The 288,358-nt window shown below is 38.5% G+C and overlaps 8 protein-coding genes and 1 long non-coding RNA gene across 23 annotated transcripts; all 9 read left to right on the top strand.

Moving 5' to 3' along the window:
* The first annotated feature begins 243 nt into the window (after positions 1–243).
* MS4A5 (membrane spanning 4-domains A5) lies at positions 244–20,152 on the top strand. Of its 3 annotated transcripts, none has more exons than XM_027579292.1 (5): positions 244–487; positions 4,204–4,332; positions 6,651–6,707; positions 7,679–7,831; positions 19,316–20,131. In XM_027579292.1, exons 1-5 carry the CDS (start codon positions 335–337, stop codon positions 19,397–19,399), a joined length of 576 nt encoding a protein of 191 aa, XP_027435093.1. In that variant the 5' UTR covers positions 244–334; the 3' UTR covers positions 19,400–20,131. The 3 variants fall into 3 exon arrangements, with proteins under 3 accessions (XP_027435093.1, XP_027435096.1, XP_027435095.1); XM_027579295.1 differs by having other exon boundaries at positions 7,764–7,831; positions 19,316–19,377; XM_027579294.1 differs by lacking the exon at positions 4,204–4,332 and having other exon boundaries at positions 19,316–20,152.
* A 3,554-nt stretch (positions 20,153–23,706) lies between these two features.
* On the top strand, positions 23,707–37,159 carry LOC113914233 (B-lymphocyte antigen CD20). Of its 3 annotated transcripts, none has more exons than XM_027579287.1 (7): positions 23,707–23,861; positions 29,807–29,981; positions 30,417–30,536; positions 31,640–31,696; positions 33,188–33,424; positions 34,399–34,500; positions 35,376–37,159. In XM_027579287.1, exons 2-7 carry the CDS (start codon positions 29,823–29,825, stop codon positions 35,592–35,594), a joined length of 894 nt encoding a protein of 297 aa, XP_027435088.1. In that variant the 5' UTR covers positions 23,707–23,861; positions 29,807–29,822; the 3' UTR covers positions 35,595–37,159. The 3 variants fall into 3 exon arrangements, with proteins under 3 accessions (XP_027435088.1, XP_027435090.1, XP_027435089.1); XM_027579289.1 differs by having other exon boundaries at positions 34,438–34,500; XM_027579288.1 differs by lacking the exon at positions 23,707–23,861 and adding an exon at positions 27,481–27,588 and having other exon boundaries at positions 35,376–35,594.
* Positions 29,126–29,434, top strand: LOC113914238 (protein transport protein Sec61 subunit gamma-like). Its single transcript, XM_035722810.1, has one exon. It carries the CDS (start codon positions 29,174–29,176, stop codon positions 29,378–29,380), a length of 207 nt encoding a protein of 68 aa, XP_035578703.1. The 5' UTR covers positions 29,126–29,173; the 3' UTR covers positions 29,381–29,434.
* Positions 37,160–66,444: 29,285 nt separating the features above from the next.
* MS4A12 (membrane spanning 4-domains A12) lies at positions 66,445–77,063 on the top strand. Its single transcript, XM_027577842.2, has 6 exons — positions 66,445–66,711; positions 70,416–70,557; positions 71,156–71,211; positions 72,756–72,871; positions 76,655–76,766; positions 76,962–77,063. Exons 1-6 carry the CDS (start codon positions 66,445–66,447, stop codon positions 77,061–77,063), a joined length of 795 nt encoding a protein of 264 aa, XP_027433643.1.
* Positions 77,064–85,754: 8,691 nt separating this feature from the next.
* On the top strand, positions 85,755–104,801 carry MS4A13 (membrane spanning 4-domains A13). Of its 3 annotated transcripts, XM_027580042.2 has the most exons (7): positions 85,756–86,069; positions 88,218–88,336; positions 90,714–90,854; positions 94,073–94,129; positions 95,069–95,188; positions 99,536–99,631; positions 104,201–104,801. In XM_027580042.2, exons 2-7 carry the CDS (start codon positions 88,283–88,285, stop codon positions 104,261–104,263), a joined length of 531 nt encoding a protein of 176 aa, XP_027435843.1. In that variant the 5' UTR covers positions 85,756–86,069; positions 88,218–88,282; the 3' UTR covers positions 104,264–104,801. The 3 variants fall into 3 exon arrangements, with proteins under 3 accessions (XP_027435844.1, XP_027435843.1, XP_027435845.1); XM_027580043.2 differs by lacking the exon at positions 88,218–88,336 and having other exon boundaries at positions 85,755–86,069; XM_027580044.2 differs by lacking the exons at positions 88,218–88,336; positions 90,714–90,854 and having other exon boundaries at positions 94,086–94,129.
* Positions 104,802–120,892: 16,091 nt separating this feature from the next.
* On the top strand, positions 120,893–126,011 carry LOC113915015. The gene is made up of 3 exons (XR_003517573.1): positions 120,893–121,030; positions 125,018–125,137; positions 125,893–126,011. It is a non-coding gene; the product is annotated as an uncharacterized LOC113915015 (long non-coding RNA).
* Positions 126,012–126,124: 113 nt separating this feature from the next.
* Positions 126,125–193,815, top strand: LOC113915014 (membrane-spanning 4-domains subfamily A member 15-like). Of its 5 annotated transcripts, none has more exons than XR_003517572.2 (11): positions 126,144–126,209; positions 127,899–127,952; positions 128,888–128,977; positions 132,139–132,282; positions 141,848–141,904; positions 152,866–152,985; positions 155,329–155,446; positions 179,327–179,383; positions 188,476–188,595; positions 190,786–190,906; positions 193,654–193,815. XR_003517572.2 is itself a non-coding variant. In XM_027580690.2 (7 exons), the coding sequence occupies exons 2-6, from the start codon at positions 127,905–127,907 to the stop codon at positions 155,434–155,436; spliced, it is 477 nt and encodes a 158-aa protein (XP_027436491.1). In that variant the 5' UTR covers positions 126,125–126,209; positions 127,899–127,904; the 3' UTR covers positions 155,437–155,446; positions 165,112–165,131. The 5 variants fall into 5 exon arrangements, 2 of the variants coding, with proteins under 2 accessions (XP_027436491.1, XP_027436490.1); XR_003517571.1 differs by lacking the exon at positions 126,144–126,209 and adding an exon at positions 127,479–127,601; XR_003517570.2 differs by lacking the exon at positions 128,888–128,977 and having other exon boundaries at positions 126,125–126,209.
* Positions 193,816–207,472: 13,657 nt separating this feature from the next.
* Positions 207,473–244,226, top strand: LOC113914950 (membrane-spanning 4-domains subfamily A member 3-like). Of its 2 annotated transcripts, XM_027580578.2 has the most exons (8): positions 207,473–207,831; positions 208,395–208,585; positions 214,746–214,839; positions 217,289–217,432; positions 219,437–219,493; positions 227,588–227,707; positions 231,101–231,221; positions 243,737–244,226. In XM_027580578.2, exons 2-8 carry the CDS (start codon positions 208,548–208,550, stop codon positions 243,781–243,783), a joined length of 621 nt encoding a protein of 206 aa, XP_027436379.2. In that variant the 5' UTR covers positions 207,473–207,831; positions 208,395–208,547; the 3' UTR covers positions 243,784–244,226. The 2 variants fall into 2 exon arrangements, with proteins under 2 accessions (XP_027436379.2, XP_027436380.2); XM_027580579.2 differs by lacking the exon at positions 208,395–208,585.
* Positions 244,227–256,605: 12,379 nt separating this feature from the next.
* Positions 256,606–280,629, top strand: LOC113914929 (membrane-spanning 4-domains subfamily A member 8-like). Of its 4 annotated transcripts, none has more exons than XM_027580549.2 (7): positions 256,606–256,667; positions 257,419–257,641; positions 273,744–273,866; positions 276,471–276,530; positions 277,800–277,937; positions 279,088–279,201; positions 279,387–280,629. In XM_027580549.2, the coding sequence occupies exons 2-7, from the start codon at positions 257,423–257,425 to the stop codon at positions 279,489–279,491; spliced, it is 759 nt and encodes a 252-aa protein (XP_027436350.2). In that variant the 5' UTR covers positions 256,606–256,667; positions 257,419–257,422; the 3' UTR covers positions 279,492–280,629. The 4 variants fall into 4 exon arrangements, with proteins under 4 accessions (XP_027436350.2, XP_027436353.2, XP_027436351.2 ...); XM_027580550.2 differs by having other exon boundaries at positions 256,608–256,667; positions 257,422–257,641; XM_027580551.2 differs by having other exon boundaries at positions 256,637–256,671; positions 257,422–257,641.
* The last annotated feature ends 7,729 nt before the right edge of the window (positions 280,630–288,358 follow it).

Below are 288,358 nucleotides of genomic sequence, written 5' to 3' on the forward strand. Positions count from 1 at the left end.
TTCACAGATCATCTAGCCCAGTCTGATCAATGTACATATATGGAATCTGAAACCAAGAGAGGGGATGTGACTTGCCCAAGGTCACAGTGAGTTCCTGACTGAACTAGGACTACTGGGCAGGTCCTCTGAGCTCCAGTCCTGGGTATTTTACTCACTAACCTTGAGATCTCGACCAATCCTGAGATTCCATGACTCTGTGACTCTATGGTTCTATAATTCCAAGACAAAGAACAACAATTCCAGTGTTCCAGACAGCCTTGGTACAGAAGAACATGGTCTAGACTTAAGTACCATCAAGAACATTTTTTCATTTCAAAATATCAACTGCACCATCATGGATTCAAACACTGCACACAATCCTGTGTTTCTGGTATTTCCCCCAGATATCAATGTTCCTGGCTTGCAGTCAGCAGACCCTACAGCCACAACCTATGATACAAGCAGCCCTCTTCCAAAATTACTTGCTACAAAAATGAAAATCTTAGGGGTAAGTCAGATTTGCCCCAATGTATACTCTACTGAGGGTGTGTTATGGACTGTTTGTGCTCCCCATAATTCATAGTTGAAACCATAATTCCAGTGTAATGGTGTTTGGAGGTGGAGCTTTTTGGGGGTAATTACTTCATGATGGTAAAGCCCTCATGAATGGGATAAGAAGAGGTCAGAGAGGTAGCTAGCTCTCTTTCCACCATGTGAAGTTACAAAAGAGAAGTTGGTGGTCTGCAACCCAGAAGGGGTCTACACCAGAACCCAACCATGCTGGCACCCTGATCTCAAACTTTCAGCCTACAGATCATGAGAAATAAATTTCTGTTTTTTATAAGCCACCCAGTCTATGAACCATGGGCTTAAACAACCACCCCCAGCAGGGTGTCACAGATTCTACCACTTTGCAATAGAAGCTGAACTAAGATGGGGGTGGGGGTGGGGAGAAGAGGGAAAGAAATGTCTGGAGGCAAATGTTTCAAGGTAGGAGCTAAATCCAACTTTTATTTCCATCCAGTTCAGGAAGTATATGTCACATTTCTAAACCAATTATGTACAAGGTTCTATGGAGAGGAAGATATAAAATGAATAAGCCAAAATCCCTAGGCTCTTGAAGATTGCAGTTAAAGTAAAAATCTCCAAACTCACTACCTAGGAGTTTTTTTCATAGTCAAGTTCAGAGAAAAGAAAGAAAATCAAGTAGAAGTCAATAGATCAGATTTTATATCCTGGGTTACTGAGTTCTACAGTTTTACATTTTCCCAGTCAAGACTCAGAATTCAGTTTCACAGTATTATACGGTATTTTTACATGTGGGGTTTTTGAAGAAAATCCCCTGAATACTGTAAATGTTCATCTCTCCACCCACTTATCCATTTCATGACTATTAATTATTTTTTATTTACCAATCTCCTTTCAGAAAATGTGATTCAGTATGTTTAAGGCTGTGATAGTATCTATATCTTATAAAATATTTGTCATCTCAACCCCAAGCCTTCAAGAGTGGAAAATAGAAAGAAACTGACTTTTCCCAGAAAAAAAAAAAAAAAAAGTAGAGAAAGATGGCCCACTGACATGCAGAAAAGGGCCATTAGTCTTAAACTGCTTTAGCATCTATTCAAATATAATGGTACTGAAACTTCTGCTAAAGAGTTCAAATTACTTTAACAAATATGGATTGAACTATGGGCAAAAAACTATGTTAGACACTATGGGGGTTACAGAAATAAATAACTATTTATTTATTAAATAATAAATAAGCTAGCTAAACCTAGCTTCTCTCATTGAGGAGAGAATACATAATTTCGAAAGAAAAAAATAACAATATTAAATACCACGTCTCACAGTAGCATCTAAAAAGAGCCATAAATGGCTGGGGGTGAGAGGCAGGGGAACCCAGAGAGGGAACAGTTACTTCTATCTAAAAGCAATGGGACAACGTTATGGCAATTTTGGCATTGAGTCTGAACACTAAAGAAGTGATGGAATTTTAATAACTAGATATGAAAGGGGAGGAGGAAAGCAGAATATTCTAGATTGAGAAAGCACCATGAACAAAAAACTCCTGGTAGCATAGTTTGGGAATGACAAAAGAGCCGGGAGGAAGCGCATTAGACTCGAAAGATTAAAGGGGATTAAAAGACAAACAAAAAAAAAAAAAAGAAAGAAGAAAAATCAGGATGGATAAATACACTGCAGTACATTCATACAAGGGAATGTTATTCAGTGCTCAAAATAAATAAGCCATCAAGCCATGAAGATACATGGAGGAAACTAAAATATGCATTTCTAAGTGAAAGAAGCCAGCCCGTAAAGACAACAAACTATATGATTCCAACTATGTGACATTCTGGAAAAGCCAAAAAATGGAGACAAAAAGATCAGTGGTTGCCAGGGGATGGAGCAGAGAGGGAGGGATGAATAGGTGGAGGACAGAGGATTTTTAGAGCAGGAAAACTATTCTGCACAATACTATAATCATGGATACATGTCATTACACATTTGTCCAAACCCACAGAATGTACAACAGCAACAGTGAAGCCTGATGTAAACTATGGATTCTGGCCGACAATGATGTGTCAGTGTCGGTTCAATTGTAACAAATATACCACATTGATATGGGATATTGATAGTGGGGGAAGCATTGGGAGAGGGAAACAGGAAATAGATGGGAACTTTGTACTTTTCACTCAGTTTTGCTGTGAACCTAAAACTGCTTTTAAAAAATAAAGCCTAGTGATGCCTGAGTGGCTCAGGTGGTTAAGCCTCCGCCTTCAGCTCAGGTCATGATCCCAAGGGTCCTGGGATCCAGCCCCGCATCGGGCTCCCTGCTTAGTGGGGAGCCTGCTTCTCCCCCTCCCTCTGCAGCTCCCCCTGCTCGTGCTCTCTCGCTGTCAAATAACTAAATAAAATCTTTAAAAAAATAAAAAATAAAAATAAAGCCTATTAACTTAAATAAAATGGTAAGTATGTACCGTAAATTTTGTTATAGATATTTTACCAACATTTTTTTAAAATGTGAAAAATAATATTTTGGGGAGAAAAGGAAACAACCAGGAAGGTAATTTGGAGACCTAATTGCCAAGAATCTTAGAGCCATCCCTACTTAGACTTTACAATATTGACAAGTAGCTTCCAATCTGTAAAATCAACAAATCACCTAAGGAGCTTTATAAAATGTGTATACCAAGTCCCCAGGCCTTGTTCCAGAACTACTGAATATCAATTTTGAGGGAGTTGGGGGGGGTTGAAATCTGTATTTTGTAAACACTTCTCTGAATTTGATGACCACCAGATTTAGGAGCTTCATTTCAAAGAAATTGAGAAGAGTAACCAGACTGGTTCTGTTTTGCAATCTTACTTCAGCACTGACGTAACACTGGAATAGAGAAAAAGGAAGCTGGTGCAGAAAAGCCAGTTAGAAAACAATTTTAATAGTTTAGATGAATGGATAGTGGCTATTGAGTTGAACTTACTCAAATGGACTTGGACTTGAGGAAAAGAATATCCTTCACAATTCACCTACTTAAAGGTCATAGTTGCTATGGGAGTGAAAGAAAGGACTCAGAGAAGGTAGGTGGAGAGTAAGAGGGCAGAGAACAAACACACAGGGTACACCTTCCATTCTTTACGTCATTCTCACCAATCTTCCCTAGCAATCGTCAAACCACTGCTTTACTTTTTTTCATTATTTGTTTTATTTTTAATTTTTTGAGGAATCTCCATACTGTTTTCCATAATGATACATCCCTACCAACAGTGCACCACATTCTTACCAGCATTTGCTTCTTGTCTTTTTGATGTTAGCCATTTTAACAGATGTGAGGTCCTATCGCTTTGTGGTTTTGATTTGCATTTCCCCGCTGCTTGGAGAGTCTGACATGGTCTAATCTGGAGATTCCATTCAGTAAGTATAGGATATAGGTTATAGGGCCTGAGAGTCCACATCTCTAATTCTCAGGTGATCCTAATGTTGCCAATCCATGGGCTACATTTTCCAGAGCACTGATTTAGATCATTTTACCTGTTACCAGATATCAGATAGAGGAATCAAGAAAACACCTGGGAGCATCATAAGGGGTTTCTACTAACCTTCCCCTCTTTATAAAAGAAGGTAATCACCAAATCCTTTTAACCAAAAGAAGATCGTGTATATTTTTGGAAAGGAAACCTACCATTTTGCTTTTTCCTTACCATAAATTTTTCCTCTATTTATAGGCTATGCAGATCCTGTTTGGAGTGATGAACTTTTCTTTTGGAGTTGTTTTCATTTTCACACTTGAAAATCCATACCCACGGTTCCCCTTTATATTTGTTTCAGGATATCCATTCTGGAGCTCCGTTTTGGTGAGTATAGTCAGTTGAGTTCAATTTGAAGCCATGACAACAGGGATACTAGGGAATTCTTAATTACAAAATGAGCTGCATTCAGTTGTAGGATATGCTTTGTAAAGGTAAAATAAAAATCAACTTTATTGAAATTATTTCCCCATTAATTCATCAGACTGCTGATGTTCCCATCATTGGGGCCTAAAGTTCCTTTGGGAATATGTCCTTGGGTCTTGATATCATTTGTCCATTCATTCATTCAAAATGAGTTGCTATCTGTGATAAGCCAGATACATAGTGGAAGGCAATGAGGCTCGAAAGGTTAATAATACATGGACCCTCACTATGAAAGACAGTATGAAGTTTCCTCAAAAAATTAAAAATAAAATGATCATATGATCTAGCAATTCCACTTCTGGGAATATATCCAAAGGAAATGAAAACCCTATGTCAAAGATATATCTGCAACTCCATGTCCATAGCAGCATTAGTCACAAAAGTCAAGACATGTAAACAACCTAAGTGTCCATCAACAGATGAACGGATGATAAAGAAGTGTGTATATATATATACACATACATACAGCCATAAAAAAAACAAGGAAATCCTGCCACTTGCAACAACATGGTTAGACCTTAAGGGCATTATGTTAAGTGAAATAAGTCAGACAGGGAAAGACAAATACTGCATGATCTCACTGATATTTAGAACTTTAAAAAATTCATAGATAAAGAGCTCAGATTTAAGGTTACCAGGGGCAGAGAGTGAGGAGAGAGGGGATGGAGGGTGGTGGTCAAAAGGTACAAGCTTCCAGTAATAAGATAAATAAGCACTAGGGATACAACGTATAACAGGATGATTTCAGTTAACACTGTTGTATGATATACATGAAATTTTTTAAGAGAGTCTCATCACAAAGAAAAATATTCTTTTTCTCCTCTTTTTCTTTTTCCTTTTCTTTTGGGGGGGGGTTGTATCTATATGAAATAATTGATGTGAAGTAAAATTATTATAATCATTTCACAATATATATAAGTCAAATCATTATGCATATGCCCTAAACTTATACAGTACTGTATGTTAATTACATCTCAATAAAACTGGGGAAAAAATAAACAAAAATAATAATACATGAGCCCTTCCTTCAAAGGGCGCTCAGTTTAGCAAGAAAGAAAACATGTAAAGAGATCATTTCAAGGTAATGTGATAAATGATATCACAGTGCTTGTGTAAGGAGAGATGAAAGATCAGTTTACTCTTTAGAGAAGTAAAGAAACAGGGAAAGCTTCTTAGATGTACCTTTGAGCTACACAGAGGCATTTACTTAATTACATCCAATAAGCATTATTTTAGCACCTAGTTTAGTGCCAGAGAATGGATGGTGTGTGGGAATTCAGGAAAAAGGCAGTTCTTGGTCTCAAGGTCTCTCAAGTAGAGAGTCAGATCATCACCATATGGTGTGAGGAGTGGTGACAGACATAGGAACTGCCTCTATAGGAAAGGTACCTATAAAAAGGAGGGGAAGACACCCAGAGACACTCCAGCTTGGCTGTGTTTTAAAGGGTGGGTGGTTAATCAGGATGAGAGCACACAGAGAGGAAGGATGGAAGGAATGGTAGAGAGTGGGGAATGGTTGGGCATAAGGGCTAGAGATATCCTGCTGCATGCCAAGGGAGAACCATGAACAAAAGGCTCAAGGTATGGGACAACACTTTCTATCCTGTAAGAGTGATGGTGAAGAAATGAGGCTGAAGAAATACAAGGCAGTGGGACTGGAAACTTAAAAATGCATATGCTGTAGTCCGATTTGGAGTTTCTACCAGATGACGCTATACCACATATGACTCACCTCCGTGGAAATTCTTGGGATTTTTTTTCAGAATGCCCAGCATATTAGCTGGCAGAACATGCTGGACTGCAAACGGGTATGACGGATGTTTCTTATAAGAATGACAGAATCTGATTTTATTGGTTGTGAACTGATTTGACACCAGTGTGGCATGATATCAAAGCTCAGTCCACAATAGCTATAAAAGGAAGGTAGATGAGAAAACTAAAGCCCAGTGAAGCTAAAAAAAAAAAAAAAAAAAAAAAAAAAAAAAAAAATCTCATGTTCAAATAGATAGTTAAGGCTAAAGCTAATTTCTAGTTCAGTATTTTGTCCACTCCTCATTTGTGGATAATCTTATCAGGCATCTCACCCTGCTCACTGCTCTGAGGATCGTGTGAATTAGGAAGGAAGACATGTGAACAAAGCACATAGAAGTCCATTCTCTGAGAACTTTTTAACATCAGTTAAGCAAGCCCATCACTAAAATATTTATTCTTTTTAATAGTTCATTAATTCTGGAGCCTTCCTAGTTGCATTGGAAAGAAAAACCACAGAAACTCTGGTGAGTTACATTTTCCCCTTCGCTAAAAATGTGTAACTTTGAAATAATGATTTTAACCTTGGAAGTGAATTTGGAAAATCATTAACCCACTATAATTCCACAAACTGTCAAGTACTGATACCAACCAACGTCACTGGGCTTTTGTCCATAGAATCATAAAACACTAACGCCAGAAGAGTTTTTTAGGTCATCCAGTTTCTTATTTTATATATGAAAACACTGAGGCATAGAATAAAAGCCAAGTTCCTAAACAAAATGGCAAAATGGGTCTCAGCATTCCAGTAACTCATCCATTCATTCTCTCTGTCATGCCAGACACTTTGAAAGGCACTAGTTTGACTCACATGATAGGCACACTGTGAAGACAACCTAATTAAAAAATAAATAAATAAAATAAAATAAACCTTATAAGCAGAAGTTCAAAATAAATAATAGTGTTAATGAATGCAAAAGTTTAACTTACAGATAAATTATAGTATTTTTACTTTTCTCAAAGAATCAAAAATGTGAGATATAATTAACAAGCCAATAAATTATTTCCAACACAGGACTTCTCCTGTAGGTTTGAAGTTTTAGAAAGGAATAAAAATTGCAAAGAAATACAATGTTTAGTTAAAAAGAGCCATAAAACAAAAATGCAAGTAGGTCATGACTTTTACCAGAGCATCAAAGTGCAGGGCAATGTGGCTACGCCTAAGTACCTCTTTTGTCCAGTGTGCACCCCTCCCCCCAACTAAATGGGAGTTAACTTATTAGGTACAGACTGTGGGGGATGGAAGGGTTATTAAAAGTTCACTGGATTCCCTCATACTCTGGCTGAGTGCCTGAAGCCCAAAGGGATGAAGTGTCTCATATATGATCACACAGCTGCTTTGTGGCATTGCAAAGCTGTGACTAAAACTCTCCCTCCAGTCTCCCCCACCATTGCTTTTTGTCTATAGACTCAGTGTTATGGTCTTCATCTCTTTCAGGTGAAGTTGAGCCAAATAATGAATTCTCTTAGTGCCCTGGCAGCAATAGCTGGAATCATTCTCCTCACATTTGGTCTCATTCTAGATCAACAATTCTTTTGTGGCTATGCTGAAACAATTAGTCAGTGTCAGGCTGTTGCTACCCTATTCACTGTAAGTATACTGCATTTTTATGGGGAGTAATGGGTGTAATCATAAAGATTTATTAGCATCTAATCAGCAAAATCCAAATAATGTTGTGGACACATGTATTTTCTTTTATTTACAAACATTTATAGAAATCATAATATCTGATAGGTTACACCAGGCATTGTGGAATAGAAAATAAACACATTATAACCCACAACTTGAGGAATTCACAGATGAGTAAAGAAGATAAAGCATATATACCAATGAGTCTAATATAAAAGGTACAGTGATATAGGAAGAAAAATGCAGGTATAGCAGTATGGTAGTGATTCACAGTCCCAGATATGTATTAGAATCTTAAGTGGAATACTTTTATGGTTTTGGTTTTGGCTTTAATATTCAGACTGGACTTCTGATAAAACATGGTATATATTGAAAACAGGCATTTATTTCTGCTCTTTCCAAAACACCACTATTATTAAGGGAATGGAAAAGATGTAAATCTACATGGAGAGAAAAATTAGTCAACAAGACCCATCAAAATTTGTCAAGAAAGCTGGAAAGTCATCAGTCACCTAAGGAAAAGGGAGTCTTCATAGAAGTAAAATATCACAGTTGCAAGAGTAGATATCTATCCTCATCTTTTTCCTGTACTTAGAAGGAAAACATCTTGTCTCTCACCATTAAGTATGATGTTGGCTGAGGGTTTTTAGATGGATTTGATCAAGCTGAAGAAGTTTCTTCTCTTCCTAGTTTGCTGAACATATTTACCATGTGTGTTGAATTTAGTGAAATGCTTTTTCTGTATCAACTGAGATGATCATGTGGTTTTTGTCCTTTATTCTATTGTTATGGTGCTTTGCACTGATTGACTTTTTTATCTTTTTTTGTATTATGTTCTGTTAATCACCATACAGTACGTCATTAGTTTTTGATGTAGTGTTCCATGATTCATTGTTTGTGTATAACACCCAGTGCTCCATGCAATACATGCCCTCCTTAATACCCATCACTTTTTTATCTTAAATAAAATAAATTTATCCTGGGATAAATCCCACTCAGTCATGCTGTATAATTCTTTTTAAATGTTGTTGGATTCAATTTTCTGGTACTTTGTTAAAGATTTTTGCGTCTTTATTTATAAGGGATCTTGGCCTATACTCATCTTTTCTTGTGATGTCTTTGGTTTTTGTGTCTGGTTAATACTGGCATTGTAGAATGAGTTGGAAAATATTGCTTCCGTTTATACTTTCTGGTAAATTTTGAGAAAAATTATGTTGAGTTTTCCATAAACATCTGGAAGACTTCACTGGTAAAGTCTCCTAGGTCTGGGTTTTTTTTTATTGTGGGAAGTTTTCTTAAATTACTTGTTATCAGTTTATTTAGATTTCCTATTCCTTCTTGGATCAGTTTCAGGAGTTTGTCCCTTATTGTCAGCCTGAGTGAATGAAGGAACATGACAATACTGATTTTCAAAAAGGCTGTCTTGGTAGTGCTGTGTTAGTAGAGTTGTCTACCAATAATCTAGAACCTTGAATTAGCATAGAGGAGATAAAATAGCCAAGAGTATAAGCCCACCACCATCAATGGCATCAGTCATTTTGAGGGAGGGTAGTTTTGTTCCAGTCACCTTGAGTGGAAGCAGTCCAGTTCCTAACTCTGAGGAGCTTGGGCCACCTGTGTATTAGCTGTCCTATCTTTTAGACCATTTGATTTTGTAAAGTTTCTAGAGGACTATACCTTAATGTCTATAATAAGTGTGGTAGTGGTGGTGGTGGTGGTGGTGATTTTAGTAAGATCTTTTCAAGTGTACTCTTTCCCTGATGATAGTTCCAAAATAACCAGTCACCTGCCTAAGGTCACAAAGAATGATTAATTAGATGGCTGGCAAGGAAAAGCAGTCCACATCTGTTAGTGGGAAAAACTGACAAATTTATTATATAATCAGAGTTATCAGAATGAAAGTCAAACCATTCACTGAGATGTAATACAGAATTAATTTCTGAGAATTTAGTCAATGATTACCAGGAAGTAAGAAGAAAATAGGGATAGTGAAGGCCTTGAAAAATCCACCCCTGCCTGCTGACTCAAGAAATCAGCAGCCTCCGACAGGTGGAATATATGAAGAAGAGTCTCTCCTACGGCCATACAGCCAATTTCCTACATATAGACAAGACTACAGAAGGTTCTTAAAAGATTTTAATGAGTAGTCTAAGATAATTGGTCCTAGAAAGGATATTGGTCAAAGAGACATATTACTTATTAGTCCTGGTGGCTGGCTAACAAGACATAACTCTTTTCCTAGGATTTATTCTTATAGATACACAAAAATATAGATAAAAGGCAGATAGACAGACAGGATGGTTAGTGGCAAAGCTTTGGCAGACCATCTATTTCTTCACCCCCACCCCACAAAGGGAAAAGAAAACAAGAACAAGCATGAAGGGATAATGAAAGAGTCCTGGGAAACCTGACTCCTAGGACAAATAAAATAAACCTTACCCAATAAAAAGTGCTAGATCGCCTCATCAACATAGATGTGCAAACCCTGGACAGGGTTGCTCACAGGCAGCCAGTGGATAGCCATTAAGTGAGTCAAAAGACCAGAACTGTAATAGTGAGGGATCTGACAAGACCTCTCTGGGGCCTCTGTGACTGTCTAGCACCTTCAAAGACCACCAGGAAAATCAATGACAGTTAAAAGCTGAATTTATTAAATTTGCTAATCAAGGGAGAGCATGGGTCTCAGACACAATAGGGGGAAACAGAAAAGGGCATTTATAGGATTTCATCAGCTGGAGGAGTCATAAGGTAATTTTAGGGGAGAGTAACAGTAGTCTGGAAAGGAACTGGTTAGATTTGCAAACTAGACAAGTTTTAGAGACAGCCAATGGTCTAATTTTTGGAAAACATGAATTCACATGGAATTACCATTAAAACATCTCTCTGTGGCCATATTTTGAACATAAAGCTCTGAGACATCTTATGTTAAAATCTTGAACTTAGATATTTGGTCTTGCGTATCATGCTTTGATACATCAATTTGCTGAGTCAAAGTACAGTTATTTTTTAAATCATGGTTTCTTTTCATTATCAATTCTCAGTAATCTTAACTAAAACAAAAACTAAAAACTATGAAAATTACCAAAAAGAAAAAGTAGAAGCAACTGGACTGATACCTAACTTCTCAAAAGCAACAATAAAGGCCAAAAGACTGAACAATATAATATCTTCAGCATTCTGAAAAAAATAACTGCCAACCAATAGCCTATCACTCACCACCCATTACTGTGATATAGATACATACATACATACATACATATACACATACACAACGGAATATTACTCAAACATAAAAAAGAATGAAGTCTTGTCATTTGCAATGACATGGCTGAAGCTAGAGTGTACTATGCTAGGTGAAATAAGTCAAAGAAAGACAAATACCATATGATTTCACTCATATGTGGAATTTAAGAAACAAAACTGATGAACAAAGCAGGGGAAATAAAGAGAGAGTCAATCTAGGAAAGAGACTCCTAACTATAGAGAAAAAACTGAGGGTTGCTGGAAGGAGGTGGGCAGAGGATGAGCTAGGTGTGTGGTGGGCATTAAGGAGGGCACTTGTGATGAGCACTGGGTGTTGTATGGAAGTGATGAATCACTGAATTCTACCACTGAAACCAATATTACACTATATGTTAACTAACTAGAATTTAAATAAAAACTTGAAACAGAAAAAGGAGAAGAAAAATATCTTACAAGAATGAAGTGAAATGAAGAATTTTTAGAGATACAAAAATTGAGCTTGCCTCCTGCAGACCAGAATTAAAGGAATAAAGAATGAACTCCAAATAGAAAGAAAACGATAGCACAATGAGATGCAAAAAGGAATGAAGAACAAAGAATGTGATAAACATGTGGACAAATACAAGTGAATACTGCTTGTGTAATGCAGTAATAATATATATTGAGATTAAAAATACAGTATTTAAAATACCAGTCAGCATTAACATATAAGTAGAGAAGGGAGAAAATGGTGTTTTTGTTAGTTGTGTTTGTTAAGGACCTGAGTTTTCTCTGAGAAGAGCATGAAGGTTTGAAGAACTTTTAGACTTTGATGTGTTTTAACACTTAATGGTACCATCAAAAGTAAAAAACTAGAACTAATAGATATATTTAGTCTATTATATCCAACAACAAAGAATACACAATTTTGTAACACATACCAACAAAAGATGACTATATATTGGTAAATATGACAATTCCAGATTAATACCAAAGATTGAAGTCCTAGTGTATGACCTATGCAATAAAACAATAAGCAATGATAAAAATAATTTTAACCTGTGGTTGGATATTAAGCAGTAGGTTTCAAAGGAATTATTGGATCAGGAAAGAAATCATAATATGAATCCAAAGATGTTCTGAAATGAAAGCTCAAAAACTTGAGGGCGAAGGTAAAGCAATACTTTTAAGGCAATTCATAGCTTGGAAATGTAGATACTATAAAATATGAAACTTTGAAAAATAATGGCCCAAATATTAATCTCAGGGATTAAAGGAGAGAAAATTAGTCCAAAGAAAGAAGAACAAAGGAATTAATATACAATGACAAGAGAAGAAATTAGTAAAAACAAAACAAAACAAAAATCACGCACACATTAGACAGGATCAAAATAGCCAATGATTGGCTTACTGAAAATACTAGTAAAGTATACAAATCCTTTTTTTCTGGTTATGACAGAGTAATTTATATCAGAGCATCTCTCTAGTGAAAACCACTTTTATTAAAAGCTTATTAAAATAACAAAAAACTTCCAAATGTTTGAATATACACAAAAGAAACCATGGCAGCCAGGATTTAAAGTGCAAGGATCCTCTGAGAGTTGTACACATTGAATGAACTAAACCCAAAATTCTCCATCACTTTTCTCCACAAGTTATTTGCTGACACCTAAGATGTGTAGGATGCAAAGCTCAGAAGCCAAGTTGATAAGAAGCTAAGAGGCTAAAAGGCCAAGAAGAGATTTCGGCAGTCATGCAGTACGGCAGACACAAACACATTGTTCAGAGTCTACCATGGAGTAGTGGGGTCTGGTAAACACCCCAAAATTTCACTTCTGAAGAAAGACTACACCCTAGAATTAAGGACAAAGGAAACAGACCAGCCTCACAAAACTGAAATTCGTCCTTGAATTATTTGGTCATGGTAACCTTCTCCTAATCTGTCTGATGGAAGAAAATTAATTCATCCCTAGAGGAAGATAACATAATTTAGAATTTCTACCATTTCTTGCATACTACATTTGTTATTAAGTGTAAAACAAAACAAAACAAATTAGTCATACCAGAAGATAGGACTGAACATCTAAAAAATAAAAACAAAATAATCAAGGCATCTGGGTGGCTCAGTTGTTTAAATGTCTGCCTCTTGATTTTGGCTCAGGTCATGATCTCAGGATCCTGGGATCGAGGCCCAGGTCAGGCTCTGTGCTCAGTGGGGAGTCTGCTTTAGGATTCTCTCTCTCCCTCTCTCTCAGCCCCTTCCCCCACTCTCTCTCTCTCACTAAGATAAATAAATCTTTAAAAAAAATAATCAATGATTGAAACCACCTCAGTGGTAACCCAGATGGTAAGGTCATCAGATATAAACTTGACAATAAACATGGCTGTTCTATCCAAGAGAGAAGAGAATGAGTTGGAGAATATTATGGGACACTGAAACCCATTAGAAAGAAGTCATTGGAATTTATAGAACTGCAACTAAGCACTCAGTAGATGGGGCGAACAGCATATTAGACACTTCAGAAGTGCACAGGAAGAGAATCAGTGTAAAATATGAAGACTAATGCCCAAAGAGAAGAAAATGATATAAAATATTAGAAAGAACAAACATAAGGGACATATGGAGCAGAACAGAAAAAAAAGGTGCCCCATATACAACTGAAGAACCACAAGAGAGAAAATGAAAATGCAGCACAGAACAATGCTCACAGAGAGAATGGCTGATGATTTTGTAAAGGAATCAAAGATAAGACATGAACCACAAACAGGAAAATACAAGGAAAACTACATAAAGCACATGATACTTAAATTTCTGAGGGAAAAAAATGTATAAAGAGCAAAACCTAAAAAGAAGCTGGGGGTGGGGGCAGAGGTGAATACATTACATTCAAAGGAACAAAGGTAAACTTCCAACTGACTTTTCATTTGGAGGCCTGACAGAGGCCAAAAAACATTGGAATGACATTTTAAACTGCCGAAATAAAATACTGCTAATCCAGAATTCAGTGTTCAGTGAAAATGTTCTTTAAAAGTAAAGTTGAAGTAAAGATATCAGACTAACAAACCTGAAAACAATTGGTATTGGCAAATTAGTCCTGAACACAGTAATTACTAGTAAGAATACTGAATCAGTAATCAAAAACCTCCCCAAAGAGGAAAGTCCAGACCAGATGGCTTCACTGGTGAATTCTGCTAGAAATTTAAAGAAGAATTAACACCAATCCTTAAGCTCTTCAAAAAAATAGAAAAGAAGGATCCAAATTCATTTTATAAGCCCAGGATTACCCACACCAAAACCAGACAACTATGCTACAAGAAAAGAAAATTTCAAGCCAATATCCCTGATGAACATATATGCAAAAATCCTCAATACATTGTTAGCAAACTGAATTCAATAGTATATTAAAAGTCTCCTACACTATTATCAAGTGGTATTTATTCCAGGGATGCAAGGATGGTTCAACATACACAAATCATTAATGTGATATACCACATTAACACAATGAAGGATGAAAATCATATGACCATCTCAATTGATGCAGAAAAAGAATCTAACAAAAGTCAACATGAAAAAATTTAAATTCTCAACACACTGAGATAAAGGAGCATACCTCAACATAATAAAGGCCTTATATGACAAGCCCATAGCTAACATGATACTAAACAGTGAAAAGCCAAAACTTTTCCTCTAAAATCAGGAACAAGACAAAGATGCCTAGTCTCGTAATTTCTATTCAACATAGTACAAGAAGTCCTGGCCAGAGCAACTGGGGGAAGAAAGAAAGAAAAAAAGAATGAAAGGGAAGAGGAAGGGAAGGGAAGAGAAGAGAACAAAGGAAAAGCATCCAAATCAGAAAGGCAGAAGTAAAAATATCTGTTTGCAGAGGACATATACCTAGAAAACCCTAAAGACTCCACCAAAAAACTATTAGAATAAAATAAATTCAATAAGATTGCAGGATACAAAAATCAATATACAAAAATCAGTTTCAGTTGCATTTCTACACACTAATAAAGAGCTATGAGAAAGAAATTAAGAAAACAATCACATTTGCAATTGCATCAAAAAAGATAACGTACTTAGGAATAAATTTAATCAAGGAGGTGAAAGATCTGTACACTGAAAACTTTAAGACAACGATGAAAGAAATTGAAGACACAAATAAATGGGAAGATATCCCCTGTTCATGGATTGGAAGGATTAATATTGTTAAAATGTCCATACTACCCAAAGCAATATACAGATTTAATGCAATCCCCATCAAAACGCCAATGGCATTTTTCTTAGAAATAGAAAATAGTCCTAAAATTTTATGGAACCACAAAAGACCCCAAATAGCAACAGCAATCTTGAGAAAGAAAGAAAAACAAAGCTGAAGCCATCACATTTCCTGATTTCAAACTATACTACAAAGATATAGTTATCAAAACAGCAGGGTATAAGTATACAATAGACTCAGATCAGTGGAATGAATAGAGAGCCCAGAAATAAGCCCATGCATATATGGTCAATTAATTTACAACAAAGGAGCCAAGAATATATGACAGGGAAAGGACAGTCTCTTCAATAAATGGTATTAGGAAAATTAAACAGCCACACACAAAGAAATGAAAGTAGACTACTGTCTTACACCATACACAAAAATCAATTCAAAATAGATTAAGGACTTGAATGTAAGACCTAAAACCATAAAACTCCTAGAAGAAAACACAGGTAGTACACTACTTGATATCCATCCTGGCAATGATTTTTCGGATTTGACACCCAAAGCAAAAGCAACAAAAGCAAAATAAACAAGTGGGGCTACATCAAACTAAAAAGCTTCTGCGCAACAAAAGAAACCACCAATAAAATGAAAATGCAGCCTATGGAATAGGAAAAAAATTTACAAATCACATATCTAATAAGCAAAATATATAAAGAATTTGTACAACTCAATAGCAAAAAAAAAATTAAAAAATGGACAGAGGATCTGAAGAGACATTTTTCGAAAGAAGACATTACAAATGGCTAACAGGTACATGAAAAGATGCTCAGTATCATGAGCCATCAGGAAAATGCAAATCACAACCACAGTGAAATATCACCTCACATCTGTTAGAAGGTTATTATCAAAAAGACAAGAAATAACAAGTGTTGGTGAGGTTGTGGAGGAAATGGAACCCTTGTGCACTAGTGGTGGGAATGCAAGTGCACTTGTGCAACCACTATGGAAAACAACATGGAGCCTCCTCAAAAATTAAAACTACTATATAATCCAGCAATTCCACTTCTGAGTATTTATGAGAAAGAAAACACTAACTCAAAAAGATATGAACATCTTCATATTCATTGCAGCATCATTTACAATAGCCAAAACATGGAAACAAGCTAAGCATCCACCAATGGATGTATATGTGGTACATTTACAATGGAATATTATTCATTGCCAAGAAAGAAGGAAATCCTACCATTTGCAAAAACGTGAAAGGACTTTGAAGATTCTATGCTAAATGAGATCTCCATCTGACTAGATGGAGAAAAACAAATACTGTATAATATCACTTACATGTGGAATCTTAAAAAAGCCACATTCATAAAAACAGAGTGGAACAGTGGTTACCAGGGGCTGTGGGGTGGAGAATTTGGACTGATGTTTGCCAAAGAGTACAAACTTCCAATTAGAAGATGAAAAAGTTCTGGAGATCTAATGTACAGCATTGTGCGTATTGTTAGCAATACTGTATTATATACTTCAATGTTGCAAAGAGATTAGATCTTAAATTGTTCCCATTACAAAAAGTGAAATGATAATTATGTGACATGAGAGAGGTGTTATCTAATGCCACAGTGGTAATCATATTGCAACATATAAATGCTTCAAATCAACACACTGCACGCTTTGTGCACACAATGCACACACACAATGTTATATGTCAATTATATCTCAAGTTAAAAAAAAAAAGCAAGGCACAGAATGGGAGATAATCTCCTCAATGCATATATCTGACTAAAGACCCATGTCCAGAATATATTAAGCACATGTGAATATTAATAATAAAAAGACCAAAAAAAATGAGTAGGACTTGAACAAGCACTTCACAGTAAAAGATTTGCCAACAGCCAGTAAGCATGTAAAAACGTGCTCAACATTATTAGTTACCAGAGGAATGCAAATTCAAAATCACAATGTTTGTATGCACAGCAGAATGACTTTAATGAAAAGGACTGGCAAAAGAAAATCTTGGCAGGAATGTAAAGCACATGGAATTCTTATACATTTTTGGTGGGAATGTAAAATGGCTCAGCCACATTGGAAAACTCTTTGGTAGTTTTTATCAAAATCAACAAGGCCTATTTTATGTCTTAGCAATATATACAAGAATGTTCACAGAAAATCTATTCATAACAGTTAAAAACTAGAAACAATTCAAATGTCTATCAAGAACAGAGTGGCTAGAGAAACTGGTTATTCAAAGAACAGAATACTACTTAGCAACAAGAAAGAAAACACACTACTGATACATGCAACAGCATGGATGAATCTGTCCATTATACTGAACAAACAAATTCAGATACAAAAATGAACAAGCAAAGTTATTAAATGGTGTTAGTAATCAGAACAGTGGTTGCCTCTGGCTGGGGTAGGGGGAGTGACTGGGAAGGGACATAAGCGAACTTACTGCGGTGATACATGTTGATATGGAAATCAAAACAGGGTAAAATACATATATATTTACATATAAAATCTGATATGGTAAAAGAAGTGGAAAATATTTTTAAAGCAGATAACAGCAGTTTCAATGCTTTTACAAACAAAGAATGAATATAACTAACAAAAAGTCAAAAACATAATTTAAAAACTGGACCAGATTATGAGGAAGGAATTTACAAAAATGCAAATGTGGTGGCCAAATATACTCGGAGTGATGTTTGAATTCACCAGAAGTCAGGGAAATGCCAATTAAATTAATACTGGACTAGGATACATTTATTAGATTGGCAAAAATTAAAATTATAAAAATTATCACAGGTAGGGAAATGGTGAAAAGGATGTTCCTGTGTATTGGTGGCAGAAATCTGAAATGTTACTACCATTTCGGAAAGGAAGGAGGCATTTATTTATATGAAAGATATCCAGGTAGCTATCTCCATAGCAATTAAACACCTACATATAAGGCCATGTGTACAAGAATGCTTATTGCAGCATTATTCAGAGCGTTAAGAATGAACAAACGTGGGACACCTGGGTGGCTCAGTCCTTAAGCATCTGCCTTCAGCTCAGGTCATGGTCCCAGGGTCCTGGGATCAAGCCCCGCATCGGGCTTCCTGCTCCGCGGGAAGCCTGCTTCTCCCTCACCCACTCCCCCTGCTTGTGTTCCTGCTCTCACTATCTCTCTCTCTGTCAAATAAATAAATAAAATCTTTAAAAAAAAAAAAAAATGAATGACCAAAGACAACAGAAGAAGAGGAAAAGTAAATCAATTATTTCCTGTCACTAAAGAATAAATGAATTATGGCAACTATACCAGGAGATATTATTATGTGGCCATTAAAAACCATGTGACTCTAAAATAAACAATATTTTAACCTATACTCAAAACATGTAGAAAGATACAGTTGCAGAACAGAATGTTAACCATATATATGACCTTCACAAACTTTCACTGGCAGAACACTTGTATGTCCAGCCTCTGGGTTCCTAACAAGGTGTGTATCCTGTTCATGCTCTCTGTTGCCAAAGCAAAGAATTTTGAAATTGGTCTCTAGCAGTGATAAAAAGAACAGAAGATGGTCCTATTCGCCTATGCTTCTTTCTGTGTGTGTTTTTCTACACGTTCCTCTTTTGTCCGTGCCTTTAGGGTTTTTACCCTCTTTTTCTTTCCTTTTCTATTTCTGCTTCTATTTTTTTTCCTATTTCTTAACCTTTCTTTCTCCTTCAACAGACCACTTTTTCACATTATTTCTTTGTATTGTATAGATTTATGAAATGGAACATTTCTGCATATGATATAGAAAGCAGATTGTTTTGTATGACTTTCTCTAAGAAAATAATGTGCTGTCCTGTGCTGAAACAGCTGTATGCTCTCGTGATCCTCCACTATTTACTTCCTAAGCATCCGATACAGTTGAGACATGTGGGAGAGATTTTCTTAAATGGGCATTGCTACCTCACTGTCATTAGAAAAACCATTATTGTGCTAATACCGTGATTCTTTTTTCTTCTTCTTCTTCTGTTACAGGGAATTTTGATTATGTTGATGGCCTTCAGCATTATTGAATTATTCATCTCTCTGTCCTTCTCAGTTATGAGGAGACCCTTTTAATGTTGTGACTAATGGTGCTGAATATCACCATGGGAATAAAGAGGTGTTATAATATCACCAAGAAGTGAATTATGTTTGTGAGAAAAAGCCAGAAGGAACATAGAATCTTAAGACTGGCAACTGTTGGAAGCAAAGGGGAGTAACTTAAGAGAGTGGGGTCTGGGAACACTTTTGGCTGATAAAACACATCCTGCCTCTTTGCAATGCCATCTCTTCCTCTCCCCAAATCACATCGTCATCTTGGTGCCACCTCCTCTGTTAGTCATGCATGCACTGAACCGAAGGACAGCAATGTAGCATTGCCACTGTACAGAGAAATGAACCAAAGCCCACGATGTGAAGTGACCAGGTCTATGACATCTCCTGCTGATTTCTCTAAGAGACTCAACCTCGTGGCTCCATGGTTGTGTGGAAAAATGAGTTGGTTGGAAGAATGGCTTGGCCCACAGATTTTGCATTGATACAGCAAGATCATCAATGTGAGCCACTCATGACAACTAGAATAGTAACAAGGAGGACATATGTTGGTTGAAAGCCACTATAACGTTCCAGGAACCATGCTAAGTGTTTTTTGTGTATTACTCATTTAACCTCACAAAAAGTCTAAGAGGTACTAAGCATACCCATCAGCTCCAAAATTTTCTTGTGCCCTTGTTTTGTTTCTTTGTTTTTTGATGAGAACACATAACATGAGATCTATCTTCTTAACATATTTTAGTGTACAATCTGTATTAGTAACTAAGTACTCTGCTGTACAGTAGATCTCTAGAACTTACTCATTTTGCATAACAAAAACTTTATACCCATTGAAAAACAAAGGCCAATTTAACTTTACTGCACATTCAAATCACCAGAGGAACTTCAATAACCCACGCTGCCCCCCCGCCCCCAAATGCACCAGATACCACCCAACAGCAATTAAATCAGAATGTGGTGAGAGCCTGGCATCAATAGTTTTTAAAGATCTCTAGGTGATTCCAATGCAGAGCTTCTCTCGAGCTTAATGGAAGGCAATTGGATTCTGGTAACTGCTTTTGCATTCAGTCTGATGTGATATCTCATGTTCTGTAGCCTGTGGAGATGATAGACGTAAACTTGTGGAAAGGGAAACTAAAGTCTTGGTATTATTATGAGAGCTGTCTTGAGATCACAGACCTCCTGAGAGAGCCTCAAGAACTCCGGGAGATTCCCAGGCCTCACAGGGAGACGGCTGCCTTACGTTGTATTTCCTTCCACTGACTGAACACCTGCTAAGTATTAGGGATCTTCCTTCTGTCATCCCAGCTGTCATGACAGCCCTCTGAGGTAGGTACATCTAGTCTGTGTCCACAGACATGAAAACTGAAGCTCAAAGTGGTTGATTTTTCTGAGACCACAAAAGGGAGTAAGATTTAGAACCAGGATTTGAGTCAAGATGCCCAACTCCAAATCTCGGCATCCTTTGCTTCTTTTGGCATAGAAAACATTTAGCATATGCAAAGAGATAAACTATCAGATTTTCATTTCTGCCATAAGCTGGAAGGAGAAAGGCCTATGGGTACATATGTGAGGGCAGGAGGCAGGGGAGTGAGATTCTAATGAAAAATATTTATTTAAAAAATTTATTTCCAGTGGAATCATGTTCTGATGAAAAATATCTGGTGCCTGAGTGAGGCTGAGATGTGTGGGTATGTGAGATAATTAAGGGTGAGAATCCCCATCACCTAACAGTAAGGGCTTTTAAGTCAGACCTAGGTCTAAATGTCAGTTTTACAATTTAAAGCTTAGTGACTTGAACAAGTTATTTAACCTTTGTGAGCTTTAAACTCCTAGACTAAAATGCAATAATATTACCTACCTAATGGGTTTACCATGAGCCTTAAATGAAATGTGAACTAATTTAATCAGTGCCTTGAACTTAAAAATCACATGGTAAATGGTAGGTTTTCTTTTAAATTTATAATTGAGGTTTTTTTTTTTTTTTGCTTTCCAAGCATCACTTTTTATCACATATGTGGCTTTGGGCCAGTTTCCCTCATTTCCTGATTGTTAGTCCCCACAATTATAAAATGGAATCAATACTATAGGTGTTATATGGACAGTGCTTGGCATATAAGTAGGTGCTCAAATCATTTTATTTGCCTGTTAAAAATATAAAATAGTCCCTCAGGACAGAAGGAAGGCCTCGTAAACTACAAAGCTCTCCTGATGCTGGGTAGCACTGTGATAATCATCTGGATGGGAGAACTAAAGCAGAATCACAATCCCTCACAGCAATCAGAAAATCCAGCCCCACTTTAAAGGGACATATAGACAAATGGCTGAGTGAGGCAAGGACACAAGTAATTATGATGTAGAATGTAGTTTCCACAGGAGATGCAAAATGTTCCAAGGACCAAAAAAAAAAAAAAAAAAAAAAAAGGAGTTTGGAGGTAGAGTTCGGAATAAAAGGAAGGCAAATATGAACTAAATTAAAGTTTAGTTAATAAAATTTTGTGTAGACTTTAAGAAAGAGATCATCGTCTGGAAGCAAGAGGGCCACTAGGTAATGACAAGAGGGGGAGAGATTTTAAATGTGTAAATGTTTGACCTAATATCCTCAAACATTACAGAGAAAAAAATATTATGAAACACAGGAAGTGCTACTGACAAATCCAGACTGTAGTTGGGATTTCAACACACTCAGCACTGCAGTCAATCAATCCAAACCAGCAAAGACAAAATGAAAGTTTGTTTGTTTATATAAATTCAAATTCAAGTTTATTCAGGAGGACTCACCCAAGAGCTGCCTAACTGATCTCACTGGCCACACACACACAAAAACAGAGTAACAAACATTTTAAGACAGACTTGGAAAAACAGGGCCTACATAGAGAAAAGGATATGAAAATTCAGGTTGTGTGAGAAAAGGATATGAAAACTCTGTCCAAGCCTCACTGATGCCAGGCATTTATTAAATTCCCACGCCAACCAACATGATGGCACATTCCAGTGACCACCCATCATCCTGGACTCCAACCTCTGGCCTCACAATCACCCACAGCTCAGATCTCCTGTAATTATCATCCCTGTCACCAACATTCAAGCACTCCAGCAGATCATCAGACCTACAACCAGATGCTTAAATAGCCAGCAGATCTTATGTTTCTGCTCCTGTTCCCTCTATAAGATTTATGAGAGGTGACCGTATGCCTTTTACTTGTGTATACTTGATGACAGCAAGTTCTCTATTCAAATGGTAGCCTGTTCCACTAATGAACTCTTTCAATGTTGGGAAGGTGGCATTTGTTTTGATGTTACCCCAAAATCAGGCACTCCAGAACTACTCCTACCCATCGGCTCTAACCCTCTGATCCAAACTGTCATCATAGAGAGAGGCAGAGGGAGAAACAGAGAACAGAGGAAGGAGGTGGGGAGAGAGAGAGAGGGATAGAGGCAGAGATGGAGGGAAGACAGGAATTAACCTCAAATTTGTCAGGAGAGCTGCCATATTTTTAGATTAGGCAAACAACTACCTAATTACAGCCCTGGGTGTCTCATAAAATAAAGCAAGGGACAAGTAAATTAAAAGCAATGAGAAATCCAACATATGAACAAAAAAGTTGGGGGCAGGGGAAACAATATCTTTGGGCAAAACTTCCTCTGATTTTTTTCCCAAATATTTACACTTTCCTGGCTACCGGCTTCCTCCATTCTCTCACTTGATCTAGCAGTGGCACAGCTCCAGGCCAGACTGAAAAGAGAGGGGACACAAGGGAATGAGACAGATGGAAGAAAAAGAGGGGGTTTGTAGGTAAAAGGGCTACTTCCGTTTGTATCCCAAAACATGGAACTCTTGCCTCAAGCTTCTGAGGATGTATTCTACAGCACCAACGTATACTTTTGGGCCATTTCTAGTAAATCCCACACAAGACATACATGGTCCCACTAGAACCCTAAGTGTGGGTAAATGTGGACAATATTTGGAGAGGGATACCTACAACCCTCCCAAACGACCGGGCTTAATGATTCCTGAATCTCTCCACTTGGATACCTTCTTCCTACCTACTCACTCCTAAAAGTGAAGCAAAAAGGTAAAAGTCCTAACAGCCCATCTTTAGAGAATTTCTAGAGCCCTTCTTGCCCTTGGGGATCCACCATCCACACCTGCTTACAGGGTGGGGGCTGCAAATTTCTTCTAATTAGGGTAGCGTAAAGTACGCCAGGCAGTCCCCTGGGGTCCTTTTCAAGAAGTGAAACCTCCTGGTAAGGCAGAAACTTTTTTGTATATCCTTTGGCTCTGGTAAGTGTGCATTAAACCAAAGTGATTGGGGCAAAGGCCAAGGTAGCAGAAGCCACTGATTTCCTGTCACCTGGTATCTATGAGAGGCCCCAGACCTGCCTTATGTCACTCACCCCTGTGTATGTGAGACACCAGCAGTGGAAGTGAACTCAGCAGGAAGCATCCGAATCAGCCACGCGCCCGAAGGCCTCGGACACTCAGGTAAGGAGCCAGTTCGCTTTGTTTAAGTGACTAAAACAGAGTGACGGGTAAAGCGTTGGATGGTTTTGGAGACTAGATTCTTGGCTTTCCCTCAAGGGTTTCCCTGGTCAGGTCTTCCGGTATTGTCACAATGTGAGGAGGGGTACCCGGGCTTGCTGCCCACCCACTCCCTTAACCACTCCCTCTCTCAAGAGAGAGCCTGGCCAATGAACTAGGAGCCATTCTGCAAAAGCAGCAGTTTGCAGCATGTAGACAAGAGAATTGTTACCAAGCTCCTGGGCTCAAACCGGAGCTCCACCACCTACAGATCTACAGGCAAGTTACCAAACCTCTACATTCCTCGGTTTGCTCACCTCTAAGATGGGTACCAATGTATTACCCCCTGCCTTATATAAGATTAAACGAGCTAAAATCCTAAAGGTCTTAGAACCACCTGGTTCTACAGAAGAAAATAATCAGCCATGGCTATCATGAAAATATTTCGACTTCTCTTGTTCTGAATGTTTTTTTCTCCAAAGATATCCTGCTAGAGGTGAATACCCCGAGGTGTTGTTAAACATCACAGGCTAACATTTTCTGGAGGGGGACTCGGGGGACATCAAACTGAGCACAAAATTCCTGCCTCAAATCTATCACAGAAGTCTACAGTGAGAGTGCGTACTGTAGACGAGGAAGATTTAAGGAAGGGCCACAAAGATGAGTTTTAGCCACATCATAATTGTTTCCTAAAACCAATATATAATGTGATTACCTTTCCCATTTCCCACAAAATGGCTGGATCTCATTGATCATCAAGCGAGGTGAAACGATCACCTTTTGGTCCAACATCCTGAGCATTTATGTGTAAATCTTCCCTGAGGAAGAAGTTCAGTTTAACATTTATTGAGCTCATAGTACCGGAGAAAACAGGTTCTCTATGTAACCCTAGCAGGACATCCCTTAAGAAATGTACACCCCATTAGAAAAGTTACAGTATTAGCTCATGAGAAAGAAAACAGTTGGTGACAAGGAAGGAATGCAGAGAGCTGGGGGCTTTGAAGAAGCCATGCGAGAGTCTCAGGTGATGTGAGTGTCTAATGGGGATTCTGGCCCTGAAGGAGGCAGGAGGGGAGCATTTCAGTGTGGACAGGGTTCCAAGAAGAAAGCAGGAGATGCGTCCAGATCAGTGGCTCCAGTGGGGAGCAGTAGGGTGCAGCTTCAGAAGGGCTGTAGACCTGCACCTTGAAGGCCATGGGGGGTCCAGGTACAGGTTTCTCCCAGAGGCAATAACAGCCCAGACAGAGTTCAAGCTCAGGATGCGCAGGCCTTCAAGTGGTGATTTGGCGCCTGATCTAGTGGCTCTACAGAGGATGGATTAGACAAGAGAAAGACTGAAGGCAGAAGAGTAGGACTTTTGTGCTAACCCAGGAGGGGAAATGAGAATCAAATTCATGGGGTGACACTGGGAGTAGAAAATGGTCCACACACCAAGACCCCTTACAGAGGAAGAGGCGGCATGACTGACCGAACATGGAGATGAAGGAGCTGGAGAGAAACATGGCTCCCGCTCTTTAAGCCTGGGGGACAGAGGAACAGAAATAAAGCAATCTGAGTGGTCCTGCCTGAGGAAAGACCACAGACTCTGCAGCACAGTCCTCGGACACAGCAGCCTCAGCTGAGTGGCTCTGGCAGCATCCGGCAGGCAGCGAAGCTCAGGGAGCGAGTGGGTGGTGAGGAGGTGGAGGCGACAAGCTTGGAAGAAGCTGGCACTAAGAGAGGGGGGACACTAGACAGCGGCTGGGGACATTGCCAGATTGAAGGAAGGGGGCTGGGAATGGGGACACTGCAGCACATTTTAATCACCAAAAGGCCCAGTAGTAACCGTTCTTATTTGAGTGTTTAGTACATTATAAATTGCAAATCACCTCACGTTCCCAAACAGCACTCTGAAGAGTGAGGCAAGAGAAGTGGCAAGCAGCAGAGCCGGGACTAGCACTTTCCGTGGCACAGCACCGCAAATAAAGACTGAAGGTGCAAGAACCACTTTCTCTGAAGGACTGACGTCCTGGCAGATGGGGATGGCTGAGGAGCACAGGCAGAGGGAAAGGAAGTCAGAACATCCTTCCTCAGAGATAATACGCACCTGAGGCCAGAAAGGATAAAAATGCAGAACTATTTTGAGTGGCAAAGGAGGAAGTTGAGGTAACAAAACCTAGGCAGCTTTGACCTTCTCATTATATGATGTAATTACTGGACCTAAAAGTCATTATTTGAACCAAAACCCATAAAGGCTGTGAGATTTTCCGCAGCGGATGCACACAGAAACAGTGGTGCCTTTTAAAAACCAAAAAAAGATTTGCAGAAGTCACTGTAATGAAATATGGGGCAGTGTCTGATCGACTGAGCCCTGATGGTAATATAGTTTAGTGAAAACAAAATCCTACTGTGATCACATTCTGACCAATGTGCCCAGTAACCCTTGCTAATGGACCAACTAGGCTTTGAGCACAACTGTGTGTTGGGCACTTTAAGTCATTGTGAAAAATTAAAAAACAATGATAGGGCAAAGCTGCAGGAATCTATGATATCCTTAGGAGTATGTGCTCTAATTTTATATATTCCCATACAACAAAAATTTGAGTACTAGTCTATAATGCTCTGGCATAAAAATATGTATATATTTTAGAGAGATTATTTCCATAAAAAATGAAGTAGCATATCGAAACGGGTATGTTTATGTTTATAAACTACTATTTTACATAATACGTGTTGAAGGCTTCATAGAAATAGAGTTGCCATAGTGAGACATCAATTTTAATAGTGAAATAAAATATTTCTCCCCAACGGTCATTACTGCCACTAGCCATTGCAGACATGGCCCCAGTAGAACTTGGCTTATACGGAGGTTTATCTCACCAATAATACAGACACAGCCTCAGGCAGTTGAAAAATAAGGAGAAATTAAAACAACAGTAGTCCAGTTGTCTTCGTCTGTCCAGAGAACTGATGACCCTTTGCTCTTTAAGTTGTCCTCACTAAAAAGAGCCCTCTGGAGAGGAATGTGGGGGCTCCAGCTCATTCCCTTCTTACCAAGGGGAAAACTAACCTCTCTGGGCTTGCACTTCCACATCTGCAAAAAAGACAAAATGACTACTTAGTAAGGCAGGCGGCTTGGCACTATATGCATGACATCCCAGGCATGCAGAGGGTGCTCAGTAAACAACTGAACTACGTGGTCTGGCCGCGAGGCAGCAGAAAGAGCGCCAGCCTCAGAGCCACAGTGACTGTCTTCTGGTTTGTCACCGATTGCAAGATCTGTAACGAGCCACAGCCCATCCCTGGGCTGCAGCTTCCTCATTTGTCAAATGAACAGAATGGTTTCTCAGGTTTTAACCAGTTCCAAAAATTCTGCCTGGTGATAAGAATCAGTCTGTAAACTCCTTCATGGGCTATATTAATACATTCCTTTTCGTCAGTGATCTTGTTGGTTGGTTTGTGGTGCAAAGCACCAAAACCTCCAAGACCACATGACACCTGGTAATTGAGAGGTGAAGCAAAATCAAGTGCAAAATACCCAGTTGAAGTCTCCTCTCTTCCCTTCAGCCCGTGGTCCTGAAAAATATTCTGATTTCAATTGCTTTCTAGTCACCCAAATAGCACATCCATCTGAAGAGGGGAGAGGTTCATAAGTGAAAGGCTGAACCCCTGTTCTGCACAGGGGCCAAAGTAGCCACAGATACCTTGTTAGGTAAGTCCAAGCCCTCATTTTCAATCTCTAGTAGCCATGTAACTGGAACAAGTGACCTAACAATTTCATGCCCCTATCACCTTTTCCACACAATAGAACCAACAATTCATCCCTTGTCCACTCTGTGAGGCTTAAATGAACTTCAGATGTGAAATCTCTTTGTCACTATAAGGTGGGTGCAAACACGAGACCTGGGAGACTCCCAAGCACCTGTCCCACAGCACACCTACAGGCACCCAGCTCAGTGTGACTTCAACAGGATAAGCAAGCTGGGCAGACAGTCTTGGTCTCCAAGGCCCCTTACATGACTTACAGTTGACAAAGATGAGACCAAACATGTGTCCCTAAAGAGAGATTTCCAGGGCCCAGGAAAGATCCAATGGAATTCATGTAAGTAATTGACATAAACAAATAAATGCCAAAAGGAAGCACAGATGAAGACAGTTGAACAGTCTTACAACATGAGAACTGGGAAGGGTCTTGGTAATAATCACTAACTTCAGAAATGAATAAATCATGAAATCTAAGAACAGACAGCACTTCCTACTTTCTCCCCATGTATGAGGCACTTTCATATGCAAACTTACTTATTTCTCACAATGTATCTGTGACAGGGGTACTGGTCTCATTTTTCCAATGGGAAGAACAGGAACTAATGCTCCTAAAGGTAATAATACTAAGAACTAGAACAGCAACAAAAACAAGTAATAATTATCCAGACACGAGTGCTTTACATACATTTATTTCCTCAGCAATGTTAAGAAACTACTCAATCCACATAATTTAGATACTGAACAAGAGGGTCAAAGTCTCTGCTTTGATAGAATTTATATTCTAGTGGGGAGAGACTGCTAATAAACAAGCAAGCAAATAATCAAGGTAATTCCCCATAGTGGTAAGTGCCATGATGCAAAGAACTGGGGTGCTGTGAATGAGGATCACTGTGGACTAAGGATTCGGGCAAGGCTTTTTCTGAGGAGCTGACATTTGAGCTACACCCGAATGAAAAGACACCAGCCATGCACAGACCATGAGTCCATTGAAGTCTTACAAAAACCCTATACTGTAAGACAAGAACGATAATTCCCATTTTGCAGTTGAAAAACTTGAGGCCCAGAGAATTTAAAGAACTTGCCTGTAGTTTCACAGCAACAGAATAATCACAATTTGAACCCAGGCAACCTGTCTCAGGAGGCCACGGTCTTACAAACAACCGTAGAGAGCCTCCTCAAAGTGATTTATTCTAGGTTACAGAGTTGGTGGTAGAGGAGACTAGAATCAGCTCCTACTGACTCTAACAGGCCTCACCATACTCCTTCATGATGCCTCTGGCCCATCACAATGGACAAAAGCAGATAAGCAAAAGGCTGAGGATAAGGCAATGACAAAATACATTTTCCAATATGAGAGTATAAGAAAAGCATCCAGGAATGAGAGACACACGGGACATGCAGACAGACAAACATGGATTTCTCTACAATGATAAAGCGTGCCCCAAACATTGTCGTCAAGAATCCCGGCAGGGAAATCAGTTCACTTTTGTGCTACGTGTTGCCGGTGTCTGAGCAGTTGGCTGGCAGGCATCATGGATCAGGTAATGCAGTTTGTTGAGCCAAGTCGGCAGTTTGTGAAGGACTCAATCCGGGTGGTTAAAAGATGCACTAAACCTGACAGAAAAGAATTCCAGAAGATTGCCATGGCAACAGCAATAGGATTTGCTATAACGGGATTCATTGGCTTTTTTGTGAAATTAATCCTTATCCCTATTAATATCATCATTGTTGGCGGTTGAATACCTTTTTAGAAGAATTTTTCATCTTGGGAATTAGTGAATAAGTGAGGGTTTGAGAAGCTCATGGAGTAAAAATTTGCCTATATGTTTTGTGTTTTTCTTTCATTTTTTTGTCTTCCACGGTGTTTTGTATTTGTAAATTAAAACAATTTCAAAATTAAAAAAAAGAATCCTGGCAGGGATCCCTGGGCGCGTGGGTCCTTGCCTGAGATGCCCCCTTCAGATCCTGTCTTCAAACACAGCAGTAGGCTTTGCCCCAGACCCAAAGCCACTGGGAAGAGGCCATGTCTATGTACCCTCAACAACACTCATGGAAGGAATACGGAGAAAAGTATTCAGATGCACGAGACAAGATAAAAGACTGCTGAAAATCCCATTCTCTCTCTCTCTCTCTCTCTCTCTGCCCATTTTATTATTTATTTTTAGGAGTTCTAAGCGTGAAATGACGACACCCAGAAATTCAAGGAGTGGAACTTTCCAAGCAGATCCTATGAAAGGTCCTACTGCCATGCATCCTGTTCAAAAAATAATTCCCAAAAGGATGCCTTCATTGGTGGGCCCTACACAAAACTTCTTCATGAGAGAATCTAAGACATTAGGGGTAAGTCAGCTGCACTCCATTCTGTATCCTAGAGACTTTCTGGCCTACAGAAGCAGATGCTGTAGGCTAGGTACAGACTGCAATCCAACTAGAAGGTATTTGACCCAACCCGAGATGTTCTTTACATCTGACACAATGTGCCAAATCAGGGATGTGCAGAGAAATTACCACAGTGATCTTTCTCCTTTTGATTTTGTGGTTTGCGTATTTAGGGGTCTCCCATCCAAGTTTTTCACCAGCATCCCAGACATATCTGCCTTGGAAATGCCCCAGGTGGTGGGGAAAACGGATCTGAACAAGACAAAGGTCTTGGCACCTCCGCCACTTCCTTTAGGCGTTTTACGCAACCCCAAGTCAGGAGCTTCTAGCCTTACCTTTGTTTTCTGACTTGATGATGACTTCAGTTCATCATCAGTGCCCCCATTCTCTCTCCAGGCCGTCCAGATTATGAATGGGCTCTTCCACACTGCCCTAGGCGGCCTCCTGATGATTCACACGGATATCTATGCACCTATATGTATAACTGTGTGGTACCCTCTCTGGGGAGGCATTATGGTGAGTAAAAGCTAACAACCATTTGGGAAGTGATGCAGACAAAAAGGCTGAGGAAAGTACATGGCTGGGAAATAGGTTATGAGGTTAAAATAATTTACTGGAAAGAGAAGTTGACTAAATTGAGCATGAATCCCATTGAAAGTCAGTGGTTATGCTTCACGTGAATTCAGAGGGAAGATTGTCCAATGTGGGACCTCTCCAAAGTCAATGTGGAGAGGGGGGAGAAGGGCACTAAACATTTGGACCGTACAGCATGGTGTTTCAGAAAGCAGGAAGTCAGAGGAGCATCCCATTTCCTCCCACCTGGTCCTTTCTCCTAGAGTTCTGTGTAGCTGTGTCGCAGGTGGTAAAAATCAGTCCCATCCCAAATGACTCTCCTCTGGCTTATCAGCAGAGCAGCAATCCTTATGGCTCTTTCATGTACATGTTTTCCAAGCTTGTAACCTTGTCTGGGTGTGGTATGGGGTAGCCATGTTTATACCATCATGATACTTCCATAGTTGCCACTATAAAGATGTGTCCAGGATTGAAATTTTCAGAACAAAGAGAGATGGATTAGAACAAGAGTTTCCTCTTTTATGGCCTGAACAGTAGACAAGGAAGATAAGAAATAATCGCCATCACTTCCTGCAGTGGCCAATGTTTTAGTGGAGTGCCTATGGTCTTCAGGCCACGTATTTCCTTCCACACTGATTCACTCTTCATTGGCATCAGTCCTTTAAACCACCATGAACTCCAAAGAGAAATTCCACGAATTTAAAAAAGAAAAACTAAAAATAAAACTTTCAAATTCACAGTTGTTAGTATTCATTGACCTGAAAACATGAGTTCTGCCTCTGGTCTTACTATATTCCTAGTCACAGCTCCCCAGTTAGTTGAATAAAAGGCATAGACTGAATATAGCTGAGCATGAATAAAGGAGAAATGTGACTGCTGAAGAATGAATACTGTAAAAATGGCTGGACAGTTTTGTGAAAGTGGCTGGAAATGTGGATAGCTTTTTTACAACCAGTTCTCAATGTGAAAAGTGACCTCTGTCCCTCTCTGCCTCTCTTATCCCATGTCCCCCACACCTTCCCCACCCACCACCTCTTTTTTCACAGTATATCATTTCTGGATCACTCCTGGCAACAGCAGACAAAAACCCCAGGAAGAGTTTGGCAAGTAATCGTATGTCCTTCTTTCCCCACAATAGAGAAATATCTACTTTCTCAGTTGAAAACAAAAAGACCTATGGGATCACAGTAGCACTGAGTTATCTCTCAATCCCCAAAAGCAAAAGATTCTCTAGAGAGCTGCTGTGATGTTATTCATAATAAACTTGGAAATGAGACCTACCTGAATTATGTCCATGGAAACAGAATTATAGGCTGACCCATGAACAGCAACATGCTATGGTCTAATGAATGTTAAATGTGTGAGAGTAACAGATCTCTTTGAGAACTGTGTCATTTCTCTTAAACCACCATTTAGGAAAACTCTAATCAATACTGTGATTCACTTAATCCTCGTTAACTTTGAGCAAGTCAGTTTACCTCTATGTACCTCTATAAAATGGTGCTACCATATTGTCATGAGGATGAATGGCCTAATATACATGAAAGTGCTTCAGAGGCTTCAAGAAGCTACAAAGGGACTTACTCTATAACACATTTACACCCTACAACACATTTACACCCAGGGTCATGAGCTTACCAGCAAGTTCCTCCCCCAAGTTTTTTATACTTACTAACAAGTTATTACTAATTTGTGTCACTTCCAAAGTCAGTGAGGGATTGAATGAATGGAAATGGCTCTTCTCTAGAGTGGTCTGACAAACTCAGTTTTTTTGGGGGGAACAAGTTGTTTTATTCTCCAGATATAGCCAGTCCTACTGACTTGCCATCTGTAGGTCTTATTGCCAGGGATGAGCTATGTATGTCTTAAAATAATCATCAATAATCCTATACTATTAGGTACTTGCCATATATATTTTCCTGTTTTGACCTTTTATCATTCCTGCAAGTAGAACACTCCCTCTGACACCCTTTACCTACGCTACCTAGAGACATCAGCCCTAATGACATTTTGAAAGATGGCAGGCTGAGGCTGATTGCAACCTGTGTCAACAGGGAGTAGGTGGTGGTGTTCTTGCCACTGTTTGTTTCCACTTGTTGGTATAGACCCAGAGGGTTCTATCTGCTCCTTCCCTCCCTAAACCCACAGAACCATCTCACCTCATTGTGATAGAAGAAACTCCTTCCCCCCTGTTCCCTCTACCTTCCTATGCAGACATAATCTGAATACTATTTATAGTCACTTACTCAACCAATATTTACTGAATGCCTACCAGGGTGAGGGCAGTGGCAGTGAAAGCAAGTACAGGGGTACAAAATAGAAGAATTTAGGATGACTCTTAGAATTTTCTCTTGATAAACTGGATATGAAGGGTTAAAATGAGATGGGGAAGACCAAGGAAGGAATGCAAGTTAGAGATGAAGGTTGTCATTACAGTGACAAGGACACTAAAACCACTGAGAGAAGTATGGTTTAATATGATGTAGGTGTAGTGCCCTTGTGAGTCAGAGGAATGGGATCTGGAATTCCTTCCTAGCTTAGATTCACCAAATGAAATCAAACCCCATTAACAAATCTTCGTGTCTCCATTTCAGGTCAAAGGGAAAATGATAATGAACTCATTGAGCCTTTTTGCTGCTATTTCTGGAATAATTTTTTTGATCATGGACATATTTAATATTACCATTTCCAATTTTTTTAAAATGGATAATTTGAATCTTATTAAAGTTTCCACACCATATATTAACATACACAACTGTGAACCAGCTAACCCTGCTGAGAAAAACTCTCTGTCTATACAATATTGTGACAGCATACGATCTGTTTTCTTGGTAAGTGTGAAATCAGGTTTCTTTTCAGGGAAGAAGTTTACTGTTTTTATTATGAGTGTCAACTCTGGATTAAGATATCTGCCACTTACTGCCTATACAGCTTTTGGGCAAGAATTTTAACCACATTCTGCCTCAGTTTCTTCAGCTGTAAAATTGAAATTAACAGTACTTATCTCGTAGGGCTGTTTTGAGTGATTAACATATGCAAAATGCTTAGAACTGGTACACAGAAAATGTTATGTGTTTGCTTTAAAATTAATTATTATTATTATTAATCCTGGTTAATAATTATTAGTATGATTAAGATGGACACTGAAGAAGTACCTACGTTATTATGAACATCTTTTGCCTCAATGAGTTTTTTGGGTAGAGTTTGAAGGCGGAAAATGTATCTTCCAAGTATAGATAGGTTTCCTTCACTGTGATACCATACCACCTAAAGCTGGATACAACTTAATTTGGGATTCAGTGGTTAATTTTTCCTACATAGGATTGATTCTGCAACTAATTACCGTTGCCTTATTTTCTATCAGCAACATGCATTAACTATCTGTGGTGTGCCAGTTGTGCTAAGCATTAGGGTTTTAAAGATAATAGTAGTTCTTACAGTTGATCATTACCTAAAGAACTGAACTTCTAATCTTAATTTTAGCCAACAGTCACTGACCGAGCAGCAACCATATTTTTTTTTAAATATTTTTTAAAGATTTTATTTATTTATCTAATTGACAGAGAGAGAGAGAGAGAGAGACAGTGAGAGCAGGAACACAAGCAGGGGGAGTGGGAGAGGGAGAAGCAGGCCCCCCGGGGAGCAGGGAGCCCAATGCGGGACTCGATCCCAGGACCCTGGGATCATGACCTGAGCCGAAGGCAGACGCTTAACCGACTAAGCCACTCAGGTGCCCCCTGAGCAGCAACCATATTCTTTGAGCTACTATTATATTTTTGCCCTTGTTTTTTCTGTCATTCTTCAGGGCATTTTTGCTGTGATGATGATCTTTACCTTCTTCCAGAAACTTGTGATGGCTGGCATTGTTGAGCATGAATGGAAACAACTGTGCTCCAAACCTAAATCTGTAAGTAGTAGCCACCCTGTCCACTAACCCCCTCTGGGAAATCATAGCTACATAAAAAATCATTTACGGCAAATGTAATCTAATATATCTTTGAGACTACGAGCTTCATGAAAAATGGTCTTGGCAGATTTCTGGAAAGCAGAAAATACCTAATGAAGCAAAAGTGTCTTGAAATTTGAAATAAGCCTAAAGTTTAGACAGAGGATACAGCCCTCTGATATGTGCACTTACTGACCCTGAGTTCCTCTTCACTCCACATGCCCATCTCGATTTCATGATTCCACACTGAGCGTGTAAAAGTGGGGTGGCTGCAGGTTGAAGGCTGATAAAAGCACTGGTTCATCCACTTAATTTCTCACTATTCCCTCCCCTGCCCACCTGCACCTTTTCATCAAATCTCTCTTCCAAAACAATAGGTTCAGAGAGGCTCCACATTTGGGAGATAGGAATATCCCAGTGACAGACTGATTATCAACTGCTCCGAACTACAGAATGTTAGCTTAAAATTTAGAAATCATCACAGTTCCTTCATTTTACAGATGAGAAAAACAGGATTCGAGGGAAAACAACCTTCCCAAGGTTATATCCAATAAAGGCAAATCAAAACTAGAATCTAAATTCCTCAATCACTGCAGTGTTCTTTTCCCAAATACTGTGTGATCATTCCAGGCAATGTGGCAAGTATCTGCTGACCTTGAAGATGAGCTTTGATAAGTGACTTGATCCCTTGGGAAATCAGTCCTGGTATTTGGAGATATATAGGAAATAACATAAACAGCATAAAAACCAGGAGGTATTTGATAGATATTCATAGTTTGTTGACGAATGTGCCAATATAAAAGGTCAAGAAACGTTTGTTTAATTTTGTGTCCTAGGATGTAGTTGTCCTGTTAGCTGCTGAAGGAAAAAAAGAACAGCCAGTTGAAACAACAGATGAAATGGTTGAGCTGACTGAAACATCTTCCCAACCAAAGAATGAAGAAGAGATTGAAATTATTCCAGTCCAAGAAGAAGAAGAAGAAATGGAAGTAAATTTTCCAGAACCTCCCCAGGATCAGGAACCTTCACCAATAGAAAATGACAGCATTCCTTAAATGATTTTTTTTTCTTTCTGTTTCTTTTTCTTAGGCATTAGAAACTAGTGTTCATAGCTTCCAAGAGACATATCCACCCCCATTTCCTGAGGCCTTCTGCAAGTATCCTCCATCTGTCTCTCTGGCCTTTGCACAGAGTGACCACAGCTCACTCACGCTCACTCTCTCTCTCTCATGCAGATAACACAGCCACTGCAGGCAAAGCATGTCAGCATGTTTCCTGTCTGGGGCAGCTTATTTACATTACAAGGCAGACTAGGTGCTGCGCTGCATGATTTCTCACTAGCCTTTTCCTTAGATAAGACTTTGTAGTAGTGGTCAAAGTGGCAATTCCATCTCTGCCCCTAATGAGAAAGATAAACGTGGGCTCCAGGCCATCCTGAAACTATCTTTAATTCCTTCCACATCTACATATTTTGTGGAGTCTCTTTTGCACCACTGTCTTAAGGAAAGTAAAAAATCGTAATACTGAGGTGCAATAAGGAACTATTCCATCTTTCTATGGGGCTGACACTGTGGTACATTCTTAGAGCATCCACACCCCATCACGGAAGCTCTAAGTGGCCAATACCAACCCTTTCTTTGTACAAACAGCACAGCTTATAAATGGACATGTCTGTATCTGTCTTAACTTTTCTTAGCTCCTGCTCTAGGCTCTTGGTTGCACTGTCTACCTACTTTTAGCCTTTAGGCAAGAGAAGAATCAAAGAAAATGCCATAATGAGTACCCAAATCTTAAATGATAATCAACAGTTGTATTTGTAATTTCCAGTTCACAAAGTAGTTTATCAAATAATTACATTTGATCTTCTATAATCAAGAAAAAAAACCCATCCATATTTTACAAATGATTCAAAGAGGCTAAGTAATTTATAAATAAGTAAAGGTAATTTGTCAGTGGTCACAGCTAGTAATTTTGAGAGCCTTTTTTCAGACCCAGATCTTCTTACTCAAATCCTATAATGTCTGAAATAACCAAACTGCCTGCATAAACTACTTGAGCAAAGTCAACAGGTTTTAATAAGCACCTGCTCTCTGACCAGCATGAGATAGGTGTTGAGAGAAACACAAAAGAGTCAGGAATCAAGTTTCACTCCTTGGGGATGAAAAAATTTAAACATTCACAACATTTGGAAAACTACTTACATCATTAATATATACTTAGCTGTAGATTACATAATGCAGACACTAAGTGCTATGGACATTTTCAAAAAAGAAGATCATGTTTGAAAATAATATAATTAGTTATGATGCCAAATCTCAGGCAATAGCTACCTTACTTCTCAATTCCTGTTTATGTTAAGACATACTAGTACCCTACATAGAAAGAATGTTAATATAATCTATCAATTACATTTGAGCATTTTCGATATTTAAGTGCTGCCAGATTCTGGCAGGTATACAAAGAGATTTCTACTCCTTGTGATATTTCTACTTTTTTAGGGACCACCAATAGAAGATATTTTCTGTGATTAGAAAAAAAAAAGAGATGAGACATTTCTCTATGTAAAGTCCTCAAAATTAGCTTTAAATGAATAAAACTGTATTTGTGTTCTTGTCTGAAACCGATGATTCCAATATGGTGTTTGCCCAGTCTTCTGTGTTCTTGTGATGTCAACCCATGAGGGAAGCTCCCATAGCCTTAACTTCATATTCACATAAGCTCAATCTGAGTTTGAACTGTGTGATGTCAGGACTTCAGCTATTTATGCCAGCGTATTCTTACACACAGATTCCCAAGGAAAATTTTCATGGAAAATTTAATAATTGAATAACAGATTTCTCCCACTTAGCACTCCAGAATGTGGCTAAAATATAAAACAGGCAATCTTGCCTTGAACTAGAAGAAAGGGACAAGAGCAGTGGCAGACCAGAGGAAAACAACTGATGAGAGGACCTTCAAAGAAGACAAGATCTCACCTCTATCTTATTTTTTCCACTTCTGAAATATATATTGAGGATCCCTCTCCGAATCCATTGTCTTTAATATATAGTTTTAAGTATATTTTTTATTCAAGTATAATTAGCATACTGTATTATATTAGTTATTTTATTCATTTTTATGATCTCAAATAATTAGTTTTTACTGACCTCATGTAACTCCTTATGAGACAGCACTAATGTGTATTGTTGAAGAAGAATGAAAGTAATTGCTATGATTTCTCCCCAATTATCCCTTTGGCAATTTGTTCCTAATGGGGTGACTAACCACCCCAGTCAATCTGGGACTGAAGGACTTCCTGAAATGCAGAACTTTCAGTGCTAAAACCCAAATAAGTGAGAGGCAAACCAGGATGGTTGGTCACCCCAGTTCACAGTGATACATAATTGTACCTAGTTGCAATCACTACATAATCTGCTTTTCATACTTAACATTATATCATACATATTTTTACTTATTGATATATAATTTTCATAAGTTATTTTTCATGGTAACTTAGTACTTCATTGCGTCAATATAGAATAATTCAATATTCCTCTATAGTTGGGTACTAAGGGCCTTTTTTTCCTTTGGAAATGTTTGGAGCTACATAAAACATGAGCAAGATACACATTTCCTCTTCTCATTATTCAAAATGTGGCTTTACACTTCAAGCATTGTCACAGTCTGTCAATAGGAAGTAATGAAATCAAGCCAGGAAATTAATTTTACACTTTGACAAGAGAATAGTCAAAGATTCAATACATCGAAATGGTAGCTTCAGACTGATTTAGCATGAGTTCACTCATAGATCTGATATGTTTTAAATTCTTGGTGCAAAACCTAAAACATTGATGGGGAGGGCTGAAATTGGAAATTTTCCTAAGTCTAAAATTTTTTTTAAATTTTTATTTATTTAAGTAATCTCTACACCCAACGTGGGGCTCAAACTCACAACCCTGAGATCAAGAGTTGTGTGCTCTTCTGACCAGCACAGCCAGGCAGCCCAAGTCTACAGTTCTTTAATTCAAAACTTGGTTGTGTGTTCTGAACTAAAGAGGACCACGCAATATAAAATGAATATGGTAGGATCATATGGTGGCAAAATCAAAGCTAACTTAAGGTTTTCCTCTGGAGTCATGTTTGCCCTTTACTCACCTCTTCCCTTGGTGACTTACTGTAACTCTTACCTAGTATGTATTCTGCTGCAAGAAAGAACAAAAATCTTAAAGTAAGACACAAACCAATCATTGGGAAATCATTCATTCATTCATCCAAAAATATCTGTTGATCTCAGCCTACTGGTGAGCAAAAATGAGCAGAGATCTCTCCTCTTAGAGCTTATTATCTGGTTAGAGAAAGAGACATTAGCAAAATATCCGCAGGGCACCTACTATGGGTAAGGCATACTGTTAAGTACAGAGGGGTATACCTAAAGATAAGAGAAGCCCCCAGCCCTCAAAAATTTTAGAGGTGATTTAAAAATGTACATATTAAAAGATAAGCAAACTCTCAACAAAGTTAGTACAGAAGATATATAACTCAACATAATAAAGGCCATATATGGCAAACCCACAACCACAATCATACTCAAAAATGAAAGCTTTTCCTCTAGGATCAAGAATAAGGATGCCCAGCCTAACCACTTTTATTCAACATAGTATTGGAAGTCCTGGCCATAGAAATTAGGCAAGAAAAAGAAATAAAGTCACCCAAGCTGGAAAGAAAGAAGTAAAACTGTCACTATTTAAAGATGACATGATACTAGATATAGAAAACCCTAAAAACTCCACCAAAAACTCTAGAGCTAAGAAATGAAATAAGTAAAGTCACAGGATACAAACTTAACATACAGAAATCAGTTGCATTTCTATACACTAATAATGAGCTATCAGAAAGAGAAATTAAGAAAACAATCCCATTTACAATTGCATAAAAAAGAATAAAATACCTGGGAATAAATTTAACCAAGGAAATAAAAGACTTGTACTCTGAAAACTGTAAGACACTGATGAAAGAAATTGAAGTGACACAAATAAATGAAAAGATATGCTGTGCTCGTGAACTGGAAGAATATTGTTAAATGTCCATACCACCCAAAGTAATCTACAGATTCAATGCAATCCCCATCAAAATACCAAAAGCATTTTTCACAGAACTAGAACAGAGAATCCTAAAATTTGTATGGAACCACAGAAAAACCCGAAATAGCCAAAGCAATGTTCAGAAAGAAAAACAAAACTGGAGGTTATCACACTCCTTGATTTCAAACATTACTACAAAGCTATAGTAATCAAAACAGTATAATACTGGCACAAAAACAGACACATAACATCAATGGAATGAAATTGAAAGCCCAGAAATAAACCCACACTTTTAAATAGTCAATTAATCTATGATAAAAGGTGCAAGAATATACAATGGGGAAATGACAGTTTCTTCAATAAATGGAATTGGGTAAACTGGACAGCTAACATGCAAAAGAATGAAACTGGACCACTATCTTACACCGTATACAAAAATAAATTCAAAATGGATTACAGACTTAAATGTAAGACCTGAAATCATAAAACTACTAGAAGAAAACATAGGCAGGAAGCTCTTTAACATCAATTTTAGCAATATTTTTTTGTACCAGTCTCCTCAGGCAAACAAAATAAAGGCTAAAATACACAGATGGGATTATATCAAACTAAAAAGCTTTTGCACAGCAAAGGAAACCAACAACAAAACAGAAAGGCAAACTACTGAATGGGAGAAGATATTTGCAAATCATATATCCAAAAAGAGGTTGATATCCAAAATATATAAAGAACTTACACAATTTCATGTTTTAAAAAACCCAATTAAAAGATGGGCAGAGGACCTGAATAGACATTTTTCGGAAGAAGACACACAGGTGAGCAACTGGCACACGAAAAAATGCTCAACATCACTAATTATCAGGGAAATGCAAATGGAAACTACAGGAGATATTGCTTCACACGGGTCAGATTGGCTATTATCAACAAGACAAAAAAATAACAAGTGTTGGTGAGGATGGAGAAAAGGGAATCCTCATACACTGTTGGTGGGAATGTAAATTGGTACAGTAACTGTGAAAAACAGTATCGGGGTTCCTCAAAAACTAAAAATAGAACTACAGGGGCACCTAGGTGGCTCAGTCAGTTAAGCATCCACCTCTTGATCTCAGCTTAAGTTTTGATTCAGCGCTGTGAGTTCAAGCCCCACACTGGGCTCCAGGCTGGGCATGGGGCCTAGTTAAAATAAAATAAAATAAAAAATAGAACTACAATACAATCCAGCAATTCCACTTCTGAGTATCCAAAGAAAATAAAAACACCAATTCAAAGAGATATATGCAACTCTTATGTTCACTGAAGCATTATTTATAATAGCCAACATATGGAAGCAACCTAAGTATCCACTGATAGATGGAGAAAGATGTGAAGTGTGTGTGTGTGTGTGTGTGTATGTGCGTGTGTGTGTGTAGTGGAACATTACTGAGCCATAAAAAATAATGAAATCTTGCCGTTTAAGATGACATGGATGGACATGGAGGGTATTATGCTACATGAAATAAGTCAGACAAAGAAAGACAAATACCAAATGGTTTCACTTACATGTGAAATCTAAAAGACAAAATGAATGAATAAACAAAACAGAAAGACTCACAGATATAGGAAATAAGCTGTTGGTTACCAGAGAGGGGAGGCGTTGGGGGAGGGAGGAGCAAAATCAGTGAAGAGGGTTAAGAGGTACAAGCTTTCAGGTATAAAATAAGTAAGTCATGGGGATGTAATGCATAGCACAGGAAATGGAATACAGTCAATAGTATTGTAATAACTTTATATGGTGACTAATGGTCACTAATTTGAGGTCATTTCAATATGCATAAAAATACTGAACCACTGGGGCGCCTGGGTGGCTCAGTCGTTAAGCGTCTGTCTTTGGCTCAGGTCATGATCCCAGGGTCCTGGGATCGAGTCCCGTATCAGGCTCCCTGCCCAGCAGGAAGCCTGTTTCTCCCTCTCCCACTCCCCCTGCTTGTGTTCTTGCTCTTGCTATCTCTGTCTCTGTCAAATAAATAAACTCTTAAAAAAAAAAAAACTGAACCATTAAACATACACCTGAAACTAATAGGATATTGTATGTCAATTTTACTTAAGAACATACAATAAAAATTTATTTTATGGGAAAAAATAAAAGGAAACCAGTAGAGGTTCAGGAAAATTCAATGGGAAAAGAATAATCTTTTCAATAAATTGTGGTGGAAAAACTGATAGACACATGAAAATGAAATTGGACACTTACCTCACACTACACACAAAATTAGCTCAAAATGGAGCAGAGGCCTAAACTTAAGAGTTTAAACTAGAAAACTCTTAGAAGAAAACATAAGTGGAAACTTCACGACATTGGATTAGGCAATGGTTTCTTAGGAATGACATCAGAAGCACAAGCAAACAAAGAAAAAATAAATTGGACATCACAGAAATTAAAAACTTCTGTGCTTCAAACAGCACAATAAAGAAAGTGAAAATACAATCCACCAAAGGGGAGAAAATATTTGTAAATCATATATCTGAGAAGAGTCTAGTATCTAAAATGTATAAAGAAAGCTTATAGCTCAACAATTAAAAAGACAAATACCCAATTTAAAAAGTTGACAAAGGATTTGAATACGTATTTCTCCAAGGAAAACGTACAAATTACCAGTAAGCACATGTAAAGATGCCAGCATCATTAGTCACTAGGGCAATGCAAATCGAAACCACAATGAGAAACTACATCACCCCCACAGGGATGGCTATAATCAAAAAGAAAGTAACAAGAGTTGGTGAATACTTGGAGAAATTGGAACCCTCATATAATACTGCTAGTGGTAATATAAAATGCTGTAACTCCTTGAAAAATATATGTGGCAGTTCTTCACAAAGCTAAATGTAGAGTTACTAAAATACCCAGTAGTCCACTGATAGCTATATTCTCAAGAGAACCGGAAACATATGATCACACAGAAATCTGCACTCAAATGTTCTTGTATACCAAAAGCAGAAACAGCCCAAATGTCTATTAACTGATGAATAAAGAAAATGTGGTGTATCCATATAATAAAACATTATTTAGCCATCAAAAGGAACGATATTCTGGTACATGTCACAATATGGATGAACCTTGGAAACACCTCATTAAGTACAGGAAACCAGAAACAAGAAGCCACAAATTTATGATTCTATTTATACAAAATGCCTGTCATAGGCAAATCGATAGAAACAGAGCCAAGGTCAGTGGTTGCCGAGGCTGGGAGCTGGGGAAAAGGGACAGTGACTGTTAATTAATTCAGGTTTCCTTTGGAGGTGATGAAAATATTCTCGAATTTATAGTGGTGATGGCTATAAAACTTTGAATATATTTAAAAACGCTTAAAATGGGTGGGTTTTATGGTGTGTGAATGTATTCCAATAAAAATAATTTTAAAAGAGATAGAAGATGGCCGGGAAGGACTAAATAACAGTAAAGTGCCTAGTGCATAGCACAAAATAGTTGCTCAAAAGTGTTAAGGAGGGGCGCCTGGGTGGCTCAGTAGGTTAAGCGTCTGCCTTCGGCTCAGGTCATGATCCCAGGGTCCTGGGATCGAGCCCCGCATCGGGCTCCCTGCTCCACGGGAAGCCTGCTTCTCCCTCTCCCACTCCCCTACTTGTGTTCCCTCTCTCGCTGTGTCTCTGTCAAATAAATAAATAAAATCTTTAAAAAAAAAAAGTGTTAAGGAAATGAGTGAGCTCTATGAGGGCTTAGAGCATCACAAGGAAACCTCATGGAAGAGGAGGGATTTGAGATGAATTTAGAATAGGTAGAATCTATAGTAAGAGAATAAGGAAAAAATATTCCAGGTAGGTAGGGCAATACCTATACAGGATGAAAATGGAAACATTCTAGTTGTATTCAGGGGCAATAACAGAATCACCTAGATGGGTTCTGGTTAAATTAGTAGATAATTAGACCCAAGGCAATAAAGGCTGGGACCACAGTATGCAGAATCTCCAATGCCCACCGCATCTGGACTTGGATTCTTAAGCATTAGGGAATCACTGGAGGTGTTTGAGTCGGGAAGCAAGAAATTACAGAAGTGAGACAACAGGAATAAATAAGAAAGTAGACCTGAATTAGAAACTAGAAAAAAAAGGGGGGGTAGTGTACATAAAGATATTCTGGAGTAGACAGAACTTAATGGATATGAAGGACTTTATTAGCTATAAAAGGGAAGAAATCAAAGATCTCTCTCAGCTTTGAGTCTGGATGACAGGATGAGATGGGGATGCTGCTAATGCAGAGAGATGGGAAACTGAGACACTGCAGGCACAAGAATTGGATCATGAGCTCAGACCAGACTGGTTCTAGAATTTCACACTATAGACTAAAGATTCATTCTGATATGCAAACACCTGCAAGTCCAAGTTGGAAAATCAGATGGGAGAACAGCACTGAAAATGGAATTGCACGAAGGATTCACCTAAAACTGATAGATTTAATGAACGAGAGTTCCTGGGGGAGGGTGACACTTTGGAAGGAATGCCCACACTTCGCCGCTGCCGGAGAAAGTGAAATCAGTAAAGATGAAATTGAGGATGTCGAGGAAAGCAGGAGAGGGACTTAAGAGAGTGTCCTGTTTTGGAAGCTGAGGAAGGACATGTGTCTCAAAGGGCAAGGAGGCAGCAGAGCGGTGTCGCTGAGAAGTCCTAAACACGAGGACTGAGCAGAAGTTCAGGAATCAGGAGGTCACTGGCCGCATTAAGACAAACAATCGCAGAGGGGTATTCAGGAAAGAAGACTCACTGCGATTCACTGAAAAGTGAATGTGGCAGGAAAACATTTAAACCGTAAGAGCATCTGCTTTGGGTTGTTTAGTCGTTAAGGCAAGGAGAGAGATAATTCAGGGGTTTGGGAGAGAAGCAAGGAGGGAATTACCCAGAATGCTGGGCAGCCTAAAACCTGCAAGTACAGACAAGTATGAGGCTACACTCATTTAACAAATTCAAGTATGTGTTGAGCACCTACTATGTGCTTGGTACTGTTCTAAGTGATGAGGATGTAAGCAGTGAACAACACGGAAAAAAATTCCTGCGCTCGTGCAGTTCATGTTATGCAGATGTATTAACCTGCGTTTACCAGGGAGTGGTGAAGAGGATGTAGCCCCGGTGTGGACACTTGCACTCGCTTAGCAGCTGGGGTTCAGTTGTATCACTTCTAACTTACGTTCTGACAACTTACAATTATGGGTGGCTTTCACAGTGTCCCTGATCTTCAAACCAGTGTGTTCTTAGCTTTGATAGGAATAATCAACATGCAGCACAGTCAAAACAAATCCATGGGCTGCAGCATCAGTGACAAGAGTAATAGTCTTTGGGGTTAACCAGGTGAGATGAAGGAAGAGAGAAGTCGCTGGCCCTAAAACGCCTAGACGCTCTCATCATGTAAGTAACTCTGGCACCATTTTTCAACAGCTCCTGCAGTAAAAGAGCTGCTGAGAGATCCATGCCCCCTCTCTGTGCTTTCATCTTCGTAGGAAATGAAACTTGTTAAAGTTCTGCTTTTACGTTTGCAGGAAACAGCTGCAGTAAATCTAGGTTTATGGCAGGAACAATCCAAGTCACAAGACGGTAGAAAACTTTATTAAAACGTATTATATGAAGCAGACACATGCATTTTTTTCTTTTAATTAAAGTTGAAATTTTAAAAACTCTCATGTGATTCTAAGGTGCTTTGGTTTGAGGACCACTGGTCTAAATTCCTTCTGTGGAATCCAAATAATTATTTGGATCCAATATAATTATTATCTTAATTAAGATAAAATTTAGGTAACTTCTTATCACTTTAAGCAGTTCCTAAAATACACTTTGGCATCATAAAGACATTATTCCAAAAATTTTGAAGAAATGATGGGAAAAAAGACAACATAAAATTTAATGGTCTTTTCTGACCAATTTTCACCTTGTTCTCTAGATACTTCCACTTCATTGTAATTCTCTGCCTGGCTCCCGTTTGCCACAATCTGATGTTCCTTTGTTTATTTGTTCATTTCTCCTTCCAAGAACACAAGTGCCTGAGAGCTGGGACTTGACTGTAGTGTTCATCACTGAAACTCCAGCACGTAAGAGTGCGTGCTACAGAGAAGGTCCTCAAACAATATCTATTAAATAATGATGGCTGAAAAGCAGTTCTGTATATGGTTACTTGGATTCACATTAATCAAGAGACATACTCTTTTCTCTATATAACATTCATAATGGATTTCTTTTTAAAAAAAAAAAGATTTTAGTTATTTGGGAGAGAGAGAGCATGAGCAGGGGGAAGGGCAGAGGCAGAGGGAGAAGCAGGCTCCCCACTGAGAAAGGAGCCTGATGCGAGACTAAATCCCAGGACCCAGGGATCACGACCCGAGCCAAAGGCAGACGCTTAACCGACTGAGCCACCCAGGCGCCCCTATAATGGGTTTCATGTGTGTATGTTTATCTTTCCATATCCTTATTTTAACAGCTACGTAATAGCTGTAATCAGTACCCAGCTGTCTATATATCTAGGTATCTGTTTTCTCATTTAACTACTAAAATATGTTCAGTTTTATTCTTCTTTATCCATTTATTAAAGAAATTTGCATTAGAAGTCAGTGAAATATTGAATCAAAGGAATTTCAATATTTTTTCATGTGTGACAATTTGTTCTATATAGTTTATAGATAAGATGTACTGTCCCCCTAAGATAGATGTGTAAAAATTTTAATAAATTACCACTCTCTCTTTCACACCCTCTTCCTCATTAATTCATCAAGCAGAGAACTGCATGTCATCGTGATAATTTCTTATTGCTAGTGAAATGAAACAGCATTCTAATATATTAATTGAATTTCCCTTTTTTGTTTTATTTGCCTGCTAAAATGTTTTCCCTTTGTTTATGCTTTTAGTAAATTATAATATCAAATATTTAAAACATAGTGGAAATGCAAGACATAACGAACCACAAGACCCAAATAGTGTGGAATAAAACTATGTTCCTTTTTTTCTCTCTCTCTACCTCTCTTTTTCTTTCCTTCTTATTTCTTTTGTTTTTCTTGGCTTTTTTTTTTTTTTTTTGGAGGGGGCACCTTTAAAGAAGGTGGATGCTTTAATTTGTGAATAAATGAAATAAAAGAGATAATGAAGAGATAATTTAATAGATACAATGAGTTAAAGAAGATAGGAGTAGAACGTTATCAGAGAAAAAACGGGAAGGCAATATTTAACAGCATTCTATAGCATTATCTAAGAAAGAGGAAGATACTCAATAGGGGGGATAACCTTGCTGAGCCAAGCTACTGTCCATCATAGAAGAAATGAGAATTGCTCTTTTTGGATATTCAGCAGAGAACGAGGTGCTGCAAGAGATTTTACAGACAATCAAAGATGACGATAGAAGCAAAAAGTGTCTTAAACAAGAGGAGGTGTAAAACCAAGGACTAGATGAGACATCCATAAGCAAGTGAGCTCATCTTGCTTATGTCTAGATGCGAAGCAGTTCAGGTAATGATTCTGTCAGGTAATGAATCACTGAATTCCATAAGGAATCAGTCAGGTGATGAATCACTGAGGTCTACATTTCAACCTGCAGGGCAGGAATGAGAACAAAGAGCAAAGGGACAGCAATGGCAAGAGAGAGCGATGCTCTGCTGGAACAAAGACTGCTCTCTATAAGGCATCTCAGTTTAGAACTTTGCCTGCAAATGAGAGGACTGAAATGGGGAAATGGATTTAAATCAATACAAGAAATATATTGGTTTAAATAAGGGGAAGAGAAACTGCTTTTTGTTAAATATACACCATGTCACAGGCATTAGGGTAGAAGCATTATAACCAGTAAATTATGTATTCCTACCCCCAACCAGTTGCAATGGGTGTGATTCCATTTTACACATGAAGAAATGGGAGTTTAAAGAAATGTCACTTCTCAAAGTCACAGGGCTAGTAAGCGGGGCACTGGGATTCACAGATCAGTTTAACAACAAACTCCTCAACCATTCTCCTACTGTCTCTCTTAAGGCTAAAAAGGAAAATCTCTGTCTTCCTCTAAAGATGCACCATCTTCTATCAATTCTATAATTCACTTTTTTTCACATTATAATATCTTTGAAATCTCACAGTGTTACAGGTTAAGGACACCACTTTACTTTCTTAGTGTTTTATAGAATAACAGTGCATCCTACCAACAATGATGTGACAGAGTCAATGAAATTAGATATATAACTGGCTCTTGATAGAAGTTCTGGCAGATACATTTTTACAAATAAAAAAGCAGTTTAGATTTGGATATTCACTCTTAGATGGATGGCAGGTGTCTGGAACAGAAAATTTCTTTTTTTTTTAATTTTTTATTGTTATGTTAATCACCATATATTACATCATTAGTTTTTGGTGCAGTGTTCCGTGATTCATTGTTTGTTCATAACACCCAGTGCTCCATGCAGAATGTGCCCTCCTCAATACCCATCACCAGGCTAACCCATCCCCCTCCCCCCTCCCCTCCAGAACCCTCAGTTTGTTTTTCAGAGTCCATCGTCTCTCATGGTTCGTCTCCCCCTCTGACATACTCCCCTTTTCTTCCTCTCCTGTTATCTTCTTCTTTTTCTTTTTTCTTAAAATATGTTGCGTTCTTTGTTTCAGAAGTACAGATCTGTGATTCAACAGTCTTGCACAATTCACAGCGCTCACCGTAGCACATACCCTCCCCAATGTCTATCACCCAGCCACCCCATCCCTCCCACCCCCAACCACTCCAGTAACACTCAGTTTGGAACAGAAAATTTCTAAGAGGTATCTTCTTTGTTTGGCTATGTTCTTTACACTTAAATGATGGCTCTTATCTCTCAAATATTCTACCTTCCAATAATTGGCAGAAATCATTTTCTACAGAAGCTCTTTTGCTTTGCTTGTTTGAAAAACATGAACATTCTGTGATAGACTACACTCACGAAAAGAGTCTTTTATTAATAATGCAAAAGCTAAGGTGTGCTTGGGGGGGTATCCTGTAAAATCACAGAAGGATCATGGAGGAGAAAGCTCAGGGCCCTCCCCCCATAATCAAGAGATTGGGCCCACACTGCACCGCCTTCATCTCCTACGCCAGAAAGCAATAACTCATGGGGGGGTTGCAGAGAGTGAACAGGATGTTCATCTGGGGATGGAGCCAGGAGCTGGCCAGTCTTGTGTTCCCCCACATCCATAACCCTGTTTCCTAACCTGGGGAGAGGGTGGGCTGCATTTCTCCCACTCAAAAACTCAGGGGAGGATATGAAAGGTGACCACCAAACATGGCCACTCATCCGTTTTAATTGATTCTTTTGGGGGAGAGTCAGTGAGAGAGAATTTAGAGGCCACTAACAGATGCCAGTATTGGCCAAAGTGACATTCTCAGGCCGATGCTTTTAAACCAAAGACTGCTTCTCAGCCCCAGAGATCCCACAGAGCGCTTACCTCAGAGGAAATCCTGCTCGAAGGCAGGGTCAAGGATGAGTTGGTGAAATCCTTCCTCACCAAGCACTGTAAATTCTTCTCTTATGAACTGACTGGATTGCAGAGTAACCTCATATTTCACTGATTTTCATTCACTGACTCTCTCATTAGGATATCAGCTTTTCCATTCCCCTCAGCATCCCCAGTTCCTGCTCAATCCTTTTTGAATAATTACGTTAGACTTATTCTTTAAGAACCTAGTGAAATCACCTCTGACATAACTTCCATCAGCAGCATTAACTTCTCAAGGCACTCAGATTAGAACAAAAATAAATATGTCTTTATCTTCTATGCAACTTTCCTTTCCTCCAAATACCCCCCAAACATCAGTTCCAAGTACTTCAGCTTTTATCTCTTGGCTCAAACTTTCTGAGAGGGGAGAGGCAGTTCAAGTCACGACTGTAGTTAATTCTATTGTCTCTAACTTCTGGGCCAACGGTGAGTCCCACCTACGGATTCCTATGGATTCCACGTGCAGGCCAGGCTGTCCTCCTCCCCCGTCCCTGGGTTTCTGGGGTCCTGCACTTGCCCTTGCTCCCACAGCCACTTTAACCCCCATCCTGATGTTTCTTTCCCCACTTCTCTAAGCAAATGAGGAAGGTCTCTGAGTCTTTCCTATGTATCAAACACTATACAGAGCGTTTTGCATACATATTCATTTCCCCATCGCAACAAGCCTTTGGCACAGATACTGACTGCCATTTCCCCTTTTCAGTGATGAGCTCACTGAGGCAGAGAGGCTAACCTGCCCAAGGTCACAACTAGCAAGAGGGAAAACAGGAATCTGAACCCAGGGCATCTGCATTAGATCCCACCTTAGGCTAGGCCTTCCTTTTTTTTTTCAGGTTTTATTTATTTATTTATTTATTTATTTATTTATTTGAGAGGGTGAGCATGAGCAGAGGGAGGAGCAGAGGGAGAAGGAGCACCCTTTTCTCTTTTCAAACACCATCTTTCACCTTTACATTTATAACCTCACATCCACGTAGGTTTATTTTGTTGTTTGTTTCTACTTTTTATCTTGAAATCATTTTAGATTCACAAACAGGTTGCTAAAATAGTACGAAACCTCCTGGGTACCCATCTCCCAGCCTCCCCCCACGCTCACCCCTTCCATAATCATAGTATAATTACTAAAACCAGGGAACTGACATTTGTATACTATTAACTAATAAACCTTAGAACTTATTTCACCAGTTTTTACATACAATATTTTTATGTGTATATAGTTTATTTATCATGTGTATAGATTCATGTAATGACCACCACAGTCGAAATTCAGAACGGTTCTACCACCCCAAAAACACTCCTTTGAGAATACAGAACTCTTCATAATCACACTCTAACTCCCCCGTTATCCCTTCATAGGCATACCCTCATCGCTAACCCCGGCAACCATCTGTTCACCATCACATATATTTTGTTATTTTAAGAATATACTATAGATAGAATCATATAGTATGTAACCTTCTGAGATTGGCTTTTTTCATTCAACATAATACCCCTGAGATCCATCAGTTGTTGTATGTATCAAAAGTTTATTACCCTTTATTACTAAATAGTATTCATTGAATGAAAACTATTTACTTTGCTTACCTGCCTCTATAGCTTTTTCTAGCTTCCTATGCTTCCTCTACTATAATAATCCAGTGATTCTCAAAATATGGTGGTTACCCTCAACTGGGAATGATGATTAAAAATTCTGAACCCCATGTCAGATCCATTCAATCTGAGTATCTGTGGGTAAGGACTAGGGCTACAATATCCATAATTCAAACACAACAGTGCAGTGTAATAATGGTTACTTTTTAGCCACGTTAAGCTAGAAACCAATGTGGCCACTATTTAAATTAAAAATGGTGATGGTTAAATAGCATTCTAATTATGAAACCCATTCTCCAGAGGCAATTAGTTGTAGTGATTGACGTTAGACACTTTGCTAATTAGAGCAATAAATGTCATATTTTTTTTTGAAAATGGGTGGCTTCTGACATAGTACTGGTGCTGAGGGAGCAGAAGGCAAGCTGGGGACAAAGCACAAGCGGACATCCTGCAACCCCCTACTCCAACTCCTGGGTGGGATATGTGTGACATTCCTCCAGGAAAGTTCCAACTATCTTAATATTAATGCTTTGCTAGAGGGAAAAACCACCTTAGCTTGATAATAGTCAGGCCTCCAGTAACCTGAAGGGTCTTCTTTAGCATAGGAAAGTCCTTTTGGACACCTCCCTTTTTCCTTACCTCTCCCAACTCCCAAGTATATAATCAGCCATTCCTCATAATGCCAGGGCAGCAGCTTTTTGTCCCCATGCTTTAATAAAATCACCTTTTTGCACAAAGAGGTCTCAGGAATCCTTTCTCACCAACATCCCAAAACTATGTCAGTGGCATGGTAGAAATGGGTTTCCACTGGTGAAATGGAAGGTACTAATATTTCAGAAACATCCTCCACCCTTACATGAACAGGATATAAGTATCTGACTATGTCTGTAGCCTTTACCCTTACCTATGCATTGAACCAGAGGGCTCTGATGAGAGAATCCTACCTTAGGGTACTTGCGTCTGCCAGCTCAGTTGAAGCTTTCATGCAGAACAGCAGAAAGAGGAGCCCCTAAAAGACACAGCCCCTAAAGTGTGAAAGTACTTTCTATCCTCTTCACTCATCAGAACATAAGGCAGTATCTGGTACTGAACTGGCCCTCAGTAAACATCTAGTGAATTTTAAAAACATATTCTGTTCTTCTGCACTTTCCTAGTGTTGACTAGCGTCACTAAACCAATTAATCCATACCTAGTAGAATTCAAGGCCTTTAGCAGACAAATACTTTCCTCAGGATCAAGATATTTGACCCAGGGGGGCAGAGCAAGATGGCGGAGGAATAGGAGACCTGGATTTCGTCTGGTCTCAGGAATTCAGGTGAATAGGGATCAAACCATTCTCAACACCTACGAACTCAACAGGAGACCAAAGAAGAGAGTAGCAACAACTCTCTGAACAGAGAAGCGACCACTTACTGGAAGGTAGGATGTGCGGAGAAGTGAATCCGAGGAGATATTCGGGAGGATAGACGGCGGGGGAGGGGGCCTCCGTCGGCCGCTTCTGGCAAGTGCTAGAGCCGCGGAGCACAAAATCGGAACTTTTAGAAGCCGGCTCCGCTGAGGGACGTCGCTCCAGTGGCTAAGCAGGGGGTGGAACCCTTGCGGGACAGTGTGGTCTCAGGACCCTCAGGGTCACAGAAAGACTGGGGGTGACTGAGTGCGCCAGAGCTCCCAGGTATTGGAGCAGGGAAGCCGGCTGCAGAGACGGAGCCGAGTCGCGGGCTCTCAGCTCGGGGTTGCCATAAACTGTGATCCGCGGCACAGTCGGGCCACTACTCTTCCAGCAGGGACCCAACAAGTGGCAAATCCGGGGAGACTCCCCTCCCTCCCCCGGGAGGAGCGGCGCAGGAGTGCACCGCAGGAATCTGCTGGGTTTGGAGACTCCACACGGGGTCGGGTGCCAGAGATAGAAACGCTCGGTCACAGGCCGGGTGAGCACGCAGTGCGGCCGGAGACCAGGGAGACGGGAGTGACTGCTTTTCTCTGTGGGCGCACTGAGGAGCAGGGCCCCAAGTTCTCAGCTCCTCCGGGTGGAGATTGGGAGGCCACCATTTTCACTCTGGTCCTCCAAAGCTGTAACAGAGCTTGCAGGGAACAAAAGCTCCCGAGAGCAAACCCGAGCAGCGTGCTTATCCCGAACTGACAAGGGTAGGGCAATTCAGCCTCCAGCAAAGACATTTGGGAACCACAGCAACAGGCCCCTCCCCCAGAAGATCAGCACGAACAGCCAGCAAGCCAAGACCAAGTTTACCGATCAAGGAGAACGGGAGAACTCCAGCGCTAGGAAAATACTGCACATAGAATTCATGGCTTTTTTTACCATGATTCATTAGTTATTCAAAGTTAATTTTCTTAACTGTTTTTTTTAATTTATCTTTTTTCGTTTTTCAACCAACATCTTTATCAATCCCTTTTTTAAAAAAATTTTTATTTTTAATTTTTAGAGTCATATTTTATTCCTTCATAGTAGTTACCCTTATTTTTGGCATATATGTATAAGTTGTTCTCTCTTTAAAATTTTGAGATACAGTTTCTTCTAACAGATCAAAATATACCCAAATAACTGGTGTATGGCTTTGTTCTAGTCCCCTGCCTGATCACATTCTCTCCCTTTTTTTTCTTTTTTTTTTAAATCTTCTTCTTTCTTTCTTCAGACAACTTATCATGTCAATTCCTTTTATAAAATCTTTTATAAGTTTCATCTTTACAGTCATCTTCCATCCCTTCATTATATCAACCCTTATTTTGTACATATATAAGTCTTTCTTCCTTTAAAATTTTAGGAGGCACTTTTTTCGAACAGACCAAAATACGCCCAAAATCTAGTGTGTGGCATTGATCTATGCACTGGCCTGATCATATTTGATCATTTTCAGCTGTTTTTTTTTTTTGTATTGATCTGTTTTTGTTTTTATCTTTTTCTTTTTTTTTCTTTTCTTTCTTCTTGCTTTTCTCTTTCTTTCCCAATCTTTTCCCTTGGTTTCAGGTCTTTTCTGATTTGTATAGAGTATATTTGCTGAGGACGTTGTTAACTTGTTAGCATATTGTTCTCTCATTCATCTATTCTCCTCTGGACAAAATAACAAGACGGAAAAAATCACTATGCAAAAAGACAAGAGGTAGTACCGTCAGCCAGGGACCTACTCAAAAGAGACATTAGTATGATGTCAGACCTAGAGTTCAGAATCATGACTTTAAAGATACTAGCTGGGCTTGAAAAGAGCATGGAAGTTATTAGAGAAACCCTTTCTGGAGAAATAAAAGAACTAAAATCTAACCAAGTCAAAATCAAAAAGGCTATTGATGAGGTGCAATCAAAAATGGGGGCACTAAATGCTAGGATAAATGAGGCAGAAGAGAGAATCAGCGATATACAAGACCAAATGATGGAAAATAAAGAAGCTGAGAAAAAGAGAGAGAAACAACTACAGGATCACGAGGGCAGAATACGAGAGATAAGCAATACGATAAGATGAAACAACATTAGAATAATTGGATTCCCAGAAGAAGAAGAAAGAGAGAGAGGGGCAGAAGGTATATTGGAGCAAATAATAGCAGAGAACTTCCCTAATGTGAGGAAGGAAACAGGCATCAAAATCCAGGAGGCACAGAGAACTCCTCTCAAAATCAATAAAAATAGGTCAACACCCCGACATCTAATAGTAAAACTTACGAGTCTCAGAGACAAAGGGAAAATCCTGAAAGCAGCTCGGGAGAAGAGATATGTAATCTACAATGGTAGAAATATTAGATTGGCAACAGACCTATCCACAGAGACCTGGCAGGCCAGAAAGGACTGGCATGGTATCTTCAGAGCACTAAACGAAAAAATATGCAGCCAAGAATACTATATCCAGCTAGGCTCTCATTGAAAATAGAAAGAAAGATAAAAAGCTTCCAGGACAAACAAAAAACTAAAGGACTTTGCAAACACGAAACCAGCCATACAAGACATTTTGAAAGGGGTCCTCTAAGCAAAGAGAGAGCCTAAAAGCAGCATAGATCAGAAAGGAACACAGACAATATACAGTCACAGTCACCTTACAGGCAATACAATGGCACTAAATTCATACCTTTCAATAGTTACACTGAATGTAAATGGGCTAAATGCCCCAATCAAAAGACACAGGCTATCAGATTGGATTAAAAAACAAGACCTATCAATATGCTGTCTGCAAGAGACTCATTTTAGACCCAAAGACACCCCCAGATTGAAAGTGAGGGGGTGGAAAACCATTTACCATGCTAATGGACACCAAAAGAAAGCTGGGGTGGCAATCCTTATACCAGACAAATTAGATTTTAAAACACAGACTGTAATAAGATGTGAAGAAGGACACGATATCCTACTTAAAGGGTCTATCCACCAAGAAGATCTAACAATTGTAAATATCTATGCCCCTAACATGGGAGCAGCCAATTATATAAGGCAATTAATAACAAAAGCGAAGAAACACATTGACAACAATACAATAATAGTGGGGGACTTTAACACCCCCCTCACTGAAATGGACAGATCATCTAAGCAAAAGATCAACAAGGAAATAAAGACTTTAAATGACATATTGGACCAAATGGACTTCACAGACATATTCAGAACATTCCATCCCAAAGCAACGGAATACACATTCTTCTCTAGTGCCCATGGAACATTCTCCAGAATAGATCAATCCTAGGTCACAAATCAGGTCTCAACCAATACCAAAAGATTGGGATCATTCAATGCATATTTTCAGACCACAATGCTTTGAAACTAGAACTCAATCACAAGGGGAAAGTCGGAAAGAACTCAAATACATGGAGGCTAAAGAGCATCCTACTAAAGAATGAATGGGTCAACCAGGAAATTAAAGAAGAATTTAAAAAATTCATGGAAACCCATGAAAATGAAAACACAACTGTTCAAAATCTTTGGGATACAGCAAAGGCAGTCGTGAGAGGAAAGTATAGAGCAATACAAGCCTTTCTCAAGAAACAAGAAAGGTCTCAAATACACAAGCTAACCCTACAGCTAAAGGAGCTAGAGAAATCACAGCAAATAAAGCCTAAACCCAGCAGAAGAAGAGAAATAATAAAGATCAGAGCAGAAATCAATGAAATAGAAAGCAAAAGAACAGTAGAACAGATCAACGAAACTAGGAACTGGTTCTTTGAAAGAATTAACAAGATTGATAAACCCCTGGCCAGACTGATCAAAAAGAAAAGAGAAATGACCCAAATCAACAAAATCATGAATGAAAGAGGAGAGATCACAAGCAACACCAAAGAAATACAAACAATTATAAGAACATATTATGAGCAACTCTATGCCAGCAAATTAGATCACCTGGAAGAAATGGGTGCATTCCTAGAGATGTATCAACTACCAAAATTGAACCAGGAAGAAATAGAAAACCTGAACAGACCTATAACCACTAAGGAAATTGAAGCAGTCATCAAAAGTCTCCCAACAAACAAAAGCCCAGGGCCAGATGGCTTCCCAGGGGAATTCTATCAGACATTTCAAGAAGAATTAATACCTATTCTCCTGAAACTGTTCCAAAAAATAGAAATGGAAGGAAAACTTCCAAACTCATTTTATGAAGCCACCATTACCTTGATCCCAAAACCAGACAAAGACCCCATCAGAAAGGAGAATTACAGACCAATATCCTTGATGAACATGCATGCAAAAATTCTCACCAAAATACTAGCCAATAGGATCCAACAGTACATTAAAAGGATTATTCACCATGACCAAGTGGGATTTATCCCTGGGCTGCAAGGCTGGTTCAACGTCTGCAAATCAATCAACGTGACACACTACATTAACAAAAGAACAAGAATAATATGATCCTCTCAATAGATGCAGAAAAATCATTTGACAAACTACAGCATCCTTTCTTGATCAAAACTCTTCAGAGTATAGGGATAGAGGGTACATACCTCAATATCATAAAAGCCATCTATGAAAAACCTACAGTGAATATCATTCTCTGTAGTCAGGAAAGCGGCAGGGATGTCCACTATCACCACTGCTATTCAACATCGTATTAGAAGTCCTAGCCACAGCAATCAGACAACAAAAAGAAATCAAAGGCATCCAAATCGGCAAAGAGGAAGTCAAACTCTCACTCTTTGCAGATGATATGATACTGTATGTGGAAAACACAACAGACTCCACCCCAAAACTGCTAGAACTCATACAGGAATTCAGTCAAGTAGCAGGATATAAAATCAATGCACAGAAATCAGTGGCATTCCTATAAACCAACAATGAGACAGAAGAGAGACATATCAAGGAGTCGATCTCATTTACAATTGCACCCAAAACCATAAGATACCTAGGAATAAATCTAACCAAAGAGGCAAAGGATCTGTACTCAGAAAACTATAAAATACTCATGAAAGAAACTGAAGAAGACACAAAGAAATGGAAAAATGTTCCATGCTCATGGATTGGAAGAACAAACATTGTGAAGATGTCAATGCTACCTAGAGCAATCTACACATTCAATGCAATCCCCATCAAGATACCATCCACTTTTTTCAAAGAAATGGAACAAATAATCCTACAATTTGTATGGAACCAAAAGAGACCCCGAATAGCCAGAGGAATATTGAAAAAGAAAAGCAAAGCTGGTGGCATCACAATTCTGGACTTCCAGCTCTATTACAAAGCTGTCATCATCAAGACAGTATGGTACTGGCACAAAAACAGACACATAGATCAATGGAACAGAATCGAGAGCCCAGAAATGGACCCTCAACTCTATGGTCAACTCATCTCTGACAAAGCAGGAAAGAATGTCCAATGGCAAAAAGACAGTCTCTTCAACAAATGGTGTTGGAAAAATTGGACAGCCACATGCAGAAGAATGAAACTGGACCATTTCCTTACACCACACACAAAAATAGACTCCAAATGGTTGAAAGACCTAAACGTGAGACAGGAGTCCATCCAAATCCTAAAGGAGAACACAGGCAGCAACCTCTTTGACCTCAGCCACAGCAACTTCTTCCTAGAAACATCGCCAAAGGCAAGGGAAGCCAGGGCAAAAATGAACTATTGGGATTTCATCAAGATAAAAAGCTTTTGCACAGCCAAAGAAACAGTCCACAAAACCAAAAGACAACCGACAGAATGGGAGAAAATATTTGCAAATGACATATCAGATAAAGGGCTAGTATCCAAAATCTATAAAGAACTTATCAAACTCAACACCCAAAGAACAAATGATCCAATCAAGAAACGGGCAGAAGACATGAACAGACATTTTTCCAAAGAAGACATCCAAATGGCCAACAGACACATGAAAAAGTGCTCAACATCGCTCAGCATCAAGGAAATCCAAATCAAAACCTCAATGAGATACCACCTCACACCTGTCAGAATGGCTAAAATTAACAAGTCGGGAAATGACAGATGTTGGCGGGGATGTGGAGAAAGGGGAACCCTCCTACACTGTTGGTGGGAATGCAAGCTGGTGCAACCACTCTGGAAAATAGTATGGAGGTTCCTCAAACAGTTGAAAATAGAGCTACCGTACGATCCAGCAATTGCACTACTGGGTATTTACCCCAAAGATACAAATGTAGGGATCCGAAGGGGTACGTGTACCCCAATGTTTATAGCAGCAATGTCCACAATAGCCAAACTGTGGAAAGAGTCAAGATGTCTATCGACAGACGAATGGATAAAGAAGAAGTGGTATATATACACAATGGAATATTATGCAGCCATCAAAAGGAATGAGATCTTGCCATTTGCAACAACGTGGATGGAACTGGAGGGTGTTATGCTGAGTGAAATAAGTCAATCAGAGAAAGACATGTATCATATGACCTCACTGATATGAGGAATTCTTAATCTCGGGAAACAAACTGAGGGTTGCTGGAGTGGTGGGGGGTGGGAGGGATGGGGTGGCTGGGTGATAGACATTGGGGAGGGTATGTGCTATGGTGAGCACTCTGAATTGTGCAAGACTGTTGAATCACAGATCTGTACTTCTGAAACAAATAATGCAACATATGTTCAGAAAAAAGAAAAAGAAAAAGAAGAAGATAGCAGGAGGGGAAGAATGAAGGGGAGTAAGTCAGAGGGGGAGACGAACCATGAGAGACGATGGACTCTGAAAAACAAACTGAGGGTTCTAGAGGGGAGGGGGTGGGGAGATGGGTTAGCCTGGTGATGGGTATTAAAGAGGGCACGTTCTGCGTGGAGCACTGGGTGTTATGCACAAACAATTAATCATGGAATACATCAAAAACTAATGATGTAATGTATGGTGATTAACATAACAATAAAAAATTATTTTAAAAAATAATAAAAAATAAATAAATAAAAAATGCAGGGGTACCTGGGTGGCTCAGTCGGTTCAGCGTCTGCCTTCAGCACAGGTCATGATCCCAGAGTCCTGGGATCGAGCCCCACATCAGGTTCCCTGCTCAGTAGGGAGCCTGCTTCTCCCTCTCCCTCTGCTGCTCCCCCTTTTTGTGCTCTCTCGCTGTCAAATAAATAAAACCTTAAAACAAAATCAAAAGTTCATGCTAAGAGAGGTGACACGTAGGAGGTTCAAATGTATGCCATTCCATGAATATTAATCAACAAGGGGAAGCAATGACCCAATGCAAGCAATGTGGTGATAATGTGGCTACCACAGGACTACAAAGCACAGCAAAAACACTGTAGTACTGCTTTTGTAATATATTTTAATTAAGGTGCTTTGTTATGGGGGAAAAAACAAAAATAAGTGGGGAATATCAATGATTCTCACTAAGTTGGTATTTTTATTCATGTATGTACTTCGGTGACACAGTAGAAATGATTTGGTATTATGCTCCCCTGTATGCTACCTCTTCTCAAAGACAGCAGCCATCTTCACCCTATCATGTTAAAAGTGAAATTCATATGGAAGGAAGAAAAAAACGAGAATAAATTATTACAATTTTTATTTATGATAGCCCTGTCCTTCTGATCTTATCAGACCTACCTTTTGATGTGTTTCTTGGGTTTACAAATAATTACAGTGGCTCTCATTTTTAGATGAAAAGACAAATGATAGTAAGGATTTTACCAATGGTCAAGAAAAAAATTCCACAATAGGTGCAATCAATGAAAACAGTCTATTTATTGGTTTCCCTTTTCTTTTTTAAGATTTTATTTATTTATTTGACAGATAGCAAGAGCAGGAGCACAAGCAGGGGGAGCGGGAGAGGGAGAACCAGGCTCTCCTGCTTCAGAAGTTCTGAATCATCGTGTTTTCATTTTCATTTACTTCCATGTATGTTTTTAATTCTTCTTTAATTTCCTGGTTGACCAATTCATTCTTTAGTAAGATGTTCTTTAACTTCCATGCATTTGTGGTCCTTCCAAATATTTTCTTGTGATTGACTTCAAGTTTTATAGCATTGTGGTCTGAAACTATGCACGGTATGATCTCAATCTTTTTGTACCAGTTGAGTCCTGTTTGTCACCCAGTATGTGATCTACTCAGGAGAATGTTCCATGTGCACCCGAGAAGAATGTGTATTCTTGTATTCTGCCGTTTTAGGATGAAATACTCTGAATATATCTGTTAAGTTCATCTGATCCAGTGTGTCATTCAAAGTCCTTGTTTCCTTGTTGATGTGCTTAGATGATCTGTCCATTGCTGTGAGAGGGGTGTTAAAGTTCCCTGCTGTTATTGTATTATTATCAACTGCGTTTCTTTAATTTTGTTATTAGTTGTTTTATATATTTGGCTGCTCCCAAGTTAGAGGTATAAATATTTACAATTGTTAGATCTTCTTGTTGGACCCTTTTATTATGATATAGTGTCCTTCTTCATCTCTTATTATAGTCTGGTTTAAAATCTAGTTTGCTCGGGACAAGGATGGCTACTCCAGCTTTGTTTTGCTGTCCATTAGCATGATACGTGGTTCTCCACACCCTCACTTTCAATCTGGAGGTGTCTTTGAATCTAAAATGAATCTCTGGTAAGCAGCATATCGATGCATCTTGTTTTTTTATCCATTCTGATACCCTATGTCTTTTGATTGGAGTCCATTTACATTCAGGGTAATTATTGAAAGATATGAATTTAGTGCCATTGTATCACCTGTAAAGTCACTCTTCCTGTAGATTGTCTCTGTTCCTTTCTGGTCTTTATTATTTTGCACTCTCTCTCTCTGTTCAAGAATCCCCTTTAATATTTCTTGCAGAGCTGTTTAGTTTTTGTTTGTCCTGAAAACTCTATCTCTCCTTCTATTCTGAATGATGGCCTTGCTGGATTAAGTATTCTTGGCTGCATATTTTTCCCATTTAGCACATTGAATATATCATGCCCGGCCTTTCTGGACTGCCAGGTCTCTGTTGACAGGTCTGCTGCCAGTCTTATATGTCTACCCTTGTAGGTTAAGGACCTCTTGTCCAAGGTGCTTTCAGGATTTTCTCTTTATCTTTGAAATTTGCAAGCTTCACTATAATAATTCGAGATTTTTTTTGTTGATTTTGAGGGTTGGAGGAGGTTCTCTGTGCCTCCTGGACTTAAATGCCTGCTTCCTTCCGCAGCTTAGGGAAGTTCTCAGCTATAATTTGTTCAAACAAACTTCTGCCCCTCTCTCCTGCTCCTTATCTTCTGGGACCCCTATTATATGGATATTATTTTGCTTAATGGAATGGCTGAATTCTCTAAGTCTCCTTTTGTGATCTAACAGTTTTCTTCCCCTCTTCTTTTCACCTTCCCTATTTTCCATCATTTTATCTTCTATGTCACTGATTCTCCCTTCTGTTTCATTCATCCTCGTTTTTATGGCTTCCACTTAGGACTGCATCTTGGTAATAGCATTTTTAATTTTGGCCTGACTAGATTTTAGTTCTTTTATCTCTACAGTAAGGGATTCTCTATTGTCTTCTATGCCTTTTTCAAGCCCAGCTAGTATCTTAATAATCATTTTAAATTCTAGTTCAGACATCTTACTTCTATCTGTATTGATTAAATCCCTGGAAGTGAGTACTACCTTCTGTTCTTTCTCTTGGGGTGAATTTCTCTGTCTTGTCATTCCGTCTAGAAAAGGAAGGAAAGAAGAAAAAGAAAAAAGAAACAATAGGGCGCCTGGGTGGCTCAGTAGTTAAGTGTCTGCCTTCAGCTCAGGTCAGGATCCCAGGGTCCTGGGATCGAGTCCCATATCGGGCTCCCTGCTCGGCAGGAAGCCTGCTTCTCCCTCTCCCACTCCCCCTGCTTGTGTTCCTGCTCTCGCTATCTCTCTCTCTCTCTCTCTCTCTGTCAAATAAAATCTTTAAAAAAAAAAAAACAATAAAAACAACAACAACAAAAACTTCAGGAAGTGTTTCCGGTGTATGCCGTGTACACTCTGCTATTGCGTTTTGGCTGGTTTTTCCACTGGTCTGTCCCCTACAGAGTTTCTCCTTGCTTGCAGTGGGGAGTGTCTGGACCTTGAACTGGTGTGGTAAGCCTGGAAAAGAAAAAAGAAAAGGGAAGAGGAAAAAAAAAAAAAGCCGGATCCAAGAGAAAAGAAAAAGTAAGAAAAATGCAAACAAACAAACAAAAAAATATAAGCCTATTTCCAAAGAATAAGAAAGAAAGAAGAAAAAGGAAAGAAGAGAAAAAAAATAAGAAGCCTGATCCAAGAAATAAGGAAACAAACAAATGAACAAAAAATTATAAGCCTGAAACCAAATAAAAGAGGAGAAAAGAAAAAAGAAAACAATGTATGTATAAAAGATAAAAAATAAAAAATGAGAAATAAAAAAATAAAAAATGTAAAAATGTAAAAAAATTAAGAAAAAAAAAAAAAGAAGGAAGCCTGGTCCTATTTCCAGCAGATTCTGACGTTTTGGAGCATTGTTTAATCAGTAGATTTGGTACATGCGGCGGCCTGCGCTGGTCTTCTGAGGGAGAGGCCTGCTGGGCTGGCTCCCAAGCTGACTTGCCCTTGTAAAGATGCCCCTGCCAGGTGAAGGGGAGCAGGGTTTAATGAAGGGGACTCCAGCCTCCACTGGAGATGCTGTGTTTCTCTGAAGTCCAACTGTGCTGTGGGGGCAGGGGGGTAGGGGAAGAGGAAGAATATGGTGTCACCCAGCCCTCTCTTCCCAGGGAGCAGAACTACCAGCCACCGCTGTTCAGGAGGCCCTCTCAGAAAAGTGACCAATCTCCTGTGGCCCCGGCTTTCATCAGTTCCTTGCCCTTCACCTGTCTGTTCATGGGCCATCAGCACACCTGGCACCACTAATCTCCTGTATTTTATCTCTGGCTGGTGGCTGGGATTCAAAACTCCAAGTTTTAAAAGGCCTGGCAAGGTGCAGGCCCACTCCCCAGCCCCGGAGGAGGGCCTTGCGGCGTGCCCAGCACTGTCCTGTCCCAGAAAAGCAGTGGCACAGAGGCAGACACTGAGAAGCAGCAGCCCAGTTGTCTGTAATCTGCCCAAGTCTCTGCTCTCTGCTCAGTTCTGCCACCGAAAAGCAGCCGCTCTGCCTGCACACAGAGGTTTAAGCCTATTGTGGCTTACAGTGAAAATTTAAGAGATTTTTCTGCCCCCTGCACACACCTCTGACCCTGTTGTTGAGCACTGCTCAATGGCTCCCACTGGCCTTTTGTCCTTGGAGAGGCAAAATACGCTCTTCCAAATGTAATCCGGGAGGGGGGGTGATCTTTCCCAGGGTGACTCGGGGGAACTCCTCACTGCGGCTTATTGTGCAGTTCCTACCCACTGTGCTCTCTCCCACTTTCTCCCTCTCCCTGACTCTGCTCCACAAAAAGGGTTCCCTCCCCTTCACGGCCATGAGGCTTTCCTCTCCAAGTCACAGCTCCAAACCTCACATCTACCACATTCTCTCCCTCCAACTGTATAGATTGTTTCCTTAGTCCTCAGATCATCCTCCTAGTTGTTCAAAATAGTTGGATATTGATCTAGCTGTGATTGAAGGATGAGGAAAGTTCAGGGTAACCCTACTACTCCATCTTAACTCTGCCTCCACACCAGCTACTTTGAATGGCGTCCTTAGTCTCATTTTATAGCTGAGACAGAGGGACTAACATGGATTTAGTTAAGAAAGTTGATCAAGGCCCCAGGGTTATTAAAGTAGCTGACTAGGGATTAAGGAGACCAGATTGGTAGGGTGTGAGCACTAAATGGCCACTGAAACCACATGCACAGGTTATAAAACCTCATATTCTCAAATGTTAGAGAGCTACAGGGAGTCACTCCAAGAATCACAGCTATGGAACTGTTTATTTTGTTTGTTTAAAATAAACTTTTGTGAATTAAAATTTGTTTCTGCTCTGAAAAAAGTAATCTCTTAATCAGAGGTTTCCAAAATGTGTCTGCCACCTTTCCACTGAGTTTTCAACCTTTCTCAGTTGTATCTAACATCCAAGCAGCTTAGAGTTAAGGGCTGTGAGTACAGGTTCTGATGCAATTCTCTCATTGTAAATGGGGGAGGATATTAGTACCTGCCTCGCTGGAGGTTTTAAAGACTAAGAGAAATAATATATTTCACCCACTAAGCAATAATGTACCCAACCCATGCAGTTATAATAGGTACAATTCTAAGAACTTTACATGGAATAACTCCTTCATACTCAAAGTAACCCAATAAGGAAGGTACTCTTAGGATCCTCATTTTACAGACAAGAAGGTAAGGCCAAGAGGGTTTAACAAACTTGCCAAAGACACAGAGCTGGTATCAGAGCCAGGATTCTAACCCTGAGTTCATGCTCCAAACCATGACACTGTACAGCCCCTACTATGCCCACAATGAGGGTTTAATAAAATGTTAGCTCTCTAGACAGCTCACTTGAGGCTCACTGAGGAGAGGCCTTACTCACTTAATCACCAAAGCATTAAGAAGTGAGTCTGGTTTGCAGAGTCTTCACAGCATCAGAAGACAGTAGTTTTGTTGCTGGGCAGTTGTAGGTGCAGAGCCAATCCACCAAGGCTGGCCTGAAACCAGCTCTGTAAGCGTCCCGAGGGAGCAGTGTGGTTGTAGTGGGAACTCCATGGCCAAGAGCTGAGTTTTCTAGTCCTGGCTCTGCCACACGTTTTCTGTGTGACCCTGATCGCAGCATTGAACTCGTATCACTTCAGTTCTGTGTGACCCTGATCGCAGCATTGAGCTCGTATCACTTCAGTTCTGTGTGACCCTGATCGCAGCATTGAGCTCGTATCACTTCAGTTCTGTGTGACCCTGATCGCAGCATTGAGCTCGTATCACTTCAGTTCTGTGTGACCCTGATTGCAGCATTGAGCTCGTATCACTTCAGTTCTGTGTGACCCTGATCGCAGCATTGAACTCGTATCACTTCAGTTCTGTGTGACCCTGATCGCAGCATTGAACTCGTATCACTTCAGTTCTGTGTGACCCTGATCGCAGCATTGAACTCGTATCACTTCAATTCTGTGTGACCCTGATCGCAGCATTGAACTCGTATCACTTCAGTTTCTCTTCTGTAAACCAAGGGTAAAGGACAGAATGATTGGAAAGGCTCTGAAATTCCAGGATTCTAGGACACAGTCTGAATAAGTGCCCCTGTTAAAATTCCAGGGCTGCAATGAGCCAGCGGACTACTCATACTTCCTGTGGTGATGAAGGCATTCAGAACTCCTTCTTTCTTAGTATTTATGGTGTACAAGAAAATGGTTTGGGGATGATGTCTCAAAAAAGGAATCTAAGGACACTGAAGACAAACATTTTTAAGTGTCATAATTTTTTTTCCAGGATAAATAGTGACTGCTGTCCATATCTAGTGCTAGTTGATTTCCAACAAAATTCCCCTTGGCCACAAAGGACCTGAGATATTCTGTGCTTCCAAAGGACAAAAATGAATAGGGAATCTCAAGAGTATTCTTCCTAAAGAACACGACAATTTAATTGGCCATGTATGAATTATCTATTTGGGAAAGTAGTGACAAATAATTTTAAATCATGGACTGCCGTTCTTGCCATCCAATTGTATTCTTGGTGCCATTAATTAGTTTTCTATTTACTGCTGTAACAAATTACCACAAATTTAGCAGCTTAAAACAATACAAATTCATTATCCGATAGTCCTGTAGGCCACCAGTTTCACTGAGCTAAGATCACAGTGTTGGCAGAGATGCATTCTTTTCCAGAGGCTCTAGGAAGAAGTTTATTTTCTTGGCTTTTCTCTGGCTTCTAGAGGCCACCCTAGTCCTCGGCTCCCAGGCCCTCCCTCCATCTTCAAAGCTAGCAGCACAGCATCTCTCTGACCCTGCTTCCACCACCACATCTTTCTCTCTCTTCTACCTCCTTCTTCTACTTTTAAGGACCCTTGTGATTACACTAGGCCCACCCAAATAACCCAGGAAATCTCCCTGTTTTAAGGTCAGCTGACTGTCAACCTTAATTCCATTTGCAACTTTAAATCCCCTTTGTCATGTAACCCAACACACTCATGGCTTCCTCGATTAGAATGTGGACATTTCTGGGGAAGGGAAGGTGCATTATTCTGCCTACCACCATCTCTTCCCTCCCTCTGTTGTCCTTCAGATGCCATGAACTCAAGGAAGGTTAATATATACAAATACTTTACAACATCAAATAGGAATTGGAAAATAAAATTACTCCTATCTTCTGCTCCCTCACTTCCTTTGAACTACAGGGTGTATAGATTCCAAAGTCAAATAAGGATCATGTTTACATTGGTTGTCATTGCCCATTATTTGCTCACTTGCTCTATAGTATTTACATAGAAATTTGACATTTGACAAGATTTTCTTTAACTTTTTTTTTGTGTGTGGGGGGTAAAGTGATCAGTTTGTTATGTTTTGTAGTACTTAGGACATAATGATGTCATCCCAGCCAACAACCCAGCCCCGAATGTATGAAACCATCCTCAGTCCTTATCCACCAAACAACGTCATGGCTCCCAGGTCTCAACAAACCACGGGTTTCACACACCTGGGAAACCAAGCTCAGGGTGGTCAGCCTTCCCTCTTCGGGTCTCCAAGAATCATCACCAACAGTCAGCAAGACCAGGGAAACACACAGGTGGTAATCCCAGCTACAGAAACAGCAACCATAAACTTCGCAGAAGAAGCAAAGATATTAGGGGTAAGTCTACTTACTATGAGAATTTTAATTTTGCATTCGCAAGGTTATACTGTACTTGTAAGTTATAGATGGAGAAAAGTTTATGATCTCATGACCTATATTCAATCATTAAAAAGTTCTGAATGTTACTCTGGAAACTGTGTCCCTTTAAAGCAGAAATAATTCATCTGCATACAGACTTTACCCTGAGTTCACTTTATTTTAGATTCAAGAAAGACCGTAACAGGTGACAAAGGACTCTTCCTAGCAGGATGATTCAGTGACGCTGACATTATGGAAACACCACCACTTCTAGCTTGATCTCACTTCTGCAAAGGACACTTTGGGCACCCTCAATCCTGTCTCAGTAGTGCAAGCCTGGTATTTGTATATAGGTGAATTCTCATTAAAATGAACATTGACAGCTGCCTTAAAAACAGAAACAACTATAGATGGGCAGTCTGGGGAAACTGGGTGCGGAAGAATTCATGGCCAGTCCATCTGCTGTGCCTCTCACCCAGGGCCTGTGCAGACGTTATGACTTAACTGCCATATTACTTCTACAAAGGGTGCTTTAAACACTCATAATCTTGTTTATGTAAGCATTGTCAGACATGCCCTACTTGTAGATGAAGATCCACCTGCAGAGACAGAATTGTTAGTTTTTGCTGTGCTTTCCAGGTACCTCACTCATGCCACTAACAATTCCATGACACAGTACTGTCTCTCCCTGTGTGCAGTTCTAACTTCTCTGCTAGAGCATTCAGTAAGTTATACTGAGTGCTCACTATGTACCAGAAACTCGTCCAGCCATCTTACTACCTATTTCAAGTTCTACCACTTTAGAAAAGTAAAAATAAGCATTGCCCCCTCTAGCAGGCAGATCTAGGTTGTGGGGGTGGTCCCTCAGATCCTCCTACTGGCAGAGAAAGGAAATTCCCTACTCCCACTGAGCAAAGGGACAAACTGGCATCCCACAAAGCCGACCCCACAAAGGTGTTGGGAAGACTACAGAGAACAAAACAGGCACAATCTCTGCCCTCACATAGGTTAGAATCACAGAGCTCAGACTACACACATAAAAAAGACCTAAAGTACATGATGTGTTAGAAAGTGACACATGAAAAACAAACTGAGGGTTCTAGAGGGGAGGGGGTGGGAGGATGGGTTAGCCTGGTGATGGGTATTAAAGAGGGCATGCTCTGCATGGAGCACTGGGTGTTATACACAAACAATGAATCATGGAACATTACATCAAAAACTAATGATGTAATGTATGGTGATTAACATAACAATAAAAAATTTTTTAAAAAAGGTGATACTTGATTTGGACAGAAAAAAGAAGTGTAAAACGACTAATAATTAGTACCAGGCAGTGAAGGGTATGGGTAAGCCATTTCAAGTTGATCAGAGTAGGCTTTCCTTAGAAGATGACATTTGAGCAAAGACATGAGGGGAGGAGCAAGCCAGAGTCATCTGGGCAAGAGCTTCCAGGTAAAGTTGGAAAAGTCTTTAGAGGAAAACGTGTGCTGTGTTTGAAGAACAGGGAGGAGACCAGTAAAGTAGAACAGTATGATGGAGGGAGGTTGTTGCCTCAAGGACGGCAGAGGAGGGGTGGGGGCTAGACCCTGTGAGGCCTGGAGGACAGAGGCTCTGGTTTGTACTGAGTGGAGTGGGGAAACCCTGGAGCATTCTGCCTGGGAACAAAGAGGTACTCAAGAAAAGCACTTTAAAGTGAAGGATGCTGTTCTTGCAGAAGCTACTTCTTCTCCCTGAAGATTGTACACTTATGCTATCAGTAGCTCCCAGTCATAACAATGCAGGGGCCTCAGGTGGTAGGACAGGGAGCATCTGCCCCAGTTGACTCAGAACTCAAAGTGGTTCTGTGGCCAAAACTCCAGAGTGAGTTAAATGACCAAATTACTGTCTGGCCCGTAGGCAAGTTTGGTCAGTAAATGGTAGAGTCAGCGTCACACTGGGAGAAAAGTAAGCCAGTATTAATCCAATATCTAACTGCCATCAAGATGACAGCAAGGATGAGAATAAGAAGTTTGTGGCCAGATGACTGAATTGCCGCTCTAAGGAAGAGCTTGTAAAAACCAATTATAATGCCTAATGCAGGAGTCCTTCAACTGAAATCCATGACTGGCTTTAGCCCATGACACCTCTGAAGTCATATGCAAAAGTGTGGCGTGTGTATGTATGGATGTGTAAGAATAGATTTTCAAGGAGAAGATTCATAGTTTTTATTACTCTCAAAGAAATTCATTACTAAAAGAAAATTATTAATCTCTTAGCATTATTTAGGAAGCTGTGATTTTTTCCAATTCTGATTCGACTTAATAACTTAACTGTATTTAATAGGAAGTTATTGAAGAAATAAACACAGCAATATTTGTATTTGTAGTCTTCTTGGACAGATAAGATGTAAGCTTAGGAAGAAACAAATGGTAAATCTACGGTTAGCTTCTGGCCCAAACTACAAGCACTTACTTCTCACAAATCTGTTTATTCAGGATGAAAGAAGGTATTCTAAGAGGTACAAAGATGTATCCTCTGTCTTTGAGAATATGTCTTGGCCAATAAGAAAATGTTTGCATACCTGCAATTAAAAAAAATAACAATATAAATGAGTACAAAACCAAGTAATAAGATGTATAATTTACAGATAAAACAGAAATTTAGGAAGAAAAAAGATAGCTTAAATTGACTAATATAATCAAGATAACTTCATAGAAGAGCTGGAGCTGAGCCTGAGGGGAGGCCATATTCAATAGTTAAAAGACATGGGTGCTGGAATCAATTTGCTGTATTAACTTTCCAGATCTGCTGCTCAGTAATTGTTTGGACATTGCTATGGTCTGAATGACCTCCCAAAACTCCTATGTTGAAATCCTAACCCTAACAATGATAGTATTAGGGCGTGGGCCTTTAGGAGGTACTTACTAGTTCATGAAGGTGGAGCCCCCATGAATGGGCTTATGAAAGAGGTTCCTCAGAGATCTTGAGCCTTTTCCACTACGTGAGGACACAATGAGGAGGCACCGTTAGGAACCAGGGAGAGGGCTCACTAGAAGCAACCTTCATGAACTTGCAACATCCCAGCCTCCAGAACTGTGAGCAATACATTTCATTTCTGTTGTTTATAAGCTACCCAGAGGGTAGCACAGTATTTTCTTACAGCAGCCTGAGAAGACTAAAACAGACACCTCTGCATCTCCATCCAGTCGCTGGGAAGATTACATGAAACCATAAATGTGAAGTGTTTAGAATATTATGAAATATGCAGTTAATGCCCCATAAATTCATTGATACTTCCTTCATGGATATTTTCCCCATAACTGGGATCTGCCATGCAGAGAATAGGTCCATCTGAAACAGTCATCAAAGTCACAGTTAAAGCATTTTTTTCAGAGAGTCTTTTAGAGGCTCTCAGGGGACACCAATGCATGCTTAACAAGTAGCAGCTTCTAAAGAACTCTCCTTGGGCCACTCTTACAAGCCACCCCAAATACCTCAAACAAGGCCTATGCTGAGGGCCTGGCTCCATTGTATGCCAAAATCTTCATGGCCCACCTCCTGCTGTATAGGTAGGCATGCCTAAAGGACACTCGTGCATCTTGACAGAGGATACAATAAATAAGCAGTAGCAGCAATGTCAGTAATGTCTCATTAGTGCCTGTAAATGAAGAAGCAACTTTAACATGCCTGTTTTCTTTTTTCAGGCAATCCAGATCATGATTGGATTGATGCACATTGGTTTTGGAATTATTTTAGGTTTCATGAACGTCGTTTATAGACAAGTTTTGGGATTTGCTTCCTTTGCTTTTATTAGTGGATATCCATTCTGGGGTGGCATCTCTGTGAGTAGACTGCTAGAACACCTCTCCTTCTCAGTTTATCAAGGACGGCTACCCCCAGCCTATGCACAACTCATTTTCTGATAAGCCCCGCATCAGATCAGCTGGAAAATTGATAAATAACAGCTCTGGTTGGTTATAAACAAGGGAGAGCTTCTGTCCTCCATTTTAACCTGCAGTTTAAATTCATACCCTCAAGTTTACTCTGATCAAGTAACCAACAAGCCAAAATTTTAGTTCCTGATTACATTTGAGATGGAAATGTATGCACTGGGGTGGAGAGGCAAAAGGAGGTGATGGGGAGCATGATTAAAAATATGCAAGTGATAATGACAAGAGACTGAGCTGTGAGCTCGGAGGTCATCAGAACAGGTAAGCTCACAAAAAAATGAGCTCCTTATATGCGAGAAACTAAGGAGAGAAACAAATGGAGAAGTCAAACAAAAACAATCTCTGAAAGTTACTCCAGAAAAATGCAGAAGCATGAGAGGAATTTTTGAGAGGGAAACTAGATGAACATAAATAAACCAATCTTTCCTGCAAAGAGAGAAGCTCCCAGAATTGAAGAACCCATCTTTCATAAATAAATGTGTCTGTTTCTACAGTTCATTACTACTGTTCTCTCTCTATACTGACGTCCAAGAAACTTTCTCCTAGTCTGGTAAGTCAGAATGTTTCTACTTTTTAAACTCTTTTGAAGATTCATTAGTTGATTTGGAGAGGAAAATTGAGAAAGTGGATTCAGCAAATGCAAAGGGGAACACTTTTTCCCAAAAATATTTCTATTGACTGCCTTCATGACATGTGTGCCCCAGCATGGTCCACACAATTTGCCACTCATCAATGGAAGAGCCCCACCTTCTGACTCTTTAATCACAAAAGTGAGAAGTGGTATAGATAAGGTTGTTTAGCTTTATCCCAAAAGCTACCTGGCTCAGTTGGGTCACACTGCATTAGGGGAAGTCCAAAGCAGAATATAGGAGCCAGGAAATACCCACCTGCCATTTCACTATCAAAGACTCTATTATTCATTTGCCATTTCTCAGTTCTGCCTTGCCTTTTTTATTTTTTATTTGCACATATCTATTTTTACTCAGATTTGACTTTTGTTTTACAGTGTGTTAAATCATCACTAAAAGCACCAACTGGGTACACAAAAAGTTTATAAAAATAATCACTGAGACAGGTCTTTCAATTCTCTTGGTCACAGCTCTCCACCTTTTACAATTTCCTGGTCTACTTTTGTAACAGGAGAAAATGATTTGCCAAGAAATAATGACAACCAAAGCAGAAGTGGTTTCAAGATTATATTTAATCCAGCACAAGAGGAAAGAATGGAAAAATGGGAACACAGAATCTTGCTGCTCACGTTCTCCTAGACACCAGAGACTAGAGACTAGAACAGACACTAAACTAGACACTAAACACTAGACTAGAAACTAAAGACTAGGCTAAACTAAACTGGACTAAACTAATCAGCCTAATCCCAATTAACCACTTCTGTTGTAATCAAAAAACAAACTAGAACACCCTTTTTCTTCACCATTTATGGATCCTTCCCTCTAACTGAGGTTGTCCCACCACAGAATCTGTCAAAATCTTCTTGTAGAAACAGGAAAGTTTTGTACTCTACCCATACACCTCTACCCACAAAAGCCTAATGAGTTCCTCATTCTAAATCTGGGGTTTTTTATCTAGTCCCTAGAAAGACTTCAGGGTTTTTGTCAATTTCTAAATTTATTAGCAAAGATGCTTTTGCATACATGCTTTTCCATCTATAAAATTGGATGCTACGTAGTATTACCTCATACGGTAGTTGTAAGAGCTTTATGAGATACTGTATTTAAATAATTTAATACAGTGCCTGTCACAGAAAAATGCTCATTAATGGTTTATCTGTTGTTTTATTACTTTAAAAAGGTAATATAATTGTTATCGTGTGTGAGGCTTTTAGGCAAAACTAATAGATGAGCTTCTGCTTTGCATTATTTCCTTTTTTCTACAGATTTCAGAAGTACACTACATTTAGGCTGCATACAGAATAGTTTTCATGAAAACTCAGAAAAGCAGAGGAAAAAAAGTCATTTCATCTTCAAAATTTTTTTCAAGATTTCAGAGATTAAGAACCATTACATTTAACTGATTCTTACTTCATTAATTTTTTTTCTCCTATATATGATTTATTTTTCCTGTCATCTCCATTAGATCAAAAGCAGCTTAGGAATGAACATTGTCAGTGCTTTCTTTGCCTTCATTGGAGTGATTCTGCTGTTGATAGACGTGAGCATCAATGGCCTACCCAACCAAGACTACTGGGCAGTCGTAAGTACCCCAGACCTACCACATGCCCGTCTCCACACCCACAGGGCCAGTCTATTTTTTAACCTCTTATGACTGTACGGTAGCCCTAGTGGAAAATCCCTTTTTCTATCCCAGCCCTACTCCTGGTCATATGATCTCTAGGACTGCAGAAGAAGTAGGAGAGCTACCTCTACAGATGGACTGGGGCAGAAAGGGCATCTTTTATTGGTCTCACTGTTAATCAGGTGAACAATGGGGAAAACACTTAAAGATACCAAGATAGAATTTTCCAAAGATTTTAAATTCTACGTAAATAAGGTAGTCAAGTTATTGAGTAGTTTCATTTTAGAGTAAGAATGGGATGAGGGGAAACTGGCTGCAACAAGGACCTTTCACTTTTATTAGAGAAATTCAAAGAACCAAACAAATTCAAAATGAAACGCCTCTGAATGTTCTCAAAATAGAATCACCCATTCATTATCATATTGGGCAAAGCATGGACTCTGACAATTACCCCAAGAGCAGAGAAAGTGTACGGAAGTACTTATAAGAAGGCAAGAATATGAGGGAACTTTTTGGTAAGAGAGGTGGAGAGAATCAAGAACACAAAATTTATCCTTTATTAATACCAAACCAAAAAACAAAAATTACTCAAAAACTACCTTTTAAATTGGCATCCAAGTAAAAAAACCAAATGATTCTGCTGTGTCTCGAGGTGGTAGAGGAAGTACAGTTCCTGATCCTGTTTTTTATTCCCCAGAAACAAAACTAAGAAAAGCAGGACACCCTAAAATACAGACAAGTCTCACTAATGCTCTCCAATCTGGAGCTAAGAAGACTTAGGTGGAGAGCAGTCAATTTTAAGAAAGCATAAAGCAGGGGTACCTGGGTGGCTCAGTCAGTTAAACATCTGACTTCAGCTCAGGCCATGATCTCAGGATCCTAGGATCGAGCTCCACATCCAGCTCACCACTCAGCAGGAAGTCTGCTTATCCCTCTCCCCTTACCCTCCCCCTACTTGTGCACTCACTCTCTCTCTAATAAATAAAATCTTTAAAAATAAAAAGAATGTATAAAGCAAATCCTGAATGGTAAAAGCCCTTGTGTAGCACCTCAGGACCTCAAGAAAAGTAGGAAATGTCACCAGAATTAACATATTCCAGTGCACCTTGATAACGTGGAGGAATGAACAGAAATCCACAGGAAAAGAATATACCTCTGACCCTGGAGCAGGTCTGAGTATAGATATTTCTCAAAAGAAAGAGAAAGCAAAGTCTACATTCACTAGCAAGAATTGTGCTCAGTGCCAACTAAGCCATTTCTTTCACTGCTACAGCTGCATGGTTAGCATTCCATAAAATGAACATAAAACAATGTCTGGCCCTGAAACTGAAGCTGGAAACAAGGAAGACAAAGTGGATGTAGTTAAGTAGAAAAAGAACCAAGGAAAACTCACCTATACCGTATCGAACAAATATAAAGCCTATATACAGTTGTTCACTTTAAGAACAAGAAAATTGAAAAAAAAAAATGGTAGGGAAACTATCCAAATACATTAGAGTGATTAAATGAAGAAATGAAAGGAAAAAAGACTAAGGATTCCCGTGGGTTAGCGGGTCAGCAGGAACACTCAGATGTCTATTATTTATTTTGAGCAAACAATACAATTCAACTGATTGGAATAAAAGACATGTCAGATGATAAAATGGAGCAAACACATGTGCCTTCCCTCTTCCTCACAAGATGTGCCCTGGTTTGATGGGGATATGAGTCACATAAATCAGGAAAACACTGAGTTTCCTCATTCTCATGGTTAGATTCCTTACTAATCTGGAAAGCCACATCCTCAAATTTTAGCTCAAATTCCTGTTCTATGAAACAGTGACTCTAGTCTGTGATTACCATGTGACCCAGACATACCACTTGGGTTTCAGGAATTCGTATTCAATTCAATCCTAGGTATACATTTTTCAATTTAACACAGAGACAACAAAAGGAATTTCCAAGTAGCAGGTCAAGCCATGTTATACCATAGCATGTCAATGGTACAGATTAAAAAAAAAAAAATGGAAGAAACATTACCCAGTTATCTATAGAAGATTCCCCATGAGCATTTTATACTATTGAAAATCATTAATAAGAAAATAAAATGACAGAAGGAAAAAAAGAACACTGCAGCACTATAGAAACCAACTGAGTACCCCAAACCACTATGACAGATCTAGTAAAGAAATCATATCTTTACTAGATAGATCTAGCAAGAAATAGAATGGACTCAGATAAAAACGGTAGAGAGAAAAACTGTAATCACAGTCTTCACAGAAGAAAATGACAAATATATTAAATAATTAGAGAGATGATAAACATGGAAGACAGGCAAGTTTCATCCAACATAATAAGTGGTGTTCCTGCGTTAGAGAATCCAACAAATGGTACAGAAAAAAAAGTATCCAGTAATACTGAAAAAAAGATCCTGAAATAAGAGAATAACTGACTTTGCACATTGAAAGGGAATAACCTATACTGGGAGAAAGAGATGTAAAATAATTGAGATAGATGACATAGATACATATATAGACCCTTGTTAAGATAGAAGGTACAACAAAGGGTTCTTTAAGGTTTCAGGCAGAAAAACCCAATTACCTATGAGCTGGAAAAAAAATCAGTGTGCCTCGGTCTCCACCACAGCAATGTTCAATGAGGGAAGACAGTGAAGCAACGTCATAAAATTTTGATGAACAGAAATTGTGACTCAAGAATAACACATCCAATCAAATTCTTATACAAGTATAAAAGCAAAAAGAAGATACTCTCAGTAAACAACAAAACACTGGTGCTTAAAAAAAAAAAAAAGAATATTCTACCATAAAGGAGATAAATTAAATTAAGATCAGAAAGGCAGGGAGAAGCTGTGTAAAGAGATGAGTGAAGAGGACTAAACCCTTTAAATATTCATCTAAGACTGTAAGACTGAACAACTGGAGAAATGACAGTTACAGAAGTGAATATAAAGCTTTTAATGTTCACCCCCCCAAAAAAAGTGAAAAAATGACATAATCACCAAAAACTGGGAAGTGAAGAGAGGGAACAGGAGAGAAATATCAAATGAGAGTGCCACTTGGCTCATTTTTCATAGCAGCCATCTCAGACTGTCCAAAATAGAAACTTGTCAGTTTAAAATTACTTCAGCTTCTTCATGGATTCCCTAAACTTTCAATTTTTGCAGACTTAATTTACTCATTTCTATTCTTTTAAAAATCACGTAATACTTTTACTTCAAAACATAAGTACAAAACCATTCCATTCTTCAAAAACAATGTTTCTTTCTCTTTCTCTCTCATCCCCTCTCTTGTTCCGCTTCCTCTCTTGCTGTCTCTCCATGCATCCACTTCTTGATCTGCCTTTTGGCCTCTACAGAGAGATCTAGAATAATAGGCATCAAATTTCAATGTAGCTTATTTCTAGGCAGTGACATTAGGAATGATCGACTGTGTTCTATATAGCTTGACTTCTTTTAATAAGTAGGTTACATTTTTATAAAAACAAGAAAGCCATTGAAAGAAAAAAATATATACTTCCTTTCTGATGTTTCTAAATGGTCTGCTGGAGAAAAGGAAAATCTTCTGGCATTTTAAATTGAAAATTAATTCACATTCCCCGGAAATAAGCATTTGATGATAACAGAGAAACAATCATGGAGTAAGCAGAGTAAGAGCAATGGCACATTTGATGAGTCAATAACTTTTGAAGCTTGTGTGACTTTTTGATTAGTCAAAATTTTGGTATGTTTTTTCCTGATTTCACCTTTCTGGGAATGGAATTGCAGCCATGCTGATTATCTTCTCTCTCTTGGAGTTCTACACAAATTGTACTACAGCCTATTTTGCCAAACGAGCAATCACCAAAACCAACAGGGTGAGCTGGGCTTCTTCTCTGTAAAATATTCTGCCGTATGTGCTGGAGAAATACAGACAAGTGTCAGCTAAATCCCCCTGTGGGTTAACTAGAGTGTACTTTGTCCTTGAGTCATGGAGCGGGGGGGGGGGGGGGGGGGGTGCACAGGGCCGAAGAGGACTGTAGTAACAATACTGCTTGTTTCATTCATTCCAGCCTGTCCTGGTTATTTCCAGTGTGTATACAGCCAACTCCATGGTACCAGGGTTTTCCTCAGCTCCTCCCAGAAGGGATGGCGACCTCACTAATGCCACTTAAAACAAACAGAAGAGGCACCTGGGTGGCATAATCGGTTGAGCATCGGACTTGTGGTTTCCGCTCAGGTTGTGGTCGTGAAATGGAGCCTTGTGTCAGGCTTCGCACTCAGTGCGGAGTCAGCTTCAGATTCTCTCTCCCTCTCCTTCTGCCCCTCCTACTCATGTGCACACACGCTCCCCCCTCACCCTAAAATAAATAAAGTCTTTAAAAAGAATTTGGCTAAAAACAAAAAGGAGCACTATGCAATCTCATGAGGTTAAACTGCTCTGCGGGAACTTCTTAAGAAGCTGGCCTCTACTGTCCATGATGATTGCTCATCTTTCAAGACTGTGTTTATGAGATTTTTCATAGTTTATCACTAATGATAACTTCATGTATTTCCTTGCCACTGTTTCTTCCTACATACCATTACCACGCTGGCGAGGCAGACGGCCAGAAGACTGAAAATGGCTCACAGTATTTTGTACATTAATTTCATCAAACCCTGCCTCCTGGATAGCTACAAAGCTTTGCTATTTACAGAGTATTTTCATGTACACTAAACTCATTTGCAATGGGGCAAGAACAGGCCAAGGATGGTACACTGAGGGAGTTCTACTTGGGTTATGGCTGTTTTGTTTCTGAAACAGGGAAAACACAGGCATGTTTAAAAGCCAATGGGAACAATCCAGATAAGATAGAAAGCTATTGAATATACCAGAGAAAAGGGATGATTGCAGTATATCAAGAAATCAAAAGTGTATATGGAAGGCATGGCCTAAGTCATGAGGAAGGGTGGTTTATCCATATAAGAAAGAAAGGAAGATGTCCTTATTGCAGATATCAGGAGGTTTGCAGGGATGGGACAGAGTATGTAGGAGGCTCCATTACGATGGCTCGTGTCATCCCCATCAAAGCAGAAGTGAGGTCATGCCCAACGTGGGGACCATGTGTAGAATCAGAATATTAAACAGAAAGGGTAGTGTTGGAAAAGTCATGGAAATAGAGAATAAACTAATCAGAGAAACAGAAGAGGACTGCCAGGCTGTACCGAGGGCACATCTGAAGGAGTGGTCACAAATTTACAGCACAAACAAACTGACTGCTTCAGCAAGACTTGGTTGCTCAGTGTGACTCCAGATAAAGTGCCTATTTGGTTTCATCCAGGATTAGGGTTTTTCAAGAGGGAATGATAAAATACCAAAGGGGCAAAAAAGCGTGGGATATCGCCAAAAGTATTGCTCCAACGATGGACTATGAACCCAAACTGGATTAAGGGGAGAAGAAAAGAAAAAAGGACAGATCAATTGATCAAAAATTGCTATCTGCCTTTCTCCAGCAGAGCTGTTAAAGATCAAATAAGATGGGCGCCTGGATGGCTCAGTTGGTTAAGCGACTGCCTTCAGCTCAGGTCATGATCCTGGAGGCCCAGGATCAAGTCCAGCATCAGGCTCCCTGCTCAGCAGGGCGTCTGATTCTCCCTCTGACCCTCCCCCCCCCCACTCTATCTCGTTCTCTCTCTCAAAGAAATAAAATCTTTAAAAAAAAAAAAGATCAAATAAGACATTATATGAAAACAGTTTGGAAACAGCAAAGTAATGCCTATTGTTGAAGCTTGAGAATTATTTTTAAAAGCCAAATGGGACAAAACATATAAGGAAAGAGTAGGTAGAGAAATCAAAATCAAGGAGGAGGCAGATGAGAAGAATGCAATTTCTGTATCTGGGAAAGCAGATGTATTATGGCAGGTGAATGTTTCATAGTTCCAAATTTCCTGGTCTGCGTGGGTCCCAACTATTCAGCAATCTGGGTGATCAGGAATGCTGTGTCCTTTACCATGAAGCTTGGCAGCTAAGTGAAAGTAAAGACATATACTCCATGGTCTGAAGGTCTAGGAACCAAATAGTGTCCCCAAAATGGTTGTAGGATTGGCATACCGTAAATCTATATAAACGACTTAAAAAGTAAGACTTGCTTTATGGAAGAGAAGCATTTCTAGAAAGTTGATTTTTGAAATAAATTTCCATCAAACATATTCCATCTTCATTTTACTTTAGTAGTAGTAATAATGATAATAGCAAATATTTAGCCCACTCTATGTGCTAGGCACATCCCCAAACACTTATATAAGTTAATACACTTAATGCTCACAACACCTGTGTGAAACAAATACTATAATCAGCATCACTTCCAGATGAGAAAACTATAGCAGAAAGATTAAAAACTTGCCATTAAGAGACGCGGTTAGCAAAGACTGAAGCATGAATGTGAACCCAGGCAGTCTGGCTCCTAAGTTCAGGCAGTGCTCCTAACCATTATTCCCACTCTTATTCTGGGATAGAATCAGAGATTAGTAGCTCCAAAACAAGCAAACAAACATGTCTCTCTGTAGTAAACGTGTAGTACATGTGGAAGGAACCACCTAACTCTCTGATGGGAGAAGGGTTTTAGAGATACAGTACTACTACCTTCAGGACTTGCCTCCTGAAAGTTACCCTGTTACTTTTTTTTTTTTTTTTTTGATGTTTGGTATGTTAGGTGTATTTTTTTATGTTATGTTAATCACCATACATTACATCATTAGTTTTTGATGTAGTGTTCCATGATTCATTGTCTGCATATAACACCCAGTGCTCCACGCAGAACGTGCCCTCCTTAATACCCATCACCAGGCCAACCCATCCCCCCACCCCCCTCCCCTCTAGAACCCTCAGTTTGTTTTTCAGAGTCCATCGTCTCTCATGGTTCGTCTCCCCCTCCGATTCGCCCCTTCATTCTTCCCCTCCTGCTATCTTTTTTTTTTTAACATATAATGTATTATTTGCTTCAGAGGTACCGATCTATGATTCAACAGTCTTGCACACTTCACAGCGCTCACCGTAGCACATACCCTCCCCAATGTCTATCACCCAGCCACCCCCTCCCTCCCACCCCCCACCACTCCAGCAACCCTCAGTTTGTTTCCTGAGATTAAGAATTCCTCATATCAGTGAGGTCATATGATAGATGTCTTTCTCTGATTGACTTATTTCGCTCAGCATAATACCTGCGAAGGGGCAATGTGCACCCCAATGTTTATAGCAGCAACGTCCACAATAGCCAAACTGTGGAAAGAGCCAAGATGTCCATCAACAGATGAATGGATAAAGAAGATGTGGGGTATATATATACAATGGAATATTATGCAGCCATCAAAAAGTATTATACCCTGTTACTTTTAATCCCACCTGAGAGTCCCTTAACTCAATATCTAGAGTGTCAATGGATTTGCCCCCCTAACTCCTCTTTTTGTTGGAGAGTCAAAAGATGCTAATAGATTTGGGTTTCAACCATCCAAAATTTGTATTTTGAGGCTGTAAAGTGTAAAAAACAAGACTGCCTACTTCTACAATTTTAACTATGCTGTAAGCATAAAATTCTTATATAGTGGATTCATTTTAAACAATGCAATCGTGTTTTTATGCAACTGGGGAAAGTATTCATTTACTAATCAAAATTAATTGAGTGCCTACTCTGTACAGGGCACGGTTCTGTGTGCTTGAGAAAAACAAGGATGCTGTTCCTTGGATACTTATGTCATCTAAGTGTTAGATTTCCTGTGAAAAATAAAATCAAAGTTTAAGTTTAAAATCTTCTAAGGTTTCTAAAAATACACCTGTGACCCAAGACCTGAGAAAGTGACGAGTAGAAATATTATATCCCAGCACAGAAGTCATATGCCTATTACTAATACTAAATTACTAAAATACTAAATTACTTATAATACTAATACTAAATTATTAAAGGACTTATGGATTTTCATTCTGGATTATCTAAAAACTTACTCATTTATTTATTCATTTGCTCAAAAAAAAAAATTACATTACTACTTTGTGACCAAACACTGTGCTAAGCTATTACATAAAATTAAGGTTTTATATACTTTTTATTTCGGGTAATATAAAACAGGATAGAGCAGGCTTTATCTTAATACCAGTATATATGTGCTTTTTTCATATAAAAGTAATAAATGCTGGGTTTGAGTACCAAGACTTCGCTCAAGAAATATAACTGAAGCTATACAAGGAAAACCTAAGTGCATCCTATATTTAGTGTCTTCCCTCCTCAGAAAAACACAGGTTATTATTAGATTTCTAGAGCTCCAGGGCGTCAACCAATTCTAAATGCTAAGACTTAGGTCAAGATTTCATGAAATGCATGGATTCAGAGTTATCTTTCCAGAATCTACAAATACATCAAAGATACATACATATCACTGATTCATGCCAGGCCTATACAACATTTCTGAAAGGTTTTTCCAGAGTATATTTTGCATTTGTTAAATCCCTTTAAAAATCAATCAGTCACAACTGTCCCCTTGTCCCATGGAGCAGCTGCTGGCCAAACCCATCTTAAATTTGGGTGACTGGGAGGAAGGTGCCAAGGGTCCCCAGGCATCTATTTGTAGGAGTGATTTGAATCAGGGGAAAAGATCCTGCAGGAAGCTTTGAGTTCAAATATCTAAAGATCAAGCTGTAAGTGCAGGACATGAAGTCCAGTTCCCAGCCTGGGTCAAACCAGGCTTGATCCCCATGGAGAAAGGAGGAGTTCTCATTTGCACATGGACTATAACGAGGCTCCTGCTCTGTGAGGAAGACTGAAAAAAAATGCCAAGACTTCGCTCTAAAAATGGATATGCCTTACCCGGCAATGACCATTGACAGCGGGCTCCCTGCTCAGCGGGGTGTCTGCTTCTCCCTCTCCCTCTGCCCCCTCCCCACAAGCAGGTACTTATTATTTACAAGTAATAAACACTGGAGTTGGGTACAAAGACTTCACTCAAGAAACATAAATATTTCTCTCTCAAATAAATAAAATCTTTTAAAAAAATAAAAATGAATATCCCTTTACTCGCTTCTACTGGCTGGCTCACTGGTACTCAGTGGGCTGCACCAATCTCTTTCTCCACTTGTGGTGCCTATCCAGTTTAAACCTCACTCGCAATCTGACTTTATTTTCACAATTCCTGCCACTCACCTAAGAACTTAGCAACACTTATAATCTGGTACAGACTTTCTGGCCAAATATCACTTCATATAGTCATATAATGCTGGCTGCAATGTCCAGTTCTATTGGTCTCAGCCTATTGATAGTGATGTTATTGACCTGAATGCCTAAGGCCCTCGCCTGAGCCCTACTACTCATGGCAGCCCCCCTAGATGTTCCCCCTACTGAAACAAGTGGGGGAATGACCCTTGTGGTTCTTACTGTGATTGTAGGTTGCACCTCAGCAACAACCATCAGGAAACTTTGAAGGACAGGACTTACTACTCACAAGTCTTGGAAGGTCCACAGCATGCCCCCAGGGCCATGTGGCAAGGGAGAGAGACAGAGAGAAAGCACAAACCTGGGGTTCTGCCTTTATTAGAGTTGAAGGTAGAGTACCTACAGTTTCTTGGGTTCACTCTTTATGAGTGAATTTAAGACATAAGAGCTGGAATTAGGGCACAGGAAGGGAAAAGCGAGGTCATTCCAGCAGTTAGTTATCTACGTTAACCAGACAGAGCTTTCTAAAAGGGAATCTTCTGAGGTGGAGTGGCCTATTTTTTCTCTAGTTGTTTTGCTAGTAGCTGTGTTATACAGCTGGCAATTCATTTATTTGAGAGGGATGTCTTTGAAATGGATGCACTGGCAATCAAAAGCTTAATGTCAGGGACTTACACTGTAAGACAGAGGGGAAAACAAAGTCAAAGAGTAGTACAATGGAGTACACACAACCAGAAGTGGGGCTGAGAACCATCCCTAGACCTTGTGATTTCACCAACAGTATCCTTTACACAATTCTGCGACGGTCATACAGCACAGCTCTTCCTGAAGGAGGCCTGAGAAAGCAAAGGGGTACAGATTCTGGAGCCAGGTTGCTGGAGTTAGAACCCCAACTTGCACATTTATAAGTTGTACAACTATGAACAAGATCCCTAACCTCCCCAAGCTTCAGTATTTTCACCAGTTAAAATAATAACAATGGTTCAGTTTAAGTAGGATAAGCCAATGTGTTAAAGCAGCTAAACAAGAAGGCCGTTAGACCAGAGTGGGTCTAACGCCTTGATAGCCTACATAAGCAAACCGAAACTAAAGCCAGAATCAATGCACTCCAACCCGAGAAAATTAAACTTAAGAACAACTAACCACAGCTAACTAAGCTCTCTCAAATAAGGCAGCTGTCTAAACTACAGCCGATCAAATAATTTTCTTGCTTTGCTTCCACATCTTCTAGATAAAAACCTTTCCCCTAGCTCCTGCTGATGAGGTGTTCCCAACCATTTTCAATTTGGTGTTGCCCAATTCGAGTCAATGTTTGCTCAAACTCTTCAAATTTTTGATGTATCTGATTTTATCTTTAAACACATGTAAAGCACATAACATATTGCCTGGACACAGTAAATGCAAAAAAAAAAAGGGAGCAAAATAATTTTTAAACTATTAATTAGCATTTCCTTAAAGTAAGGTAATAACGCTAACTATATGAAAATGAGTATCTACTACATACATGTGTGTGTTCAAGTATGTGTATCCATATACATATATACTATATTTTATATAAATATATACATATTGCACACCTACAATAAACTCAATTGTTAAGTTTCCCCAGTGTTATACAGATTTACTTCCATTTTTCTTACTAGAATAACCTGTTTACACAGAGGAAGTATCTGTTTTGTCCTGTGCATAAGTAAAATACAATTCCTCACAGCAATTTGGACGAAATATTTTATGCGGGCTTATAGCTGATGGAATCCTTATCATGATCCCCCAACAATGGTCTTAACAACATTGATTATATCAAACATAGTGGTCTCAGCACATTTCCTAGTAATGTCTTTGTTATCCTCATAATGCCTTTGTTGTTCTTAGAACTGATTCAAGGGAAATTAACAACATAACCTGCATGGAAAAATATTTTAAATGACAAAAGTAAAAGTAAAAAAAAAAAGTAAGTCATATTGGATGTCATACCATGACTGACTGCCTCTCCATTGTTGAAGGAAGCAGTTTTGAGAACCAAGTGACAAAAATTAGAATGAAATTAATTCTAAATTTCTAAACCCAGTTTATAGGGTTAGAGAAAAGCAAAACTGGTTGATTGATTTGTAATATTATCAAAGGAATTAAGAAGTGCCAAGGAACTTTGCGTATCCCACAGTTTGACTTATCATCTATTCTTGTCTATGTTCATACTGAATATATATGAATATGTATTTGTATTCATTGAACAAATACAAATACATATTTGGTCCCCATCCAAGAAAATCATCAAATCCAAGCTAATTTCCAAAGACTGTTGGGTAAACCTTAGATGAAAGGAAAAGATAGCTCTCTTCTCTCAAAATCAATCAATCAGGGTAGCAAGTTACAATAGGGAGTCATCTCATCAGAACTGACTCTCATTTCTACTAATTCCATAATCTTGACATTGAAAACCCATTCAAGTGAGTTCTTCTACAGCACATAGAATGCTTAGTATTGTCAGATTACTCTCTGCTCACAAACAGGTAAAGCAGAAAAGAACAATCCTAATGTCAGAAACTAAATAGCTTTATTACTTACAACTAAAACTCATATCCTCAGTGATATAATGACCAATACAAAATGTAAAGGCATTAGAACATCCTGGACATATTTTTTTTCTTTTAATTGAGAGGGCTGCACAGTCACAATGTATAAGGAAGCTAGCTATGAGACTAATAATAAAGTTATTGAGTTTATAACTGATTTTTGAACAATAAATGATCATAAAAAAATCTCGGTGGCTTTAAGATATAACTGTAATTTGGCTCTGGCAAAAAAAATAAAAAATAAAAAAAGGTGTTGGTGTCATTTAGGCAATTTCTTTATAAAAGAAAAATCAGTCTCTATTCCCGAATGTTTTACTATTATTTATGTTTTACTAAATATTTACATCACAAGCTTGAATTTTAATTTTCCCAAAATACCAATCAAAATTTTCCTGGAACAAACGAGACTTCATAACTTTCAGTAGCTGCAGGAATGTCTGCTCTCCAGGTACTTTACTGCCTCAGTAAGTCATGAGTGTTGCGTAACAGGAGTACCCGTACTTCTCAGTTAAATTAAGATCACAGTTTTTGCTTGAGGTTCCCCCCCCGCGACTTCCTCATCTACCACATCAGACCCTTCAGAATCTTACAGTTGCTACCTCTACTTCTTTACACATCTTTTCACACACACTGTTTTAACAACTCTCCCCATCGAATAGAAAACTGATACCAGGTATAAACTGAAACGTAAACTCACCTCAGCAGGTGGATGAGAAAGTCATTCTGGTGTCTTGCCAAATAGCTTCTTCATTTATTTCTTTCTTCGGCTTCTAACTTTTTTTAAAAAAAACAAAACAAAAAAGGTGGAGGGTAGTCACTGACTCAACTGCCTTTTTCAATATTTACACCTCCTAAAATGCATTTGCGCTACAATTTTCCTCTGAGGACAGAGAAGGTGAGGGACTGACTTTTCATCAGTGATCCTGAGTCGCTCTGCAGCGAATGCACCAGAAGGGCCAATATCAGAAATAGATGTTTAGAGAAGCCATTTCTCCAGACACCGAGCCGTAGTTCCCGCGAGCCTGACCACGTGGTCCTCAAAGCCCTAGTGAGTCTGCGCACACGGCCTTCCCCGCCCCCGCCACGTACCAGGAGTGGGTGCGCAGGCGCACGAGGGCAGCGCCTTCGCCGCCGCCGTTGGAGGCCCGCGTGGCCTGAGGAGCCTGAGGGCCTGCTGGGTCCTGGGCTCCTTGCTGCTTCAGTGATGCTTGCCCGGCAGCGTCTGGGAACCTGGCCCTGAGGGCGCTGCCCACTGACATCTGCCTCCTGATCTGGGCCTGGGCACTGGCGGGAGGACCCGGACCGGGTGCTGGAGGAGCGCTCCTGGGCAAGGGGACCGGCCCGCGCCGGGACTCCGCCCCCTCAGCCTGGGCCTGGACCCAAGAGGGCGAAACTCGATCCTTAGGACCTTGAACAAGTAAAATGAAGGGTAATGATGTCGCTTTGCTTACAGTATTTCTTAAGTGTTAAAAGCTGAAAAAGGGGCGCGGAGATAGAATTCGGTGCCCCCCACCTTCCCTCTCCTGCCCGGTCCATCCTTGTGCAGTCGCTGGAACTCACCCACCGCCTGTGCGCCCAGCCCCGTCCGCTTCATGGAGGGTGAGCCCCTCGGTCGCAGCCCAGGACTGGCCCTGGACGTGGAGAAGTGAATTCCTCGGCTTCCGGGAGCTCACATTGCCTTGGGAGCCAGTCCTGATCATCCAGAGTTAGACAACACTGTGATGTAGGAGGGCAAGGAGAGGAGTAGTAACGACTGGGGCAGAGAAGGCTTCCCAAAGAAGGTTGCTGTGGGAGCCATTAGGGCAGAAACCCAGGGAGGGGCTGGACGAGGCCGAGAAAGTGGGCAGGGCTCATGAAGGGCTTTATCGGCCCTGCCAAAGAGTTTGAACTCTATTCTGGAGACAGGAGTCGCATCCCTGCTAAAGATGGAGAAGTGGCTTCCAGACATAAGCTCTCTGTGACTGTTCCAGAATTCCTGTGTCTTTAAGGCAGGGGTAGGGAATGAGGATCGGGTTGGGAATAAGGGCTAGGGGCTTGTTCTGCAGCTGCTTTTTGGATTAGTGATGAGATCACCAGAAAATAAAAACAAATTATTAATTTTTATTTTTTATCTTTTTTTTTACGAAAATGAGATATTAACTGGGTTATAGAGTATTGTAGAATGTTTTTCTAAAAAATTCTAACCATCATTTATTCCAGAAACAATATTGTAGAATTTCTTATTTTCGTCCATCAATTAAGCTGAAGAATTTTAAACGCCACATGCAACCTATTTTTTCTTGGTACTTCACCTGGGGTGGTTTTGGTGGGGGCCAGATGGAGACTATAGGGATGCTAAATATTCTCCCCAAGTCACTCATGGTGTTTCCACTAGCAACTGTGAGAATTTTTATACATATAAAAAGGGCTAATTGTTTTTTATTATTTTCCTTTTTTCTCAAAAGTGACAATAGCAATCTAGATATAACTTCCTCATTACTTTATATATGAATTCTGTAATTCTATGTCTTTTATTTAAGCATAACAGAATGATTAATCTTAATCTTGGGTGCCTTTAGGCCTGCCTTTCTTTGGTATTTCTCAAAGGTGCTGTTTAATATATGAAACTTATTCTTTATACTTAAGTTGTTAACATACTGTTTTCTCTACTGTCAATAGCTCTTGTATTCTTACCTAGCTTTTTTCTGTCTCTGTACTTTATAGAATTAAGAGATATCAATTTTAGAAACCAAAAATCAATTTTAGAAACCAAAGATGCATTAAAATAATCAAATCATGAGATTTTAAGGGTATAGGGAATGAGCGGTCATTTATTCAAACCCTCCTTTTGAAAGGACCAAGATTCAGGGTTTAATATCATCCATTAGATGATCACCTGGCTAAGTGGCATGATTCATGTTACTGACCTAAGTAAGACCTGTTAGAAGATGTAGAACAATGTAATGTCACATCCACAAAGGATATAGTTATTAGCCAGGTTTTCTGAACACCAGAAATGCAGGAATAACGGGGGTGGGGGCGATAACAACAAAAGAACCCCTAGGAGAAGACTTTAGGATTGTGGAAGCAACTTTGGTAAGTTGTCTGATGGCAGAAAAAGTTCTTTCACATAAAGAAGAACTAGATAGCAAGTATGTGACAGAAAAAAAAAAAAAAATCATGAGCCCATGATGAATTTAAGTACAAGAACTTGGTTTTGAAATGCAAATATGGCATTATGAATTGCATTGAACTGATTATGGATTGCAAATAAGTGGTGTAAAAGCTTTACTGAAAATTCTCTAACACTGTTCCCTAAGTGTTCGTACTTTATCATCCAGAGTCACTGTTTTACAACTCAGAGAGAATAACTGTAATATGCCTATACTTTTTAGCCTTAGAGAGAGGGTTTTCACTTATGGAGGCCATTATTCAGAATAGGTAGATGCAAGCTGATGCCTTTACAAAATTAAGCACAGAAAGAAGAAAGCAATTGCTTCAGAGTTTGGGGAGGTGGTTGTAAAACAGTAGGGAAACAATCAAACTTAAGTATTTTCTTTGAGCAAAGTGTGTATACGTGTTTTGTATTGTTTTGTAGAAGTTTGCTAATAAAAATATCAGCAAAGATTAGAAGCATAATCATCTAGAGGAAATGCTGGTAGTATGGCTCCATGTATGTGTTCAAAAATCTCTACAGCAGATAGTCTTGTTTTAGGGGTAAGTAAGACTTCACTTTGACTAAATTCAGGAATATTTCAATTTACTAAGGATTATTCTTGAGTCTGGAGAGGGGCATATTTGGTTAAGTCAAAAATGGGTTTAAAAAAAATTTTTTGAGTATAGTTGACACACAATGTTACATCAGTTTCAGGTGTACAACATAGTGATTTATACATTATGCTGTGCTCACCACAAACATAGCTACCCTCTGTCACCATACAGTGCTATAACAAGATCACTGACTATATTCCTTTTGCTGTACCTTTTATTTCTATGACTTACTCATTCCATAACTGGAATCTGCCTGTATCTCCCACTCCCCTTCACCCAAAAAAATGTTTTTTTTAAATACTGATTGTCTTCTACAAATTTTAACTGATCTCATGTCTCTTCATACACAAATATGTGCTCAGATAATAAGCATACTGACTAAACCAACATACATAGGGTAGTAGATAAATCCCAAAAAGGAATAAAAGAAAAAGAAGTATTTTTTTTTTAACTGGGAGAGGGATCTCTTGCTGATCTCTTTCAATTACTGTATTGATGTCTGTGCAATTTAATGATTATTAATTTGTCTCTTCAATTATAAACAGAGAGCTTAGCTATCTCTTAATAAACACCAAAGAATTATGAAGATCATGCTCTTTCACATTTGAAAGAGAAAGAACTTTTTCCACCGGATGTGAACTTTTCCTTTGAACTTGGCCGCTGTTGTAGATTGTCTCCCATCTGACTGTTCAGCAGAGGTTCTTAATCTCTTTGGAGTCACAGACCCCTTCAGACATAGGAAGAAAGCTCTGGATCTTCTCCCCAGCTTCATGTATATATTGTAATCCTTTGCACTCATATTTCTGTGTGTGGAGAAGAGGCCTATGACCTCCTGAAATGCCATTCATTGGGTGTAGGTTAAGAACAATTTTTAAATGAGAAAACCCATCTTGTTCTTCTCCACACACTAGCAGCCTTGCTTTCTTATAGAGTTCTTTTCAAGCTTTCTTTACTTGGATATTTCATAGTATTATATAGGACAACCGCCAGTTATAAAGGGAGACACTATTTTTCAAGCTCACTTAAGAGTTGGGAAAGTCATGTGGGATTAGTGTCCATTCTGATGTGCTTATTCAAGAGATGTTTACTGGATTCCCACTTTTAGAGGCTGGTGACAACAGTGAGATAACTGTAAAGTCCAGGCTCTCAAGGATTTTGCTATCTAGTAGAAGATTTTCTCCCAATCAAATCCAAAGAATCTCTGAAGATAATGCCTTTCTTCCCAATTTGATGCAGAGGAAATCTAAAATTCTAAATCTATAAAAATGCATAAGATTGTTACTGAAAAAGTCGTCTTTCTATAATGGAGTATTCTCTAAAACGTATCTTTAATATTAGCTGATTGCATTTATGTGTTTTTAGACTACTTTACAAAGAGCTGGAACTATTAAAGTTAAAGCATTAAATAGCTTCCTATTAAAGTTTATGTTAAGTAAAAATAGTGTATCCTCTGAAATTTTTACTTTTTTTTTTTTATTATTAAGTAGGCTCCACACCCAACATGGGGCTTGAACTCATGACCCTGAGATCAAGCATCACATGCTTTACCGACTGAGCCAGCCAGGTGCCCCAATCCTCTAAAATTTTTAAACAGTAATTAAAAATGTGATTCAGTATATGAAATATTAGTCCACATATAAATTGAGAAATAAATTTACTGGCACATATTTACTTGGATTGTAATTATCTTCTTACAAATTAAAGTTGGGTAATAATTCACCCCTCCACCAGCTCATCCCCTATCCAATAGGAAGACCTTGTACAAGCAAGCCTACACTGGATATTCTTTGTATCTCTGTGTTGGACTGTACCTCACAACAGCATGCTTGTAATAAAGATACATACCAAATATACCTTGAAGGCAAAGGTAAACCTTCAAAAAGATGCAAAAAGTGGTTCAACCTTAATAATTACTAATATACAAGAATATATTGGATATAAGGTTTCCTGCATCCAAATAGACTAGTAACCATATTTTCCCCCAAATACCTTCAGTATTCTCCTCTCATGCCATTACTTGATAGGTAGGGAGGATAGCCAGTAGTAAGGGTCAGATTGTCAACTATTTTATGGGAGAATTGACTAGAATTATCATTGAACAGTCTGATGCTCCAAGAATGGTTGACTCCTATTTGGTAAACCTCAGTACTTCCTGGTTAGGGCTTTCCTTTGGGGCTAACCAGTCCAGAAAGTACATGGTCAGTGCATTGCTATTTAACTTTTATCTTTCATAAAAGTATTAAATATTTCTTAGAGTTAACACTTACTGGAATAATGTTATAAATTACATGGTTTTGGTACTAATATCATTTTCTTCTCACAGGCTCTCCAGATTATGATTGGCATATTTCATGTTTTCATGTGGTATTTCCTATTGATTTTGTATATGGGACAAATTAGAGGAGTCTTTGGGACGTATGAACCTATAACTTACAAAACAGGATGTGCTTTATGGGGAATTATTGTGAGTAGAATATATTTATATGATTTAATCATTCAATAAATACTATTCATGCCACTAGTGGAAGATAGAGAACAGTTTTTAAACAGAGATTTCAGGAGAATTATGTAAGTAAATCCCATGTTGGTAATTTATTCAAAATCAAATTCTTTCTTTCAACACATGTTTTTTTAGTACCTTTAACTTACCAGTGCTGTTACAAGAGATGTGGATACAGGAGGGAATACACAATGACAACCATAGGTTGGATTGTCTTTAGATATGTGAAAGACAAAGAATCTTAACCATAATATCCATTAGCATGGTTATTTTCGTATTTAGGGTCCTTACCTTCTTCACACAATGAGTCTACTCACACATTTTCTAAATTTGTCATTACCTGCATTCTTCTGTGGTTTCTAGATAGCCATAAGTTAGTAGGAAAATTTGAAAAGTATGGCATCCTCAAAGCTGAGTGAACAAATAGGGAAAGATAAACTATATTAAATTCTGTTATTTTGCCAAATAAGGCTGAGAATTGACCACTGGAGTTAGCAATAAACTTGACAAGTAGTTTCAGTGGTATGGTGAAGCAAAACCTGACTGGAGTTGGTTTAAGAAATAATGGGAGGAGAAGACTATAGAGACAGCAAATAAAACTCCTTTAAGGACTCTGGTGTAATGTGGCATTGAGAAATGAAGTAGTAGTGGGAGGAAGTTTGGATCAAGACAAGGTTTGCTTATTTGTTTCAGTAAGTTGGAAGTATCATGTCTTTACTGAGGGGACTGAACCAGAAGAGGGAAAATCAATATGAAATAAATGGAGGGAAGGAGGGATTATTAGAATCCTGTACTGGGGTAGGCAAGAGGTGATGAATTTTAATACACAAATACTTAGGTTCATGGACAGTTCATCTCTAGCAGTGGATCTCAATTAGAGGTGGTTTTGCCCCTCAGAGGACATTTGGTGATGTCCGGAGACATTTTTGGTTTTCACAGCTGGGGTAGGCATCTAGTAGGCCGAAGCCAAGGATATGGCTAAATACCCTACAAAGTATAGGATAGCCCTCATAAGAAAGAATTATCCATCTTTAATGTAAATAGTGCCAAGGTGGGTAACAGGATGGAAAGGCGGAGAAACAAAGAGAAAGGACAAATTTTGATAGGTAGGTAGATGGGATATTGGGAGCTTGTGGAACTTTTCTTCTGATGGCTTCAAATATCTCAGTGAATTAAGAAGCCAGATCATGAGCTGAGAAGGAGAATGGGATAATGAATTGGTTGTTTGAAGAGAGGATATGAAATAGTCACCTAGAAAAAGAGAGTGTATGCATTGTGGAAAAGTAGTTAGACTTTCACTAAGATTAAGAGCTCACTTAAGCTTTAGGAACAGAATGTGTGTAGTGAGATATGGGTCAAGATGGTTGTGTGTCTTTCTCAAGTCCTGTTTGGCTGCATGGGTTCAGGCATTCAGTGAGAAGGAGAACTGCATTTAATCAGGATTTGGGTTTAACCATGCATCTGTGATCAAATAAGAACAGTGCAAACGAGTTGAAAGTGTATATAAGTGAGTGTAATAGTTAACCATGAAATTTAAGCTGGTGAAGTAGAGAATATAACAGAGAGGTGAGGGGCTTGATTATAGATGCAGATGGGTTCAAAGAATTGTTAAAGTTGTGATACTACAGGACATGATGTAGAAAGATAGAAGCTGGTGGTCATAGTGGGATACTTGGAAATGAGATTTGAAAGATGTCATCCTTATTGGCAGAAACAAGCACAAGAGAATGAATATGGGAGTGAGTGACTGAGCTAGGATGGGTCAGAGGATTAGAGAAGAGAAGTTCAAAGAAACATAAGACCCAGGTATTAGAAGGATTTTATATATATATATATATATATATATATATATATATATATCACACCAAGGTTTAAGAGGTGTTAGAGAGAGAATGAGACAGAAATTAAAATCACCAAGACTAGAGTGACCAAGTCATCAGTTGATGACTTCAGCCAGGCTGGATAGTGGTGATAGAATCTGATGACATTTGATTCAAAGCTGGAGGAGAGGGAAGTTATAAGGGCTGGAAGAGAAAATGGCCACCACTTGAGAGGGCTACAGAGAAAGCAGTGGCCCCTAGGAGATCCTCTGCCTTTATACATTGGCTCACAATTGTCAGAGCATTGCTTTAGAAAACAATAGTGGATTTGCAGACAAAATCCAGATAATGATTCGTGACCTTCAGTGTTTAATTGTGCATGTTATAAAAATAGCATGTGTAGCTCCTAGAATAAATTATCTAAAATTTCAGTTAAATTTAATCCAGTGCAAAACTGTCATAACCTTGAAAGGCATTTTGTGAAGCGCGTGGTTTGGTAATCTAGCTACAGCGCACTCCAGTTTATAATTCAACTTTATGTTCTTCTGTTCACTGTGTACCTCCTCAGAAATCTCAGCTTTTATTACGGAATGAAGTGCCGTGTGTGTAAATTTAAGTTATCCTGGAGGAGTTAGTAAGCTTTAAGGTTTGGCCTTCCTATAAATGGTATAGCATGAGTGCTGTTTTTCCACAGATTATCATTTGACTTAGATCTTTGTAAAATCCACTAAAACAGATAAGACAAAAGGAATGTTCCAAGGGAAATATGCAGCTCACCTTCAAACAGTATGACATAACTTTACACTTCTGGGAAATAGACAAAGTAATCTGGTGTGAAATAATGGAAACTCTTTTTAAAAAAGGCAAAAACATGAATTACAGTTGTTACTTTAATAATGGCCACAGTCTCAAGAGATATATTTTGTACAAACACAATTTGGAATAGACTCATGAACCACTTTTTTCACATTTGGCTATGTATACAATAATTGCAATCAATGGCTTTATTTTATTAGGAAGGATAGCATTTGAAATGATAATCAAATGAGTTCAAAAGGCATGCACAGATATAAGCAAACTTGGCCCCTGATTCAGGACTCTTTAAGTCATCTTTGGTATATACCACAACCTGAATTCTGCCCACTGTCCCCTATGTTTCTGTGATTAGTGACCCAGCTATTAGCTTTTAGTTCATGACTATATGATGGAAACTTATCCTGACCCCTTCTACTGAAACTTCTTTATATTTTGTTATTCTTGGTATTCTAAAAATAACTGACCTGGAAGAGGGAGTTGTTAAAAATACATCTTAAGTTTATGAGCATTATCAATGAGTATTTATAAATATGTTTTTATATCCAGTTTATCATTGCAGGAGGCTCCATAATAAGAGCAGTAAGGCATCCAACTCAAGGCATGGTAAGTGGAGAGCATTGCTTTAGAAAACAATAGTGAATTTGTCACACTTGTCACAAAGCTAAGTAGGTTTTAGTGAGTACCTAAGCAATGAAGGAATCTACCCTACTTGTAAAATAATTAAATGACAATCTAGGAGCACATAACTTACTGTAGACAAACTTTCTATATTAATTAGAATCATTATGTAAAAGTTCTAAATTTAAATATAGGGTTTTTTTTGGTTTGGTATTCTACCTTATTTTAACATTGTATGAACTTTACTAGTGAAAAAATTTAATAGGACCTAATAATGCCTTTATATATAGATAAAATATTACTGTAAAACTTCATTGTCCTAACTACCTAGTTTGGGAACAGGATTATATCTTGTAATAAGATAGAGGATCTGTCCAGAAGATCCATCTATGGTATAGATAAGATGTTGGAAAGAAAAAAATCTTAGACTCCTAGAGCTAAGAAATCAATGTGTCTGATCTCACAATTGTACAGATAAAAACATATCCAAAGATATTGATAGATTTCCCTAGAGAATGAAAATCCTGGATTAAAAATCACTGAATCTTGTTTGGCTTATTTCTACAAGCAGTCATTTTCCATCTTTTTTTGTTTCATTTTCCATTTTATAGTGGATCTCCTTTTGTTCAAATCCTATCTTAACAATCTTTCTTCCAAATGACTCAGAATATTGTAAAATACATTTTTTAGCTCAAATGGAAGACTGATGCTTACTGATGTGATATTTCACTGTTCCCTCCAGATTAACTGGGTTTCATGTAAACCAGGAAGATATTTTATTGTAATGGCAAGCATTCCAGCACCTCTAAAGCTTCAGAAACTAGATCAGAGTTTTGACAAAATGATTTTTTTTCAGCAATACAAACTGTTTAACCTAAGTGTTTATTCAGAATATAACAGGCTTACCATGTATCTTCTTTTCAGATTACATTTGCTTTGATGATGAACATCTTCTGCATGATTGTTGCAGTTATTGCATCAATTCTAACAACAATTGAGTTGTCTTCTTTTAATTCCGTGTCATACAGGAATTATGGACAAGCAGTAAGTGACCATTCAAACAATTCTCTTCCAAGGTTTTAAAGCCTTTGGAGGTAAAATAAGACTTTTATTAGTCTTCAAGAAATTCTTTGGTTTAAGTAGTAAGCTCTTGATTGAAAGTTTCAATTCAAAAATAATTCTAACATGATTTTTTGGTAAATATTAATAGAATGTTTGAATTCCTGACATGCCCAATTAAAATAAAGCAAGTAGATAATGTGAAAGCTTCAGTGATAAATGTATATGCATTAGGCATGGGGTCACTGATGATTCTCTTAATGAAAGAAATGTATAATCCTAGACCCTAAAACCATTCCCAAAATCAACAAAAGAATTCTGCTACTGATGCATATATTTGGAAATGTAGACACCTGGTAATTTCTGGTTTAACACAGAGCTTTTCATACACAGCCTATTTTTTTTAAGATTTATTTATTTATTTTAGAAAGAGAGAGAGCGCAAGTGGGGGGAGAGGCAGAGGGAGAGGGAGAGAGAATGTCCTCAAGCAGACTCCCCACTGATCATGGAGCCCAATGTGGGGCTCCATCACAAGACCCTAAGATCATGACCTGAACCAAAATCAAGAGTTGGATGCTCAACCAACTGAGCCACCCAAGCGCCCCCATACACAGCTTATTTTTGTGTCTCACATGAATTTTGTTTTGTGTTCAAATGCTACATGTGCGTGAATCTGTCTTGTTTCCATTTAATTGAATATCCAGTCACATACTTTGTACCAGAGAAGTAACTGTATTTCTTCTTAAGATAGTAACATTCTCCAGTAAATGTGAATATCTTTCCTGATATCACAACTGATTTATTTCAATTGTGTTGGCTTTAAATTCAGAATTACAGAATATCAGTGCTGCAAAGGACATTCAAATGAGAATACATTAGAGTAGAGCTCCTCTTTATTATTGAACAACAAAACAAAAAATAGCAACTTGAAAGTTTTAATTCAAAAATAATTCTAATGAGAAGACTCATTGTAGATGAGGCATAATCTTCCTGCTCCCCCTACCTCAACTTTCCTCTCTCTATACCTGCACTATATTGTAAAGGGGCCATCAGTCGAAGGAATCCAAGCATGAAGAATAAAAGCCTAGAGGACAATGGAAGATTGAGAGAAGATGTAATAGTACCCCAAAATGGATTGTGTGTAATGAATGATGGATTGATTTAAATAAGTATGCATCAGATTTTCCCTGTACATTGTAAGAAAATTCTCCATTTTCCCTGGAAATTCATTCTGGCAATCTTCAGTTCTAATTTTGGTGGCAGAGATAAGAAGAATTAGGTTATTAAGTGGAGGATTGGACCAAATTATGTTGAGCTCACCACTCTTATTCATAAGCTTATAATCATCAGTTTAAGATAATAATGGCATAATTTCCAGGACTCTCCTTTTGCAAACAGTATTACAAACCACTGTAGACTGTATTTATCTGAACTCAGTATTAATGATCAATTTCACAAATGCACAAGTTTGTTTTGTTTGCGGTGATTAATTACATGAATGAACTTATATATTAGACCTACATTTCTAACCCACAATCTTCTCTTAGAGGGATTATAGAATCCTGTTCTACATTTACTAAGGCAGCCAACATTTTACAAGATTTTCCAAATGCCAGCTTTTCTAATATAAGCAAGCTGCTTGGCTAAACCCATAAACTCATCAAGGTTATCAGTGTTCCCAGGTAGGTTCAGCTATCCCAAAAAGTGCATGCCTCTGAAACACACTTCTCTTATAGCAAAATGGTTGATATTCTAAATCCAGAACCAGGCTGACTTTATTCAAACACTGTCTTCAGTACTCACTGTATGTGACCCTGAGGACACGTTTCTTAACTTCCCTGTTCCTGAGTTTCTTTATGTGTCAGTAGAGAAAGTGCCAACACATACCTGTTAAATTGTTTGTCTCCCAGACTCCAGGCCTCTTATTCTAATGGCCAGCTTGATGTTTCCACTTCGATATGCTTCTGTTGTCACCATCTCAACTTCAACAGATATAAAATGGAAAAAGTTTGCCTCCTCAAAAGTACTGTGCTGCAAGACTCCCTTATTTCAGCCTCTAAAGCTGAAAACCTTGATGTAATCCTTCACCCTTCTCTCCACTGTCTTCCCGATTACCAATTATTGCTTATTATTCACTTTAATTTTTATTGACTAGGACTCTCTTAGTTGTAAGTGACGGGAAATACAACCCAAATTGACTTAAGCAAGAAAAGGGCACTTACTGACTTACACTGGACTCAAAGGCTTAAAATCGCCTGTCAAGAACTCAGTCACTCTCTCCACTGTTTGCCTCTTTGAACTTCTCTGGCAGATACCTTGCTATTTTCAGGGGCAGAATTTGAGAATAACACTAACACATACAAGTTAAGGAATGTGGACAAAATGACTTTTTACTATCTTGGCAACAAAGAGGTCACCAGTACTTCTCAGCTAAAATGCTACAATTGTGTTTCTGCCAACAAAATTAAATCAGAATTCTGATAAGGTAACTTGATATTTCACACCCTCTATAGCCTTTTCTTTATCCTCCTGTTACTATCATATACTCCCTATACCTGAGTTAAACTCGCTTTATCATTTTCTTAAAACATGTTCATTCTTGCATTCATTTTTTTCCTCACATTATCAAACCATAGGTCGTGTGATATATATTTTAACTTTATTATTGTTTCTATTTTATGTCTCCATTTCTTAATTATTTTGTCACACTTTTAATTTATGCTATTACATTTTTTTCTGGAGCAAGATAAGTTACAAAAAAACTAGTAAATGAAAATTTAAAGCTGCTTAGAATGTTGCTTCCCTCCATTTTTCTCAGTCTTACTCTTGCTTACAATGTCTTACCTCTTTATGAAGGCTTCCTGGATATGAATGGCTTAGGGCAAACCTCCTGTCCCCTCAAACTCCTGAGCAAGTTTTTATCCATTCTGACGTATTTAACCGAATTATATGTTACCTTACATTATCTTTCTGTCTTTTCTACTTGAATATAAACCTTGAGAAAGCAGGAATTTTTTGCCATTTCATTCTTACTATCTACTCCCTACCACCTAATAGTTTTTTGCGTAAAAGATACTAAATAAACCCAAAAACAGAGAGGGAGGAAGAGAAAGCATTGAAGGAGAGAGATTGTAATGTTATTCTTTCCAGGTCTGAATAACATTCTTTTCTTTCTATAGCCAGCACAAAAACTACATTCATTTTCAGGATTAGGACCAATATCGTTCATCCTGATATGTAGTTGAAAATATCTTTCTGATCACAACAGAAGGGATCTGCTTTATTATCCCATCAAAATCATAATCACTGTGTACTTCCAAGTGAGATGTTGTTTGAGGATTTACTCATCCTTCCACATCATGTTACAGCAATTTCCATGTGAGATTTTTATCACCGCACATACAAATTTAAGTAAGTTTGTAATTAGTAACAGTTGTTTCAATACATGAGAATTGCTTGATAAAATCCCTTAGTAGCTATCTTATCACTGGAGATAGAGTCAAATCTTATTGACTGAAGAGCTTGGATAGATGCTGGGAATGGCCAGCAATCCCTGTACCAACAGATGAACGATGACTCCACACTTTGCTGTAAAAGAGAGGAGAAGGCAAGGGGGTCAGTGCTCAGAGACGACCCTTTGCCCTTCTATTCTCTCACCTTTATTGGTCCTTCAGGATAATCATAAATCTTTATCACTTTATCACTGTTTCTCAAGCATGTGATGTGTGACAAGGGGTCTTACTGCAACTAGGAGGATCTGTTTATGGGAATGATATGATCTGCTTGTTCTACAAGTTCTGCTAAACATAGCCTAGGGGACAGTGCATACACCTCTTAAATCACAGGGCAGCTGTTTGAGCTAAGAAGGCTTCGGGAAAGGCAACTCCCCACGGCATTCCTATGGCAGAGTGGTCACGCAGGCCTCAGCATTCCAAAGGCCTATGCCCTTCTCTGAAACCTTCCCTCACCCCCAGCGGCCTCTGTGTTACCTTTTAGCAAGCCAGGTATTATGGATGATTTCATGCTCTACATTAACCCCAACAGATAGAGACTCTGTCATGAAGAGAATAATGAGAATGAAGAGTTGTAAGAAGTGAGACAAGGATGCTGAGTGATGAAGACCACCAGTGGAAGCTGAAGATAATGAGCTGGGGGAATTAAGGGTAGGAAAAGTGGAGTGGAAGGCAAAGTAGTAGAGATGACTAGGGAAGTTGAATGGTGAAAGCAGCTTATTTATTTTTCCTATTTTCCTTGACTCTCATAGTAGGAGCTCCTTTTGTGAACATATTTAAAGATAATAATGCAAGATTTCTCCCTATTTTCTGGTTTCAGAAACTTGGAAGAGAAGTTTCACGGGTTTTACTGATATCTTACCCCTTGGAATTTTCTATTGCACTAACATACTCAATCTTTGGCTGTATTGGTTTGGTAAGTGTTTATCTACTCTGGCAAATCAAGAGATGCTGATTTCTAGCACATACAGTCTATAAGAAGATAACACAGTATGTTAGAACTCGTGAAAATGGAATATGTCACAATATTTCCTTTAAAATTTTCCCTTATTTTTATTGTTCATAAAGTTATGTAAGTAATACACGAAACTATAAAGTAAAATTATAGAGTAAAAAGTTATTGTCCTCTTACTGTAGTCCTCATCATACCCACCCATCCAAATATATAACAAAAAAGACACAAACACACAGACACACTATACACAGTTTTCTTGTTTACTAATTGTGTGATCATATTCATATTGTTTGTCACATGATTTTTCTCAACTATCATAAACATCTTTTCATTATAAAACAAAACAATACCTTTTAGTAGCATCATACTTTTCCTTAGTATTTATTTTGACATTTTTTCTTGCTGCGTCCTTAGTTTTTTTCCAGTTTCTTTTTATTATAAACAATGATCTTTACATGTACGACTAGTATGTGTGTAGGTATTTGATTCCTAGAAGTGTAATGACAAGTTTGATAACATCCCTAAATGCTGTAATAATACACAGTACTACAAAAGTTTATGAGAATGATTATTTTATACAAGCTTTAAAAAAAACTAGATATCAGGGTACCCAGGTAGCTCAGTTGGTTAAGCATCCAACTCTTGATTTCCAATCAGGTCATGATCTCAGGGTCATGAGATCAAAGCCTACGTAGGGCTCTGCACTGGGTGTGGAGCCTGCTTAAGATTCTCTCTCTCTCTTTCTCTGCCCCTCTTCACCCCACTCTTGCATGCTGTGCTCTCTCTTTCTCTTTCAAGAAAAAAAGAAAAACTAGATACCTACATTCATTCTTTCACAAATATTTATGGAGGGCCTACTATTTACTAGGCATTATAATAGGCACTAAGGATGCAATGATTAACAAGACAACATCCCTACCATCAGGAAGTTTCCTTTTCAGTGGAGAAGAAAGACAATTAACAAATAAATATATATCTACATCTACACAAATATAGATATATATTTAGGTGTGCATAAATTATAAACAATGATCTTTACATGTAAAACTAGCAAGTATTTGGATTGGATTAAAGCCCACCCTAATGAGTTATTATGACTTCATTACTGTTTTAAGGACTTTATCTCCAAATACAGTCACATTCTGAGGCACTGGGAGTTAGGACTTTAACATACGAACTTTAAGGGGACACAGTGCAGCCCTTAACATGGTGTTTAAGCAAAACTGCTGACCAGTCATTGGCTGACTACTTATGCTGCCCAGGGAAGAACCCCATTAAACCAGTCTTAAAAACAAAAACATGAATTTAAAAAAATGAAAAGCATAAGTAGATATAGCAAAGGCCACACACTGCAAGGGACACAGACTCCACAAAATTAGTACAGGCAAGTCACAAAAGGCAGTAATAACAACCATTCTGGGGGGAAGATAAGGGAATTAGAATCCAGAGTCACTACACTGTATTGTCTAAAATACCCATTTTTCAACAACAACAAAAATATGACATGCAAAGAATAGGAAATGGTGACATATACACCTGAATAAAAGCAGTCAGTAGCTACAGTTTTTTGGGGGAAGAGAATGACAAATGTTGGGCTTCACAGAGACTTTAAAGAACTAAAGAAAAAATGTTAAAAATATGGACATGTTAATTAACATTAACATTAAAAATGATGATAATGATTCATCAAATAAGAGTATGAATGTCTATTACCTTGATTGTGGTGATGGTATCATGGTATTTACATATATTTAAATTTGTCTAATCGCACCCATTAAATATGTACAGTTCTTTGTATATCAGTTACACCTCAATAAAGTTATTAATTTTTTTATAAATAATATAAATAAAAGAGATGCTAATTATTAAAAAGAACCAAATGGAAATTCTGTAGTAGAAGTACAGTTACCGAAATGAAAAACTCACCAGAGGGGCTGAATAGCAGATTTGTGCTGACAGAAGACAAAATTAGCAAACATGATAGAATGATATAGATCATCCAATTGAAGAACAACAGGAAATAAAGAGAAGAAAAATTAATAGTGCCTCAGAGATCTTTGGGACACCATCCAGTACACCAACATATGAATAATAAGAATCCCAGAAAATGAGGGAACAGGAAAAATAGTTGAAGAAATAGTGGCCAACATTTTCCTGAAATTTATGAAAAATATTATTCTGCATATGTAAGAAGCTCAGTAATCTCCAATTAGAATAATCACAAAGAGATTCACTCCTAGACACCTGAGGACCAAACTGAACTAAAAAAGAGAGAAAATCTTAAAAGCAGCAGGAGAAAAATGATTTCCTGTACAATAGAACCACAGTAAGATTAACAGCTGACTTCTCATCAGAAACAATAGAGGCGTGAAGGCAATGAGATGGCACAGCAGAGTGTTGGAGGAAAACAGTCAAGCATGAATTCTGTATCCTTTAACTAACATTCAAACACAGAAGGCAAATAAAGACACACACAAGTGAGCAGACAGAATGCATGGCTAGGAGAACTGCCTTGCAAGAAACACTAAAGGAAGTTCTTTAAAAAGAAGTGATATCAGATGGAACTCAAAAACACATGAAGAAATACAGAGCATCAGTAAAGGTAATTATTGCAGATGACTATAAAAAAACAATATAAATATACCTTTTGTGCTTCTCTTAACTGATTGAAAAGACGGTTGCATAAATTGCATTGGGCCCACCCAGATAATCCAAAATGATCTCCTTATTTTAAAGTCATGTTATTATCAACCTTAATTCCATCTGTCATAACTACTCAGCTTTACCTTATAGAATGACAGAAGCCATGGACAATATATAAATGAACGGATATGGTTTTGTTCCAGTTAAACTTTCCAAAACAGATAGTGAACCGGATTGGGTCCATATTCCAGAGTTTGCCAACCCCTGTTCTATAGCTATATATTGTCTCCTTTTCCCTCTGAAATTTTAAGAGATAAAATTATAAAATTAAAAACATTGTACTGTTGAGCATATAACATGTAGGTGTAATATATAGGACAATAATAGCGTAGAGGAAGGTGGAAGGAATAGAGCTACATGAGAATGAAGTTTCTGTATTTTACTGGAATTAAAGTAGCATGCACCTGAAGCAATTTGTGATAAATTAAGATGCACGTCTAATTCCTAGACTGACACTAAGAACACAAAAAATATAATAAGATAACAAAGAAGATAATATACAGAAAGTATTAATAGGCAAAGGAGGAACATAAAAAAACACAAGACCTATAGGAAACTAATAGCAAGGTATTGGGCATAAATCCAACCATTTCAATAATAACATTAAAATAAAACTACACTGAGATATTCATTTCCTAACAGAATGATTAAGTTTCAAAATACAATTCTAAGTGATGATAATGCCGATGGATAAAAGAAACCTCTCACTCCTACTTGGAATATAAATTATTACAACTTCGAAAACTTTTGGGGCATTATTGAAAGTTAAGATGCTCATACCCTATCAGTAATTTTATTTATTTTTTTAAAGATTTTATTTATTTGTTTGTTAGAGAGTACAAGCAGAGGGAGTGGCAGGCAGAGGGAGAAGCAGGCTCCCCACTGAACGAGGAGCCCAATGCGGAACTGGATCCCAGGACCCTGGGATCATGACCCGAGCCAAAGGCAGACGTTTACCCAACTGAGCCACCCAGGCGTCCCAGTAATTTTAGTTTTTAGTATATACCCAACAGAAATATGTGTGCATATGTACTAAGATACACTTCCATGAAAGTACCAATATATTCATAATAGTCCCAAAGTGGAAACACTGCAAATGGGTGAATATATTGAAGTATATTACTCTAATAAAATTCTACATAGTAATTAAAATGAACTATACCTATACTTAACAACATGGATGACTCTCCCATATATAATGTTAAATATAGAAAGACCCAAAGAATGCCTACTTTATGATTCCATTCCGATGAAGTTTTGAAACCAGGCAAAACTAAAGCTGAACTATCATCTTTACAGAAAGATGCAAGTAGTAAAACTGGAAAGAAAAGAAAAGATTAATTACCTAAAGGTCAAAATCACAAGTTACTTTTGGGAGGAAGAAATAGGTAATAATTGGGAAATATCATGACGAGGTAACCTTTGGGGTGCTGGCATCTGTTCATAGTCAAGAAGAATTTTTTGTTGTTAAAGTTTGGAAGTATGCCAAAAAGTCACAAGTGTCTGGGGCACCTGGGTGGCTCAGTTGGTTAGACATCCAACTGTTGATTTCGGGTTGGGGCTTGATCTCAGGGTTGTGAGTTCAAGCCCCACGTTGGGCGCCACAGTGGATGTGGAGCCTACTTTAAAAAAAAAAGTTACAAATGTCTAGTAGGAGTTAAGAGAGTGGGGTGAAGTATAGTTGGGACCCAAAGAGGACACATGGCACTTTAACATTTTAGTCTATAAACATCAGCACTGCTTATTTTTTTAAAAAACTAAGTATTTGTTACATGTATGATCTTAGGAAGCATGATATGATTTATAAGAGGTTAATTTTTTTTTCAGAGTCATCATCATAATGAAGATAGTCTCACAGCTGTTACAGAGGAAGCTGAGAGCACTTTTTAAAGACCTTAGAAATGTGAGCTTTTTCCTGGTGCTCATACCTGATGTGGGCCCTAATGATATCTGTATAACAAGGCTGCTACAAAGCCCACAGATTTTGTGCAAAAGAAAATACAAACAAGTTGGGATTTTTCTTCTTGGTATTCAAAAATTTCTCTGCACATATTTTTGTAGGCTCCAAGTAGAAAGCTTTTCCCTATTTAAATATATTATTACAAGAAAAATTTATCTTCTCTCTCTGAACATGTCAACTCTAACTCTGAAGCTGTCAACTCTCCCTAACAGAGCTTTTGTAAGAGACCATAAAAAAAGATTTGTGATTGTCTTTAGAGTACAGATAATAAAGACTTGGAGCACGATACTATGTAATTCTCAGGAAAACTTTAAATAATGTATGCCCCTACAAGAGTACATTTCAGTATGAGTTCTTCTACCTGAACTAGCTTCTACCTGAACAAAGTGTGAATCAAAAGTCATCCAACTCATAATCCCTTCATTGTTTTTCTTTGACTGCTCCTGTCCTCATTAAAGTTCCTTTTTGCCCTGAAAGTCTCTACTGTCCTTCTTCCCTTTCATTTCCCTGGCTTCTTATTTCTTATCATTGCTTGGATCATCTGTTCAAGCTGCTTTTCCGTAGTAAGGAGAAGTTCCCAAAAATCTCTTCAGAATTCAGATTCCCCCTCTCTTCTAATAGGGAACAGAACTTCAGAGAGCCTTGCTCAGCAATATTAATCGTGCCACTGAGTTCATGTAGCTCTCTTTTATTTTATTTTTTAATTTTTATTTTTAGGCTGACTCAAAGGGCTTTTATTTTTAACTATTTCCTATATTATAAAATGAGATACATATCCTGCCAATGTAAAGGTCCTCATTGCCTTTTATTTTATTTTATTATGTTATATTAATCACTATACATTACATCATTAGTTTTTTTCATACTTGTTAATATATGTATCACACTGCATAGTCTTGATTTGTTAACTCTTTGTTTCTTCCCCTAAAACAAAAACTCTTTGTGGTGAAGTCCCTTATTAACCTTTGATACTCCTGAGTTTAATATAGTCATTGGCACACGGAAGACTCAATATGTGTTGAACTGATAGACATAAGCTAAGCACTGGAATTCTTAGACCCATGAAATCTTTTTATAATATTAGATAACAACTGATGAAACCTCTTGAAAGACAAGGCAGAAAATAAAAAAACAGCACATTTAAAATTTAAATTATAAACTAATTTTTAATAATTATATATTATAATATATAATTTAAATTTCAAGAGGTTTCATCAGTTGTGTGATACAATGTGATACATATATTAACAGAAGTATGAAAAAAATTGAAGCAGCACAGAGGAGATAACAATCCTTTTGTTGGAAAATAAGAGGGAGAGGGAATAAAGTTTTATGATGGATACAGCCTCTCAGCAGGGGATTAATCCTAGTTTACAAAGCAAACTGGAAGGTGGGAACACATTTCAAATGAAATTAGCTCATGCAAAAATCAAAATGTGAAAAAGATCATAGTATATTTCAGTAGCTAAAATAAATATATATCATTAAAACACAATGACAGGAAGGAATAGGTCAAGTGAAAATTGGAAAGGTAAGAAGCCAGGTGCTAAGTCAAATCATCAAAGATTGATGGACTGATGACTGTATTGTACTGAACCATATCTTGCAGATAGTGGGAAGCCCTTGAGGAGTTTTTAAGACAGGTGATAAATGGAGTTAAAGTGTTCTAGGATCCTTGCCTTAAAGAACTGATTTATAACAGCCCTTGATAAGTTGAGGGAGGGTGCATGCTGTAATCTCCCAGGTAATCACTAAAAGAATAATTAAAGACTGTATAACAGCCTAGAAGTTTATAATTTAAATAATATGAGAAGTCCAAAAGAAAGCAAGAAAGGAAAGAAAAGAAATAGAACAGAGGTAGACAAACTAGTATTAGGGTAAATATTAAAGCAAGAAAAATTCTTGAGATGAAGAGGAAATTTCATCAACATTGTCAATCCACCAGGAAGATATAATTCTAGATTTGTATGTAAATAATGACATATCATTAAAATACATAAAGCAAAGGTGGAAAGAACTAAAATGATGAATAGACCATCCATTATACTGGGAAAATTTTAGCAACTTTTCTTAATAATTGATGTAACAAGCAGACAAAAATATCAGAGTATAGGTTGAATAAAACATAACACTACCCACCCAACTGAATGGCAAGAAAAATAAATAAATAAAAGAATGATAATATCAACTCTTTTGGATCATATAGAGAACTGTAACTTACATGCCCAGCATATAAAATATATAAATTGCTAAAACCACTTGGGATAACAGTTCAAGAATAGCCAACACTAGAAACTCCATTCCTAGGTTTATAGCCTGAAAATTAGTACATATGTTTAACATAAAACAAGATATCCATTGAATGAGTATTCCAAACCCCAACTGAAGAAATCTAAAATTCCAAATCCAAATGCTCATCAATAATAGAATGGATTAATGTTGAACAAAAATACCAAACACAAAGTATTACATGTTCAGGATTCTATTTGCTAAAAGATCAAAGCAAGTAAAAGAACTTTTGGAAGTCAATACAGTAACTTTTCAGAAGAAAGAATGGTTATTAACACACTTCTAAATAATCCATAGGTCAAACAAGAAGTCTCTAAGGGAATTTTTTTAAAAATGTATTGAACTACATGATAATGAAAATGCCACAGATCAAATTTTGTGTGAGGCAGCTTAACAGTGAAATTTATAGCATTTAATGTTTACATTAGAAAAAGAAACAGACTTAAATTAATGTTAAGTCATAACCTTAGGAAACTTGAAAAGAGCACATGTACTCAAAGCAAGCAGAAAGAAGCAAAAAATAAGAAATCAAACTGAAAACAGAAAAATAGATTAAATGAAACAAAATCCTGGTTGTTGAAAAGATTGACAAAATTGACAAAACTTTAGCAAGACTGACAAAGAGAGGAAACACATTATTAACAATCTATGAAACAAGATTTCACTATCGATCCTGCAGACATCAAAAGGACAATAAAGGAATCCTACAAATAAGTCTATATGCATAAAATCAACAACTTACATGAAATGGACCAATTCCTTGAAGAGTACAAGTTATCATCACTCACTAATATGAAATAGACAATTTGACTAGCCTTGCAACTACTTTAAAAATTGAACTGATAATTTAAAACTAGCCACAAAAGAAATTTCCAAGCCTACATTGTTTCACTGGAGAATTTTACCAAATATTTTAAGAAAAATTAACACCAATTCTACACAATCTCTTCCTGAAAATAGAAGTGGAGGAAACACTTTACCTCTCATTCTAGGAAGCTGGTATCACTCTGATGGCTAAACATTACAAAGGCAGTACAAAAAAAAAAAAAAAAAGGAAAAAAGAAAAAAACTACAGATCATATCCCCCTTGAATACAAATGCAAAAACTCTTAATAAAGTGTTAACAAATATAACAGCTTGAATGGATCTCGAGAGCATTATTCTAAGTGAGGGGGAAAAAAGTCAATTTCAAAAAGGTCACATACTGTAGAATTCCATTTATATAAATATTCTTAAATGACAAAGATGGAAAACAGGTGAATGACTGCCAGGGGTTAAAGATGCTGAGGAGATGGGGAATGGTTGTGGCTATAAAGGGGTAGCATCAAGGAGATCTTTGTGGTAATGGAATAGGTCTGTATCATGATTGTGGTGGAGATTACATGAATCTATGTATATAATAAAATGACATAGAATTCTATACACACATAGTACCAATATCACATTTTCAGTTTGGATATTGCACTATAACTATGTAAGATAAAACCACTGGGGATACTGAGTGAAAGCTACATGGGACCTCTCTGTACTATATTTGTGAATCTATAATTGTGTGAAGCTTTGTGAATCTATACTTACTACAAAATAAAAAGTTAACAAAAAAAGCGGTTTTGCTATCACAGGGCTGAAGGGGAGCTTCTCAAGAGATGGTAATATTTACTTAAATGGGGTGGGTTACATGGATTTTCACTTTGGATAATTCATCTACCTGTATACTTGATATGTACAGCTTTTTGTATATTTAATTCAACCCAATTATTTTTTTTAAAATATGAGAATGAATGAAACCAGCCAGAATTAAAGTACTGAGTGAGTAGTAGAGTACTGAGGGAAGAATCATGGAGAAACCTAATTTTAAGATTCATGACAAGAAAGAAGATACAACAAAGTCTAAGCAGTGATCATAGAAAATAGAGAAAATTAGAGAATTATGGTATCATGAAAGCCAAAGGAGAGGTGAGTTCCAAGGTAGGGATTCTAGTATGTCAAATAAGTAATGGAAATGGCAAATAATAAATTGTTGGTATTTATATCTTGGGCTAAATTTCAGGAGGTAAAAAGGATGTAACAGTATATGAAAAAGAAGAGACAAGAATATAAATTAATTTATACTATTGATACTCTCAAGAAGGTTAGGAGAAAGTTGAGCCAGCATATAGGCAAAGAGAAATGAGAGGGTACAGAGAATTGATAACTGGTAGATTGTACAAATGGTCACAAACTCTTCACATCCCCATATGTGCGCTCCTTTGAAATGTGACTTTGAAGCTCCTAAATATATTAAACAATTATTAACAGATCTGAAGGCAAGAATAGACAGCAATGCAATAATATTAACAGTGATAACAGATCATCCAGACAGAAAGTCAGTAAGGAAATAATTGACTTGAACTGTACTTTGGAACAAATGGATCTAACAGACATATACAGAACATTCCATTCAACAGCAGCAGAATACATATTCTTCTCTAGGGCACATGGAACATTTTCCAAAGTAGACCATATATTAGGTCACAAAACAAGTCTTCACAAATTTAACAAGAGTCAAACTATATCAAGTCTTTTCCAACTTTTCCAGTGACAGTGATATGAAACTACAAATCAACATGAGAAAAGCTGAAAAATTCATAAAAATATGAATATTGTATAACACACTTCTGAACAACCAATGGGTCAAATAATAAATCAAGAAATATTTAATTTTAAAAAAATTAAAACTATCTGGAGACAACAGAAATGGAAACACAACATATCAAAACTTATTTGATGCAGTAAATGCAGTTCTAAAAGGGACATTATAGCAATAAATGCCTACATTAAGAAACAAGAACAATCTCAAATAAACAACCTAACTTTGTACTTCAAGGAACTAGGAAAGGAAGAATAAGCTAAGCCCAAAATTAGTAGAAGGAAAGATATAATAAGGAAATAAATGAAATAGAGACTAGAAAGACAACAGAGAAGATCAATAGAAAAAGAGTTGGATTTTTGAAAAGATAAAATTGACAAACCCTTAGCTAGACTAAGGAAAAAAGTTAACTCAATAACACCACAAAAGAAAGAGTAGACATTACAACTGATACCAAACAAATATGATCATAAGAGACTACTATGAACAATCATATGCTAACAAATTAGATAACTTAGAAGAAATGGATAAATTCCTAGAAACTACAACTTACTAAGACTGCGTTTTCTAAGTAATAGAAAATTTGAACAGACCAATAACAAGCAAGAATATTGAATTAGTAAACTCCCAAACAACAAAAGCCCAGGACCAGGTGGCTTCACTGAATTCTACCAAACATTTAAATAATTAATACCAATTTTTCTCAAACTCTTTAAAAAAAATTGAAGGGGAAGGAACCCTTTCAAATTTATTTTACAAGGCCAGCATTACCCTGATACCAAAGCCAGACAAGTGCATTTCAAAAAAAGGAATTACAGGCCAATATGCCTATTGAACATAAAGGCAAAAATCCTCAACAAAATATTAGTAAACTGAATTCAGCAATACATTAAAAGGATCATAAATCATGATCAAGTGGGATTATCCCTGGGATGCAAGGATGGTTCAACATAACCAAATAAATAAATCTGATAAAACACATTAACATAATGAAGGATAAAAATTATATAATCACTTCAATAGTTGAGGTAAAAACATTTAACCAAATTCAATATCCTTCATGATAAAAAAAACTCTCAAAAATTAGGAATAGAAAGAATGTGCCCCAACATAATAAAGGTATTTGACAAACCCACAGTTAACATCATACTCAATGTTGAAAAGCTGAAATCTTTTCCTCTAGATCAAAAACAATATAAGGATGCTCATTCTTGCCATTTCCATTCAACATAGAACTTCAAGTCCTAGCCTAAGCAATTAGGCAAGAAAAAGAAATAAAAGACATCCAAATCAGAAAAGAAGTAAAATCATCTCTGTTTGCATATGACATGGTATTATAAGTAGAAAACCCTAAAGTTTCCACAAAATCTCTTAGAACTAATAAATGAATTCAGTAAAGTTGAAGGATACAAAATCAACATAATATCATTGCATTTTTACACATTAACAATAAGCTAACTGAAAGAGAAATAAAAGAATCTCATTTACAATAGCATCAAAAATAATAAAATACTTAGGAAGAAATTTAACCAAGGTGGCGAAAGATTTGTACACTGAATACTTTAGCACATTGATGAAATAAACTGAAGAAGGTGCAAATAAATGAAAAGATACTCCATGTTCCTGGAAGGAAGAATTAATAGTGTTTAAATATCCATACTACCTAAAGGGATCTACAGATTCATTGCAAGCCATTAAAATTCCAATGGTATTTCTTTTTCTAAGAAATAGAAAAAAATATCCTAAAATTTGTATGGAACCACAAAAGACCACAAATAGCCAAAGCAATCTTGAGAAAAAAATAACAAAGTGGAAGCATTACACTTTCTGATTTTAAATTATATTACAAAATTATGCATGTATCCCCCCCACACTTATCTTTTTCTTTTTTTTTAAAGATTTTATTTATTTGTGAGAGAGAGAATGAGAGATAGAGAGCACGAGAGGGAAGAGGGTCAGAGGGAGAAGCAGACTCCCCACTGAGCAGGGAGCCCGATGCGGAACTCGATCCCGGGACTCCAGGATCATGACCTGAGCCGAAGGCAGTCGCTTAACCAACTGAGCCACCCAGGCGCCCCCCCACACACACTTTTCAAAAGTTTGTGTTGTGTCACTTCACTTTTACAAAAGACCTACAAAAAGAAAGAAGAAAAAAGACGTGCATTAATGCCTGTTTTCACTAACTGAAAGAAATCCAAAGAAGATTTTTGCTTTAACAAAAACGGACAAAAAGTGAAAATAATGCTTAGCGTTTGTTTTGCAGCAAGCCATTATAGAGACATTGTGCATCCTAAGCTGCAAACATAGCTCTGCCAAGCTCCTTCCCTAGAGAACTATACTCAGCATCTCAGCATCAAGCTGCCATAACTGAATTGTGTCTCTGAGCATCTGTGCTTTATCTCAATTTATCTCGTGCATCCATTAGCAAGATGTATCCTATGGTATCAGAAAAGCCTAAGAGGTTATTTTGGGGGTCTGGGAACTTTCAAAATTTGTTCCACATAAGTGAATGGTAATTGCTTCTTTGCTTTGTGCCATTTCAGCTTAGGAATAAAAACAGCATTGTACTTGCACAAAGATAGACATCTATTGATGGAATAGAATAGGATGACCAGAAATAAATCTTCACATATTTGGCCACCTGATTTTTGACAAAAGTGCCAAGACCATCCAATGGGGACAGGACAGTTTTTTCAACAAATGGTGCTGGGAAAGCTGGATATTCATATGCAAAAGAATGAAATTGGACCCTTGCCTTATATACATACACAAAAATTAATTCAAGATAGACCAAAGACCTAAGCTTAAGAGCTAAAACTATAAAATTCTTAGGAAAAAAAAAATCGGGGAAAATTTTCATGACATTGGATTTTTTCAACAATTTCACGCATATGACACCAAAAGCATGAGCAACAAAAGAAAAGGCAGATAAATTGAACTTCATCAAAATTAAAAGCTTTTGTGGATCAAAAGACACAATCAAAAAGGTGAACAAACAACCTACCAAATGGGAGAAAATATTTGCTAGTCATATATATGACAAGGGATTAATATCCAGAATGTATAAAAACTCCAACTCAACAACAAAACATCCAATAATGGGCAAAAGACCTGAATAAACATTTCTCCAAAGAGGTACAAATGGCGAATAAGCACATGCAACTATGCTTAACATCATTAATCATTAGGAAAATGCAAAGCCAAACCACAATGAGATATCACTTCACACACCCTAGGATGCCTATTATTTAAAATAAATAAATAAAATACAAATGTTGATGGGTATGTAGAAAGTTGGAACTCTTGTGCTTTGCCAGTGGCAATACAAAATGTTGTAGTCTCTGGAAAGCAGTGGAATTAAACAAAGAGTTAAACATAGCATTACCATACATTCCAGCAATTCCACTTCTAGATCTATATTCCAAGGCATTGAATACAGGGGCTCAAACAGATACTTGTAAACCAATGTCCACAGCAACATTATTCACAATAGGCAAAAGGTGGGAACAATGTAAATATTCATCAGGGCGCTGGGTGGCTCAGATGGTTAAGCATCTGCCTTCGGCTCAGGTCATGATCCCAGTATCCTGGGATCAAGTCCCACATCAGGCTCCCTGCTCAGAAGGGGGCCTGCTTCTTCCTCTCCCTCTGCTGCTCCCCCTGCTTGTGCTCTCACTCTCTCTGTCAAATAAATAAATAAAATCTTTAAAAAATAAAAATAAATATTCATCAACAGATGAATGGTTAAACAACATGTGATCTCTACAGTCAATGAAATAGCATTTAGTTTTACAAAGGGATGAAATTCTGATCCATGCTACATCATGAATGAACCTTGAGAACATTATACACAGTTAATAAATCAGACATAGAAGGATAAGTAATGTATGATTCCAATTACATGAGGTACCTAGCATAGTCAAAATCATAAAGGCAGAAAGCTGAAGTTACCAGGTACTAGAAGGAGAGAAGAGGGGAAGTTATATTTTAATGGATACAGTGTTTATGATGAAAAAGTTTAGGCTTATAGATAGTGGTCATGTGTATATAGCATTGTGGATGTACTTAATGCCACTGAATTGTACACTTGCAAATGGTTTAACTGATGAATTTCATATTATGTATATTTTACCACAATTTTTTAAAAAGATAATACAATAAGCTTTTAGATTTTAAATAGGTGAATATCCTCATGACCTTGAGGCAAGTAGAGATTTCTTAAATACAGAAAGCACTGACCATGGGAAAAATATTGATAAAATTGATAAAATGGTATACATTAAAATTAGGAACATCTGTTCAACAAAATACACTATTCAAAAAATGGAAAGGCAAGGGGGCGGAGCAAGATGGCAGAGGAGTAGGAGACCTGGATTTCGTCTGGTCTCAGGAATTCAGCTGGATAGGGATCAAACCATTCTGAACACCTACGAACTCAATAAGAGATCAAAGAAAAGAATAGCAACAACTCTCAACAGAAAAGCGACCACTTTCTGGAAGGTAGGATGTGCGGAGAAGTGAATCCGAGGCGATATTCGGAAGGACAGACGGGTTGGGGGCCTCTGCTGGCTGCTACTGGCAAGTGATAGAGCCGCGGAGCACAAATCGGAACTTTTAGAAGTCTGCTCCGCTGAGGGATGTCGCTTCAGTGGCTAAGCGGGGGGGGGGGGGGGGGGGGGGGGGGGGGGGGGGGGGGGGGGGGGGGGGGGGGGGGGGGGGGGGGGGGGGGGGGAGTGGAACCCTCGCAGGACAGTGAAGTCTCAGGACCCTCAGGGTCACAGAAAGACCGGGGGTGCCTGAGTGCGGCAGAGCTCCCAGGTATCGGAGGGGGAAGCTGGCTGCAGAGACGGAGCCAAGGCACGGGCTCTCAGCTCAGGGTTGCCATAAACCATGATCAGCGACACAGTCGGGCTACTGCTCCTCCAGCAGGGACCCAACAAGCCGCAGATCCGGGGAGACTCCCCTTCCTCCCCCGGGAGGAGCGGCGCAGGAGCGTACTGGGTTTGGAGACTCCACACGGGGTCGGGTGGCAGAGATAGAAATGCTCGGTCACAGGCTGGGTGAGCGCAGTGCGGCCAGAGACCGGGGAGATGGGAGTGACTGCTTTTCTCTGGGGGCGCACTGAGGAGCGGGCCCCGAGTTCTCAGCTTCTCCAGGGTGGAGATTGGGAGGGCCGCCGTTTTCCCTCTCATCCTCCAAAGCTGTACGGAAAGCTTGCAGGGAACAAAAGCTCCCAAGAGCAAAACCCAAGCAGATTACTTAGCCGGGACCCGCCAAGGGCGGGGCAATTCCACCTCCGGCAAAGATATTTGGGAACCATGGCAACAGGCCCCTCCCCAGAAGATCAGCAAGAACAGCCATCCAGACCAAGTTTTACCGATTGATGACAATGGCAGAACTCCAGCACTAGGGGGAATACTGCATATAGAATTCATGGCTTTTTTACCATGATTCTTTAGTCTTTCCAAGTTAAATTTTTTAACTTTTTTTTAACTTTTCTTTTTCCCTTTTTCAACCAACATCTTATCAATCCCTTTTTTAAAAAACATTTTTATTTTTCATTTTTAGAGTCATAGTCTATCCATTCATAGTAGTTACCCTTATTTTTGGCATATATATAAGTTATTCTCTCTTTAAAATTTTGAGATACAGTTTCCCCTAATAGATCAAAATAAACCCTAAATCTCTAGTATATAGCTTTGTTCTAGTCTCCTGCCTGATCACATTGTCTCCCCTTTTTTTTTCTTTCTTTCTTTTTTTTTAAATCGTCTAATTTCTTTTTTCAAACAACTTATCAATTCCTTTTATAAAATTTTTTATAATTTTCATCTGTACAGTCATATTCCATCCCTTCATTGTATCAACCCTTATTTTGTACATATATAAGTTTTTCTTTCTTTAAAATTTTGGGAGGCACTTTCTTCTAATAGACCAAAATACACCCAAAATCTAGTGTGTGGCACTGATCTATGCACCAGCCTGATCATATTTGATTATATTCTGTTTCTTTTTTTGTTTTGTTCTGTTTTTGTTTGTTTGTATCTTTTTCTTTTTCTCTCTCTCTTTCTTTTTTCTTTCTTTCCCTTTCTTTTCCCCTGGTTTCAGGTCTTTTCTGATTTGTTTAGAGTATATTTTCTGGGACGTTGTACCCTGTTAGCATTTTGTTCTCTCAGTCATCTATTCTCCTCTGGACAAAATAACAAGACGGAAAAATCACCTCAACAAAAAAAAACAAGAGGTAGTACCGTCTGCCAGGGACCTACTCAATACAGACATAGTACGATGTTGGACCTAGAGTTCAGAATCATGATTTTAAAGGTACTAGCTGGGCTTGAAAAAAGCATGGAAGTTATTAGAGAAACCCTCTCTGGAGAAATAAAAGAACTAAAATCTAACCAAGTCAAAATCAAAAAGGCTATTAATGAGGTGCAATCAAAACTGGGGGCACTAACTGGTAGGATAAATGAGGCAGAAGAGAGAATCAGCGATATAGAAGACCAAATGATGGAAAATAAGCCGAGAAAAAGAGAGATAAACAACTACTGGATCACGAGGGCAGAATTCGAGAGATAAGCAATACCGTAAGACAAAACAGCATTCGAATAATTGGGATCCCAGAAGAAGAAGAAAGAGAGAGAGGGGCAGAAGGTATATTGGAGCAAATTACAACGGAGAACTTCCCTAATGTGGGGAAGGAAACAGGCATCAAAATCCAGGAGGCACAGAGAACCCCTCTCAAAATCAATAAAAATAGGTCAACACCCCAACATCTAATAGCAAAACTTACGAGTCTCAGAGACAAAGAGAAAATCCTGAAAGCAGCTTGGTAGAAGAGATATGTAGCCTATAATGGTAGAAACATTAGATTGGCAACAGACCTAACCACAGAGACCTGGCAGGCCAGAAAGGACTGGCATGATATCTTCAGAGCACTAAACGAGAAAAATATGCAGCCAAGAATACTATATCCAGCTAGGCTCTCATAGAAAATTGAAGGAGAGATAAAAAGCTTCCAGGACAAACAAAAACTAAAGGAATTTGCAAACACGAAACCAGCCCTACAAGAAATATTGAAAGGGGTCCTCTAAGCAAAGAGAGAGCCTAAAAGCAGCATAGACCAGAAAGGAACACAGACAATATACAGTAACAGTAACCTTACAGGCAATACAATGGCACTAAATTCACATCTTTCATTGTTACCCTGAATGTAAATGGGCTAAATGCCCCAATCAAAAGACACAGGCTATCAGATTGGATTAAAAAACAAGACCCATCGATACGCTGTCTGCAAGAGACTCATTTTAGACCCAAAGGCACCCCCAGATTGAAAGTGAGGGTGTTGAAAACTATTTACCATGCTAATGGACACCAAAAGAAAGCTGGGGTGGCAATCCTTATATCAGACAAATTAGATTTTAAAACAAAGACTGTAATAAGAGATGAGGAAGGACATTATATCCTAGTTAAAGGGTCTATCCAACAAGAAGATCTAACAATTGTAAATATCTATGCCCCTAATGTGGGAGCAGCCAATTATATAAGGCAATTAATATCAAAAGCAAAGAAACACATTGACAATAATACAATAATAGTGGGGGACTTTAACACCACCCTGACTGAAATGGACAGATCATCTAAGCAAAAGATCAACAAGGAAATAAAGACTTTAAATGACACCCTGGACCAAATGACCTTCACAGATATATTCAGAACATTCCATCCCAAAGCAACAGAATACACATTCTTCTCTAGTGCCCATGGAACATTCTCCAGAATAGATCACATCCTAGGTCACAAATCAGGTCTCAGCCAGTACTAAAAGATTGGGATTATTCCCTGCATATTTTCAGACCACAATGCTTCGAAACTAGAACTCAATCAAAAGAGGAAAGTCAGAAAGAACTTAAATACATGGAGGCTAAAGAGCAGCCTACTAAAGAATGAATGGGTCAACCAGGAAATTAAAGAAGAATTAAAAAAATTCATGGAAATAAATGAAAATGACAACACAACTGTTCAAAATCTTTGGGATGCAGCAAAGGCAGTCCTAAGAGGAAAGTATATAGCAATACAAGCCTTTCTCAAGAGACAAGAAAGTTCTCAAATACACAACCTAACCCTACACCTAAAGGAGCTAGAGAAAAAACAGCAAATAAAGCCTAAACTCAGCAGGAGAAGAGAAATAATAAAGATCAGAGCAGAAATCAATGAAATAGAAACCAAAAGAACAGTAGAACAGATCAACGAAACTAGGAACTGGTTCTTTGAAAGAATTAACAAGATTGATAAACCCCTGGCCAGACTTATCAAAAAGAAAAGAGAAACGACCCAAATCAACAAAATCATGAATGAAAGAGGAGAGATCACAACCAACACCAAAGAAATACAAACAATTATAAGAACATATTATGAGCAACTGTATGCCAGCGAATTAGATAACCTGGAAGAAATGGATGCATTCCTAGAGATCTATCAACCATCAAAACTGAACCAGGAAGGAATAGAAAACCTGAACAGACCTATAACCACTAAGGAAACTGAAGCAGTAATAAAAAAATCCCCCAACAAATAAAAGCTCAAGGCCAGATGGCTTCCCAGGGGAATTCTATCAGACATTTAAAGAAGAATTAATACCTATTCTCCTGAAACTGTTCCAAAAAATAAAAATGGAAGGAAAACTTCCAAACTCGTTTTATGAGGCCATTACCTTGATCCCCAAACCAGACAAAGACCCCATCAAAAAGGAGAATTACAGACCAATATCCTTGATGAACATGGATGCAAAAATTCTCACCAAAATACTAGCCAATAGGATCCAACAGTACATTAAAAGGATTATTCACCACGACCAAGTGGGATTTATCCCTGGGCTGCAAGGTTGGTTCAACATCCGCAAAACAATCAACGTGATACAATACATTAACAAAAGAAAGAACAAGAACCATATGATCCTCTCAATAGATGCAGAAAAAGCATTTGACAAAGTACAGCATCCTTTCTTGATCAAAACTCTTCAAAGTATAGGGATAGAGGGTACATACCTCAATCACATAAAAGCCATCTATGAAAAACCTACAGCAAATATTCTCAATGGGGAAAAACTGAGAGGTTTCCCCCTGAGGTCAGGAACATTGCAGGGATGTCCACTATCACCACTGCTATTCAACATAGTATTAGAAGTCCTAGCCACAGCAATCAGACAACAAAAAGAAATCAAAGGCATCCAAATCAGCAAAGAAGAAGTCAAACTTTCCCTCTTTGCAGATGATATGATACTTTATCTGGAAAACCCAAAAGACTCCACCCCAAAACTGCTAGAACTCATACAGGAATTCAGTAAAATGGCAGGATATAAAATCAATGTACAGAAATCAGTGGCATTCCTATACACCAACAACAAGACAGAAGAAAGAGAAATTAAGGAGTCGATCCCATTTACAATTGCACCCAAAACCATAAGATACCTAGGGATAAATCTAAACAAAGAGGCAAAGGATCTGTACTCAGAAAACTATAAAATACTCATGAAAGAAATTGAGGAAGACACAAAGAAATGGAAAAACGTTCCATGCTCATGGATTGGAAGAACAAATATTGTGAAGATGTCAGTGCTACCTAGAGCAATCTACACATTCAATGCAATCCCCATCAAAATACCATCTACTTTTTCAAAGAAATAGAACAAATAATCCTAAAATTTGTATGGAACCAGAAAAGACTCTGAATAGCCAGAGGAATTTTGAAAAAGAAAAGCAAAGCTGGTGGCATCACAATTCCGGACTTCCAGCTCTATTACAAAGCTGTCATCATCAAGACAGTATGGTACTGGCACAAAAACAGACACATAGATCAATGGAACAGAATAGAGAGCCCAGAAATGGACCCTCAACTCTATGGTCAACTAATCTTTGACAAAGCAGAAAGGAATGTCCAATGGAAAAAAGACAGTCTCTTCAATCAATGGTGTTGGGAAAATTGGACAGCCACATGCAGAAGAATGAAACTGGACCATTTCCTTACACCACACACAAAAATAGACTCCAAATGGTTGAAAGACCTAAATGTGAGACAGGAGTCCATCAAATCCTAAAGGAGAACACAGGCAGCAACCTCTTCGACCTCAGCCGCAGCAACTTCTTCCTAGAAACATCGCCAAAGGAAAGGAAAACAAGGGCAAAAATGAACTATTGGGATTTCATCAAGATAAAAACCTTTTGCACAGTGAAAGAAACAGTCAACAAAACCAAAAGACAAGCCAACAGAATGGGAGAAGATATTTGCAAATGACATATCAGATAAAGGGCTACTACCCAAAAATCTATAAAGAACTTATCAAACTCAACACCCAAAGAACAAATAATCCAATCAAGAAATGGGCAGAAGCCATGAACAGACATTTTTCCAAAGAAGACATCCAAATGGCCAATAGACATATGAAAAAGTGCTCAACACCGCTCAGCATCAGGAAATCCAAATCAAAACCTCAATGACATACCACCTCACACCAGGCAGAATGGCTAAAATTAACAAGTCAGGAAACGAGAGATATTGGAGGGGATGCAGAGAAAGGGGAACCCTCCTACACTGTTGGTGGGAATGCAAGCTGGTGCAACTACTCTGGAAAACAGTATGGAGGTTCCTTAAAAAGTTGAAAATAGAGCTACCATATGATCCAGCAATTGCAGTACTGGGTATTTACCCCAAAGATACAAATGTAGGTATCCGAAGGGGTACGTGCACCCCGATGTTCATAGCAGCAATGTCCACAATAACCAAACTGTGGAAAGAGCCAAGATGTCCATCGACAGAGGAATGGATAAAGAAGAAGTGGTATATATACACAATGGAATATTATGCAGCCATCAAAAGGAATGAGATCTTGCCATTTGCAACGACGTGGATGGAACTGGAGGATGTTATGCTGAGCGAAATAAGTCAATCAGAGAAAGACATGTATCATATGACCTCACTGATATGAGGAATTCTTAATCTCAGGAAACAAACTGAGGGTTGCTGGAGTGGGGGTGGGGTGGGAGGGATGGGGTGGCTGGGTGATAGACATTGGGGAGGGTATGTGCTATGGTGAGTGCTGTGAATTGTGCAAGACTGTTGAATCACAGATCTGTACCTCTGAAACAAATAATGCAATATATGTTAAGAAAAAAAAAAAGATAGTAGGAGGGGAAGAATGAAGGGGGAGAAATCAGAGGGGGAGACGAACCATGAGAGATGATGGACTCTGAAAAACAAATTGAGGATTCTAGAGAGGAGAGGCGTGGGGGAATGGGTTAGCCTGGTGATGGGTATTAAAGACGGCACGTTCTGCGTGGAGCACTGGGTGTTATGCAGAAACGATGAATCATGGAACACTACATCAAAAACTAATGATGTAATGTATGGTGATTAACATAACAATAAAAAATTTAAAGAACAAAAAAAATATGGAAGGGCAAGCCACAGACTAGGAGAAGGTATTTCAATTTATAGTGTCCTAAAAGGTAGCTTTAAGCTTAGATAACTTCAGAAGTGCAAACTTAACAAATCATTTTATTATTTAGTTATTTAAATTTATTTCACATTTATGAATGTGAATTTTTAATATATTTTAACGTTAATTTTTTTTTAATTTCAGTCCCTCTGATTGAAGACGGCAAATGTCAACCTATGGCATCAATTGGTGACTCTGGAAAACTAGTCCCACATAGTACAGGGAGGCCTCGAAGAACTCTTGTACCTTTCCGTTAAGCCCAAAGACACCATCCAGATACCTTCCTTCCTGGTGAGTTCCCCTGTCATGCCCTTTCCTGAGAGCACACCTAATTTGGGACCATGTCAGTCCCCCAGGGAGGTTCTAATAACTGTGGTTCAAAGGAAATGTGTTACCATCTTAGTTCCTTTCTCCTCAGATATCCTTTGCCCTCTATGCAAATTCTCTCACCTTATCTGCTCAACAGCTACCTGTACATCCCAATAAGTACCAGGAAAGGCATCTTTTGTCAAGTCCTCTCCATGCCCCCCTCAGAAATGTTCTGTTATGTTTTTCCCTGTGTATGTTGGATGCGAATTTCCTGAAATCTGTAGAACCACATATGGGGTCAGAGAAGAATCCAAAAAGATTAACACTCCAAAATAACGTTTTGTATCCACTTACACAGAGAAATGATTAACAGTTCACTCTGCTGAAAATTATTATTTTCAGGTCTGATACACCAAACACCCTGTGGCATATTTTTAAGTTTAAATCTCACATACTATATAATACCTATTAATAATAAATTTTAACTGGGGCACCTGAGTGGCTCAGCTGGTTAATCATCCGACTCTTGATTTCGGCTCAGGTCATGATCTCAGGGTTGTGGGATCAAGCCCCGAGTCAGGATCTGTGCTCAGGCAGTCTGCTTGTCCCTCTTCCCTCTGCTCCTCCCCCTACTTGCACTCTCTTTCTATCTATCTATCTTTATCTCTATCTCTAAAATAAATAAAATCTTAAAAAAAGAAAAATAATAAATTTTAACTGACTAAAGATACTGATATGAATAATTCATAAAATCATCATGCTATTATGGGTGTTTTTCCTCTTTTATAAACTTTCTATAATTTTGCATTATTATATACTTTAAAATAAGTATTTATATATATATTTTTTAAAGATTTATTTATTTAATTGAGAGAGAGAGAGAGAGAGCACGTGGGGGAAGGAGCAGAGGGAGAGAATCTCCAAGCAGACTCCCTGCTGAGCATGGAGCCTTACTTGGGGCTCAACCTCAGGACCCATGAGGTCATAACCTGAGCCGAAACCAAGAGTCAGATGCTTAACCAGCTGAGCCATCCAGACGCCCCAGTATTTTTTTTTTAAATTTTTTTATTGTTATGTTCAGACGCCCCAGTATTTTTAAAGATTTATATACATAATACATTTTTCTTTTCAAGCTATGGAACAGTATTTTATTCCTATTCAGCATCTTGGAGTGAGCACAAAGTTTTACTGGACATAAAATCAACCTTTTAATCATCTATGACTGCTAGAGTCAGTATTTCATTTCTCTCTGGTAAATCAGGACATAAACCCACTATGAAGGGCTAATATATTGATATAATTGGAAAACTGAAAATTTCACTCTACAGAGTTTTCTAGAAAGTTGAAAAATCCTGAGGTAAATGAGTACTTTGTTGTTTTATTTGTTTGCTTATTTGGCTTATAATTGAATGTTAAAAAGAAAAAACCACCTCCCCATACAAAACTGTGAATAAATTAGAAGTTTGTTTTCTATATCTTCACTCTCCTGAGACAATAGAGGTAGGTAGGTATGATTATCTGTCTCAGATCTGCTTTATTTGATATATATTCCCCTGGGACCAAGGACATTTGGCACGCCATCACCAGGCACAGGATTAAAGGCACACTGAAATCTTGGTCCTGGGCATTTGTGTGGCTCTGTCTGTTAAGTGTCTGACTCTTGATTTCAGCTCAGGTCATGATCTCAGGGTTGTAGGATCAAGCCCCGCATCAGGCTCCATGCTGAGCATGTCCCATGGAGAAGCGCAGGTCCAGCAGTCCAAATGTCCACAAGAAACCAGGCATAAAACTTCACAAAGTAGTGGCCAGATGATATCTTAGAGATCCTCAGACCCCTGTAAAGGCCCTCAAAAAGGCCCTCAGAGTTAAAAAACCAAATCACAGAATTAGTCAAATAAATAAAACCCGTTAAAGTTTGTAAACTAAATTGTTAAGTTCAGCTCTATATCTTTCTAATTGTGATTTCTGAAGAAAATGAAAATAGAAGGGACCCTAGGGAAGAATATCATTTAAGACCAAAATATAAGGGCAGGAAAAGGAGTCCACAAGAGTCCAAAGAGAACTAGGAGTGAACCAAATGTTGGAAACTAAAGAAGAGACACAGTGGTAAACAAACAAAAAACCCCACAGTTGTTTTAACCATAATAACTCTTAATTAAATTAAGATAACTTAATCACTTATTTCTAATCCCTACAATTAACACTTATAGTTTCTAATACTGCCAAGCCACATTTGTACTATTTTGACTAAAAAATTAAATATTCCTATGTTATCATACATATAACCCATTTTTATTGCTTATGTTCATTTAGCATAGATTTAGGCATCTGCCCTTGTTTTAGACACTGGGTGTAAACAAGACAAACAAAACCCCTACTCTAATGGAGCTAAAGAAGATAAATGAGGGATGCCTGGGTGGCTCAGTTGGTTAAGTGTCTGTCTTCGGCTCAGGTCATGATCCCAGGGTCCTGGGATCAAGCCCCATGTCGGGCTCCCTGCTCAGCAGAGAGTTGCTTCTCCCCCTGCCTGCCACTTCCCCTGCTTGTGCGCTCTCTCTCACTCTGACAAATAAATAAATAAAATCTGGGAAAAAAAAGAAAATAAGAAAAATAAAGAAGATAAATGATACATAAGTTTTAAAAAAGAGAAAGAATTTTAGGAAGTGCTTTTTAAGAAATCAGCAGGATGATGGGAAGAGAGGTGGGGTGTATAGTGGGCACTGTTTTAGATAATAAATAAATGCTTTTCTAAGAATGTGATTTTTAGGTTGAAACCAGCAGGAAAAAGTTGAGCCAACCATTTTTAAAGTCAGAAGACTAGTGAAATAGAAGGAAGGAGGAGATAGAAGGAAGTCTGAGAAGTGGAAAGAATTGGCTGATTTAAGAGGATGGTGTGGTTAGAACTCATTAATCAAAAAGGAAGGTGATTAAGGATGGAGTTGGAAGGATAGACAGAGCCAGCTAACGCAGTACTTCTTTGGCCTTGTTAAGTTGTTAGGATTTTATGTTAATGTAAAGACATTAAGAAGATGATAAGAGCTGAAAGGGAAGAGGTTTATAAGACAGTAAAAAGGTCTAGAACAGCGCTATCCAGTAGAAGTATAATATGAGCCACATGTGCAATTTTAAATTTTCTAGTAGCCACACTAAGAAAATAAACAGAAACAAATGAGATTAATTTTAATAATAAATTTCATTAGCCCAATATGTCAAAAATATTTATCCTTTTGACATTCTTTTTAGCGTATCAAGTCTTCAAAATTTGGTGTGCACTTTACACTTAAAACACATGTCAACTCAGACTCCATTTGAAATGTCTAATTGCCTCATGTGACTAGTGGTTTTTGCGCTGAACAGTGTGGGTCTCAAAGTTTCAGCAGAATTCATAGAAAACGCATTCCTCATTCTCCCTACCCAAGGATCCATGGTTCTAGAGAGTGAGCAAATGTTCAAAAAAAATGTATTATCCTCAAAGGAAAACTAGGTTTCAGGCCAAGAAGGTACAGAAAGTGGTGGAGAATGTACAGGGGTCTGTGCACACTAGAGGGCAGATTCCGGGGGACACAGTCAAAAGACTTCCCACTGTGCCCTCAGCTCAGCTGATGACTTCAGTTTTTCCCTCTCTTCTGGATTACCCCTACCAACATATAAATGTGTAATTCTCTCTCCTATGTAAAACAAAACAAAACAAAAAATCTCTTGACCCTCTCTGCCTCTACTATAACCCCACTCTTTCCTTCCCTTAAAAACAAAACTCAGAAGAACTGTCTGTATTGACTATTCCCCAATTATCTCCTGTTATTCTCTCTTGAATCCATTCGTTAGTTTGGCCTCCACTTTCCCCTAAAACTACTCTTGCCAATGACGACAGGAATCTTCATATTGCAAAATCTAATGACCAATGCTCAGTGCTCATCTTAACTGACCATCTGGGAGGCTTTTACCATAATTTTGCATTTTCTTCATCAGATTCCAGAGCGCTTCAGGTCCTTTGGTGGCCATGCTTTTCGTCTCCTATGCTGAGTCATATTCATTTCCCTGACTTCTTAACACTGGTATTTGTCTCCTCCAACCATACCCACCTCCAAGGTAAGCCCCGTGAGGTTTAGGGACGTACATGTATTCTCTTCACTGCTTTAGCCCCAATATGTGGAATAGTACCTGACTCACAGTGATGCTTAACAAATAATTTGCTCAATAAAATATACAATGTGTAAAACATCTGATACCTAAAGCCTCAAAAAACGTTTATTCCGCTCCCTGTCTTAAGGTTCCCTTTAGTTAGCCATCAAAGCAAAGCATTTATTCTCATAAGCTGGGACTCAGTATAAACCAAGAGAATTTGAGTGGATGACCTTTGATTCATTTATTTATTTCTACTATGTGTCAGACATAGTGCCCTTACACTGAGTGTTCAGTGATTTGTTTAAGAAAAAATGTTCTAGGGCACCTGGGTGGCTCAGAAGGTTAGGGGTCTGCCTTCAGTTCAGGTCATGATCCCATCTAACATCTTAGTGTTCAGGAACTGATTACGGCAAATTTTAAACTTGTATAACCTGATTTCGGTTTTCAAAGTAAATTAGTGTGAATGTGGGAGGTACACCGAACACAGATTATCTCATTGTGCAGAGAAACAATCTGAAGAACAGGGAAGAGAAATATTTTGCCCAGGCATTCATGTATCTAATAAAAAGGAGAGTTAAGGACCAAAACCCAGGTTTGCTGACCAGGACTCTTTCCTCTACGCTGTGCGGAAAATAAAAGTAGAAAGGACTTTTGCTGACGCTAACCTAGCAGAAAAGTGGAGAGGAGGATATTTGTTTGATGGAGATGTCTCTGCCCAGCCCGCCAGGGAAATCAGGAGCAGCCCAGATCCGTCGTCAGGATGCCATGCTAACACCAGCGGGAAAGGCTTAGTCTGTGCCCTCTCCGCTCCCCATCTCATGCCCAGCCAGTGTTTTGGGAGCCTGCACTCAGCAGAACTTGGCTGCCCCCAGCTCGCGGGTGGCGGCGCGGGGCTCCTGGCGCCCCGCGCCGCCCTGCCACGCTCTTGACCACAACCGCGGCGTTGGATCCGCGCGAGGGGGGATGAGGTGCGCCGCTGAAGAAGGGGTGCCCACTGGGCAAGCGCTGCGGCCAGGACTCCGGGAGGAGCGGAAAGGTAGGGCATAAGGGCGCCACCTGTGCGATCACGCCCCTCTAGCCCTGTGATCAAGTGACCGCAGAGATCCGTGGTGGTTGGTGCAGACCACTCTGAAAGGCGTTCCCAGTGCTAGTTCTTGTTTGAGTTTCAGTGTTGTGCCAGTTTCTCTTATTCACTCCCCAGCACGATCCTACAGGGTTTTTTTGGCTTGGGTTTTTTTTTTTTGTTTTGGTTTGGTTTTGGGGTTTGGGTTGTTTTGTTTTGTTTTGTTTTTGCTGCTGAGAAAACAATCTTTGAAAGAATGAATGATATGGGCAAAGCCACGTAGTAACTGGTGAAGGACAAAATTTGAACTTCAGCTTGATTCTTTCCACTATACCTTTCCACATTTTCTGAGTTTCAAGTGTCCATAGTCCATCTCGGGGGCGGGGGGGGCAACTCAAACTGTAAGATTTGCAGGTTTATGTAAATGGAAGGAAAAGTTTGTAAGTGAGAAATTTGAAGACAGGTCTTGGACTTAAGGTATGGTTATAGACAAGAGGTTGAAGAAAAAAAGAAGAGCCCTCAGACATTGGAGATTCTGGAGAGCAGATTCTCAAAGCCATGTGAGGAAAGTTTGAAGACAAGGCCATTAAATAATAATAATATAATAATAATAATAAGACTTGTATTGCAAGAATCAGAAACTCTCTCTTACTAGTTTTAGCAAAATGAAGATATAACTATTGTAACATATGAACAGATATGTTTACACAGTATAAGGGCAAGAAGTCAGTCAGTTTTCCAAAAGAAACTGGAAGGAGAAAATTGAAAGCCATCAGAAATTCAGGAAGTTCTGCTCCTTCTCCCTGTCTTCATGTCGTTGAGTGTCTTTTCTGTTCATCTCACACTCAAAACTCACCTTCTCTACCATTTTGTCCATTACGGTGGAGCATGACAAACCATAGCTCCCAAGGTTTTAGATCTCATTAGGAGACCAGCTCAAACAACCCATTATGGACCCAATTTGAGTTAGATGTTCACCTTCGGCCCAATCAGGAAAAATTCTCTAATATTCTCATGCATATTAAATATGCATTTTAGGGAGGACTGATAGGAGTTCTACAGAAATCTCAAAGGTTATCCACAATTTTAATAATAGATATCTATGAGTTTTAATTGGCTTATCTATTGAACATCCCTCCTACATTTTTGTAGGTCCCTACCTTGTGAAGCCACCTTTCCAAAATAGAATATATGACACTTTATTTCTCAGTTTCCCTTGCAGGCGATAAAGGCATGTGAATGGATTCTGTCAGTCAGGTGCCCCTCCACCAGATTTTAATTTGGAAAGAAATAGCATGGAGTAAGAGAATAAAGCACAGCAAACAGAAGTCCAATTTCCCAGACCTCATGAATGCGGTGATATGGGTAATTTCTAGAGGGATTGATGGATCGGAGCAGCCACCCCATATAGTTTGCTACAGTCCAAGTTAAGGATGACAAATGAATAAAGCTATTTGAGAAATAATTATTGGATTTTTTTTCAAGTTGATGGTTTGATGAAAAACATCTCTCAGGGGACTACAAAAATCAGCAGCTCTAGAAGTAGATTTTCCTCTTGATTTTAAGTATCGTACCCAAGAAAATAATTAATATTAATTTGTCCTCATATTTTCCTACAAAGAGAAACACATTTATCCTTTCATTTCTCTTCTGTATCTTTAGTGAAAAATGCCAAGACATCATCTGTGGATAAGAGAGGAAACAAGATTGTTGGGGGTAAGAACTAAATGCTACTTGAACAAGTAAATTACTACAGACTAATGAGACTTTAACCACCTCTATTATGACCTTTCCAAATGGAGGAGAGTTAAGAGTTATGTAATACCTGCATTTTCCACATGCAGCCTGATCAGATAAACTGTATGTCAGGCTAAAGTTAAATAAAGCAGAGATTATTAATCTATCAACTACATTTAAATAACCCCAAGCCATCACAACCTCATCATACTCCCAGAAAATATACTCTGAGTCTGGAAATGGGTAGAAAATCCCTTTTGGGCATCTATAAATTATTTCACGCTAAGCTAATGATAACATGGTCCCAAATGAGATGGTCAGATTGTGGAAACTATATTCAGAAGGTGCAGACATAAAGCTTTGTGGACAGTGATCATAATGGTACTATGTTCTTGACTTCATCCGCCAGACATGCCACTGTTTCCCAATCAGCTCCCATCAAATGTTAGCAGGTTATATCCTTTTGCATTATCTACCTGTATTGCTGGGTGATAAGAGCCAGGTTAGGAATCAAACCAACAGGATTAAACCTTGGTCCAAGGATATTCCCAACATCTCACGTCTATTATTGCCTTCACTTATGTAAGATCTACCCAATCCTCTGTAGAATTGAACTAAAACTTTACATAAGAAAGCAATGAACCCAAAATTTCCTCTCCTCATTCCCAATATTATGATATTAAAGATTTTGATTCCTAACCCCCTTTCCCACTTATCTGGTCTGGGTATTGAGAAGAAATAGTTGAAGTGTGTCTGAGAATAAAAGGTCTGTTACTGGCCACATTACTACCCTTCTAATGAAATCTACCATTACCCAAGGGTTCAAGTCTCATTTCATTCAATAAAACTCCAACTTCCAGTTCCGGACAAGTTGAAGTAGATGCGCTTCTCCCTATTTCTATCACTAATTACAGCTAAAACTTTGGACAAATATAAGACGACTCTGAAAGGTACAGAGGAGGCAGAAGAGTTAGGGACCTTGGAATCCAAGGAATGATATGGTGGTGAGTTTCCTGGGTCTTTTGTGATTTTTTTTTTTTTTTTTGGTTTGGTGGGTTTTTGGTTTTTGGTTTTTTGCTTTATCCAAAACTGAGTGCTCACAAAGCCTATAACCAGAAACACTAATAAGCACAGGCAAAAAGAAAAAAAAAAAAAAAAAAAGCCCCCATCATAGATCCAAGAAAAGGACAGCCTAGAAAAGCAGAAAACTTTTAGACAATAACTGCCCTACTCTAGCCAAACACACCATAGGAAAAACTATAGCCCCACTCTTACCTCCATAAACAAAGACCCCGCAGGAACCTAGATTTTCACCATCACCCCATCACCTAACTATAACAAGGCCCCTCCCCTTCCTCAGGGTGGTGTCAGGAGGCAACTAAGTAGGAGACTAAGACCATCATCATCTCTCAGCAGGAACGAGCCCCCTATCCCAGCCTCCCCAGTGTCAGTAGAGGCCACATGGGGAAGCAATAATGTGGTGACCCTACCTCAACAAGCCATGGTGATATCAGCAGAGGCTTAGTGGGGAGCCCTAAGGAGCTCCCACAGTGTCAATATAGGCTGAATAGAGTACCAAACTCCCACCTAGCAGTAACAAAGCCATGCCTCCATGTCCTTGCCAACACAGTACAAGAGAAGATTTGCTGAAGCAAAAGATTTAAGTGACATGTTTTTTAAACTCTACTAAAATACATAAACATAAAATTTGCCATCAAACCCATTTTTAAGTGTATAGTTTAGGGGCATTAAGTACATCCACTCTGTTGGGCAACCATCACCACTGTCCCTCCACAGAACTCTTCTCATCATGCAAAACTAAAACTCTATACGTGCTAAACAATAACTCCCCCATTCTCTCTCCCTCTCTGTAGCCCCTAGCAGTAACGATTCTACTTTCTGTCTCTATGAATTTGACTGCTCTAGTACTTCAGATATGTGGAATCTTGTAGCACTTGTTCTTTTGTGATTAGCTTATTTCACTTAGTATAATGTCTCCCAGGTTTATCCATGATGTAGTTTATGTTAGAATTTCCTTCCTTTTCAAGGCTGAATTATACTCCATTGTATGTATAACTACCCTTTGTTTATCCATTTATCCATCAATAGACACTTGGCTATTGTGAATAATGCCACTATGAAAATAGGTGTCAAATATCCATTTGAGTTCCTTTTAGTGTGTATAAATATACACACCTAGGAATGAAAATGCTGGGTCATATAGTTCTATGTTTAACCTTTGAGAAACTTTGCATAGCATTAGTAGCATTTTACATCCCCACCAACAGTGTGCAAAGGGTCCAATTTCTTCACATCCTCTTCAACACTTGTATTCTTTTTTGATGATAGCCATCCTAATGGGTATAAACTGGTACCTTACTGTGGTTTTGATTAGCATTTCCCTAACAATTAGTTAGGAGGTTGAGCATCTTTTCGTGTCCTTATTGGCCATTTGGGTATCTTCTTTAGAGAAATGTCAAGTCCTTTGCCCATTTCTTAATTGGATTGTATGTTTTTGTTGCTGTTGTTGCATGAGGAGTTCTTTCTATTTTCTGGATATTTACTCCTTATCAGATAATATGATTCACAAATTTTCTATCATCTTGTGGGTTGCTTTTTCACTCTGCTGATTGTGTTCTTTGATGCACATAAGTTTTATATTTTGATGTACTTCAATTCATCCATTTTTTCCAAAAATCATTGCCAAATCCAATGTCATGAAGCTTGTCTCCTCTATATTTTCTACTAAGAGTTTGTCGTGTCATCCCAGCCTATTGATAGTGATTTCTGGCGGTAGGAAACATGTTTCTGCCTGAGGCAGACATTATACCAAGGTCTAGTTCCTCATTCTGATATTGTACTATAAGTTACATAACATGTAACCATTGGGAGAATCCAGGTTCAGGGTGCACAGGACCTCTCTGTACTATTTTTGCAAATTCCTGTGAATTTATAATTATTTAAAAATAAAAGTTTTTAAAGATCCTATATCCTTCACCAAACTCAGACTTCAGACAAGTTCACTGTATTCTATGAAACTCTACACCACCTATCTACCCCAATGTCCCCTTGCTTCCTCCCCCCTGCCACAACCTGTCAGAAGTGCCATTAAATACATACTTGTGTGTTGCCTGGAAAGCAGAGTACTCTCTAAATGAGAGAAATATCCCCACCAACTAGCCACTTCTTGGCTTGCCTTAAAATCACACACCAGAACAGAAGTTTATTGCAAACTTCAAGTTAAAGTTATCCTGTTTAAGAGAATCTGTGGGGAAAGAAATATATCAGTGTCCCCAGGCATCATAGAAATATGAGCAAGGCAAGATATGCTAGTTTCTGAACTCCAATATAACTCCTTCAGTTTTTTTTCAGGCTTAACTCCTGTGTTTGGGTGGTAGGGATGTAGGGAGGGGTGGTTTATTCAGCCGTGCCAGAAGGAAGCACGCCTGAGAAACATCTATCTGAAAACCAACTGAAATCCCTACAGTGAGTTGTGGCTCTACGTAGCAAGCTTCAAATTTTCCTCCTCCATTGATTCAGAAACTATCACAGCTGGTCTGCTTCAGTGGGCAGAGATCCTCCTCAAACTCCACACCTGGCAATTGTTCCTAGGAAGAGTTATAAAAAACCAGGAATCCCAAGGGTTCACTACCTTTTTTGACTCTAGTTTATAAAGGACTGAGGACCCAGCTATAAACCATAGTTACAGATGACTTGAGGGTGGGTAGAACAAAAGGAATCAAAGTCCAAATCCCAATTTTGGGAGGATGAGAGAAGGACAGGTAAGGTCAGAAATACCAAGCCTGGCAACCTATAGAACCTAAGAGCTATATCTGCAGATATGGATTATTGACCACATAGCGACTGATGAATATTGAGGGAGATCAATTCTTCCAGGGATCCAGGGCTCATGCCATATGACCTCTTGAACCAAGTAGATAACAAGCTCCTAGTAAAGTTTTATGGGGCATGGAAATAGTCACTGTATCTGAAAACTGCACTAAAATATAACAAAGCCTCTTCATTTGAATTAAATGTTGAGAATCTTAAAATCATGTTAGGTTGTCACCTTCCTTCTCCATCTTTACTTTTTCTTGATGTTTTGTTCCTTTCAAAGGTAGGACCGGAATAGTAGTAAGTAATTAGTGGCATTCTTTTCTCCCAGGCCATACAAATAATGATTGGTCTGAATATTCACGGCGTGGGACTGCTCTGGACATATTTGTTTCTCTCACAAACTTCTGCATTTGGAAAATCATATCTTCCTCTCTCGACAGTAACAGGATACCCATATTGGTCATCTGCATGTGTAAGTGAATAATCTACCCCCTCGTTGTTATTCATTAATTTATTCATCATATTTAATAACTGTTTCTGAACCAAGCAGTGTGTCAGAGATAGAACACAAAAAATTTGCAATCCCTATTCTCAATGAATGAATTCTTATATCTAGTTGAAAAGAAATATATCAGTATGAAAAAACCTAGATTCATACCAGTGATATTTTTTCATAATAAGAGTATGTCTTTGTTAAAGGGACACTTTACATGCTCCTTGGATAAGGGGAACAATAGTAAGATGCACAAGGGGCATTTGGGGAAAATAGAAAATGGTTGATGACTGTTTCACTACCCATGGGTCAATTATTCTGCCAGTGGGGCAAGTAAGATGAGAGAGCATAATTGCTAAGGAAATGTGGGACATATAGAATTTATGTAGGGAAAGAAAAATGAAATCTTTTTGTTCTGTTGGTCCAAGAAGAATTTGGCGGAATTGAAAAGAAATCTCTGAAGAAAATTTTATTGTGTCTGAGAGTATGGTGGATGATGCAACTTTGTCCCCACAAAATCCTGAGTGAAAATCTTAATAATGCCAGTACCATACTGTCTTGATGATTCATAGATCAATGGAACAGAATAGAGATTCCAGAAATGGACCCTCAACTCTATGGTCAACTAATCTTCGACAAAGCAGGAAAGAATGTCCAGTGGAAAAAAGACAGTCTCTTCAACAAATGGTGTTGGGAAAATTGGACAGCCACATGCAGAAGAATGAAACTGGACCATTTCCTTACACCACACACAAAAATAACTCCAAATAGTTGAAAGACCTAAACATGAGACAGGAGTCCATCAAAATCCTAAAGGAGAACACAGGCAGCAACCTCTTTGACCTCAGCCACAGCAACTTCTTCCTAGAAACATCACCAAAGGAAAGGGAAGCAAGGGCAAAAATGAACTATTGGGACTTCATCAAGATAAAAAGCTTTTGCACAGCCAAAGAAACAGTCCACAAAACCAAAAGACAGTCGACAGAATGGGAGAAGATATTTGCAAATGACATATCAGATAAAGGGCTAGTATCCAAAATCCATAAAGAACTTATCAAACTCAACACCCAAAGAGCAAATAATCCAATCAAGAAATGGGCAGAAGACATGAACAGACATTTTTTCAAAGAAGACATCCAGATGGCCAACAGACACATGAAAAAGTGCTCAACATTGCTCGGCATCAGGGAAATCCAAATCAAAATCTCAATGAGATATCACAACACACCAGTCAGAATGGTTAAATTAACAAGTCAGGAAATGACAGATGTTGGCAGGGATGCAGAGAAAGGGGAACCCTCCTACACTGTTGGTCGGAATGCAAGCTGGTACAGCCACTCTGGAAAACAGTAGGGAGGTTCCTCAAAAAGTTGAAAATAGAGCTACCATACGATCCAGCAATTGCACTACTGGGTATTTACCCCAAAGATACAAATGTAGGGATCCAAAGGGGTAGGTGCACCCTGATGTTTATAACAGCAATGTCCACAATAACCAAACTGTGGAAAGAGCCAAGATGTCCATCGACAGATGAATGGATAGAGAAGATGTGATATATATACACAATGGAACATTATGCAGCCATTAAAAGGAATGAAATCTTGCCATTTGCAATGACATGGATGGAACTGGAAGGTATTATGCTGAGTGAAATAAGTCAATCAGAGAAAGACATGTATCATATGACCTCACTGATATGAGGAATTTTTAATCTCAGGAAACAAACTGAGGTTTGCTGGAGTGGTGGGGGGTGAGAAGGAAGGGTGGCTGGGTGATAGACATTGCGGAGGGTATGTACTATGGTGAGCACTGTGAATTGTGTAAGACTGTTGAATCACAGACCTGTACCTCTGAAACAAATAATACATTATATGTTAAAAAGAAGGAGAAGAAGAAGATAGCAGGAAAGGAAGAATGAAGGGGGCGAAATCGGAGGGGGAGACAAGCCATGAGAGACTATGGACTCTGAAAAACAAACTCGGGGTTCTAGAGGGGAGGGGGGTGGGGGAATGGGTTAGCCTGGTGATGGGTATTAAAGAGAGCACGTTCTGCATGGAGCACTGGGTGTTATATGCAAACAATGAATCATGGAACACTACATCAAAAACTAATGATGTAATGTATGGTGATTAACATAACATAATAAAAAAAGAAAATCTTAATAATAATAATAATAATACACTTGAAAGTTGGTCAGTCAACCAGTACTTACTGTGTACCCACTATGTGTCAGGTCCTGTTCTTGGTGCCTGAAATATATCAGCAAACAAAACAGATCCCAGACTTTAGAGATCTTTACTCTAGCAGGGGTAGTGTGTTAGAAGATGATAAGGCTATAGAAGTAAAAAAGAAAAAGTAGAGTAAGGGGGAATGAAGGTTCTGAGAAAGTAGCAAAAGGATATAGGTTATTGTTTTAAATTGGATGGTAGAGGTAGTCTTCATTGAAAAAATTACTATTAGTAATCTATTGTTATATAAAAACCATGACAAAACCCAGTGGCACACAACCAAAAGTACAGATGACCCTTGAGTAATGTGGAGGTTAGGGACACTGGCCCCCTGTGTATTGGAAATCTGCATACATTATTCAACATAGTACTGAAAGTCCTAGCCACAGCAATCAGACAAGAAAAAGAAATAAAAAGCATCCATATTGGTAAATAAGAAGTTAAACTGTCACTATTTGCAGATGACATGATCCTATACATAGAAAATTTTAAAGACTCCACCAAAAACTACTAGAAGTAATAAATGAATTCAGTACACTTACAGGATACAAAGTTAATATCCAGAAATCAGCAGCATTTCTATATACTAATTACAAAGTAGCAAAAGAGAAATTAAGAAAACAACACCATTTATAATTGCACGAAAAAACAAAAACAAAAACCTAGGATAAACTCAACCAAAGAAGTGAAAGACCTGTACTCTGAAAACTATAAAGCATTGATGAAAGAAATTGAAGACAACACAAAAAAATGGAAAGATATACCATGCTCATGGACTGGAAGAATTAATATTGTTAAAATGTCTATAGATTCAGTGTAATCTAGAGATTCAGTTCAATCCCTATCAAAATACCAACAGCAGTTTTTACAAAACTAGAAATAAGTAATACTAACATTTGTATGAAACCACAAAAGACCCTGAATAGCCAAAGCAATCCTAAGAAAGAAAAACAAAGCTGGAGGTATCACAATACCAGATTTCAAAATAAACCACAAAGCTGTAGTAATCAAAACAGTATGATACCAGGACAAAAATAGACACATAGATCAATGGAACAGAATAGAGAGCCCAGAAATAGACCCACGATTATATGGTTAATTAATCTGTGGCAAAGGAGGCAAAATATACAATGAGGAAAAGACAGTCTCTTTAATAAATGATGCTGGAAAAACTGGACAGCTACATGTAGAAGAATGAAACTAGACCACTTTTTAAAAATAAACTCAAAATGGATTAAAAAACTAAATGTGAGACCTGAAACCATAAAAAATCCTAGAAGAGAGCATAAGCAGTTATTTCTCTGACATTAGCTCTAGCAACATTTTTCTAGATATGTTTCCTAAGGCAAGGGAAATGAAAACAAATTACTCAGACCACATCAAAATAAGAAGTTTTTCACAGCAAAGGAAACCATCAACAAAACTAAAAGACAACCTACTGAATGGGAGAAGATATTTGCAAATGATATATCTGATAGGGGTTAATATCCAAAATATATAAAGAACTTACACAACTCAACACCAAAAAAATAAGCAATTCGATTACAAAATGGGCAGAGGATCTGAATAAACATTTGCCCAAAGAAGCCATACACATGGCCAACAGACACATGAAAAGATGCTCAACATCACTAATCATCAGGGAAATACAAATCAAAACTACAATGAGATATCACCTTACAGGTGTTAAAATGGCTAAAATAAAAAAGATAGGAAATAACAAGTGTTAACGAGGATGTGGATAAAAAGGGACCCTTGAGCATTGTTGGTGGGAATGTAAATTGGTATAGCCACTGTGAAAAATAGCATGGAGGTCCCTCAAAAATTTAAAAATAGAAATACCATATGATCCAATAATTCCACTATTGGATATTTACCCAAAGAAAACAAATATACTGATCCAAAAAGATATAATCACCCCTGTATTTACTGAAGCATTATTTGTAATAGCCAAGATATGGAAGCAACTTAAGTGTCCATCAATAAATGAACGGATAAGGAAGATGTGGTACACACACACACACACACACACACACACACACACACACACAGAAATATTATGCAACCATAAAAAGGAATGAGAACATGCCATATAAGACAGCATGGATGGACCTGGAGGGTATAATGCTAAGTGAAATAAGTCAGACTGAGAAAGACAAATACCATATGATTTCATTCATTAGTGAAATCTAAAAAAAATGAATAAACAAGCAAAAAACAGGCTTAGACCTATAAATACAGAGAACAAACTGATAGTTGCCAGAGGGGAGAGGGTTGGGGGGAGGGAAAGATGGGTGAAGGGGAGTGGGAGATACAAGCTTCCAGTTATGGAATGAATAAATCATGGGAATAAAAGGCACAGCATAAGGAATATAGTCAGTATTATTGTAGTAGAGATGTATGGTGACAGATGGTAGCTACAACTTGTAAACATAGCATATTGTATAAACTTATCAAATCATTATGTTGTACACCTGAAACTAATGTAACATTGTGTGTCAACTATACTCAAGGAAAAAAAAAGAAAATCTTTTTCTTTTTTCATATAACTTTTGACTCCCCCAAAACTTAACAGCTTACTGTTGACCAGAAGACTTACCAGTAACATAAACAGTCAATTAACATGTACTTTGTATATGTGTCATATACTGTATCCTTTCAATAAAGTAAGCTAGAGAAAAGAAAATATTAAGAAAATAATAAGGAAGAGAAAATATATTTACAGTACTGTACTGTACTTATCCAAAAAAAATCCATGTGTAAGTGGACCTGCACAGTTCAAACCCATCTCGTTCAAGGTCAACTCTATTTTTTTTAAGTTTTTTTTTTTAAGATTTATTTAGTTATTTATTTTAGACACAGAGCGAGCATGGAGTGGGGAGAGGCAGAGGGAGAGGGAGTGAGAGGATCTCATCTCAAGCAGACTCCACACTGAACATTGGAGCCCAACATGGGGCTTGATCTCAGGACCCTGAGATTATGACCTGAGTTGAAATCAAGAGTTAGGTGCTTAACTGGCTGAGCCACCCAGGCACCCCAAGTGTATTTATTTCTTAATCATATATCTGTAAGTTGGCAGAAAATCAAGTGATCTAGGCTGGTACCAATCAGTTTTGGCTCAAGCTACAGGTCAGATACAGATCTATTCCATATGTATCTCATCCTCTTTAGACTACTGACTACTGAAGGCATATTCTTCTCACAATAAAAGGCAGGAACACAAGAGGACAAGCCTAATCACACCAGAACATTTCAAGCTGGCTTGGCTCACATCTGCTAACATCTTAGCCAAAGCAAATAAAATGGCCAAGTTGTAAGTTGAGGGACGGAGAAATATAGTCCAACCACCATAAGACCATGGCAAGATTATGGAAATACGTTACCGCCTGGAAGTAAAGAATTGTGGCCAATAATTCAAAATACCACAACGATATTTGAGCAAATGTTCAAAAAATTGAGTTTTTGCCAAATGTGGGAACATTCTAGGACAGGAAACAGCCAGAACAAAGTCTTCAATTACTGATGTGCCTGCAACGCTCCTTAAAAAAGTATGGCCAGGAGTGCCGAAGCCGAGTGAGAAAGAACAAGAGTAGAAAAAAGAGGTCAGAAAAATAATGGGGCCAAATAACATAGACTCCAAGAGCCATTGTAAGGATTTGGCTTTTTAGTGTATGTGAAACTGGACTTACTGTAGTGTTTGATGAACAGAGTTAAATAAGCTGGTTTAAGTTTTAAAAGGATCCCTTTGGCTGCTATGTTGAAAAGATAGTGAAGGGGGCCAAGGAGACCTTTCAGAAAGCTCCTGAAGAAATCCAGATGAGACTCAAACAGGGTTGGTAGTAGTGAGGGTGGTTAAAAATAACATAATTTTAAGAGTTAATTGAATATCTTGATGGATTGGTGTGGAATATAAGAGAAAGAATTTAAGGGGAATGCTCAAGTTTGGGTTTAAGCTAATAGAAAGAATGGACTGTCATCAACTGATACAGTGAAGACTGTGGGTAGACCTGGTTTTTAGGGAAGATAATGAGTTTGTTTTGAACCTGCTGAGTTTGAGATATCTATTTAATATTCAACTGGAGATCATGAGTAGCTTGTTAGATATGGAATCTAGAGTTCAGAAGAAAGAGCTAGGCTTCAGATAGGAGCTTGGGAGTCACTGGCAAACATGTTTGAAACCCATAAAACTGGTTGAGATCACCAAGGAAGTGGGTGAAAATAGAGAAGATGACCCAGGACTAGAGCTGCACTGTCAAGTATAGCAGCCACTGGTCACAAGTAGCTACTGAGCACTCAAAATGGGGCTAAACCACCCTGAGAAGTGCTGTAATGTAAAATATACACCAGAGTTCAAAAACTTAATATGCATAAAAAGAATGTAAAATATAGCATAATTTTGAACTGATTCTATGTTGAAATGACAATATTTTGGATCTATAGGGTTATATAAAACAAATTATTAAAATAAATTTCACATGTTTATATTTACTTTTGTAATTTTACTTTTATTTCTTGTTATATTTATGTAAAATTAAATCTTTGGAACATAATCATTTTATTGCAATTTTTTTACACTTTTGTAATTCTCTTCATTTTTTTATTAGTGAAGTATAATTGACATAAAATGTTATATTAGTTTCATGTGTACAACATATTGATTTAACAATTCTATACATTACTTAGTGCTCACCATAAGTGTAGTCACCATCTGTCATCAGGCAACATCATTACAGTATTATTGGCTATATTCCCTATGCTGCACTTCTCATCTTTGTGGCTTATTTATTTAATAACTGGAAATTTGTGCCTTTTAATCTCCTTCATCTATTTTGCCCATCCCCCACCCAACTCCCCTCTGGCAACCACCAGTTTGTTCTCTGTATTAAGAGTCTGTTTGGTTTTTTGTTTGTTCCTTTTGTTTTTTAGATTCCACATATAAGTATAATCATATCTATGTGTCTTTCTCAGTATGACTTATTTCACTTAGCATAATACCCACTATATCCATCCATGTTGTCACAAATGGCAAAATTTCATTCTTTTTTATGGCTGAGTAATATTCCATTGTGCATGTGTGTGCGCGTGTGTGCGTGCGCACACACACATCTTCTTTATTCATGTATCAATGAATACTTGGGTTGCTTTCATATCTTGGCTATTGTAAATAATGCTGCAGTAAGAATAAAGGTGCATATATCTTTTCAAATTAGTGTTTTTGTTTTCTATGTGTAAATACCAAGTAGTGGAATTACTGCATTCTATGATATTTCCATTTTTTATTTTTTGAGAAACCTCCATACTATTTTCCACAGAGGCTGTATCAATTTACATTCATATTAACAATGCACAAAGAGTCCCTTTTCTCCACATTCTTGCCAACACTTGCTTATTTCTTTTTACTTAGTGTGTATTGGAAAACTTAAAATTATGTATATTCCTTGCATCATATTTCTACTGGACAGCCCTGAGCAGTAATATTCTGACTGAAGATAGTGCCATGGTTAGATTGTTTTAGTCATCATTCTATGAGTAGTAAGAGATTAGATTTGAGAAACCTAGGAGGCCACCATAATTCAGATAACAAAAATGAGGGCCTTAATTCAATTTTAAAAGTACCAAATATGTAGGTTCTAAGCAAAGAACAGATGAGTCAATTGTATTAATATCTCAAATAATATTACAATCACGAAGACATTAGATCACTAATATGTGCATGGAGTTATTAAAACATTGAATCAAAATTTTAATGAGAGAAAAAATTCTAAGTTTTGCCACTGAGTGTAAGATATTCCAAAAGAAAGTTGCTGACAGTGAATTAGATTTAGTACATTAGCATCTATATTAATTTTCTGAATTATCTAAGGCTGTTGGAGAGAATTTTTGTGAGTTAGGTGCCATTGTTTGTTATCCTGTTTTTAAATTTTTTAACATATAAATAAAACATACATACACAAAAATCTAAAATTATAATTGTACATCTCAATTATCCCAAAATTAATAAATCAGTGTATCAACACCCAGGTCAAAAAAAATTAGCAAAATTCTAGCATCTCAGAAGTTCCTCTCATGTCCCTTCTTTCTCCCTCCTACCCTAACCATTAACCTGACTTCAGATATATTACTCTTAAGTGTTTTTAAACTTATATATGTATAGTATGTATTATTTTGTATCTGGCTTCTTTGCTCAATTTAGGATTGTGAGTCCCAACCTTGTTATTGAAACAGCAATCATTCATTCATTATTATTGCTGATTAACATTACATTATATTAATCTACTATGTTTAAGTAATAGAATGGACGGACATTTAGGTTGCTTCCAGTGTGGAGTATTACAATACTTTCAGGGACCACATAAGGAAGGGAATTCTGGAAAATATAGTTCTGAGCCTTAGGTGCAAGCTAGTAGGACAAAGCTGGCTATAAATCATTCAGTGAATTCCTCTATATGTAATTATTACAACAACACAGTAACACAGAGAGGTAGAAAATACAAATCCCCATTTTATCAATGAAAAAAGCAAAACTAATGATAGGGTAGGTAATTCCTCCTAAGTCACATAGAAAGCAAAGTGCAAAGAATTCAAATTTCGATCCTCCAGACCCCAAAAGGCTACTTAGTATTAACATGTTAATGGCCCCATTTCCCTGGAAAGAACATTCCTTCCCTTTACTACTAACTCAATAGTTAATTTTTTTAAATTGTAGGAAGTTTCCATGCATTCATAAAGTTGTACCAATGAAAAAAATAAATTTCTGATACACCTTGTCATGTTTCTAACAAGTTTTAGGAGATGATGGAAGGTTTCAGAACAATCTACTCATGGAAGACATTATGTGATCTTATGTTTAAATATGTAAAACGAACTTAAATATTTTCTAAATTATATTTTCCATTACTAAAATATTTTAAACATTATATTAAAAGTACTTGTATGTGAAATCACCAAGATAGAACATTGTCTATTAGTAAATTCATTAACTGGATATATTTTCTTGTAATTCACCTTATGGGATCAATAAATTTTACTGACAAAAATCTAAATAAAATTTGACACTCCTTTTGCCCTATGAAGTCAACTTGAGGTGCCCCTACTTCCATTTCCAATGCACGTGTTACATTACCGAACACAGACTTCATGACTTCCCTATCTCTGTACTATGGAACCTTTGAATTATTTTCTGAATGATTTTCTCAATGGTCCCACTAAAGAATTAAGATGGTATTATTCTTCATGTTATAGCATTCCAGAATTCTCTTACTCTTTATCTATAAACATAATGACTGGGTATTAATAAACATGATTTTTGTTTCCAGTTTATATTCTCAGGAGTCCTTGCAGTAATAGTAGAGAAGAGGCGTTCAATATTCTTGGTAAGTCAGAATGTTTGTAGCAACTCTAGAGATAACAGTTTTATTTGCCAAAAGAAGGAGGGTCAGTAAGGAGGTAGCACTGTCTCTGCGTCACTTGAGAAATAACAAAGCTGGAGGCATCACACCCCCTGATATCAAACTATACTACAAAACTATAGTAATCAGAACTGTATGGTACTGGCATACAGACCCATGGAACAGAATTGAGAGCCTGGAATTAAATCATTGCATTTACAGTCAGCCAATATTCAACAAGGGAGTCAAGAATACCCAGTTGGGAAAGGATAGTCTTTCCAACAAATGGTGCTGGGAAAACTAGATACACAACATGCAGAACAATAAGATTGGATCCCCATCTTCCACCACTGTTATTTATTTTAAAAACATACTTTAAATAAAGACAGGTCTAAGAAGAAGTTGGAAAAGAAGATATTTCTTGTGAACACCAACCAAAAAGAAGGCTATATTAATTATTATACAGAGTAGGCTTTAGAGCAAAAATTATCAGAGATTTTTATTAGAAAGGGACACTGCATAACAATAAAAGATTTAGTTCAACATAATGTATGATAATCCTAAATATCTATTCACCTATTAATGTAGCTTCAAAATAAGACAATAAAAATTGACGAAATTAAAAAGAAAAAGAAACCTACAATCATATTTGAAGACATTATGCAAATTTCTACCAGAGAACAGAAAAAGAAGGTAATACCTGCCAACCCATTGTGAGGATAGTATATCATTGATCCTAAAACTCTACCAGGATCTTACAAGAAAAGAAGATTACAGACCAAAATCCCTCATGACCATAGATGTAAAAATCCTAATATACATATTAGCAAATAAAATATAGAATACTGTGAGAAAAACAAATAGAAAGAACGATACCTCATGACTAATTCCAGAAATGCAAAGATAGATTAACATTTGAAAATAAATCAATGTGGGGGCACCTGGGTGGCTCATTCAGTTAAGCATCCAACTCTTGATTTTGGCTCAAGTCATGTGAGATTGAGCCCTGTGTTGGGCTCTGTGCTAGGTGTGGAGACTGCTTAAGATTCTCTCTCTCCCTCTGCCTCTCTCTCCCCCCTCTCCTTCTCAAAAGAAGTAAGGGAGGGAGGGAGGAAAGAAGGAAGGAAGGAAGGAAGGGAGGAAGGAAGGGAGGGAGGGAGGGAGGGAGGGAGAGAGGGAGGAAGACCAATGTGATCTACCACATTAAAAACATAAAAACTAAATGATCAACTCAGTGAATGCAAAAAAAATGATAAAATCAATAGAAGATATCTATCAAAAGGGAGAGGGAGAAATAACATCATGTTTAATGGTGAAAATGTTAACACTTCCTCTAACATTTTGTTACCTTTTAGCAAGAGAAGCATATAAGCTATCACCATGTTTCTTCAGTATTTTATTTAAGGTGTTCTATCCATTGCTATAATTCAAAGAAAAAGGAAGTATATTAAAGACTGGAAAGAAGAAAAAATATTTTTAGATGACAAAATTTAAGAAATAGTGAATTTTACAATGTCTTCAATATACAAAATCCAAATCAATTATCTTTCTACATGCTAGCAGAAGCCAATGGATAAACTAATGTTAAAATGCCATTTACATTAATATTAATATTGTTAAGACTCCTAGAAACAAGTATACCAAAATATATGCAAGACTTCTCTGAAAAAGACACAAGAAAAAAATATAATGGCATCTTCAAAGCCCTGGAAAAAACTGTCAACTAGAATTCCATATCCACTGAAAATACCCTTCAATATCACTGGTGGAACAAATTCCTTTTCATAGAAACAAAAGCTGAGAAAAAATTCTATTATCAGATCTACACTATCAAAGAAAGCTAAAGTTCTTCAGGGTGAAGGGAAATGATAACATATTTGGACACTTGGACATACAAGACAAAAAAAGAACACCAGAAATGATAAATACGTGGACTGTTAGTCCACAGTTGCTGTTATAAATTATCACAAGTTTATTGGCTTAAAACAATGTAAGTGTATTATCTTACAGTTTTGGAGATCAAAAGTCTCAAAATCAAGATGTTGACAGAACTACTTTCCTTCTGGAATCTATTGAAAAGATTTTGTTCCTTGCCTTTTTTACCTTCTTTTTTTTATGCTTTTTTTATTTTATTTTATTATGTTATATTAATCACCATACATTACATCATTAGTTTTTGATGTAGTGTTCCATGATTCATTGTTTGCATATAACACCAGTGCTCCATGCAATATGTGCCCTCCTTAATACCCATCACTGGGCTAACCCATCCCCCCACTGCCCCTTCCCTCTAGAACCCTCAGTTTGTTTCTTGGAGTCCATAATCTCTCATGTTTCATCTCCCCCTCCGATTTCCCCCCCTTCATTTTTCCCTTCCTACTATCTTCTTCTTCTTTTTTTTAACATATAATGTATTATTTGTTTCAGAGGTACAGGTCTGTGATTCATCAGTCTTAACACAATTCACAGCACTCACCATAGCATATACCTTCTCCAGTGTCCATCACCCAGCCACCCCATCCCTCCCACCCACACCAGTCCAGCAACACTGTTTGTTTCCTGAGATTAAGAATTCCTCATATCAGTGAGGTCATATGATACATGTCTTTCTCTGATTGACTTATTTCGCTCAGCATAACACCCTCCAGTTCCATCCACGTCATTGCAAATGGCAAGATTTCATTCCTTTTGATGGCTGCATAATATTCCAGTGTGTGTGTGTGTGTGTGTGTGTGTGTGTGTGTGTGTGTGTGTGTGTACTACATCTTCTTTATCCATTCATCTGTTGATGGACATCTTGGCTCTTTCCATAGTTTGGCTATTGTGGACATACTGGGTATTTGCTTTTTTTAGCTTCTAGAGGCTGCTGCATTCCTTCGCTGGAGCCATACCATTCTAATCTCTTCTCCTCTGCTTCCATGAACACACTGTCTTGTCTTTATTATCCTCTCTCCTCCCTCTTACAAGGACCCTTGTGATTACATTAGGCCAAACTAGATATTTCAGAATAATCTTCCCATCTGAAGATCTTTAACTTAATCACATCTGCAGATTCCCTTTTGCCACATAGTTATATAGTCACGGTTTCTGGGGATTAGGATATCTATGATGGAACCATTATTTAGCCTACCATGTATGGGTAAAGATAAAATATGGTGTTTTTTTATTTCTTAATATCTTTACTGACTACTAAAAGCAAAAATTTTACTGCTGAAGAGCCAAAAGCAATCTTGAGAAAGAAGAACAAAGCTGGAGGCATCATGGTCTCTAGTTTCAAACTATGTTACAAAGCTATAGTAATCAAAACAGTATGATAATGGCATTAAAAAATAGACACATCAATCAATGGAACAGAATAGACTGCCCAGAAATAAACCCATGCATATATGGTCATCTAATTTATGACAAAGATGAAGAGGGGGAAATCGGAGGGGGAGACGAACCATGAGAGACTATGGACTCTGAGAAACAAACTGAGGGTTCTAGAGGGAAGGGGTGGGGGGATGGGTTAGCCTGGTGATGGGTATTAAAGAGGGCAGGTATTGCATGGAGCACTGGGTGCTATACGCAAACAATGAATCGTGGAACACTACATCAAAAACTAGTGATGTAATGTATGGTGATTAACATAACATAATAAAAAAATTTAATTTATGACAAAGGAGCCAAGAATATAAAATGGGAAAAAGACAGACTCTTTAATAAACGGACAGCAATATGCAAAGGCATGAAACTACATTACTATCTCACACCATACAAAAAATTAACTCAAAATGGATTAAAGGTAGGAATGTAAGACCTGAAAACATAAAATTTCTAGAAGAAAACATAGGCCATAAGCTTCTTGATGTTGGTCTTGATGGTGATTTTTTTTTGGATTTGACACCAAAGGCAAAGGCAGCAAAAGTGAAAATAAACAAAGGGGACAACACCAAATTAAGAAGCTTCTGCACACAAAGAAAACCATCAACAAAGTGAAAAGCCAACCTGCAGAATGGGAGAAAATAGTTACAAACCATATATCAGATAATGGGTTAATATCCAAAATATATAAAGATCAAATACAACTCAGTAGCAAAAAAAAACAAAAAACAAAAAACAAAACCAGTTTAAAAATGGGCAGAGGATTGAAATAGACTTTAAGTTTTTATTTAAATCCCAGTTAATTAACATACAGTGTAATATTAGTGTCAAGTGTACAATATAGTAATTCAACACTTCCATACAACACGAGGTGCTCAGCACGAGTGCCCTCCTTAATTCCTATCACCTGTTTAACCCATCTCTCACCCACCTCCCCTCTGGTAACCATCAGTTTGTTCTCTATAGTTAAGAGTCTGTTTCTTGGTTTGCCTCCCTCTCTTTTTCCCCCCCTTTGTTCATTTGTTTCTTCAATTTCACATATTAGGGAAATCATATGGTATTTGTCTTTCTCTGATGGACTTATTTCACTTAGCATAATACTCTAGCTCCATCCATGTTGTTGCAAATGACAAAAATTCATACTTTTTAATGTGTGAATCATATTCCATTGAGTATATATATGTGATATGTGTGTGTGTGTGTGTGTGTGTGTGTGTGTGTGTATCACATTTTGTTTATCCCTTCATCTGCCAATAGACATGTAGGTTATTTTCATATGTTGGCTATTGTAAATAGTGCTGCAATGAACATAGAGATGCATATATCTTTTCAAGTTAGTATTTTTGTTTTCTTCAGATAAATACCTGGAAATGGAATTGCTGGATCACATGGTAGTTCCATTTTAATTTTTTGAGAATCCTTCATATTGTTTTCCATAGTGACCTTACCAATTCCTTCCTACAAACAGTACATGAGGGCTTCCTTTTCTCCACTTTCTCACCAACACTTGTTATTTCTTGCTATTTTGATTTTAACCATTCTAATAGATGTGAGGTGATAGCTCATTATAGTTTTGATAGACACTGGTGTTTAGAGAAGTTGAGCCTCTTTTCATGTACCTGTTGTCCTTCTGTATGTTTCCTTTGAAAACAACAGGTGCTGGTGAGGGTGTAGAGAAAGGAGAACCCCCTTGCACTCTTGGTGAGAATGCAAACTGGTGCAGCCACTCTGGAAAACAGTATGGAGTTTCCTCAAAAAAGTTAAAAATGGAACTACCCTATGATAGAGCAATTGCATTACTGGGTATTTACTCAAAGAATACAAAAACACTAATTCAAAGGGATACATGTACCCTGATGTTTATAGCAGCATTATCAACAATAGCAAAATTATAAAAACAGCCCAAGTGTCCATAGACTGATGAATGGATAAAGAAGATGTGGCATTTTTTATATAATGGCATGAAAAGGAATGAATATATATATATATAATATATTCACACACACACAACAGAAAACCTATAAAAAAACGAGGATTTCTAAAAATCTAAAATCCAAACACACACACACACACACACACACACACAAATATTATACATCCAGGAAACAGATTTGGTGGTTGCCAGAAGTGGAGTGTGGGGGTGGGTGAAATGAGTGAGGAGAGTTCAAAAGGTGCATACGTCCAATTATAAAATAACTAAGTCATAGAGGTGTAATGCACAATAGGGCAGTTATGTTGTTAATAATACTGCATTGAATATTTAAAAGTTGCTGAGAGAGTAAATCTTAAAAGTTCTCATCACTAGATGGGGTGTCTGTGTGGCTCAGTCAGTTAAGCATCTGCCTTCAGCTCAGGTCATGATCCCAAGGTCCTGGGATCGAACCCCACATTGGGATCCCTGCTCAGTGAGGAGCCTGCCTCTCCCTCTCCTCCCCACTCATGCTCTCTGTCGCTCTCTGTCTCTCTCAAATAAATAAACAAATAAAAATCTTTAAAAAGAAAAAAGGTTCTCATCACTAGAATAAAAATTTTTGTAACTATGTATGATGATGGATGTTAACTATACTAATTGTGGTGATCATTTTGTAATATATACAAATATTGAGTCATTATATTGTACACCTGAAAGCAATATAATGGTGTATGTTAATTATATACCTCAATTTAAAAATTAACATATTTTCAATTGTATAACATGTATGAGTAAAATATTTTACAAAATAACACAAAGGTAAGCAGAATTAAAGTACCATAAATTTGTTACATTCTATATGAAGTAGGACAATATTGAGTAGACTGTGAAAAATTAAGGATACATGCAGTAGAATCTAGGCTATTCAATAATACAAAAATATGCAGTTAAAAAGCCCATAGAGGAAATAAAAGTTTAAAAACTATTTTAACCTAAATGAAAGCAGAAAAGGAAGAAGAAAAATTAGGACAGTAATCATATCACATGTAAATAGACAAACACTCCAGTTAAAAGTCCAGTATTCTCAGACTGGGTAAAAAATGATGCCAAGCATGCACTGTCTTTAAGAAGTTTGTTTTTCATATAAAGACAAATATAGATTGCAAGTAATAATAGGAAAAAATATATACATGAAAGAATGCATATGCATAAGGAAGCTCATGTGGTTATAATAATTAAAGACCAATAAATGTCAAGACAGAACAGGTGACTAGAAATAGAGTCATTTCAGTGTAACAAAGTGTTAATTCATCAGGAATACATAACTGCCACAAATGTATATGTATCTAATATTAGAAGTTTAAGATAAATGATGCAAAAACTAAGGAAATAAAAGAAGAAATCAAAAAATCCACTATCATAATAGATTTTGACATGTCTAAGTAATTGATAAAACAAGTGGGCAAAAACAAGGAGTAGAAAATGGAAACATTTGACCTCGTTGACCTTTGTAAAACACTACACAAAAAGACTGTAGAATACATGCTCTTTTAAACTGTACATAGAGTATTCATCAAGATACAGCATACACTGAACCGGAAAAAAAGTAACAGCAAATTTCACAAGATTGAATAATATATTATAGACTAGGTTTACTATTCTTACTATAGGCAACCAACTGCATGGAAATAGAAATAACTTAAGAGGAAACAGAATTAAAAATCAATTATTATATGTCCAAGAAATAATCCAAGTAATTGGAAATTACACAACACATTAAATAAATAACCCATGGATAAAAAGAAATCACAAAAGTTAGAAAATATTTTGAACTGAATGATGGAAACACTACATATCAATATTTTTGAGATAAAGCAATGCTTGAAGGAAATTTACAGCATTAAATTATATATTAGAGGGGCACCTAGGTGGCACAGCCGGTTGAGCATCCATTTCTTGGCTTCGGATCAGGTCATGATCTCATGGTAGTGAGATTGAGCCCCAAGTTGGGCTCTGTGCTCAGGGAAGAGTCTGCTTAGGACTTTCTCCCTCTCCCTTTGCCCCTCCCCTGCCCCCTCATGCATGTGCACGCACGCTCTCCTCTATCTCTCTCTAAAATAAATGGACAAATCTTTAAAAAAATAAAGGGGCATCTGGGTGGCTCAGTTGGTTAAGCGACTGCCTTCAGCCCAGGTCATGATCTCAGGGTCCTGGGATCAAGCCCTGCATCGGGCTCCCTGCTTGGCGGGAGGCCTGCTTCTCCCTCTCCCACTCCCCCTGCTTATGTTCCCTCTCTCGCTATCTCTCTCTCTGTCAAATAAAATAAATAAATAAATAATAAATAAATAAATAAATAAATAAATAAATAAATAAAAGTATATATTAGAAAAGATGAAGGGCTTAAAATCTAATTATCTAAATTTCCAACCTAAAAAGCTGGAAAAGAAAGTGCATATTTAATACAAAGTAGAGAGTAAGAACAAAGAGATGTCAATAAAATAGAAAATAGATAAACAATATAGAAACTAGCAAAGCTGAAAATTTATTCTTTGAAAATACTAATAAAATTGATAAACCTCTGATAAGACTGATCAATAAAACAATAAAACACAAATTACTGTATCAGGAATGAAAGATGAAATATCACTACAGGTACTAGAGACAGTAAGAAATATCAAGGAAATGCTACAAATGACACTATACTAAGAAATTGTAAAAAATGCAACTTACCAAAACAGAAACAAGAAGAAATAGAAAACATAATTATCTCTGCATTTGTTAAAGGAATTGTATTAATCATTAAAAATCTTTCCATGAAGAAAATTCTAGACACACGTGTTAAGTAATACATTTATCAAGGATTTAATAAACAAATGATATCACATGGTACACAAAATATTTCAGAAAACAAAGGAGAAGGAACATTTCCCAACTGATTTTTTGGAGTCCAACATAATCCTGACACCAAAAATTTACAAGAACCTTACTTGCAAGAAAAGAAAAATAGGAGATCACTATCCATAATGAATGCTGATGTCAAAATGCTTAAAATATCATAAATCATGTTCAGTAATATATTTTTAAAAGCATAATAGAGTGGAATTTATTCCAGGAATGCAAGCTTAGTTCAACATTCAGGAAACAACACATGTGATTCAACATATTAGGGTAATTGGAGAGATGAAGGAAAATCATTTGAAATGTTTGGGTTTTTTTTTTTTTTCTAGGGGCACCTGGGTGACACAGTCAGTTAAGCATTTGACTCCTGGTTTTGGCTCACAGGGTGATCTTGGGGTTGTGGGATCGAGCCCCGCATTGGACTCCAAGCTGGGCATGGAACCTGCTTGGGATTCTCTCTCCCTCTTCCTCTGCCCCTCCTCCCCCCACTCTCTCTCTCCCTCTCTCTCAAATAAATAAGTTAATCTTTAAAAAAATGTTTTTTTTTGAAAAGCTCTTATTGAACTATTAATAGAAGGGAACATCCTCAACCTGTTAAAGGGCACCTACAAAAAAACTATAGCTAATATTATACTTAATGGTGAAAGACTAAATGGTTTCCCTTTGGATCAGAAGCGTTGCAAGAAATTACCATTTCACCAAATTTGTTTAATATTGAGAAGGAGTTCTTTTTTTTAAGATTATATTTATTTATTTGTCAGAGAGAGAGCTATTGTGCAGGCGTTCTTGTCCAGTGCAATAAGTCAAGAAGAAATAAAAGGCATAAGGTTTAAAAAGTTAACAGTAGTACCTGCTTTAATCATAGACACCCTTATACATCCTAAGAAGTCTATGAAAAAGAAATTCAACTAAGAATTTATCAACATTGAGGAATACAAATTCATATAAAAAATCCATTGTATTTCTATGTATTGGAGATGAAATCTGTAAAAATACCTTTACAATCACACTCAAAAATAAAACACTCAGAAATTATTTTCCCTGAGCACCAGTGAAATATTTCTAAGACCTCTACATAGAGAACTGCAAAACATTGCAGAGAGAAACTGAACAGTATCTAAATAAATGGGTATGTTCATGGATGGGAAGACAAACATTTTTAAGATGTCAGTTTTTCCTCAAATCATTTTATAGGCTCGATATAATCCCAATCAAAACTTTAAAAGGATTTTTTTCTCAGTATTGATTAAGTTGATTGCAAAATCTATATGGAAATAGCCAAAAAGGGAGAAAGTATAAAACTAATACTATATAGCTACCACAGTCAAGACAATATTACTGGTGTGTGCACGTGTGTATTTAATCCAGCTTGTACACTGGGATATAAATATATGCATATGCATGTACATTGGGATATATATGCATATACATGTACATACATATACGAAGATCAACGAGGTCAGATGTTTCAACTTTCTACTCTTGGTTTTTGTCCACTTGTCTTATTACATAGACAGACATGTCAAAATCTATTATGATTGTGGATTTTTCTATTTGTCCTTTTAATTCTTCAATTTTTGCCGGTAAAACTCCATGCTGCACAGAACACCTGCTCCACGTGGCCTCCTCTGTGCATTTCCTCAACAAGGGTGGCTCCTTTTCTATATAATATTAATGTGTCATAACCATTTGTTCATATAATTAAAAACTCATGAAATATTTCATTTTAAAGATGAAATTACATTTATATACTACAATTTACTAATCAATACTGTTGGGTGTTTAGGTTGTAAAAATGAGTTAGTGAACATTTTATTTTAATGTGATTCTCTCTCTTTAAGGGAGATTTATGCCAAAAGAATAAATTAAGATCGCTCTACAATAATGAATAGCATATAGACAAACATATGATTTATCCAGTGAAATAGGTTTCCGAATCCAGTTTAAGTTTTCTTATTTATTATCTAATTCATATAAGGTAGAAAGAATTCTACTGGTGCAAATGAAAACAAGGAAATAAGTATGAGAGAATGTCCCTGAAAGCAGTATCATAGGGCTTATCACCTCTCTGACGTAATACATGGACAAAGGGTAATTATGCAGCAACATTATACATATGTACTGTCCTGAGTACATAGCCTGACAGGAGTGTGGCCTAAAAACAGAGCAGGCACCTCCAGCGATGTAATTCCCCACTTTTTTCAAGATAAAATCCTAAATATCTATCTAGATAGCACCTGTCTCATCAACAAAATTCCCGATGACTCCCCTTCTTGCACTGTTAAATGAATGATGGCAAACTCCTGGAATAGTAGGTCTCCGGTAATCTGACCCTATATGGCACTATGAATTTGCCTATATTGTTAGCATGTTTGTTTGTTTGTATGTTTTGTTGTTAACATTTTTCTACATTCTATTCATATTTAATATGCACTTGCTTGTGTCCCCCAATAGTCTTCCTTGACTGCAGAGACCACTTTTTTTCTCCCTCTTGATCTAATAAGACAGATGATAGTTTGCATGGTACAGAACTAATATTCAATAATTGTCAGTGAAGGAATGAATATATGCATGCTACACCAAAAGTTTTATTTTTTCCAAAATTGTTCAGTTCTATTGGGATCCTGACAAAACTGCAGTTCTGACAGTCCTTTTAATGACCTTACTATTCAGAAAAGATCAGAATTTGTATAAATCTTCTACTTGAATATACTTGACAGTGATGTATATGGTTAACTTCCAATGACCAGGTGACTCTTTTTAACTATTTCAGCTTTCCTATACCATAACAGTGAACATTCTAAGTGCCTGCATTTCAGTGATTGGTCTGCTTTTACTATCACTTGAGTTTATGATATATAGTGTGAGTACACATGCTCCTATTTGGCCAGAGGTAAGTACCAGGTTTCTATGACGATCTCATCACAAATTTAGAATTACATTTAAATTCTTTGGTGAGTGATCAAAGTATTTAAGTATTATGCAAGATATGACAGTGACCTTTATCATTAGTTTACTCTGGTGTATGTACATACTACAAATGTGATTCAAACTACAGGTTGCATTTCTAAACCTAGGATCACCCAAAGCCTCAAGTAAGCAAACGGAATATATTATAAATATTAATAGATATATTTTGAGTGATTTAGCATTATATTCAATTCTGGTCCCACCTGGTATCCAAAATATTTTTACAATAGGCACTTAGTTCCTTCTAGGTACCTGCATCTCTGAGGCCAGTTTTCCTAGGCCTTAAATGATCAAGTTTATTATAGCAAGATTTGATTTTCAAAGAAGGAAATAATATCCTTATGTACTTGTGATGCCCAGGAATTTATGTTCATCAGAGATGTAATCTTCAGAGCAAATAAATCTGGACTCTATAGATGTATGTAATTCGGAATGTATGTATATTCAGTTCTGTAGGCACATGACTATAGGACATTTTTGAACTGCTTGCTTTGTGTCTGTCAGTCTGCCTGTCAGCAGGTCTATGTGAGTCTGTTTAAGTGTGTCCGTGTTTGTGTTTCAGTATCTGTATATATTTCTGTGTTTCTGTCCATGTGGAACTGTAGATATCTGTGCACTTAACTATATGGGTTTGTTCATGTGGAGAGAAGAAGCTAGGAGGTCAAGGAGATGAGAATCAGTGCTAAGCAAGTTGGGTAGAAATTAAAACCATAAATTCTAAAGTGTTTTCTGTGGATTCCTGTCTTTCTGTTCTATCATATCTACCCAGAGCTTGACAGAGGTCAAAAGAGTTAGGCCTTTGACCAAGACCTAGAAACCAATTTTTCTTTCTCAGTTTCTGATTAAGCCCATTAGATGTTGCCTGTTTTTAAATTCTTAACCTAATACAGCAAACTCTCCTTACTTCAACATCCCAAACTCTTGGTTAATTAGCTTATTCTAAAGCATATGTTCACTTGCATTTTGTTGATTTTTTCTTATTTCAACATAGATTTGAAAGTGATTTTATGGCAAGTGGGATTGCAAACTTCCTCAAGAAATGATTTATGTCTCTGACTCAATTAAAGAAATAAGCTAAGAAATGTTAAGCTCCTTGCTCAGGGTCAGAGCTATTTACTTGCAGAACATTCATTCTAATAAAAAATGGTCTAAATTTCAAGTTATTTCACTACAAAAAATTGAGCTCTAACAGAAATCAGTTAAATGACACATCAAAGAGCCATCTTACTGCTGCAGGGAATGCTAATATTTTAGGACACATACCCTGAAGGATACCTTAAAGTAAAATCTTAAATAAATATAAACCTCCAGATATTGCTTAAGATTACATCTGCATAATAGAAATGTCTCATTTTACTAGGTTGGAGTGCAATTATAATTTTGATTCTTTCATTTTTCCAATTCATCTCTTGAACCACCAATGTTCGTATTAGCAAGAAATCCAAGACCTTCCTCCCGAGGTCCCTTTCCTGTTGACCCTCTCAAGATATTCAAGAATACTGAGAATCAAAGATTCCATATGGACTCCAGACCTCTAGTTGTTAGAATCCTAGAGCATCTCAGTAGTCTATTAGCATACCCATAATTTCACTGCCATGGCTTCAGTTACTATTAAATGGTGTCAGGATTGAAAACTGGTCCCAGTAGCCCATGGTGGCCTTGTCACAAAAGTGCTTTGGGTGCTTCAGGCTTCCAGTATTCTATCCTTCAAATATTCAACTATCCTACAAGGATATAGGTCTATTGGGGCTTATAATCAGAGGCACAGTCCGAGGAGGAAACCACCTACCCACAGGATGCATAAGTCCTTCTATTGAGCCTCGGTCACAAACCCAAAACTTTTTTTCCTTCACTGTAAGTTCCTCTATAGGGCCCTTTCCCAAAAGATGTCTAATTCTGAACATCTCTCTGTTAAATAAGTTCTGTAACACTTGACCTCAAACGTGTCTCAGTTCCATCTTCTCCAGAGGCTCATTGAAAATTCGCTGACCTTATCCACAACAACACACAGGAAGACACAATCGATGATTCTCATTAGCCATTTGGCAGAAATTTGTCAGCTTATACTCATCCTTAGTAATTATCAGTTATCATTATGATCAAGAAAAGTATATATAAATACCCATGGCTTTAGGGGATGGGGATATATTGAGTAGTTTTTCTCTTTTATTTTTCCATCTTCCTGCAATTGTACAATTCCTTTATTATATCTAACACGTTAACATATAAAGATCGTAAGGAATGTATATTTTATTTTTGGAAACAGAGAAGTGGTAAAATTCTTTCAGAATATCTGTTCCTATTCACCTTCCTCGAGTTGTTTTTGACGTGTACAGTGGTCCATTGGGGATACAAAGCAAAATATCACAGATAATAAAGACGTGGTGAGTATCTCATTTCTCCCTTGGTGAAACAGAAGATATTGGCTTCGGCTATGAACGCTGTTTGAAGAACTGAACTAAGGTTTTGATAAGAAGTTAGTGTCCTCTCTAAACTGTGTTATAGATAGCTGAAAACACTCTGCACTCCTGTGTACTACAAGGGTTTCTCTACAACTGAGGGTAAATAATTTGCCCTAGACAAGGGTATGTCGTATCCCATAATATTTTTATGTTCACACCTTATGAGAGAACAGGATAGAAGATATGTGATTTGCTGGCTCAAGTCTGTTTAGTCTAACAGATATTTCCACTGGAAACAAACAAACAAAAAAAAAACTTTGTGGAGGCTGTGACCAGGTGCAGGGATTTGGGATGCTAAAGTCTCACAATTTTCAAAGTTTGAGAGAACATGTTGGGTAGCAAAGTCAGAACCTTTGGTGTTTTCAGAAACCATGATTTTGAAGTAACTGAGAAGTTGCAAAAGACGGTAAAAACGCCATTTTTAGTAAAAGCCATTCTCCTACTTCCTCCACATCAGCTACTTCAGGTCTAAAGACAAACGATCTCCAACTGTCCTCAACATCCCTGAATCTAAGAACTTTAGTAAAAGATACATCTGCCCTTTCCTTCCCAGTGCCCAGGCCCAGGCGTAAGGATCAGTGCAATTACAAAAAACTCAGAAGGAGCACAAAGTTAATGTGGAGGAGAGAGTGGTTTGTCCATAAATTCTAGACCAGATATATAGGGAGATTTAGGAAATGACAAGTAAGAATCAGAATGCCTAGGACCTGGGGGTCTTGGAGCAGGTGTAAGAAAAAAAATATTTGCGAGAAAAGAGGGAAGGAGATCCTTACAGATCCTGTTTCAGATATTCCTGGTTCTAAGACTTCATATGTACTTAGATGAAGCCATTGATACCCAGATAATATTACCCTCCACTACAAGCATCTGCTAAGGATAGGCATTGAAACAATCACACTAAAGTTAATGACTGAGCTCAAGTCAGCCATTGCTCTGATAAGAGTATGGAAATACAAATTGCCCATATAATGTGAAAAAAATGGAAGAAGCTCAAGGAAATCTTTGATCTAAGCTATGAGGTGAGGAAGAATGATATGGGTAAATCCCCGCTTTGAAAGCTATACCCAAGACTATTAGGTTTTATTCCCAGCAAAAGTGTCATGTGTGGAATGTATGATGATGGAAATTATAGAGCACCAGAGTATGGGAAAACTTTCTCAAGCAAAGTGTTTCTTAAGATAACAAAAACTAGCAATGGGGAGGGAAACTTTACAGAAAATTTACTGAAAGGCAATCAGTGACCCAGATATCAGGCTTTCAATACCCTAATTTCTATGGAATGACATCTTACATATTCTCAAAAGGAATTGCCTTTTGCGGCACAAATGGTGATGTAGCCTCTGAGTATCAAGAGAGTGGAAAATCTAAAGGGAAAAATTTTTGCTGATAATCCCATCTCTATGCCTAATAGTTTTATCAGATTAATTCAAAATAGAAATTATTTAAGCAAAGCAATCTGCAGATTACGATGGTAAGCTAAACAAGGCATATTTATGGAATAGTAAGTAAATTAAAGAGTATGGAGCACAAGCTTTGTGGGGGTCAGTGGGAAATGGGAGTCAAGAAAGTAGATTGAGTCTAAAGTATTACAGAAACGAATGTTGTGCTATAATATCAAACTCTCATGCTATTAAGTGTTGCCTGCCTAAATTTTAATTTTGGGAAATGGAGAAAAGGAGGACATATATATATTTATATCATATCAAAAGGATTGTCAGATTTTTTTTTCTATTTGAGAGAGCTTCTCAGCAACCTGGCCAAGGCAATTGGGTGATGGTTGTGCTCTTAAATGGATGAAAACAAGGAAATGATTTTGTGGGTGAGATGATAAGTTCAGTTTGAAATATATTTATTTCAAGTGCTTTGGGATCATCTAGGTTGAAACCTCTAGTAAGAAGCTGGAAATATAAGCCTAGAACTTGAGTGGTCTAGGATGAAGATTCAGCATTAGGATTGCTGTAAATTTATAGGTGGGTTACCAAGCTATAGGTATAAATGGTGCTACCCATGGAGAAACTGTAGAGCTATAGCAGGAAGAGTTAAGGGACAGAATAGGAGCCTAAGGAGATTAAGGCCCAGGTAAAAAGCCAAGTTAAAAGTCAAATTTGTGAGACTAGAAAATGATGGCCAAGTAGTAAAATGGGGAGCAGTAAGATGGAAATGCCTTTAGTTCTATCTAAAACCATCCAAACTAAGAATTTTAAAAAGAAATTATGGTTCTAGCCAAAAGGAAGGTAAACAGACACACCTGCATGCACACACACAAGCACACACACAAACACATCAAATTCATAATTCTATGAATAAATTGAAAGAGAAAAAGTATAAATTGAACACATAAGAATGTATAATTTTCTACTCAGATAGAATTTAAACTGATAGGTATTCAACAGTACACTAAATAATGCAATTTCGTTTGAGTAGAAAGCTATATGTTCTTACATGATCAATCTGTATTTAGGGATCTATCTATTCATATAGCATTGTTTTTGGCTATCAACCTAAAGAAACAAAAAGGAAGGGGGGGAGAAAGAAATGGAAGAGAAGGAGAAAGGGAAAGAGGAGGGAAGAAGAAAGGAGGAAGGAAATTTTTTTTAAAGTAGCAAAAGCACATGGTTTAATTTTTAAAACTCAAGGATAAGAACTTTCCAATGAGCGTTCTTCCAAATTCTACTCAAAGTCCTGAAGTTCTTTATTTTGGAGTGTATTAATGATTCAATTTACTAACATCCAACTTACCTCAGGTATATGGCAGAAGGGGATCCTTTTCCTTCATATTAAAGAACCATTATGACCTCAGTCAAGGAGAAAAGTTTAGTGATGAATGAAGAACTTCATTTTGTTCAAGAGGCTTCTTGGAAAATGCATTTTAATTAAGTCCACCTCAGTATTTCCTTTCCTCCATTTCATTAATAAAAATTTAAATTGATAAGTATGGTTTTTCTTCTGTGTGGGGTGGTGAGCATAAATTTATCTCAAGTTGACTCTGGTCAGAGATTGTCCCATACAAGAGAAATTCTAAAAATGGGTACATGTTCCTGGAGTGGGATTTAGATCTGATATTATAGGATGATATGCTAAATGCTGATTCAAGGAAATCATTTCATTGTGAAAAGGAAATTAGCTTAAATTATAAAAAGTAGTCCATTGCCTATGAAGGTCTCTCAACAGATTAGCTTGAAACACAAATTCTAATTCTTTCTTACCAGATGTTGCTAAAATTTGCATAGGCTACCTAGAGTAAAGTATATTATAATTTAAAATCTCCTTATGTTATTGAAACTACACAAATGAATATCTCCTGGATTTTAGTTTTTCTAGGAAGTCCAATTCCCAAAATGTTACATCTTTTTGTCCACAAGTTTACTTTATGTTTGATCACACTTTGAATTTTATAAACATTTTAGGTACATTATCTTGTTAGAAATTTTTATGTCTGTAAGGACTCCTCCATTTTTAAAAAATACCATACACCATACCCCATACCCCACTCCCACTTCCCTCCCTCCATGAGCAACTGTTCCCTTGTATATAATGTGCATATTTTTAAGTATTTCCAGACAATGCATGGCATTGTTCTGTAAGCATGTATTTGTAATTCATATAGATTATGCACACATGTACATGCATACTTTTTTCTCTCAGCAGTATGTTTTTAAGATCCATCCACGTTGCTATCAGTACAACAATCGATTGTAAATGCTGCCAATACTCTACGGCATGCATCCAGAACATTTTACACATGCACTCTCCCAGAAATAGACATCTAGGTTGCCTACAATTCTTTGCCCCTTGAATAATTTCTTTGGGAAATAAATTCAGGAGTGGAATATCTGTGTGCTATATGTATATGTCATTTGCTCATGAAGTGCAAGAATTTCCACCATTTAGAACAGTCCTCTGTTGCAGGTCCTTTAGGTTATGCATTCTTTTTCATTATAGTCTGTATACTTTTTGTTCCTTAGGGATTCACATATTCTAGTTCAACAATAATGTCACTTCCTAATTTCCAATGTAGCCAGGGATTTTTTTTATTGGAGCTGATATGAGGAAGAAGTAGCCGCTGTTCAGTCAACCCTCATAAACTAGAAATTACAACTATAAGAGAGACTTGAGTACATGCATAGGTTAAGAGGAAATGTAAAATAGGGAGTAAGGTTTGAATATATTGGGAAGAAAGAGGTAATTGATGGAATAAGGATCATGAGCCCATGAAAGGAAGTGAGGTTAATAGCACAGGGACATATAGATATACGCTTTAGAACACAGGAAAGACACCTAATTCTCAGCAAGTAAACAGGGAATAATTGTCATGTAAATACATATATTGGGGAGAGCTAAGGGAAGAAAATGATGGACTATTTTCCCTTTGAAAAAAGCGGTGAGGCAGTCATCTAAGAGAGAAGGGTGGTAGTTAATAAAGTACTTGTTTGGATTAAGAGTTATAAGAGTCAGATACATAAATGATCAAATCATAGTCAAAGAATTGATGAAAAGCAAAGATGAAGCCAGTGAGATTTGAGACCATATATTTGTTGTGCTGCCGGACCATGCGATTGTGAGGGTTTTCCTACAATATTCCACACAGAGACTGTAGAATTGCAATGTGGGAAACTTGCATTTGTTAGTTCTAATAAGATGGTAATTAGTTGGATCTGTGGGATCCTGCCTGAATGAGGAAGGATGTGATACCAGGGAAGAGCCAATAATTTTGGAAGAATGTAGGGTTCAGGGGGCAAATAGTTTCAAATATGGCTTACCAGCACATAAAATGCCTTCGTAGGAATTAAAAAAGCACCCCTTCGAGAAAGAGGTCAAATTGCTCAGTGGCAAGCCCTCTGGGTTGAATTAGAAGATAAGTCCCCCTCTGCACAGTAAAATGAGGAATTGAGGCCTCTTTCCTCTGGCTGATCAACTTCAGTACCCAGGGGACTCAGCTCTGCAAGCGGAGCCCAGGTGGGATTTCAGCCTCAATTTTTGCCCTCATTGACATGCACCCTAGCACAAGGTCCCGGCTGCACAGTCTGGTCTAGATTAACACAAAGAGTAGCTCTAGACAGAGCCATAATACATGAAAACTAGAGAATGGTTGTTTGTGATCACAGAGCAAGATATTAGAATTAGGAAACCAGAGAGAATTAGCTCCAAGTGATCAGAAACTACAGGGTCACTCATTCATTCATTTATCAAAAACTACTTATTGACTGCCTATTATGCACCAGACATACTTCTTGCTTCCGGGAACACAGATGTAAACAAAAGAGTCAAAACCCCGTCCTCATGGAGCTTATATTCTAGGGAAAGGAAGACAGCAGCACTATTTGGATCACACTCTGGTCAGCAAATCAAACCTATAAAAATTTAAACAGCCACTCCTGCCCACCCACACCCCCACCTCCAAAAAAAGAAGAGAAAAATCACTGGTCATTTTTGGAGGGTGCTCATCCCAAACTTCATAACTAAAGAGATAAAATCAAGCATGCATCGTGCTTTAAAGAAAAAAATTTCACTGAGATATAATTCGCATATCATAAAATTCACTTATTTAAAGTATATAGTTCAGGGACGCCTGGGTGGCTCAGTCGGTTAAGCGGCTGCCTTCGGCCCGGGTCATGATCCCAGAGTCCTGGGATGGAGTCCCACATCGGGCTCCTTGCTCAGCAGGGAGCCTGCTTCTCCCTCTCTCTCCCTCTGCTTGTGCTCTCTCTGTCAAATAAATAAAATCTTTAAAAAAAATAAAGTATATAGTTCAGTAGTTTTTTAGTATATTCACAAAGTTGTGCCAATACCACCACTACCTAACATTGTACCATTTTTATCCTTCAAAAGAGTAACCCCAAACATATTAGCAGTCATTTTAACAATTCCTGACCTACCCACCCCAGTCCCAGGATAACGCTAATGTACTTTCTGTCTTTATGGGTTTGCCTGTTTGGGCTATTTCATCTGAACATCTTTTGTGACTGACTTCTTTCACTTAGTATAATGTTTTCAAGGCTTGTCCATGTTATAGAATGAATCAGCAGTTTGTTGTGTTTCATTGCCAAATACTTCATTTTATGGATATACTACATACTATTTATTCATTCATCAGCTGATGGACATTCGGGTTATTTCCATTTTTTGGCTATTTTGGATAATATTGGTATAAACATTGTATAAACATTGGTATAAACATTGTGTACAATTTTTGTGTAGATTTGTGTTTTCAGTTCTTGGGTATACACCTAGGAGTGGAATTTCTAGGTCATACAGAAACTCTGTGTTTAACATTTTAAAAAACTGCTTAACTTTTCCAAAGGAGCTTAGATTTCCATCAGCAATGTTTGTAGATTCCAATTTCTTCACATCCTCACCAACACTTATTACCTGGATTTTTAATTGTAGCCATCCTAGTGCGTGTGAAGTGGTATCTCGTTGTGGTTTCAATTTGCATTTACCTAATGATTAATGAGGTTGAACATCTTTTTACATGCTTACTGGCCATTTGTGCATCTTCTGCAGGAGACTGTCAATTTCAATCATTTGCCATTTTTTTTAATTGAGATATAACTGAAATACAACATTGTGTTAGTTTTAGGTGAACAATATAATGTTTTGATATATGTATATATGGGTAAAATGATTGCCACAATAAGTTTAGTTAACATCCATCTCCATACATAGTTATAAATTTGTGTGTGTGTGTGTGTATGTGTATGTGTGTGCTGAGAACTTTTAAGATCTACTCTGTTAGGAACTTTCAAATACATAATACAGTATTTTTAACTGTGGTCACTATGTTATACATTACATCCCCAGGACTTACTAATCTTATAACTGGAAGTTTGTACCTTTTGGCCACCTTCACCCATTTTGCCCAAGCCCCAGCCCCTACCTTTGGCAACCACCATTCTGTTCTTTGTATCTATGAGAGTTTTTTTTTTCTCTTTGTTCGTTTGTTTTAAATTCTGCATATAAGTGGTATTATACAGTATTTGCCTTTCTCTTTCTGACTTATTTCACTTAGCATAATGTCCTCAAGGTCCATCATGTTGTTACAAATGTCAGGATTTCCTTCTTTATTATGGGTAAATAATATTCCTGTGTGTGTGTGTGTGTGTGTGTGTGAGACATTTTTGTTATCCATTCACCTACCAGTGGACACTTATATCACTTCCATATCTTGGCTATTGTAAATATAGCTGCAATGAACATGGGGTGCAGATATTTTTTCAAGTAGTGATTTCATATCCTTCAAATAAAGACCCAGCAGTGAAATTGCTGGATCACATGGTAGTCTTATTTTCAATTTTTAAATTCAAGTATAATTAATTATATATATAGTGTTATATTAATTTCAGGTGTACAATATAATGATTCAGCAATTCCATACATTTCTCAGTGTTCATCAAGACGAATGTATTCTTAATTCCCTTTATTTCACCCATCCCCCACCTACCTCCCCTTTGGCAACCTCCAGTTTGTCCTCTGTATTTAAGAGTCTGGTTTTTAGTTTGTCTCTTTTTTCTTCATTTGTTCATTTGTTTGTTTGTTTTTTATTTTTTGAGGAGAATTCATACTATTTTCCAAAGTAGTTATACCCACTTACCCTCCCACTAACAGTGTGCAAAGCCTCCCTTTCCTTCACACCCTCACCAAAACTTATTTCTTTTCGATAACAGTCATTCTAACAGGTACGAGCTAATATCTCATTGTGGTTTCAATAGGCATTTCCTTGAAGATTAGTGATGTTGAGCACCTTTTCATGTACCTTTGCCAAATTTTTAATTAGATTTTCTTTTTTATTATTCAGTTGTAAGAGTTCTTTACGTATTCTCAATACAAGTCCCTAATCTGATATATGATTTGCAAATATTTTCTTCCATTAAGTGGGCTGTCTTTTCACTCTCTTGATGGTATCTTTTGCTACATAAAAGTTCTTAATTTTGACGAAGTCAAATTTTTCTATTTTATCTTTTATCACTTGTGCATTTAGTGTCATATCTAAGAATCTGTTACCCAATTCAAGGTCATGAATAATTTCATCTATGCTTTATTCTAGGCATTTTAGAGTTTTAGCACTTCCATTTAGGTCCTTGATCAGTTTTGAGTTAACTTTATATATGTTGTGAGATAGGAATCAAACTTCATTCTTTTACACATGGATATCCAGTTTTCCCAGCACCATTTGTTGAAAAGCCTATACTTTCCCATTGAATTTTCTGAATACCATTGTCAAAAATTGATCAGTCATAAATGTAAGGGTTTATTTCTGGAATCTCAATTCTGTTACTATGGATTTTTATGTCTGTCTTTCTGTCAGTATCACACTGTCTTGATTACTGTAGCTTTGTAGTAAGCACAGAGATCAAGAAGATTATGAATCTTCCAATGTTTTTCTTTTTTTTTTTTCAAAATCATTTGAGCTATTCTGGGTCCCTTGTATTTCCCTAATTTAGGAGTGGCTTGTCAATTTCTGCAAGAAAATCAGTTGAGATTTTGATAAGGATTATGTTGACTTTATAGATCAATGTGAGGATTATTACCTTACATTAATATTAAATATTCTGATCCATGATGTATGTATAGAAATGCAATTGATTTTATGTATTGATTGTGTTTCCTGCCAACTTGCTGAACTTATTAGTTTTAATCATTTCTGTGGATTTTTCAGAATTTTCTATATATATTATAATGCCATCTGTGATCAAAGGTAGTTTTACTTCTTTCTTGGTTAATCTGATGCTTTTTATTTCTTTCTATTGCCTAATTTCCCTGGCTAGAAACTTCAGTGTGACATTGAATAGAAGAGGGGAGAATAACCATCCTTGTCTTGTTCCAGCTCTTAAGGAGAAATAATTTAGTCTTTCTCCATTAAGTATGATGTTAGTTGTGGATTTTTCATAGATGCTTTTCATCAGGTTGAGGGAGTTTTTCTTCTATTCCTATCTTACTTAGTATTTTTATCATGAAAGAATATTTGTTTGTTTGTTTGTTTCAAATGCTTTTTTTATCTGTTAAGATGATCATTTGCTTTTTGTGCTTTTTTCAACTAACAGGTGTAGTATACTGATTGATTTTCAGACGTAAAACCAACCTTGCATCCCTAGGATAAAACCTGCTTGGTCATAGTATATAGTCCTTTCTATATGTTGCTGGATTTGTTTTGTTGAGGATTTGTGTATATATTCATAAGGCTTATTGGTCTTTAGATTTTTTTTGTGATGTCTTTGTCTGGTTTTAGTATTGGGACAATACTGGCTCTATAGAATGAGTTGGGATATTCTCCCTCTTCTTAATTATTGCTTTATACAATTGTTTTTTAAATAAAATAGGAGAATAAGAGTTACAAACAAAAATATAATTACATTGACTTTTATATTTACTCATCTAGTAACCTTTATAAATGCTTTTTATTTCCTCATGTAAAGTTGACTTAATGTCTAATGTTTTTTCTTTCAGCATGCAGGGCTCCCTTTAGTGTTTCTTGTAGGGAAGGTCTAGTAGCAATGAATTCTTTTAGTTTTTATATGCCTGGGGATTTTTAAAAGTTACTTTTACTTTTGCTGGATATAGAATTCATTTTGATATTCCTTTTTTTTCAGGACTTTGAAGATACCATTCCATTGTCTGCTGACCTCCATGGTTTATGATAAGTCAGATGTTTTTGTTTGTTTTTTTTAATGATAAATCAGATGTTAATCTTACTGAGAATTTCTTGAAAACTTGCTTTTCCTCTTGCTCCTTTCAAGATTCTCTTTCTGTGATGGCTTTCAACATTTTGACTTTGATGTGTCCCCTTGAGTTTACTCTACTTGGAATTTGTTGTGCTTCTTGGGTTAATATTTTTCATCAAACTTGGGAAATTTTTGGCTATTATCTTTTCAACTATTCTTTATGCCCCTTTCTCTCTTTCTCTTCTTCTCACTTTCCCATTATGCTTATATTCATATGCTGGGTGGTATACAGATCACTGAGGTTCTGTTCATTTTTCTGTATTCTTTTTGTTTCTCTTCATCAGACTGAATAATTTCAATTAACCTAATATCAAATTTTCTAATTCTTTCTTGCCTGCTCAGATTTACTGTTGAGCTTCTCCAGGAAATTTTCCATTTCAATTATTGTACTTTTCCACTCCAGAGTTTCTATTTGGTTCTATTTTTATAATTTCAGTTTCTTTATTGATATTCTCTATTTTGTGAGATATTGTTCTCATACTTTTCCTTTTATTCTTTAGATATAGTTTTCTTTAGCTCTTTGAATATAGTCACAATAGCTGATTTAAGTCTTTGTCTATTAAGCTTATCATCCTCAGGAACCCTTTCTATTATTGCCTTTTCCCCCCCTGTCTATGGCCCATATTTTCCAGTTTCTTTTTTTGTTGAAAACTGGACTTTCTAAACAATATAATGAGACAACTTGGGAAATCGGATCCTGAGAGTTTTTATCAGAGTTCTAGTATTTGTTTAGAGGCTTTCCAGGGCTAATTTTGTAAAGTCTGTATTTGTCATGTGTAATCACTGAATTTCTGCTTGATTAACTTAGTGGTCAGCTGATGATTGGAGTGAGATATACTTAAGTTGCTTGAAGCTACAAGTTTCCCGGTCCTTACTGAAGAGATCTGTATGTTGTCAGAGAATGCCTTCAACGTTTTGGGAGCTTAAAACTCTGCCTTAGCGTTCACTTCTTGTTCACACACAGCCTCAATGTCAGCCAGAAATTAGAGCCTTCTTAGGTCTTTCCTTGGCATGTGCAGAACCCTGCACATGCATGAGCCCTACTAGATGTCAAGGAATATGTCAGAGCTTTACAGTGTCTTAGATTTTCACTTTCAAGTTTTTCATCCAATCTGTTTTGCTGATATTATTACTTGTATTGCTTCTAGGTAGCTGGCATTGGCAGTTTTTAAAAAGCCACCTATTGGTTTCACATACACCCTAGAATAGGGCTTTTCTCATTGAACAAGCTCTGGGTCAGGTCAAATAAAGATAAGCGCTATGAATGGGACTTTTCTAAGGAGCTGCCATACTGATCAAATAGTGGCCATTCTATGGGAGGAAGGCTTTTGGGAGAATTCTGAATCTGTTCTGCCCTCTCCAATGGTGGTTTGGCTGCTTGTTTTCACAGTTAACATCATTCTGAAACTGTGTTTTCAAAGGCTACAACAAAGATGAGAGTGGAAATAGGACAAGTTAAAACACCACAAAAGTTGTTACCAAAATCAGTCGTTTTTCTTGAATAAACACTTCTCAGATTGTTTCAAGCCTTTGATTAATTTCCAGAATTCTGAAAAGTTGATTTTGACAATTTTTTTCCAATGTCTTCATTGCTTTTATGGAGAAGCAGATTTTTGGAGGCCTTTCTATGCCATTCCAGAATGCCTTTGACCTTTAATATTATTATACAACTATTTTTGAAGAATCAAATAATTCCTCAAGGGAATTTATTCTTTTCAGAAGAATATCAGACAATAAATTAAGAAAAATAATAGGATTAAGAAAACCATGGTTGTGGAATCTCCAATGGTATGGATCTAAGTAAATATCATCAATAGATTCTAAAATTTGTTAGAGAAAAATTGATGAGCAAATGTGTAGTGGGAAAATCAAGACAAAACCTAATTGTACTGTTCAATTTTTATCACTAAAGCAAAGCAACCAGTCAATCAACTGTCTCCCATGGTGATGCAAAGGAAATACATAGCTCCAACTAGCCAGCATTTTGCCAGAAAATCTGAACCTAAATCTAATGAAGCCTCTACATTTTACTACTAGTTTATGGGAAATATGAAGAATAGAGAAACAAGTTAAATGACACCACACAGAAGCAATTAGATAAATTCAGAATGTGGAAAATTATAAGGGACAAATGATCTGCCTACTTTTTTCAGTAAACACACAGCATTTTAAAAAGGAGGAAAACGGGGCGCCTGGGTGGCTCAGTCATTGGGCGTCTGCCTTCGGCTCAGGGTCCTGGGATCAAGTCCCGCATCAGGCTCCCTGCTCAGCGGAAAGCCTGCTTCTCCCTCTCGCATGCCTCCTGCTTGTGTTACCTCTCTCTCTGTGTCTCTCTCTGTCAAATAAACAGATAAAATCTTATTAAAAAATAAAAAAATGAAAAGGAGGAAAACTGCAAGTTTTTTAAAAGACTTAAGACATAAAGCAAACAGATGCAGTAAGTGGACCTTATTTGAATAGTGATTCAAACTAACCAAGTACAAAAAGATATTTTTAAGACAATCAGTGAATTTTAGTATGAATTAGCTATTAGATAAGATCAAGAAACTGTTGTTAATTTTATTGGGTCTAATGATGATATTATTTTTTTAAAAAACTCTTAACTGTTAGAACACACACTGAAATATTTAAAGGTGAAGTTATATGTTGCCTGGACCAGAAAAAAAATAAAGAATGAGAAGGGTAATTGATAAAAAAACAAGGTTGCAAAGTGTAATTGCTGAGGCTGGCTAATGGCACTCTATGAGATCTATAGTATTTTTTCTGCATATTTTAAATTTTCCATGATAAAATGTTAAATGTAAAACTTTCAATAGCATCTCATCCTAACAAGGCCCTGTATGATCTGGCTTCCTCTTCCCATTCCTACTCTAGCCACACCCTCTTCCTTGAGCAGCCTCAGACACTGTCTTGTTGCCATTCCTTATAGTGGGCACCTTCTCTTCCCAGATATTTAACAAGGTTCTCTCCTTCACTTTCTTGGGGGCCTTTGATCAAATGTCCTGTTCATAAGGAGGACTTTTGTGAATGCCCTTCTTTACATTTCCATCCATACACATACCCTATTTCCCTCTGTACTTAATTGTTCTCTTTAGCATGTGTCACTTTTACAGTATAAATTTTCCTTATGGATCTTGCTTATTATTGGTTTTCCCCTTCTCAGTACAAGCCCCCAGTTGGGCAGGGTACTTCATCTGGAGAATCAGGGGGCTTCTGATGATGACGCTTCTTCCAAGGAGGGCATTTCTGCAGTTAGGGATAGGACCACCATGTGATCAGCCTGCGGGTAGCGTCAACCACAGCCTCCAAAGACAGAGTATGATGTTGACACAACCAATTAAGATTAGCATTGCTGTCAACCCACTACCCTGCCCTCATCGTGGGAACTTGCAGGCTTCGTGAAACTGCAGGGATCTCACCATGCTGTGGGAGTTCACGCGGGGCTCCTCGCGCAGCGGCCTCTGACGCCGCGCTCTCGGCCACAACCGCAGAGTTGGAATCACGCGAAGGGAGGATGCGGGCCACAACCGAGGAAGCAGCGCCCGTCCAGATGTTGGAGCTGCAAAACCCTGAACCAAGGGCACCACATCGGAGAAAACGAACCAAGAAGCCTACACGTGAGTGTAGGGAGCTTTAGCCAGGTTGTCACTGTTGCCAAGAATAAAACTACACTAGTGGGCAGGTATCCCAATGACCCCCTAGTCAGAGTGCTTCCCAAACACAGTTGGGAAGAACCCCAATTAATACATCATTCTACTTTTTATTTATTCCTTTCAATACCCCTTCTTCCATTTTGTTTCCAATAACTGACCTGTTTTACACACACAGCATCCTCTCAGATGAAGGTAGGTTGGCTAATTTACAGAAGGAGAACATAGAGTATAGTGACTTGGGGATCCCAGGGTCATGGAGCAAGTACTGGCAATACTGACTCCTGCCTTCCACCTTTTGATCATATTCCCATATTCTTTGTGGTTTAGTGGGAGATGTGCTTTAGATTTTGCAGCAGAAAATATATAAACATCATATTCTTGATGATAAGAATGGTTGATTTCCAAGAACTGTGAGTTAAGAGTTTCTGTTTGTGTATTCTTTCCTAGCTGGGTTGGCAAGTATTATTTGGGAGAATCTTAACCCATGATTAAATAAGTAAATTCTTCCTTTGCTCACCTGGAGCAAGCCACAGAGAGTTCTCCATGTGAGAAGTGACCCTTCTGAGAATCACTTTCTGCAATTCATATGCCCTGCCCATAGAAATTCAGTCTGACCCTCAACATCAAAACCAGAGCTCATTGTCCTTATCCAAAGTCCATATGTCCTGATCAGCCTGTTTTTTTTTTCTTGGATTCACACGCTCTGGAGAATGACTCTATATTTGTCATACCTCATGGTCTATCCAAAATTAACTCAATAAATGACAGAGAATCTGTGCGTTAAGGCTGACCTTCCCAAACATGTTACATAACTGATGTAAACAAATCTATCCCCTTATACATAATATGGTTGTATGTTTGATCAATAGATAGAAATTTAATTTTATTGTCCAATTGATTTAGCAAACAACTATCAAGTTCTAACAATTTCAAAAGACGTTGCTGGGATGCCTGGATGGCTCAGTCATTAAGCGTCTGCCTTCGGCTCAGGTCATGATCCCAGGGTCCCGGGATCGAGTCCCGCATTGGGCTCCCTGCTCCGCAGGGGGCCTGCTTCTCCCTCTCCCACTCCCCCTGCTTGTGTTCCCTCTCTCGCTGTGTCTGTCTCTGTCAAACAAATAAATAAAATCTTTAAAATAAATAAATAAAAATACATTGCTAGAGCCAGACATTTTGATACTGAGGTTTTACGGCAGCAAAGATGTATATGGGAAGTTACTTTTAAAAACATGAGTTAGAGCTACATGATGATAATGTCAGTGGTCAGGAATGGATGGCATACTATGTGGGGAGAAGGAAGTTGAGATCAAATCCTACCCAATTCTAGTGTGCCACATAAAAGAATGTTCATTGAGGCCTGAAGGCAACAAGGAGCCAGTGAAAGATTCTGAACAGGTGATTTCCACACTTGATTCTCAGTTTACAAATATCATGGTGGTCATAGTATAGAGACTGGATTTAAGGATTTAAGTTCCTCAGCTGTGGTTATTGGATTATTGCTTTGTACTTTTTTATTCTTTAGCAAGTTATAGTTAGGGGGCATTTCCAATTTTGACCATTAGACAATTGAAAGCTGCTATAATTGCACTGAGGGCTCAAGAGAAGCACCTGCTCAAGTTGTAAGGCAGATGCACGCAGACAAAGCTCTGTCTCCCAGCCTGATGGAGCCATAAAGATGGCAGAAGCCACTACAGTATTTGATGGGTAGTTGTTTCTAGACACCTTTCTGTGAATTAGATTAATTTGGAGGCACACTAGAATTGCTGCTGCAGTAACCTAGGAGTAAATTCATGCTGACCTGTACTGAACTCAGGAGATGAGTGCCATACCTTTGAACATCTTTTTTTTTTTTTTTATTGGTTGCTAGGTTGTGAAAGCTACCTTTTCAAAGTCATGTGGTCTAGTGCTACAAATCACGTACTCTTGCACAGAGTATGATTTGGAAGAGAACAAAATAGACCCTACACTGAGCTTCAGTTTTGCTTACACAGATGATGACCCGGGGAGGCAGGGAAGGTTTGACCATCTGCAGCAGAGTTCTGGGGTGGGAAGTAGCAAGGACACCTTCTCCTCAGTCTAGATTGGTGGTTTGCCTCTGGGCATTGGCCTACAAACTTAACCTTACCAGTGATTCTTTGAGCTCGCTAATATCCTGTTTTGCTTAAACCAGGCAGATTAAATTCTGTTGTTTGCCTCTAAGAATCCTAAGGGTTCTCAGAATGTCTTTAAAGTTCATAAAAGATGGATAAAATCTAATAGGACTATTAGAGTTTTTAAGAGGTCATTATCTATGTTCAAGAGAGTATATCAATGGGTTGATTTTAAATTATTTCAGAGAATTGTTTCATTGTGAAAAATTAGAAAACACAAGAACAAATGTCTCCATAACTTTTAAGTTTCTTATCTGACAAAATCATGATTTATTGTTTTACATTTTGTTCTAAAAATATATCCCATTCATTCTCTCTAATGCTATATTTTAGGTTATATGACATCATCCCACATTGTGTTGAAAAAGGAAACCAGAATGGTGGGGGTAAGGACTAGATGCTACTTGAGTGGATAAATTACCTTGATATTGCAAGTTCCAAATATTTTTAAAAGAAGACAGTGACTCCTCTGCCTCAACATCCTAGTGAAAGAGAATTGATGGAATGAGTTCCAGCAATCCTACCCCTATGATTTTCTTTTGTCTATGTATGTTTATGATTTAAAGTAAATCTAAGACTGTGGGTCCTAAAGAAGATGATGAGGTCAAGGGTATATAAAAAAGATGATCTAGATCACAGGGCTTTGTAGACATTGATCATCTCACAGCATTGTGTTCTCGGCATACTTCTTGTACATTTATCTTGGGGAAGGTAATATTCTGGAGCACTACTCTTACTCCTTCACCCCAACCAAATCTAGCATACTACATCTTTCTCTATAATATACCCTAATTAGTGGACTCTTGAGTCAGATTAAAAACCAGGACTGTAAGATAAATCTTGGTTTAGGAAAATGCCTAAAACCACTGGCACCAGAATCTTGGGATTCAGCAGGTGTGGTTGCAAGTGATCCTCTCACCTCATGGTGCCAAAAGTCAAAATTGCTAACAGAAGAAAATCATTGTCCCATTAACTGGTTGAGGGGGATGGAGATGGTAGAAATGTATCAGAGAAAAGAACTGGCACTGAGAGTACAAACAAGAGGAAGAGGCAGAAGGAGCGGCAGAGACTACAGTTCTTCTCTCAGAACTAGAGGATGCTAAGTATCCTCGTCCATAAATAAGTCCCTAGACTTCATTTACTTGAAAGCAACCACACCTCTACAAATTGCTGGGAAATCCTCATGAATAACCCCTGTACGAGGTACATGTAGAGATTCCAAGCACTTCTATGGCTGCTACCTTCCTCCATTGCCTTGTCTTCTCCCCAGATAATTTCTAGGGCTGAACAAGAGTAGTGGCAAAGACCCCTATGATTCAGAAACACAGAAGCTGTACTTCTCCCATGCCCTTTCTATCACCCAATTTGTAGCTCTCTTGAAATTTTATATATCTGGGTAATTGATTATGACATTTTTTTCTTACAGGCTGCCCAAGTAATGGTTGGTCTGATCCACTGTGTTCTGGGATATTTCTGGATACACTTATATATCAGAGAATTTGATTCAATTTCAATAAATTACCTGCCTATAACCTTGATATCAGGATACCCATTTGGGGCATTCTTGTTTGTGAGTAAATTATCTCACTGATGATCATGCATTCATTTATTCAATGTATTTGTGCCAGTTTCTGTGGCCAGGCAATAATGTAGAGATACCATCTGTGAAAACATACAATTCCTGCTGTCAAGAAATTCATTCTCATATCTAATGAAGCTACTTTAAGATGATAAGTTTATTTATAAAATTCTTCCATACAAAGATTCTATTTAGTTGAATGAAAGTTAGGGACAATGAATGGTAAGTTTCTCAAAGGGCATTTTAGATAAGTAGTAAATGTTTACTTATAAGACTCATGTTTGCCAATAATATAGGCAAGCTGAGAGCCAGAGCTTAATGATTGGGGCAATAGAAGGGACTTTGAAAAGTATTTTGGCAAAAGAGAAAAAAAAGAAAGAGTGGGGAGCTCTTGACCCAAGAGGAATTTGGAAGAATTCAACAAGGATTTCCAAGGGTTGTATATTGTCTTATAGGATTAGGTAAAATATTCTCCCTCCTTCCATTTTCCCACAGACTTCTCAAAAATATCTGCCTATCTCACAAAAATATTTTTCATTCACTTGGCAAATATTCACTACCTAATGGAGGCCAGGCTCTGTTCTAAGTATTTCAGTTACAGTAGTGAACAAAAGAGATCAAGATCCCTATCCTTGTAAAGCTTGCCTTCTAGCAAAAGATAATGTATTAAAAGATGAAAAGGACTGTGGGAAAAATGATGTAGAGGAGGATAAAAATGTATAAGGTTGCAATTTTTATAGGATATTCAAGCTTCATTGAGAAAAGACATTTGAACAAAGACTTGAAGGAGTTGAAGTGATAAGCCACAAGGGATATCTGAAGAAAGAGTGTACAAGAGAGCAGACACTAGGCTGAGAGCAAGCGTGGACCATTTACTGAACAAATGGCCAGTTTGGATGGAGCAAATTGGGCTAAGAGAGACTGGTAGGAAAAGAGGTCAGCTATATGATAGGAAGTATGTTAATCTAAGGACTTGCAGTCATTAGATGTACTATTACTCCAAAAAACATTGAGAGCCATTGCAAGGTGTTGAACAGAGGAATGACATGATCTAACTTAAGTATTAAAGAACCATTAAAAGATGATAAAGGATCAAAGGTTCAAGCAAGGAGCCTTTTAAAAGATCTGAATATAGTTACGTAGGTGAGAGAGTATAGTGGCTCAAACCAGAGAGGTAGTAAAAGGAAAAGTTAATTCCAGATATATTTTTATATTAGAACCCCAAAGATTTCCTGACGGCTTGGATGTGGGAAGTGAAGGGGGGGAAGGAAATAAAGGAGACTTCAAAATAGTGGGTCAAGCAATTAAAAGAATGGATTTATCATTGACTGAGATGGGTAAGGCTATGAGTTTAAAGGGGATGGAATTTCGGTGTTCAATTTGGGACATGTTGGGTTTGAAATACCTTTTAGACATCAGAGATGTCTTAGACATTAGAGATACCAAGTATCCTGCTTATACCTATGAGTCTGGAGTTTGGGGAAAAAAAGTATAAATGTAAGGTCATTGGCGTACTGATGGTATTTAATGCAATGAGACAAGATGAAATTAGCAAGAAGTTATCTCATTTGTAGAGAAGAGGACTATGGCCTGAGTTCTGGGGCATCCCTAGCATTAGGAATTCAGATTGAAGAAGAGGGACAAGCAAAGAAAATTGAGGAGAAAAACAAGAGAGTATACTATCCTGGAAGCCAACTGAGGAAGGCAGAGTCAAGGAGGGAGCAGTCAACTCTCAATGACTATAGATAGATCAAGTTAGATGAGATAAGACCTAAATTGCCATTGGCTTTTGCAACATTGAGATCATGAGTGATCTTGACAAGAAGAGGTTCATTGTCAGCTGAAAACCTGATTGAAATGATTTTTAAAAAGAATCAGAAGCCAGAGCAAATTTAGAGAACTCTTTCATTGAGTTTTCCTGCAAAAAAAGAAAAATAATGTGGTGTTAGCTGACAGAGCAAGTGCAGTATATGTTTTCGTTCTGACACAGTGATTAACTGAGTCTGTCCTCAGAGTTATAGTGGTAATCCAACGGGAGGTTGAGAACATTGGTCACCCAGTGTGGTGAGCCACACTTGAGTTACATATATTTATATGCCCTATTATTATGTTACTACACAGTAAGAAAGCCACGATTAGCCTCAGAGTCAAAAGTGAAGACGAGTTCTGTCCAATCCTTTGATTGTTCAGTGACCCATACTACAATTTCACTGGACTAAAATTACCCCTGGCCTCAGCTGATTATGTACTCTTTTTATCCCTAGTGTATTTACCTACCAATTATTTCTGTTTATTAATTTTTAAACCTAATGTGTGCATTTATGCAAGTTATCTAAATTCAATTTTGAACTAAGGGGGTTTGAATAAATAAAGAGGCAAATGAACATGTGTGTAATTTTTTTTCAATATATTTGAGAGTTATTATGGAAACATGAACCATAGGTACTTACAGCAGCTGGCCATTAACAACTGGCAAAGATGAGGGAGGCTTCCAAGAGGGAAGTGCACTTGCACTGAGGCTTAGGTCCTTTGCAGTAGCAGTTTCTTCTCCTGGAGAGGCTCATCCCCCAAGTTTTGATGCTTATTGTCTGCTTCAATGTCACCTTCACTGGGAGACTTTCTTTTCTTTTTAAGACTTTATTTATTTATTTGAGAGAGACAGAATGAGAGACAGAGAGAGGACATGAGAGGGGGTAGGGTCAGAGGGAGAAGCAAGCTCCCCGCTGAGCAGGGAGCCCAATGAGGGACACGATCCTGGGACTCCAGGATCATGATCTGAGCCTAAGGCAGTCGCTTACCCAGTTGAGCCACCCAGGCACCCTCTGAGAGACCTTCTTGAAAACCTCTTAAAATTCACCCCCAAGGGGTGCCTGGGTGGCTCAGTCGTTAAGTGTCTGCCTTAGGCTCAGGTCATGATCCCAGGGTCCCAGGATCAAGCCCCACATTGGGCTCCCTGCTCGTGGAAAGCCTGCTTCTCCCTCTCCCACTCCCCCTGCTTGTGTTCCGTCTCTTGCTGTGTCTCTTTCTGTCAAATAAATAAATAAAATCTTTAAAAAAAAATTCACCCCCAAGATCCTCTATCATATCATACCATTTTATTTTCTTCATATTTTGAAAAGACATGAAAATCTCTGATGGTCAAAGGCCCCGTGTTTCTGAGGAAGGAACATGCATGGCTGCCCTCATTACTGACTGGATAGTCTTTTTTTTAGAAAGTCTGCATGCATACATGCAGTTTATACCAATGGAAAAAAATCCATTCTTGATGTATAACTATGCACAACTATCTTTTTAAATATTTATTTATTTTTAATTCAAGTATAATTAACATACAGGGTTATATTAGTTTCAGGTGCACAATATAATGATCCAACAATTCTATACATTACTCACTGCTCATCACAATAAATGTACTTTTAATCCCCTTCACCTATTTCACCCAACCCCCAGCCCACCTCGCCTCTGGTAACCACCAGTTTGTTCTCTATAGTTAAGAGTTTGGTTTTTTGTTTGTCTCTTTTCTTCTTTGTTAATTTTGTTTTCTTAACTTCCACATCCAATGTGACGTGAAATCATGGTATTTGTCTTTCTCTGACTTATTTTGCTTAGCATTATAACCTCTATATCCATCCATGTTGTTGTAAATGGAAAGATTTCATTTTTTGAATGGCTGAGTAATATTCCATTATATGTTATATACCACTTCTTTATCCATTCATCTATGCTTGAATAATTGGGTTGCTTCCATATCTTAGCTACTGTGAATAGTGCTGCAATAAACATAGGGGCGAATATATCTTTTCAAATTAGTGTTTTCATTTTCTTGGGATAAATGCCTAATAGTGGAAGTACTGGATCATATGCTAATTCTGTTTTTAATTTTTTAAGGAACCTATGTACTATATTCCACAGTGGCTGCACCAGCTTGCATTCCCACCAACAATGCACAACGTTCCTTGTCCACATCCTCACCAACACTTATTGTTTCCTATGTTTTTGACTTTAGTCATTTTGACAGGTGTGAGGTGATATCTCATTGTGACTTTGATTTGCATTTCCCTAATGATGAGTGATGTTGAGCATCATTTCATGTCGGTTGGCCATCTGTATTTCTTCTTTGGGACAATGTCTGTCCATGTCTTCTGCCCATTTTTAATTGGATTACTTGGTTTTTGGTGTTGAGTTGTACAAGTTCTTTATATATTTTGGATATTAGCTCCTCGTCGTATTTATCATTTGCAAATATCTTCTCCCATTTAGTAGGCTTTTTGTTTTATTGATGGTTTCCTTCACTGTGCAAAAGATTTTCAGAAACAACTGTCTTTCCAACCAATGCCAGATAATAATAAAATATTCAGGATAGGTGACTTTTGGGTGTGATTCTTACATTTCAAAAATTAAACTGCAGATTAAATTATTTTTAAATGCTATATTCTGTTAATAAAATAGTTTTCAATAGCAGTCTATTAAACATTCATGTGGGTGGATTCGCTATAACAATGTGTGTTTTCTAGTAATAAAAGCTCATGCACTCAACAAGAAGTTCATTTTTTTAGCATGCCAAGCCTTTTATTATGGAAAGTTTCAAACATTTAAAAGCAGAATAGTATATTGACACTTTGGTATCCATTATCAGCTCATATTTAGTCTTGCTTCATCCATTCTTCCATTCACTCTCCCTATTTTACTCAGATTATTTTGAAGCAATTCCTAGACATCACATAATTTTATTTGTAAATATTTCAGCATGCATCTGTAAAAGACAAGGACTCTTAAAAATACAGATAACTTGCAATGACCTGGATGGAACTAGAAGATATTATGCCAAGTAAAATAAGTCAGTCAGAGGGAGACAAATACGATTTCATTCGTACATGGAATTTAAGAAACAAAATAGATAAACATAGGTGAAGGGAAGGAAAAATAAAATAAGTTGAAAACAGAGAGGGAAGTAAACCATAAGAGACTCTTAACTATGGGAACAAACTGAGGGTTGCTGGAGGGGAGGTGGGTGGGGGGAATGAGGTAACTGGGTGATGGGCATTAAGGAGGGCACATGATGTAATGAGCACTGGATGTTCTATGCAACTGATGAATCACTAAATTCCACCCCTGAAACTAATAATACAGTATATGTTAACTAAGTTGAATTTAAATAAAAAATTTTTAAAAATAAATCAACAAGAAGTTCTTAAATGAAACCAGTAAAATTGTAACTATCCTCCATGCCATAAATCATGTTAAAAAATATTCCTTTATTCCATCCTAAATAGAAGTATAATATTAATCCAATAACGGTTACCTCCCTCTATCTCTTTAATAGAAAACCATGGATTTATTACTAGGTGATTTTTCCAGGGGCTACCATAGAACTACAAAAGGAATTTTGGTGTTTCAACCAAATTCATTTCAAACTTCAATTGCTCTTTGGATGAGCAAAAAAAAAGGGGGGGAGGAAGGAAAGGAAAAGAAAAGAAGAGAAAAGAAAAAGAGAAAGAAATTAGCTCAGGTTCCTCAAGAAAGAGGACTTTTAAAAAATATTAAAAGCTCATTACTCTTTGAGGAATCTAAAAAATAATTGATACAAAAGTGGGGAGAGAGCCCTATCTTATTTCAATGAGTGTGACATCCATAGCTCTCTGATGTATAATAGAGAATTTGGCTGGCTTTGACTCCCTGGTTCCTGGGAAATATTCCAAGTGATAAGAGTGTCTTTGTTATTCCTGGGCCCCTTGCACCATACCTGAGTGTTCAGGAGCTGGTCATGCCGGAAAGACCAACCATGGATACATAACGAAAACCCATAATGAAACTGGAAACTGAGGCTCGGGTAGGTTTCCTGGTTGGTGATATACATTGATGTGCCAGGAGGGTGATGCATGCTGAGGACATGGAAGCTTCATGCTTCAGACCATTCTAGACCACACCCTCTGCATCTCTTCATTTAACTGGCCCTGATTTTTCTCTTTTCTAATAAAATTGTAAGTATAGCACTTTCCTGGGTTCTATGAGTCACTCTAGCAAATTATCAAACCTGAGATGGGTAATGGGAAAGCTTGTATTCGTAGCCAGTTGGTCAGAAGTCCAGGTGGTCTGGAAATCCCCAAGCTTATGGCTGGTGTCTGAAGTGAACACAGTCTTATTGGGAACGATGCCCTTACCCTGTGAAGTCTGAGCTAACTCTGTGTAGTTGGCATTAAAACTGCATTATACTCACAAAGCAGAGACCACCAGGACACTGCCAGAGAAGTGAAGGAACTAGAGGCACAGAAAACTTTTAGGAACTTTAGAAATTCAGGGATTTCATCTCACACCTCATCAAACATATTTAAATGGTCTCATATCTCCATATTAAATATCATTTGCTTTGAAAAATTAAAAGGTTTCTTATGATTCTGTTTTTGGAAAATTATCTACAAATAACTCATTTAGTTTGTTATTAGTTATACTTTCTCAGCAATCATTGTGGATACTTGGGAAATCCGAAGAAGTGAAAAAAATCTAACTTATAAATTATTTTCAAATGTAATAAAGTTGTTATGGATTCTAAATTTAGCAGCTAATGAAGTTGACATGATGTTACATTTTATAGACCTTTCCTTAAACTTGTTATCAATTTTTTAAAAATGTTACTGAAGTTGTCAGAGGAATTTCTTGTGTGATAACAAAGATAATTTATGTGTGCCTCTTTTTGTTCTCAGTTTGTCATATCAGGAATTTTTGCAATAGAAGCAGAGAAGATGTGTTCCCCAAAATTGGTAAGAATAATTGAGGAAATTTCAAGGATAAAAATTTAACTTGTCAAAAACAAGGTTACTGGTAAGGAGGGGATATCATTGCCTCTTAAACAGTAAAAACTTATTCAAAATACTAAAATCTAAAATATTGCTTTATAATACTTTACAATATATTTTAAATGGATGTACTCCAACAAAATTCTTGTTAATTTCATAAAATATTAAAATGACACAGAATGCATGAAGCAAACCAGGAAATCAGAAGTGGAAATTTAAATAGGATATGTCATTTATTTCAAATTAAATGTCAAATATGATAGAAAATGTGTAAATGGAATCTTGAAGCTGTGGGAGAGAAAAAATGTGATTAGGACAATAAGTGAAGATTTTTTAAATGGCTTCTATGTACCACATGCCTCACTCAGAGTTTTTGTCTATCACCTCACAACAAACCCTATCAGGGTAGATAACATTATATACCAAGAGTATCAACAACGATCCCTAAAGACCTAGATTTATTTTTTTTATTTTTTATTGAAATTCAGTTTAGTTAACATATAACTGTATTATTAGTTTCAGAGGTAGAGGTCAGTGATTCATCAGTTGCATATAACACCCAGTGCTCATCACATCACATGCCCTCCTTAATGCCCATCACCCAGTTACGCCATCCTTCCAACCCTCTCCCCTCCAGCAACTCTCACTTTGTTCCCTATGGTTAAGAGTCTCTTATGGTTTGCCTCCCTTTCTGTTTTCACCTTATTTTTCCTTCCCTTCACCTATGTTTATCTATTTTGTTTCCTAACTTCCATGTATGAATGAAATCATATGGTATTTGTCTTTCTCGGACCGACTTATTTCACTTAGCATAATGCCCTCTAGTTCCATTCGCATTGTTGCAAGTGCCAAGATTTCATTCTTTTTGATGGCTGAGTAACATTCCAGTCTATATATGTGTGTGTGTGTGTGTGTGTGTGTGTGTGTGTGTGTGTGTATATATATATATATCTTCTTTTTCCATTCATCTGTCATTGGACATCTGGGCTGCTTCTATATTTTGGCTATTGTGGACATTGCTGCTATAAACATTGGCATGAATGTGCCCCTTCAAATCACTGTTTGTATCCTTTGGATAAATACCTCATAGTGCAATTGCTGGGCCATAGCAGAGTTCTATTTTTAACTTTTTGAGGAAACTCCATACTATTTTCCACAGTGGCTGCACCCACCACAGTTTACATTCTCATCAACAGTGTAAGAGGGTTCCCCTTTCTCCACATCCTTGGCAACATTTGCTGTTTCCTGACTTGTTAATTTTAGCCATTCAGTGGTTTTGATTTGTATTTCCCTGATGCCAAGTGATGTTGAGCATTTTTTCATGTGTTTGTTGGCCTTTTGGATGTCTTCTTCACAGAAATGTCTGTTTATGTCATGTCTTCTGCCCATTTCTTGACTGGATTATTTGGGGTTTGGGGGGTGTTGAGTTTGATAAGTTCTTTACAAATCTTGGAAACTAGCCCTTTATCTGATATGTCATTTGCAAATATCTTCTCCCAGTCAGTAGGTTGCCTTTTAGTTATATTGACTGTTTTCTTTGCTGTTTATCAGAGGGAGAGATGAACCATGAGAGACTATGGACTCTGAGAAACAAACAGGGTTTTAGAGAGGAGGGAGGAGGAGGGATGGGTTAGCCCAGTGATGGGTATTAAGGAGGGCACGAACTCGTGGAGCACTGGGTGTTATACGAAAACAATGGATCATGGATCACCACATCAAAAACTAATGATGTATTGTATGGTAATGAACATAACATAATAAAATTTAAAAATTATAAATAAATAAATAAATAAATAAATAAATAAGCTTTTTATCCTGATGAGGTCCCAATACTTCATTTTTGCTTTTGTTTCCCTTGCCTTTGGAGACGTGTCTAGCAAGAAATTGCTGTGGCTGAGGTCAAAGAAGTAGCGGTCTGTGTTCTCCCCTAGGATTTTGATGGATTCCTGTCTCACATTTAAGTCTTTCATCCATTTTGAGTTTATTTTTGTGTATGGTGTAAGAAAGTGGTCCAGTTTCATTCTTTTGCATGTGACTGTCCAATTTTCCCAACACTGTTTGTTGAAGAGACTGTCTTTTTTCCACTGGACATTCTTTCCTGCTTTGTCAAAGATTAATTGACCATAGAGTTGAGGGTCCATTTCTGGGTTCTCTATTCTCTTCCATTGATCTATGTGTCTGTTTTTGCACCACTACCAAACTGTCTTGATGATTACAGCTTTGTAATATAGCTTGAAGTCCAGAACTGTGATGCCTCCAGCTTTGGTTTTCTCTTTCCACATTATTTTGGCTATTCAGGGTCTTTTCTGGTTTCATACAAATTTCAGGATTGTTTGTTTCAGCTCTGTGAAAAATGCTGATGGGGACTGTACTGAATGTAGAGATTGCTTTGGGTAGCATAGACATTTTAATGATGTTTATTCTTCCAATCCATGAGTATGGAATATTTTTCCATTTCTTTGTGTCTTCCTCAATTTCTTTCATTAGTGTTATATGGTTTGGGTTTTTTTAAAGATTTTATTTATTTATTTGAGAGAGAGTGAGAGAGAAAGAGAGCAGGAGCAGGGGGGAGGGGCAGAGGGAGAGGGATAAGCAGACTCCCTGCTGAGCAGGGAGCCTGATGCAGGGCTGGATCCTAGGACCCTGGGATCATGACCTGAGCCAAGCAACTGAGTCACCCAGGTGCCCCCAAGTGTTCTATAGTTTTCAGAGTACAGATCCTTTGCCTCTTTGGTTAGGTTTATTTCTAGGTATCTTATAGTTTTTGGTGCTTCGTAAATGGGATCAATTCCTTGATTTCTCTTTCTTCTGTCTCATTGTTAGTGTATAGAAATGCAACTGACTTCTGTGCATTGATTTTATATCCTGTGACTTTGTTGAATTCCTGTATCAGTTCTAGCAATTTCCTGGTGGACCACTTGGGTTTTCTACATAGAGTATCATGTAGTCTTCGAAGAGTGAAAGTTTTACTTCTTTGCTGATTTGGATGCCTTCTATTTCTCTTTGTTGCCTGATTGCTGTGGCTACAACTTCTAGTACTATGTTGAACAACAGTGGTGAGAGTGGACATCTGTGTCGTGTTCCTGACCTTAGGGGAAAAGCTCTCAGCTCTTGCCCATTGAGGATATTTGCTATGGGTCTCTTGTATATGGCTTTTATGATATTGAGGTATGTTCCCTCTATCCTTACACAGCCGAGAGTTTTTATCTGGAAGGAATGCTGGATTTTGTCAAATGCTTTTTCTGCATCAATGAGAGGATAATATGGTTCTTGTGCTTTCTTTTATTAATGTAATGTATCACATTGATTGATTTGCAGATGTTGAACCACCCCTGCAGCCCAGGACTAAATACCACTTGCTCATGGTGAATAATCCTTTTAATGTACTGTTGGATGCTATTAGCTAGAATCTTGGTGAGAATTTTTGCATCCATGTTCATCGGGGATATTGGTCTGTAATTCTGCTTTTTAGTGGGGTCTTTGTCTGGTTTTGGGATCAAGGTAATGCTGGCCTCATAGAGTTTGGAAGTTTTACTTCCATTTCTATGTTTTGAAACATTTTCAGAAGAATAGGTATTATTTCTTCTTTAAATGTTTGGTAGAATTCCCCTGGGAAGGCCTCTGGCCCTGGACTCTTGTTTGGTGGGAGATTTTTGATTACTGATTCAATTTCTTTGCTGGTTGTGGATCTGTTCAGCTTTTCTATTTCATCCTATTTCAGGTTTGGTAGTTTATGGGTTTCTAGGAATTTACTTTTTCTTTCAGGTTGCCTACTTTTTTGGCATATAATTGCTCATAATATTCTCTTAATTGTTTGTATGTCTTCAGTGTTGGTTGTGATCTCGTTCTGTTTTTTTTATTTCTATGTGATTGGCTTCTGCTCTAATCTTTATTTCTCTTCTCCTGTTGGATTTAGGTAGGCTTTACTTGCTGTTCTTTTTCCAGTTCCTTTAGGTGTGAGATGAGGTTGTGTATTTGAGACTTTCCTTGCTTCTTGAGGAAGGCCTGTATTGCTATATACTTCCCTCTTAGGTCTGCATCCCAAAGGTTCTGAACTGTTGTGTTTTCATTTTCATTTACTTCCATGTATTTTTAAAATTCTTCTTCAATTTCCTGGTTGACCAATTCATTCTTTAGTACGATGTTCTTTAACTTCCATGTATTTGTGGTCCTTCCAAATTTTTTCTTGCAGTTGACTTCAAGTTCCATAGCATTGTGGTCTGAAACTATGCATGGTATGATCTCGATATTTTTGTACTGGTTGAGACCTGAATCGTGACCTAGTACGTGATCTATTCTGGAGAATGTTCCATATGCACTCGAGAAGAATGTGTATTTTGCTGTTTTAGGATGAAATGCTTTGAATATATCTGTTAAGTCCATCTGGTCCAGTGTGTCATTCAAAGTCCTTGTTTCCTTGTTGATCTTCTGCTTAGGTGATCTGCCCATTGCTGTGAGTGGGGTGTTAAATTCCCTGCTATTATTGTATTATTATCAATGTGTTTCTTTAATTTGTTATTAATTGGTTATATATTTGGCTGCTCCCAAGTTAGGGGCATAAATATTTATAATTGTTAGAATTTGTTGGATAGACCCTTTTATTATGATATAGTGTCATTCTTCATCTGTTATTACAATCTTTGGTTTAAAATCTAGTTTCCTGGTACAAGGATGGCAACTCCAGCTTTGTTTTGATGTCCATTAGCATAATAAATGGTTCTTTACCCCCTCACTTTCAATCTGGAGGTGTCTTTGGGTATAAAATGAGTCTCTTGTAAGCAGCATATTGATGGGTCTTTTTTTTTAAATCCATTCTGATACCCTATGTCTTTTGATTGGAGCATTTAGTCCATTTACATTCAGAGTAGGGGCGCCTGGGTGGCTCAGTCATTAAGGGTCTGCCTTCGGCTCAGGTCATGATCCCAGGGTTCTGGGATCTAGCCCCGCATTGGGCTCCCTGCTCAGCAGGAAGCCTGCTTCTCCCTCTCCCTGCCATTCTCCCTGCTTGTATTCCCTCTCTCTGTGTCTCTCTCTGTCAAATAAATAAAATCTTAAATAAAAAAAAAGCTACATTCAGAGTAATTATTGAAAGATATGAATTTAATGCCATTGTATTACCTGCGAAGTCTCTGTTCTTATAGATTGTCTCTTAAAGACCTAGATTAGATGTAGATTGTACATGATAGAGTTGAACTTTGAACGCAGACAGCTCAGCTCAGAATCCAAAATTGCTTAGAGGACCTGAGAGGAGGAACAAATGCTTAGGCTACAAAGGCTGGGGAAAAATCAGAAGACAGAGGGTGAGCAGCAAGGTCCTGATTTAGGGTAAGATAATGTGCAAGCACTCCATGAACCCAGCCAAACAAAGTAGAGTAACACGTCCTATTTATTTAGACAGATTCACTTATCTACCCTTTGTTTCTTTTCATTTCTTCTTGCATTTCATCATTTCAGCTTGGAATTCTCTTCCCTCTGGCTGAGAAACTCCCCTTACTATTAGTTCTTCCAGCACAAACGTCCTGTACAATAAATTCTCTCAGCATTTGTTAGTCTGAAAACAACCTTACACTGCTTTTGCTTTGAAAGATTCTTTCATTGCATGTGGATTTTAGGTTGACATTTTATTTTATTTTGGCATTTTTTAAATGTCATTTTATTGTGTTCCAGCTTCAATTTTTGACATTATGAAGTTTCTGGGAGCCTTAGCTATGCCCCTTTAACATGATGTCTCTGTTTTTCTCCCACTGCTTTTACAAGTTCCCTTTACCTTCAGTTTCCAACAAATTCACTATGATGTAACTGGATGTACTTTGTTTTGTATTCATATTATCTTGGATTAGCCAAATGTATGTGTCTGTCTATAAGGGGTTGAATCTGAATTGATACTTTTCACCAACTTTGGAAAATTGGTGGCCTTTTTCTCTTCAAATATTGCTTTTGCCAGATTGCTTTCCCCTTCTCTACTTTTGGGACTCCAGCTAAATGTAGGTTAAATATTTTCACTATGCCCACATGTTTCTCACAGGTTTTTTCCTTTTTCTTTCATTTTTTCTCACTCTATTTTTATTTCATCATTTTCTATTGCCCTTCCCTCCAGGTTGCTTCTGTGTCTAATATGCAGTTATGGAGTTCTCACTTTCAGTTAGTATTCTTCAAATCTAGAGCCATTCAATTCTGCTTTTAGATTCTATTTCTTCTGTGAAATTCTCTATCTGTTCATCTTTCTGCTCCATTTGTTTTTATTTTCTTGAACATATTAATAGTTATTTTTGAATTGTATCAATAATCCCAATAACTGGATTATTTATGAGACTATTTTTATTGACTTTTCCAGTCTTTTAAAAAAATATGATCCTGTTTTTTAACTTATCTAGTAATTTTTGATTGAGTGCCAGAAATTGTGTATAGAAAAGTATAGCAATGTCAGCTGATGTTCGGTCTTCCAGAAAGGGTTCACCCATTCCTCCCCTCAGCTGATAAACCAGGACTGAGGCTGGATGGCAGTATGGATAAGAATATATACACCTCTCATGCATCTTCTACTGATGTCATAGAGCCCTCCAGGCCTTGCAATTGAGAACCTGATATGTTTACAAGAAACTGTCCCTTAGAAGTCCTGATCCATGTTTCCACAGCATAATTACGTGACCAAAAATTCTCTGCTTTTCAGATGCTTTCTTCTTACTTAGCCTACTGACCAGCAAAACTTCAAAATCTGACCAGCATCTTAATAGAATAATTGGTCATATAGCTGACTCATTTCTTTGGCCCTCTCTTTCCCACAGAAGCTTGTCTCCTCAGGTTTACAATTTTATCTTTCCAGCCTGCAAGAACACCAGAAATTATGACAATTCCTCTCTCCTCTAGCAATAACCTTCTGCTCAGGCAAAATCTGAAACCTCAGCCTCTTGCCCTAACAAATGCTCCCAAGGAAAAATTATCTGTAGAACATCTGCTCACCATTCTGTGGTCTTCTTTCTCAGCATTCTTCACCCCTGTATGTTCTTCAGTGCCTCAGCACTGATGCTTTTCTCATGCTATTACATAGATGAAATACTTGTGGTATTGTATGTTGTTTTTCTAGCTGTTGTCAGAAGAAACATTAGGCTGCCATAGTTTTTTCATCATACTAAAAGCATAAATCTCCTCAATGTTTTGAGGTCCACAGGATCTTATTTTTTTATATTTCTGATATTGATTATTTTGTCTTCTATTTTTCTTAGCCAATCACACTATGGTTACATTAAGTTTATTATCTCAAAGAACCACATTTTGGGTTTTTAATCCTCTTTCATGTATGTTTGTTTTCTGTGGCATTACTTTCTATTTTTGTCTTTATATTTCCTTCTCTATTTTCTCTGGATTTTGTTTGCTATTTTTATAGCTTTATCAGACTGATGCTTCATCAGATCTGTTGCATCTCTCAAAATTTAATATGTGGTAATTTCAGCATTATTCGTTAAAATATTTTACAATTTCCAATATAATTTTTCCCAAAAAATTCTAACCAGTGTTTCCTGAAGTTGAATAATTTATTTTTTGTTTTCAAACTGTTAAGTTGAAATTTAACACAAATGCAGAAAACATACAAAACATAAATATCTGTATCAATGAATTATCAGAGTGAATGCCCAAGGAACTCCCTTTGAAATCAAACATATCAGAAGCCCCCTTCATGTCCTCTTTCAGAAATTTTACCCTCTCTTCTTTCTAAAGGTAAATATTATATGACTTACTAAATTGTGGCATGTAAATACAATACTACTGTATTGTAATAAAAAGGAACAAACAATAGTGAGTACACTACAATAAGAATGAATCTGACAGTGCTGAATGAATGAAATCAAAAAGAATAATTAATACACATTGTATTATACATGTATAGTTAATTATAATTATATTTAAAAATTTATACAATACACCTGTATAATTTTTATAATTCAAAATTTACCTCATTGCTAGAAATGGAAATCTTTACAGGATTTTAAAATTTTCATTTGGGGCACCTGGGTGGCTCAGTCAAACATCTGATTCTTGATTTCAGCTCAGGTCTTGATCTCAGGGTCATAAGTTCAAGGCCAACATTGGACTCCACATTGGGCATGGGCCTACTTTTAAAAAAAAATGTCATTTTACATTTATGGGCTTAATTAATTAATTAATTAGTTTTGTTTTACCTATGATGAAGGTATATTGGTTTTTGTTTGTTTGTTTCAAGTTTTTATTTGAATTCCAATTAGTTAACATATAGTTTAATATTCATTTCAGGAGTAGAATTTAGTGATTCATCATTTACATACAACACCCAGTGTTCATCACAAGTGCCAAGGTTTAATTTATTTAAAATGTTTTGTCATTGATGATGAAAATAAAAGAAATTGGCAGATATGTAGGTATATATAAATGAATAAGGACTCTATACAATACTAAAAATAGCATTTTGTAAATTCCAAAATATACAAAGAGACTGAAAAACACAAAAATAACGTATAGGCTGAAATAGAGGTAGAGGGAAATGGTCTAAGGTCTTTGCATTATCTAGACAAATATTAAATTACCAATCACTATTATGATTTAGCATTTAAGAATTTTGTATTGAAGATGAACCAGGAGAGATGATGGACTCTGAAAAACAAGCTGAGGGTTCTAGAGGGGAGGAGGGTAGGGGGATGGGTTAGCCTGGTGATGGGTATTAAAGAGGGCACATTCTGCATGGAGCACTGGGTGTTATGCACAAACAATGAATCATGGAACACTACACCAAAACAAATGATGTAATATATGGTGATTAACATAACAATAAAAAATTAAAGAAAAAAAAGAATTTTGTATTGAAGGAGTGAATGAAATGCATGCATGCAACATCGGAAAAATACTCCTATTTGGATCCTGGTAAATTTGGAGATTAGGGAACCCATAGAGTAACCTGAGATTCTGGAAAGGTTAGAAATTATAATAAATCATCCACTTTAACATACTTGCCAGTAATGCAAACTAACTTCATTTCAACTTGTTTGTTCCACATATGACTAGTTGACATTTTGTATCTATTCCAGTTGAGGTGCACCATAAAGACAAATACCTACAGTTCTTGCCTTGCAGTGATTGGCCTATTTCTAATTGGATTTGAAATTATATTCTTTTTAATGAAACAAGAAAAAATTGTATGGATACAGGTAAATACAAGATTTTATAATTTTTTTTCACAATTAGAGACTTACACGTTAAGTTTGTTTGTAAATGAACTGAGAATTATTTTGGTTTTGGACAAATGTGGAGGTAGTAGAAATTATTCACATTTGGTATGACCACAAATATGGATTCAAATCACTGAATAGGTCTCTAAACCTATGACCACCAAAAACTCAAGAAATCTAGTAAAATAACTCATCTCTACATTAATAAGATTCAGATGAAGGATACTGGTGAAAACACAAAGACCTTAAATAAGTAGATATCTTATAAGGATAAATCTGAGATTGATAGGCTCATTGACTCAATGTCCTAGATATCTATGTCTCCCCAGTGCCTATTACAAAGCCTGGAAGTTAATAAATGTCTAATAAATTGAATGTTAATTCATTCAATTAGTTAATTGAATGAATGAATGTTCTTTATTAAACATTCCTCTGATAGTATTCCAGATTAGCATATAAAACATTCCTGAGAACTGATAATCAGAAATTCTCTAGACACAATAATCAGATAAGTCCGAAGTCCCCTGAATATGCCATAAATTCACACTTTCTTGACACAGCACTAACCATTTGATTTTAAACTAAATATACTGGATACATAAATTGAAATGGAAGAAAGGCCAACATACTGATCATTGGTTAAATTTGCATGGGGTTCCCAGTTTCTTAAAGCTATGGGAGTATTTGTATTAGTACACTAGCACTTCAGGATTTCAAAGACCTGGTGAAATTAGGACCAAAAAAAGCAATCTGATTCTTTTTCAGCAAATTTTCAAGATGACAGGATAGTCAAGGCAAATAATCACAGTCCAGGATTTTCACTATCACAAACATTGTTAGCATTTTTGTCATCTTAGGGCTTGATTTTCATTTTACGACACCATGTGTATTGTATGCCTTAAGGAGTAGGAACAAGTCCTTAAGAATTCTACCTGGGGCCTATCAAGTGTTTATATTTCTTTTTCAATGTCCTGCTGACATATATGTCAGTTCAGTACATACACAGAGGTTCTGTTTTTACAGGTAATAGGAATAAATAAGAACATTTTAAAATAAGTGTTTGAGCACCTGGCTGATAGGTCTTAGAAGGTACCACTTGCATGTGCACAAGCGCAAAAGATCTGGAGCAAAGATGTAGAGCACGGTACACTCAGAGGTCAGCCCGCCACACCCCCTGGAAGTCCATTATGTTAGTCATTGTGCCCAGACCCTATCAAGAAAATTGAAGACAAGAATGTTTTGAGGTCTGGTGGCTTTTCATACCTAAAACTATTATAGAGGTATATTATTGTATATTGTAATATACAATATTATTATTGTAAGAACCAAAACCCTGTAGGGACAGACAGGACATAGAAAAAGCTCTAGTATGAGTTGTCAAATGTTTACCCCTGAAAGCTTTCTTTCACAACTGATACAGGAAAATACCATACTGGTAGTATTTACCATAAGCCAGGTTTCTGGAAATCCATTTTAATCTTCTGAAAGATGGAAAGAGTTACATGAACCAAAACTGTGTAGCAAACTTAAATAAATTATATTTCCACTTAAATGTTATGTAGATGTTAAGTATTATAATTATAAAGATTATATATAAATGTAAAATAGCACTTGATTTTAAATGAGATGAATAGAATATACCTTTTACAAGTATAACAGTATTATAGAAATACATGTAGGAGAAAACAGAGATCATGAAGCTAGAAGTCTGTCGGAACTCAAATGAAAGATCCACAAGAGTCTAAGACCAAGAGTGGGGTAAGAAAAGAAGGGGGACCTGGAAGCAAGTTCTGAGCAACTCTAACATTCGGTAATATTAACATTGTTGTTTTTACCATCCCAAGTGCATTTTCCTCTACTCTAACATAAGAATAATAATGCCACCTGCCACAAAATGTTGAGTGGACTCAATAAGATAATGTATATAAAACATTCAGCACAAATGCCTAGCCATATAGTAAGTGCTCACTAAATGTCTGTTGTTAAAATTATTATCATGTAAACAAGTAAAAATCATCACAGTTGTATTATTAAGATGGTGAGATATTATAGATAAAGTTTTCTTTTCTATTTTCTAAACAGCTTGCAATTTTATATTATCTTTATGATGCTAAAGATTTGAGAAGTATAAAGATCTGTGAGGAATGTAGATTTTCTTTTTGTATTTAGCAAAGTGGAATGATGCTTTCTGGGTATTTGTGGCTCTTCTCTATGTTGGAGTTCTTCCTGGCAAATATAGTGATCAATTGGGGGAACCAAGCATTATATCATGGCAACAATCTCATATAATGTGAGTATTTAATTTCTCTGATGAATTAGGAAGTACTATATTGGCTTCTGTTATGAACCCATGCTAAAAAGATTAAAGTTTCAGTAGTAATTGTTTTTAGTGTTGCCTCTACACACTGAATATGAGCTCAAACAGTTTAGACAGCATATGTCTATGTGCAAAATGTAGGTAAATCTCTCAAGATAAAATTTTAAGATTAAAGGGATATATGTCCATATCCTCATAAGAAAATACAGTAAGAGATATATCATTTTCTGGCTCAGGTCTATGTCATTTGAAGGGTAATCCTATGGAAATCAATCCACTAGGTCTCCGGCCTCTAGTTATCAAGTAAACTTTAGATCCTTCGGTTCTGGGAGCCTTGAAGCAGCAAGAAGATCAACGATGTTGGGAGGAAGGAGAAATGGGTCATGACACATCCTATTATCAAACACCACTGGTCTCGGAAGAAACAAATGATGCCCAAATAGTTTTCCAAGCATGTCCTGGGAAATAGGCCAACAGCAGCCATGGCATTAAAACTCATTCACAACTGTTTGAAAGTGGGTTATTCTTTGATCTGATAGGAGAGAAGGAATGGAAATAAAGAACTGAAATTGGGTAAGGAAATGAAAGAAGTGCAGGGAGCCTCAGGTCAGAGGTGTATATGGGCACCTGGAATAGAAGGAGTAAACCCTGGGTTCTCAGCATTTACCAAACCCCACCCAAGACCTCTGGAGTTTGAGTGATACATATTAAAATAACCTGATAGAAAGGAAAATTTCCAAAGGGACACTTAGCATATGGCTGGAAAAATTATTAACAGTGAAGATAAGGATTTAGATAACTTAATTTGAAAGCCATCAGTGAGCAAGAGATCTTGGATCTCAAGGCTCCATGTTCTCTGGAATGAAATTCAATCCACACATTCTGATAAGAGAAAGTATTTTTTGCTGTGTAAATGAAGATGCAGCCTCCAAACATCAAGGAAAAGGGGGAAATAGCTGAGTCCCTACCCAAGAAACAAATGTCAACATCTTATCATTTTATTTCCCTATCTACATTTACCAAATATATCAAGTTACTTCAAAACGGAAATGATTTAATTTTTAAAGTGTTCATAAGGAGAGGAAAATCTAAATAAGGTAAGGAGCTTGATGAGGCTGAATCCCAGTGTTTGGAGGGAATGAGTGAGAGGAAATTAGTCTGAGTAGCCACATGTTGTGCTAGTGTACCAAGCTTTCACACTATACATGATATCTGCCTCAACTAGACTGGGGGAATGGGATGGAGAAAAGGAAGACAGAATTGAAAAATGGTTAAGATATTGTGTCAGAAGGATTCTCTGGTCATTTCAATTTGAAAGTAGCTTTCAACGCCAGAGAAATCAAGTGATGGGTGATGGTGCCCTTTTTTTTAATTAAAATTTTGACATATAACGTTTTGTAAAGTTAGATGGACAATATGTTGATTTAATACATTTAGGTACTGTAATGTGATTGCCATTGAAGCAAAAATTAGCACCTCTATTTGATATCATATAATTATCATTTATTTTTGTGGCTGGAATAATTAAAAGTAGTCTCTAAAATCATCACTCAAATAGTCAAAGACAGAAATAATGCTCTTGCCAAAAGCAAAACAAACAGCATATACACAGCAACAACAAATGCCCAAGTCTTCCAGCAAATTTCAGTCTGTGGGTTCCTAAGTCTTGACCTTCTGGAAGGAGAGGATCAATAGAGAATGGAAAGTGGCAAACAAGGAGAAGAGAGGGATCAAGAAAACTTTGAATATGAAATTGTGTTTTGTATATCACTTATAGTTACACCACAACAAATGACACTGGATAAAATAGAATTTTATGTTAATTATAATGAAGTAATAACCTACTTTAAATGTATTCTAAATTCTTTCCTAACATAGTAACCATTAAGCATAGCATTAAATTCGTAAGTTTAAATTTTATTAGTTTCACTAGAAAACTAAACATTCATGTATGTTTAGTCTAGGTGTTTAGTGTTTATGAATCTTGGTCATTAGTTTCTAAACTAAAAAAAAAAAAAAAAGAAAAGAAAAAAACACCAAAAGCAAATGTGTTGTTGGAAGTAGGGGGAGGAGAGTCCTGAATGGTGAGAATATTCCTATTAACATCCCTTCCAAAATGTCCACTCAAAATCCTGTGGTCTGACATAGACAGTCCTCTTCAATCAGTTTTTCAGATATGACTTGTCTGCCCAGAGAAGAGATGATTCAAGAAGTGTGGTATCTCTCAGAGTCCAAGAATTAATATTCTTATTCAAGAATAACCTGACAGAGGCCTGAGAGAGGCCTGGGTGGTTCAGTCAGTTAAGTGGCTACCTTTAGCTCGGGTGATTATCTCAGGCTCCAGGGATTGAGCCCCATGTGGGGTTCTTTGCTCAATGAGGGGTCTGCTTCTCCCTCTTCGCCTGTGCTCTCCTTCTCTCTCTGTCTCTCTCTCTCTCAGATAAATAAATAAAATCTTTTTAAAAAAAAAGAAGAAGAATCTGAGAGAAGAGTAGAAAAGAAAATATGCCAAAGTCAGTAATGTTTATTTCAACCTGATTGTGTCCTTTCTCTGAGTCCTTGAATGCTATGTCTCTGAGTCCACTACCAAGTCAGAGTAGGTGTTTAACTGGGAAGATTTTGGAAAGTCATTTAGTAGAAAAATTCAATGACATAGATAGAATAAGACCACTTTTAAAAATGCATTAATGATCAATTTACTAACACTCCACTTATCTCAGGTTCATGATACAAGAGAATCCTTTTATTACATATTAAAGAAGAGAACCATCATGGCCTCAGTCCAGAATGAAAAATTTTAATGGTGAATGAAGGAAGAGCATCATCATTTTGTTCAAGCAATTTCTAGAAACACATTTTAGTAAAGTTTGTCCAATGTTTCTTTTTCCCAGTTCTGTAAATAAAAATTAAAATGAATGACTCTGGTTATATTTTCTGTATGGGGGATGTTGAGTGTAAAGTTTTCTCCATTTGGATCTGGTTGTCTTGAGTTAAGGAATTATTTTACTTCTTTATTTCAAGAAAACCCAAGGGGCTGCTGCCCAAGGTGTGCCCAGGACCTTCCCCCAACAGGAGTCCCAAAGTGAAAAAGAGATGCATTTAGAAGACCCCATCAGATTCTGTCCAGAGGAAGAAAGAGAAAGTGAACAAATAACTTTCAGCAATCAAAACCCCAGGTAAGACCAGAAAGGGGGCTTTCTCAGCTCCTTAAAAAGCTCTTTAAAAGAAAAATGGGAATGCAACCAGTAAAGATTTCTGTAGTCCTTGTGGCTGGTGGTGACATCAAAACTTTCCCATTTCCAAGTTTAAGTTTAATGGATCAGAATACAGGTTTAAAAAAACTCATGAGAAACCCTCAATGGATCCTTCACCCACCAAACAAGATTTCCCCAGAAACCTACTTGCTCTTGCAGATAATCTTGACCACCACACAGTTGTGTAAAACAACTGGATTTTCAAGTGGTAAAATGAAGATAAAAAATGTATACATCTGAGGAACATTAACATAAATACCTACAAAACTAAATCAACATACAAGGCATTGAGGAGATAAAGATTAGTCTCTGGTTGAGGGTTGGCTTTTTGAATCTCAACACTTGGGAAAAGGGAAGCAAAGACTTTTCACAACATTACAGAGAACACCATAAATTTGGAGGAAAATAAACGTTTGGAACAAAAACTTCTAGCTTGAAGTCATTCCCCCAGTAGAGTATTGAGCATGTTTATATTTAACATGGATATGAATTTTATGCTTCCTAGGCATTTACTTTATTAATTCATCCCTCTGTTCTTAGACTAATATACACCATGTGAGGGGCCAATTCTGTCTTGCCAGTGTCTTTCCAAAACACAAAGTCATATCTAACATCCCTTAAGCCAAAGGATCAATTAACAGAATTGTACTTTACAAGTTGCACATCTGAGTTGTGAAGAATTTGTGCTTTAACCATGATACAGAAAAGTTTCGGAGCTTAAAGACACACTGATCTCCAGGAAGAGAATGTGAGTACTTCTTTTGTTTTTGACAGGAAACAATGATTTTTCTCAAAACTGGGGGGCCAAAGAAACATTTTCCTTCATGTGGGTTGTGCTGCCTATGGAAGAGTCCAGAGTCTGTTTTTCTTAGTATTCAGGATTTACAGATCCACTGGTGATCCCAAGTGTCACAGACACTCATGACCAGATGGACTTGGGAAAAAAGCACTGATTTAGCCCATCCCCTTAAAAAGACTTTCTTCAGTCTGGAAAGAAGGTGGCAACAGCATCAAAGCTTTAATGGCTCAAACACAGTGGTTGCTACAAACACCAGATCAGAATGAAAACTTAGAGCTAGCAGTACCTTATTCTGTTTTCCAGAAATAAGTTGTAAAGAAACAGAGTTCTTAAAGCTTAGACAGAGGAATTATTGCAATGAGTCTTGCCTGAATATGAAGTAATAACATGTGCTTAAATTCCACATGAAAAAAAGAAAAAAAAAAGGAGGGAGGGAGGAAGGAAGGGAGGGACGGGGGGAAGGAGGGAGGACAGAGGGAAGGAGGAATAGGGATAGGGACAGGGATAAGTCCTCCAAAGTAGTCCTAATCATAACAAGATTGAGGCAGGGAGGAAGCACAATGTTGATGGGGTAATATTTTAAATCCTGACTTAAGGGAATCATTATTTCATTAATAAGAGTAAACTTAGCATAAAGTATAAGCATCCCATAGCCTGAGTAGTCTTTTTTGGGGTCCACAATAGTGCTAAACATATTGTATTCTAAATACATTACTTCTGTGTGATTTCTCCTCAATGAACACCTGAACTTTGCATAGCCTGCTACTAAGGAGAAGGCATGTTTCAATTATCCATATTTTTATTGAGATTGTATAAATTAGTGCCCACTGGCTTAACACCAAACCTTCTCTTAATAACAGTGTAGCCTTTAGTTTTCCAGAAGGTCCATGGAGTTATGGCATCCTTTATGCCTAATACCCTAACCATAAATCACAGGGGACCATATAGTTTTATCACAATATGAACCTTATAAAACATTTTACTGTAATTACATCACTAGATAATTCCTACCCCTTTTTTATTAAATATTTTCTTTCATCTCTACACTCCACTCTCAGTTGTCTCCCCTCACGAAGAACCACTGCCTTCTGTTTAATGTATAAGCTTTTAGTTTGTAACCATTTTTTAAAATGCATGGTGTTCTTTTGTATACATATTTTTTTAATTTTTAAGACATTTTATTTTTTTTATTAACATATAAGTTCAGGGATACAGGTCTGTGATTCATCAGTCTTACACAGTTCACAGCGCTCACCATAGCACATACCCTCCCCAGTGTCCATCACGCAGCCACCCCATCCTCCCACCCCCACCACTCCAGCAACCCTCAGTTTGATTCCTGAGATTAAGAGTCTCTTATGATTTGTCTCCCTCTCTGGGTTCATCTTGTTTCATTTTTCCCTCCCTTCGCCTATGATCTTCTGGCTTGTTTCTCAAATTCCTCATATCAGTGAGATCATATGATACTTGTCTTTCTCTGATTGACTTATTTTGCTTAGCATAATACCCTCTAGTTCCATCCACGTCATTGCAAATGGCAAGATTTCAAGTTTTTGATGGCTGCATAATGTTCCATTGTATATATATACACAACACCTTCTTTATCCATTCATCTGTTGATGCACATCTAGTCTCTTTCCATAGTTTGGCTATTGTGGACATTGCTGCTATAAACATTGGGGTGCAGGTGCCCCTTTGGATCACTTCATTTATCTTTGGGATAAATACCCAGTAGTGCAATTGCTGGGTCATAGGGTAGCTCTATTTTCAACTTTTTGAGGAACCTCCCTACTGTTTTCCAGAGTGGCTGCCCCAGCTTGCCTTCTCGCCAACAGTGTAGGAGGGTTCCCCTTTCTCAGCATCCCCTCCAACATCTGTTGTTTCCTGACTTGTTAATTTTAGCCATTCCAACTGGTATGAGGTGGTATCTCATTGAGGTTTTGATTTGGATTTCCCTGATGCCAAGTGATGTGGAGCACTTTTTCACGTGTCTGTTGGCCATTTGGATGTCTTCTTTGCAGAAATGTCTGTTCATGTCTTCTGCCCATTTCTTGACTGGATTATTTGTTCTTTGGGTGTTGAATTTGATAAGTTCTTTATAGATTTTAGATACTAGCCCTTTATCTGATATGTCATTTGCAAATATCCTCTCCCATTCTGTCTGTTGTCTTTGGTTTTGTTGACTGTTTCTTTTGCTGTCCAAAAGCTTTTTATCTTGACGAAGTTCCAATAGTTCATTTTTGCCCTTGCTTCCCTTGCCTTTGGCAATGTTTCTAGGAAGAAGTTGCTGAGGCTGAGGTCAAAGAGGTTGCTACCTGTGTTCTCCTCAAGGATTTTGATGGATTCCTGTCTCACATTTAGGACTTTCATCCATTTTGAGTCTATTTTTGTTTATAGTGTAAGGAAATGGTCCAATTTTCCCCATACCATTTTTGGAGAGACTGTCCTTTTTCCATTGGACATTCTTTCCTGCTTTGTTGAAGATTAGTTGACCATAGAGTTGAAGGTCCATTTCTGGGCTCTCTATTCTGTTCCACTGATCTATGTGTCTGTTTTTGTGCCAGTATCATACTGTCTTGATGATGACAACTTTGTAATAGATCTTGAAGTCCGGAATCGTGATGCCACCAGCTTTGCTTTTCATTTTCAACATTCCTCTGGCTATTTGGGGTCTTTTCTGGTTCCATACAAATTTTAGGATTATTTGTTCCATTTCTTTGAAGAAAGTTGATGGTATTTTGATAGGGATTGCATTAAATGTGTAGATTGCTCTAGTTAGCAAAGACATTTTCACAATATTTGTTCTTCCAATCCATGGGCATGGAACAATTTTTCCATTTCTTTGTGTTTTCCTCAATTTCTTTCAAGAGTATTCTATAGTTTTCTGAGTGCAGATCCTTTGCTTCTTTGGTTAGATTTATTCCTAGGTATCTTATGGTTTTGGGTGCAATTGTAAATGGGATCGACTCCTTAATTTCTCTTTCTTCTATCTTGTTGTTGGTGTATAGAAACGCAACTGATTTCTGTGCATTGATTTTATATCCTGACACTTTACTGAATTCCTGTATGAGTTCTACCAGTTTTGGGGTGGAGTCTTTTGGGTTTTCCACATAAAGTATCATATCATCTGCAAAGAGTGAGAGTTTGACTTCTTCTTTGCCGACTTAGATGCCTTTTATTCCTTTTTGTTGTCTGATTGCTGAAGCTAGGACTTCTAGTACTGTGTTGAATAGCAGTGGTGAGAGTGGAGATCCTGCTGCATTCCTGACCTTAGGAGAAAAGCTCTCAGTTTTTCCCCATTGAGAATGATATTTGTTGTGGGTTTTTCATAGATGGCTTTTATGATATTGAGGTATGTACCTTCTATCCCTACACTGTGAAGAGTTTTAATCAAGAAAGGATATTGTACTTTTGTCAAATGCTTTTTCTGCATCTATTGAGAGAATCATATGGTTCTTGTTCTTTCTTTTATTAATGTATTGTATCACATTGATTTATTTGCAGATGTTGAACCAACCTTGCAGCCCAGGAATAAATCCCACTTGGTCGTAGTGAATAATCCTTTTAATGTACTGTTGGATCCTATTGGCTAGAATTTTGGTGAGAATTTTTGCATCCGTGTTCATCAAGGATATTGGTCTGTGATTCTCCTTTTTGATGGGGCCTTTGACTGGTTTTGTGATCAAGGTAATGCTGGCCTCATAAAATGAGTTTGGAAGTTTTCCTTCCATTTCTATTTTTTGGAACAGTTTCAGAAGAATAGGTATTAATTCTTTAAATGTTTGGTAGAATTCCCCTGGGAAGTCATCTGGCCCGGGGATCTTGTTTGTTGGGAGATTTTTGATGACTGCTTCAATTTCCTTAGCGGTTATGGGTCTGTTCAGGTTTTCTATTTCTTCCTGGTTCAGTTTTGGTAGTTGATACATCTCTAGGAATGCATCCATTTCTTCCAGGTAATCTAATTTGCTGGCATATAGTTGCTCATAATATGTTCTTAAAATTGTATTTCTTTGGTGTTGGTTGTGATCTCTCCTCTTTTATTCATGATTTTATTTCTTTGGGTCCTTTTTCTTTTCTTTTTGATATGTCAGGCCAGGGGTTTATCAATTTTATTTATTCTTTCAAAGAACCAATTCCTAGTTTCATTCATCTGTTCTATTGTTCTTTTGGTTTCTATTTCATTGATTTCTGCTCTGATCTTTATTATTTCTCTTCTCCTACTGGGTTTAGGCTTTATTTGCTATTCTTTCTCCAGCTCCTTTAGGTGTAGGGTTAGGTTGTGTATTTGAGACCTTTCTTGTCTCTTGAGAAAGGCTTGTATTGCTATATACTTTCCTCTTAGGACTGCCTTTGCTGCATCCCAAAGATTTTGAACATTTGTGTTGTCATTTTCATTGGTTTCCATGAATTTTTTTAAAATTCTTCTTTAATTTCCTGGTTGACCCATTCATTCTTTAGTAGGATGCTCTTTAGCCTCCATGTATTTGAGTTCTTTCCAAATTTCCTTTTGTGATTGAGTTCTAGTTTCAAAGCGCTGTGGTCTGAAAATATGCAGGGAATGACCCAATCTTTTGGTATTGGTTGAGACCTAATTTGTGACCCAGGATGTGATCTATTCTGGAGAATGGTCCATGTGCACTAGACAAGGATGTGTGTTCTGTTGCTTTGGGATGGAATGTTCTCAATATATCTGTGAAGTCCATCTGGTCCAGTGTGTCATTTAAAGCCTTTATTTCCTTGTTGATCTTTTGCTTAGAGGATCTGTCCATTTCGGTGCAGGGGAGGTGTTAAAGTCCCCCTACTGTTACTGTATTATTATCGATGTGTTTCTTTGATTTTGTTATTAATTGGCTTACATAATTGGCTGCTCCCACGTTAGGGGCATAGATATTTAAAACTGTTAGATCTTGTTGTTTAAGTATGATGTAATGTCCCTCCTCATCTCTTATTATAGTCTTGGTTTAAAATCTAATTTGTCTGATATAAGGATTGCCACCCCAGCTTTCTTTTGATGTCCATTAGCATGGTAAATGGTTTTCCACCCCTCACTTTCAATCTGGAGGTGTCTTTGGGTCTAAAATTGAGTCTCATGCAGGCAGCATATCGATGGGTCTTGTTTTTTTTTTATCCAATCTGATAACCTGTGTCTTTTGATTTGGGCATTTAGCCCATTTACATTCAGGGTAACTATTGAAAGATATGAATTTAGTGCCATTGTATTGCCTGTAAGGTGACTGTTACTGTATATTGTCTGTGTTCCTTTCTGGTCTATGTTACTTTTAGGTTCTTTCTTTGCTTAGAGGACCCCTTTCAATATTTCTTGTAGGGCTGGTTTGGTGTTTGCAAATTCTTTTAGTTTTGTTTGTCCTGGAAGGTTTTTAATCTCTCCTTCTATTTTCAATGACAGCCTAGAAGCATATAGTATTCTTGGCTGCAAATTTTTCTCATTTAGTGCTCTGAATATATCATGCCAGTCCTTTCTGGCCTGCCAGGTCTTTGTGGATAGGTCTGTTGCCAATCTAATGTTTCTACTGTTGTAGGTTACAGACCTCTTGTCCCAAGCTGCTTTCAGGATTTTGTCTTTGTCTCTGAGACTTGTGAGTTTTACTATTAGATGTTGGGGTGTTGACTTATTTTTACTGATTTTGAGCGGGGGTTCTCGGTGCCTCTTGGATTTTGATGCCTGTTTTCTTCCCCAGATTAGGGAAGTTCTCTGCTATAATTTGTTCCAATATACCTTCTGCTCCTCTCTCTCTTTCTTCTTCTTCTGGAATCCCAATTATTCTAATGTTATTTAGATATCTTATGATATCGCTTATCTCACTTTCTGCCCTCATGATCCAGTAGTTGTTTATCTCTCTTTTTCTCAGCTTCTTTTTTCTTCATCATTTGGTCTTCTATGTCACTAATTCTCTCTTCTGCCTCGTTTATCCTAGCAGTTAGAACCTCCATTTTTTATTACACCTCATTAATAGCCATTTTTATTTCGACTTGGTTAGATTTAGTTCTTTTATTTCTCCAGAAAGGGATTCTCTAGTATCTTCTATACTTTATTCAGGCCCAGCTAGTATCTTCATAATTGTCATTCTGAACTCTAGTTCCAACATCTTACTAATGTCTGTATTGTTTAGGTCCCTGGCATTCGGCACTGCCTCTTGTTCTTTTTTTTTTTTTTTTTTTTTTGAGGTGAGTTTTTCTGTCTTGTCACTTTGTTCAGAGGAGAACAGATGAATGAGAGAACAAAATACTAACAGGGTAACAACAACCCCAGAAAAATACACACTAAACAAATCAGAAGAGACCCAAAACTGGGGAGAAAAGAAAGGGAAAAAAAGAAAAGAGAATATGATCAGGCTGGTGAAGAGAACAGAGCCACACACTAGACTTTGGGTGTATTTTGGTCTGTTAGAAGAAATCACCTCCCAAAATTTTAAAGAAAGAAAAACTTATATATATACGAAAATAAGGGTAAATAGGATGAAGGGGAGGAATATGACTGTAAAGATGAAAATTAAAGAAGATTTTTAAAAAGGAATTGATAAAATAAGTAATTGGTTGAAAAAAGAATGAAAAAAATTTTTAAAAATGTGATCAAGCGGGAGACTATGACAATGTCATACACTAGATTTAGGACATATTTTGGTCTGTTAGAAGAAACTATCCCAAAATTTTAAAGAAAGAAAAACTTACATATATAAAAAAAATCAGGTTAAATACAATGAAGAGATAGAATATGACTGTAAAAATGAAAATTAAAAAAGATTTTTAAAAAAGGAATTGATAGATGTTGGTTGAAAAAGGAAAGAAGAAAAATTCAACTAAAAAAATAGAAAAAGAAAAAATAAAGGAAATTTTAAAAATTAACTTTGAAAGACTAAAGAATCATGGGGAAAAAGCCATGAATTCTAGTGCTGTATTCCCTTAGCGCTGGAGTTTTGCAGTTCTCATTGATGGGTAAACTTAGTCTAGGCTGGATGTTCTTGCTGATCTTCTGGGGGGAGGGGCCTGTTGCAGTGATTCTCAAATGTCTTTGCCAGAGGTGGAATTGCCCCTGCGTTGCCAGGGCCGCGCTAAGTAATCTGCTCGGGTTTGCTCTCAGGAGCTTTTGTTCCCTGCAAGCTTTCCGTGCAGCTTTGGAGGACGAGAATGAAAACTGTGGCCTTCCAATCTCTGGTCCTGGAGGAGCCAAGACCTCGGGGCCCCCAGAGAAAAGCAATCAATCACTCCCATCTCCCTGGTCTCTGGCCGCACTCCGTGCCCACCTGGCCAGTGACTGAGTGTTTCTGTCTCTGGCACCCGACCCCATGTGGAGTCTCCAAACCCAGCAGATCCCCGCGGTGCGCTCCTGCACCACTCCTCCTGGGGGAGGAAGGGGAGTCTCCCTGGATCTGCCCTTTGTTGGGTCCCTGCTGGAAGAGTGGGGCCGCCTGTCCTGCAGATCACAGTTTATGGCAACCCCGAGCTGAGAGCCCACTCCTCGGCTCCATCTCTGCAGCCGGCTTTCCCGCTCCAATACCTGGGAGCTCTGCTGCACTCAGGCACCCCCGGTCTTTCTGTGACCCTGAGGGTCCCAAGGCCACACTGTCCCAGCAGGGGTTCCACCCCCTGCTTAGCCACTGGATCGACTTCTCAGTGGAGCCAACTTTTAAAACGTCCGATTTTGTGCTCCACTGCTCTACCACTTGCCAGAAGCGGCTGATGGAGGCTCCCTCCCCCCGCCGTCTATCTTCCCGAATATCACCTCGGATTCACTTCTCCAAACGTCCTACCTTCCAGAAAGTGGTCACTTTTGTGTTCAGAGAATTGCTGCTATTCTTTTCTTGATCTCCTGTTGAGTTTGTAGGTGTTCTGAATGGTCTGATAACTATCTAGCTGAATTCCTGGGACCAGATAAAATTTAGGTCTCCTACTCCTCTGCCATCTTGCTCCTCCGAGCTGTGTACATATATTTAAATCATGTCAATGGTATAGTGTGTGCAGGCACACACGTGTGCTTGTGCACAAACATGTGTCCTTCTCTTAGTTACTCAGCACCATATTTTAAAAATCCATCCATGTTGCCAGTAGTACATCTTAAATGCATACTACTCCATGAAATGCACCTTTACATATTCACATTCTCAGTGATGAACACCCAGGTATTTCCAATGACCTGCCTCCTAGAACAACCCTACACTGTATATTCATCAATACTTCTATTACAGAAAATTTTCTAGGAGTGAAAGGGTAATTCAATAGTTTACATATGTTTAATTTACTTAAATAGTGCAACAGGGCTCTTCTAGAAAAGCTGATACAGTATATATACTGCCACCAAGCAGAGCATGAGCAATCCTAAACTCCACATCCTCTTTCACACAACCATCCACCTTTACAATTTGGGGCAGTCTAATAGGTCTAAAGTGTTGTGTCTCATTACTTTTCAATTTGAATTTCTCTGAGTATCAAGAATTTTGACCATTTCTTTTTGTGATTAGCTTTTTCATTTTTCTCATATTTTAATGGACTTGAATTCTCATTACTTGCCATATGGTTTTATTTCAGAAGTCCTTCCATACATGTAGGACACATGATATTCTCCTACATTTCTTTCTATGAACTTTAAAGTGTTATCTTGTGCATTTAGATCTCTTATCTATCTAGAATCCCTCTAATATGTGATGATAGGTAGTGATCTAATTTTATTTATCTCTATTTAGCAAGATGGTTTTCCCAACAGTATCTACTAAACAAGTCCTTCCTTGCCATTGATTTTTGTCATTATCTTTGTCATACATTAATCTCTCACATATACATCTTAATAACTAATACAGCAAGCCCACCCTTTCTTTTTCTACTTTTTTTCATTTTTTAATTAGGTTTTTTGTTTTCATTTTAGTATAGTTAACAGACAGTGTTATATAGGATAGTTTCAGGTATATAATAGAGTGATTCAACAATTCCATACTCTACTCAGTGCTCATCATGATAGGTGTACTCTTAATCCCCTTCACCTGTTTCACCCATCCCTCCACCCACCTCCCAGCTGGTAACCATCAGTTTGTTCTGTATAGTTAAGTGTCTGTTTCTTGGGGTGCCGGGGTGGCTTAGTTGGTTAAGCATCTGCCTTCGGCTCAGGTCATAAACTCAGGGTCCTGGCATTGAGCCCTGTATGGAGCTCCCTGCTCAGCGGGGAGCCTGCTTCTCCCTCTCCCTCTGCCTCCCCTCCCCCACTCACTCTCTCTCTCTCAAATAAATAAATCTTAAAAAAAAAAGTCTGTTTCTTGGTTTGTCTTTCTTTCTCTCTCTGTTTTTTCCTTTGTTCATTTGTTTTGTAAATTAAATCTTGCCATTTGCAACAACATGGATGGAGCTAGAGAGCATAATGCTAAGTGAAATAACTCAGTCAGAGAAAGACAAATACTATATGATTTCACTCATATGTTGAATTTAAGAAACAAAACAAATGACTTTATTCCACTTTTTAAAGATTTAGTATTCATGAGCCTTACTCCTTATACAAAGTTTGGAGTTAATTTATCAAGTTTCTCAGAAAATTGAACTAAAAATTTTTCATCAAATATATTAATTTTGGAAGAATTCACATCTGTGTAATATTGAGTCATCCCATCCAAGAGTGTGGAATGTCTCTCTTTTCATTCAGATCATATTAATCATTTTCTGTGTCTGTTATTTGAGTTTTAAAGTTTTCTTCATAAAGATTTTATATACACTTGGTTAAATTAATCTCTGGAAACTTTATAGCTTTTTTATTATAAATGTTGTTTTATTCTCATTACATTTTGTAGTTGGCTATTAGTGGAGTAGAAAAATGATAATGGTTTTTGTAGGCTGATTTTGGATCTGAACACCCAGATAAACTATTTTCTTAGCTCTAATAGTCTTTTCGGCAGATAATGGTCATATCCTTCATATCATTTAATCATGTTCATTCCAAACTTCACTACTTAATATTCTTTTCTTTTAGCATTGGCCAGTTCAATGATAAATAATAACAGTAATAGTGGACATCTTTGGATTCTCCCAATCTTAAAAGGAATAAGCCTCAAGTTTCCCCATATTATATAATATTTGGTGTAAGTTTAGGTTATAGTTTTCACTGTTAAATAAGTTTCCTTTAGGCTGGAGACATGTTTTGGTAAGGGTCTGGAGAACATTCCAGAAATATAGGAATTTATTAGATCAACTTCATTGGTAAAGGGTGCACTTATCCCTGGGTTAAAATAATGTGTTAGCTCAAGCACCTGGGAATGACTTAGTAGTCTGTCATTTACTAACTGGAGCCTGGCTTGCAAGTCAATGGCATCTGACATACTAGAACTTCCTTTGCATATGTTAGAAGAAGGAATCGGAAGATTCAGGAAAATGGGGACATACAATGGAGCTATTATATACAACAATCCATCCTAATGACATCCTCTAGGAGGTTCCAGAAGGCACCACCTTCACCAAGGTATTAAGTCATGCATTGGTGAAAAAGCAGTGGCATACTGAAGAGTTTTGAGGTGGCTATTATTCGTAAGCCAGAGACAGCAGTGGGTGATGCAGCAACAGGCTCATGTACCCTGATCTCAGTGGGAATTATGAGATCCCAAAGTGGCAGAGGGCTGTTGTTGGCCCTTAATTATCAAAGACACTGTGGGTGAAATTAGAATCCCTTCCCACACATGTTCCCCAAACTCCTTCCAATACAGATTGTTGCAGTCTTACAAGTTTTCAGTGAATAGACTAAAATCAGAGAGATGAAATTGATAAGAAGGATGTTGTCTTATGTTTCACACTAGGCTACTGTGCTGCCATTATCTTTCCAGAATCCAAACCTGCAAGTCTTGCACGTGTACTTCTTCAGTTTAACAATAAAAATATGTGTGTATACACCACTTATTGGGCATTAACTGTGTGCTAGGTTAATGCTTTACCTGCATGCATTCATTCTGTCCTTTCTTTTCTTGGAAAATTATGCATTAGGGAAGCTATTCTACCCTTAAAGAATCTATACTCTTTCTCCCCTGCATCCACCCCGGGGTATCTAAGAGTGTGCGAAGTCTAAGGCCGTTTTCCACTAAACTGTTAGATTCCAGGAAGGGTTTTTGGATATGCCCATCTTCAGACCAGTCACAGAGTTTGGACAGAAGCACCAAGTGGAAGGTGTTGATAAGCAAACGAGATTCAGGACAGCTCTGCCAGTAGCCCGCCCACTCCCTTCTCCCTCCAATCTTCTTGTACCATTCTGTCTCTGCAAGCACCTCCCATGTAGAAATTCCAGAGTCTACACTGGCTCATTCCAAAATCATTTCAAAATGTGCCGCAAGTCTCCCCAATCCGTAAAGACCACCTATATCATTATTACTTCCCACAATGACATGCCCCTCTCTTGTTAGCAGATTTTGTCATCTCTATCTCTTGTATTTTCAATTCCTTAAAGGCAAAGCTTTCAATGGATTTATGGTTTCTATTTCTAAAAAGTTTGAATCAGTGGTATCACTCCCAGACCCTTCTTTGATTTCAGAAGACCTGTGAGGCTGTGTCTTCATTAGCTCTTCCCTGTGCCTGATACTTGTTTTTTCCAGATTTCTGAAATGCTCTAACCACTATCTTCTTCGCGTTTTTACTCAAATATCACATTTGCAGTGAGGCCTCCCCTACCAGCATCATTTAAAAATGCAACCACACACTCACACCCTCCCTCTTCTTCTTCTTTTATTGTACATCATAGCACTTTTCTTTGGTCACATACTATATATTTCACTTGTAGATCTTGTTTATTATCATCAGTCCACTGGCCTCTAGAATGTAAGTTCAACTGAGGTCAGGAGTTTTTATATATTTTCTTTCTGCTGTATTCCCAGTACCAAGAAGAGTATCAACACATGTAGGTGCATATAAATACCTGTTAATTAACTAATTAATATGCAAAGCACAACAAATCCTTACTCCTACCTATGTTTTTAATAGTCCTCCCATGCAAGCCATTTAAACTTTTTAGGCAGAGCCAGAGTATACAAGAGAATCTTTAAATAAAGGGATGGTTCTATGGTTCATTCATTCATTCATTCATTCATTAGTTCATTCATTCATACTATGAGCTAGACACAGTGCTATAGGCTGGTAACAGCTGATTGCCCAGGGTTAGGGGGAAGGAGGGATGTAGAAGATTGTTGGTGGCAGGGAGCTTCCATGATGTCGCTTCTTCAAAGGGGTGTCTCTGCAGAGTTACCAGCCAGAGGGTAGAATCAAGCATGGCCTCTTCCACCTGGATGTTCCCACATCCAAGGACAGAGTATGATGCTGACACAACCAGTTAAGGGTGGCGTCGCTGTTAGCCCACTCACTACCCCACCCTCATCAGGGGAGCTTGTAGGCTCAACGGAACTGCGGGGGTCTCACCACGCCCCAGGGGTCTGCACCGGCCTCCTCGCGCAGCCTCCCCCGCAGCCGCCCTCTTTGCCACAACTGCAACGTTGGAACCACACGCACGAGGCAGGAGATGAGGGCCACAACCGAGGAAGCAGCGCCCCACCTGGCTCCCCGGGCTGAGAGGCCCCGAATTGAGGGCGCACCCTGCAGAATCACGCTCCTCTGGCCCTGTGCTCAGGGTATGACATCAGTGTAGGGAGCCTTGGCCGGGTTGCCTCTAGGACCCAGACCCGGTCACACTGAATCAGAGGTTGCCAGGCCCTGGTTCCCTGGACTGCCTCGTCCTGGGTTCTCCCATCGCTAGGAATGTTTTACTGGTAACAATACTTGAGTTGAGAAGATCCATGCTCATCCTACGCGATTCAGCCCCATTCAGACGTCTAGGTGGCTTACCAAGCATTGCCGGGGAGAATCTTATATCACTTGAAGTAAGTAACTGCCTGAGGGAAAGATGACCCTGAATGTTTTACTGGTAACAATACTTGTGTTGAGAAGATCCATGCTCATCCTTGCGATTCAGCCCCATTCAGACGGCTAGGTGGCTTACCAAGCATTGCCGGGAGAATCTTTTATCACCTGAAGTAAGTAATGGCCTGAGGGAAAGGTGACCTTGTGAGTTGCAGCACCATTATAAACCCAGGCCTGCAGTTCTCAGCATCCCCCCAATTTGGGCTCCTAGTTTGTTTTCTCTTTTTATCCTAATGCTTCAAATCTCCACGTGAGATATTCTTGAGTCTGGATTTCAGCTATTTTGTATGATCAGTGTTTATCACCTTGAGGTGTGTCTCCAGGGTCCCCAAAGGGAATTTTGTATATTCACATAGCTTAGATTGAAGTCATTCTGTTCCAGACTTTCCACCCAAATTTGATGAAAGGCTATCTGGAGTTTGAGCTTGCTTTTTAGGACTGCAGTAATAATAATATAATCATGGCTATATTTAGTGTATACCTACTACATACCAAACACTTTTCTAATTTCTTTCTCTTTAAGAAATTGACTTCATGAATGGATAAGCCCATGTATCATATACTGAGAACTATCACCTAAAATACCATGAAGTGAAAGCCAATTCAGTTATGTTTGAAGAACATGTAGAAATTTGTTTGTATTATATACTTATTCAACAATCATTGAGCTCCTAAAATGTGCCATATCCTGTGCTTAAAGTCTATAGTTAAAAGGTCAGTATGAAATAACCTTACCAAAAAAATATGGCCTATTGGTGAAACTGAAACTAATCAGAAATGGCTGGAGTGTTCTTTGAGAAATCCATTTTGTTGCAAATAGCAAGATTTTTTTCTTTTTATGACAATAATATTCCATTGTATATGTATATACCACATCTTCTTTACCCATTTATCTGTTGAAGGACATTTAGGTTGTTTTCCTATATTAGCTTTTGTGAGTAATGCTGAAATGAACGTGGGAGTGCAGGTAGCTCTTCAAGATAGTGATTTCATATCCTTTGGATATATACCCAGAAGTGGGATTGCGGGTCATGTGGTAGTCCTATTTTTATAATTTTTTGAGGAACTCACATACTGTTTTCCATAGAGGCTGAACTAATTTACATTCCCACCAACAATGCAAAACAGTTGCCTTTTTCCATATCCTCACCAACATTTGTTATCTCTTGTCTTTTTGATAAGAGACATACTAACAGGTGTGGTGTGTAGTTTCAATTTGCATTTCCCTGATGATTAGTGATGTTGAATATCTTTTCATATATCTGTTTGCCATTTGTATGTCTTCTTCGGAAAAATATCAATTCAGGTCTTTGCCCATTTTTTAAATTGAGTATTTGCTTTTTGCTATTGAATTGCAAGGTTTCCATATGTATTTTGGATATTAACCCCCTACTGGATATATGGTTTCCAAATATTTTCTCCCTTTCTGTAGATTGTCTTTTAATTTCATTGATTGTTTCCTTTATTGTACAGAAATTTTTGAATTTGATGTAGTCCCACTTGTTGATTTTTGCTTTTGTTGTTTGTGCTTTTGGTGTCAGACCCAAAAAACTCATTGCCAAGACAAACATCAAGGAATATTTCCCCTATGCTTTCATCTAGAAGTGTTGCAATTTGGGGTCTTATGTTTAAACCTTTCAACCATTTTGATTTGATTTTTTTAATATGGTATAAGATAAGATGTAAGATTCTTTTACATGTGAATATTTAATTTTCCCAAAACCATTTATTGAAGAGATTATTCTTCTCCTAGTGTGTATTCCTGGCACCTTTGTCGAAATTAGTTGACCATATATACATGGATTTATTTCTAGGCTCTTTATTCTGTTCTTTTAATCTATGTGTCTGTTTTTATGCCAATGCCATAACGTTTTAATTGTTACACTTTTGTAATATAATTTGATATCATGGAGTATGATGCTGCCAGCTTTGCTCTTCTTGTTTAATATTGCTTTAGCTATTCAGAGACTTCTGTGGATCCGTACAAATTTTAGGATTGTTTTTTTCTGTTTCTGTGAAAAAAATGTCATTGGAATTTTAATAGGAATTGCACTGAATCTATAGATTGCTTTGGGCATTATGGAAATTTTAACAATATTAATTCTTATGATTCATGAATATAAGACATCTTTCCATTTATTCATGTCTTCTTAAATTTCTTTCATCAACATCTTGTAATTTGTAGTGAGTGCAGTGCACTCACCTTCTTGGTTAAATTTATTCCTAAGTATTTTTTTATGCTATTGTTAAGTGGGATTGTTTTCTTATTTTTTTTCAGGTAGTCAGTGTATACAAACACAACTGATATTTATATGTTAATTTTTAATCCTGTGACTTTCCTGAATTCATTTTCAGCTTAACGGTTTTTTGATGGAGTCTTTAGATCTTCCTATATATAAGATCATATCATCTGCAAACAGGGACGATTCTACTTCTTCCTCCTAATTCAGATATCTTTTATTTCTTTTCCTTGCCTAAGTGCTCTGACTAGGACTTCTAGTACTATGTTAAATAGAATTGATGAGGTTGGGCACCCACGTCTTATTCCTGATCTAAAAGAAAAGTTTTCAGCTTTTCACTATTAAATACGTTTGCTATGTGCTTGTCATATGTGGTCTTTATTATGTTGTGATACATTCCATCCATACCTAGTTTGTTGAGAGTTATTATCATGAAAGAATGTTGACCTTTGTCTAATGTTTTTTTGCATCAATTGAGATTTTTTTAATCTTTCATTTGGTTAACGTGATGTATCACATTTATTGATTTTATATGTTGTATCATCCTTGCATCCCAGGGCTAAATCCCACTTGATCATGGGGTGTATTTCTTTAATGTGCTATTGAATTTGGTTTGCTAATATTTTGTTGAGGGCTTTTACATTTATGTTCATCTGGGATGAACATAATTTTCTTTTCTTATAGTGTCCTTATCTGGCTCTGGAAATAGGGAAATGCTGGCTCATAGGAAAAGTCTGGAAGTGTTCCTTCCTCTTCCCCCCCCTTTTTTTTTTGAAAAATTTATGAAGGATTTGTATTCTTCTTTAAATGTTTGGTAAAATTAACCAGTGAAGCTATTTGGTCTTGGACTCTTTTTTGTTGGGAGGTTTTTGATTACTGATTCAATCTCCTTACTCATTAATAGTCTGTTTATATTTCCTTTTTCTTCTTGATTCAGTCTTGGTAGATTGTCTCAAGGAATTTGCCCATTTCCGAGTACCTATCTCATAGGGTTAATGAGTAGTCTTTATGAGTTAGTACATGTATAGAACATAGAAAAGTACCTGGCTAAGTAAGCACTCTGTCATTTTTAGCTTCCCTTTTTCCTTATATTTTCTAGGGTAAGCAGTTTAAACAGATACTGGTGTTTTTTTTTAATTTTTATTTTAGTAATCTCTATACCCAATGTGGGGCTCAAACTCATAACCCCAAGATCAAGAGTCACATGCTCTACCAACTGAGCCATCTAGGTGCCCCCAGATACTGTTTTTAAACATACTCAGGTTGCAAATAATCTTACTAGACCCCCCCCCAAAAATACATTTTCTCATTCCAAGCAAGGTTGCAGTATATGGGTTGTCAGATCCATGGATTGTTGGTGGAGTTTTAGGACCTGGTTCAGCAGCCCAAAGTTACTTGTATTTGAGCACTGGTCATCAAACTGAGTCTCTTTGGAAAGTGAATCTCTGTTACATCACAAGACATTTAGTTCCTTGCCTCTCACATTAATAAGAAAGGTTTTCAGTTTTGCCTTGCCATCACCTCCTACTTACTCCTTTATCCCACCATTACAATATACTGACCTAGCTAACTAGAATAATTGGAAATGCATGAATGCCCCCTTAAACCTTCAGTATAATGGGGTTTACATTGAATAAGTGATCATAGACTGAATCTGAGCAGTTAATTCTCTTCTGTGGGACATTTGGCTAATTGATCATCTTGAAATGTAGTGTGGACCTATCCTTAAATTAGTGATTGTTTGTAAATAACATTCAGTGCTAATCACTGCCCATCTTTTCTACCTGGGAAATGAATGAAACTTGTGGTGCTAATCAACTCTTGCCTGCCCCTTATACCAGAAATAGCCACCAGTGGACCATAGAGCTTACTCATAATATTCAAGTCCATCTTTCATATTTATTCATGTAAATATCTATATCTTTATACACTTATTTGTGCTTTACAAATGGATATCCACTTAGGAGGAGAAATGAAATACACATATGTGGGGTGCCTGGGTGGCTCAGTTGGTTAAGCCACTGCCTTCGGCTCAAGTCATAAACCCCGGGGTCCTGGGATTGAGCCCCACATCAGGCTCCCTGCTCCTCGGGGAGCCTGCTTCTCCCTCTCCCTCTGCCTGCTGCTCCCCCTGCTTGTGCTCTCTCTCTCTGTCAAATAAATAAATAAAATCTTAAAAAAAGAAAAGAAATACACATATGTATACTTACACTTTCCTACCTCTCAAATCAATGAAAAATGAAATACATCCTAACATGTTCACATTTCGTAGGCATTATAATCACCTTTATTAACACTTCAAATTTTCCCTTTTGTGTATCATGATGAATTCATGGCCTTTCATAGACAGGTCATTTTAAACCGTCATGATTTTTATTCTTTTTTGGTTATTCAAATTGTCTCAACTCAGCCAGTGAAGGCCCCATTAACCTGGTTTCTTTGTCCTTTGTGCACTATCTCTAACATTCTCAACAGTATCCTTGCTTTCTTTCAAGAAGAGGATGTCCATACACATTATGCTTTTCTACAGTAACTACCCTCCTGATTCCTTGTGAAAGAAAAGACAGAGAACCAAGTGTGGGCACTAGAGTTACATAGGAGATTAAATAGTGAGCAAAAGCTCTACTTCTTCTGTTGGGCAAATTTTGGGAACCAAGCTAGAAACACTTATTTTGGAGGGGTCTGAGTTCACATATATTCTTATGGTTTGAGACTTTATTGACTATCAAAACCCCCTGCTCTATTGATTACATCTAAATTCATGGAATCCGGCCATATTCCCTGGAAGTGAGCCCCTCTTTTGCTGTCTTTGCCAGCCATCCTTCCCCCTCATACTAAGAGTATTCTCTGCAAAATTGTAGCTGCAATCTCACCTGTCAGCTCAGGGCCACCAGAGAGATCTTTCTCCTAAAACTTTATGCCTTCAACTGCAGTGTAGAGGGATGGCTTGGTCCTGGCCTTCTTTTTTTTTTAAGATTTAATTTATTTATTTGACAGAGAGCACAAGCAGGGTGAGCAGCAGGCAGAGGGAGGAGAAGCAGACTCCCTGCTGAGCAGAGAGCCCGACATGGGGCTCAATCCCAGGACCCTGGGATCATGACCTGAGCCAAAGGCAGATGCTTAACCAACTGAGCCACCCAAGCATCCCCTGGTCTTCCCTTTTTAAGCAGTCACTCCCTCCATGTAATTTCTCTCCAACTCTCTTTTCCTTTGCTTAGCCAACACAAGGGCAAGCCACTGCATCTGCTGGAAAACAGACACCAACAGAGAAATTAAAGTTAGTCTTGAAGGACCCCCTATTCTGAATGTGATTTCTCTATCTTCCCGTAGCTTTACCAACACTTCATTTCCCAAAATTCTGTCTTCTCTCCCCACTCCTCCTCTTAATAAACCAGAGGTGTTGGTTGGTGCCAGGGTAGTAGATATAATAACCACAAAATTTCAGGCTTATGAGAACAAATATTAATTTTTCACCTCCTGGAATTTTGTTCGATGTTGCAGGTCAGCTGTGGGCCTGCTTCCATGTGTCTTCATTCTGGGATTTACACTAAAGTACAGCAAAATCCTGGGAAATGATATCCTCACAACAGAGGGAAATGATAGAAACTTAAAATACCTCATCAGGTTTGGGCTCAAGCTTGGCGTCTGTCATGTCCCTCACATTGGATCTGTCAAAGCATGGTCCAGGGTCACATCCAATATCTGCAAGGTATAGAGATATATTCCTTCCATGGAGTGGAGGGTGGACACTGAAAGTCACAAGGCAACATGTGAAGGCGTAGAACTCTATAACAGAGAAAAGGGAAACAATAATTGAGGACAATAATTCAATTGACCATAACTACTTCTCTGAACCATCCATCACCTACCAATAAGCCCTTGGAGAAGGCTACTAGGCACAACCTCTGGCAATTTTATCAACTTAAGATGCAAAATACTGCCTTTATCCCAGGTTTTTTTAGTACCTAGCCTTATATGTTCCTTATTCTGGAACATTATGAAAATTTTCACTTGATGTATATCCTCTTACACTAGTTTTAACTAAAATAAAGAAGAATTTGTCTTAAAGATTTGGCTCATAGATAGGTCTAAAAAAGCAACTAGAATCAGGGAAGTGAGAACCATTAGAATCTTAAAGTAATATTCTCCCTCCATCTCTTTACTCGAGGGGTTCCTTCACTCTTCTTTCCAAGCCCAGATTGGGACTATATTGTCTTAGTGCTAAATGTAATTTCCTGGGAAGGGAACTATGATTCAATTACAATTACAATAAGATGCCCACAACTTATCCAAGCAGCTGTGGCTAGATTGAGAGATATTCTTGTGAAGACCAAACATGGCAACCAGGATCCCAAACTTGGGTGACCCTAGGGATTTATAGGAGGAGGTAATTCTTTAAAAAGGTGAAAATAATGAGATTGGGGCACTTATAGCAAAAGATAACTAGTCAGTCTCATTTAAAGACCATGATGGCAACATAAAACCTGAGAAGTAGTTCCTGGTTTTTGACAGAAAGTTATCAGTGAGTTGACTCAATTTTCTTTCAAGGAAAGTAGTGGAAAACCAGAGGCTGCAATATTAAGTGTCTTATCTCAAAAATAATTAGTTCACCTTTTCTCTGTATTTTTCTACAGAAAAGGAGCCATTCATTCTCTACAATTTCTATACCATACCTTAATTAAAATGCCACAAAGCTATACCCTGAAATTGGAGACCAGAGCATTGGGGGTAAGAACTAAGTGCTGTTTTGGTTAATAAATGATGGGTATTGCATCTTCCTGACATAAAAGGGAAGACATTGGCCACATCTACAATCAACTCCCCCGAGGAAGTAAAGTTGATTAAAACATTCTGAGGCCATAGCTAATTGGACACAAATTATAGATCCACAAACTGTTTCTAAATAGTTCAATAGCATCACAACCTACCCAGGATTTTAACAAATACACTCTGAGACTGGTTATGAATCTCATAAGCAATGAGAAGGCCCATTTTCTGCCTTTGTTTGTAAACAGTTTGAAACAAGCTTATACATCATAAATGAGATGGTCAGGCTCAGGCGATGGAGCCAAAACCAGAAGGGGCTGGAGACACTGGGGCTCTGTGGCCAATGGCCATTTGATAACACTGGGCTCAAAACATGCTCCCCCTATATTTAGCTCTGAGGTCATATTCCATATCAATGTTCTCCCTCTCACCTCTCTTAAACCTTAGAATGCTGTACCCTTTTGTATTAACCACTAATATTTGTGGGGGCTCAAAACACACTTCGGTATAAGCCAGCAAAATTAAAACTTGTCCTTGGAAAATTCCCAGTATAACAAATCTATGATTATCTCCAGCTGGCTGGTGGCTATTTGGCCCATTTCTAGAATGCAAGGCACAACTTAATGCGACAAAGCCTCATGTATAGCAGGGGCAGGACACTGGGCTTTCTCTACCTCATCCCCCAGCACCATGGTGTTTTACAGCTGATTGCTTGCTCCTTGTCTCTTTATCTGGCCTGGACAGCAGTCATGGCAATGTGTGTGAGAAAGGGTAGGCCTGTCACAGGCCATCCACTGGCCTACCAGTAAGATCCGCCACCTCAGAGAGGATGAAGGGTTTAGGATCTTCTACTGAGTTCCTCCTACTAAACCCTCCTGAGTCCTCCACTGAACTCAGAGTAAGTTAGTGGATTCATGGCCCAGAAAGGGGTTGATTCTGAAGAATGTGACAATAGTGGGCAAGTTCATTTGATCCCATCCCAAATGGCCATTCCCCATGTGCCAGAACAAGTCATGAGTAACCAATAAATGCATGCTTTTTTGTTGTCTCAGTGTAAACTTCAAGGGAGAGGAGTCTCATCCCCCAATAGCCACTTCTTGACTTTTCTGTGACAATTAATTTTATGGGTCAACTTACTTGGGCCACAAGGTGCCCAGATAATTGGTCATATTATTTGGGGTGTTTCTGTGAATGTGTCTTTATTTTTTAAATTTTATTTATTATGTTATGTTAATCACCATACAATACTTTATTTTTTTACTTATTTATTTTTATTGAAGTACAGTTGACACACAATGTTACATTAGTCTCAAGTGTTCAACGTAGTGACTGGACAAGTCTAGACCTTATGCTATTCTCACTGCAAATGGAGCTACCCCCTGTCACCATGCAACACTGTTATAATACCATTGACTGTATTCCCTATGCTGTACCTTTTATTCCTGTGACTTATTCATCCATAACTGGAGGCCTTTATCTCCCATTCCCTTTGGTCCATTTTGCCCATCTCCCTACCCCCTCCTGTGAAGATGTTTTTAGAGGAGATTAACTTTTAAATTAGTGAACTCTGAGTAAGGCAGATTGCCTTCCATAATGTGGATGTGCCTCATCCAATCAGGTGAAGGCCTGGCTAGAACAAAAGACTGACCTTCTCCTGCCCGCTTCGGTAGTTGCAGGCACCCTTGTGACTGGTGTGTGTCCATGGCTCTACACCATCTGGAGAATAAGGCCTGCCTCCACACAAGGCCCCTGAGAATACTCCACATAAGAATTATAGAGTCAGGGGTCATTGGAGAGTCTACCTTCATGCTTTTTTGAGCAAAGCCTAGGGCTCTGGTCCAGAGGATAGTTACAAAAGTCAGCACAGAAAATGAGACTGGACAGAGCAGTCTCTCAGACTGCTCAACTCTCAGACAAGAGAGGATGAAGAATGAAGGCAAGGTCCAAAATTACCTTTTTGGGTTAGTGGTAGAAAACAAGAACTCACCTGCCAGCCAGAGTTGATCTCACAGATCCAAAAGTATGAAGAGAGGGATGTCAAGACAGAGCCTGAGTGAGCCTCAAGGTCAATAGCCCTCCTTCGGGTCATGTGTCCTCCTGAACCAGACAAATAGGCCTCTGTTTTTTATTTAACCAGAGCCAACTGGAAAATTAGATATTAAATATCTCTGAAGATGTCCATGAAACAAAAGCACATATTCCCTGTTTAAATAAATGTGGAGACCTCACCATCCATTTGTGGCTGCCCTCTCTTTATCCATCTTGGTTCTTCCCCGACGTGTAGTTCTTTCATTGCTACTTCAGAAATACCAGGATAAGCTGGATATTGCCATGATGTTTCAGTCTCCATATTGTAATCATCCATAGTAGATTTTACTTGAGTAATAATGATGGCTCTCTCTTCTCACAGGCTGTGCAAATCATGAACGGCCTGATTTACAGTGCATTGGGGTTTCTCTGTTTTGCATTATTTCTCGAAGAAGAGGAGAGAAAACATACTGGTTATATCCCTGTCGTGGTTACACTAACTTACATATTTTGGTCATTGCCATTTGTGAGTAAACCGTGGTGCTATTGATTTTAATATATTTTTTTTAATTTGTCCAGTAAACTGCTCAAGAAATCAAGCAATGGGTAAAGACCCAGTGTCTGGCTCTATGGAGCTCATTTTGCTATGGAAACAGCCTTAACAAAATGGTGGGTGGGGGTGGAGAGTATATACTTAGGAAAAGTCTTTTTATGTTTGTTGAATGTTTTGATGAGTTCCTTGAGAAAGTGAGGTGTGCGTGCAGATGAGATTTTGAGAGCTTGAAGAGCAATAAAGAGAGTGGCTATCTGGATAACTACAAGGCTTTTTTTTCTCTTTTCTTTTTCTTTTTTTTTTTTTTTTTCCAGAGTGAAAACCCAAAGGCCTGACTGAGCTTAATGTCTGGGGCTATAGTAGTGATTTTTAGAGAGGTTACATAAGGAAAGACAAAAGAAAAGACATAGAAGGGCAAACAGGAATTTGGGGAAATGAAACCAAGATTTCTAAAGTGGGTATTTTGAGTAACGATATTGTAATAATTCCATAGGCATAGTTGCTGAGGTGCCCAATAGGGACATGCCCAATTATAAGGCACTACACTCAGGGAAGCCCAAAGCCATGGCTTCCCACAAGTTATTATTTGCTCACAGTTACATCCAATCCAGAAGGAAATTATCCATCAGGGGTCATTATATTCATAAGCAACATGATGTAGTAACACAACTGATACTCCAATTGTATCAAGTGTCCAACTGAACAGAGCAAGAAAGTTAACCCAAAGCCAAATTTCCCCTTGGAGGAGAAAGGGTTTTATGAGCTCCTTACCCATCCTTTTGCACTCCTCAACCAAAAACAGGGCTTCAGGGAGAGAAGATTTGAATGTAATAACTTTTTGTGAAAGGGCTCTGACACATAGTAATAAGTGCTCTGGATGGGAGACATTTCCTTAGAGACTTTCCTACAGCATGAGTCCTCAAGTTGAGGGCTTTTACCAACACTAAGAAACTTCGGGAAAGAATTGTAGGTCATAAAGAGAAATGCTTTAAGCTGAAAGAGTACAATGAATCACCCATTACAAGGCCCCCAGAAAGGATCCTAGGTCCAAGATATAGAAACGAAGCTCACAGCAAAAAGTAACCACAACTAGTAATTATTCAATTTCATACTAGGGTGTACTGGGCACCTTCCAAAAGTGCTTCAGGTCTGTTTTATACAATTGTCCCAGCAACTCCATGATTGCTATTATTGATTCCCATTTTACAGATTAGGAAACCAAGACTTAGAAAACGTACGTAACTTCTACAGAGTGACCCAGAAGTAAAGTGTCAGACTAAGGTGCTTTTGCTTCCAGGACAGGAACTCATTTTCCTGGACTGCAAGATTCCCAGTCCCCTTCAGATGAGTCATCTTTTGTTAGTGCTATGGGCAGTTGGAAGGCAGGCATAAGGTATACCACTGGGGAAAATGATTAAGTTCCTGATATATCAGAAACAACAATTCTTTCAACTGCTACCAGCAGAAGATGTTAGCACTCAGGACATGATGTTTGTGGGAGACAACCTGTCACTCTTCGGATCAAATGAGTTCTGAAACTATTTCCTTTTACAGGATTAGGGGGGAAAGTTCTTGCAAGTGAGAGCTGCCCCACTGGCTAGTAGGGATTACTTACTAATAATTTATATCATGAGCTTAATAAATGACAGCCCAAAGAAGTGAACTACCTACTGCTCATTCCTCCTAAAGTCATTGTGAGATTGCTAAGTCCCATCACCAACAAGAAAGCTCCTTAACGACCAAAGAGGTTAAAAATGTTTTCTCATCTCTGTATCAACTATAACAGAGAAATAGTGAATCCATTTTCTAGAGCGTCTACTAGTGGTTGCATCACAGAACTGAAGTAATTAAAACCTTTTTCTTCTGAGAATTCTGTGATACTTTAGATCTCAAGAATGTCATTGGCATTGCAAAAGTACTTGTTTAGGGGACTATCAACAGGAGTGGGTGTTTACAAGTGACTGTTTCTATCCCCAGTTCATCTCCTCGGGATCCACCATCATAGGAGCACAGAAGCGTCCCACAAAATACAAGGTATGTTGAAATGGTTGGGAGCAATGCCAAAGATAAAAAGATTGCCTGGCATAAACTGAGGAGAAGAAAATATTACTTCTGAGCCAGCTTTTTGGGGTGATAAAACTTTTCCAAATATTTGGATAGGAAAGAAGTCAATTTTTACAGGGATGCACTCAATGCATATTTTAAGTATGGATGTTGTTGAGGATGCAGTGTGAAGAACAAGGTTTATAAGGTATCAGGTGTGAGGATTTTGATGGAATAAATCATCTCAACTATCTAAAGGGGTATATATAACCAAATAAAACAGACCTGAGAAGGGAGGAAAGGCAGGTGGAGCAAGTTTAGTATATCAGTGTTTCATTATGAACGGCATAAGACAAAATAATGTGTGAAAAGAGAATTGCCTTCAGCAAACCCAGGGCTAGAGAATATCATGGGAATACAGATCAGATATTACTAAAATACATCCAGCAGAAGAGTCACATTTTCCTTTAGAACTTCTCCCACTGTGGTTAGGATCACAGTTCTAGAGGTCCATTGCCTGAATTCAAATTCTGACCACCCTACTACTAACTGTGTGAACCTCGGGCAAGTTAACTTTTTTGCTCTGTGCTTCTCTCCTCATTTGAAAAACACGTGGCTCCTCCTTCCCTGACCTCCACCGATTGTGAGGATTAAATGAGCAAATAAACAGCAGCCCCTGGCACACAGTGAGCACTCAATAAATGTTAGCTCCACTAACCAAAACCTACCAAGGAAGACAAGGTGGCTTTCAGGGACTGGTGAAAGAAACTGAAGAAATACGGTTTCATAATTCAGTGAAAGGTCTGCCTACTTTCCCCCCACCTCCCAAAAGGATGGGGTCAAAGAGATACAGGAGGCTATTTTGCTCAGCAGCAGCTTGGTGGTTAAAACTTTAGGCATTAAGTTTTTATACCTTTTTTTTAAATATCTACCACTGTTAACATTGGTTTTTATCCTATGCTTTTGCTAAGCTTTTTAATGCATTTCCAGGGTATACATGTGACCCAAATGTTACCCAGTATTGCTTTTTCCCCAGGGATATAAGTACATCACTCCTCACAGAAACACAGACTCTTCTACCTCAGGGATATTGTCAAGGAATTTCCCAAGCTAATGTGGCTCAACTTCACAAGGAGAAATCAAATAATTATTTATCAAGTCATGAAAAAAATGCTTTGGAAAAAATGTTCTAGTGGCAACACAATATTCTGTTATACTTAGGTACCATAATGTACCTAACACACCTAATATAGGGTGCTCAAATTCCAACAATTCAATCAAAAATATTTTCTGAGTTTCAGGCACGTTCTGGGTGTGTAGAATGTATGAGTGAACACACAGACAAAGATTGATTACCCTCGTGAAGCTTATATCCTAAAAGGGGAATAAAGACAATAAACATGACAAATAAGGAAATAATACAATGTGCTTTACAAGGTGATAACTCGCATGGGAAAAAAGAAAAGATGAAAGGGGCTGCCACTGGGGCTGTTTAAGTAAGATTATCCAAGTAAGTCTTATTAAGTAGGAGGCATTGGAACAAAGCCAGAGGGAGAAAGTTAGCCATGCAGATAGCCTATGGAACAAGGATTCCCAGCAAAGGGATCGGCCGTTGGAAAAGCCATAGAGTGAAAGCACGTCTGGCATGTTCTGGTGAGGAGACCGCCGATCTAAAGCAGAAAAAAGAATGTAGGGTATGTGTCTTCTGCATGAACATTTTTAAAATTATTTTTTTAAATGAAATGCATTACATGGCCCCCTTATTCAGGTCCAGATACTTGAATTCAACAACTTTTATTTTCTGAAAACATACCTATTTATTTTCATTTCCATTAACCTGGAAAAATCCGTAGCTGCCTAGGTAAATATATACCATCTTAATCAATTCTGGTTTTTTTAAGTGTACAATTCAGTTTTGTTTTTTTTTTTTTTAGTGTATTCACAGATATGTGCGACTATCACCACGGTCAATTTTAGAACATTTTCAATACCCCAAGAAGTAACCATGTACCATTTAGCTACTGCTCCCCATACCACACTCCCCCATTCTCCCCAGCCCAAGGAAACCACTAACCTATGTTCTGTCACCGTAGATTTGTCTATTCTGGACATTTTATTTTAAAAGCAATCATAAAAAAGGCGATCATACAAAATGTAATTTTTTTATGAACGGCTTCTTTCACTTAGCATAATGTTTTCAAGGTTCATCGATATTGTAGTGTATTATATCAGAACTTCAGCCTTTCTACGGCTAAATAATATTCCATGGTACAGCTGTGCTACATTTTGTTTATCCATTCCTGAACATTTTGGGTTGATTCCACCTTTAGCCATCATGAGTAGTGCTGTTATAAATACTTGTGTGCAACATTTTATTTGAACATATGTTTTTAATTCTTTGTAGTATATAAGGAGGAGTGGAATTACATAGTTGTATGGTAACTCTGTTCAACCATTGGAGGAAATGACAAACTAGGTTTTCAAAGTGACTACTTTGAATGGTGTCATTTTGTATTCCCACCAGCAGTGTGTGAGGCTTTCTATTTCTCCATATCCTCACCAACACTTATTACCTAACTCTGATGATAGCCATCCTAGTGGGTGGGAAGTAGCATCTCACTGTGGTATGGATATGCATAGCCCTGATGACTACTGATGTCATGCATCTTTTCATATGCTATTGACCATTTGCATGTCTTCTTTGGAGAAATGTCTGTTCAAATCTTTTGCCCGTCTTAAAATTAGTTATTAGCCTTTTTTTATTATTCAGTCATAAGAGTTTTTATGTATTCTAGATACAAGCCCTTATCAGATATATGATTTGCAAATGTTTTTCCATTCTGTGGATTGTATTTTCACTTTCTGAGTAGTGTCCTTTGAAGCCCAGAAGCTTTAATTTTGTTGAAGCTCTAACTTATCTATTTTTCTTTTGATGTTCTTGCTTTTGATGTCATGTTTAAGAGTCCATTGCAAAAACCAAAGACACAAAGATTAATGCCCGTTTTCTTATAAGCATTTTATAGTTTCAGTTCTTATATTTAGGTCTTTGATCCATTTTGAGTTAATTTTTGTTGATGATGTAATGTAAGGGCCCTATTTCATTTTTTGCATGTCAATATCCAGTTGTCCCAGCAACATTTTTGAGAAGACTATTTCTCCCCCATTACCTTGTCTTGGCACCCTTGTGAGTTTGTTTCTGGACTTGGAATTCTATTTCATTGGTCTAAATGTCTATTCTTAACACCAGTACCACAAAGTTTTGATTACTTTGTGGTACAATTTGAAATCAGAAAGTGGAGTCCTTCAATTTTTGCTCTTCTTTTTCAAGATTTTCATTTACTATTCTGAGTCTCTTTCAATGCCTATGAATTTTAGGATCAGCTTATCAATTTCTGTAAGGAAAAACAGCTGGGATTCTAAGAGGGATCACACTGAATCTGCAAGTCAATTGGGGGAGTATTGATCTTAACAGTATTAAATCTTCACATCCATATGAACATGGATATATTTTCATTACTCTTTCACAAATGTTTTTTAGTTTTCAGGGTATAAGTTTTGGACTTCTTTTATTAAATTTATTCCTAAATATTTTATTCTTTTTGATGCTATTGTAAATGGAATTGTTTTCTTAATTGTATCTTCAGATGGTTCATTTCCAGTGTAAAGGAATACCATTGATTTTTGTACATCAATCTTGTCATTTTGCTGAAGTCATTTATTAGTTCTAATAGTTTCCAGTGTATTCCTTAGAATATTCTGTATAGAAGAACATGTAATCTGTGAATAGATCCTTGACCAATCTGGATGACTTTTGTTTCTTTTTATTGTCTAATGCCCTGGCTAGAACCACTAATAGAATGCTGAGTAGAAGTTATGAGAGCAAACATTCTTGTTTTTTTCTCATCTTAGGAGGAAAGCTTTCAGTGAGTATGCAGTAAGTAAGCAAACCAATAAGTATGTTTGCTATGGGTTTTTCATAGATAACCTTCCCAGGTTGAGGAAGATGCCACCTATTCTAGTTTCTTGAGTGTTTAATCATGGAAGTGTCTTGGATTTTTGTCAAATGGTTTTTCTGCATTTATTGAGATGATCATGAGTTGCTTTTTATTTTATTATGGTGTATTACATTAATTGATTTTTGGAAATTAAACTGGCCTTGCATTGGTGGAATAAATCCCATTTGGTTGTGGTGTATAATGCTTTTTATATGCTGCTGGATTAGGTTTGTTAGCATTTTGCTGAAGGTTTTTGCATCCATGTTCATAAGAGATATTTGTGTACAGTTTTGTTGTTGCTGTTGTGATGCCTTGGTCAGGTTATGGTATCAGGGTAATAGTGGCCTCATAGAATGAGTTAGGAAGTGTACCCTCCTATTCTATTTTTGGAAGAGTTTGTGAAGAATTGATATTAATTCTTCTTTAGATATATGGTAGAAGAGACCATTGAAGTCATCTGGAACTGGGCTTTTTCTTTTTTTTTTTTTTTGAGATTTTATTTATTTATTTGAGAGAGAGAGCATGAGTGAGGGGAGAGGCGGAGGGAGAGGGAGAAGCAGACTCCCCGCTGAGCAGGGAGCCCAATGTGGGACTCTATTCCAGTACCCTGAGATCATGACCTAAGCCGAAGGCAGACGCTTACCCAACTGAGCCACCCAGGTGCCCCTGGAACTGGGTTTTTTCTTCACGGAAGGTTTTTTATTATTAATTCAAATCTCTTAATTTATTATAGATCTATTCAGATTTTCTATTTCTTCTTGGGTCTGTTGCAATAGTTTAACCTGCTAGGAATTTGTCCATTTCCTGTGGGTTATCTAACTTGTTGCCATATCTAACAATTTTGTCCGTAGTCAACATCAACATTGTCAACGGACCTTCCTTTACTTGCTTAATCATTTCCTTTAGTTCTCTGGCCATCTTTATAATGACTACTTTGAAATCTTTGTCTAATAAAGATTACATCTGGCCACTCTCACAGTTTCTGTTGCCTGTTTTTTTTTTTCGACCCTAGGGCTTATTATTGTTTTTTTTTTAAGATTTTATTTATTTATTTGAGAGAGAGAGCAGGGGGAGCGGGAGAGGGAGAAGCAGGCTCCCCACTAAGCTGGAAGCCCAATATGGGACTGGACCCCAGGACCCTGGGATCATGACCTGAGCCGAAGGCAGAGGCTTAACTGCTTAAACGGCTAAGCCACCCAGGCATCCGTAGGGCTGTTATTGTTATTTGATTTTTTTTAAAAAGGCTGGCTGAAATAATTTAGTGAAGTCTATTTCTCCCCCTCAGTGTTAAATTCCTCCTCAGGGGCAGGTGCACAGGTATACCTTTTAGGTATACCCACAGTCACCCCAAGATGTCTACTTCTCCCCCAGAAAAATTCTCTGAGCCAGAGCTCTGGTGCTAGGATGGCAGGGGGTGGGGGGAATGGCACAGGGACAATGGAGTGCTTCTCTCTGAGTGACACCCCTACTTTAATAGCTGAGGGCTTGGAGCTGCCCCAGGTCTCTGTTTGGCTCTCATGATATAGAACCCCTACCCCATAAAAAAGGGCAGGGGTGATCAGGGCATCTAGTACTTTCACTGGCACTGCAACCAAGATCAGGCCCTCATCCCACAGGTGGGGGCTAGGCAAAAGAAGAGAGTCCCCTCGCTTGGCTGCACTCACTGCAACTTAGCCTCAGTTGCAAGGAGCTGGAAGCAGGATTAGAAATGCTCATTAGATGACCTGCTCCTCCAAGGGAGATAGCACTAGCTAGTTCTCTGAGCGGAATCTGACGGGGAAGGATCCCTCATCAACCCAGACTGGTCTTGCACACTGGCAAGGGTGTGGATCTTGGTTCAGATACCACAGACTCCTACAGTTTTGACGGAGCTTTTGTAGATTTCTTGAATAAATGTTTCTTCATTTGTCATAGGCCATTAGGACTGTTTCCAGAAATTTTAAATGTTGGGGTTTTTTTTAGTAATTGTCACTAATTTGGCTGAGTTGATCCATGGAGTTCCTCACACTCTCATGACAAAAGCAGAACGCTTCAAAAATAGTAACATTGCATATTTAATTCAAATGCTTGACTTATATGTGGAGTATAAGAAACAGCACAGAGGATCATAGGGGAAGGGAGGGAAAACTGAATGGGAAGTCATCAGAGAGGGAGACAAATCATGAGAGACTCGTAACTATAGGAAACAAATAACTATAGGTTGCTGGAGGGGAGGTGGGTGGGGGGAATGGGGTAATTGGTGATGGGCATTAAAGAGGGCATGTGATGTGAAGAGCACTGTTATATACAACTGATGAATTACTGAACTCTACATCTGAAACTGATGATGTACGATACGTTGGCTAATTGAATTTAAATTAAAAAAAATGAAAAAAATGTTTGATTAGGATTTTTTTGGAACGTAAATGTCTTTCTATAGGTGATCCTGGTTCATAAGCCTCTCTGACCTCATAAATGGTCATAGGGCATGCAGAGACATTGTAAGTGTGTTTGCTGGTGTGTACCACAACCTATCTTTGTACTAAGGAAGAGTCTTTCTAGCCAACACATTCAGCAGTAGAGCTCTACACTTCAAAAAGATAAAATTGAAATCCTTAGCACAGCATACTAGAGTCCTCATAATCCATCCTCTGCCCACTTCTCCAGACACATTTTATCCAACTCCCCTTCATGCCCTGTGTTCCAGCCACACCGAAAGCTTCATTTCCCTGAAAATGACCTGCTTTCCTATGCTTCTGAAATTTCGTATACACTGTTCTTTCTTCCATAATACATTTTCTCAATTTTGTCCACCGCTGTGAACTGAATCTGTCTATATCAAGGGAAAATAGGATCTACTGGAAAGAAGCCAGGGTCATAGCATGTAGGATGTGAAGGACGAAGCTTAGAAAATACATGGGATCTGAGAAAGTTCCAGGAGCAGGAACAGAAAGTCCAGAAGTGCAATAGCTATGTTTTTTAGCAAGGAGAATCTGGCCATATTGTTACCTTCACTAGACATCATACCTTCTGTCTAGCACCCAAGGGTCCCACTGTCCCCACTGCATGACATCCCAGCTGCCAGTTCTAGGAATGAATTCCAGTCTTTTGTTCATCTTTAAGTTACTTGCTCAAGATTCACAACCCTTAGGAGGAGCATTTCACTGGCAATGCCCTGGATCTGCCTCCTACAGATTGAAGAAAGGGAGGTAGGTCCTTTCTCTTCTGGCTGTCGAGGTAAAGTCTGATAAACTTCTTTCATAAAGACTAAACTTGATTTGATGAGCACTGGGTGTTATATGCAAATAATGAATCATTGAACATTACATCAAAAACATATAGAATGTTGTTCTATATGTTGGCTAATTGAATTTAAATTAAAAAAAAAAAGACTAAACCAGTGAGGAGAGCACCTGGAATGAAAGGGGACTGCCTTCTAGACAATCAAAAATTAGTATGCCCACTTAAGTTCTTTCTTTGGTTGACCAGCATCAAATCACCTCCTTCTTCCCATTATTAAAAAAAAAATCCTCTTTAAAACGTAACTATTCCTTATGCGTATATATAAAACCCTGGAGCCCCTTTTCAAAGGGGAAGAGTTTCTCTGCACAGGTCATGCAAGGTCCACAGTGCCATTCTAAAGAGAGTGGATGCTATCTTGAGGGAAGTTGGGAACTATGGAAAGGTATTAAGTACTAAGGTGACCTGACTGGGGTAGGAATGACACTGGCAAATCCTGGACCTGAGGCTTATTCATAGCATGATGTTTATGAAATTTTATTAAATGAAACTGTTTGTCATCTTGTCTCCCCCATTTGATTGTGAGATGCTTGAGTAGAAGCCTGAGTTTATCCCTAACACAATGTTTAGCATGTTGCAGCACTGTTTAATTATTTGTTGAATAAATAAACACCTCATCTGAAAAAACTTCTTTATCTTGTTGGGTTCCAGACAAATTTGAGGCAGAGTCCTGATATCAACGTCAATAAGATTCCAGAGAATCAGATAAAAAATGTCCAGTTTGAATGTCCTAGAGTGGGCAACAGACTGATTGCTTCATCAAACCCTGCTTATACTGCCCATGACCAGTTTTCTTTGTTTGTCTTTGCAGCTTATTTATAGCCTTGTTATGAACATCTTAAGTGTCTGCTTTTCTATAGTTGGTACAATAATATTAAGCATTGCATGTTTCACGTATCATGCAGACACCAACGAATACGTTTGGACACATGTAAGTACCAAGTTTAATAACAACTGGATCCAAATTTTAGATATAAATGAAAAAACTATGGTAAATGATGTATGTTGCAGTGGGCAAGGTATGGAAGAACAACGAAATTTGACCACCATCTTTGGCATAGAAATATAAAAGCAAGCTATATCTCCTCCAAATTTTTGCCATGGGAATATTTAAAAATCACTTTTAGTCCAACTAAAGAAACACTAGAAACCTCAGAGAGAGATCAGAGCTATCATTATGTGAAGATAAAGTGATAAGATCCTAGAAAACTCCAAAGACTCAGCTAAAAACTACTGAAACAAAACAGTAGGAAAGTATCTGGGTGAAAGAAAAACATAGACAATTAATACATTTTTTTTTTTAGAGAGGGAGGGGGAGAGAGAATCTTAGGCAGACTCCAGGCCCAGTGCAGAGCCCGAAGTGGGGCTTAATCTCATGGCCCTGAGATCATGACCTGAGCCGAAGTCAAGAGTTATACCCTTAACCATCTGAGCCATCCAGGCTTCCAATACATTTTCTTTATACTAGAAATCACCACTTAGATATTGAAGTAGAAAAAAACAATAAATAACCCAATCAAAATAACAACAAAAACTGTAAAAACATAATGAGGGCTGTAAAAAGGAACTGAATACCTTGAGAAACTACATTCTTGAATGCAAATTCACAATATCATAAAATTGCAAGATTCTGCAAATTAATACATAAATGTGATGCAATTCCGTTTAGAATCCCAACAAAGGTTTGGGAGGGAATGCAATGAAACTACTGTAAAATGTGTATGGATGGGAAAAAAAGATTGTGTGAAAAGTGCCAAGAAAGTCTGGAAGCCACATAATGGTTGGGGAGGGCCAGACAACTTGCTGCACCAAAAATGAAAATATATGAGTAGACTATTATAATAAAAAATGGCAGAGTATTTATACACTAAAAGAAAAATTGATCAAAGAACAGAGAGTTGAGAAATACATCCTATTATAGGCAAAAAAATATTATTTTATGGGAGATCAGTTTACCAGTCAATATGGAAAAGGTGAAATTTAATAAAGTAACATTAAATCAATGAGCTCTCCATTTCAAAGAAAATAGTAATGGGCTCTACTTGCCCAATGTGTAAAAAGAAATCACAGATTAAATGAATGAGCATAAAAAATAAATAGATAATAAGCACAAAAACCACCAGACAATGGCATAAAGTATAGAATTAGTACATCAGTTACAAAAGCAAAAAAAGAAAACCAAGAGGGGTGCCTGGATGGTTCAGTCTGTTAAGTGTCTGCCTTTGCTTGGCTGGGGTCACGATCCCAGGGTCCTGGGCTCCCTGCTCAGTGGGGAGTCTGCTTCTCCTTCTCCCTCTGCCCCTCCCCTCACTTGTGCTCTCTCTCTCTCTCAAATAAATAAATAAAATCTTTTGAAAAAATAAAATAAAATAATAAATAAGAAAGAAAACCAAAAATTAAATAGGAAAAAGAAATATATTTCAAGTCACAAATACTACATCTTTAATATGCTACAGGCTGAGATAAGAATAGCCTAAAGAGAGGGACCACAGCAAGGGTGAGGCCACCTCCTCAGCAGGCCCTGAGCATGGTGCCACACAGGATTATTCTCAAGCCTTGAAATCTAAACAATTGCCCTGTTGGGTTTTGGGCTTGCTTGGGGCCCATGACACCTTCTTTCCTCCTTATATCTCCCTTCTGGAATGGGAATATCTATCATATGCCTGTCCCACCAGTTATGTCTTAGAAGTAGATAGCTTGTTTCCTGGTTTTACAGGTCCCCAGATGGAGAAGAATTTTACCCTGAAATGAACAATACTATGAGTCTCATCCATAACTATTTAAGACAATTTAGATGATGAGATTTGGGGCTTTTTGATCTAATGACATTCAGGTCATTGGAGTTGATGTCAAAATGGGTCAAAACTTTTGGAGATTTCAGGATCAGGTGACTATATTTTGTACATGGGAGGGACATGAACTTAGAGGCAGGGCAGAGACAGACTGTTATGGGTTGAATTGTGTCCCCAAAAAAGATATGTCCTAACCCCCAATACCTCAGAAAGTGACAGTATTTGAGAACAGGGTCTTTGCAGATGTAATTAGCTCAGATGAGGTCATACAAGAGTAGGGTGGGCCATTGATCCAGTATAAGTAGTGTCCTTATAAGAAGAAAGAAATCTGGACAGAGACATGGAAGGAAAATGACCATATAAGCATGGTGGCAGAGGTTGTAGTTATGCTGTTACAAGCCAAGAACACTTGGCTACCAGAAGCTGAAAGAGGCAAGGAAGAATCTTCCCCTAAAGACTTTGGAAGGAGAATTCTCTTGCCAATGGCAATGCATTCTTTTTGGACTTTTACCCTCCAGAACTGTGAGACAATAAATTTCAGTTGTGTTAAGCCATGCAGATGCAATACTTTATTACAGCAGCCCTGGGAAACTAGTATAGCAGGCCAGTAAACAGCCACCCCTTTTTCTCCTTTCATGTTCTGAGCCAGCTGAGATAAGATACAAGAATCAAGCAGGTGTAGATGAAACTATCAGCTTTATTGTGATTACTATAGTTGGAGAACAAGTTTTAAATCTTTGACCAAATGAGCTTGCTGATACCTCCTTCCGTGAATTAAACTAATCTACCTAGTTACAAATAAATGATAGGTCTCCCTGTGCTGGGACCTGACAATTCTCAGAAATGGGGTCACAAATACAAACGATTCTGAAAAAAGAACCCAGAAAGGGTGAAATCACCAATTAGATAAATCTCTGCTTCTCAAATGGGGAATTTTAAGTAAGGGGCATTGAGACACACTAGAAGCCACTCTTAAAGTGGCTTTAAAAAACTCCTACTTCAGGCCATGGTAGAAATGTGGGAAGTGAGGGAGAATGGCTCCACTTAATACATGTAATAATGCCTACAACACAAAGGTCAAAAGAAAATAGAACATGCAAATTATATGTGCACTAAATGGGAAAGCATAAAACACAAATCATGCAATCAGTCTTACCAAAAGAGAAAGTACAAAGAGAGAAAAGATGCATTCAGTGCCAAACCCTGAAGAATTCCACCCAGACCACGGTACTAAAGTAAGGTACTAAGGTAAGCTCTCTGCTTTTCAATCTTGTCACGTGTAGAAGAGAAATAAAAGTATCCAACTTGTAGGGTTGTCGCTAGAAGTAGTACTTAACAAAATGCAAGGTACATATATAAGTACTTGATAAATTTAAAATGTATTTTGTTCTTATGAAAAATACACAAAAATAATCATGGTGGTGTGAGACCGATATGATGAATGGTATTTATTCCCTTTTACTAAGATTGTTCTTGTATAATTTTTAAATGGCTAATTAATATGAGAAATGTTTCTTTTCTTTTTAATTCAGATGGCTGGTAGTATGCTTTTACAATATTTACTCTTCAGCACCATCACGGAAGTGATCTGTGCATGCATAACTATCAGATGGATTGTAGTAGCATTGAGTCATCCAGAATACAGTGAAAAGAGTGAGTAATTTTGTTTCTGGCTGGCTGATCAGGATAATACAGCTTCTGTTAAGAGCCGGGTGATGGGTATTAAGGAGGGCACATACTGCATGGAGCAGTGCGTGTTTTATGAAAACAATGAGTCATGGATCACTACATCAAAAACTAATGATGTATTGTATGGTGACTAACATAACATAATAAAATTTAAAAAAGAACCCTCTCTGCAGGGAAACACTCAAAATCCTAGAGGAGAACACAGGCAGTAACCTCTTTGCCATCAGTGTAGCAACTTCTTACTAGATATGTTTCCTGAGGCAAGGGAACAAAAGCAAAAAATAAACCATTGGGACTTCACCAAGATAAAAAGCTTCTGCACTGAGAGGGAAACAATCAATACAACTAGAAGGTAACCTATGGAATGGGAGAAGATGTTTGCAAGTGACATACCTGATAAAGGGTTAGTATCTAAAATATACAAAGAACTTAAAAAACTCAACACCCAAAAAACAAATAATCCAGTTAAAAAATGGACTGAAGACATGAATAGACATTTTTCCAAAGAAGACGTACAGATGGCCAACAGATACATGAAAAGATGCTCAACATCACTCAGCATCAGGGAAATACAAATCAAAACCACAACAAGATACCACCTCACACCAGTCAGAATGGCTAAAATTAACAACACAGGAGACAACAGGTATTGGCAAGGCTGCAGAGAAGGGGGAACCCTCCTACACTGTCGGTGGGAATGCAAACTGGTACAGCCACTCTGGAAAACAGTATGGAGGTTCCTCAAAAAGTGAAAAATAGAACTACCCTATGATCCAGCAATTGCACTACTAGGAATTTACCCAAAAGATAAAAAAGTACTGATTTGAAGGGATACATGCACCTCAATGTCTTTTAGACTTGCATCACCCAGGAGATTAATAGAGGAAATACATAGACTGAAGAGGTTTCATGGGTCATACCAGCAATATGGGGACACCAAATGCTATAGACTCTGAAATTCAAATTTAGTTATAAATTTTTGTTTCCAAAGTTTGAGATCTTCATATCCCTTCAGAAAATAAAGATTTTAGGGGACACTGAAGAAAGTACTTCTGGAATAGAAAAATAAGGCTCTCTAAAAATCTATTCCTCCAGGGGCACCTGGGTGGCTCAGTTGTTAAGCGTCTGCCTTTGGCTCAGGTCGTGATCCTGGGGTCCTGGGATTGGGCCCCGCATCAGGCTCCCTGCTTGGCGGGAAGCCTGCTTCTCCCTCTCCCGCTCCTTCTGTTTGTGTTCCCTCTCTCACTGTGTCTCTCTCTGTCAAATAAATAAATAAAATCATTTTTAAAAAAATCTATTCCTCCATAAAATATATGTGAGAACACTGGCAAAAGTTGCCAAAATTAACGTTTCATAACTCTGGAAATTACTCAAAATTGGCAACAATCCAGGGAACATTTATGCAAGAAAAAACGTCTGACTCTTGGTAAGAACAGTGAGTTTTGTTATAATTTGTTATAATTTGCCCTGTTCCCATCCACCTTGCTCTATCTCCACAGTAGCCTTTAAATGAAATAACCTTGCAACCACAGTACCTGTGAGAAACACCAACCTAACAACCACAAGAGGAGGAAACCTGAGATTGGAGTTCCCCAAAAAAGCCCCATTCCCAGAACATTATGATTGATTTGGCTGGCAGCTCCCTGGCTAGCAGTTCACTGGCAAGGCCCTCCTTATTGACCTCGGAGCTCAGTAACTGTGAAAAGTTGTTCCTGGATGTTTGTCACAATAATCAGAGTGCACATACTGCATGGAGCACTGGGTGTTATATGCAAACAATGAATCATGGAACACTATATCAAAAACTAATGATGTAATGTATGGTGATTAACATAACAATAATAAAAATAAAATAAATAAAATAAATAAATTCTTTAATTTCTCTAAAAAAATAATCATAATCAGTGGCATATAACATGGCCTTTGCCTAAAGCAGTGGTAAAAGTTGGGGAAAACAAGAGGCTTACCAAAAAACTTAATAGAAAAAACTGAGGAGTAAGATGTCCACTGGGGACCTTGAAACTATGGCAGTACCTGGAAATAAAGAAGTCCATGTGCATTTGCAGAGACATATGCCTGCCAAGGAAGACCTGCCAGTACTCTAATCTCCCACCGCTGGCTGACCTGAAGCAGTCTGCAAGCAGTAAATGATAGCTAAGGTAGAGTTGCAACCTGTCTTCCAAGGCCTTAAAGACTTACCCCAACACACACACACACACACACACACACACACACACACACACACACACACACAGCTTCTCAACAAAGACTGAGAAATTTCTTGGCTCAAAGCAGGTAAGGAAATCTATGTCTAATCATTTAATGACCACTAAGCTAACAGAGCAGAGATATCAATGCTCACACAGGACAAACATGAATACTCTACACAGTTAGTTCAGGAAAGCCACCAAATAGACTAATGAAAACAACAACAAAAACCAACCCCTGGGAAGATCTGATTTCCAACATTGCTACATTATATTATTTTAAATATGCAGTTTTTAACAAAAGAAATAATGAGATATGCAAAGAAACAGAAAAATGTGACCTAAACACTGGGGGAGAAAAGCAATAAAAGTTGCATCAAAGGAAGCCTAGCTATTGAACTTACTGGAATAAAAAAAACTTTAAATTATCTATGATAAGTATGCTCAAAGAACTGAAGAAACCATGTCTAAAAAATCTAAAGGAAAATATGGGAGCAATGTTTCATGAGAAAGAATATCAATAAAGACATAGAAACAATTAAAAAGAATCAAGTAGAAATTCCAAAGCAGAAAAACACATAATAACTAAAATGAAAATATCACTCAAAGGGCTCAACAGAACATTTGGTCTGACAGAAGAAATGATCCACAAACTTAAAGATAGGTCAATTAAAATTATCTACTCTGTGGAACAAAATGATAACAAGTGAAGAAAAATGAATAGAGCTTCAGACACTTTTGAAACATCATCAGTCATACCAAAATGTGCATAATGGAAGTCACATAAGGGGAAGAGATAGAGAAAGAGAAAGCTACACAAAGAATTTTTGGGAAGTATATTGGATGAAAACCAAAAATTTGATGAAAAACATTACACATCCAAAAAGGATAAACTAAAAAAGATCCAAAACTAGACACATCATTAACAAAATGCCAAAAGGCAAAGATCAAGAGAAAATCTTGAAATCAGCCAAAGACAAGGAATTCATTCTGAAAAGGGAATCTTCAATAAAATTCCTCATCAGAAACCATAGAGGCCAGAAGACAGCAAGTGGGATGACATCTTCAGAGCAATGAAAGAAAAATACCATCAACCCAGAATTATATATAATACTATAACAATATTAATAATAAAATAATATTGTTAATAAATTTAAAAACAATAAAAAATAATAAAAAATTAAAATGTAATTAAAGTGGTATAAAAGAAAAATAAATAAAATGGCATGAAAGGAAACATTCATGTAACATAAGAGAGAGCAGTAATGGACAAATAGAATAACAAAGACATACAATATAGAAAACTGCAAAATATCAGACATAAACCCATCTTATTTGTAGCTACATTAAATGTATATGGACTGGACACTAATGATAAGGCAGAGATTGGCAAAATGGATTTTTAAGATGTATTCCAATTAAATGCTATATACAAGAGACACACCTTAGATTCAAAGACACAATTAGGTTGAACATAAGTATGGAAAAATATATGCCATATAACAGAAACCAAAAGAGAGGTGGAGCAGCTATAGTAATGTCAGACGAAATAGACATCAAGACAAAAGTTGTTACTAGACATGAAGGACATTTTTATAATGATTTTTTTAAGTTCGATCCACCAGGAACACATAGCAATTGTAAGCACATATGCATTAACAATAGAGTCCTGAAATACATGAAGCAAAACCTGACAGATTTGACAGGAGAAATACAAAATTTTAAAAACAACAGTTGGCAACCTCAATACTCCATATTCAATAATTTACAGGAAAATTGTGCAGAAGGGAAAGGCTATAGGAGAAATTGAATGACACTATTAACTAACTAGACCTAATAGACATCTATACAAAATTCCACCCAACGATGCAAAGTACATGTTCTTTTCAGGTGCAAATAGGTTATTCTGGTGCACAAAGATTATTCTCCGGGATAGACCGTATTTTAGGTTGTAAAACAAGTCTCAATAAATTAAAAGGATGGAAATCATACAAAATATGCTTTCTGATTATAATGGAATTAAATTAGAAATCAGTAAAAGAAGGAAATTTTAAAATATCACCAATACCAACTTGCATTCCCACAACCAGTGTAAGAGGGTTCCCCTTTCTCCACAACCTCGCCAACATTTGTTGTTTCTTGCCTTGTCAATTTTTGTCATTCTAACTGGTGTAAGGTGGTATCTCAATGTGGTTTTCATTTGAATTTCCCTGATAGCTAATGATATTGAACATTTGTTCATGTGTTTGTTAGTCATTTGTATGTCTTCTTTGGAGAAGTGTCTGTTCATGTCTTCTGCTCATTTTTTGACTTGATTATTTGTTTTGGGGGTGTTGAGTTTGAGAAGTTCTTTATAGATCTTGGATACCAGCCCTTTATCTGTAATGTCATATGCAAATATCTTCTCCCATTCCGTGGGTTGCCTCTTTTGCCTGTTTTGTTAACTGTTTCCTTTGCTGTGCAGAAGTTTTTATCTTGATGAAGTCCCAAAAGTTCATTTTCTCTTTTATTTCCCTTGCCTTTGGAGACGTGTCTTGAGAGGAGTTGCTGCAGCCAATGTCGAAGAGGTTGCTGCCTATGTTCTCCTCAGGATTTTGATGAATTCCTGTCTTGCATTGAGGTCTTTCATCCATTTAGAGTTTATCTTTGTGTATGGTGTAAGAGAATGGTCAAGTTGCATTCTTCTGTATATAGCTGTCCAATTTTCCCAGCACCATTTATTGAAGAAACTGTCTTTTATCCATTGCATTTTTTTTCCTGCTTTGTTGAAGATTAGTTGACCACAGAGTTGAGGGTCCATATCTGGGCTCTCTATTCTGTTGCATTGATCTATGTGTCTATTTTTGTGCCGGTGATCACAGCTTTGTAATATAGCTTGAAATCAGGCAACGTGATGCCCCCAGCTTTGTTCTTATTTTTCAAGATTTCCTTGGCAATTTGGGATCTTTTCTGGTTCCATACAAATTTTAAGATTGTTCGTTCCAGCACTTTGAAAAATGCCGTTGGTATTTTGATTGGGATGGCATTGAAAGTATAAATTGCTCTGGGCATCATAGACATTTTAACAATGTTTATTCTTCTGATCTATAAGCATGGAATATTTTTCCATCTTTTTATGTCTTCTTCAATTTCTTTCATAAGTGTTCTGTAGTTTCTAGAGTATAGATCCTATACCTCTTTGGTTAGGTTTATTCCAAGGTATCTTATGGTTTTTGGTGCTATTTTAAATGGAATCTATTCCCTAATTTCTCTTTCTACAGTTACATTGTTAGTGGATAGGAGAGCAACTGATTTCTGTGCATTACTTTTGTATCCTGCCACATTACTGAATTGCTGTATGAGTTCTAGTAATTTGGGGGTGGAGGCTTTTGGGTTTTCCACATAAAGTATCATGTCATCTGCAAAGAGAGTTTTACTTCTTCTTTGCCAATCTGAATACCTTTTATTTCTTTTGTTGTCTGATTGTTTTTGCTAGGATTGTAGGAGAAGTCTACACATTCAATGCAATCTCTATCAAAATACCATCTACATTTTTCACAGAGCTGGAACAATCCTAAAATGTGTATGGGACCAGAAAAAAACCTGAATACCCAGGGGAATGTTGAAAAAGAAAATCAAACCTGGGGGCATCACAATGCCTGACTTCAAGCTATATTACAAAGCTGTGATGAAGACAGCATGGTACTGGCACAAAAACAGACACATAGATCAATGGAACAGAATAGAGAGCTCATAAGTGGACCCTCAACTCTGTGGTCAATTAATCTTCGACAAAGCAGGAAAAAAATATCCAATGGAAAAAAAACAGTCTCTTCAATAAATGGTGATGGGAAAATTGGACAGCCACATGTAGAAGAATGAGACTGGACCATTCTCTTACACCATACACAAAAATAAACTCAAAAATGGATGAAAGACTTCAATGTGAGACAGGAATTCAACAAAATCCTGGAGGAGAACATAGGCAGCAACCTCTTCGACCTTGGCTGCAGCAACTCCTCTCAAGACACATCTCCAAAGGCAAGGGAAATAAAAGAAAAAATGAACTTTTGGGACTTCATCAAGATAAAAACTTCTGCACAGCAAAGGAAACAGTTAACAAAACAGGCAAAAGTGGCAACCCACGGAATGGGAGAAGATATTTGCATATGACATTACAGATAAAGGGCTGGTATCCAAGATCTGTAAAGACCTTCTCAAACCCAACACCCCCAAAACAAATAATCAAGTCAAAAAATGAGCAGAAGACATGAACAGACACTTCTCCAAAGAAGACATACAAATGGCTAACAGACAAATGAACAAATGCTCAACATCACTCAGCATCAGGGAAATACAAATCAAAACCATATTGAGATACCACCTTAAACCAGTTAGAAGGGCTAAAATTAACAAGACAGGAAATAACAAATGTTGGCGTGGATGTGGAGAAAGGAGAACCTTCTTACACTGTTGGTGAGAATGCAAGCTGGTACAGCCACTCTGGAAAACTGTATGGTGGTTCCTCAAGAAGTTAAAAATAGAGTTATTCTATGACCCAGCAACTGCACTACTGGGTATTTACCCCAAAGATACAGATGTAGTGAAAAGAAGGGGCATCTGCACCCCAATGTTCATAGCAGCAACATCCACAGCCAAACTGGAAGGAGCCGAGATTTTCTTCAACAGATGAATGGATAAAGAAGATGTGGTTCATATATACAATGGAATATTACTCAGCCATCAGAAAGGATGAATACCTACCATTTACATCAACATAGATGGAACTGGAGGAGATTATGCTAAGTGAAATAAGTCAGTCAGAGAAAGACAATATCAGATGGTTTCACTCATATGTGGAAGATAAGAAATAGAGCAGAGGATCATAGGGGAAGGGAGGAAAAACTGAATGGAAAGAAATCAGAGAGGGAGTCAAACCAAGAGAGACTCTTGTCTCCAGGAAACAAACGGAGGGTTGTGGAAAGGGAGGTGGGTAGGGGGATGGGGTAACTGGGTGATGGGTGTTAAGGAGGGCATGAGATGTGATGAGCACTGGATGTCATCCCCAACTAATAAATCATTGAATACTACACCAAAAACTAAAAACAAACAAACAAAACTATGTGGGCTGATTAATTTAAATTTTAAAAAAGAGGTAATAAAAATCTGAATAGATTCATCACAAGTTAAGAGTCTGAATTAATAATCAAAAGAAATAAAGAAAAGCCCAGTCCCAGGTGGCTACATTGTAAATTCTACTAAAAAAATTTTTAAAAGAGAGAGAGCGTGTGCACATGCATGCAAGTGGGGTGCGGTGGGGGAAGGGGCAGGGGGAGGGAGAGAGAGAATCTTAACCAGTCTCCATCCTCAGTGCAGAGCCTGACATGGGGCTCAGTCTCACGACCCTGAGATCATGACCTGAGCCGAAATCAAGAGCAGGATGTTTAATTGACTGAGCCACCCAGTCACCCCTCTACTAAACACTTGAAGAATTAGCACTAATATTTTACAAATTGTTCCAGAAAAGAAGAGGAGAGAATACTTCCTGACTCACTCTATGAGGCTAGTTATTACCTTGATACCAAAACCAGACAAATACATCAAACAAAAGGAGAGTATAGACCAGGATCCATTATGAATATAAATGTGTAAAACCTCAAAGAAAAAAACGCTAGCAAATGGAATCCAGCAACATTACAAAAGTACCATACATCATTACCAATTAGGATTTATCTTAGGAATTCAGAGCTGGTTTAACATGAAAATCAAATGTAATACATGCTGATAAATACCATGCTCATAAAATAAGAGACAAAAAAACACATGACTATCTCAATAGGCATAGAAAAAGCATTTAACAAAATCCAACACCCTTTCATGGTTAAAAAAAAATTCAACACACTAGGAATAAAAGGGAATTTCCTCAACCTGAAAAGGGGTATTTAGTTGTGGGGGGAAAAAATCCACAATTAACATCATACTTGATGAAGAATTATTGAATCCTTTTGCTCTAAGATCTGGAACAAGACAAGGATGTCTGCTTTTGCCATTTATATTCAACATTGTACTGGAGCTTCTAGCCAGATAAATTAGGCAATAAAAAGAAATGAAAGCATCCAGGTTGGTTGGTCAAGGAAAAAGTAAAACTAACTCTTTGTAGCCAATATGATCTTGTGTATATAAAATGCTAAGAAATCCACACACAAAAAAATCTAGTAGAACTAATAAACAAGTTCAACAAGTTGGTAGGATATAAGATCAATATATGAGAAAATCAATTGTTATTTCTGTAAATGAAAGCACAATTACAATAACATCAAAAAATAAAATGCTTATATAACTTATATTCAGGAATAAATTTAACAAGAGGAGTGTAAGACCTGTCCACCACAAATTAGAACCCATTATTGAAAGAAATTAAAGAATATTTAAACAAATGGAAAAATCCCATGTTCTCAGAAGATTTAATATTAAGATGGTAATACTCCCCAAATTAAATCTGAGATTTAACACAATCCCTTCCAAGTTCTCAGCTGATTTTTTATAAGCTTATGCTAATATTCATATGAAAGTGGAAAGGACACAAAATAGGCAAACCAATCTTTAAAAAAGAAAACAAATCACTACACACATATTAGAAAGACCAAAATCTGGAACACTGACAACACCAAATACTGGTGGGAATATGGAGCAACAGGAAGTCTCACACACTGCATTACTAGGAATGCAAAATGGTACAACCACTTTGGAAGGCAGTGGTTTTGATGGTTTCTTACAAAACTAAATATACTACCATGCAATCTAGCAATCATATCCCTTGGTGTTTACCCAAAAGAGTTGAAAACTATATTCACACAAAACCTGCACACAGATGTTTACAGAAACTTCATTCATAATTGCTAAAACTTGGAAACAACCAAGATGTCCATCGGTAGGTGAATGGACAAATAAACTGTGGTCCATCCAGACAATGAAATATTATTCAGTGCTAACAATAAATCAGCTATCAAGCCATGAAAAGACATGAAGAAACCTCAAATGCATATTACTAAGTGGAAGAAGCCAATTTGAAAAGTATACATACTGTATGATTCCAACTATACAACATCTGGAAAAGGCAAAACTATGGATATGTTTACTTTTTATGGAGTGAAAAGATCAGTGGTTGCCAAGGGGCAGGGGACATAAACAGACAGAGCACAGAGATTTTTAGTGCAGTGAAAATACTCTGCATATTATAATGATGGATATATATCATCATACATTTGTCCAAACCCATAGAATATACAACACCAAGAGTTAACCCTAGAGTAAGCTATGGACTTTGGGTGATTATGATATGTCAATCCTGATTAATCCTTTGTAACAAATGTACCATTCTGGTGACTCATGTCAATAATGTGTGGAGACAAGGGTTATATGGGAAATCTCTGTACCTTCTTCTCAATTTTGTTGCAAACCTAAAACTGCTCTACAAAAAAAAAAAAAAGAAAGAAAACAAAGCTGGAATGCTCATGCTTCCCAATTTCAAAAGTTACTACAAAGCTATAGTAATCAAGACATTGCAGTACTGGCATAAGATAGATGTAAAAATCAGTGCAGTAGAATCAAGAGTCCAGAAATATATCCTGAATAAATCTGAAAAGGAAATTACAAAAACAATTCCATTTACAATAGCATCAAAATTAATAAAATACTTGGGAATTAAATTAACCAAGTAGGTGAAAGACTTATACAATGAAAAATAAAAAACACTACTGAAAAAATTTAAAAAGACATAAGTAATGGAAACATATCCCACATTCATGATGGGAAGAATTAAGATTGTTAAGATGTCAATACTGCTCAAAGAAATCTACAGATTCAATGCAATCCCTATGAAAATCTCAATGCTATTTACACAGAAATAGAAAAATCTAAAATTCATATGGAATCTCAGGTGATCCCAAATAGCCGAAACAACCTTGAAAAAGAAGAACAAAGGTGGAAGACTAACACTTCCTGATTTCAAAACTTACTACAAAGCTACAATAATCAAAACAGTGTAAGTACAGTCTTTTCAACAGATAGTACTGGGAAAACTGAGTCTCCACATGTAAGAGAATGAATTTGGATCCCTACCTCACACCATATTCAAAAATTAACACAAACTGGATCAAAGGCTTAAATGTAAGACCTGAAATAGTAAATCTCTTAGAAGAAAATATGGGGCAAAGCTCCATGACATTGGATTTGGCAATGATTTTTTGGATATGATACCAAAAGCACATGCAACAAAAGTAAAAACAGACAAATTGGACTTCATGAAAATTAAAAATTTTGTGCATCAAAAGACAATCCCACAGAGTAAAAAGGCAACACATGGAATCAGATAAATATTTGGAAATCACATATCTGATAAGGGGTTAATATCCAGAATATAGAGAGATCAACAGAAATTAACAATTCAAAAATGGGCAAAGGACTTGAATAGACATTCCTTCAAATAAAGTATACAAATAACCAATAAGCAAAAATGCTCAACACCACTGAACATCAGGGAAATGGAAATCAGAACCACAATGAGATACCATCTTACACCCATTAGGATGGCTACTATCGAAAAATAAAAAACTAGAAAATAACAAATACTGGCTAGAATGTGGAAAAATTAGAATATTTGTGCACTCTTGGTGGGAACATAAAATGGTATGGCTGCTATGGAAAACAACATGGTTGTCCCGCAAAAATTTAAAAATAGAATTATCATAAGATCTAGCAATTCCACTTCTGGATATGTACACCAAAGAATTGAAAGCAGGGTCTCAAAGAGATATTTGTACACCCATGTTTATAGTAGCATTATTCACAATAGCTAAAATGTGGCAACCCAAGTGTCCATCAGTGGATGAATAGATAAGCAAAATGTGGTATATCCATACAATATAATATTAGTCAGCCTTAAAAAGGAAGAAAAATCTGACATGAAACAGCATTGATAAACCTTGAGGACATTATGCTGAATGAAATAAAGTAGTCACAAAAAAGCAGATACTGTGTGATTCCATTCCATATGAGAGAGAGTGGTCAAAATCCTAGAGACAGAAAGGAGAATGAAGGTTGCCAGGGGCTGGAGATGGGGGAGTGGGGAGTGACTGTTTAATGGGTCTAGAGTTCCAGTTTTACAAGATGTAAGGAACCATGAAGATGGGTGTGGTGGTGATGGTCACACAACATCATATGTGTATTTAATACCACTGAACTGGGCATTTAAAAATGGTTACAATGATAAATACTATGTGTATTTTAACAGAGTTTTTTAATTGGGAAAAAATCCATCAATATAATACACTACATTAATAAAATAAAGCATAGAAACAATCACTAAATAGTGATGGAAGGAGATTGATTATAATGACTGATAATCTTATCTCCTTACCTATACGGTTTGTCTAAGTTCTTCCAAAATACGTCATTAAATTCCCCCACAAAACCTGCATATGGTTAAGTCAGCCTCAAACTCTGCCTGGAGCCAGCAGGGCAGGTTCGCAGAATTCCTGTAGGATGGTTGTAGAGGAAAGTGGTGGAAAATGAAGTTGGAGAGGCAAATTGAGGCCAGATCCTAATAGGGCTCAACCACCCTACTAAAGAATTTGGAATTTAGCCTGTAAGTACCGGGTGCTACTGAAGGGTTTCTAGCAACAGGGTTTCTTGGTCAAACTTTATGGTCATATACAGTAGATCCCCTTTATCCGTGGTTTTTCTTTCCAAAGTTTCAATTACCTTCAGTCAACCGCATCTGGAAGTGGATGACCCTCTTTCTGACGGTAGCCTAATGCTACCTCACGATGCCTACTTCATTCACCTTGCTTCATCTCATCATGTAGACTGTTCCCATTAGAATGCCTTCTGCAGTGACTCCCCCAAATCCCATAGTCTAAGCCAGACAATTCTCTGCTCCATGGGTTGTTCAGCTATTTCTCCTTCTGACCTAGAATATGAAGTAGAGGACCCAAGAGGAATCTTAGCACTCACTACAGGCCAGCTCAAGGTCAAAGTCATTTTCTGAAGAGTAATATTTTAGTTTAATGCAGTGGTTGTAATTCACTGAAACACTGATGGGCCAGAGGTCTCTTGCACCTTAACCTCTTCCCCAGGACAGAGTGGGTGGTTTCACCTGGTCACATTCTAGGTTTACATATTTGTTTGTTTGTGATTGCTGTTGTTTTGTCTTGTTTTGACTCAGTGGCTCATGACAAGGCTCTTATTTTATGATATAATAGTGATCAGTCTGCTCTCACCCACTCACCCCAGGTCCTTCACTGTCAGAATCCAGTGTCTCCATCAAAGGACCAGCATGACTCCAGTCAAGAACAAAACATAAACTTAATTAGTGAAGAACTGTAATTTTTTTCAAGAGGGCTCATGGAAAAGACATGCTAATGAAGTCCTTTCTGGTACACCTTCTCCCTACTTCTTCAATAAAGGATGCAATTTGATCACAAGTTGATTCTACCCTTTTTAAAAACAATCTGAGTTAACACAGACAAATACAGCCAGCCCAGGGGACATGGGAAAGTAAAGTTGAATACCCACTTTGTCTCTGGTTGGAAGAGATTGGCCTGAGTGAAAGGACTCCTTCATCTGAGAGAAGGAAATACTCTGACTTTGGAGGCAGGCATGTTGTCAATGTAGCAACTGCAAGACTTGATTTCACTGTGCTTTTATTTCGTCACCTGTAAAACAAAAATAATAGTTCCTAGCCCACAGAGTAGATGCAAATATTAAATTATAACACATCATTAAAGGACTTAGAAGAGACCTAGTTTATGCTATGCCCTCAATAAATTATTATTTATCATTTATTAGCTCTTATCATTATATCTGTAGCATGATGATATAGAAGGCTGGATGGAATTTTTGTTTTCCAAGAATTAGTGATCAGAGTCCTCCTGTGAAAGCAGAAAATGTGTTCAACATTCTAAGTCCAAAAAAACCACTTGAGAGCTTGCTGGGGCATGCTTTTGTGGGTCACATTGTGCCCCCCAAAAAGATATGTTGGAGTCCCAGTCCCGAGTACCTCAGAATGTGACCTTATTCGGAAATAGGGTCTTTATAGAGGTAATCAAGTTAAAATGAGACCGTTAGGGTCGGCCCTATTCTAATGACAGGTGTCCTTAGGGAAAGGGGAAATTTGGACACAGAGGCATGCATACACACTGGGAAGACCACATGAAGACTCGGGGAAACATGTGAAGACAAGAGGATGTGCATCTACAAACCCAGAAATGCCAGATTGCTGGGAAATCACCAGAAGTGAGGAAAAGGTAAGGACAGATCCTTTCCTAAAGGTTTCAGAGGGAGCATGACCCTGTCAATGCCCTGATTTTGGACATCTGTCCTCCAGAACAGGGAGACAATAAAGTTCTGTTGTTCTAAGCCATCTGCTTTGGGATACTTTGTTACACTAGCCTATAAAACTAACACAGGTGCCTTTTCTCTGTACTGAGCACTATATTGCTCCCACTCCCAAACGGTGTTAAGTTTAGGAAGGTTTATCCTTTCACCTCAGCATCCCACGGTAGGAGTGTGGCATTTGCAGGGCGCTACTCTCTGAAGCTGAAGGAGGAGAGAAGCAGCTATAAGGTTTGTGGGTGTCTACAGGAAGAATCCCATTCCCAGCTGAGGGTCTTTGAGACCTGGATGGAATTGGCTGAGCTGCTCCAGAGCAACTGGGGCCAGAGCTAACAACATTCAGAAAAGGCTTGGCTATGTAAGCATGCAGAGGGCCATAGACCAGCCCAGGAATTTGGAGTTTGCAAGAGGTAAAAAGAAGGACCCCACCATTGCCAGTAGTCCCCGGCATTGAGGACCCTGGAGAGAGAGGAAACCAGAAGCCCCAGGGCTCCCGACAGTTGCTCTAGCATGGAGAACAATACCTACCAAAGCACTTCCAAAAAGTGCTGCCACTGACGTCAGCAGGAAGATGAAGCCAAGCTGCAAGAGAGGCCACCTCCACCTAAAAGAACTGCTCAGAACTAAATGGCTTGTTACTATAGACAGTAGAAACCTCCATGTACCCACCTAGATTGAAGATAGAACCTCCAGAAAGAGGACCATATCCTGACATGGGATTATATGCATAGGGAGTAATGCATGTAACAAACAGGGAGGACGGTCACCTCTCCATGAGCAGTCATGGTTCAGTATCTCCTTGGTGCCATTGAGGTGGGGGTGGAGGGTGGTCCTCAGCCCTCCCACCAACCATCCTACAAGCCAATGGAGCCAAAAGACTGGCCCACCCTTGTTAGGGCAGGGAGCAAACTTGGACTCAGATGTGAAACTGAAGGCTTAAAATGGCCAATTCTGAGCCTTAAAAACTTAAATGAGGATGTTTTAATAACCAGAACTGAAACACTATAATAGGAGGCCCATCCACTGGCCTCCACTCACTGTAAGAAATCCTCATGTGTTCCAGTGTATGAATCTGAGTGCCCTTTCAGGGTCCCACTGCCCAGCCTTCACACAACAGCTTCACACTACCTTGCGTGGTCACGATTCTCTGCCCTCTCGTGAGTTCTCCTCTCCCATGAATAGGTATTCCTAAAAAATTTGGAATACATTTGTGAACTTAATTCTACTTTGTGATACCTAACACATTTTCTATCTCCTGCATTCCTGCCAGGGGGCAGTGGCCAGAGGAGGAATCAGCAGTCACACAGGCCTGCTCATTAATAATTCATGTGGGAAGAATTTAAGTGTAGTGTTGGCCACTGATCTCAAGTTCCTAAGAGTGAGGACAGTGCCTCTAAACATTTTAGCTCACATTCTGCTCACATTCTGACTAGTTATTTTTTTAACTCCATTTGCATACTTCACTGCCCCCACTGATTCCGGATGGTATGCACAGTTAAAAGCATTCATGAGTCTCTGTAGTTTTACAAACGTCCTTTAACATCTTCCCATAAAACGTGTCTCAATTACTATTAACAGAAAAAGGTAATCCAAAGCTAGGATAGAATTTCAGAAGTATTTTGCTGCCTGTCATGATGTTAGTTCTTGCCAATAGGCCTGCTTCCACTCATCCTGAAAAAGGCACACTGTAGCCATTCTTCAGCAAAGCGAGTACCATCCCATAGTGGGATTCCTGCAAAATTCTGAGCATGTCATTTTTTGTCACAGTGAGTGAAGGAGGTGACAAGTCAATAAAAGCATTTAGAAAAGATATCCAGGAATGCTAGATTTGCTGTAATGTTCAGGACAGTCCCAGACAATAATGAATTGTCTCATGACTTTTTAGTGTCCCACCAGACATTCATGAAGAAGATAAACTTATTTATAATTATCTAAGACCAGAACTTAATGAACAACTTTCAGGCTTTATCCTATGTCCAAGTGCCCTGGAATGGAGCTGCCATGTACTTCGTTTTGTTGGGACTTCAGCAAGAGTGACTAACCATGTGAAATAATAGAAGAAAAGGCCAGCAACAGACACATGAAAAAGTGCTCAACATCACTCCGCATCAGGGAAATCCAAATCAAAACCTCAATGAGATACCACCTCACACCAGTCAGAATGGCTAGAATTAACAAGTCAGGAAACGACAGATGTTGGCGGGGATGTGGAGAAAGGGGAACCCTCCTACACTCTTGGTCGGAATGCAAGCTGGTGCAACTACTCTGGAAAACAGTATGGAGGTTCCTCAAACAGTTGAAAATAGAGCTACCGTACGATCCAGCAATTGCACTACTGGGTATTTACCCCAAAGATACAAATGTAGGGATCCAAAGGGGTACATGCACCCCGATGTTTATAGCAGCAATGTCCACAATAGCCAAACTGTGGAAAGAGCCAAGATGTCTATCAACAGATGAATGGATAAAGAAGAAGTGGTATATATACACAATGGAATATTATGCAGCCATCAAAAGGAATGAGATCTTGCCATTTGCAATGATGTGGATGGAACTGGAGGGTGTTATGCTGAACGAAATAAGTCAATCAGAGAAAGACATGTATCATATGACCTCGCTGATATGAGGAATTCTTAACCTCAGGAAACAAACTGAGGGTGGCTGGAGTAGTGGGGGGTGGGAGGGATGGGGTGGCTGGGTGATAGACATTGGGGAGGGTATGTGCTATGGTGAGCGCTCTGAATTGTGCAAGACTGTTAAATCACAGATCTGTATCTCTGAAACAAATAATGCAATATATGTTAAGAAAAAAAAAAGAAGAAGAAGATAGCAGGAGGGGAAGAATGAAGGGGAGTAAGTCAGAGGGGGAGACGAACCATGAGAGACGATGGACTCCAAAAAACAAACTGAGGGTTCTAGAGGGGAGGGGGTTGGGGGGATGGGTTAGCCTGGTGATGGGTATTAAAGAGGGCACGTTCAGCGTGGAGCACTGGGTGTTATGCACAAGCAATGAATCATGGAACACTACATCAAAAACTAATGATGTATGGTGATTAACATAACAATAAAAAATTTTTTTAAAAAAGAGAAAATAAAATTTTAAGAATGGTGTGATTAAAAAAAAAGAAGAAGAAGAAGAAGAAAAGGCCAGGCCACCTGTGGGATTTAAGTCACGAGCAGGACACTCCTGTATCAGCCTACATTTCTAACTGTCTCAAGCAAACATGTCACAGAAGAGATCTAAGACAGCTTTAACATAAAACGAATTATCAAATTGGAAAAAACACATGAAATACAGGGAGCTAATTTAATTTCGTTTAATTTTTTTAAAAACAATAAAGATTGTTCTCAAATTGGTTCATATTATGGCCATCTGTGGTGGTGAATTTTATGCATCCACTTGAGTGGGCCACTGGAGGGCAAATGATGTTTATCTGGTGAAGCATCCTCACTGGGTATGTTGTAATAGTGTTTCCAGAAGAGAATGGCATTCGAGTTGGTGAACTGCGTGAAGCAGATGGCCCTCCCTGGTGTGGGTGGGCATCATCCAATCCTCTGAGGGCTTGAATAGCATGAGAAGACCCAGGAAGGTTGAATTTGCTCTCTGCCTGACCGACTGAGCTGGGACATCAGACTTCTGCCCTTGGCACTCCTGGTCCTCAGGCCTTCAGACTCTGACTGGTGTCTATACCATCAGCCTCTGACTCTAAGACCTTCAAACTACACCCCCAGCTTCCCTGGGGCTCCAACTTGCAGACAGCAGATGACAGAACTTCTCGGCCTCCACAGTCATGTGAGCCAATAATAATCAATCTCTTTATACATATGTCTGAAATATAAAGAAATATAGACATATGCTCTGTTTCTCTGGAGAACCCTAATATACCATCCTATATGCATGTTTTAATATTTTATGACATGTGATAAAAAATCTCTCTGGTGATCCTCCCATATTGAAGTTATGTATCTGGTTTTCCCTGTTGTTTTTCAATTGCATTCTGATGTTATCTGCAGGGATCTTCCACCAAAACTTCTACAAAACCTCTTTTATAACCATTTCTTCTTTCAATCTGCCCTTGATACCCCATTGCCTTTTGAAAGCAATGGCACCCAAGATCATATGAACATTTGTCTCAACGTGTGGCAGGATCTCTCATAGTGCATACATTTCCCCATCCCATGTCATAATACAGGGAATCAACACTGTGTTTGCCCTGCTTAATGATGAAACTATTCCTCATTCTCTCTACATCAGCACTTTGTAATTGGCCTTGTCCTGGTCTGCCAACGTAGATTAACATTTTATCCCTCTTTCTTCTATCTTAAACTACAAAGTCTGTTCTTTTTTGATTCTCTTTATCACTTAGAGTAATAATTCTCATTCACACCTCTCTGCTCCTTTCTTTTTTGTGTTTGTTTTTTGCATTTCTTATATAGATGGCTTCTGATTTTCTTACTTCTCTTAAATCCAAACTTATGATTATAAAAATATTCAAGCATCTAACTGTTATGTCTTCTAATACATTCAGCCCTGAAATTTACACAATGAAATAGATATCTTATTATAAATGTTTTTGCATGCTTTATGTTACAGTGAAGGCCTTACACTGGGCTGGAAGATAGCAGGACAGTCCTGGTTTTCCCACTAACCAGCTGCACCATGGTAAGCAAGTCATTGCCTTTCTCTGTGTGTTACTTACTTCGTGTGTAAAATAAGAGGGCTACACCAAAGAATTTCTAGGTTTTCTCCCAAATATATCACTCAAAATGTAATGTAAAGATAACATGCTGGATAAAGGACTTTACTTTCTAATTTCATGCTTTTCTTTTGACCTTTTTAGGAATTATTTTTGTAAGTTTTATGTACAGTGCTTGCTCTTCTGTGGCCTTATCTAAGCTCGCTTTTTAACTAGTGTTCTTATTACACAGTACTGGTGAGCAGTCTTTGACTTTCAAGGAAGCATTGTTCATCACCTTGGTTATGCAGTAATTTCCCTCTCCATAATATAAACACTATGTTTCCCGGCTGTGGGTGAATCATTCCAGTAATGTTTGCTTATGCAGAATTCAACATAGATGGAAGTATTAGAAGCCACAGTTACATCTGGACTCCCCAGATACCACTGAGTATTTAACAGTAGACATTTCCTGTACATATGTACAAAGAAGGAACTGATCTACAGGAAGGAGAACATTCTAAGCACATCTCTGGGAATTAACAGGGCAAGAGAAAGCCCATCCTTGTGTTCTAGAACATGAAAATTGACTTAGCTCTATATCCCGATATTTGAGATTGAATTTCATGCAATAAAACTGCACTCCATAACTAAAAAAAAAAAAAAATACTACAGTCACCTGTATGTGTCTGTCTTTTTTAAATTATTTTTATGACTACAAAGTATTAGTGTGTTGTCAATTTGCAAATGTTTGATTTTTATAACTAGGAGAGAACCTGAGGTCATCACTATTAGATTGTCTCTTTCTCTTATCAAAAAAATTTTTAGGCAAAGAAGGCTTTATGCTTTTAAAAATGGAATCCTATTTAAACTTTTATTCCATACAGTATTTATACATTTTAAAAAATATTTATTTGGGTTGCCTGGGTGGCTCAGTCGGTTAAGTGCCTGCCTTCAGCTCAGGTCATGATCCCAGGGTCCTAGGATTGAGTCCTGCATCAGGCTCCTTGTTTGGTGGGGAGCCTGCTTCTCCCTCTGCCTGCCCTATCTCCTGCTTGTGTGTTCTCTTTCTCTCTGACAGATAAATAAGTAAAATCTTTTTTAAAAATAAAAATTATTTATTTGAGAGAGAGAGAGCTCATGCATGGGGGGTAGGGGTAGAGGGAGACAGAGAAAGAGTCTTAAGCAGACTTAAGCAGACTCGCTAAGCATGGAACCTGACACAGGGCTGGATCTCAGGACCCTGAGATCACAACCTAAGGCGAAACCAAGAGTCGAACCCTTAACCAACTAAGCCACCCAGACACCACTAGATACTAGTTTATTTTACAATTTCCAAGTGTAATCTTTACTTTCCAAACCACAGCTTTATTACTTGGTGTTTCACTTGGGAAGTTTCTTTTCTAACTATAAAATCATTTAAGATTGAGTTATCTGACAACAATTTTTCTAACCTATTTAGCATATTTGTACAAATTCTGAAGTGTAATTCACGATTTGGCTCTCTTTGTAAACAGTGACTACAAAGTCTGTATTTTAATTTTATCCCAGCCTAGAGAGATTTTCTTAAATATTTTTTTTTCCTTTTTCTTCTTAGGGGTTTTTGAAATCCTCTAACCTTTTTTGTATAGAAGGGCTAAATAATTTCTCGAAGCCAATCTAAATGGAGCTCCAGTGTCTTGAGAGACTTTACACCTGGACTCTGTAATGCCCTCCAAGGATGGTCCATCAATCCCTTCAAAGGAAACCTTCTAAAGGAGATGTTTCCTTCATCACCCTTCATAAATGTAACATAACCTTGAAGAACAGGTACCTTTTACAACTGTATTGCTTCAACATTTGAATCTCTTACATTTCTTTGGGGGCAATGGAATCTAGGCCTTTCTTTAAACTTGAGAACTCTAGAAATCTATAAACCTAACTGATTAGCCTCTGTATACTTTGACTCTCTTCAATGTTCTTTTCTTGGAAAATATGCAGGTCCTGCAGATATGATGCTGGCATTTTAGCATCCTCCTGGATTTCCCACTCCTAGCTCTCAATGCATAAGGGCTTTCACTAGAGGGAAAAGAATGTGCTCAAACAGTGGAAAAACAATTTTTTTATTTTTATCCAAAGAGAAAATTGAAAAAATGTTTCCATTAAATTTTGTAAAAAATCATATTCACATAGTTGTTCTGAGCTTTCCATGAGTCGGGCCTTCTCTAAGAGAGGAAAAATCATCCTGTATTTACTGGGAGCCTTGTGTTAATCCACATGAGTAGAACTCCAAGTTCAAAAGTAGAGTCATAAGTAACATGCTTGCTTCCATTTTGGGGTGGGAGGGGACCAAAGAGGGAGACAAGCCTCCAGTTGCCCATCCACATCCATTTTCTGCCCTTAGAGCAACTAGGTAAATGGTGAGATAGAATATTCCAGTGGGATAATTTGAGGACATTTAATACAGGGGCTTTCCACAAAATGTGGGTAGGGTATAGAGAAACCACAAGTGATAGGATAATATCCCAAAGTTGTTAAGATCAGGAGCAAATCCTAATCCTGGAAGCCTGAATATGCAAGTGAAAAGTGTGGTTCCCCAGACCCAGGAGAAGAAACTCACAGGGCCACTTGGACAGTTGTGACCCATGGTCAAGGAACCCACCAGCCCTTGGCAAAAGCACAAGGAGGAAACAGAGAATTAATCATTTGCCTTTTCTCCCCTCCAATTTCCTAACAGGACATCCTGTGGTTTGAGACCAATCAGAAGCCAGAGAGCAAGGGTGCCTGTTGATGAAATCCATATAAATATTAGTCTCCAGGGACACAACAGAATAGAGAAGGATGGAGAGGAGATCTGGAGAGGCAGGTGAGAGATAGCCAGCATAGCCCTCTGCCCAGCTCTGTACCCTGGGAGGCTGACCTATGTGGACTGCATCGTTTATACTCCCTGGTTCTTGTCCTTCTGGTGGTGTTCAGCCAGTGAAGTTGAAAAGCTGGAGGAAGGAGAAAACAGAGTTTACCCTCCCCTTTTCTGCTCAATTTTGGCAGTAGCTGTGACAAATTAGGCAGCTCACATCCCTGGCTATGCTCTTGCTGCTATAGTTACACAGTCCCTGCCTCTTGTCCCTTACAGCTTTAGGGGAAGTTAACAGATGTGTCAACATCCCCTTTGGCTCCCATAACTCTGCCCACACTTCTGTAAATAGTCCCTTCATTAATATACAACTAAACACTTTAAGACTGCCTTTTGTTTCCTTTTGGGACCCCATATGGTACAACAATGCACAAAAGTAGGCACAAAGATACACATAAGCCATCAGCATATGCAGAATTGGTGGAATCAGTGTAAGGAGACTGAATCTTTTTTTTTTTATTTTTTTATTTTTTTAATTCTAGTATATTAATATAAATATACTTAGTATAATTCTATATTAGTTTCAGGTATACAATATAGTGATTCAAAAATTCTATACATTACTTAGTGCTCATCATGATGAGTATACTCTTAATACCCATCACCTGTTTCAACCATCCCCCTCCCCACCCTGGAGCCACCTCCCTTCTTGCAACCATCAGTTCCCTATATTTATATTTGTTCCTTTGTTTTGTTTCGTAAATTCCACATATGAGTGAAATCATACGGTATTTGTCTTTCTCTGACTGACTTATTTCACTTAGTATTATACCCTCTAGATCCTACCCATGTTGTTGAAAATGGCAAGATTTCATTCCTTTTATGGCTGAGTAATATTCCACTGCATATATATACCACATCTTCATCCATTCATCTATGGATGGACAACTGGGTTGCTTCCATAGTTTGGCTATTGTAAAATAATGCTGCAATAAACATAAATGTGCACATATCTTTTTGAATTAACGTTTTCATATTCTTTTTTTCTTGTTTATTTTTTTTAAGTAATCTCTACACCCAACATAGGACTGAACTTACAACCCTGAGATCAAAAGTCACATGCTCTTCTGACTTATGCAGCCAGACACACAGTGATTTCATATTCTTTGGGTAAATACCCAGTAGTGGAATTATAAGATCATATGCTAATTCTATTTTTAATTTTTTGAGGAACCTGTGTACTGTATTCCACAGTGGTTGCACCAGCTTGCATTCCCACCAACAGTGCACGAGGGTTCCTTTATCTCTACATCCTCACCAACACTTACTGTTTCTTGTGTTTTTTATTTTAGTCATTCTGACAGGTGTGAGGTGATATCTCATTGTGATTTTGATTTGCATTTCCTTAATGCATCTATTGAAATGATCATATGGTCCTTATCCTTTCTCCTGTTGATGTGAGGTATCACATTGATTCATTTGCAAATATTGAACCACCCTTGCATTCCAGGGATAAGTCCCACTTGATTGTGTGAATGAATTTTTAAATTATTGTTGGATTCAGTTTGCTAATGTTTTGTTGCTGATTTTTGGATCTATGTTTATCAGAGATATTGTTCTATAGTTCTCTTTTTTTGTAGTATCTTTATCTGGTTTTGTGTCAGGGTAATGCTGGCCTAAAGAGACAATCTTTTAAGGATACTCAGTTCTCTCTAGGTCAATAGGGAAGGTAATTCATTCACTAACTTTTCCTATCAGGTGATGGGTATTAAGGAGGGCACATGACGTGATGAGCACTGGGTGTTATATGCAACTAATGAATCGTTGAACACTACATCAAAAACTAATGATGTAATATATGTTGGCTAATTGAACATAATAAAAATAAATAAATAAATAAATAAGTAGTTAAAAATAGAGCTACCCTATGACCCAGAAATAGCCCTACTAAGTATTTACCCCAAAGATACAAATATACTGATCTGAAGGGGCACCTGCTCTCCAATGTTTAAAGCAGCAGTGTCCACAATAGACAAACTATGGAGAGAGCCCAGATGTCCATCGACAGATGAATGGATAAAGAAGATGTTGTATATATATATATATACACACACACACACACACACACACACACACAGAGTGGAATACTACTCAGCCATCATAAAGGATGAAATCTTACCATTTAAATCGAAGTGGATGGAACTGGAGGGTATTATGCTGAGCAAAGTAAGTCAATCAGAGAAAGATAATTATCATATGGTTTCACTCATATGAGTGTTATAAGAAACAGTGCAGAGGATCATAGGGGAAGGGAGGGAAAAACAGAGTGGAAAGAAATCAGAGAGGAAAAAAAACCATGAGAGACTCTTAACTATAGGAAAGAAACTGAAGGTTGCTGGAGGGGAGGTGGTGAGGGGATGGGATAATTGGTAATGGTCATTAAGGAGGGCATGTGATGTGATGAGCACTGAATGTTATATGCAACTGATGAATTATTGAACTCTACATCTGAAATTAATGATGTTCTATATGTTGGCTAATTGAATTTAAATTAAAAAATGTAAAAAGCTTAATCACATACTGTATTATTCTTAAAAACCAAATTAATAGTTTGGGTAAAGGAAGCATTGTGTTAGGAAAAATGTACTTTGACACCAAACACTTAACTGTTGGAGGGAAAAATAAAGCTTATTGGATTATCTATGAATCTTTTTTCTAATTAAACCATCCAAGTACTAGAAGAAAACACAGGTGAATTCCTTTTTAGTCTTAGTGTTGGGAAGGCTTTCTAATAAAGACTCAACTCCATAGGTCATTTTCTTACCCTGTTTTGGCTGCTGTAACAAAAATACCATAGACTAGGTGGCTTAAACAACAGGTATTTATTTCTCATGGTCTGGAGACTGGGAAGTCCAATATTAAGGCATCTGCAGATTTAGTGTTTGGGAAAACCCACTTCCTGGTTCATAGATGGTCCATCTTACTGTGTCTTCACATTGCAGAGGGGCTAGAGAACTCTCTGAGGTTATAAAGGTATTAATCCCATACATGACAGAAACAGGAAGTATGAATCCCATTCATGAGGGCTCCACCCTAATCACTTCCCAAAGGCCCCATCTCCAAAAATCAACCCTTAGGGAGTTACATTTCAATATATGAATTGAGGAACAGGGTAGGGATACAAACATTCAATCTATAACAGTAACAAAAGGTTGATAAATTTTACTACATAAATTTTTCATTTACATAATTAAAAACCACTATAAACAAAGTCAAAAGACAGTTGTCAAACTTGGAGAAAAGATATTCCCAGATGAAGAGTTAATATCCCTAATATATAAAGGATTCTTGAAAACCGAAAGACAAAGATCCAGAAATGTGATAGAAAAATGGGTAAGGACATGCCGTTTGGCTCCATCTACCTTTTCACCCTTACTACTTTCAAAGTCCTTCTCCCGCAAAATGCTCTGCCACTCTCAGCCATACCCAAAATATATCCTTTACCTCTTTCCTCCATCCTTTGCCCTCCATACCCTCTGCCTGCAATAATGTCCTTTCTTTTGACCATTTTACAAAGTTCTAACCATCCCATCAACTTCATTTGTTCATTCAACAAGCATCTGTTGAATGCCTGTTATATGTCAGTAGGAATACAAAGGTGAATGTGATGGGCTATTCCATCGAGATACTCATTGCCTAGTGCAGCAGTTCTTGTACATTTTGCCTGTGCAAGTCACATGATATACACCATGGATACATCACAGGTGTTTTCTGATTTCCTATACGGTGTGGCATAGATAAAACTAGACTTAAGTTAATTGCAACTCTCACTTCACATGCTCTGACTCCCTTTTTCTTGTGCAGTTTACTGATTTCAAAATTCCACCTTCCCCTTCTTCAAATCCAGTAAATCAGTTTCTCTTCTTCTTTGGGGAGCCTTGTTTCTCTAACTGTAGCATTTATGTCATTCTGTCTTGTGTTACAGCCATGTACATTACCCCTGAGTGCCTGGTTCATTCCATGTCTCCAAGAGCATCAAGCACAACACTTTCTTCTCCACACAGATACCATTAAATACTGCCCAATTGAAGTGCATTTATCTGGTGCCTTGGCCGAAACAGGAAGCAAATATAGGAGGGGAAGCTGAGCTCAAGCAGTCGGTGAGCTGGCTTGCACCTAGGAGAAAGTGAAGAGGACTTTGGATCTTTCTGAACATAGCACCCAACAGGGCCTCGTTTGTTCATTCTTTCAGGAAATTGGGTTGCCTACAGCAAAGAACTGGGAACAGGAGCAAGACAGCCTTAGCCGCTGGCAGAGCAAAGTGAGTATGTATAGTCTAATGGTTTTTATGAATATTGGAGGGATGGTGATGAGATTTTTCTGCCAGATGAGATATGATGAATATGGGTGTGGGGTGGGGCATGTGGCAGGGTTTATTGTACAAAGTTTTTTAGGGTCTGCTCCAAAAAAGAAAGGAAATTTTAAAAACCAAACCAGAATTCATAAGTAGCCTAGAAAATTGGACACCCAAAGTCCGTAACAGCCACTAGCAACAGGGCTTCTCCTGAGGAGGATGATCCCCATTTAACTAATATTTATGTGACTGGGACCTTGGGAAATTCATGTCCACTTTCCCAGCCTCAGCTTCCTTTTCTAGAAATTGAGAGAATTGGACTCAAAGTACTCCAAAAGACTTTCCACCTCTGAAGTTGTGTAATCAGATGGTATTACTATATGCAAAGTACCATGCTAAGTACTATGAGAGATTCAAAAATGAGAAAGACACAGCCCTTGGCTTCTGGCAGAGTTTAGCTTCTTTGAGCCTTACTTTTCTCACCTATAAAGCTCATCCAGGGTGAGGATGAAAGGAGATGTGTTTGTAAAGCTCTGACTGCCTGACACTTCATAAGTGTCCCATAACTGGTATGTCATAGTATCTCTAAAATGAGATTAATCAATGGCATTAATAAATAGGTTAAGATGCTCAAATGAGCTACTGGAGGCAGAAGTCCTTTTTCAATATAAACATCAGTGACTATGTGAGAGACGAGTCTATCACATTTGTGTTTTAGCAGCATGGATCCGATAGCTTCAGCAGGACCCATGGACAATTCCGTGTTTGTGCGGGCACCCCACAACAGCTATCCTGCGACCCAAGAAGGCATGTGTCAGGTGGCCCTGTATCCAAGCAACCAGCCCCAAGTACACCTACTTCCTGTGAACCCACCGGGTTTGAAACCATCTGTGAGTGAGCAACCTGTCCGGAGAGCTTTGAAGGAGGGCAAAGCCTTAGGGGTAAGGGAGATTTCACTCTGCAGGCCAGGGGTCACTGGCTGGAGTCAGATGAGGGGGGAGGCTTGGCAATACAGAAACTCCAAATCCAGCAAGCAGGATTGGAGCTGACCCAGCCTTGCCAAACTCGGGTCTACCAGAAATCTCAGCTGTGCAACATCACCAGGGTCTCAGTATGGGGCCTTGTATTTTCTGCCTTAGGCATTTTAAGAAAGAGGAAGAACAGTAACCAAAAAAAAGGTGGTAAATTTGAATGTTGGTCCTTTTTTTTATTTATTCTATTAATATTAAATCATCAGAATAGACAAATCCGTACAGTGAGAAAGTAGATTAACGGTTCGGGGTGCGGTTGCCAAGGGGAGACTGAATGGGGAGAGTGTGAGAGGTAAAGGGCATGGGGTTACCTTTTCTTTTATTCTTCATTTAAATTCAATTTAGTTACCATATACCATATTATTGGTTTCAGGGGTAGAGTTTAGAGATTCATCAGTTGCATATAACACCCAGTGCTCCTTACATCACGTGCCCTGATGCCCATCACCCAATTAACCCATCACCTCCCCTCCAGCAACCCTCAGTTTGTTTCCTAGAGTTCAGTGTCCCTTATGTTTTGCCTCCATTTCTATTTTCATGTTATTTTATTTTTCCTTCCCTTCCCCTATGTTCATCTGTTTTGAATGTTGGTCCTGTTGCCAGTGTCCATGTTGATCCATGTGGCCTCTGGAAAAAAGTGGGAGTACCAAGCCACAAGGTGGAGTCTAAACCCAGCATGCTTGAATGGAATCTTTGGCCATTAGGGGAAAAAAGCAGCTTAGACAACAAAGAAAATAACAAGTTCACAGTAGTTTTCTCCTGAAAGGCTGTCCTGGACAGGACCAGGAGAGGCCCTTTTCATTGCAGAGCTGAAAGATGACAATCACGGATTCCAATCCAGACAGCCTAAGCTCAGATCTTAGCTTCACCCCCATTTAGTGCCCATGGGAGTGTCCGTTGATACAGCCTGTAGAAAGGGCAATTTGTATCTGCCAAATATACAAACTACTCAATAATTCCATTTCGGAGCCTCTGTCCTGCAGATATGCCTGTGCACACAAGAAATGTGATGTGTATAAGCTTATTTACTGCAACATGCTTTGTGATGACAACAGAATGGAAACAATCAAAATATCCATCAATATAATACCGGCTAAATCAACATATTATTCAAAGGATAGAATGTAGTACAGCTCTAAAGAGAACAAGGAATCTCTTTGTGTAATGATATGGACATCCCCCAGGATATATTTTTGATGGAAAGAAAAGATAGGGGGCAGACATTGTATACAGGCTGTTACCATTTGTACAAATTTAAAGAAAATAATATATTTGAATTTGCTGCCATGTTTGTAGTATATACACACACATATATATAAACATACCTAATACATCTATGTATATGTATATGTATATATATGTATATATACCATTTGTACAAGAGTGTATCCTTGTTAGTTTCCTAGGACTGTCATAACAAAGTACCACAAACTGGGTGGCTTGTAACAGCAGAAATTGTCTCACAGTTCTAGAGGCCAGAAGTTCACAGTGAAGTTGTCCACAGGGCCATGCTCCCTGCAAAGGCACTAGGGGAAGACCTGTTCCAGGCCCAACTTCTGGTATTTCCTTGGCTTGTGGCAGCACAACCCCAATCTTGATATGCATGGAATTCCCCTATGTGCTTGTGTGTCTCCTCATGTCATTCTTTTGAAGGGACAGCATCATATAGGATTAGGGACCCTCCCTACTCCCATAATACCTCATATTACCTAATTACATCTGCAACAGCCCTATTTCCAAATAAGGTCATATTATCAGGTACTGGGGATTCAAATGTCAATATGTTAATTTGGTGGGGGAGAGGCAGACACAATTCAATCCATAAAAATATCCTAAATAAATAATAGATGAACACAAAGACTTATTCACAAAGATGTTCATTACAATATTATTTATTATATGAAAATACAAAAACAGTCTTAACTGTTCAATATCTCTGTTCCCACTACTCCACAAAATATCACATGATGGAATCAGGCAGCTTTTTAAAAATGTGTTTGAAGAACACTTAATACCACGGGGATGTGTACCTGATAAAATATTAAGTTAAATATACAGAACCATCTTGTGTTCCACCACCCCGCCGTGGCCGTTTCATCCCCAATTTATATTTTAATTCAATTAGCCAACATACAAACTATCATTAGTTTCAGATGTAGAGTTCAATAATTCATCAGTTGCATATAACACCAGTGCTCATCACATCACGTGCCCTCCCTAATGCTCATTACCAATTACCCCATTCTCCCACCCACCTCCCCTCCAGCAACCCTCAGTTTCTTTCCTATAGTTAAGAGTCTCTCATGGTTTTTCTTCCTCTCTGATTTCTTTCCATTCTGTTTTCCCTCCCTTCCCCTATGATCCTCTGCACTGTTTCTTATAACACTCATATGAGTGAAACCATATGATAATTATCTTTCTCTGATTGACTTACTTTGCTCAGCATAATACCCTCCAGTTCCATCCACTTCGATTTAAATGGTAAGATTTCATCCTTTATGATGGCTGAGTAGTATTCCATGGTATATATATATCACATCTTCTTTATACAGTCATCTGTTGATGGACATCTGGGCTCTTTCCATAGTTTGGTTATTGTGGACACTGCTGCTTTAAACACTGGAGTGCAGGTGCCCCTTCAGATCACTACATTTGTATCTTTGGGGTAAATACATAGTAGGGCTATTTCTGGGTCATAGCATAGCTCTAATTTTAACTTTTTGAGGAATCACCCTACTGTTTTCCAGAGTGGATGCACCAGCTTGCATTCCCACCAAGAGTGTAGGAGGGTTCCCCTTTCTCCACATCCTCACCAACACTTGTTCCCTGTCTTGTTAATTTTAGCCTTTCTAACTGGTATGGTATCTCATTGTAGTTTTGATTTGTATTTCCCTGATGCCAAGTGATGTGGAGCATTTTCTCATGTGTCTGTTAGCCATTTGTACGTCTTCTTTGGAGAAGTGTCTGTTCATGTCTTCTGCCCATTTCTTGACTGGATTATTTTTTCTTTGGGTGTTGAGTTTGATAAGTTCTTTATAGATCTTGGATACTAGCCCTTTATCTGATATGTCATTTGCAAATATCTCCTCCCATTCAGTAGGTTGCCTTTTAGTTTTGTTGACTGTTTCCTTTGCTATGCAGAAGCTTTTTATCTTAATGAAGTCCCAATAGTTCATTTTTCTTTTGTTTCCCTTGCCTTTGGAGAGGTGTCTAGCAAGAAGTTACTATGGCCAAGGTGAAAGAGGTTGCTGCCTGTGTTCTCCTCTAGGATTTTGATGAATTCCTGTCTCACATTGAGGTCTTTCATCCATTTTGAGTTTATCTTTGTGTATAGTGTAGGAAAATGGCCCAGTTTCATTCTTCTATATGTGGCTGTCCAATTTTCCCACACCATTTTTTAAAGACACTGCCCTTTTTCCATTGGATATTCTTTCTTACTTTGTCAAAGATTAGTTGACACAGAGTTGAGGGCCTATTTCTCGGTTCTCTATTCTGTTCCATTGATCCACATGTCTGTTTTTGTGCCAGTATCATATTGTCTTGAGGATTACAGCTTTGTGTTTTGTGTTGTCTTGTTTTTAATTTTTAATTTTTTATTATTATGTTCAATTAGTCAACATATAGTACATCATTAGTTTTTGATGTAGTGTTCAACAATTCATTAGTTGGGGTAACCAGGTGAGGGTATTAAGGAGGGTACATGTTGTGATGAGCACTGGGCATTATATGCAACTGAGGATTACAGCTTTGTAATACAGCTTGAGTCTGGCATTATGATGCCACCAGCTTTGGTTTTCTTTTTCAACATTCTTCTGGCTATTCGGGGTCTTTTCTGGTTCCATACAAATTTTAGGATTGTTTGCTCCAGCTCTGTTAAAAATGTTGATGGTGGGGGAACGGAGCAAGATGGCGGAGTAGGAGACCTGGATTTCATCTAGTCTCAGGAATTCAGTTGAATAGGGATCAAACCATTCTGAACACCTACGAACTCAACAGGAGATCGAAGATAAGAATAGTAACAACACTCTGAACAGAAAAGCGACCACTTTCTGGAAGGTAGGACGTGTGGAGAAGTGAATCCGAGGTGATATTCAGGAGGATAGACGGCGGGGGAGGGGGCCTCCGTCGGCCGCTTCTGGCGAGTGGTGGAGCCGCGGAGCACAAAATCGGAACATTGAGAAGTTGGCTCCACTGAGGGACGTCGCTCCAGTGGCTAAGCGGGGGGTGGAACCCTCGCGGGACAGTGTGGTCTCAGGACCCTCAGGGTCACAGAAAGACCAGGGGTGCCTGAGTGCGGCAGAGCTCTCAGGTATTGGAGCGGGAAAGCCAGCTGCAGAGACGGAGCCGAGGCGCGGGCTCTCCGCTCTGGGTTGCCATAAACTGTGATCCGCAGCCCAGTCGGGCTACTGCTCCTCCAGCAGGGACCCAACAAGTGGCAGAGCCGGGGAGACTCCCCTTCCTCCCCTGAGAGGAGCAGCGCGGAAGTGCACTGCACGGATCTGCTGGGTTTGGAGAATCCACACGGGGTCGGGTGCCAGACATAGAAATGCTCAATCACAGGCCGGGTGAGCACGGACTGTGGTGGGAGACCGGGGACACGGGAGTGACTGCTTTTCTCTGGAGGCGCACTGAGGAGCGGGGCCCCGAGTTCTCACCTCCTCCGGGCGGAGATTGGGAGGCCACCATTTTCACCCTGGTCCTCCAAAGCTGTACCGCGAGTTTGCGGGGAACAAAAGCTCCTGAGAGCAAACCGGAGCAGCTTGCTTAGCCCGGACTCACAAGGGCGGGGCAATTCGGCCTCCGGCAAAGACATTTGGGAACCACGGCAACAGGGCCCTCCCCCAGAAGATCAGCACGAACAGCCAGCAAAACAAGACCAAGTTTACCGATCAAGGAGAACGGGAGAACTCCAGTGCTAGGGGAATACTGCACATACAATTCATGGCTTTTTTACCATAATCCATTAGTTTTTCAAAGTTAATTTTTAACTGTTTTTTTTAATTTTTCTTTTTCCCTTTTTCAAACATTTTATCAATCCCTTTTTAAAAAAAAAACATTTTTATTTTTCATTTTTAGAGTCATATTTTTATCCCTTCATAGTAGTTACCCTTATTTTTGGTATATATATATAAGTTATTCTCGCTTTAAAATTTTGAGATACAATTTCTTCTAACAGATCAAAATATACCCTAAATCACTAGTGTATGGCTTTTTTCTATTCTCCTGCCTGATCACATTCTCTCACTTTTTTTTCTTTTTTTCTTTTTTCTTTTTCTTTTTAAATCTTCTTTCTTTTTAAAAAAAAACAGCTTATCTTATCAATTCCTTTTATAAAATCTTTTATAATTTTCATCTTTACAGTCATCTGCCATCCCTTCATTGTATCAACCCTTATTTTGTACATATATAAGTCTTTCTTTCTTTAAAATTTTAGCAGTCACTTTCTTCTAACAGACCAAAATATGCCCAAAAGCTGGTGTGTGACACTGATCTATGCACCAGCCTGATCATATTTGATCATATTCTGTTTTTTTTTGTTTTGTTCTGTTTTTGTTTGTTTTTATCTTTTTCTTTTTCCTTTTTTTTCCTCTCTTCTTTCTTTCCCTTTCTTGTCCCCTGGTTTCATGTCTTTTCTGATTTGTATAGAGTATATTTGCTGGAGACATTGTTAACCTGTTAGCATTCTGTTCTCTCATTCATCTGTTCTCCTCTGGACAAAATGACAAGACGAAAAAAATCACCTCAGCAAAAAGAACAAGAAGTAGTACCATCTGCCAGGGACCTACTCAATACTGACATTAGTACAATGTCAGACATAGAGTTCAGAAACATGACTTTAAAGATACTAGCTGGGCTTGAAAAAAGTGTGTAAGTTATTAGAGAAACCCTTTCTGGAGAAATAAAAGAACTAAAATCTAACCAAGTCAAAATCAAAAAGGCTATTAATGAGGTGCAATCAAAAATGGGGGCACTAACTGCTAGAATAAATGAGGCAGAAGAAAGAATCAGTGATATAGAAGACCAAATGATGGAAAATAAAGAGGCTGAGAAAAAGACAGAGAAACAACTACAGGATCACGAGGGCAGAATTCGAGAGATAAGTGATATGAAAAGACGAAACAACATTAGAATAATTGGAATCCCAGAAGAAGAAGAAAGAGAGAGAGGGGCAGAAGGTATATTGGAGCAAATAATAGCAGAGAACTTCCCTAATGTGGGGAAGGAAACAGGCATCAAAATCCAGGAGGCACAGAGAACCCCTCTCAAAATCAATAAAAATAGGTCAACACCCCGATATCTAATAGTAAAACTTACGAGTCTAGAGACAAAGAGAAAATCCTGAAAGCAGCTCGGCAGAAGAGATATGTAACCTACAATGGTAGAAACATTAGATTGGCAACAGACCTATCCACAGAGACCTGGCAGGCCAGAAAGGACTGGCATGATATCTTCAGAGCACTAAATGAGAAAAAATATGCAGCCAAGAATACTATATCCAGCTAGGCTATCATTGAAAATAGAAGGAGAGATAAAAAGCTTCCAGGACAAACAAAAACTAAAGGAATTTGCAAACACAAAACCAGCCCTACAAGAAATATTGAAAGAGGTCCTCTAACCAAAAAGAGAGCCTAAAAGCAGCATAGACCAGAAAGGAACAGGGACAATATACAGTAACAGTCACCTTACAGGCAATACAATGGCACTAAATTCATACCTTTCAATAGTTACCCTAAATTTAATGGGCTAAATGCCCTAATCAAAAGACACAGGCTATCAGATTGGATTAAAAAACAAGACCCATCCATATGCTGTCTGCAAGAGACTCATTTTAGACCCAAAGACACTCCCAGATTGAAAGTGAGGGGGTGGAAAACCATTTACCATGCTAATGGACACCAAAAGAAAGCTGGGGTGGCAAACCTTATGTCAGACAAATTAGATTTTAAAACGAAGACTGTAATAAGAGATGAAGAAGGACACTATATCCTACTTAAAGGGTCTATCCACCAAGAAGATCTAACAATTATAAATATCTATGCCCCTAATGTGGGAGCAGCCAATTATATAAGGCAATTAATAACAAAAGCAAAGAAACACATTGACAACAATACAATAATAGTGGGGGACTTTAACACCCCCCTCACTGAAATGGACAGATCATCTAAGCAAAAGATCAACAAGGAAATAAAGACTATAAATGAAACACTGGACCAAATGGACTTTATAGACATATTCAGAACATTCCATCCCAAAGCAACAGAATACACATTCTTCTCTAGTGCCCATGGAACATTCTCCAGAATTGATCACATCCTAGGTCACAAATCAGGTCTCAACCGGTACCAAAAGATTGGGATTATTCCCTGCATATTTTCAGACCACAATGCTTTGAAACTAGAACTCAATCACAAGAGGAAAGTCGGAAAGAACTCAAATACATGGAGGCTAAAGAGCATCCTACTAAAGAATGAATGGGTCAACCAGGAAATTAAAGAAGAATTAAAAAAATTCATGGAAACCAATGAAAATGAAAACACAACTGTTCAAAATCTTTGGGATACAGCAAAGGCAGTCCTGAGAGGAAAGTATATAGCAATACAAGCCTTTCTCAAGAGACAAGAAAGGTCTCAAATACACAACCTAACCCTACACCTAAAGGAGCTGGAGAAAGAACAGCAAAGAAAGCCTAAACCCAGCAGGAGAAGAGAAATAATAAAGATCAGAGAAGAAATCAATGAAATAGAAACCAAAAGAACAGTAGAACAGATCAACGAAACTAGGAGCTGGTTCTTTGAAAGAATTAACAAGATTGATAAACCCTTGGCCAGACTTATCAAAAAGAAAAGAGAAACGACCCAAATCAACAAAATCATGAATGAAAGAGGAGAGATCACAACCAACACCAAAGAAATACAAACAATTATAAGAACATATTATGAGCAACTATATACCAGCAAATTAGATAACCTGGAAGAAATGGGTGCATTCCTAGAGATGTATCAACTACCAAAATTGAACCAGCAAGAAATAGAAAACCTGAACAGACCTATAACCACTCAGGAAATTGAAGCAGTCATCAAAAATCTCCCAAAAAACAAAAGCCCAGGGCCAGATGGCTTCCCAGGGGAATTCTATCAGACATTTAAAGAAGAATTAATACCAATTCTCCTGAAACTGTTCCAAAAAATAGAAATGGAAGGAAAACTTCCAAATTCATTTTATGAGGCCACCATTACCTTGATCCCAAAACCAGACAAAGACCCCATCAAAAAGGAGAACTACAGACCAATATCCTTGATGAACATGGATGCAAAAATTCTCACCAAAATACCAGCCAATAGGATCCAACAGTACATTAAAAGGAATTTTCACCATGACCAAGTGGGATTTATCCCTGGGCTGCAAGGCTGGTTCAACATCCGCAAATCAATCAATGTGATACAATACATTAACAAAAGAAAGAACAAGAATCATATGATCCTCTCAATAGATGCAGAAAAAGCATTTGACAAAGTACAGCATCCTTTCTTGATCAAAACTCTTCAGAGTATAGGGATAGAGGGTACATACCTCAATATCATAAAAGCCATCTATGAAAAACCTACAGTGAATATCATTCTCAATGGGGAAAAGCTGAGAGCTTTTCCCCTAAGGTCAGGAACGCGGCAGGGATGTCCACTCTCACCACTGCTATTCAACATAGTATTAGAAGTCCTAGCCACAGCAATCAGACAACAAAAAGAAATCAAAGGCATCCAAATCGGCAAAGAGGAAGTCAAACTCTCACTTTTTGCAGATGATATGATACTGTATGTGGAAAACCCAAAAGACTCCACCCCAAAATTGCTAGAACTCATATAGGAATTCAGTCAAGGAGCAGGATATAAAATCAATGCACAGAAATCAGTGGCATTCCTATACACCAACAACAAGACAGAAGAGAGACAAATCAAGGAGTCGATCCCATTTACAATTGCACGCAAAACCATAAGATACCTAGGAATAAATTTAACCAAAGAGGCAAAGGATCTGTACTCAGAAAACTATAAAATACTCAGGAAAGAAATTGAAGAAGACACAAAGAAATGGAAAAACGTTCCATGCTCATGGATTGGAAGAACAAACATTGTGAAGATGTCAGTGCTACCTAGAGCAATCTACACATTCAATGCAATCCCCATCAAGATACCATCCACCTTTTTCAAAGAAATGGAACAAATAATCCTAAAATTTGTATGGAACCAGAAGAGACCTCAAGGAGCCAGAGGAATATTGAAAAAGAAAAGCAAAGCTGGCGGCATCACAATTCCGGACTTCCAGCTCTATTACAAAGCTGTCATCCTCAAGACAGTATGGTACTGGCACAAAAACAGACACATAGATCAATGGAACAGAATCGAGAGCCCAGAAATGGACCCTCAACTCTATGGTCAACTCATCTTTGACAAAGCAGGAAAGAATGTCCAATGGCAAAAAGACAGTCTCTTCAACAAATGGTGTTGGGAAAACTGGACAGCCACATGCAGAAGAATGAAACTGGACCATTTCCTTACACCACACACAAAAATAGACTCCAAATGGTTGAAAGACCTAAACGTGAGACAGGAGTCCATCCAAATCCTAAAGGAGAACACAGGCAGCAACCTCTTTGACCTCAGCCACAGCAACTTCTTCCTAGAAACATCGCCAAAGGCAAGGGAAGCCAGGGCAAAAATGAACTATTGGGATTTCATCAAGATAAAAAGCTTTTGCACGGCAAAAGAAAGTCCACAAAACCAAAAGACAACCGACAGAATGGGAGAAGATATTTGCAAATGACATATCAGATAAAGGGCTAGTATCCAAAATCTATAAAGAACTTATCAAACTCAACACCCAAAGAACAAATAATCCAATCAAGAAATGGGCAGAAGACATGAACAGACATTTTTCCAAAGAAGACATCCAAATGGCCAACAGGCACATGAAAAAGTGCTCAACATTACTCGGCATCAGGGAAATCCAAATCAAAACCTCAATGAGATACCACCTCACACCAGTCAGAATGACTAAAATGAACAAGTCAGGAAACAACAGATGCTGGCGGGGATGTGGAGAAAGGGGAACCCTCCTACACTCTTGGTTGGAATGCAAGCTGGTGCAACTACTCTGGAAAACAGTATGGAGGTTCCTCAAACAGTTGAAAATAGAGCTACCATCCGATCCAGCAATTGCACTACTGGGTATTTACCCCAAAGATACAAATGTAGGGATCCGAAGGGGTTCGTGCACCCTGATGTTTATAGCAGCAATGTCCACAATAGCCAAACTGTGGAAAGAGCCAAGATGTCTATCGACAGATGAATGGATAAAGAAGAAGTGGTATATATACACAATGGAATATTATGCAGCCATCAAAAGGAATGAGATCTTGCCATTTGCAATGATGTGGATGGAACTGGAGGGTGTTATGCTGAGTGAAATAAGTCAATCAGAGAAAGACATGTATCATATGACCTCACTGATATGAGGAATTCTTAATCTCAGGAAACAAACTGAGGGTTGCTGGAGTGGTGGGGGGTGGGAGGGATGGGGTGGCTGGGTGATAGACATTGGGGAGGGTATGTGCTATGGTGAGCACTGTGAATTGTACAAGACTGATGAATCACGGATCTGTACTTCTGAAACAAATAATGCAATGTATGTTAAGAAAAAAAAAGAAGAAGATAGCAGGAGGGGAAGAATGAAGGGGAGTAAGTCGGAGGGGGAGACGAACCATGAGAAACGATGGACTCTGAAAAACAAACTGAGGGTTCTAGAGGGGAGGGGGCTGGGGGGATGGGTTAGCCTGGTGATGGGTATTAAAGAGGGCACATTCTGCGTGGAGCACTGGGTATTATGCACAAACAATGAATCATGGAACACTACATCAAAAACTAATGATGTAATATATGGTGATTAACATAACAATAAAAAATTATTAAAAAAAAAAAGAAGAAGCTCTCCTGGTAGAGGATGGGGACTTTCTTTATTTCCAAATATTTTATGATGGATGGAAGACAGTGCCTATCCCTCAGTTTTAAACATGGATCTTGTGTCCCCCTAAGCAAACCTGTTCTTGGGGCACCTGGGTGGCTTAGTCGGTTAAACATCTAACTCTTGTCCTCAGCTCGGGTCTTATTCTCAGGGTCATGAGTTTAGGCCCACGCCTAGCATGGAGCCTACCTAAAAAAATAAAAAAATAAAAAATAAAATGTAAAAAAAAAAGTTGATGGTATTTTGATAAGGATTGCATTGAATGTGTAGATTGCTCTGTGTAGCATAGACATTTAAACAATATTTATTCTTCCAATCCATGAGCATGGAACGTTTTTCCATCTATTTGTGTCTTCCTCAATTTCCTTCATAAGTGTTCTGTAGTTTTGAGAGTATAGATCCTTTACCTCTTTGGTTAGGTTTATTCCAGGTATCTTATGGTTTTTGGTGCAATTGTAAATGGGATCAATTCCTTAATTTCTCTTTCTCTGTCTCATTGTTAGCGTATAGAAATGCAACTGGCTTCTGTGCATTGATTTTATAACCTGCAACTTTCCTTAATTCCTGTATGAGTTCTAGCAATTCTGGGGTGGAGTCTTTTGGGTTTTCCACATAAAGCAGAGTGATTGTTTGACTTCATCTTTGCCAATTTGAATGCCTTTTTCTTTTTGTTGTCTGATTGCTGAGGCTAGGACTTCTAGTATGATGTTGAACAACAGAAAGGCATCCCTGTCACATTCCTGACCTTAGGGGAGAAGGTCTCAGTTTTTCTCCATTGAGGAAGATATTTGCTGTGGGCTTTTCATAGATGGATATTTTGATAATATGGTATGTTACCTCTATCCCTACACTGTGGAGAGTTTTATTCAAGAAAGGATGCTGTATTTTGTCAAATGCTTTTTCTGTATCAATCGAGAGGATCATATGGTTCTTGTCCTTTCTTTTATTAATGTGATGTATCACGTTGATTGATTTGCAGAGGTTGAACCACTCTTGCAGCCCAGGAATAAATCCCCATTGGTCGTAGTGAATGACCCTTTTAAAGTACTGTTGGATCCTATTGGCTAGTATCTTGGTGAGAATTTTGGCATCTATGTTCATCAGGGATATTGGTCTGTAATTCTCCTTTTTAGTGGGGTCTTTGGTTTTAGGATCAAGGTAATGCTGGCCTCATAGAAAGAGTTTGGAAGTTTTCCTCCCATTTCTATTTTTTGAAACAGCTTCAGAAGAACAGGTATTAGTTCTTTAAATGTTTGGTAGCATTCCCCTGGGAAGCCTTCTGACCCTGTACTCCTGTTTGGTGGGAGAGTTTTGATTACTGCTTCAATTTCCTTCCTGGTTATGGGTCTGTTCAGGTTTTCTACTTCTTCCTGTTTCAGTTTTGGTAGTTAATATGTTTCTAGGAATGCATCCATTTCTTCCAGATTACCTAATTTGTTGGCATATAGCTGCATAATATGTTCTTATAATTGTTGGTCATGATCTCTCCTCTTTCATTAATGGTTTTATTAATTTGGGTCCTTTCTCTTTTCTTTTTGATAAGTCTGGCTACGGGTATTGATCTTATTAATTCTTTCAAAGAACCATCTTCTAGTTTCATTGATTTGTTCTACTGTTCTTTTGGTTTCTATTTCATTGATTTCTGCTCTAATCTTTATTATTTCTCTTCTTTTGCTTGGTTTAGGCTTTATTTGCTGTTCTTTCTTCAGCTCCTTTAGGTGTAAGTTTAGCTTGTGTATTAGACTTTTCTAATTTCTTGAGAAAGGCTTGTACTGCTATATACTTCCCTTTTAGGACCACCTTTGCTGCATCCCAAAGGTTTTGAACAGTTGTGTTTTCATTTTCATTTGTTTCCATGAATTTTTTAAATTCTTCTTTAATTTCCCGGTTGAATCATTCATTCTTTAGTAGGATATCTTTAACCTCCAAATATTTGAGTTCCTTCCAAATTTCCTCTTGTGATTGAGTTCAAATGTCAAAGTATTGTGTTCTGAAAATATGCAGGGAATAATCCCAATCTTTTGGTAGCGGTTGAGACCTGATTTGTGATCCATTATGTGATCTATTCTGGAGAATGTTCCATGTGCACTTGAGTAGAATGTGTATTCTGTTGCTTTAGGATGGAATGCTCTGTATATATCTGTGAAGTCCATCTGACCAGTGTGACATTCAAAGCCCTTTTTTCCTTGTTGATCTTCTGTCCATTGCTGTGAGTGGGGTGTTAAAGTCCCCTACTATCATTGTATTATTATCAATGTGTTTCTTTAATTTTGTTATTAGTTGGTTGATATAATCGACTGTTCCCAAGTTAGAAGCATAAATATTTATAATTGTTAGATCTTCTTATTGGATAGACCCTTTAAGTATGATATAGTGTCCCTCTTCATCCTTTACTGCAGTCTTTGGTTTAAAATCTAATTTGTCTGATATAAGGATTGCTACCCTAGTTTTCTTTTGATGTCCATTAGCATGATAAATTGTTCTCAACCCCCTCATTTTCAATCTGGAGGTGTCTTTAGGTCTAAAATGAATCTCTTGTAGATACCATATGGATGGGTCTTGCTTTTTTATTCAATCTGATACCCTGTGTCTTTTGATTAGAGCATTTAGCCCATTTACATTCAGAGTAACTATTAAAAGATATGAATTTTAGTGCCATTATACTGCCTGTAAAGTCCCTGTTTCTGTATATTGTCTCTGTTCCTTTCTGGTCTACATTCCTGTTGGGGTCTCTCTTTGCTTACAGGATCCCCTTTAATATTTCTTTCAGGGTTAGTTTAGTGATCACAAATTCTTTTAGTTTCTATTTGCCCTGGAAGCTCTTTATCTCTCCTTCCATTCTGAATGAATGGATTATCCTTGCTGAATAAAGTATTCTTGGTTGCATGTTTTTCTCATTTAGTACCCTGAATATATCATGCCAGTCGTTTCTGGCCTGCCAAGTCTTTGTGGATAGGTCTGCTGCCAATCTAATGTTCCTACCCTTGTACTTTAAGTACCTCTTGTCTCAGGCTGCTTTCAGGATTTTCTCTTTATGTCTGAAATTTGCAAACTTCACTATTATATGTCTGGATGTTGATCTATTTTTATTGATTTTGAGGGGAGTTCTCTGTGCCTCCTGGACTGAATGCCTGTTTCCTTCCCCAGATTAGGGAAGTTCTCAGGTATGATTTCCCCTAAGATAGCTTCTGTCCCTCTCTCTCTTCTTCCTCTGGGACACCAACAATTCTAATATTGTTTTGCTTTGTGGTATCGCTGATTTCTCAAAGCCTCCTGTAATGGTCCATTAGTTGTTTTTCTCTCTTTTCCTCAGCTTCCTTTTTTCCATAATTTTGTCTTCTATGTCACAGACTCTCTCTTCTGTCTCATTTACCCTAGCTGTTAGAACATCCATTTTAGACTGCATCTCAGTTAAAGCATTTTTTATTTTGGCCTGATTGGATTTTATTTCTGCATTAAGAGATTCTCCAGTGTCTTTTATGCTTTTTTCAATCCCAGCTAGTAATTTTATAATTGTTATTCTGAATTCTATTTCGACATTTTACTTATATCCATATCGATTAGATCTATGGCAGAGTATTACCTCTGGTTCTTTCTTTTGTTGTGAATTTCTCCCTCTAGTTATTTTGTCCAGAGAGGAATAGATGAATGAGAGAATAACATTAAAAATATCAACCACAACCCCAGTGAAATACACATTAGACAAATCTGAAGAGGTCAGAAACAAAAAAGGGAAAAAAGAGAGAATATAATCTCACAGCTGGACAAAACAGGATGATCTACTTGGTCCTGGGTGTATTTTGGTCTGTTTGTTAGAAGACACTAAATCCCAAAATTGTAGAGAAAGCAAAAATTATATATATATACAAAAATAAAATTGAATACAGTAAAAGGAAGCCTGAAGGCTTTTCATGCTGCTTTAGAGGATTAAAAAAAAAAAAAAGTAAAAATGGCAGTGCCCCATCTCCAGCCCTGGAGCTGAATGATCTCTGCCCCCACTCTTCAGGGCACCCTCAGGGAAAAACAGTCAATTTCTATTGTGTGTGCCAAACTCCGTAGACTCCTGCAGTGCATACCCACACCAATCCTCCTAGGGGAGGAAGGGGATTTCATCAAGGCCCTGCTGCTTTCTGGGCCCCTGCTCCAGGAGCAGTTACCTGATTGAGGCAGGGTCTCCCAGCAGTTGTCACTTGCTGGGGCCTAGCTTGGAGAGCAGTCACCCAATCATGCCACAGTTCGAGATTTATGGCAACACTGAACTGAGAGGCCACTCAGTGGCTCCCTGATTGTAGCCAGCTTCCCGCTCCAATGCTTGGGAACTCTGCTGCTCTCAGATACCCCCACTCTTTCTGTGACCCTGGGGATCCTGAGACTACACTGTCCCACCTAGGATTCTGCCCCACTTCACCACCTGAGCACCTTTCAGGCAGGGATGTTCGTCACAAGAGCAGACTTCTAAAACTTCTGATTTTGTGCTCCACTGCAATATCACTTTCCCCTAGCCAGCTTACACAGGCTCCCTCCTCCTGTGGTTTATCTTCTGATATCCCCTCACATTCACTTCCCTGGACCTCCTACCTTGCAAAAAGTGGTCACTTTTCTATCTGTAGAATTTAAGCAATTCTTTTCTTAGATCTCAGGTTGAATTCACAGGTGTTCGGAATGATTTGATAGCTATCTAGCTGAATTCAGAGAGATGAAACGCAGGTCCCCCACTCTTCTGCCATCTTCCCTCTCCCTCTCCCTCCCAGAACCATCTTGTGTTATTGGTATATACATCTGAAAAGAATAATGGAAGGTTATATACCAAAATGTAAGCAGGATGTTTTCTCTGAGTAGTAAGTAATTATGGCAAGTTTTTATTTCATTTTTATATTTTTCATATTACTTTTTAGACTAGGAAAACAAAAGATTTATTAAAATAAAAAGGAGGCACAAAGGGGAGGCACGATCCAGCCCCAGAAACAAAGGCTTCAGCTTGTGGCTCTCCTGACAGGCCATCCAGATCCTGATTGGCCTGATACACATCAGCCTCGGTTCCATCATGGCCACTGTACTCTCTGGACACTATGCAGCTATCTCACTCTATGGAGGCTTTCCCTTCTGGGGAGGCATCTGGGTAAGTAATGTTAGTCACCCCACCCCACAAATGAGTTCCCAGAATGTGCCAACACACTCAGGGCCACCTTGTCAAGTTGTGTGGCTTGCACCTTGCAGCAGGTTCCCAGCCAAGGGAACAAGAAGGTTGTGAATCCAGCCCGGGCCTTGCTTACCAAGCATGTTAGTTTGCTAAGCCTGCTGTGACAAACAGCACAGACTGAGTGGCCTACACAACAGAAATGCATTCTCTCACAGTTCAGAGGCTGGAAGTCCAAAATCAAGGTGTCACCAAGATTGTTTCTCCTGAGACCTCTCTCCTTGGCTTGCAGATGGCCACCTTCTCTCTGTGCTCCACGTGGTCTCAGTGTGTCTGTGTCCTAATAATCCCTCTTCACATAAGAACACCAATCATATTGGATTAGAGCCACCCTAATGATCTCACTAAGACTTAGTCATCTCTTTAAAGGCCCCATCTCCAAATATAGTCACATTCTGAGGTACTGGAGAAGAGAAAGGATCTGTGGGGTTAGGGCTTCAAAAGATGAATTTTGAGGGGACACAATTCAGCCATAACACCCAGTGACAGCCCTACAAGGTGCCATTCACCCAGAGTGGGCACATTTTCTAATTGGCTCACCCCACAGGTCAAGGAACTTTCTTCTCATTCATTAACCCAGGAGTGGCACCTTTTTCCAACTCATATGACAATGTCCATGTATAAAAAGATGTATTGGTAATAGCTTTCAAGTGTTCAACATAGGCCCACAGCCTGAGCTCCAGGAGAAGAACACTTCTACCAGTGGTTGAAAGTGGCTGCCAGACACAGAACAGTCATTAAGCAACGGGCACTCAACCTGGAGTCCACAGATGGGCTTCAGAGTCCCCATTTTGGCAAAATATTTGGCATGCTAGATGTGTATTTTTTTTCCTGGAAAAGTCCATAGCTTTCATCAGATTCTCAGGGTGATCTGTGACTCCATAAAAGGTTAAAAACCACAGATCCTTTCTCTTCTCCAATTTACTGCCTTTTTGATTCTTTTGCATTCTCCCTAGCATTCTCTCAGCAACACACACACACACACACACACACACACACACACACACACACACACACACTCCTTCCTTCTCTCTGTCCTCCCTCCCACGTCCTTTTTCTCTCTGCTGTTACAGTCTTTGTCTCTGGACTCACACACCTATCTATGATTCCAAATGCAACTTTTCTCACAAATAGCAAAACTCCAGAGTAACCTAGATAATCAAAGTCCCCCCTTATCCCATGACATTTAAATAAAATCACCTAGTGTTATCCCCCACCCTCATACCCACACAACACCGGCAAAATGGCAGGCTTATGTTCTTTGGAGAATCTTTCTCTGAGTACCTACTCTTTCTTGTTTCCTTCTGGGTCTCATTTACTGAGGCTATGGTCCTTTATCTGCTTTGCAGGGACTCAGACTTGGAACTCAGCCCCTATTTCTCTCCCCCAGCCCTGCATTTGTATAACCCATTTTAATGGAGTTTGGGGCAATGGAGTGGCTAACACCATGGCCACAGAAGGGCTTGCTATTGAGCATTGGATGCTAGTGAGTACTTTCAAGTGCCTGGAAATTTCCCTGGCATCTTCCCTTCTGCCAGGTTGATCAGCTCTCATGACCATCCCCCCCCCCCCCTTTATATCTGCAGGGCAGTTTGGTACTTGGTTGCCTTTTTGACTCCGGGACTATGTATTTCCTAGAGATCATTAATGTCCTTTTCCAAAAAAAAAGGCCCATATCCTTTGGCACCTTAAAAGGACCCGAAGGGACCTCAGATGGCCAGCCTCTTGTTCCCTTCCCTCCGCATCAAGTCTCTATAAACAGAAGGGTATAAGGATGAGATTTATTTTTCCACATTTAGGGAAAAAATACCATTCCCTTTAAAAGGCATAGGAAGCTAGAGTAACTTTTCATTATAAAACCATTTCCACCCCATGGCACATGCATCTACCCTGAGTGGGAGGGTGTGTAGGGCAAGGGTTAAGAACACAGGGTCTGGGGGTACCTGGGTTGGTCAGTCGGTTAAGCGTCTGCCTTCAGCCCAGGTCATGATCTCAGCGTCCTGGGATCCCAGCCCTGCATTGGGCTCCTTGCTCAGCGGGGAGTCTACTTCTCCCTCCCCTTGCCCCTTCTCCCTACCCTCCTTTCCCTCCCTCCCTCCTTGCCTCCTTCCCTCCCTTCCTTCCTCCCTCCCTCCCTTCCTTCCTCCCTCCCTCCCTTCCTTCCTCCCTCCCTCCCTTCCTTCCTCCCTCCCTCCCTTCCTTCCTCCCTCCCTCCCTTCCTTCCTCCCTCCCTCCCTTCCTCCCTCCCTCCCTTCCTCCCTCCCTCCCTCCCTCCCTCCCTCCCTCCCTCCCTTCCTCCCTCCCTCCCTCCCTCCCTCCCTTCCTCCCTCCCTCCCTTCCTTCCTCCCTCCCTCCCTTCCTTCCTCCCTCCCTCCCTTCCTTCCTCCCTTCCTCCCATGTTGACTTGGAAGCCCCAGCACAGGAACCTAGTGTGTATGAGAGAATGTGTGTGACCAGAATCCTGGAAGCTGGGAGATGGAACCCTAACCTGGGGCCTTTTTCTAAACCTCCTCTCTTCTGTGCCAGTTCATTGTTTCAGGATCCCTCTCAGTGTCAGCAGAAAATCAGCCAAAATCTTCTTGCCTGGTAAGTCACCTCCTGACACACACTCTCCCAGCAGAGACCTATAGGAGACACACTCTGGGGAAAAGAAGGTTAACACACAATCCCTCCCTCATCCTTGCACTTACATCTAACCAGATGCAGGGCACTGACACACGTGCTCACTCATACTCACATGCAGGACCACGTGAACCTGGCCAGAGTCAGGGTAGGAAGGAGTCCAGAAGATTCTGGGGAGGGAAGGACAACACAGCCACCTGAATTAAGGCAGAGACAGAACAGTGTCCCTAAGAGGTGCCTACAGGAGGAGACACAAATCTCCTGGGGGCTCAGGCTCCACTCCAGCCAAGCAGGCACTGACAGTACCTGTGGCACACAGAGCAGGCCTCCAGCCATTTCTGCAGGGAAGTCAGGGGAAGCTCAACCACCTGCTTCCCTAAGGAATCCAGCCAGGTGAGCTCTGCTAATCACATGAACAAGGTCCCCTAGCAAGAGACCAAGAAAGTACCTTTTTTTCTTTCACAAGCAGGTTGTCTAGGGTGAAGGACCTCAGGATGGCCAGGTCCCTATGCCAGATGAAACCTATTTGAAAATCTCCAAAGGAAAGCTCAAAATTCTGGGCATGTCTTTCTGCACATGGCCCAGAATCATGGAGGATCAGAGCCTGTCATATGCCAAGACACAGGGGCTGAGCTTCCTACCTATCTCATACGGGATAAGCAGGTTGAGTGTTTCCCAAAGATTTGTCCTAGGGACACTTGTCCCATGAGATACTCTGTGAAGATGAGTAGCTAAACTTGGGGAAACCTCTATTTAGTAGTCCCCTCTCTGGAAGATCCATAATCCTTGTTAAAGGCTCTGGCAAGTTTTTTTTTTTTTTTTTTAAGATTTTATTTATCTATTTGACAGAGAGAGACACAGCGAGAGAGGGAACACAAGCAGGGGGAGTGAGAGAGGGAGAAGCAGGCTTCCCGCCGAGCAGGGAGCCCAATGCGGGGCTTGATCCCAGGGCCCTGGGATCACGACCTGAGCCGAAGCAGACAATTAACAACTGAGCCACCCAGATGCCCCAAGGCTCTTACAAAGTCTTACAGCAAAGACCTATTTAACTTTGTTCAGCCCAGCTTTTTTTCAAAGTTAATTTACTCACACACTTTTTTGCACAGAACATCTCTTTCCTTGCTATAGAACTAAGGTTCTAGAGATTCACATTAAGAAGCACTTGTTTAATCTCTGTTCATCTCAGCCACAGTAATTTTCCTCTCCCACCCTGACCTTCTGTGTCTTCTTCAGCTGAATGGCAGCTTGGGCTTGAACACCGTCAGTGCAATCTGTTCTGTGGTTGGAATCATACTCTTCATCATGGATATGAGTCTCGCCCCCACCTATGCCTACTCTCTCTCTTATTCCCACTATGCCACCTGGGGTGTGGTGAGTACCCCTCTGAACCAACGTTCCTCTGAGTTCTGATTTAGCTAGGTTTACCAAATTGTTAGAAGGCCCAAAACCAAGCTTCTTCACCCAGCACTGTAGAAAAGAATCAGAACAGTGTGTAAAGCCCCTGACCTATAGCTTTACTGCTGTGTTACTTTAAGCACATGACTTTTCTTAGTCTTAGTTTCTACCTTTATAAAACTGTACCTACCTTATAACATTATTCGCAGAATTAAATGCAATTTTAACGCACATGTGCCTCCAACTGCACCCCTGCTCACATTCTCACCTTCCTGCCCATGACTATGGAAAAGGGGTCAGCAAAAGTTTTCTGCAAAGGGCCAGAGAATAAATATTTAAGGCTTTGCAGGCCCTCTGGTTTCTGTTGCAACTACTCAACCCTATCCTATAGTGGGAAAGCAGCCATAGAAAATACATAAGCAGTGAGCATGGCTGTGTTCTGATAAAGCTTTACTTACAAAAATAAGCAGCAGCCAGGATTTGGCCCATGGACCGTAACGTACCAACCTGTGCTGACCAATAGAAATATAACGTAAGTTGCATGTCTGATTTTAAATTTTCTAGTCACCACCTTAAAAAAAAGAAGAAGAAAAAGAAACAAGTGAAATTAATTTTAATATTTTATTTAACCCAATATATCCAAAATGTCATTTCAACATGTAATCTGTGTAAAAAATTATCAATTTGATATTTTGCATTTTGGGGACTCAGTCTTTGAAATCTGGTGTGTATCATGCACATCTCACGTTGGAACTAGCCACTTCCCAAATGCCCAACAGCCACATGAGACTCGTGACTCTGGGACTGACAAGTGAGCGCAGGCACAGACAAGTCCTTATAGATTCAGTCCCTCCATCTGGCCCATCCTCTCCTTCCCAGTCACATGATCGAGGTGTTTTCCTAAAGGATGACTACCCTTCCCCTTAGCGGAGGAAGTAGTAGTACCAGTAGTAAGTGTTCAAGTAACGATTCTTTTACAAACATACTTGACCCTCACAAAAACCTGGTGAGACGAGGTTGGGGGACTTCCTCAAAGCCACGGACAGTCCACTGCAGAGCCACACTTGGAGCCAGACCTCGGACGCCTGGACCAGCACTCCTGACGTCCTACTCGCTCTGGTTCCAGACCCCTGGCATGGCTATTTCTGGTGTGCTGCTCATCTTCTGCCTCCTGGAGTTCTGCGTAGCATGTGCATCTTCCCACTTTGGCTGCCAACTGGTCTGCTGTCAGCACAACTACGTGAGTCCAGAAGCTCCTCAGTGGGTGGGAAGATTCCCCAAAGAAGGTGGAGACTAAAGAGATCTCCATGCTTCCCCTTCCTGCCCAGGGGCAGGAGCAGTCTCGCAGGGTATAAAGGCCTCCGTGCCTGCTTGGTCCTTCTTGCACCCTTACTAGTGCCCCTCCTGTGCACCCGTGTTTTCCAGGTGGGTGTGGTCCTCCCGAATATCTGTGTGGCAAATCCAGGGGTCATCCCAGAACCAGTGAACTTGCCACCAACTTATTTCAACGAGGTCCAGGGCTCCAGATAAGCAAAGCCAAAGCTTCTAGAAGCATCTTTCAGAGACCAAAAGAAGACCTCCCCTTTCTGGGCTTCTGAAACCCAGGATCCCCCTTCCTTGACAATCTAAGGGAAATGTTTCTCTAACTGCATGCATTTTGACTTCATTCAATTCAGCATGGTAAATCTTGCAGTTCCTCTATTAAAAAGGAGACAGAAATTTAAAGTGGATTTTAACCAAGAGATCCTCCCTAGGGCCTTTGTGCCTGGGGCCTAGTGTGCTTCCCTGTGTGAGCTCATGGGTTGGAAGTTCCAATGTCTAGACAACCGAACCTTCATTCTTTCAATCGTTCGTTTGTTGATTAAATATGTATTGAGCATTTGGTATGTTCAAGGAAGTTTAACATTGGGGAACACAACAAAGTCCCTGACTTCAAGGAACTTCTGGCCTCACAGAGGAGACAATAACGCAAGCAATTTTCTCTAACACAGGGCAGAATGTGGGGATGCACAGAGAGGGCTATGATTTATTCTGACAGTGATAGGGAAAGCAGAGAACAAGACTGGTTGAGGAAGCAACACTTGAGTGGGGCATTAAAGGGGATTTTTGAGTGCAATAAGGAACCACACTGTTGGAGAGATCTTGGGACAGAGTGAGTCATCCACTACCATGACTAATCCTTTTATAAGTCCTTTTATAAACAAAAGTACTGCTGTATCCACCAATGTAGCAGTACTTGTGAATAAACATTGTCTTAAGATAAGGTATCTCCCAAAGTTATGAGGCTAATATATCTTTATTTATAAAAGGATAGAGACTAATTCAAAGAGAAATGGCTATGTCTATAACTTCTAGATCTACCCACATTAATTTAAATATTGTTATACGTGATGGCAATTGGCTTCAAAAAGTTTATATGCTGGCAGATAATAGCAAAAATCTCTGACATCCAGGTGCCATCAAATTTCCCTTCACTACAGAAGCCCTGCAAGGATTCTTTGTTGTTGTCACTAAATACAGAACATGATTTTTAGCCTCTGACTAAAAGAAGAAACTTCTCCAAGAAGTTTCTTCTAAATGGCTTGCAGTTTAGAGTTCCATCTCCTGGGTGGCTCAGTCGTTGAGCGTCAGCCTTCGGCTCGGGTCGTGGTCCCAGGGTCCTGGGATCAAGTCCCACATCAGGCTCCCTGCTCTGCAGGAGGTCTCCTTCTCCCTCTCTCACTCCCCCTGCTTGTGTTCCCTCTCTTGCTGTGTCTCTCTCTGTCAAATAAATAAATAAAATCTTGAAAAAAAAAATAGAGTTCCATCTCCTCCATCTGTGTCTTCTTTGACCAGGAATCCTATGGATGCCCATCAGCTGGTCAGGAATGACTGAGGTTCCAAGACCGCAGGTGGGTTTTCATTTGCTAGAACTGAAGAGGTCTTAGGAAATCATGGACAATAAAAATGTAATATGGGGCGTGTAATATCCCAGTTTTAGACCAGCCCTTCATCCATCTGTTCTGTAAGCTGAGACGTTAGTACATTGGACTGCCCAAAAGGGACTGGCCTGGTTGGACCACTCTTGGAGGTCTGGATGGGCAGAGCAAGTCTGGCCTTCTTTCTGCCCCCTTCCTTACTGCTGCCTCTCACCGCCCCATCTGATTCCACACCTTCTCACTCCACAGAACTGAAACCCTCGACTATGATCTCCCACTTGGTTCTCAGTCTCCTTCCTGACTTGTCTGACCTGTGAGTTAACTCAGACACTCCTGATGAGTCTCACCTCCTACAGTGCAGGTTGTCTTGGAGAGCATATCTTCTTGTACACCTGGTGCTTCTCTGGATAGGTGGCCCTTGCCACCTGCCACCTGTCCTGCTACCTGAAATCACTCTGGGGCTTGGTGGAATAGAGTACCTTTCCTATCCTACCACCTGCCCTATTAGTCCTGGGTGCTAGACCGTTCATTCCAGATGGCCCCTTCACCATCCTGAAGTGACAGCACACTGCCTCCTGTGGACAGCAAAGTTTGTCCTTGCTCTGCACCATTCCACAAGATGTTCATCTGCACAACTCCGTTCACTCCCAGCCTCCCCAGAACAGTGGAGCATAGACACTGGAAGAGACCTTGGAAATTTAACACCATCAGCCCAGCCAGGAGCACAAGCAGGATGAGAACCAAAACTCCATATGGCCTATCCAAGGCTCCTTGCAGAAGCAGGGACACATCATAGAAAAATAGGGTGATTACAGTCAGAGACACTGTCTCTGCCTCCTGAGTTGCCACCACACTTCTGGCTTTCTCCCCCAACTCCCCATCCAGTGACGATTTTGCTGTCCCCAAATTCACCAGTAACCTCCAGTAGCTCTGTTTCCACATTTATCTCACTTGACCTCTGTAGGATTTAACCCAACAAACCACCCTCTCCTTAAAACACTAGGCTAGTTCTGCACCAGCTTCTCCAGATGCCCTTTTCATTCGCCTATGTGAGCTCCTCTCTCTATCCTTGGGCCTTGAGCATTGCTCTCCAATATGGCACTGCCCTTGGCCCCTTTTCTCAAGCTCGTCTCCTGGGAACCTGAGATTCAAATCTCAAGGGAGATGGGGATTCAAATGTGCTAATCAGTGCATGAAAGCACTATAAAGTGTTTATACTGTTTTTCAGTCAGGCCTTGAGTCCCAGGGCTCATCATTCCCCAGTTGGGGATTTCTGATGAAAAAGGTCGTTCTATTTCCTAGTTGATATGCCTGCCCCCATCTCCTCCATCGGCAAATTCAATATCCACTTCCACAGGGAAGCTGTCTTAGGTTCCCATGGCCAGAAGCATCCAAGGAAAAGCAGGCCTGTGGTGGGAGCAAGAGGGAAGTGTACAATGTGACCCGGCAGTGATGATGTTCAGGGTTTAACCTTGAGGGTTTTTTTTTTTTATCCTGACAAAAAAAAAAATCTGATTTTTGTGTTATCGTTGAAAAAAGACAATAGAAGTGTGGCTATGTGTCCCAGTAGCGACTTCACACTTGGAACATTTATAGCTCCTGCCAAACACCCTAAGAACTTCGGGACATTCCACTGGGGAGGTATACTCAGTCTTTGGAAGGTGCAATTACAACATCAGTAGGTGTGTCCTCGTGTCAAGGAAAGACCTGTTCCCAGGACCCCAGCCCCAGTGTCATGCTATAGCCCATATTTCCCTGACTTTTCCTTCCCAGGACTCTTACTGCCCACAGTTTACACCATTCATATGGAGTCAGTCTTCCTGGGTACAGACACAACATCTTCAACAGCTCCTAGCTCTCTTGCCAGTCTCAGGATAAGACTTAGCACATAGCAGTGTTACCGAACACTTCCTAGTATGAGAAGTATCCTCTTGCTTCCAGGAATGAATCCCTTACATCCCACTCACTCAATCCTCCAGTAACAGGACGTACCTACTGTATGCCAGGTGCTGATGCACAGTGGTGAACGGAGCAGATGTAGTTCCTGCCCTCCTGGAGAGTACACGCCTGAGTGCGTGACAGGCAAGTCACATGATCGGTTAAGTGATGAAAGTGATGGGGAAACAAACATGGTGTTTGTCTAGACATTACTGGGGAAGGGGAAGAGGGCAGAGTTTCTGAACGGAAGACCCCTCTAAAGAGGAGATGTGAAGAATAAGAATAACTAGCCGTACAGAAAGTGAAGTAAAAACCAATCCAGGCAGAGAGAAGAAGCCGTGCAAAGCCATGCTTGCAGGAAAGAGCTTGGAGTGTCCAGGAAACTGGAAAGAAAGCTAGTGCAGCTGGAATCTAGTGAAGGAGATGGGGAATGTCTCAAGAAGGGGCTGGAAAAGCAGGCAGGGGCCACAGAGGGCATTGGATTTTATTCTAGGGCTAAAAGCCATTTTAGAGCCATTGGGTGACTTTATGCAGGAGAGTCATGTAATCCGGTTTACAGTTTGAAAGATCATTCTGCCTGCTTTGTAGGGAAGGGATAGGAGAAGGGTGAAGGCAGGAAGCAGGGGGTCCCAGAGGAGATTTAGTGACAGTCCAGGACAGGAGCTGGCAAACTAAGGCCTGTGGGCGAGCCATATCTGGCCCACCACTTGTTTTTGTCAATAAAGTCTTATTGGAACACAGCCAGGCCCATTTGTTTGCTGGTTGCTTCTGTGCTACAACAGCAGGGTTCAATAGCATGACAGACCATACAGCCTGCAAAGCCTAAAATATTTACTGTCTGGTCCTTTGCAGACAAGTGTGCTGACCCTAAGGATAGATGATGACGATGATACAGTTTTTGTCCTTTGTGTACCAGAATCATGGTGCTCCAAGCTATTCGCTCACGGTGGGAAAGAATTGGCTATGACCCACTTATCTTCTCTTGCCCTTGGTAATCAGACTGTCCCGGTGAAATCAATTAAGATGGGAGCTGTAAGCACATGACCACAGTTAGAGGAAGTGCATGGGGAGATAGGTTCCCATTAACAATCCACTGAATGCCTGGACTAGGTAGTTGATAGTGGAGACAAAGAAGTGGGTTTGGGACATGGCTTGGCGGGGAGATCTCTAGAGTTCATGGACTGTGTGGGATGGGTGGAAGAAGAGGGGGAAGTTGAGGGCAATGTCAAGGTTTCTTCCTTAAGTAACTGGGTGAACAGCCGTTTACTGGAATGGGGAAGGCTGGTGTAGGAAGAAGTTTCAGAAGAAAACCCAAATTTCAGTAATATTGTCCTCAAAAGTTTATAGGAGCATACCATTCCAGAGGTGGCCAAGAACTTAAAGATAACCTCTATTTGATATTGAATATCCTCTATCATTGCCCCTATATGTATATCACCGGCATCACCTGGGAGCCTCTTGGCCCTACCCCCAGACCTGCTTAATTAGGAACTCTGAGGGTGGGGTCAATCAATCTGTGTTTTAGCAAGCCTGCCAGGTGATTCTGATGCTCAGTCAAGTTTGAGGCTGCTCCACAGAATCTTCTCAAATGAGTTTTCCTTCTCATTTTGAGCACCACATATAGTGGTGTATGTTTTGCTGGTGTCTCCAGAGATAGCCCACGCCATCCTTAGACAACACTACTGAGAAACTCTGCAAAAGAATGAACTATGTCTAAGTTGAAATTCAGATAAGACACTCCCCAAGTTATCATCTAGAAGATAAAAGGGTGACTCTCCCCTTTGGAGATGAGTCCAGAGTGCTGGATAAGACTCAGTCCCAGCCTATCTATTTCCTGCCAAAGCCTCCCATCAGCCCAAGTCCCTCACATTCCCTTTGGCTTCCTCTTCCCCCCACTTCCCACCCAAGTGATGCTACTGTCAAGTACACCTTTTTATTATTATTATGTTATGTTAGTCACCATACAGTGCATCATTAGTTTTTGATGTAGTGATCCACGATTCACTGTTTGCGTATAGCATCCAAAGCTCATTACAACACGTGCCTCCTTAATACCCAACACCGGACTACCATCCCCCCACCCCCCTCCCCTCTGAAACCCTCAGATTGTTTTCAAGAGTCTCTCATGGCTTGTCTCCCTCTCTGATCTCCCCCGCTTCAGTTTTCCCTCCCTCCCCCTGTGGTCCTCCGTGCTATTGCTTATGTTCCACATATGAGTGAAACCGTATGATAATTGGCTTTCTCTGCTTGACTTACTTCACTCAGCATAATCCCCTCCAGTCCCATCCATGTCCATACAAATGTTGGGTATTCCTCCTTTCTGATGGCTGAGTAATATTCCGTTGTATATATGAACCACATCTTCCTTATCCATTCATCTGTTGAAGGGCATCTCGGCTCTTTCCACAGTTTGCTATTGTGGACATCGCTGCTATGAACATTGGGATGCAGGTGCCCCTTCTTTTCACTACATCTGTATCTTTGGGGTAAATACCCAGGAGTGCAATTGCTGGGTCATAGGGTAGCTCTATTTTCAACTTTTTGAGGAACCTCCATACTGCTTTCCAGAGTGGCTGCCCCAGCTTGCATTCCCACCAACAGTGTAAGAGGGTTCCCCTTTCTCTGCATGCTCGCCAACATTTGTTGTTTCTTGCCTTGTTAAGTACATTTTTTTAAAAAGATTTTATTTATTTATTTGTCAGAGAGAGAAAGAACAAGCAGAGGGACCAGCAGAGGGAGAGGGAGAAGCAGTCTCCCTGCAGAGCAGAGAGCCCAATGAGGGGCTCCATCTCAGGACCCTGGGACCATGACCTGAGCCGAAGGCAGACGTTTAACCAACTGAGCCACCCAGGCGCCCTCAAGTATACTTTTTATGTCTCATAAATTTAAATCAGCACCCAGGAGTCAGTAGAAAGAGATAGGACAGATGCCAGGGCCATGAAGGCAGGAGCAACAAGATTGGACTTTGCCCAGGTAAGAGGCCAATAAAACTCTCTGAAGGACTCCCCCCAGGGCCTGTCCAAAGGCTGCCAGAAGTCATTCACCATCAAAGACTACGCCCACCCTCCGCTACAGAACACAGCACAGGGATGGGTGTGCTGGTGCAGGATGTAGGTCCCGGGCAACTGGAAATGCCATGCCATGGAAAACCATCTGTTCGATTATTACAAAGTTACACGGACGCTTACTCTGTGACTCAGCAGTCTCTCTCCTGGGTATTTATCCTAGAGAACATGAGATTTCTTTTCACGCTAAAACCTGTACACAAATGTTCATGGCAGCTCTATTTGGAAGAACCAAAAACTGGAAACGATGCAAATGTGCTTCATTGGAAGAACACTGGAGGTTCTGTGGGCACATCCATCTGGTAGAATACCTCTCAGCAAGGAAAAGGAGCGAGCCACGGACACGCACAACTTGGGTCTCAAAAGCATATCATGAGTGGAAAAAGCCCATCCAAAGGGATGCATCCTGTAGGAGTCCATTTTTATGACATTTTCTGGAAGTGACAAAACTAAGGAGCAACATGCGGGAGCTTCTTCATGGCAATGGGACAGCTCTGTGTCCTGATCGTGGTGATAGGGACAGGAATCCACACATGTGATCCAATTACATACAACTATACACCCCCAAAAACAGGGTTAAACAGTGGGAAAGCATAAATACTCGAAAGGAGCCTGTCTTCTAATATTAAACACATTTTGAATTAGAAACACAAAAGCGTATTTTATTTTTCTCCCTCTAACAAGAAAAAAACAGCTCTTTCCACTGAAAACACACTAGAAACAATAACCACTCGGCTTGATGGATACCCCTGATGCCCAGATTGTAGTCTCTAAACATTTCCTGCGAAAAAGAAGCAGGGCTCCTTGGAGAACAGACTAAGTGTAGAAACACGTTGTGCCAGAAAGAGGAAACCTCCAGCGGCCACAGGGCTCAGCTCCCAAGGAGGCCGGGGCCGGTTTGAAGGGGCTCCCACCGGCCAAGAAAGGCACAATTTGCTCATCAAGAACAAGGACAAGCAATCAGAATCACAAAACAGTGCCCACACTGAGCTGAAACTCGTGGCTTCATCATGATTATTTTTAAAAACCGGTCACCTTGGGGCGCCTGGGTGGCTCAGTCGGTTAAGCATCTGCCTTCGGCTCAGGTCATGATCCCAGGGTCCTGGGATGGAGCCCTGCATCCGGCTCCCTGCTCCGTGGGGAGCCTGCTTCTCCCTCTACCTCTGCTGCTCCCCCTGCTTGTGCTTTCTCTCTCTTTCTCTGCCAAATAAATTTTAAAAATCTTTTAAAAAATTAAATAAATAAAAACTGGAAACCAAAAGCCACACCCACTATTCTAAAAACTGGCAACTAACAGGAGAGAAGCAAGCATTCGAGAAAGGAAAAGCAAAGACAGGAATCACTGCGCTCTGTCCACAGCGGCCCAGTCATGAAAGGAAGCAGGTCAGCAGCGGGGGCGACAGCAGGGAGCCGTGGGAAAGGACTGCCTGGGGCTTCGTACCGGCTCAGTCTGGACTTTGCATTTTCCCTGCTGTTTCTCGTTCTCCGAGGGTCAGCTTGTTTGGCCCCTGGCCTCTGGCCGCTGATGTGAGACAGGAAGAGGCCACCATAAAGACACGGATGGCTTCAGTCTGCTGCCCTCACAACAGTGTGACAAACAGCACTGCAACCTCAGGGCAGACCGCAAGAAGCCATGGGCTCTCGCTCGCGGGTCCGTGGGTCGCGGGGCGGTTCTCTTGACCGGATCTGGGCTTGGCAGCACTCCCGCGTGCGTTTGCCCTCAGCGGAGGGTCAGCGACATGGCCCTGCCCACCTGGGCGACACCGTGTCCCACGCGCGTGGGCCCATGATGGGGCCAACAGGACTGACTTGGCTTTGCGCCACGTGTCCGGTCCTCTGGCAGCCTAGCCTGGACATGTTCTGTGGCCACTGCTGATTTCCAGGACAGAACAGCAGCAGCCAAGCCTCCTGAGGCCTCAGGTCAGACCGGGCACAAGGTTGCTTCTGCCTGATTGTGCTGGCAAAGGACGTCCCCAGGCAGCCCAGACTCAAGGGCCTGGGGAAGCAGACCCCGGTTCTAGAATCGCTGTGGATACGTGAAGGGGTAGAGAACGGGGGCCATTGTTCAGTCAACCTGCCGCTCTGTTCCGTCCCTGGTTTAGGAGACAGCCGGCCCCCGCTAGGCCCCTCCAGCCACGTCCCGCACCAGCCTGAGCCCACGAGTCCCGTGTCGTCTTCCTGCCTTTGCGGAGGCCTCTGGGGCGATAGTGGTGCCAACCTGAATCCAGAAACGGAGGCACGAACTCTGTGCGTGTGCTACTCGACTACCACTCTCTGTGTACACACACTCTAACACACACGTGTGCTCACACACACCCATGGACACACTACACGTTCACACACGCACACCCACATTCGAATACAGTCACAGGTGCCCACCCACATGCACACATCCCACGCACTGACAGCCACACACATACGCTCACGCGTGCCCCACATGCTCACACTCACACATCCAGACACGTTCGCATGCATG

The sequence above is a fragment of the Zalophus californianus genome, chromosome 11 (assembly GCF_009762305.2).
Source record: "Zalophus californianus isolate mZalCal1 chromosome 11, mZalCal1.pri.v2, whole genome shotgun sequence".
Taxonomy (NCBI): Eukaryota; Metazoa; Chordata; class Mammalia; order Carnivora; family Otariidae; genus Zalophus; species Zalophus californianus.

What these genes read in the sequence shown, in the direction of transcription:
- MS4A5 (XM_027579292.1), top strand. Translation starts at nt 335, where the DNA reads ATGGATTCAAACACTGCACACAATCCTGTGTTTCTGGTATTTCCCCCA. An exon ending in CATTCTGGAGCTCCGTTTTG is followed by an intron (nt 4,333 to 6,650) that starts GTGAGTATAGTC and finishes TCTTTTTAATAG; the next exon opens with TTCATTAATTCTGGAGCCTT. An exon ending in GAAAAACCACAGAAACTCTG is followed by an intron (nt 6,708 to 7,678) that starts GTGAGTTACATT and finishes CATCTCTTTCAG; the next exon opens with GTGAAGTTGAGCCAAATAAT.
- MS4A13 (XM_027580042.2), top strand. Translation starts at nt 88,283, where the DNA reads ATGGCTCCATGTATGTGTTCAAAAATCTCTACAGCAGATAGTCTTGTT. An exon ending in GTGCTTTATGGGGAATTATT is followed by an intron (nt 90,855 to 94,072) that starts GTGAGTAGAATA and finishes TTTTATATCCAG; the next exon opens with TTTATCATTGCAGGAGGCTC. An exon ending in ACAGGAATTATGGACAAGCA is followed by an intron (nt 95,189 to 99,535) that starts GTAAGTGACCAT and finishes TTCTGGTTTCAG; the next exon opens with AAACTTGGAAGAGAAGTTTC.
- LOC113915014 (XM_027580690.2), top strand. Translation starts at nt 127,905, where the DNA reads ATGCCAAGACATCATCTGTGGATAAGAGAGGAAACAAGATTGTTGGGG. An exon ending in AGGAAACAAGATTGTTGGGG is followed by an intron (nt 127,953 to 132,138) that starts GTAAGAACTAAA and finishes CTTTTCTCCCAG; the next exon opens with GCCATACAAATAATGATTGG. An exon ending in CATATTGGTCATCTGCATGT is followed by an intron (nt 132,283 to 141,847) that starts GTAAGTGAATAA and finishes TTTTGTTTCCAG; the next exon opens with TTTATATTCTCAGGAGTCCT.
- LOC113914929 (XM_027580549.2), top strand. Translation starts at nt 257,423, where the DNA reads ATGGATCCGATAGCTTCAGCAGGACCCATGGACAATTCCGTGTTTGTG. An exon ending in CCTTCTGGGGAGGCATCTGG is followed by an intron (nt 273,867 to 276,470) that starts GTAAGTAATGTT and finishes CTTCTGTGCCAG; the next exon opens with TTCATTGTTTCAGGATCCCT. An exon ending in ACTATGCCACCTGGGGTGTG is followed by an intron (nt 277,938 to 279,087) that starts GTGAGTACCCCT and finishes CTCTGGTTCCAG; the next exon opens with ACCCCTGGCATGGCTATTTC.
- MS4A12 (XM_027577842.2), top strand. Translation starts at nt 66,445, where the DNA reads ATGATGTCATCCCAGCCAACAACCCAGCCCCGAATGTATGAAACCATC. An exon ending in AAGAAGCAAAGATATTAGGG is followed by an intron (nt 66,712 to 70,415) that starts GTAAGTCTACTT and finishes TTCTTTTTTCAG; the next exon opens with GCAATCCAGATCATGATTGG. An exon ending in AACCAAGACTACTGGGCAGT is followed by an intron (nt 72,872 to 76,654) that starts CGTAAGTACCCC and finishes TTCCTGATTTCA; the next exon opens with CCTTTCTGGGAATGGAATTG.
- LOC113914233 (XM_027579287.1), top strand. Translation starts at nt 29,823, where the DNA reads ATGACGACACCCAGAAATTCAAGGAGTGGAACTTTCCAAGCAGATCCT. An exon ending in GCATACGATCTGTTTTCTTG is followed by an intron (nt 33,425 to 34,398) that starts GTAAGTGTGAAA and finishes GTCATTCTTCAG; the next exon opens with GGCATTTTTGCTGTGATGAT. An exon ending in TGTGCTCCAAACCTAAATCT is followed by an intron (nt 34,501 to 35,375) that starts GTAAGTAGTAGC and finishes TTTGTGTCCTAG; the next exon opens with GATGTAGTTGTCCTGTTAGC.
- LOC113914238 (XM_035722810.1), top strand. Translation starts at nt 29,174, where the DNA reads ATGGATCAGGTAATGCAGTTTGTTGAGCCAAGTCGGCAGTTTGTGAAG.
- LOC113914950 (XM_027580578.2), top strand. Translation starts at nt 208,548, where the DNA reads ATGTGCCATATCCTGTGCTTAAAGTCTATAGTTAAAAG. An exon ending in AGCGTCCCACAAAATACAAG is followed by an intron (nt 219,494 to 227,587) that starts GTATGTTGAAAT and finishes TTGTCTTTGCAG; the next exon opens with CTTATTTATAGCCTTGTTAT. An exon ending in TCCAGAATACAGTGAAAAGA is followed by an intron (nt 231,222 to 243,736) that starts GTGAGTAATTTT and finishes CACTCACCCCAG; the next exon opens with GTCCTTCACTGTCAGAATCC.